General features: G+C 43.8%; 3 protein-coding genes across 4 annotated transcripts; 1 reads left to right on the top strand and 2 right to left on the bottom strand.

The window, feature by feature from the left end:
• Positions 1-27,129: 27,129 nt before the first annotated feature.
• ISCA2 (iron-sulfur cluster assembly 2) lies at positions 27,130-35,570 on the bottom strand. Of its 2 annotated transcripts, none has more exons than XM_079946788.1 (4): positions 35,416-35,570; positions 32,229-32,394; positions 31,319-31,434; positions 27,130-30,234 (listed from the first exon to the last, which is right to left on the bottom strand). In XM_079946788.1, exons 1-4 carry the CDS (start codon positions 35,472-35,474, stop codon positions 30,060-30,062), a joined length of 516 nt encoding a protein of 171 aa, XP_079802914.1. In that variant the 5' UTR covers positions 35,475-35,570; the 3' UTR covers positions 27,130-30,059. The 2 variants fall into 2 exon arrangements, with proteins under 2 accessions (XP_079802914.1, XP_079802913.1); XM_079946787.1 differs by having other exon boundaries at positions 35,413-35,535.
• A 5,370-nt stretch (positions 35,571-40,940) lies between these two features.
• NPC2 (NPC intracellular cholesterol transporter 2) lies at positions 40,941-47,994 on the top strand. The gene is made up of 4 exons (XM_079972956.1): positions 40,941-41,119; positions 45,187-45,294; positions 46,364-46,536; positions 47,194-47,994. The coding sequence occupies exons 1-4, from the start codon at positions 41,041-41,043 to the stop codon at positions 47,278-47,280; spliced, it is 447 nt and encodes a 148-aa protein (XP_079829082.1). The 5' UTR covers positions 40,941-41,040; the 3' UTR covers positions 47,281-47,994.
• Positions 47,995-48,814: 820 nt separating this feature from the next.
• On the bottom strand, positions 48,815-179,437 carry LTBP2 (latent transforming growth factor beta binding protein 2). Its single transcript, XM_079971817.1, has 34 exons — positions 178,423-179,437; positions 170,787-170,857; positions 155,132-155,375; positions 131,464-131,651; positions 128,489-128,659; positions 126,768-126,962; positions 125,027-125,307; positions 121,760-121,862; positions 100,385-100,459; positions 90,774-90,896; positions 89,159-89,323; positions 86,440-86,670; positions 84,095-84,114; positions 80,720-80,759; positions 79,235-79,330; positions 76,600-76,725; positions 76,218-76,346; positions 75,069-75,188; positions 70,787-70,912; positions 69,318-69,443; positions 64,430-64,552; positions 63,440-63,565; positions 62,394-62,516; positions 62,021-62,152; positions 60,592-60,717; positions 59,449-59,592; positions 58,533-58,724; positions 58,279-58,362; positions 55,538-55,666; positions 55,148-55,288; positions 54,892-55,059; positions 52,800-53,075; positions 51,445-51,597; positions 48,815-50,033 (listed from the first exon to the last, which is right to left on the bottom strand). The coding sequence occupies exons 1-34, from the start codon at positions 178,944-178,946 to the stop codon at positions 49,867-49,869; spliced, it is 5,238 nt and encodes a 1,745-aa protein (XP_079827943.1). The 5' UTR covers positions 178,947-179,437; the 3' UTR covers positions 48,815-49,866.
• Between the last annotated feature and the right edge of the window lie 32,942 nt (positions 179,438-212,379).

Below are 212,379 nucleotides of genomic sequence, written 5' to 3'. Positions count from 1 at the left end.
CTGCTCTGGTTTGCCAGAAGCGGCTTAGTCATGCTGGCCACATGACCCGGAAGCTGTACGCCGGTTCCCTCGGCCAATAAAGCGAGATGAGCGCCGCAACCCCAGAGTCGGCCACGAATGAACCTAATGGTCAGGGGTCCCTTTACCTTTACCATCCACTCCAACATTTCTCCAATGAAAATAGGAGCATCCTAAAGGAAAGCGGGACATTCCGGGATTAGAAACCAGGATGGCTTCTGTAAATTTGAGGCTGTCCCTGGAAAAGAGGGACACTTGGAGGGTCTGCAAACATAATTTTTAGAGCAGTTCTCAGATTTGCAGGAATGTCACATGTTTGATTCACTGATGGGAACTATATTCTCAAAAGCAGGTAGCTTCATGGGAGTTAAGATTCATCCTGCACATTTTCTTGTCGTGAGAGGGGAAGATGTGCAGACCTTGTTAGATTCACATCTCAGGGGGCCTTTTTTATCTTCTGCTATTTCTAATACATTTTGCTTGCAGTGCCTTCGCCTGGCATTTCCTCCAGCCCATTGAACCACAGGAAGTAGAAGTGGTGGGGATTTGGAAATAATGACTTTGCTGAAGCAGATCATCTTGGAGATGCCCCCGTCCCTTACACACAGAGAGAATTCAGACCTCTGAGGACACCATCAGGCATAATCGTCAAGTGCAAAGCCATTTAGAAGATTGAAGGAAGGCAGAAGGTGCAAGCAGTTCCCATCCATCAGGCTAAGCAAACCCAAAGTGACTGGCAGTAGCTTTAGCCTGGGTGGGTGACTTTGATGGACATGTGGCCAGCCACAATGTAATGCCCTTAAGAAATTCAAAGGGATCTGGAAAGGCATGGACAAGCATGGACTTGTTGCAACTGGGAACTGTAACTATGGAGAGGCCTCAAGCAGAGAAACAGTCGGGCAGGAAGTTAGCTGCAGGCTTTTCTGCCGGCGTTCCAAGTGGCGGTCAGACAGCAGCACAAGAAAGACCAATTTCCTTTTTTCCATTTGATCTCAATCTTACTGCTCAAGTGTAAAGTGGACTTGTCAAAAAACCAGGCAAGGATATAGTGTGCTGTCTGCCCCCAATCATTTCTCTCCCGTAAGGATGTAAACAGCTCAGCTTGCTTTTTTGACGGCTCAAGAACAGCACATCTATGAAATCTCACGGTCTCCGTTGGGGGGAAGCGCTCATGAGATCCCTTAACTTGGATAACATCCTATAGCACAATTTCACCCCTTCCTTGTTCACTAAAGATAAACACAAAGGCATTCATTCTCTTCACTTAAAAAAAAAAAGTTTTAAAGAGCATTGTGGATTATTTTAAGCAATATGTTTTTAAATGCATGAGTCTTATATTTTGATGTCAGTGTACTGCAATATTTTATGCTGCCATTCTGCTAGCTGTTCCGGCCATATGGACAATGCAGGCTGTAAAGATCGGCTATATAAATAATAATAATATATAGTGATGTGCCATCACTATAGGGCAGATGCAGGGTGGACAATGCATCAGATGCCTGAAGGCTAAACATGTAATGCAGAGACCTTCTCTTTACTTGGTTGTACGTTCCTTGGAAGTGTCCCACTACATCCTGGCTCAAACCTGTTTGTCTTGTGCAGTATTATAATGAGAGCAAACCACCAGGCAATCTGGCAGCCCGTCACCTCGCCAGATGGGGTGCAGGGCAATGGCTCATATACTTGCACTTAAAGCTTCAAGCAGATTGGAACGGAATCCAGCTCATTCCAGGCTGCCTTCCTACACGAAGGCTTAAATTATCTGGCAAAATGCTAGCTACAGAAGCCAGGCCTCTCCAAGTCCTTTCACTGTTTTCATAAATCATGTCTCACTTTGCCAGTAGCTGCCTCCCTCGTCCTGTGGCTTGGATTTTAGAGAGAGCCAAACAACATCTTTTAGCAGCTTCAAGAAAATGTTGTTTCCTTTCCTTGGTAGGTTTCCCCCCCCTCCCCCATCTTCCCATTTCACTGCCTTAACCAGGAATTCTCTTGCTTCAGAGGTGCATTAATCAACAGTACTCCCTAAGCCCAGACCCTTCAAGTGTCCCTATTTTCCAGGGACAGTTCCAGATTTACAGGTGCCGTCCCAGTTTCTGATTTGATGACAGAATGTCCCGCTTTTCCTTAGGAAGTTCCTATTTTCATTGGAGAAATGTTGGAGGGTATGGAGTTATGCGACCCCCAAGCCGGGGAGATAAGTAACTATACAACTTTTAGAAGACATCTGAAGGCAGCCTGTATAGGGAAGTTTTGTAATGTTTAATGTTTTATTATGTTTTTAATATATGCTGGAAGCCACCCAGGGTGGCTGGGGCAACCCAATCAGATGTGTGAGGTAATAATAATAATAATAATAATAATAATAATAATAATGGAATAGGACATCCCTATTTTCATCAGAGAAATGTTGGAGAGTATGCAAGCCCTTAATAGAGTGACTTTCTCTTGTTCCACTACCCAGCAAAGGCGGGCTTGGGAGACACAGTTCACAAACAGGCTTTAACGGAGGCTAGGGTAGACATTGTGCTGACTGAAAGCCCCAAGGTGCAAAAACTGGAGCTGAACACACATACACACACACACACACACACACACATACACACCAACTGACCAAGGAGCTCCGAAGCTCATCCCCTTCAGAATGTTTGACTTCGGCAAAACAGCAGCTTCTGATGGCCGCACAAGGCAGCACAGGCCATGAAGAAGCAGCGGTTAAGGCAAAGAACATTTTCATTTCCCTCTTGCGGCCTTGCTGAGACTCAATCCGTATAATCACAACCAAAGCCTCCGAAGGGAACAGTCTTGGTAGATGTATGAGAGCGTGACAGAAGAGGGTCAGAACAGCAGCAAAAGGCCTGGCCTAGGAAAATCCCCAAGATTTGCTGTTCTTTGCTTTTCATCACACTCACTTCTCCCCCCACACCCCAAAAAGGAGAAGTTACAGTCACAGGAAAGGCTGTACCAACCGGCAGCTCAGATGCTCAGTGAGCACGAAGCCTGGTCGTAATCTATCTCCTGACCACCGCAATGCACAGAGCAATCTAAGTCAAAGTAGAGTTACACACTTTTCAGTCTTCCGTAATCAAGAACAACAACTACTCAGCCTGACTTTTAGGCTCTGGGGGATACCTGGGATGTTGGCTTTGTTGGCACTAGGCTGGCAGCTGAGAAGTGCTTGTGTTGTCAATGGACATCAAAGGAATGGGCAAGTCGCAAAGGCTGTCATGTGCATGTATGCTGCATGGTCTCTTTTCACAAAGGCAGCAATGAAGAGGCAGCTGCAAATAAGGGACTAAAATCACTGTCACAGTCTTTATTGCATAACTACATTGAATTCAACTGGGAGGAGTTAAAATTGGGGTGTGAAGGGGAGAGCCAATCACTCTACTCTTGACATGCAAGGAACTGGCCCATACAGTGGTACCTTGGGTTAAGAACTTAATGCGTTCCGGAGGTCCGTTCTTAACCTGAAACTGTTCTTAAGCTGACGTACCGCTTTAGTTAATGGGTCCTCCTGCTGCCGCCGCGCTGCCAGAACACGATTTCTGTTCTCATCCTGAAGCCAAGTTCTTAACCCGAGGTACTATTTCTGGGTTAGCGGAGTCTGTAACCTGAAGCGTCTGTAACCTGAAGCGGTGCTGTACTTCTAGTGCCCCTTGAGTGCTGTGCTCACTCTTGAACCTAGTCACCTGCAGAAATACTTGAGCCCAGTGAGCCCTATTCAACAGAAAACCAGTACCATTTTACTTCACAATTTTGGGAAATTCCAGCCATCACAAGACTATGGTGGGAGAGAAAGAAGAGAGCACTGTTGCCTCCTGCCCAGTTCCCTATACCATCTTCCCAGTGTGGTGTAGTGGTTAAGAGTGGTGGACTCATAATCAGGGTTCCCCGCTCCTTCACATGCAGCTGCTGGCTGACCTTGGGCTAGTCACACTTCTTTGAAATCTCTCAGCACCATTCACCTCACAGAGTGTTTGTTGTGGGGGAAGAAGGGAAAGGAGAATGTTAGCCACTTTGATATTCCTTCGGGAAGTGATAAAGCGGGATATCAAATCTAGACTCTTCTTCTTCTCTCAGCTGACGAGCCCCACAGCTCAAGGGTGGGGGAGCATTCTTTTTACAATGACTGTAATGCATTGCATGGAAAGTTAGGGCACAGCCTGTCAATCCGTTGCACTAGGGAGGAATGGAAAATGGGATTCATTTCATTCTAGGTTTTCCAGACACCATTGGTTTAGTGTTCCAGCTAGGAAGCTGATCTAACCAACTGAGCTATCTACAGGTCAAGAAGTCCCTGGTTCAAATTTAACCTCTGCAACAAATTTGCTAGATGGCGTTCGGCAAGACTCTCTCTCACACACATGCACAGCCTTACTGTCTTCAATATGGTGATGATACAAATCTATTATTACTTAAATGTATACGCTGCTTCCTGGCCAAGAGAGACCCTGAAGGGGCTTTTTTCGAGATAATGTACTGTTCACAAAGTGCTTTGATAATTGTACAACTATATCAATTCTAGTCTATTATCATCATTATTATGTAAAACTACAGAGATGGCAAAGATGCACCTGCCTTGTCATGAGCAAGGAAGAGCACAAGTAATTGGTGAGCAATTGGCCTGATGGCTGGCCTGCCAACAGTACAGGAACGAGGCGGTTGCCCCAGTGAACCATCTTGCAATGCAAGTTGACTGGTAAAGTGGGACGGTCTAAGTGGTATTTGTAATTGATATTCCAGAAGGAATGGTATAGTAATCTTCCATATTTAACACTACAGAGTAAAAGGGCGCCATCTTGTGTGTTTGAATTTTTGTATCTTGACCAGTTGCAGGTTACACATCCGCTACGACTCTTACCATGAATCTGTGGGCAATTCAGCCTCACACGTTACCTATGCTATACACAACATTGATAAAGATGCTTTCTTTGGAAAGGCATCCTAAATTAACCGTAGACAAAGGTAAATTGGGTCAAAGGGTCTTCTTCAGTAAGCACGGGAGCAGACATCTGAGCAATATACAAGAGCCAGTGTGGTGTAGCGGTTAAGAGCGGTGGACTCATAATCTGGTGAACTGGGTTCACTTCCCCACTCCTCCACATGCAGCTGCTGGGTGACCTTGGGCTAGTCACACTTCTCTGAAGTCTCTCAGCCTCACTCACCTCACGGAGTGTTTGTTGTGGGGGAGGAAGGGAAAGGAGATTGTGAGCCTCTTTGAGACTCCTTAGGGTAGTGATATCAAATCCAAACTCTTCTTCTTCTTCCTGAGTACAACATAATGGTTGAATGGGAAATAGAATCACTTGAAGCTACTACTTAAGATAGCAAAAGCCTAGCCACACACTCAGCTCTGCCCGGGTCTCTCCTTTTTCGTCTTGAGAATAACTTCACTTTATCCTAATTATTTTCACATGATAAGTTAAGCAATGACTCCAGAATGTAAGGGGGGGAAAGATACCTTTGACACAATCTGGTCTCCCTTTTTCTCTTTTATTGAAGAAGAACAGGATATTTTAAAGCCATCATCATCACAGAGGTGTCTGTGGAAGGGATATATTGATTGAAAATGTCTAGCCAACCAGGAGGACTTCCGGGTTGGCGCCTCCGACAATGGCGGAATTCCTCTAATCGGGAGGAATTTGCTCCGTGGAAATCAGACCCACTAAAAATCACAGGCGGGAGAAGCCTGTGAACGTGGGATTCGGCTGGCACCTTTTGCGCCTCCCCTACTCACGGGGAGACCCGGTTTCGGGGATCCGGAGCGACGTGGGGTGAGCGGCGCGGTGCTTCGAATTGACTGCTTCTTTCACGGAGTGAAGCCGCACTGCTGTTGCCGGAGAGCGCTGACTTTTTCCTGTGGACAATTTGATCCTAAACAATTACCCGTGAGTAGAACGGAAAATTGGATTTTTAAACATCTTAATTTGGCACCGAAACGGGGAGGTTTCAAACAGGAAGTCCGCCTTCCCCTTTTGTAAATAGATTGAAGCAAAGAGCTTGCAAGCTAAAGTCTTGGAAAGTCCTCTGTAAAGGATTAAACTTCCATCGGCTAAAATCATTAAAGCCCCCTTGGAAGCAGGAGAAGGGGGGGGATTTGGGATGGTGTAAGCCTGCAGGAGAGAGTGAAGAAAGTTAAATTACCACCGCTCTGAACCTGGAAACGGGCTGCTAGTAAGACTGACGTTTTGGGAAAGTTCATTGACTGTGAATAAAACGTATCTTGACAGCTTGTTAAATAAGAGAAATACATTGTTTCCATTGTCTCCTTCTGCGTTTAAAAAGGAGTAAAAGTAACTGAAAATTGAAACTAATTTTATTGCTTGAACTGTGCTTAAAAGGATTGATACAAATAGAAATTGTTTCCCTCTAGAGGGAGCCTTTGAAACTGTTACAAGAGTTGAGCTGGTGGAATCTCCAGCTGCAAGATAAAAAACCGTGAGAACCAGGGATTGACCTTGGATAGGTTAAGAATGTCGACAGAAGAAGCCTTAGTGATTGCATTATGTAAGATAAGTGATTCATTGGAACAGCTCCACAAGAAGAAGGATCTGATGACTATCAAAATTGATAACTTGGGACAAAAAGTGACTAATTTGGGACAAAAAGTGAACATTTATACAGAAACTATTCAGGAATCAATACAGGAATCTACTTTGACATGGCAAACTGTGGAGAAGGCGAAGGAGAAAGTTGTTGTTGTTGAACCTAAAGTAATACAAGAGAGCCCCAGCCTTACAGAGGCAATTTGATGACTATAAGTTGTTGCCTTCTATGATTGAATTCAGAGAAAGTCAGATTTTGAGGATTGGAGCCTTGCTTGGACTGGAGAAGGAAAGTTGGATAGATCACCTCATGCAGGGATTTACTGACCTTTGGGACCTGGACCTGGGTCAGGAGGAGATTGGAGTTGTGGGGACTTTCAGATTTGGAGGGATTTTGAAACACGTCCTGAAATATCTTTTGGATTTTAGTTTTAACTACGGAGATTTGGGTGACCTGTCGAGAAGGAATAAAAACATTGCTAGGTCGGAGCTTCCCCGAGATCTACTCTTCAGCATCAAAGGAAGGAAATTAAGAACAAGATCAGCAGAAGACAAAGTAAAGTGCATGTATAAATATGAAGAAGACCTGCAGAAGGGACTTGGAAAAGAGTTAAGAGCCTCGGACAGAAGATCACCAGGTTGATGGACTATATGGAATGGACGGAAATGACTGGCAGAATCCGAGACCAGGGAGAAGAGACGGTGGAAGAAGATTGGAAAAAGTTTAAAGTTTATTTATAGAAATACTGTAAAATTAATGAGTGTCAGAAAAATGCTGGAATGAAATTATATGGCTTTAGTAGAAATGTTATAAGGAGTTAAGGATAAATAAGCATTATAGTATTAATGGAAAATAAGGTTAAAACAAGTTAAGATAATTATATGACAGAAAACAGAGAAAGATGGGAAGGAATTGCTGAAACAATTAATAGAAGTGGAATACAAAAAGGGAGGTGAGAGGAGGTCGATGAAACAAGGGAATGAAAGATAAGGCATTGAAATGGTATGATGTATGTTTTTAAATTGTTTTTGCTCTGTTTTGTTTAGTCTAATGTGTTAATGTTGCGTTGTGTACTGTTTATATATTGTATTGTATTGTTTTTTCTTTCTTTTGCTTCTTCTTTTTTTTCTTTTCTTTTTCTTCTTTTTTGTAAGGTTTAAAAGTAATAAATATTATTTTTTTTAAAAAATGAAAATGTCTAGCCAACCAGATTGGTAGTTGGGTTCCTATTGAGGATATTTGGCGAGCCAACATGACAGCGATGTGGGTCTGAGGATTGGAGTGATCGTTTTGTGATATTATAGCAATGGACCAAGCTGTATTGTAACCTTTGAATAAGTGTTATAACAGCAGCAGCAGCAGCAGCAGCAGCAGCAACAACAACAACAACAACAACAACAACAACAACAACAACAGCATGATGCTGAATATATGCCTGAAGGGAATATATTCCCTTTGTGGCTTCCAGAAGGTGCTTTCTTTTGATACCCAGATGTGGACTGGAGACATGAATGTTTGATTCCTGGAAGAAGCTATAGCAGCCAACTTGATATACACCCAGTTGTCAGTGCTCTGAATCATAACAGAATAATTTATCCAGCAGCTGGGAATAGTAAAGTATGGATGCACATTAGTCACACATTTCTCCAGAACCATAGCCCTTACATTTCATCACTAATACCTGCTTGTTGCTATGGAAACTATTAGGACAAGAAAGGGGAACTTCGTTTCTTCACAACAGTTTTGTCCATGTTACCACCAGGAAGGCCTTAGAAAAGGAGTCACGTCATGGCACCACAATGATCCTTGTCATGTAGAAGCTCAGAGAATTGTTCACACTCATACTGATTCCAACACTTATTGCTATCATAGGAGGTCTTCAGACCTGGAAGAAAACTGACATGATATCTCTGCTGGTTTGTTTCCACACAATGAGGGACAAAATGAGATGTGATAACATATTTCAATAGAATAACTTGTTTGTGGAAATTTTAAGCAAGCATATTTTCAGACGCACACGGATGAACACATCTAGAATATTAAAAAATGAACTTCATGTCTAGTTTTCTGAAAAAAGATGAATCACTTGCACACATACAACTACCCTGTGTCTGTGTCTTCCTTTTCTTACAAGGGTCAAACTATATACAGTGGTACCTCAGGTTAAGTACTTAATTCATTCCGGAGGTCCATACTTAACCTGAAACTGTTCTTAACCTGAAGCACCACTTTAGCTAATGGGGCCTCCTGCTGCTGCCGCGCCGCCGGAGCAAAATTTGTTCTCATCCTGAAGCAAAGTTCTTAACCTGAAGCACTATTTCTGGGTTAGCGGAGTCTGTAACCTGAAGCGTATGTAACCTGAAGCGTATGTAACCCGAGGTATCACTGTATATAAAACCACAGAGCTGCCACTGTTCTGTATCTCTCTTTTTTTACAAACTGCCCTACATTTGTAACATTGAGGGTAGAATTATATGTCATGTTTTACCTTTTTTTACCTACATGTTATGTAGCCTGTAACAAAGCATTCATGACCACCTCTTGTAGTTTTGTAATGACTTCTTGTAGGTATCACTAGCTTCAGAAGGAGCAGATTTGGAATGGGGAGAGGGCTGGAGACAGGAGGGAGTTAACCCTTTATTTCAGGGGTCAGCAAGGTTTACCTCGCCTGGGTCAGTTCATTCCAGCGGAGATCCCTCTGTGGGCCGGATTAAGCGCGCACGCCCACAATTTCTGGCGTCTGCACAGACGCGATTTCCAGCGCAGCGGAAGCGAGTCCCCATGCCGCACTGCACCGGTTTAATGCAGTGTGTGGGGACTTGCCAAGCAGGTGGCTCAGTTCAGGGGTGGGCCAGTTAAACGACCCCCGTGGGCTGCTTGTGGCCCATGGGCCTTAGGTTGCCTATCCCTGCTTTATTTCTTACTCCTTTTCTGCAAAACATCTCATATTGCTCCCTCTCCCATGGCAGATGTCTGGAGCCCCATGGGCCGAAAGGCAGCTATGGTGGGGAATTTTGAGCAGAGTAGCAGCAGAATTCCTCTCTGGCTTTCACTGAGGACCAGAATTGAGGATCCAATTGGAATGCAAACCAGGCAAGACTGGGAAAACGATAACTGAGAAGACTTGTGACTGTGTGCAGAAATAGGGAGGCAATGTAATCCTACTGTACTTTCCAGAGAACGGTCTTCTATTTGAGGGGCCGCTTTAAAGATGAAGAAGTATAAAGTCATCCATCAACCATTAGTGGTTGGACAGCAAATTTCCCCGTGTGACAGAGTAGGTGCACATGTTGCCTGATCAGTCTTCCCCACTGATAATGTAGTGTATTTCAATATAAATGATTGCAGTTATGTTTAATTTTTCATCTACACATACAAATTGGCACATGCGATTTTTCTGCAGGTCTGTGGGTTGCATCCAGTGCTGTGCGTGTCAAGTTCTGTTTACGCAATGGGGCCTTCACCTTCCTCTCCCTGTGTACCCTCAAAAACTGCTCCTGAGAGTCCACTAACCCTCTGGAACAGCTCTGAGGGTGTGAAGGGGACTGCAGGGGAGAGGAGGGGAGGGGGAAATTCAATTGCACTAGTGGAAGTGTACCATGCTAGTGGAACAGCAGCATTGGACATAACACTATGTTCTATTTTATCTTCTTTTTTTTTGGGGGGGGGATACTGCATTTCCCCATTTTGGGCAATTCACAAGTTGCCACACTGGTGTAAAAGATAAGGGTACCAGCAGTGCTTTTTTCTATAAAAATAGGTGCCGCTACTCCAAATGAAGCAATGACAAACCTAGACAGCATCTTAAAAAGCAGAGACATCACCTTGCCAAAAAAGGTCCGTATAGTTCAAGCTATGGTTTTCCCAGTAGTGATGTATGGAAGTGAGAGCTGGACCATAAAGAAGGCTGATCGCCGAAGAATTGATGCTTTTGAATTATGGTGCTGGAAGAGACTCTTGAGAGTCCCATGGACTGCAAGAAGATCAAACCTATCCATTCTTAAGGAAATCAGCCCTGAGTGCTCACTGGAAGGACAGATCCTGAAGCTGAGGCTCCAATACTTTGGCCACCTCATGAGAAGAGAAGACTCCTTGGAAAAGACCCTGATGCTGGGAAAGATTGAGGGCACAAGGAGAAGGGGACGACAGAGGACGGATGGTTGGACAGTGTTCTTGAAGCTACCAGCATGAGTTTGACCAAACTGCAGGAGGCAGTGGAAGACAGGAGTGCCTGGCGTGCTCTGGTCCATGGAGTCACAAAGAGTCAGATATGACTAAACCACTAAAACAACAACAACAACAACAACAACAACTCCCAATGAATTTGTTACAGTAAGTGCCAAACTTTTTAACAACAACAAGAGAGAGGTGCCGGTAATGTGTACCCTCGAGTACTCCCTGAAAAAAAGGACTGGGCACCAGACATAATACACAGCCATAGAAATCATAGAATCATAGAATTGGACAGGACCCTGAGGATCACCTAGCCCCGTGGTTCCCACAGCAATCTGATTTTTATGGGGGGCAATTCGAGAATGAGTTATTAACAGGGAATGGCCTTCCAGACAACAATTAATGTTGCCATATTAACATACAAAGCACTAAATTACTTGCCCCTTTGCACCTGTGGAGTTCTTGCTTATGTTTAATTGCCGTCTTTATAAAGCAACAGAATGCCACGAAGCATCCCGATGCAAATACAAAATTCTCAAGCAAAAAATAAAAATAAAAATTGCATAGATTCATTTTCAGAATCTACCCTGCAACTGTGGAACTCCTTGCTGTTGGAGATTCATTAACACCCATGTAAGAAACTTTGTAGGACCTATTGGTGGTTGAGCCTGGTAGCAGGTGGTAATCGTGTGGGTTTTTAAGCCCAGTAATTACATGTGCCACAATGGGTCAGTGCATCTGGTTGTTAACCAGAAAGTTAGTGGTTCAAGTCCACCCAGGGGCAGCTGTGGTTGGATTCCTGCAATGCAAGGGGTTGGACTAGATGACCCTCAAGGTCCCTTCCAACTCTACAAATCATGAACACAACACATGAAATGTTTTGTCCCATTGGTTTAGCAGGGCTCTTAAAAAGGTAAAGGTAAAGGTACCCCTGCCCGTACGGGCCAGTCTTGACAGACTCTGGGGTTGTGCGCCCATCTCACTTAAGAGGCCAGGGGCCAGCAGTGTCCGGAGACACTTCCGGGTCACGTGGCCAGCGTGACATCACTGCTCTGGCGAGCCAGAGCCGCACACGGAAACGCCGTTTACCTTCCCGCTGGTAAGCGGTCCCTATTTATCTACTTGCACCCGGAGGTGCTTTCGAACTGCTAGGTTGGCAGGCGCTGGGACCGAGCAGCGGGAGCGCACCCCGCCGCAGGGATTCGAACCGCCGACCTTTCGATGGGCAAGTCCTAGGCGCTGAGGCTTTAACCCACAGCGCCACCTGCGTCCCTAGCAGGGCTCTTAGGATGGGCAATTAGGAAATGAAATAAAAAATTCTAGTGCTTAAGACTTGTAAAAATGACATCTGGTCAGTTTACTGCAGAGGTTACTAATAAGGCTAGAGCTTTCTGCTTTTCATTCAGGAATTCTTCTTCTTCACAACCATGCAACCACTGCTTTTATAAAATCAAAGTACATTGCTCTATTGGCTTCAACAGGACTTGGTATGGACAACTTTTTCTCAATGAGATTATTGTGTTGAAGACCATGATTAATTTCCCCCATGTTGAATGACTTTAAGGCAGTTCCACCAAACACGGAGTGTATCTGTACCTCATCCATCATCATATTTCCCATAATTATCCAGGTGATTAAGACAAAACAGTAGTATCAAGAGAGCATCCCAGTTTTAATTCAGTAATTTCTTTTTTCCAGAACCATGGGACCGGTAAGGAAACACTGCAGCTTTGTCACCTTTGCCAGAACAAGAGTAATTCATTATCTTTTTTTATTTATTTGCTGTATATGATGCATGATAGAAACAATGCATGGAACAGGTCCCCAAGGCATAGAATACATACAAGGCATATGAACTGGATGGCCTGCCAGGCCCCCTTGGTACTGTCCTCAAGATCTGTCAAGTAAAGAAAGGTGCGGACTATTTCATGCTCCCTCCTGAACGGAGATGTCATGGGTGAATGCACACATGCTGCAAAGCCTAGTACCAATTATCAGCTACAAATGATCCTCCAGGCTTCGTCTCTTTTATAAATTGCACAGAAGAAGACACCTGGGCAGAAAAACCAACTAATTCTCCTGAAAAAATGCAGACCTTTTAGAAATCACCTGCTGCCAGTTTGAGGTTCCTCTTACAACACACATCAGAAGTCAATTGTGTGATAAGCTCGATGTAGAGACTGAAGTAAGCTACTTAAGACCTTTTCTTTCCTTGTCTTTTCAGGGATTCCTGCTGATTATGTGCATATGCGTGTCTAAAAGACTTTAATAGGGGCTTCAAAAGAGGGACTGAGAAAAACCAGCTGCTGATTCTGCCATTCTCCTCCCAGGAGCTGGATAGCAGAGACAAGAGAGCGCATTTAAAGACACCAGAATTGCCTTCTTAGATCAGACTCAAGGCCCATTTAGTCCAGCGCTCTGTTTTCAGCAGTAGCCACAGTTAAAAACACAACAAAGGGGGAAAGTAAACCCTTAGTGGACACCCTCTCACGTCCTGGAAACAGAAATAACTGCTCCTGCTTATCCTGGCTTATGCTGAAAGATATGACTTCTGAATACAGAGGTTCCACTTTGACCAGCCATGGTTAATAGTTAATAGCTATTGGTGGGCCTATCCTCCATAAATTTGAGTCTAATTTCCAGGCTATCACATATTCCCCAACATGGTGAAGCAAAAAACTGGGATGCGCATCTTCCGGGGCCATGCTCTTGTGTGAGTTATGAGATGTGTGCGAGATCACAGCCCTGAAATAATCACTTTTGGGGGGCCATGCTCTTGCAGCACCCAAAACATGTTTTGGGGTGCCGCACATGTTCGAGTGTCCCCAAAAGCGCTTTTTAGGGGGGCAATATGGCAGTGTGAGATTGCAGTGCCCCAAAACACGTTTTCTAATTGCATCCACCTAGATCATGTTCTCTCCTAAGTTCAAGCTTTCCCCTACTCCCTAAGTAAGAAAGCTAGAATCTCTTAGATATTTCATAGGAACATAAGAAAAGCTTTGATGGATCAGGACAAAGACCCATCTAATCCAGTGTCCCAAGATGCCTATGAAAATCCTGCAAGCGGGATCCCAGTGCAACTGAACTCTTCCCAGTTATGATTTCCCACAATTGGTATTCATCCTGCATAGGATTATATTGTTAATGCCATTAAATGTGGCTGGGAAATAGTCTAAGCGTGGGCATACCATAGATTTATTAAATGTTTTGATATTTGCTGTACTTACATTCCCAACGAGATGGACTTTTTCATTGCTAAAGAACTCTGTTCTGACATTTTCAGAGCTTTCTGTTATGATCCCAACATTTCTTCCTGGGTGATTACAGCTTATCTTGATCCTTTTGTCAGTGTGCATGTGAAGTTGAAATTTATTGCCCCAACGTACATAATTTTTCACTTATTTATGTTTTCCCTCTGCAGGAACAGGCAGTCTCTTCAGAAGAACAGCATCATCCATTACAGGCAGCTGTTCCAGACACAACAATCATTCAGGAATCCGCTGATAAAAAAAGTACATCCAACATACTGGATGTTCAAATGTCATATTATAAAGACACTTTAATACACAGGGGTTAGGCAGCTCAGAGGGTGTCATGGAAGCCTTAGAGGGAACATCAGTCATAAACCTAGATGAGAACTTTATTGTCTATCAAACAAGATAGAATGGCAACAGACAATGCTTACATTTGCTCAGGTACAACCACATCCAGTACCACCTAGAGACTAAACTATGGAATGACATTATCCACCCACACAGAAAGGAATAGGAGAGACTGAATGAGGACGAAATGTGTGCTAGGAAGAACAGAGTGCAACAAAGACCATGGCCTTGAACCACAATGGACTGGTGAGAGAGAACCCTCTAAAGGTCTGCTTATTTTCCATTTCTTTCCTGTTTCTGGTATATATGGGGTTCTCAGTTTCATAAATTGTAGCTCATGTGACTGGACTATCACATTTGGTCCAAGGAGGCTCAACAGTTCCAGATAATATATTTGAGTCTGTAATTTTGTTTGTATCTGTTCAATTTATATCCCACCTTTCAACAGGAATGAACCAAAAGCAACTAACAAGGATACAATAAATGCAAAGGGTTGTATCCGGTGAAGTCCCGTTAGCACAATAAGTTCAGCTTCTGCAGCGGAACTTGCCCTCTCGCTCCTCTCCCTGCGAACACACCCCAGATCTGCCCCAGAGTGTTGGGGAAAACCCCAGAACTGTTGGGGGTGAACAGGGAGAGGAGAAGGAAGGGATGCACTGTTGCACAAGTGGAAGTCTTTGGGATAACAGGACAGCTTCACTGGACACAACCCAAAGGGACAACAATATGAAATACATATTGTATTTCAGTAAACAAAATCTGCCCTTTTTCCCTTATGGGGTATCCAAGATCCCATATAGAGTCCTTATGTAGGTCCCTATTGGTAGGAGAAAATAGCAGAGGCCAACCAGAGAATATTGAGAAGCAAAGCAGCTAGAAAGCCTATCTTTATTGATCTGTTGCAACAGGGTGCTCCCCTCACATGCAGGAAAGGAGGAGGAACCCTGGACAAAGGTGTGCCTGCCCTTATATAGACATTTTAAATTCCCTGCCCTGGAGCTCAAGACCACCCCTCCATACATCATACATACATCACAGAAAAGGCGGTCTACAGCAGAAATCTGAGTGCATTGTTTATCTCGTCTTACAGGCTACCTGTTAATGCTCACTTGATTGGATACCCTGGGGAGCCAGTCTTTTGTAATGATAAATACTTAGTTCCTGAGCCAGGTCACAGGCTTACCCTATTCAAACACAGACAGACATACCCTTAAGACAGGATTTGGGAAGGAAAAGGCAACAGGGAGGCTTTTCCATTCTCCTTTGACCTAGCAGAAAAAAACATTTGGTCAGTTTGGGAATCAAAAATGGTTTCAGGTCGGTCTTCCTGTGCTGATCTATGCACATGCTTGGTTGGTACATTTATGAACATTTATTATATATCTAAGACTTTAAAATTCTGATCACAATATAACCAGAGATTTAAAAACAACATCAGTAAAACCAACACAAGACAAAATAGCACACAACAAAAATAAGACACCCATAATAAAAAAGGTCATTGCTTTCTCAGTGGAATGTCAATGAAGGGGCTACCTGGGCCTCCCAGGAAGGAAGCACCTGAACATAAGGACAGCCACAGAAATGGTCTTTGAAAGCAGAGGTTGGCTGACTATCCGCCATGGAAGCTTTAGCTGAGATTCCTGCACTGCAGGAGGTTGGGTCAGATGCCCCTAGGGATTCCTTCCAAATTCCAACTCGATAGTTCTATGATTCCATGAGTCATTGCCAAAAAAGATGCCTTATATTGGCAAGAGGAGAGAATTTTCTCCAAGTGAGTTCACAAAAATTTCCTGCAAGGTCAGAACAGCAGAAAAACATACTGAAATTCAATAGCCATAAATCAAAAGCTTAGTTATTCACAGCCTCTTTTCCTACAAAGGCTCCTAGTTGCTTTTGAAGAGATAACAAAAGGCCGGCGTTCAGCAGTGGAAGTTTCCCCAGCCTATCACTGCATCTCTGGGCTAAGAAACACTGCACTTAAGGTATCTGTCAAAGGCGCAGAGCTTCTGTCGAGCACAAAAGGGGGAATATATATATATAGCAACCCTGGTATTTACGGTCCATCTGCCCATCTGCGGCAAATCACACTATAATTCGGTGGGGAAACGCATGTCATCTCCTCCTCCACAGGAAATAGGACAAAAGAGAGGCCATGATCTTGCCCTCCTCAAGTGACTCAGGGCAAGTTCACACTTCCGCAGTGATAACTTCAGTCGTAACATGATGTCTCACTGTAGATCCTTGTCTTGAGGAACCTAGTTAGGATGAAGCAGTAGCAGACCACTTAATAAACCTGAGACCATTGTCAAGGAGCAGCAGCCTCTCCTTTACAAGTAGGCAACAGCAGAGCCAGCTCAAGAAAGTGTTACTCCCCATTTCCCACAATTCCTCTCTGATGGCATTATTGGTGCCTTCTTTTTTTCCCTTCTGATCTGATTCGTCCTTTTAACACTTTATCTAGAATCACCAGACGAGATGTGAAATCTGTTTCAACAGAGTTTGCAGGGAAGGAAAAGAGGACACTACCTGAAAGATGAAATAGCTATTAACTTTAGAAGCTGGAACTCTCACTCTTAAAGCATAATTTATGCTTTTTTTAGATGTGTCGGTTGCACCCGCCTGGTTATTTACAAGTGTTACATCTGGTCACCTGTAGCACGTATTGCCTCCATGTGCCTCCATGTGATCTAGGTATGTGTGTAAGAAATGATAAACTAGTATACCGAGATTTTAAGCCTTTCTAATTTCCTCATACCACCCTACCACCCCTAAAAGCAAGTCTGCAGTCATCTTGGGGCATTTGTTTTAATTCTGCTTTCTGCCTTCCTAGGTAAAGGTAAAGGGACCCCTGACCATTAGGGCCAGTCGTGACCAACTCTGGGGTTGCGGCGCTCATCTCGCTTTATTGGCCGAGGGAGCTGGCATACAGCTTCCGGGTCATGTGGCCAGCATGACTAAGCTGCTTCTGGCAAACCAGAGCAGCGCACAGAAATGCCATTTACCTTCCCGCCGGAGCGGTACCTATTTATCTACTTGCACTTTGACCTGCTTTCGAACTGCCTTCCTGCCCAAACCAAAATGTGGCCAGTTTTCCAAGAGAGGAAGAGGAGGAGGAGGAGGAGGAGGAGGAGGAGGAGGAGGAGGAGGAGGAGGAGAAGTTTGATAGCTTAACATTCCCAAGAAGAAAAATGCATGATGTTCTGCTACTATCACTTCATGGCTCTGCTCCTATTGCCCACAGCTTTTCCTATCTATGCCCTTGCCATAAATAGTAAATAGTGTAAAAACACTGGACACAATCCAGCTAAAGCAAAGCAACTTTATGGGAGAATTATATAAATGCTGAACATTATCTGAACAAAATTGATTCAACTTAACAGTGATTCCCTTTGTCTGGAAGGAACTCCTGGTTTTCCAACTGAAGAAAACAAATACATTTAAATGGATGAACATCGCTCATAATCTTTGAAATGCAGAATAAAGGTATGTACATGCAGTGGCGTAGCTTCTTGCACCAGGGGCGGAGAGCAGGTGGGAGCGGGGCTGGCGCGCGTCCTGGAGGCGAGCATGCCACCCACACTCCTCTTCCTCCACCAGTATGTGCTCGGTAGCGGCTTAAAACACAGCAAGGTCATTTTCCTCACTGCATTTCAAGTACACACCAAAGAAGGGGTCATGGGCGTAGCTGGGGGGGGCAGGGAGGGGCAGCTGCCCCCCTAAATAAATAAAAATACATAACTAACTGAGGTTCTGTCCCCTCAACAAAAGGCCTGCCCCCTAACAAAAATCCTGGCTACACCCATGTGGGGGGTGGGGTGGGAATCTTCATCAGATGTATACCACCTGATTTGTTTCCCCACACCTGCAACCCCCCTGAATGCCTATTCAAGGAAGCTATCAATTGCACATGTGCAATGGTTGCCTAAACTGTACACACCTCCCCTTAACTGCAGCTAGCGTTTTCAAGTAGGGTGGAAGCTGGTTTGAGGGAATGCACATCAAAGAGGAGTTTTTCTTGAGAAATTACAGGATACCAGGGGTAGTGGTTAAGAGCGGTAGACTCGTAGTCTGGTGAACTGGGTTCACTTCCCCATTCCTCCACATGCAGCTGCTGGGTGACCTTGGGCTAGTCACACTTCTTTGAAGTCTCTCAGCTTCACTTACCTCACAGAGTGTTTGTTGTGGGGGAGGAAGGGAAAGGAGAATGTTAGCTGCTTTGAGACTCCTTCGGGTAGTGATAAAGCGGGATATCAAATCTAAACTCCTCCTCCTCGTGGCTAATGTCATGTGTACTCGGCTTCAAACACCAGTGGTGGGAGCTCACAGGAGCTGGAGTAAACAGTAATGTGTGCACAGCCCAGGTTTCTTTGTTAAAGAATTAGAACCTTTTGGTAGATCACATAATATCCTGGCTCTAGAAAAAGTGGATTAGAAAAATTGTAAGGTTATATATACCTTACAATTTTTCTAATCCACTTTTTCTAGAACCAGGATGTTATGTTCTTCCTCCTCTCGAATTTTTCCAGTCACAAAACAAAGTGCAACAAAGTGCAAATCCACAGGTTGACCACTGTGAGAACAGGATGCTGGACTAGATGGGCCATTGAAGAACTAGCAGTGTTGTTCTTCTGTTCTTCTGATTCTGAAGAAAAAGACAAAAAGTTAAGGCTTCTATGTTCTTCCACTTTTCCCCCTTTCCTCGAACCCACACTGTATATTACTTCCCCCTAAAGAACCCTGGTTTCCCCCTCACAGAGCTTCAATTCCAAGCACTCTCAGAAAACTACAGTTGCCAGGATTCTTTGGGGGTAGTCACGTACTTTAAATGTGTGCTAGATGCGCTTTAAATGTCTGGTGTGGATGCCACACGCTTGCTTCAGTGGCGAAGATTTAGTTCACTTAATGAAACAAGGAAGATAAATCACAAGCTCGTCCAGCTCTTTACCACAGGATCTTTCTCCATGCTCTGTTGGTGAGAGAGTTAGGAACCAAAACAAAGAGGAAGGTTGTGTGGGTGGGGAAAGAAACAGGTGAGAATGTGCTGGTCACACCAGGGGAAAGGAGCTTGGGAGATAATGAGATGTACAGACTTTACAGCAGGTTTATCAATGTTAGTGCCATCTCTTGACTTTTCCACAAGGGCTTGCTCCCAACCCCCACCCACTTAACGCTGCAGGGACATAAATTAAGCTGCTGATATACGATAGTCACATATCCCCCATGAAATCTATTTATATTCGGCGCCTTCACATGGTGTCATGAGCTTTCCCTGTGAGCGTTTTTCAGGCTCTGTACCTTATGGAATGTAGCTCAACATGCTGTTATGAAATAAAAGTGTGATTTTTCTCTCTTCTTCTTCTTCTTCTTGCTCCACGGTGCATACCAGAACCATATTTCAAATCAGGAAATTGAATCAGGGCAGATTCGCTCCTTTCCACTTTAGTGGGAGAATGCAAAATGTGGAGCTTTATAGGAAATTGATTTGTTTTAATCGTGAGACAAGCAGACAAATCCCAAAAACACACCACAGATCTATTTGCTTTTGTCTGTGAGCTGGCAATTCATGGCTGGGGAGGAAAAGGAAGGCGAGAGTATTGTAAGCAGAGCAGGGACCCCTTCCATAGCATGAAGGGGAGGTGGGGGTGCCTAGTGGTGTTTGCTCAAACTCTTGCAGTGCTGTGCAGACCCCCATTTTTATCCCAGCCCTTCTTCATCCCAAGCAAGCTCATTTTCAAGCTCTCTTTAGCCAGGCCTCCATTGCTAACAGGATTTTTTTTCAGACTTCTCTCCCTTCTCATATTTGATTCTCTCCATTCCCCCTTAGTGGAGAAACTGCCTTTGATTTGTGGACCCAATTTCCCCCTGTGTAATTCTTCTCTGCCCTATGAATTGGCTTTTCACTCGTGCATTTCTGTTTGGCTCAGTAAGGATTAAGAAACTTCTTTTACTGTGTCAGTCCTATTTCTGGCCTCTGCCTGTTATCTGGGAATATAGGACAGGGGTGGTGTGAGAAGAGCGTTGTTAACAGGCACAGAGATCTGCCATGCAGCCCCTTTGCCTCCTCTCCCTGGCTGCAAGGAGATAAAGTTCTCTTCACAATGGGGAGTATCTCTGTTATTTCTCCCTTTGTCGCCAAAGACAGCTGCTGAATTTTCTCTCTAAAACTCCTTTTCCCATTCTAAACATTATTACTATTCCCCTGCTTTTTAGTGTGAAACCTACACAATAGGCATTAATCTAGTAGTGATGGTTCGGTATTTTTAAGAGGCAGATAAGAATTGTGGGGAGAAAGAGAGAGAATGAAGACTGCCTCAGTTTTTCCTAGACACAAAAGTTTTTACTGCTCCCATAAGGGGCAATGCAGGAATGCTGTGTCCTACATTTTGCTCTACCCTCAAGAAAGATGGTAGCCTGTGAGGAAACACAAGGGAACAAACCAGCTTATTGATTCCATGGCGCCTCAGTAAGTACTCTGGGACAGGCCAAATATATATTAAAGCAGGCCTGCTGATCTTGCACATTTTTACAAAATATAAACAAGGCCATCATTGCTTTAAACTGTTAATAGCTTTCCATAAAGTACTTCGGAAATTACAGTTTTATGAAAGTGCCGGCCGTTCTTCTCCATGGTACAGATCTCAGCTTTCTCACAGAAATTCAATTCCGAGGTGCTGTACTCCAATTACTGCAATTCATTATGTTTGCGTTTAGGAGTTTGTCCCTAGAGTTCCTGTAGGCCAGCCATCAGGACTAGACTTCCCACTGTGCTTAGGGTGAAAAGAAGAGTGAAAGAGAAAGCTGGAGGATGAAGGCAGAAGCTGGTAAGAAGAAGAAAAAGCTGATACTGTAAAATATTTTTGCATTTTAATCCTGCCTCTGCTGCTTGCTTTGACTTCATTATCAGGGACAAGCAACAAAGCCAGGGTTTCCTAAAGCCTAATTAGATGCAATAGCAGCCATGGTGAGAGTCTAGAGCATGGTGAGAGTCTAGAGGTAAAAAAGGAAGTTCCCTGGATGGTTAAGTCCACTCAGAGGTGACCATTGGGTTGCGGCGCTCATCTCGCTTTCAGGACAAAGGAGCCAGCATTTATCCACAGACAGCTTTCCAGGTCATATGGCCAGCATGACTAAACCACTTCTGGCGTAATGGAACACCGTGACGGAAACCAGAGCACACGGAAATGCCATTTACCTTCCTGCCGCAGTGGTACCTATTTATCTACTTGCACTGGCGTGCTTTTGAACTGCTAGGTTGGCAGGAGCTGGGACAGAGCAATGGGAGCTCACCCTGTCATGGGGATTCGAACCACTGACCTTCTGACTGGCAAGTCCAAGAGGATCAGTGGTTTAGACCACAGCGCCACCTGCGTTCCACAGGCACATGGGTGGGAGGAGTTGAACTCACCTTACTTCCCTGAGGTCTGTTGCTCGAACCCCATCCAGTCTAGCTCCATTTGCAGAAGTGTTTTGGGCTGAAGAACATATCCAAGGGAGAATTTAGCTATCCACATAATACAGCTATCAAAATGAAGAAAATTTGTATTTGGGAAATAAAATTAAAAACCAAACATTTCAACTCTAAGATTCTAGGATTCCATGACTGGTTTGATTTTACTCCCCTCCCCCTCAGAAAACTAAATAACTACAGTAATTGGATCCTAATATGCATGGGCTTGGGGTGGATGTGTGGGTTGTGTCACCTGTTACTCTAGGGTTTGGCAAAGTGTGCCCCCTCTCCCTCATTTCAGGAAAGTGTCAACCAGCTGGGTGAGAGTCTGAACCTTGTCACCTCACAATTGGCCACCACCAAAGAATCATGTTTTGTACATGGGAAAATTTAGCTGGTTCAAGGCACGGGTGTCAGTTTGCTTTAAGTATCAGCCAGATGCTGTTTCATCCTGTACGCTTCTAAAACTCACATCCCCTCATAAAACCCTCCATCTGGCAGGCTCCCTCTTAAGACCTGCTCTGTAGCTTTGTGCTCAGTGAGTGACAGCGGCTTCTCATTTGTTTCTGTGCATAATCCTAAGAACTGGATTTAATATTTCTAAATGTACTTTCACACTTCACAAAACTCAGCCCAACCTCTTAGTTTCCAGGGTCAATTTTGTTCTGCAGGCGGCTGGAAGAACGTTGGGCATGATGGATGAAACTTAAAATGTCCTCATTTCCAAGATGCTCTGTTACTCGGGTCTTCAGTGTGACACACATGAGAACTATGGTGCCCAAAGATGCTCTCTTTGTTGACTACCCTATTTTTAAAAAAGGATAATGAGGGGTTTATTATTATTATTATTACAATTAATTCATTAATCACCTTCTAAACTACCACCTTGAGGTGATTAAAAACATATAAAATAGTTAATAACACAAAAGCAACAAAAACATTTTAAACAAGACCGAAACCCTAACAAGTGGCCACCCATTTATCCAGCTAGGAAAATGTTGTCATAATAAACATGTCTTTCACCGTTCTTGGAAAGTGCAGATAGTTGGCACCTGTCATATTGTGACAGGAATGCTATTCCACAGAACAGGGCATGCACATTAAAAGCTCTGCTCTGAGTTACTGCAGAATGGGCCTCAGTAATCTTTGGAACTTGCAGAAGAAACTCTCCTGCAGTCTGCTTTGCTCTACTGGGTGTATAAGGGAGAAGGCGGTCCCTCAAATAACCTGGTCCCGAGTTATATAGGGCCTTAGATGTTAGGACCAACATATTGAACTTGGCCTGGTAGCAAACTGGCAACCAGTGCAAGTCCTGCAAGCAAGGCGTTATGTGCTGGCTCCCACAAGCAAAGCACTTGCCACATTCTGCACCAGCTGCAGCCTCCAGGCCAACCCCAATGATATTCCAACACAGAGCACATTGCAGCAATCCAGCCATTTTTTGAGGAGGCATGTGGCTGGGGTTTTTAGAGTGCTCGCTCCTTTTTTTTTTTGTCTATTTTATCTGTTGCAGGGGTAGGGGTTTGCCTCTTGTGCTGGGGTGGGTTGAGTTCTGAGCACTGCCAGGTTTTCTTCTATGAAATGGGCAGTTTGATACACCTGCAAGTTTCTTAGATTTCCATGTGTGTCCCCAGGTCCCAAAGGGTCAGGGACCCTGGCTCTATTACTTTTACCAAATTTATCCATGTTGTTGTTGTTTAGTCGTTTAGTCATGTCCGACTCTTCATGACCCCATGGACCAGAGCACGCCAGGCACTCCTGTCTTCCACTGCCTCCTGCAGTTTGGTCAAACTCGTGCTGGTAACTTCAAGAACACTGTCCAACCATCTCGTCCTCTGTCATCCCCTTCTCCTTGTGCCCTCAATCTTTCCCAGCATCAGGGTCTTTTCCAGGGAGTCTTCTCTTCTCACGAGGTGGCCAAAGTATTGGAGCCTCAGCTTCAGGATCTGTCCTTCCATTGAGCACTCAGGGCTGACTTCCTTCAGAATGGATAGGTTTGATCTTCTTGCAGTCCATGGGACTCTCAAGAGTCTCCTCCAGCACCATAATTCAAAAGCATCCATTCTTCGGCAATCAGCCTTCTTTATGGTCCAGTTCTCACTTCCATACATCATCACTACTGGGGAAACCATAGCTTTAACTATATGGACCTTTGTCGGCTTTTTAAGCAGAGACATCACCTTGCCGACAAAGGTCTGTATATTTATCCATGGATATACTCAAATTGCTTGAGCTCTCCAGGAGAATTCATAGGCATGCCTGTTTGCCAGATTGTGTGGCTGCTCCAAATGGGCACAATCCAGGAGCTGTTTGGGCACAGCTTAAAAGGTGCCTCTTTCAGAAATAAGGTATTTATTACAGAGCATCATAAACTCACTGTGATTTTAAATGTTTAATTTTAACAACTTCCTGTATATTTCTGGATTGACCACCCCCTTGCATCTTTTCAAGGTATGTTTCAAAATCTACTGCACAAGACATATTTTAAAATTATGTTATTTATTCAAATACTGCGGAAGGGACTGGATGTTTGCAACATGTTTATAGCATCCAATGCTGTGAGGCAATCAGCTAAGAATAATCAAAGTCAATTCCCATATTCAGAGTGAGCTAAAAATATGGAGCTGCTTAAAAAACATAACATTAAAAAAAGCTTGAGGCTTTTGTTTTGTTTGACCTTGTGATTTGAGAACAGAAACCATTTTAAACGCAATAGGTTCTCACAATTTTTAGGCGGCAATCCATTTATCTATTTGCAATACAACCCACTCTTCCTATGGGATGTAATGCTAAGTATGTCAAAACACCTGTTGGTTAGCCATGATTTATGAGCATCTACGTGCATTTTATGTGTGTGATTTTTAAGAAACAAAAACAAAATCTTACCACAGAACTTTCCAAACTGTGTGTCGTGACACGTTAGTGTGTCGGCTGCAGTGTGTAGGTGTGTTGCACGAATGCTCCCTGTGCTCCTCCCAGGGCTGGAAAGTTTAACCTCGTTTGCTAGTAAAACTGAATTACTGTGTCACAAAATGATGCGTGTCTAAAAAGTGTGTCACCAACACGAAAAGTTTGGAAAGCTCTGTCTTACCATAACATTGATCTCGAATTATCAGGTTGGTTCCCTCTATTGCCTTTATGCATCGCCATACAGTATTGAGAAATGGATTCTTAATAGACAGTCCTGGAATTTAGTTCATTCATCTCTTCTCTTTCCTATCACTGCAGCAAAATATTTTCATCCTGCAAGCTCTTTGGAGCACGCTCAGAGATTGCTGATGCCCAGACTTTTAATTCAAGTCACCCACTGAGGAGGCAGTGGTGGTGGAAGAGGTCCAAGTCATTGCTAATGACGTTGGTTCAAACATTCTGTTCAGGGCTGGATCTACAGGGAGATAATTTTCTGCCACCTGAAGATGGCTATAACATTGTGAGGTTACATCCCTTCCAGCTACACAATTTGGCTTGAATTGATTCTTTTACCTAGTACATCACCTAAAATCAATATCTGGCTTTCCTATACAAAAACTGCCATGTTTCTCTTTATTCATGTTCTCTACCTGATCAGGAAGCTGTGTTTTCATTTAAGGTGTGGAACAGACCTTAGTAACACTGGCCTTCGTTTTTTAAAAATGAGGAGCAACCATTGCTTCTTTATCCTAGGATCCTAGACACATAACCTGATTATCGATGTAGCACCTAGCAGAGACTTATTCAGTCTGCAATCTCCATCTTTGTAGAGTTTAAAAGTTGACCTCATACCTGCAACATCCAGACTCCCTCCCCTGCCCTACTCTCCCCACACCACCTCTTGCTTTCATTTTGCCTGAATAAGAGTTCAGGATAACTCAAAAACTTGCCATGCTGACCACTGGGACTAAGGCGAGTTTTATAAGGTGAGTGCACTCAGATAGTCCTATCAAGACTGCAACTTACCAATTCCCATCTGTATTCCTCATGGACTCCTGACTACTGCAATCCTTCTGTGTTTGTACCATGGCCAAAACACTGCGTCTCTGCAATGGAAGATCCCCTTATCGCTACCACCCCCCACCCCACATTGAAGAAACGAGTCCCACAGATAGAAGCTGAAGATCATGGCAGGTTGCCATGGCAATGTGCATTTAATCTCACTGTTTCCAAGGCAACTGTAATGGCCCATTCTATTCCTCTAAAAGATGTCAAAGGTAAATGAGACCTGATTAGCCAAACGGGGACATGAGTCAAAAAGCTGATAGGCTACAAAGGCTGAAAGCAGGAACTCTTGTCATTAAAAATAAACTACCCAAAAGCAAGGGGAGGACTGTATAAAAAGGCCTAATTTTAAAGCCCTTCAAATAAGGAATGCATGCATGCTAATGATAACACTCTTTTCTTACTCATGTTCTTCATGATAAAGAGCTACCCTAAGTTTCGTTTTCTACTTCAGTTGTACATCCAATTGTTGTGTGGGATGGGACTGAGTCAAAGGAGGAGGGTTTGATATGGTGATTGTGCCCGGATACTCCTGTCAAGACTGCTGATTATCACTTCTGGTTTGGGTTCAGCATGGGAGACTTCAGAGCAGTTTGAAGGTGTTGGGCAGGGAATGAGGGAACTGTGCCCCCAAGAAGCAGAGACCACAAGCAGAAGACCTGCTGCAGAACACACTCAGAGACAACCTGTATTTGCAGACCACTTCTTGGCACTAGAAGGTCTTGCCCGACTTTGGCATTCAAACATAAGAGTGTGTGTGTGTGTGTGTGTGTGTGTGTGTACAGGTAAAATCAGGTGTATAAACTTAAGGAAGCTCCATTTACATCTAGGAGTAAAGGTTTAGCAGGAAGGCCTGAACACACAGAATGTGTTCATGATAGATAACAGTCTATTCCACATTTTATATGGAAAATGAATTTTGTACCAAACATATTTGAATATTGCAGTTTGTAAAGTACTGTGCTTGGAACTTTACTTTAAAAGTATACAGGTTGTGACCTATATTTAGCTCTGATACAACACCGCCCTACAAAACAAAACTCCATATATATATCTGAGACAATCTGCAACATTATTTTAATGTTGTTAGCTGTCTGAATTATTATTATTATTTTTAACGTGAAGGGTGGCATACTAAAAAATAATCTCAAACATTTCCCCTAGCAGAATTCTGGTGTGAGCTCTTGCACTAATACATTTAAACCGCCCCATCCCAGGCATATTCTTTCAGCTGAAAGAATCCCAAGCAAAAGTTGATGTATCAAATGTCAAAGGCCCTCACATATGATAAGATTTCCCTTTCTTCTGACTGTGACTGAGCATTTTCTACATCTGAAGAAAATGACAAGTGGAACATGAAGCCAATAAATTAAGTTTTGTATTTATTTCTCCAAGATTCATCATTTACACATTGAGAGAGTTAAGAATGCTGGCATTGCAAGGACCAAACAAACCATTTAGATCAGGGGTAGCCAGCATGATGCCATTCAGATGCTAGACTATAATTCCCTTCATCCTTAACCATCAGCTGGGGTTCATGAGAGTCAGAGTCCAACAACACTGGGAGGGTTTCACATTGAGAGCACCTCAATTTGGATCATAGAACAGAACTTACTCTTCTCATTCCTACATCAGTGCTGAACACAGATGCCGTAGCAGTCAATGATTTCCTTAGACCAAGTTGGTGCTGGAGGGCTGGGAGATACTTTGAAGCTAAAAAAGATCGCTACACTCAAACAGGAAACTGTGTATTTTAAGTCAAACAGAATAAGTCTTGAATACCAAAGCCAACTTGAAAGAAATTCTAGAGTGTGAAAATCCATATCCAAGGTCATCCACCGCTCATAATGCTTTTGCTATAAGGGGTGAAGGTCACAAACAGGATTGTTTTACTTGCCCAAAATGTATAACTATGGTAAAATAGGCATGCATGCAATCTACACATGATGGTATGTTCAGGTGAATTGGTTTGCACCAACATATACAATATAGTGAAAAAGTCATGTATGGTCAGATGTGTCAGACACCTGATTTGTATGCAATTTTGAAAACACAACCACTCTCAGCAAAACATTTAGTGAAAATTGCATGTTCTCAACACAATTAAAATATTACACCATCTCTCTGCTTTCCTTCTCACTTAGTAAGTGGGGATTCAGGAAGCTCTCAAGTTTTTAAGGGCATGAATGCTTTTGAGCAGAAACAAATCTGCATGGCGCTCAGATAGCCTAGGGAATCTGAAATAATTTGTGATCAGACTCTTTCTCAGCTGCAATTGTGTTCCTTTGTTAAAGGCTCTAACAACCCCATGCCCCTCCCTCTTTGCCACTCCTTTGCATTGCTCTACTTTGACACCACCACCTCCCTATGCTGGACATTCTGGACTACAAGAAATGACCCTTTTAAGCAGCAGGTAGCAGCCAAGGCTGTTGAATTTTGCACAGACTGAACCAACTGCCTAGCATACTCCTGAATATGAGATTTTCGAAACAAAGCAGCACTTATGCACTACTTCTCAGCCTCAGATGCAACCACAGCACAACCAAGCAAGCCATCATTTTCTACAAGCAATTTCTTCAGCCATTTGCATCTCAAAGTATAAGGATGCCCCCTAGTGAAATAATGCTATAAATTCTAGTAGATAGGCAATCCAAATCGGCACCCTATCAGTTGTAGCCGAGGAGCAAGAAAAAGAGGTGGCTTAATTGACATTTATGTAGAAAGGGCTAGAGATAACAGGTAAATGGATCTGGGACTTATATTCTAATTTCCCCATACTGTGGGAAAATTAACACACCCTGCCCCCACTCCCCCAAATCCTCCAGGTTAACAGATCAAGTTTCTCTACTCTCAGGGCTTCCTCCTCCAGAAACGGCTCTCCAAAGCCCCACTATTCCTCAAAGAGGGCATGCCCTTCACTTTAAAATTTGATTCCTTCTTGGGGTAGATGTGTCAAACCCTTTGGAAAAGGAGTTGCGCTCTTCGTACAAGCAAGTCTGCTTCCTTAAAACTGAACAGATGACAGATATAAAAGAAAATAAGCAAAGGTGAGCTACATGTTTTTTTAGGAACAGGCAAGCCACATAATTAATTACCTTAGTTTTTCTGAGCGCATCAAATGAACTGATAAATTCTTCTATATGGTTTATGCTCCCATTTGGAAACATACAGCTTACATTTTGTTACTTGTAAGAAATTAAATCCAGCAATAGGAAGAACTTTTTAATCCCAAAGGCAGCTGAGGTTCCTGGGGTGGGGTGGGGGGAATCAGTCCCAGCTGAGCAACAACAAAGGTCACTGCAAAGAACGATGCACAAATATAGGCACTTTATAAAATGTTATGACCAATACTCAGTTGCACCTTCACAGATAAATACCTCCAAAGTGCCTTCCAAAAGTCCACTAATTAGATACCGGATTTCCTTTGTGGTCAAAGAACAAAAAAATTATCTAGAGGCATGCAGTGCTGCTCAGTCCAGTTCTACTCCAAAAATGAAGCTTTCAATTCCCAGCTGATTTTAAAGGAGAAACAGAGTCAAGGCATTAATTATTTAGCACTGTAATTACACAACACTTCCTTTAAAACAACAACAATACTGAGTTTCTTGGCCAAAAGATGAAACAAGTGGGGTTTTATTAATGCCTCTTGTTTACCATTCAGAGAAGGCAAAAGGAGAAAGGAAACCTTAAGTTATGGAACATATGCAACATAACCTTCTCCCCATTTGGTACTCACAACATCCTCACAACAAAATTCCCTTGCAAGACAATCCTTAAAAACTTTGTACATAGCAACGCTCCTTTTCCCAGGGTTCCAGATCATCCGTACAGGATCTCATGTGCATTCAAATGCATACAGGCACCATGCTTTTGAATGTGTGGAGGCTGGGGAGCAGCTGTGGGCCCCAATAACTCAGCCATGCATTCATCAGGGTACAAATGAAAATACAGGAAAAAAATATGCCTATTAACATACATGAAAATTACATGCAGTGGGAAATCACTTCAAAAAACCAAAATATGTTAAATTACAGAAGTATGTACACATATCTCCCAAGGTGATCAAGTGCTATGCAGTGAGTCATCAGGGATCCTACTGAGAAGATACATTTGGGATTAAGGAAAACACAGGTGCCCAGCCCACTTCACACCTAATCCTGGAGATATCAGTTCTTATTCGAGACTCAGTCTATTTGCATGGTACCATACAACCGATTACACCAGCTGGAAGCTGAATATAATGAAAATGAGATATGCCACTCAGCATCCACTAGGGTCCGCATGGAGATGGTTGTTCAAAGCTTAACGGAGAAGGATGATCCACAAGAGCAGCCTTGTTCTGCCTGTGGATTGTTGACCACCTGAAATGAGCTGCGAATTAGCTCCTGGTTGAAGTCCACCATGGCCCCTTTCACAAAGCTCAGACTGTCCAAGTCCACAACCACTCGGGCACCACCTTGTTCAAAAATCCTGGAGGAGGAGATAGAGATAGTTGCAGTGATTTTGAAATGCAACAGATACATATCCAAGATCTTATTTGCCCCTGCTTCCAGGTCACACCCAAACATGGGTGTTACAATCAGCAAGACCTTAGAGAATGCCCACTCCATCACAAGCCCCCTTATCCTTTAAGGCTGGCAGGTGAGCCCTTCGCCAACACTCCATCTTTCTCACTGGTAAAAACAGAGACATCTATAAGCAGGGTTTTCTTGGCTGTGATCTCCACACCTCTTGAACTCCCTTTCAAGAAAGGCCTGCCTTTGTCTGGCCAGCTTTTCAGGAGGATGAAAATCCTGCTTCTTCAAGTAGCTTTTGATTCGGCTTAAGCACCTCTCTTAGCTTTATCTTTTCCAGATGAGTAGCTGAATTAGTCTGTTGCAACAAAAGCAACAGAGCCTTAGATACAAAGACATTTATTGTGGAATTTTGTGTATCTGATGAAATGAACTCTGGTCTATGAATGCTTATGCCATGATACATTTACAGTGGTACCTTGGGTTAAGTACTTAATTTGTTCTGGAGGTCTGTTCTTAACCTGAAACTGTTCTTAACCTGAAGCACCACTTTAGCTAATGGGGCCTCCTGCTGTTGCCACGCCGCCAGAGTACGATTTCTGTTCTTATCCTGAAGCAAAGTTCTTAACCCGAGGTACTATTTCTGGGTTAGCGGAGTCTGCAACCTGAAGCGTATGTAACCCGAGGTACCACTGTATTAGTCTTTAAGGTGCCGTAAGACACTTTGTTGTTTTAGTTTACCTTGTTGATTAGATGATTATACGTATTTTGCATGGTGGTATTAGTTGCCCTGAATCTTTAAGTGAAAAAGAAAAGCAGAATGCTCATATTGAGAACTAATTGTAAACACTGAATGCATTGTGCTGCCACGAGGCTTGGAAATGATATGCACAAGTATAGCAGTGGAAAACAGTACAACGGGATTATCTGCACTATATAATAGGATATTCATTCCTCATTCAATCATTTGCTCGCTCTCTCCCTCTCACCCCTCCCCTAAAGTTCTTTCTCCTCCACCACTCAGGAACCTATGCCCTTACCTGTCATCAGTATTCACAACTGTATCCAAAGAAAATTTGTACTGGAAACCAGAGCAGCCACCTCCTTCTACCTGCAGCCTCAGAAACTCAGATGCTTCTGCAATCTCCAACAGTCTCTGTTGAAACAGAAAAAGAACGCTAAGTGGTGGGTCAGATTCATACAAAAATATTTAGCAGCCACTTGAAATCCAACATCAAACTAACAAGATCCCTCAAAGAGATGGTAAGTGCCAGATACAGAGCAACCTAAAGCAAAACACACATGAGAGGCACGTAGCACCAATCAACCTGGCAGCACATTCTTTCACATGTACTCAAAGAGAACACTTGGAGTGCCTTCAGTGAAAGTGCTGCCATTGCTGCAAACAGTAAGGGCTGGTTCACATCCAGTCTTTGACACTACCCAAAACATGCCTGGCCTTTTCTCTTTTTGCCAAGCCTGGAATGAATACCCCACTACTAGTTCTATCACAGTTTGTATGATAATAATAATAATAATAATAATAATAATAATAATAATAATAATAATATTGTATTTATATCCCGCCCTCCCCAGCCAAAGCCAGGCTCAGAGTGGCTAACAACAATAAAAGTAACACAGCATTCTAAAATCAATTCATTCTAAAATCAATTCAAATCAAATTAATGGCAACCATTGGGCCATTTGCTACTGCAAATTACCAACCCTCACGTGCAGCCACATCAAATTATGCCACTCTGACGTGGACAGGCCATGGAGATGGCTAGAAATATAATGTATACTTTTTGGATTAAAGCAACTGCACACTCAGCTACACATATACATTCTTTTATGACATTCTCACACCAAACACCACATCATACTGCAGCTCAGGAGGAATCAAGACACTACAGATGGTACATACAGCTGGTGATTTCCAAGAAGCCATACCTTCACACAGTTCGCGCTGAGGTAAATCTGCCCCTCGTTGGAATCAGTCAAGGTCTCTCCAGAGGCAGAGGATGCGACCCACTGTACTCTTATCGTTGGCATGGAGGCACCATTCTGTGTGGCGCAGGATGGGGCTCTTATCAGATGCCAGTGAGGAAGAGAATGGCTGTGTGGGAAAGTTAAGGAACAAATAAGATCCAAGGAATGGAGGTAGTGGAAAAGCAATAAATGAAGGAAACAACTACAGACAGATTGAGGGACTTTTAAGCTAAGGGTCAGAAATATACCCCCACCCACCCATCAAATCTGAACACACAAAGGCAGGTAACTTTGACTCTATACTTCCTAACTATGAGTTTCAATAGCAAAATTGTGGAGAAAGCATTTACAGCATATATATGGTGGGTAAGGGCAATATGCTTTTCCTCAGAAGACTGAGGCAACAAGGATCAGTGAGTGAGCGAGAGTGCACCTCTCTCTCTCTCTTTATTTAACTTAGAAATTCTTGTCTGAGTGAGAAAGAATGTCTGATACTACGTGTCTCTTAATGATCTACTCATTAAGCAAGGGAGAAGAGACCCATAGTAAGAAGTATCTTCTTAGACAGAATACAGAATCCAGTGCACAAAAGTGAGGATCTTTCACAGAATGCTTGTTATTCTGGACCTTTTCACTCTAGGCAGGAGAGAATAAGTGACGTGTCCCTGAATACTGGAGGGAAGAAGGAGGGAGACGAGAGAGAAAATACTGTACCCTGTGGAATAGACCTGAATCCCTGTCTGAATCCTAAACAACCGATTCCTATTATATGGTGTTTAAGCGTTTACTGTTAGGTTGGGACTAAGTTCACAAAGGGCTGAACATACACCAATTGTTCTAAGTCGTGTGTTTCCAGCTCTCGGTTAGTCATCATCTGTCATGTGAACACTTCCCTTCCTTTCTTCATTTTACAATGAAACCTTTTTCTAGCTCGCTATTCATGAGTTACTTTGGTGCTGAAGTCATAATAACTGTCTTTCCTCCTTATAGCTATAGGAGATTTACTGCAACAAAACTGGCTATTCCTTGATCAGGAGGGAGGAGCTGTTGTCTATAACAACCTTATAACAATTTTAATTGTTTTAGAAACAAAGTCGCAGATGCCCATACACACACATTATAGAGCAGAAATGCTTGCACCCGGGGGTGCTTTCGAACTGCTAGGTTGGCAGGCGCTGGGACCGAGCAGCGGGAGCGCACCCCGCTGCGGGGATTCGAACCGCCGACCTTTCGATCGGCAAGCCCTAGGCGCTGAGGCTTTTACCCACAGCGCCACCCGCGTCCCCTTTTGACTGAAATTAGCACTGCTTATTTTCATCTGCTCCCTGGTACTGGATGGCCATAGATATATTAGAAACCAAACCATCATCTGTAGTTATTTTTCCCAGTGTACTGCTGTCATTATCCATATGCCTGAACCTTGCCTGAACCCTGCTAAGCTGCTGGCCTCAATACAATCTTCTAACTGTTATGATGCACAGGGTAATTATACTGTACAGTACAAAAAGAGCGCTTCATTTCATTTTCTTTCAGTTTTTCTTAACAATCCCTTTGTTCTTCCCTGGACCATTTACTGTTTTGTTCCATGAATCTTTCTCTCAGTGATATAACATTACTACAGCTCAGAACTCCTGAGCTCAATATATGGACTTTCTGCACGATTGTTTCAGCCACCAGAGCATTAAAGAACAAGCATTTATACTAACAAGAGTACCACTGACTTCAACTTTATTTTTTTTAAAAAGCAAACCTGGAAACAGATTTAGGCTACAGTCCTAAATGCACTATGTGCCCCCACAGAAAGTAGTGAAACGGAAGTAATTCCTGACATTTCAAGACTTTTAGATATTATATAACAAGTGAATACAGAACATCATTAGGCATGTCTTCTTTGCAGGTTTGCTGACAAGTGCCTAACAGCACAGTTGCATGCATCTAAATGTACAGATAGAGTTTACAACTTAAGGCACAAGTGTGTTTTTTTATGAGCCAATTTAAATTTAATATTTTTATTGCACCAGCCAAAGGCCATGGCAACATCCAAAGAAGAAAAACAAAAAAGCCCAGTAGTTGCTACATATGCGGTAAAACCATGATCAAATCCACCAAAATCTCTTACTACACAGAATAAAAAATAATTCTCAAATAAAATGTGCAAATTAGATCTCAGAGTCCCCTTTGCCACTGACCACTAGCCCATCCAGTTCTTTCTTCCTAATCTTCCTAGCTGCCAGGGCATAGAGAGCCACCTTATAAGTCACAGAGTCATCAGTATCACTGATGTAACCCTGCACATACTGCATTGGAGACTTGCCCCCAACAACACTGTATCTCCTTTTGCCAGTTAAAAATCTAAATGCCTTGAGATATAAGAATCAAAACCTATCTCTGCAAAACAGTGAAATGCTCAGTCCCTGAATTAATATTGCACCCTCCAACTACATGATGCTAGAATCATAGAGTCGGAGGGACCCTAAGGTAAGGGTCATCTAGTCCAACCCCCTACAATGCAGGAATATGCAGCTGCCTCATATGGGGATAGAACATTGCAGCCTTGCCCTTATCAGCACTGCACTCTAACCAGCGGTGCTATCAGAGACTTATTGTTGGTCGTCCTGGAATTAAACTCTTGCCTTCGTTTTCTCCACCTACAGTACCAGAACGGTGAAATGACCCACCACAACCAGTCGCAACGTTTTGCCCATTTACTTGTTTGTTCCCACAGTAAGAGAATATTACGCTGTAAAAGCCTTTGCCTCCGAGAAGGTGCAGGGGCGGTTGGAAAAGTTTGCAACACCAAGTACTGTATATTGCCCTAATAAGACAGACGGTTGTGTTTGTTCGATGTGTCGCCATGGCGATTCTCTGGGATCCCTGGACTTAAAAGCCAAGCTGTCGGGACCTACAGGCCGGGGGGTTGGGGGGCAAATCTCCCGACCCCTTGTTTGGGCTAGGAGAATAAGGGCGCCTAGGAATACGAGAGGGGCGCGCGCGTGTGAATGTGACTGCGAAAGGGAAACGCCAACTGTGTCGTGCATTGAAAACCAACAAGGGGTGACACCTCGCCCGCGTTCGCCGCCGGGACCACCGTTCCTCTTCGCTTAACCCACCGTCGCAAAGCACGGAAAGGGAAAAGGCCCACCACTACCTGCTCCGCCCGCAAAGCCGCAGCGCCCTGAAGCTAGCGAGCGCCGCCAGCGCCGCCATCTTGATCCGCCTAGCTGCGCTGCTATTGGCGGAGGCGTGGCCATATGTCCTGCCCCAGACAGCGACGGGAACGTACGCAGAACCGAAGAGGCTGGTTCCACTGGGAAGGGAATGGGAGGAGAGGGGAAGATCACGTGCCTCCCAGTGAAGGCGGGGAAAGCCGGGCGGAAGTGCCCACGCTTTCCTTTAAGCTCTTTTGGGTATCGCTGTGACGTCGAGGCGCGCGTTCGTACGGCCACGCCCACTCCTGTCGGGGTTGAGGATCGAGTTTGAGGCGCGCGTAGGAAGGATCCTGCGGCGCTGCGGGTGATGCTGGGCTTAAACTCCCAAAATTTCAGAGCCTTGGCCATGCTGACTGGGGCTGGCGGGAGTCCAGCCACGTCTGGGGGGGCCACAAGTCTCCCATTCCTTAGGGTACAGCATGTTTATTCGGATGTAAGCTCAAGTGAACATATGGCCACGACCTACACACACTTGCTTCGGAGTGAGAGCCCGTGAGGTGTTGTAGTTAAGAGTGTGGGATTAGGATCTGGTAGATCCGGGTTCAAATCCATTAAGTCACTGCCTCTCTGCTGTGACCTACCTCACAAGGTTGTTGTGCGGATTAAATGAGGATGGAGTGGACAATGTAGAGCTCCTTGGAGGAAAAGGTGGAATATAGATGCAGGAAATGAGGTATATCCTACCTAATTAAAGAGGGTGTAATTTTGAAAATATATGCCTATGAACTGGTTGCATGCTTCATTATCAAGTATCCCTATAACCACGTAAGATCTTCCCTATTTTGCATGTCTCTCTTGCCCAGTGTCTCACTTGCCAATGAACCAAAGTGCCATGTGTCCTAAACTGTATTCTTACAAAGGCACAAGGCAATCACTGTCCCAGAGGTTTACTGTACATGTATATATATATAAAAAGGAGGCATGCCTATATCCCATTTCAACTTACATTAGTTTCAGAGCGAGCTTGTGCATGCACTTGTAAATAATCTTCTCCCTTTTTGTCAACTGGGCATATCCGCAGTAAATATGCATAAGATTGCTGCCTTAGTGATAATTTGTGTAAATGCAAGTGAGGTTTAAAAAAGTAACTTTGTACAGCCTATTGCTCTATAGCAGGAATAGGGAACCTGTAGCCCTCCAGATGTTGCAAGACTTGAACTCCCATCAGTTTCAGACAGTACCAGTGGTGTCCAAACTTTTTTCAAAAAGGGCCAGATTTGATGAAGTGAAGGGCCATGGGGGCCAACCAAAGTTGTTGAAGTTTTTATTATTTTACCCCCAAGTTGTTGAGCTTCTTTTAGGATTAGAGTTGTTGAGGTTTTTTAAGGATTTTACTCCAGGAAATAAACAGGGGCCAGATTAAGCCAACCGGCAGGCCGAATTAGGCCCCCGAAATGGACTTTGTACATGCCTGGCATAGGGAATAGCCAAGGATGATGGGAGTTGCAGCACAAAATCTGGAGGGCTGCAGGTTCCCTGTCCTTGCCTACAGTATGTCTCTCTCTCTCATATTTCCAGCAATAATCAGCAGTTGGTCCCTATTGTGCTGAGTAAGGGTTTGTCCACACTTCTGCTTGCCCCATGACTAGAAAGCCTGAGTCCAAAAGGTTTTCCACTTGTCCCATGCTTCCTAGGCACAGGTCCAAGCAGTTTTTTTTTTGTTTGTCCCTCCTCTTTCCCTGGGAGACCCCACCATTTACCACTGAATCAGAACAAAGATCAATCTGCAGAAAAACTGATTGATATTTGTTCCAATTCAGCAGTAAACAGTGGGGGGAAAGAGGCAAGGGAAGCAGAAGTGCGGACGAGCCCTTACTCTCTCTAAAGCCACTTGTCACCATGATAATCTGCCACTGAATTGTGTCATAACTCGGTGAACTCACCCATACCATTCTCAGCAACTGCACCCTCAACTCTTTTCTGTTAATCCTTTTCCATCTTCAAATCATGCCTTGAGCTCCCTCTATGTAGGTGAAAGGGATGTGCTGCACAAGCAAACTGAGGTAAAGTTTAAATTTTGCTGCTACTGGATTCTCTCTCTTTTTGGTGATCTGACATTGGACAGGAGAGACATTTCAAGGGAGCTGGTTATCAGTTTTGTGATAAAGAAAAGACAGAAAGCTGTTGCTGTGTCCAAACAAGGGAGTGTTTCTAACCTTGAAAACTGGACTAAAGGGTTTCCAGAAGCAACAGTCTTCAAATGACATATGGCATAGTTTCCTTAACTTCAGTTGAGCTACATAAAGTCTTAATGGTTTAAGACTGAGTCAACAGAAGGGAGGTTAACCAATGCATTGCAGTGGAGGTGGCAGCTCTAGCCTGAGCACTATGTGGTTCAAACCCATTAGTAGTAGTTCAGGATGGACTGGAACTGAAATCACATCACTCATAAGCAGCTGTGCGCTGCTATGGGTAAAGGTGATGGCAAATTAGTAGCCATATAGCCTTTTCCTATGGGTTTCCTTTAGTTGAGTGACAGGTCACCATCTCTAAAGCCATCCATTTCTGTCTTTATAACTTGAAAATTCTCTAGCCCCCACTTACCCTTACATCTTTGATAGATGTGTGCTCTGGCTTTGGTGGCTCTGATGTGCTTGGAAGGTTCAGCAAATGCTAGTCATGGGGAGTATTGCTATTCCCAATGAAGTGGCATAACATGGCACAATTGTGGCCTGTATGTGCAGCATTATTATTATTATTATTATTATTATTATTATTATTATTATTATTTCAATTTATTAAACACTTGTTTCTTGCTGCCAGCAACTCAAAGCATCTTTACAGAAACAGAACAACAAACAAACAACTCATACAGTCAATTAAAACCATGGGGGGAAATACATTACAAACATCCCCCATTACTCCCTCTTCCAGGCCATAATTTGGAATGAAGACAATACAGCATGTGAACCAGGTAGGGGAGCAGGTTCAGACTTTGTTTGGATTCAAGCAACCTAGTTATGCACAGTGCTGCCATTAGTCTGCTGCTAGGTTTTACGTTGTGATTTTAAATGTGTATTTTTACCTGTTTTTTTTTCCTTTTAAATGGGGATGTATTACTGTTGTTTTAAATTCTGTGACCCACCTTGAGATCTTTTGGTGTAGGGCAGGCAAAATATATTCTTAAATATATAAATATGGCAGCACAGGGGCTTTCATCATGCTGACCTAAACCAACTATATTTCCATTGGGGTTGAAATTACTTTATGGGGTATTTCTCAGGTGGCGCTGTGGGTTAAACCACAGAGCCTAGGACTTGCCGATCAGAAGGTCAGCGGTTCAAATCCCCGCGACGGGGTGAGCTCCCATTGCTCGGTCCCTGCTCCTGCCCACCTAGCAGTTCAAAAGCATGTCAAAGTGCAAGTAGATAAATAGGCACCGCTCCAGCGGGAAGGTAAACGGCGTTTCCGTGCGCTACTCTGGTTCGCCAGAAGCGGCTTAGTCATGCTGGCCACATGACCCGGAAGCTGTACGCCGGCTCCCTCGGCCAATAAAGCGAGATGAGCGCTGCAACCCCCGTTGGCCACGACTGGACCTAATGGTCAGGGGTCCCTTTACCCTTTACCTAGCTCAGCCTCAGCCTTCACCAACCTGGTGCCCTCCAGATGTTTTCAATATCAACTCCCATCAGTCCTAGCAAGCACAGCTGTGTAGTCCAAAACACTGGAGGGCACCAGAATGGTGAAGTCTGCATTGGCTCAGAGGAACTGAGAGTTTATTTCTGCTCCCTCACTCCTCCATAAGGGGTAACTTGGGTCTGCAGCTATGTGTTGTGTAACATTATGCTTCTCAACCGGCTGAGAACAACTTTTCAGTTTCTTGGCCTTCTGCCCATTTAGGAGCAGCAGGAGTAGGTGTGGAATTGAGGAATTTATGAACAACAACAGGGTAGAGGCGGCAGACACCTTCCTCCCCACTTCCCCCATCTCTTCTTTCTCACACTTTTCACCACGTACACATTATTGAGTGGATATAATGAATCACTGCCAAAATGAATTTGTCTGCGTTGTGCGACTGCTGCAAGGCTCTCCACCCACGATCCATTTGGTTCCTGTGCTTTCCAGTGACTCCTGTAGCCCTGAAGCAACCAGGCGAAAGCAGGAAAAGCAGTGTTATTCTAGAGCAGGCACCCCAAAATTCGGCCCTCCAGATGTTTTTTTCAGACTACAATTCTCATCATCCCTTACCACTGGTCCTGTTAGCTAGGGATGATGGGAGTTGTAGCCCAAAACATCTGGGGGGCCGAGTTTGGGGATGCCTGTTCTAGAGTATGAGGCACTCGTGGGTTCGAGCCCCATGTTGGGCAAAGAGATTCCTGCATTACAGGGGTTGGATTAGCACCTTAAAGACCAACTAAGTTAGTTCTTGGTATGAGCTTTTGTGTGCATGCACACTTCTTCAGATACACTGAAACAGAAGTCACCAGACCCTTCTATATAGTGAGAAGGTGGGGAGGGGTATTACTCAGAAGGGTGGTGGGATTGGGTGATTGGCAGATAGCTGTGATGAGCCTGTTGACGACTCTTAACGACTGCAATAGGTCTTACAGGAAAAAGCAAGGGGTGAGAAGATGAAAAATGGCTTTGTCATGTATAATGAGATAAGAATCCAATGTCTTTGTTCAGACCAGGTCTGAATTGCAATTTATTACCAAACTTAAAACCAATAGGTCCTGTAAGACCTATTGCAGTCGTTAAGAGTCGTCAACAGGCTCATCACAGCTATCTGCCAATCACCCAATCCCACCACCCTTCTGAGTAATACCCCTCCCCAACTTCTCACTATATAGAAGGGTCTGGTGACTTCTGTTTCAGTGTATCTGAAGAAGTGGGCATGCACACAAAAGCTCATACCAAGAACTAACTTAGTTGGTCTTTAAGGTGCTACTGGAAGGAATTTTTTTATTTTGTTTTGACTATGGCAGACCAACACGGCTACCTATCTGTAACAGGGGTTGGATTAGATTATCCTTGTGGTCCCTTCAAGCTATACAAATCCTATAATTCAACATTCACCTGGGAAAGTTTCAGTGGAGCCTCCTCCCAAACAGGTGCGCTTGAAAGCAACGCCTGTTGCTGGAAGCGGAGGCTTTCTTCGACGACGGGGGAAGGGGGGGGGCTCCAGGGTGTGGTTGGACTCCAACTCCCATCAGCCCCCACGAGCAGAGCCGGTTGGCAGGGATGATGGGAGCTGGAGTCCTACAGCTCCTGGAGGAACCCGGGTTCCCTGTGGTAAGCCAATGCCCGGCTAGGTTACAGGGGCAGCCAGGGCCGGGCGAATGGCGGGTCCCTTGGCTCCGCGCCCGGCTCTCTTGCAGCAGGCTCGGGGCTTTCGTGGCGGCGGCTGGAGGCGCTCTGCTGCCGCTTGGCGCCCCCAGGCAGCGGGCGGCGCGCGAGGCAGGCCCGTCCCCGTCAGGTGACGGCGCCTGGGCGGGCCCGGCCTGGGCTGCCTCTCACGTGACGCCGCCGCAGAGGCGCAGGCTCGTATTTTAGCCTCCGCTCCGCCGCCGGCCGGGAGAAGTTTCTTGGGGGCGGCGCGAGAGCAGACGGGACGAGACGAGACCATGCTGGCGCCGACGCTGCTCGTGCTCCTGGCCGCCGGCTCCGCGGTGCTGGCCGAGCCCCTCAAGTTCGTGGACTGCGGTGAGTCGCCCGACGGGTCCTTCCCCCGCCAAGGCGCTCTTGCCTTCCCTCCTGCCCCTTTAAAACGCGGCGTCTAACACTTCGATTGCGTTCCGGAGTGACTTGACAGGCTTGTCCGCGCCTCTGGGCGGCACTTCCTGCTTTGCAAAACATGCGCCCCGTCTTTCTGAAAAGACAGCCCTTCCGCAGCCTGGGACTCTCCAGAGAGGCGAGTTCGCCTCCGGCGGGTCGCACGCTGCTGCTGCTGCTGTTTTTGCATTGCATTCTCTGCCCGCCAAGCCGTGGGGAAGGTAGAGAGGTGGGTGTTGGTGGGACGTCCTGCTTCTGTCAGGTTAGACAGCTTTCACCAAGGAGCAGCGTTGCCATGTTCAGGAGGGCGGAAGTCTGGCAGCGCACTGTCTCGCCAGGGTGGTACATGCGCTGCTTTTCTCCTGCTTAGACTACTGCAATGCACTCTACGTGGGGCTACCTTTGAAGGTGACTTAAAAAACAACACCAGAATGCGGCAGCTGGATTGGTGACTGGGAGCGGCCATAGAGACCATTTAACACCGGTCCTAAAGGATCTTCACTGGTTCCCAGTACGTTTCTGAGCACAGTTCAAAGTGTTGATGCTGACCTTTAAAGCCCTAAACAGCCTTGGCCCTGTATACCTAAAGGAGCATCTCCACCCACATTATTCAGCCCAGACAGAGGGCTACCTCTGTGGGTCTTCTGATGGTTCTTTCACTGAGAGAAGTTTCAATGAACCAGGCAGAGGGCCTTCTTGGTAGTGGCACCTTCCCATCAGATGTCAAGGAAATAATTATCCGACTTTAAGAAGACATCTGAAGGCAGTCCTGTACCAGGAAGTTTTTAATGTTTGATGTTTTATTATGTTTTTATATGTGTTGGGAGCTGCCTAGAGTGGCTGGGGCAACTCACCATATGGGTAGCATATTAATAATAATAATAATAATAATAATCAGGGAGCCCAGTCTGGAGAAAAAGGGTGCTCTGTCAGAGGAAAACTTATCTCTCCCAACAGGTTTATATATCTGCTGCTGCTGCATTTTCCTCCTCCTACAACAGGAGCCCATCCCACACATTGCCTACTCTTTCCCTTCTTCCAGAAGGACAATTTCATGGGTGGTGCTGAGGGCTCCTTTGAGTCTGGAATGTTCCGCTTTTGATCATGTTCTGCATAACAATCAGCCCAGCCTACACATAGCTTTGGTCACGCAGACTGCTTGAAACAGTCTGTATACCATGACTTGTTGTGCCTGCTACAGGATCAGCTGCTCGAAGCCAGTGCCGGCTTCAGGAAGGTATGGAGAGGGGAGGGAATGACATATGTCAGAAGGCTAGCCAGTGTCACATGGAAGCTGAGTGGCATAGGCTGTTCCTTGTTTGAGGGCAAATAAAAATCCAGCTAGCAACCACCAGTTCCAGTTTGGCCCTCAGGAAATTTAGATGTGAAGGCTAGAACTGGGTTGCCCTCTTCTGTAACAGGTGTGGCCCTCCAGGTGGTGAATTACAACTCCCATGTTTGCTGGAGCTGATGTGAGTTGTAGTTCAGCAAAATCTGGAGGGCTGGTGGTCCTATAATGTGTGTGGGGGCTGATGTGGAAGAGGTGAAAGTAGCGGGGACAGGTGGTGGCCCAGGCTGTCCTCCATTAAATTACTTCTCCCCAGATGGTTTGCTCAGAGTGTTCTCAGTCAGAGTTAACATCTGCTGGGTGCTAAACAGCTGGGGAGAAGTCCTTTCAATGAGGAAAGTAGGAAGTTCAGGTCCCCTCCCCAATAAGTCCACAGTGCACTATTAATATTCCTCTCACTTCCCCACTTTGTAAGGAAACAGCAGGTGTGCCATCATATCTAGTTACAGCCTTAGACCACTGGTCAGCAACTAGTTTTACTAGAGGCTGCTTTGATAAGGCACTGTGGAGTGGTGGGCCGGGGAATATCACCTGGCAACGTAACGTGCCTTGTACTGAGGTAGAGCATCTCTCAGTATTGTCTTACACTGATCGACAGCAACTGTCCAGGATTTCAGACAGGAGTCTTTTCTCAGCCTTACCTGAGTATGCAGGAGATCAAGCCTGGCAAGAGCAGTGGCAGATGCTCTTACCACTGAACTATGGCCCTTCCCTCAGCAGGGACCAGCAGTTACTCCTGTTGCTGCTCTCTCCACACCCTTCAGCAGCTGGCAGTGGCTTGGGGCTGCTGATCCCGCAGCAAGCCCAAGAAGCCATGGCGCAGAGGTTGATGGCTGGGCTAAAAGGACACTTCTGCTCACACAGAAGCTTTATGGTTCTATTGAGGTTTGAAGGGTAACCACTTTGATGCTCTTGATGCAAAACTGGCAGTGTGGGAAGCAATAACGGAGCAAGAAGACACGCAAACCTTGTGTGGCTGCCAGTGCAGCCTTTCGGAGCTCTGCAAGGGTGCCTGGTGGCTTAGGAGTGACCCCAGATAAGTTTGTCAGATACCTTACCCCATAGACAAGCCCTAATTGGGAGGTAAACTATGTAGGTATACTGAGCAATTCAGTTCCCTTTGCGATGGGCTGTATGGGGTTTGAACTGAGTGGGGGCAGAGCTGCTGAGCTGCCCTCTCCCCCTCCACCTGTTGAATGTGAGTTCTGAGGATGTGGGAAGGTGGGGCAGGGCTGAGCCATTCTGGGGTCTTCTGGATCCTGAGCTGGTCTTGCTGTCATCTGATGGAGGGCATGGGGCTTGATCCAGACCTGATCGTCCTGCTCTCCCCACCACCACCCTCTTATGTGGCTGCCATGATGGTTCCACTTCTCCACGAAACCCCACTGGTGGTGAGTGGGATTAGGCTTGCTGCCTTTGGCTGCAGGTTTGCCTAAAATAATATAATGCAAATTCATGTGTGTTCACTGATTGAGAGCTGGAGCCTCCAACAACATACAGCAGATTGGCTCAGTTCATGTCTTTCATACTTTTTTAAAAACAAAATAAAGCTTTAAACATAGGTGCTAATTGGATTTTGTTCTATACAGTATTTATTTTGCTACTGTTGCCCGATCTTACTGTACCTCAAATTGGTCTGACCTTATATCTTCTGGGAAACATGAATCTTAACAGTATCAGAAGCCCTGCTAGAATGTATCTTAAATGTATCGGAAGAAAGTGGGTTTCCTCTACTGCTGCACAAAGCAATTGGAATGCAATCTGATATTTCCCAGTTTTACAGCATTCCCATGTTTTAATGCAGGATCAATATATAGGGCAGGGTTCACCTAACGAGCCCTGTCAGTGGAAGTCCTGTGCATGCACTTCTGGCTGCGCATTGGTGCGCAACCACTGAAATTGGCTTTTGCAGGTGGTGGTGGTTGGGAGAATCCCCCAGAATAGCACACTTTGTACCTAATACCACAGGAAATTATTTATGGGACTTTGCAATGTGCAAGTGGCTGCTTTCTTTTTCTGTTGGTTTCAGAGTTTATTTGAACAGTGCCATCATGTGCACATGTTCCTGGGGTTAGGCAGCATTGGACTCAATGAGATTAATTTCTGAGTTAACATGTATAGGATGGGATTATAAGGCTCCTGTCTAAAATGCACTTAACAGGCCATAAATCGAACTGAACTTTGTACAGTTTACTTGTGAGCAGACATACTGTTATTGAAACTATTCTATATTGCCTCATTCTTGGACAGGCAGGCTTTTCAGTTCATTAGCAATTTAAACTCAGATTCAGCAGTTTTATGAGACCACAACATCCTTCCACAGCTGCATGTGTATCTGAGGGAACTACATGAAACTGTTATGAAAGTTTGATGTTTCGCAAGTCATGTGAGGATAGAAGTCATTTTCCCAGGGCTGAGTCACACTTAAATGCTTTTTATGAGTATGTTGGGTCTTGTCAGTACTAACCACTGTGCAGAAGGGAGACACATTCACTGGTATTTATTCCATTTCATTCCTGAGTGTAAGTGTTTATGGGCTCTGGTATGATACTCCAAACCTGGACCCATGACAGCTATGCATAGTGTTGTATCCAAGATTACCATCCTGTATAGCGAGGACATTGAACTGATGACTCTGTTTCCCTCACAGGTTCCAAAGATGGAAGCATTGTGGAGGTCAATGTGAGTCCTTGCCCTACACAACCTTGTGTTCTCCACAAAGGAGAGGCTTACAGTGTCAATGTCACGTTTTCTAGCAGTAAGTATAGCCTGCTGATCTCTAGCTTCCTTGAGGCAGTGATAACTATGGCAGGGGTGGGGTATCTCTGGCCTGCAGGCCAAATTTGGCTTGAGTCCCAATTTGGTCCGCAAGGCTGTTCTCTCCACGTCACTCCCACTTTTTTCTGCCCAATACCTTAGATCATATGCTATGTCAGCTGTGGAGCAGGTAGAGGCACAATTGGATTTGCACAGCTGATCCCTGCAGAAAGAGGGCTGAAGGCCCAATGGGCAATGACTTGAGACCTGCAGGATTGGCAGTGTTGATCCCTGACACTTCCCAATTGCTGAACATGGGGTTGGTAAATGCCAAGCTGGGTCAGGTGCTTGTGAAGCCATGTGCAAGGGGCTTTGATGGATGGTTGGAACAGCCCACATGCCAATCATCTGATATCACATTGTTGACAGCTGGGTTGCCCTGCCTGCTGTCAGAGTTGGCCCACAAGGTTAGGATCTGATAACGATCTGGTGTGCCGAGTCAAAAAGGTTCCCCAGTCCTGATCTATGGGGCTGAAACCTTTTAAGAGTATTGTGTTCAGCATTCAAAATGAGGATGCTTCTGCTGTTTGGAGTGTCCCACATGGAAAACATTTCAGTGCAGGAAAAACTACACGTATATCTTGGTATGTAATAATCGCATGTAAAGTGAAATCCTGCTTGCTGCCTGTATACATTTGGAAAGTTGTAATTGGCTATGGCTTTTCAGCACACATACATGCTGCAGAAGAGAAATATATATAGCTAACTGCATGCACTTAGTCTTCATGTCTTTGTTTCCATTAATGGAAGTGTTTTTGTATAATCTCAGAGGTGGGAACTGAAGACTCTTAGCTGGTGAGGGTAGCCTCTTGTCCCCCTCTCCCCACTTGCCTTGCAGCAATTGGGAATGTCACAGGGCAGCTGAACGTCTGTAATGCACTGTAGTTTTGACATGAAACAGTGAGAGCACTTCCATTTGTTGTATGTGGTTCTGGGAGCCACCATTCCTAGCCCCAGTATAAAGCTCTCTACTTGGTTCTTGTTTTCTCAACCCGTTTCTTCACGTGCAGAGACTGTGAGCAACGGCAGCCAAGCTAAAGTATATGGAGAAATGCTTCACATGGACATCCCCTTCCCACTTGATCAGCCTGATGGGTGCAAGAGTGGAATCATTTGCCCTATCCAGAAGGACCACTCCTACAACTACCTGAACAAACTACCAGTGAAGAGCGAGTATCCATCTGTGAGTGTCTTACCAGGCTGATCCCAATACTTACAACTGCCTTTCATATCCCTTTAACACGTTAATGATATAAGGTGCTCACAGGAGGTGATGGAGCAACTCAGGTCATCATCATCTGGCTGCCCCTTGCCAAATCAGAGAGATAGCAGGATAGCAAGGGGCCAAGGAGGATGTTCACACAAGGCAATAAACCCAAGTTTGGATAATACCACTCCAGACTGCAGGGGTTAGGTTTGCCATGATGGAAAGTTCCCCCATGGGGGGGGGGGGGACACCCTTTTCATCCATACAGAAAATTAGCACATCAGGGCAAAGGCTCTACTAGAACCCTTTCCCTTACTATCTAGCTTTCTGTGTGCAGGGAAATGCTTTTGTATGAAGAAATGTTCAGTCACATGTCTGGGCCCTAACTGCAGCAATCTCTTTATTAATAGGCATAGTGTTCTGATTGTATATTGAGGGTCATATGGAAGAAAATGTACAGTATGTATTCTATAGCAGTAAAATTTATTCTCTGGGGTGGGGTTCCCAGAGTCCAGCATAGATGAGGAAAGGGTTTGAACCCATCTTAATCTGAGACTAGTCAGAGTGCATCATTTTTAAATAACATAAATCTGAATACCCTTCTCACTTCTTTTCTCTGTTTCCCCCCCACAGCTAAAACTTGTTGTCAAGTGGGAGCTGGTTGATGACGATGGACAGAACATGTTCTGTTGGAAGATTCCGGTCCAGATCTCCAGCTAAGGAAACCCAGCTTAGCTCCTAAGAACTTCATGGGGGAGGGAAAAGAGAGAATTGGGTATAGAGAGGAAACAAATGCTTTGCTATACAAGGCATTTCTTCTTTCAGTTCCTGTAGCATCTGTGCAACAATTACTCCTCTTTCCCCCAGAGCCAATTTAGGGATGCAGCAGGAGGTCAGTGGTCAGAATGAATCTATCCAAGAGAGACGGGGGCTTTCATAAGTTTTGCTGTAGCTCATGGCAAAGGTTCTTGTAACCATTGGTGGAAAAGATCTGTGGTGGGTCTTAACTGCTTGAAATAGAATGTGCATCATGAGAAAGACTTTCTGAAACAAAAGCGGGTCAGCAAACATCAAGATTATTGCTGTTTGTCAGTACTTCAGTGCCTCTCCTGGTCAGAAGCTGGCTGCAGGCTTCCATCTGCTTCCCACCCACCCCGCAAGTTCCCTGCCCCTTTACCGAAACTTTCCTTGGATCTGCAGTTATCATCTGGAGCCAGAAGATTGAGCAGTCACCTTCTGTGGCTGCTTGCTGCAGAAAAGGAAAACTTTCCTCTCAACAGATGCCAAACCAAATGGCATTTGGTCTCTGTGTAGAGATCATTTGTATTAACCATTTTGCACTATCTTGTAACTCGCCTAGAGTTGCTGGGGGAGATGCTCTCCAAACCCAGCCTCTTTTTATAACTTTCTTTTAATAAACACTTATAATGAAAATGCCTGCCTGTCTTGTTTAGGGGATGGCGATGCGTTTTCTGAATGGGAGCTAATTATGTCCTGCCATTGCACACCTGTCATTTTAAAGTGTTACATGGGCTGCTTTTAACTTGGTTGACTGAAAGAGATACATGCCTACTCAGATGAAGGCAATAAGATCAGTGGAGCTTACTCTCACAGTAAGATTACATCCTAACATTTTGCTCTCTACTATGTGAATTAAGTGCTGGAAGAATTTGCAGAGTTCTCTCTCTCTCTCTTGCGCAGTTAGTTTTTGTTTAGCTCTCTTCCTGGCCTTAATCATATGCTACTGAGAGAATGACATGTGTCATTTCAAGGACACTGCATATAGAGACTTCCCAGGTCTGCAAACAGTGTGGTTGGAAGGCCATGCTCCCAGCCAGTGCCTCTTTGTGCTGCACTAAGTGCAGTATGATTTTTAAGTGTCTTTTATTAACTTTTTTGTTTGCATAGAAATCCAGTTGTAACACAGTAAAATATAAAAGCAATAAAAATGCAATTAAAAATCAGTATTAATATTTAATTCAATGGATGTGGCCTGCTCACTTCGTATCTAGGAATGACAGAGCAGCTGTTCCAGCCATCTTCAGCCATGCCTGCGGACGACCTTAAAAAAACCCTGTGGACCAGATACCACTGTTTGGGAATGCCTGGCCTAAAATCCACAGTTTACAAACCAGCTCTTCTCTTTTACCCTACCCACTTGGCTTTTAGCTAACTCTGTGCAGCGTCTTCCGGTGCCAAGCTTGGGAAAGGATAAAGGCAGAAACATTCATGACCAGCTCCAGCCGAAAAGCTGTAAGGCACAATATAAAAACCATTTATTTTAACATCATGTTGAATTTTTCCCAATAGAAAATCACCACAAAGAAAACTTCTCAGAACTAAAGAGCTGTAGTCGTCCCTGTGCCCCCCCCCCCGAGCTAATACTCCAGCAGCCATAGGAAGTGTAGGGGTGGGTGCCCATGGTTTGGATGAATAAAGAGAGGCAGCATCCAATCTGTGCCAGACTATATAAATAGAATCCATACACGTTGAACATGACCACCCCTTTTTCCTGGCTCGGGTACAAAAGACTGTGTCCCTTTTCTTGCTGGGGGGGGGGCTTTGGGACAGGGTTAGACAGACTTGGACAGGAGAAGCCGCAATGTTTGTGACACCCGTGGACTGAAGAATGTTTTTCATTCCCTGTGGGAAATCTACAGAGTCCAAGCAGTACCTGTGTTGCTGGGGGTTGCTGCCCATTTAGCACACAGAGCTGGAAGAGTCCTGCGCCTTACTGTCCTTTTGCCAACTGTGACAGAGTAACTTGGGAATCCCACAGTAACGAGTATGAGTAAAATTGCATTGGAGTGGTTTTGCAGTAAGTTAAAAAAGACCCTACACAATGTGAACCCGTGGCGGGGTGAGAGGGAAGTGAATACTTGTCATATGGATAAGGCCTGTGAGAGTGATTCCTATGGCATGAAATTCTGCAGCTTCATAGTATGAACTGGAGGGCAAAATAGGTGAATGGGAATGAACATACTCATGACCCACGCAATGCCAAGGAGGCCAAGGATGTTGATAGAAATGAGGATGACAACCTATAAAACAGGACACGATGAAGCGACTGGGACCTGAGTGTTTGCACCACAGCTGAAGCAGGAAGCTTGGGCTGAGCGGGCCAGCAAGAGAGACGAAGCAACTCTGGAGCTTCTCACTGGCCTTTGTCCCTGTGAGTTGAGCCCAATGAGGTTTTTGTCCTTTGGGAAACAATCGACGGGTTTTTAAAGCTGTTTCTTTTCTGGCTGAGCAGACCTACAGTTCTCAAAGCAAATGTCCGTAGGGGTTCCATGGCTGCTTTGTGGGTCACGCGGCCTCTGCATTCTGAGCTGTCCCTGGCACGCAGCGGTGGGGCTCAGCTAAAGCTACGTAACCAGGCAAGCAGTTGCAGCGGTAGGAGCCTTCTGTGTTCTCGCAAGTGCTGCCTTCACACAGGGTCATAGAGGCATTTCCTTCCCTGCACTCATTAACATCTGATGGGGGAGAGAAAAACAGTTCATCCATTAGGCCCAGCAGTGCAGAAGTTCTCTCCTATTCTCTTTTGGTAGACTCCACAACAAGACCAGGCTTAAACGATATGCTGAGTGCATATAAAAACACCCACATTTGAGTCCCAGATTCTGTTCTACACATGTATTATTTGCATACAAGCATGGCCTCCTGTTGGGCCAGAGGGAGCTGGGAGGCAAATGCTGTGGGTGTAAGAGCCAATGGATAAAAAATGTTGAAAGCCAGAGTGGGCAATCTGTGGCCCTCCAGATGTTGGGCAGACCCCAAGTCCCACAAAGGACAGCCAGCATGGCCAGTGATGATCGGAGATGTAGCTGAACTATGACTTCCATTATACCTGGCCTTTGACCATGCTGGCTGTGGCTGATGGTAGCAAAGGCCATGGTTCAGTGTTTTGTATGTGTACTATCAGATTCTTATTCAAAACTATTAAAAAACAAGGGTATCTGGGCTGGTGCCTAAAGGGGGAAAACACACCAAAGTCCATAATTGGGCAACTTCTTTATTAAAAGGTAAAGGTAAAAGGACCCCTGACCATTAGGTCCAGTCGTGGCCGACTCTGGGGTTGCGGCGCTCATCTTGCTTTATTGGCCGAGGGAGCCAGTGTACAGCTTCCGGGTCATGTGGCCAGCATGACTAAGCCGCTTCTGGTGAAGCAGAGCAGCGCACGGAAACGCCGTTTACCTTCCTGCCAGAGCGCTACCTATTTATCTACTTGCACTTTGACGTGCTTTTGAACTGCTAGGTTGGCAGGAGCAGGGACCGAGCAACGGGAGCTCACTCCGTCGCGGGGATTTGAACCACCAACCTTCTGATCAGCAAGTCCTAGGCTCTGTGGTTTAACCCACAGCGACACCCGCGCCCCTAACTTCTTTAATAGGACAAAGCTAAAGTCTTGAAGATGTGGCATGTTTCAAATTATCCAGAATTCTTCATCAGACAAGATGTTACACCAGTTTGAGCATGGTTGGATGGGGAAAAACAATAAAATGGTTGTAAGTTGCTTTGGGTTGCCTTGGGCAAATAAAGCAACCAGCAAAATAAATAAATGGTTGGATGTTATAGCCATGAAGTCTGCTTATAGGTGCTGAGGTAGTAATCAGGTTGAAGAAGAAAAAATTGCCACTACCCCCATTTCTCTGAGAAAACAAAGCCCAGCTTGTAAGCCAGTTCTGCCCCAGAACACCTTAAAGAAAACAAGAAGTTCCTGGACAGGCAGGCTTTGCCCAAATGACTCATGTTTCTCTTTACTTCTGCTCTCCACTTGTCCAAGAACCTATGGTTTCATTTAAGGTGATTCCTGAAAATCAAAGGTTAGTCTTTCAGCTGCTACCGTATACCAGCTCTTCCTTTCTGTAAGGTCTGGCAACTTACCCACACAGGCCATGAGTATCAAGTCTAACTGGAAGCCATCAAAGCAGTCGCAGGTGTAGCCCTCCTGCACTCGCACACAGCGCCCGTTCTCACAACCATTCAGGATCCCACACTCCTCGGCTTGCAACCCTTCAAAGCTGCTGTAGCGTTGTCCTGAAGACACAAGGGAACAATAAGCCAGTATAGAGAGGGACTCTTAGTGTCTACCCAGAAGAAAGAGCATCAAGGGACACATGGTGAACGTATTAAAGACAAACGTGAGCCAGATAAAAGTTGTCATGGCTTGTGTAATCTTTGCTCTGGCCTATTTCCTTTCCCATTAACCTTGCTTTTAACTATAAATTAAATAAAACTTTCCCCTTTGTTTTAAACATTCGACTCCAACTAAACATCAGGAAGAACTTTCTGACAGTAAGAGCTGTTTGACGGTGGAATGAACTCCCTTGGGAAGTGGTGGACTCTCCTTCTTTGGAGGTTTTTAAAGCAGATGTTGGCTGGCCATCTGTCATGTATGGTCTAGTTGAGATTCCTGCATTGCAGAGGGTTGGACCAGATGACGCTCAAGGTCTCTTCCAACTCTACCATTCTATGATTCAGTATAACAACAAGTTTAAGAGCTAACAAAGAGGGTAGGTAAGGGGTCAAGCAAATAAGAGGGTTTCCCTCCCTCCTTTTGCCCTATCTGACCATCCGCCTCGACCTAACAACAGGGATCTGTGTGTGGAAGCAGATTTCCCCATTCACACCAGGTATAAATCTGCCATCCAAATGGAGATTTGAATGTGCTTCCAATTTACTGCTAGTGATATGCACACACATGCTGGTACCTCCTTACTTGGATTAGCACACCTGGCTCCAGGAAGACAGTTATTACAGGGCCTCTGCTTGAGATGTGAAGTGCCTGAGATGATCATACACAGATAGTGGCTTGAATAGGTGTCCCCAGATTTGGCTCCATGGAGCTAACTCCAGCTGAGAGGCAGATATTCAGCCCATAGCTGTCAACTTTTCCCTTTTCTTGCGAGGAATCCTATTCGGAATAAGGGAATTTCCCTTAAAAAAAAAGGGAAATGTTGACAGCTATGATTCAGCCCTCAAGACGATTTTACAGTTGGAAGGCTATGCACCCAGTCCTGGTTTCTCCCTAAGTTTTTTGGGCACCCAGTACATCTGTACATACGGCGCTTTGCTAATTACAGTAGTGGTATTTTGTGAATTCTCTGGGTAGAGATTAGCTCAAAGAATCTCTGAGATGAAATTGAGCAAATGTCTGCCTACAGTCTGCTAATGTATCTGTAGCATATCCCTGGGTATAAGACAAATTTTCTACCATTTTTATTTCTTTTAGCATTTACCAATTTGGCCAGGCACATAGCGAGGCTGAGTTTGTGCTGGGCGGAGCTGTGCTGCTTGCAGGGATGAATCACCGTCAAATCCATGACTCGGTTCTCTGTTTGAGAGGCTGATGTCAGGTGCTCCATACTCAAGACCCAACTGGTTGTAGTAGGGTTCTAAATCTGGCCTGTAGAGTCCATACTGATGGTCTTCCTGAGTTGGGCCATATTCATAGCCAGGCATTTCTCGGAGTTCAGCCTCACTTCTGGCAACATTGCACAGCTGAGCAAAATCCTCTGGAGGGAGACACAGAGAAAAGAGGCAGATAAACACACCACCATATCTCACCTGTCCAAGTATTGCGATAATCTCTGGAGGCTTTTCTCAAAGTCCCTCTACCTTTTGAGATGAGTCAAATGGTGATGGAGAACAGGGCCTTTTCTGGGGGTGGTGCCTTATTTACGGAATGCTCTTCCCAATGAGGTTTGCCCAGCTCTTTGGCTGGCCACTGTGAGAAGAGGATGCTGGACTATATGAGCCCTTGGCCTGATACCTAAGAACCTAAGAAGAGCCTCCTGTAACGACATTTTTATTTGCCCAGGCGATTTCAAAATGTTGTGTTTTTACATCTGATGGTCACTGTTTATTTTATACCAAGGCTGTTGCTGATAAGTGTTATGTTGAGTTTATTGTTACAATTCCTGTGCTAATCGCTGTAAGTCACTCCTAAAGTTTTATGACTGAAGAGTGAGTTACTAAGTCTTCGCAATCAACCAAATCAAGCACATTCCGGATGCTAGACAGTATACCTGGGTGCCCTTGTGCTTGGGTCCTGCTTGTGGGTTTCCGACTAGCATCTGGCTGGCCACTCTGAGAAGAGGATGCTAAACCAGATGGGCCATTGGTCTGATCCAGCAGGCTCTTCCTATGTTCTTATGCCGGACAGCACACAAAGGACCACAATCCCATTAGAGTGGGCTGGGGTTGACGTTAAAGTTTGGACTAGACAGAAATAGCTGCACCATATGCAAAAAGGGTATTGTGAGTCGTATAGGGATGTGCCTTTCTTTTTTGATTTTGGTGACTCTTGTTTATGATGGTCAAGCCGGAAAAAATATTATTTAGTACTTCTTGGATTTACCCATGAAAAGGTTTCTCATGGGTCCCAGGAGGAAGCTTCATTTTTTGGATTGAAAGCTCCTCCTGAGACAGCCCTGGTGAAGAAAACAGAGATCCCCATAGATATGAAACAAAGTCATATCTGTGAGGTCACAGTGTGTCTTTGATGTGGATTAGCTCAACAGATAAAGGTAAAGGTAAAGGGACCCCTGACCATTAAGTTCAGTCGTGACCGACTCTGGGGTTGCGGGAGCAGAAATAAACTCTCAGTTCCTCTGAGCCAATGCAGACTTCACCATTCTGGTGCCCTCCAGTGTTTTGGACTACACAGCTGTGCTTGCTAGGACTGATGGGAGTTGATATTGAAAACATCTGGAGGGCACCAGGTTGGTGAAGGCTGAGGCTGAGCTAGGTAAAGGGTAAAGGGACCCCTGACCATTAAGTTCAGTCGTGACCGACTCTGGGGTTGCGGCGCTCATCTTGCTTTATTGGCCAAGGGAGCCGGCGTACAGCTTCTGGGTCATGTGGCCAGCATGACTAAGCCGCTTCTGGTGAAGCAGAGCAGCGCACGGAAACGCCGTTTGCCTTCCCGCCGGAGCGCTACCTATTTATCTACTTGCACTTTGATGTGCTTTTGAACTGCTAGGTTGGCAGGAGCAGGGACCGAGCAACAGGAGCTCACCCCGTCGCGGGGATTCTGACCGCGACCTTCTGTTTGGCAAGTCCTAGGCTCTGTGGTTTAACCCACAGCGCCACCAGTAGATGTATTCATTATTAAACATTATTAACAATGTATTAATAATACATTCTTGGTAACATTGCTGATGATGACTCAAGTTCTTGGAGATACTGCGAAGGGTCAAGTCAGTGATGTGAATCCAATTGCTCATGTGTGGATTTGCCCAGTGGAAATCTTATCTGAAGTCTAGCCTTAGCTATTGAAAGACACCACCCCCCTCCTCCCCAAATCCCATGTGATTTGTGCCTTCTCACCAGAGGACCTGGGGGGGCAGAGTGCACAGTCCTGACTCCAGGCGTCTCCATAGCGGCAGCAGCATTCTGTGTACGTGGTTCGTTGGCCCAGCAGTGGCTCATTGCAGATGTAGTTGGAGACACTCTGCCAGCAGATGTCTAAGTGAATGTCAAGTTCATCCTCATCATCTGCCAGTGAAAGAAACAGAAAAGCCATTGGAGCTACAAAACCTGCTTTTAAGAGACCATTTTGCACTGTAGTCAGAACTGCACTCACCTGCGCTGTTGGAAACGTTGACACAACGGTTGTGGGTCGCATCCAGCACGAGGGGAAGGCTACAGAAGCAATGATAGGAACCAGCCGTGTTGAGACACTTGCCGTTTGCACAGGCATCTTTGTTTTCACACTCATCTAGATCTGCAGCCACAGAAGTTGAGCAGAAAAGTTTACATCAGTAAGACGGACCTCTTTGACCCAGAAATAGATTCCCCCCCTCCCTTGATCAGGTGTGCACAGAATTTCAGGGTGTACCTTACTTACTCCATGTGATGCTTAAAATAAAGACGGGGGGGGGGGAGACACAGGATGGGACCATTCCCTACAATTGTGTGGGCAATTCTACAAAGCACAGAAAATATATCAAGCAGCTAGAAAGAGCCTTCTCACCAATACATTCAAGCTTGCTGGAGTCATAGATAAAACCGGCGCGGCAGAAGCAGGCATAGCCTGGCGCTACGTTCACACAGTGACCATTACGGCAGACCTCGTGGCCAAACATTTTACACTCATCAGCATCTAGTGGGAGAGAGAGGTTTAATCAGACCTAGAAACCAAACAGTTAAGACCAATGGGGACCCTAACCTATTTATTCTCAAGGGTGGTGCTTTTCAAGCTATCTATCTTCAGGGAACTGACTTGCTATTGAACACCTGCCTGTTTTAGAGGATTCTGGGGTGCATTCATTTAATGTGTGCTGCTGTGTTGGTCAGGCCTGTTGTGCCTCATCATAGCTGTGAGTGACTTTTAGAACACGTTCACCCTTTGTTCAGTCATTATTTTTACAGGGGATCTCTTTGACACTGTTATCAAATCATGTTGTTGTTTAGTCGTTTAGTCGTGTCCGACTCTTCGTGACTTCATCAAATCATAGTTCTTCTGTATTCCCCCCACTCCATAATTCTTATTTTTCTTTCCAGACTGCAAAAAACACCAAAGTTTTGGGGAAAGAATGGAACAACACCACAATCAACTAGAGATGTTGATCACCTTAGCGCTAACTCTCCCCTGTTTTTTAAGAGGTGTGTATTTTGACATGCACAGAGACACAATAGGTAGGCTGTGCAGCCAACACCCCCCTTCACGGTCACCATTTCTACTGGTACCATTTTATCAGCAGGTTTCTTCTTTTTCTTTTTTTAAAAAAGAACATGTTAATGACTTTTCATCTTTGTTTTCAAAATGTTGAAATATTTGTGCTTAAATGAAAAGGTACACAGAGAAAAGTGTCATACCCTCCCACCCCACAGTGTGGAAAACCTACTCCCAATTCTATATGTAGCATATAGTGAAGAGCAACTCCTGTTCCCATAATAAAGTTAATGGAAGAAATGACCACATTCAAAAATGATTATTCAGGCTGAAAAACTTTTCTAGATGGCAAGTATCAACCATGAGTTTTCAATTCTCAGTTCAATACTACTACTAAATCCTGCTGCAGGAAAGATTCTATGTTTTTAAACCTTACTCCTATTAAACTGAAGGTTTATTATATTTGGTGCTATTTTTCCAGAAAAAGAGGTTCTGGAACTCACCATGAACACCTCCCTCGTTTTCTTAGAATGGCACCTGAGAGGTGCTGGAAATATGTTCCAGTGAGTTCCATTATATTCATACAAGTGAGTAAACTATTCATTTTTTGAAACATAAACCACCTCTGTATGTTTAATGCAGAAGGTATGAAAAGCAAGAGAGGCGACTGTAGTCCTCCCTTCTACTTAATTCCTTCATACTCTGATAAATTCTAAGACTTGCACAAATGAAAGCAGACCATTTTATGAGCACTTACAGCAAAATGTTATCTTTAAACTCAGTTCACCTCCCGGGTCCTTTCCTAAGGCCCCATTAAGAACTCTATAGAGACTGCCTTGGTCAGTCTGAGGGGCTGCCAGATTTTATTTTCTGGCCTGATCTCTAACTACCTGACAATTTGTAGTTCACAGTCTTATTCTGTATAGAGCTATCCCCAGATTTATTGGTGATGTTTCCTACTAATCTTTCTTTCTCACAGACTGTCACAAGTAAGATTACAAAAGTTTTAGAGGGTATTGCAGATCTGTTGATTTAGGTTTTTCTCAGTTTCTCATTTTTCCAATCATAAGTTCAGTTCACAGCATTTCAGCATCAGTTTGTGTTATTTTTTGGGGGGGAGGGGGAGTCTTCATGAAAACACACACACATGTTTGCAAGCAGTTTTCCCTAATACAGTGCATTTACCTATGTTATTGTCACATACACATTTTCCCCCTAATATACACATTCTTGTATTCATTTTTTGGTTGAAGAACTGCATCAATATATTTGGAGAAGTGTGAAATTTGAAGGGTAGCTGTGTTTCTGTTCACATATTGGTTTGTGAAATGCGAATATGTGAAGGTTGTATTAACAAGGGAACAAACAAACAAAAAACACCCCATCCTTAGGCCAGATTGTATCTGTCTTCTCCCCAATTCCATGACTAATTGCAGCTTGCAGAAGGCAGCGGTATGTGGGGGGAGGCTGTCCCAGCACTGCAGGCCCCCACCAGCTGCTTTTAAGTCAAGATAAATAATGGTTCAGTTTTTAAGTCAAGATAAAAATGGTTCAGAGTTCTGATTACAGATCTCCCACTCTGAAAGTACATTTGGCAAGGCATCCCATGTGAAGATTGTCTGCGTCCCTGCGGAGATGAAGTAGTCAAAACTTTGGGTCATATCTTTTTCGAATGCAATGTTCATAGAGAGGAATGTAACAGCAACCTTGCCCCCTTCTGAGGAACATCCTGGAAGTTTTCTGGAATGGCATCCAGAATATTTCTTGGCTAATGCAAGCAAGTTAATGACAGAGTTAGTGGTCAAGTTCCTCTTCTCTGCTCAAAGGTCTCATAAGATGGTGCTCTCATTTTAATTGCAATCTGTATCTCAGGTTTTATCGATGTATCATATTGTATTTTAAATATGGCTATGTTTTATTGGTCATGTTTTTACTCTGTTTTGTTTTAACAGGTCTAAGACTGTACAATAAATGATTGATTGATTGATTGATTGATTGATTGATTGACTGTCTGAGTGATTGATTGAGATCTTCCACATCACATCTAACTGTGACCTTCAGATGCTTAGTGGAACGGGTAGAAAAAGAGAAAAGGGTACCTGTGTAAGATGTCTGTCCAAAAATCAGCGTCCCTTCCACAGGGATATATCCTTTCCCACTAGGGCAAATGTCAGTATATTCCACTGGCAAAAACAGGGGAAGAAACAAGAAGTTCAGCGGGATAGGGAGAGAGAGAGGGAAAAACCACACATAAAGTGTGTGCAGCACACAACTTGGACATGGCAAGCCATGGTGACCTCTCTCTTTGACTGGATCTGGCAGAGAAGAAAACACCACAGAGCAAATGTCTCACCTGAGCCAATGACAGGGCATGGATGTGTCTCACAATTGTCTCCCCAGGCTGCTCCTTCTGTGCAGCAGCATTCTTCCTTAGTGGTGTTATTGGCCAAGACACTGTCACATAGTGGGATGTCACCAATATGATAGTAGCACTCCTTCCTCTCTGAGCTTCTGGGATGCAAAGATACAGGCCTTCCAGGACCTCCTAAGTTTAGAGAGAAAATGTAGGGGTTTTCTTTTTGTTATCACCCACTGATAATGTGGGTGTCTTCATTAGAGCTCTAGGAAGGCTCCTGGAGTACTGTATCCATTGATAACAAGCATCTGGCAGAGCATGTCATTCTCAGGATTTTACCATATAAGTAATGCTAGAATGCAAGCTATTTTAAAGAAAAGAAAGTTGCAAACAGCAGCACAGCCACCACCTCTGCAGTACAGCTGCCCTCTCCCTGATACATTATGTGGGAACGGGACATCTGCTGGTGTCAGACTGGGGATTATAAAAGTCTCAGTAAGAATAAAATTTAGGGCATGCATTTGGAGTCATGCAGAAAAGCCTTAAGAACTCAAGTTTCAGTTTACTATCCTTACACTTATCAAAAGATTTTGAGCTATGCCTTTTCACATAGGAATTGCTGCATCCTTGATTGGACAAGATGATGACTGGTGGAACTATGTTCAGAAGTGATGTCATCATGTGCATAATAAATTGTTTTGTGACTCGGTTAGATCAAAAGTCTCTTTGAGCTTGTCTGATCAGCAGATCATACTGTTCACAGGGATTATGCAAGATACTCAAATCTAAAGGTAAAGAACCTACTGCAGGGCTTCCTTTTATACAAACCCATAAAATGAATTCATGGTTCTTCTTACTAGAACAGTGTCTTGGATTCTGTCTTGCATTGCCCTGCCCAGCAAGTAACTCTCACCCATGTCTGCTCGGGGGCGGCATTCGCCTGTTTCCGTGTCATAGTCCTCGTGGTCACTGGAACACAGGCACAGAAAAGCACCTTCCACATTCTCACAAAGTGCTGTCCCACAGACGGCAACCATCATCTCACATTCGTTCACATCTGCAAGACACAAAATCTTATAAGTGCATTAAGAAGCCATACATCTGCCCCAAAGCCTTCCGATTTGCCATTCCTTCTCTTCACAACTAACCCTTGAAAATAAAATAAACAAACTGGGCAGAGCTGACCCAAGACATTTTGCTACCTGAGGCAGAGCAGAAAATGCTCCCCCACGGTCAAGGTGTACAGTACCCAAAGCCAATCGAACTATTTTGGCATTTGAGGAAGAAAACTCCACAAGCAACCCTCCTCATCCATGGCAGTAGAAGCACAAAAACAAGGCTGCAGTCTTAACCTCAGTTACTCAGGTGTATGCCCCAATGAATTCCATAGGGCCTACTTCCAAGTAGACACGATTAGGACTGCACTTTTATAAATTAATTTGCAGCCCTTTCCTAACACCCAGTACCAGCTTTTGCCTAATGGTAGGACCAGCCCTGAAATGTAGCCCCTCATTTAATGGGTTTCTCATTTCTCACCATGTTCATTCATTTACAGATGTGTGATGGCAGCTGTACTATGCTTTAAACCAGGGATTGCAACTTTACTTTGTCAAGTTTGGGCTCCAAGTGCAAATACATGTACAAGCCACTTCTGGGTACAAAGCAAATGGAAAGAGGCAGTTTCAGGGGGGGAAGCATGGAGAGGGGAATGATTAGACCCCCTCCCCATCCTCTGCTCTTTTGCATCCCCTTGCTTTATACATAACACATGGGTTGTGCCATCATCACTTCTTGTTACACCTTTAGAAAAGGAACTGATGAGTCTTGGAGATTCATCTGGGGCTACTTTTGCCTGCAGTCCTATCCCTCCAGTATAAGGGCCTAATCACAGAAGACTTTTTATTACTAGGGATTATGAGGGGCTGGATTTTCATGAGGGCAGAATTTATGACAATGAGAGCAGAAGCATGAACAGATCTTGGTCCCGTATTTTGGAGAGCTGTCAGCATCTAGAAGAAAGAAGTAACATGGAACTAGAATGCTGAGTGACTCTTACCAACGCAGTCAAGGCCTGAAGGTGAGTTTTCATAGCCACGGTCACACAGACAATGGAACGAGCTGTCTGTGTTGACGCAGAACCCATGACTGCCACACAGAGTCTCGTTGGCACACTCATCAATATCTGTAGGGAAGAAGGACAGATGAATCAGCACAGAGTCTATTTTCATAGCAAGCCCATCCCCACTTGTGTATCACAATCATAGGCTAGCAATCTCCCATCTTTCGCAATAGGGACATCTCTAGCTCCTCAGTTGACCAGAAGTTTACGCAAGAATAGGAAGTAATTCAATGAACTATTTTGAACTTCATTGCAACACCATCTGAGGGTGTTCAGAAAACAAAGCAAGCTGACATGTAGAAGAAGGAAGATGTCAAGAGGAATGGGCTGTTTTATGGGGTAAGGAATTTGATGAAGGAAGAATGTGGAAAAATGAATGAGGAAAGAAAGGGAGTATAAGCAGAATTTGGTTAACAAAAACAAATTTAAAACACTGCGCTGTAAATAAGTACAGGCGAGCTTCAGATGGTTTCAGAGTATGCAAGAAGGATGTGACTGTGTCACTGATGTTGGGCACAGCCAGGTCAAAGTAAACAGGTTGTCTGATGGTGCAAAGGTGCTCAACTAACTGCACTTAACCTTTTTTACTTGCAGAGCAGCAAGGAGGTTTTCGGACTTCTCCACCATAAATGCATCTCAGAAACAGATTAACATTGGGTTTGTGGTTTTTTCCTATGCAGATCACACACACCTATGTGATAATTCCATACCGGACATTAAAAGAAACATTTTGGTGACTGGCAAGAATCACAGTATTAGCTAGAGATGGCATTGCACTAAGGAGAAGCCCTGAAGTCATGACACTAGTAACACCTGTTACTGGGACGGGCAGAAAATAATCATGGTATTAGCCAAGGAAACAATATGTATCTACATTTTGACACTCCCAAAATGTTAAGGAACTGGAGCTTATCTTTAAGGCATCGAAACAGTGTTGTCTCCAGCAGATCATTTCCCCTTTCACAACTACTATAGGAACCAAGTCCGATATTTACACTGCCCCCAGCCCCTGGTTATTTGATCTAGTTTGCAACAGACAGGTAAAGAGAGAGATGGGTTGGCCAATAAATCCTGGCAGGCTATATTTTATTAAAGGCTCCCAGTACTGAAATGCTTATCTGGTGCATACAGCTCCTTAACAATCTTCCTAATAGGGAAAGAAAAAAGGTGGTTTCTCTTATTGCATTCAAAAAAGGGAGATGCCTAGGCTTAACGAGAGCACAATAAGGCAGAAAGAGGCAGAAGCTTTTGCCTTCATGTTGGTCGTGACTTTCCTCTCCTTTCCTTCATCAGCTGAAGTCCTCCATTACAGAGGCTCTTTCTTGTCTTTTGAATGCCCCAGAGTTTCTACAGACATGGAACCCACCAATGCATTCGCCAAATGATGTGCGATGGAAGCCAGCTGGACATCCCATAATGCAGTGATATGAGCCCAAGGTGTTCTGGCATTCCCATGTGCCACACACGGCATCCCCGTATTCTTCACACTCATCCACATCTGTAATCCAAGGGAAAGCATTTCAAAGTAAGTAGTCAGAAAGACAAACATAATAAGGGAATATACACACCCAAAGCCAAATGGAGTCTTGGCAACAATGTACAACACCACTTCTATGACTACAGTGGTTGATGTGCAAGACAAGAGCCTCTAGCATTTAATGACTGCTATTTGCATTGAATATCACACTAGTTGGCCCTATTCTGTAGACATTTCTCCTCCTTTAGAGTTCACTTCTTACCTATACAATCATCAGTCTCCTGGGAATGTTTGAAGCCAGTTTGACACAAGCAGCTGTAAGATCCTTCTGTATTGAGACACTGGCCACGCAAACACCTGGACTGGTCTGCACATTCATCTACATCTGGAGAAGGGAATATAAGATGACATAAAAAAGCACAGCATAAATTTGGCAACTTCAAACAAACAATCTTGAAAGAGGGCAGAAGACCAAGGACAGAAGCAGAAAGGGTTGAAAATGAGTGATGGGCAAGTTCAAATGAATTTGAGTTGAATTTGAAGTGGGCCCAAATTAACTTGTTGAGATTGGGGCTTGGGCCAAATTTGAAGTGGGCCCTGATGCCCTTTCACAGCCGCAGCATTCCAAACCAGCAACCACCCCTGCCCCAAATTCACCCTTGCAAGTGAGGACCGTAGAAGAGAGGCCACATGACAGGAGGTGCATCCACTGACTCTTGGAAGCACCATATTCCTTGGATCTAGGGACATTCCTGAACAGTATCCTGAGAGGGTCTAGGCCTTAAGCCAGAGTGAGTGGCGGGTAGCAGGGAGATCGCAGCGAGTTATCTCGCTCTGCTGGAACCCTCGGCGCCCCACTCGTCCGTGGTTTTTTTTTGGGGGGGGGGTGGAGTCCTCACACTCTCCCCTCAGCCCGATCCAGCTCTGAAACAGTTGCCGCTAAGCGGACAACACAGAATCCGCTGCCATTCCAATAGGAAGCAAACAGGAAGTGGATCTAGGGACATTCCTGAACAGTGTCATGAGAGGGTCTAGGCCTTAAGCCTGAAGCTTCCAGTTCCACGAAGCTTCTAAGCCACCATCATCTCTCACCAGGTTAATGGAGGGCTAGCAGTGTGGGTTGGTGATGCTGAATCAAGCTACTTATGAACTGGGCCTGGATATTGAAGGGAACTTGGACCAATTTGGAAGGAGCAAGTGGAAGAGAGACCCTTGGGTTTTCCCGCATGATCTCCCATCACTATTGGCATGAAGGGTCCAAGAGGACAGAGGAGCAGACCAAAGCCATTCTAGCATCTAGGATCTTACCTTGACAGCTGACTCCGCCACCAGCATTTGAAAAGCCAAGAGCGCAAATGCAGAAATAGGATCCATGGCTGTTCAGGCATTCGCCATTGGGGCTGCAGATGCCACTGTCCAGGCACTCATTCAGATCTACAGGAGAGCAAAGACAGTTACAGACAACTCGCTGACAAATAGGAATACTCAGTAGCAGCTGCTACTGAGTATTCCTATTTGTCAGCCCTTATACATAGCCTTATAGAAAGGACAGCTCTTTCAAGTCCAGCAGCAACGCTCGCTGCATCCTGATGCTTATGCTAGCCACGGATCTTTTGTTTCTGGAAGGGACATTGTTCTATAGGAGCTTGTAAGAGTTTCCACAAGGGAAAATGCAACTTGGGCATGTTTTGCTTGATTGTATGGAAATGACTTTATTTAAGAGGCACTTGAATTAAGAAAGAATACAGAAGGAAATGAAGAAGAACACAGAATGAGAACAGGGCCCGGGTGGTGGGCTCACAATACAAATGAACAGTCAAATGAGGGGGGAAAAAGAGGAAGTGGGTAAGGAAAGGGGAAGATCCACTGAATCCAAACATCTTAGTTAATTGTCACAGGCATGTGAAAATAGCTACGCCTTTGAGGCATTTCTTAAAGAGTTGGGAATGGGAAGGAACTGGACAATGTGAAGATCTGAAGATTTCTCCATGTGATATAGATGGGGACAGGTGCTTATCTTGACAAATGCTCATTTATTCTCTCAATTTTTTTGTTGCCAACATGAACACTCTCCCAACCACTGGCTTGGAGTACCTTTAGCCTATGATATTCAAGCTGGTGTGGCAATTTCTTGCTGAACCCTAGGAGGCTGGCTTGCACCAGGGCCACATGGTCTGGAATGGGAAGCCCCAAAATATACTGTTTGTGTTTTCCTTCTTCCCTTTCCTGAGCTAATGGCGAAGACATGGCTCAATGGGAGACGAATGGACAGATCCATTGGGGAAGAATCTGTCATACCTTCGCAGATGCTTCCATTGAAGAGCTCAAATCCAGTCCGGCAATGGCAGCTGTAGGAGCCTAGTGTGTTTAAGCACTCGCCTCCCAGGCAGTGAGTGTTTGCGTCTTCACATTCATTAATATCTGTCCAAGCAAAGGAAGACATGATTAATGGTAGAGAACAATTTGAAGCCATTATGGGAAGCTGCAACACTTAAACAAGGAGGGGAGGAACACAGCATATAGAAAAATTGGTCCCACGTAGAGAAATTATGCAAGCCTAAGCTCTTTTTAAAACAAAACAAAAAAGCAAAGAAGAGATATTTACAGAGCACCTATGTGCAAGCTGTTGCAGAGGTAATTTATGTTAGTCAAACCTCAGCTCAATTCTTAGGAAGGTAACAAACACACATTTCTTTCTCTGTGCAATTATCTCTACACAGTTGTCTTTGACCCATATTCTGATGAGTGATATTCTTCTCTAGGTCAGTCTAATCTTTGAAGGAATTCTCCAGCATATCTCTCCCCCAGCTGCCTCGGTGTCAGTCACAGGGGAAGGCAAACACAATCTTAGTCCAATAAAAGAATAGAATGTGCAGTACTTTGACTTCCTCAAGGAACTGGACCTCCCCCGCACCCCCATGTGTGCGCCGACCAATCCATCAACTAATTAAACAGACTCGCTTCCTTTCCTTACTTAAGGGCCATTACATGCATTCAGAAGAGATGTTCACAGCTCTCCAATGAGTGTTCCTGTGTGATACAACAAAAGGTTTTTGCAGTTGTAGTGTTATTTGTAGATGTCCTCTTAAACCATCTTAAGGTGTGTACATCTAAAAGAATGTAACTTTGCAAAGTAACACCAAGAAATTATCACACTCGTACCCAGGACCGTTTCTTAAGTGCACATCAATTTAGGTAGTCACATCAAAAGATTTCCCCCTATAAACGTATCTCATATATAAAAAGACTCCCACACAATCAATTACCAGCTGGAGAGAAATGGCAAAATTATACATCTGTTTATTACAGTCACAACAATGTCTTTTATGCATAACTCCTGAAGCTTTTACTCCCTATTGTAGAACTTAAGAGCTAGAATTAGGATAGATATTAGCAGCCCTCCAGACTTCTTTTTTATTGTGTTCATTTGTTCCCATGAGGGTATACTGTTCGTGCCTGCAAAAGTTTTGCAGCATGTCCTGCAACTTGCTGCTGAAATCCTGTAACTTTTTATACCACAAATGTTCTGGGTCCTTTTCTGTCCCCCCTCTGTTGTACTTTAGTGCAAGAGTGCCCCTCCAGGTGACAATAATGTCATAACATTGGGGAAGCACCACAGAACAATTAATATAGTGTGTGGACAGTCCAAAATACACCCACTCCTAATACACTATTGTTGCATCAAGGACATGTTGCTGAAAACACCCTTTAAAAAAGCAGTCTTGAGGGGCCCAGTGATATTATTTGTAGGACCCTGAAATTTCAAGAGGAAATTATTTTCCAGGAAGTAGGAACTGAAGCTGTATATAGAAACACGCTGAACATATATCTCTGGCACATTGCTAGGAAACAGCAGAAATTACAGAATGATAGCAGGCATGTGTTCCCTCTTCCCTTGCTCCATAGCCCCCAACACCTGCACCCTTATAAATCAGGGGCCCCCTTTGCAGGGGGAGAAAATGCTAGCAAAATGCACTTCTCCATTTCAGCATGTCGCAGCACACAAGGGTCCTGTGAACTGGTCAGCACACTAGAGGAAAAACAGCTTCAGTTCTTTTTGATAACGCAACCCATCTCACTGATGTCCCGCCTCTCTTCTTGGTTTCTTGTTCATTTTATTCTGTGGCCATTCCTAATACGAAGTGGCAACAAAGCCAGGTTTGCTACCAAGGGTGCACCCAGGAGACCACTGCAGACAGTTCTTACTCTTGATGAATGCACTTGTGACGCAACTGCTTCCAACGTGCGTTTGTCTCATTCACATATCATCTTTTGTAAAGGTGTATTCCCATAATTGAACAAAACACAAGCCTAGAAATGTGATCTCAAGATCTGTAGCTCAGTGGCACAACACGTTTTATGCGCAGAAGGTCTTTGGTTCAATTCCTTGCATCTCCAGATAAGGGCTGGGGAAAGCTCCTGCCTGAAACCTTGTGACCAGTGAGGGCTCATCTACACTTCTGCTTGTCCCACTGGAAAACCTGATCTTTACTGCTGAATCACAGCAAACATCAATCAGGTTTTCTGACCCAGGCCTGGAGGAGCCTGGGTCTCTCTCACTTTCTGTTTTCTGTCTCTTTGTGTTCTGTTCCGTATGCTGTAGTGTTAAGTTCTTATAAGTCTCTTATAAGGTCTTATAAGTTTGTAAGTTTTATTGGTTTTTTGCTGCAACCGGTTTCTTATGGACTGCGCCAACCCTAACTGTATGGGAGTTTTGACCATTTATGCTTATTTGCCTTCAGTACAGTCATACCTCGGGTTGAAGTAGCTTCGGGTTGAGCATTTTCGGGTTGTGCTCTGCGGCGACCCAGAAGTAACGGAATGTGTTCTTTCTGGGTTTCGCTGCTCGCGCATGCGCAGATGCTCAAAATGATGTCACGCGCATGCGCAGAAGCGGAGAAATGCGACCCGTGCACTTGCAGATGCGGGTTGCGTTGGCTTCAGGATGCGAACGGGGCTCCGGAACGGATCCCGTTCGCATCCAGAGGTACCACTGTACCAGAAAAAGCTCTGCTGGATGAAGTACAATTACCTCTGGTCTATTTTTTTTAGGAACTCTGCTATGTGTTTAAGTTTTTTCCTCCTCCTTTCTGCGCAACAAGACATTTGCTCCAATTCAGGGGTAAAGAGCAGGTTTTCCTAGGAAAATTGGGGACAAATGGAAAACCTCTCAGACCTGAGCTTTCTAAGCATGAAACCGAGCTAGCTGGACCAATGGTCTGACTCCCATGGACCTATAATGTGTCAAGTAAAGGTAAAGGTAAAGCGACCCCACCATTAGGTCCAGTCGTGGCCGACTCTGGGGTTGCAGCACTCATCTCATTTTATTGGCCAAGGGAGCCAGCGTACAGCTTCCGGGTCATGTGGCCAGCATGACTAAGCCGCTTCTGGCGCATGAAAATGCTGTTTACCTTCCCGTCAGAGCGGTACCTATTTATCTACTTGCACTTTGTGCTTTTGAACTGTTAGGTTGGCAGGAGCTGGGACCGAGCAACGGGAGCTCACCCCATTGCAGGGATTCGAACTGCCAACCTACTAATCAGCAAGCCTTAGGCTCTGTGGTTTAACCCACAGCACCACCTGCGTCCCAATGTGTGAAGTAGCCTGCTGTAAAATTTTACAGTAGAGTTTTCAGAACATGAGAAGAGCCTGCTGGATCAGGCCAATGGCCCATCTGGTCCAGCACCCTGTTCTCACAGTGGCCAACCAGGTGCCTGTGCAAACAGGACCCAAGCGCTCTCTTCCCGAGGATTCCAGCAAATGGTATTTGGAAGCATTTCTGCCTCCAGCTGTGAACCACAGTTATGCAGGTCTGCTAGATATGTCCTTATATAGCACACTCATCAACAACTGCAAAAGATTCTAGAGAAGACAAATGTAGTCATCCAAGTAGGAATCCTGTTTATCCAAACTGTAGATTATTCAAATATTTTTGATGCCCTTGGACCATCTGGAGAACAAAATATATCATCGCATGGACCCTGTTCTTGTAAACATGTGAGTTCCTAATTTTGAGTTATGTTGATTTTGTTGAAGCTATGTCCTTCGGTTTCAGCGTGAATCATGGGTGTGTGATTTGTTATTTACAGTACTTACATAGTGTCCAGGTTTGTACTTTATGCTTTTGACATGTGCAAGACAGATGTCTGCTTTATCAGTTTTTGGAAGATCGTAAGAGAAGCAAAAAGAACAGCAAGGGGGAAAAGACAGTTGGACTTGCTTCTTTTATAATACTTGCTTTCCCATTGTTCTGAATCTTCCCTGTTTTAGCCCTATTCCAGGGAGGTGGTGGTGGGGTTTCAGGTGGAACTTTTGTTACTTTTAATTGCGCAACTACCGTTATCCCAGCCCCACCTTAAGAGGAGACTTTTATTTATGTATGTTTATATTTTCCACATCTCCTTTACAAAATTAATTGTTCAAGATAGCTCACAACAATAAAAAGCAATTGATCTTTGCTAATTCATTTTTATTTATTTTTTGCTAGTAGCAAATTTATTTCAACTGGCCTATTTAACCAGATAAAAGTTTACCTGTACTGTATTTGCAAACACTTTGTTAAGTTGGTTGTCTGAGCCATTTTCACAATGTTCTCTAATTAATTGTGCATTCACTTTGGCTTTGTTAGTACTTTTTCTATTTTTATGTTGGTATATTTATATCCCTTGCACCCCAGCCTAATTATTCTCCCTTGGTTGTTTTGACACTGAAAATTCAATATCTTCCATTCACCCCCTCCCCTAATTTGTGGTTTGAAATCACTAGGCAGGTTTGTCTCATTTAATCTTTCTGAATAATTATGCACTCGTTCCTTTCACTCCCCTGATCCATTTTCTTTTTCTCCTCTGAATTGCTCTAATTTGAGTTAATGTAAGTTAGCCGAGGAGCTGCAACCAATTCATTAATGAATGTATTAATCTCTGCCAGATATTCTCAACCCAGAGAGTCCCAAATACATTAGGTTGCTGGTGCCCAGGACTTTTGTGAATGGAGGAATAGCCAGAGACAGAAGTAAAATAAGATCAATGTGGCATGAGATGTCCCAGGTGATAAATCATACTGGGGAAGGGAAGAATCAATCCTGATCATAATCTCTGCTTGTCCAGCTATTACACTACATACAGGTTTAATTTGTGGCAAGTGTTACAGTCATTCAACCAGGCAGAATGAAGTCCAGTATCTTTACCTTCACAAGTGAGCTTATTGGATGAGAGCACATAGCCAGTGTCACAGGTTTGGCAAGTGAAGGAACCCTGGGTGTTAGTGCAGATTCCCTGAGGGCAGGCTGCGTGTGAGGCACATTCATCAATATCTAGAGAGGAAAGAACAGACCGTTAGTGATGGGGGATACTGGTCAAGACAGTGTGCCCAAGGAAAAATTCATTCATATTGCAGAATGCCTTGGCAGCATACTCTCAGAAACCTATCTAAAAGGACAGAGTTCTGCCGTTACTCCCTCTAAAACTCATTTCAGAAGCTCATTTAAGTTTCAGAAGCTCATTTAAGTTTCTTCAGCTCAAAGGTTAGGCTTCTTCTATACGTGCTCTGCTGTTTTGAAGTAGCTGATGGTGAACCCTTGCAACTGAACAGCAGAAAAGGAGAGTTGTTTTTGTGTGAGAGAGGGGTATGAGTGTGTATTTTTTAATCAGGTTAGCCAGATTGATTCGTATGCTGTCGGGGGATTCTTGTTGTCTTGTTGGGCTGTGGATGTGATAAAGGTGAACCAAACGGGGGGGGGGGGGGAGAGAGAGAGAGAGAGAGAGAAGTAGATTCCTAAGCAAGTCCCAGCTGCACACAAACCGTACGTGTGAAGCACACAACCCTTCCAAAGAATCTGGGGAATTGTAGCTTGCCTCTCACAGATCAACAGTTCCTAGCACCCTTGAGAAATTACACTTCCCGGGATTCTTGCAGAGGGGAGCTATGTGCCTAAAGCTTCAATATTGTCCTAGAGCAGTTCCCCCTGGGGAAAAAACCTTAGAGCCAATTCGGAAGGACAGCAGGACAGACTTCATGAGGAAGTGGTGGAAGTGGGCAGAATAAGTAAACATGTAAGATAGAAAAACCTTGTTAAATTGGACCAAAGTCCAGGAGTCTAACAGGAGTCAACCAGTTGCTGTTGAAATCTCCCTAGCAAGAATATGAAGGTGATGAAAACCCCCAGTTATTTATCGCTAGCAACAGGTGTTAAGAGACACTGTCTCTGTACAGGGAAGTTGCTGTTGTTGTTGTTGTTGTTGCTGCTGTTGTTGTTTTAATTTATTACCTACCCTTCAGCCTGAGCTCTCAGTGCATGTTACAACAATTAAAAATACATGACAAATGATTTAAAATAAAATAGGGTGGTGTTCCTAAATATATGCACCTCACATGCCAGTGGTTAAGAGGTTTAGCTAGCATGGCTGATATGATGTATGCGCAGAATTTGAAGCACTGACTAAACAATCCACTTTCTTCAATGAAGCAGATTACCAATAGTTATCAGCTAAGCCTGGGAAAGGAAAACAGTGGTCCTCATTGTTGCTAGAGTACAACTCTCATCATCCCTGACTATCCCTGACCTATGGTCATAATAAGGTTGTGGCTACATGCTTCAGGCTAATGTACCATGAAGAGGAAGCTTCCCTGCTCACCACACCTGGCGACAGAATATACCTTCGCACGTTCTTCCATCCCTTGACACGATATAGCCAATGCCACAAGCCACACAGGAGAAGGAACCCTCGGAGTTGAGACAGAGTCCTCTAGGGCAGGCGTCGTGGGTTGCACACTCATCGATATCTAGAACAAACAAATTATAGAGACAGGGAATAAAGTTTTGATCTATGAGCAATGGACACTGAGCCTTATAGATCAACAGTCAGAGAAGAAAAAGAACTCTACGCACAGAAAGGTGTCAAAATGATTGCACGCAAAGTAAGGTGGTCACAGAAGCCTGCGAGAGTCAAGAGCTTGCTATCTTGGCAGCATTTTCCACTGCACACCGTAGCACACAATATGGAAAAACCTCTGGGAGCACTTAGAGCCAGCTTGATACATAACGCCAACAATCAAAATCAGTAACCATAGGAAGGCCTCCAGAAGCATGTGCAAAACTCAGTGCAGAATCTGACACCCGATGCAATGAGGAGATAGCAGGATCAGAGGGCAGAGGGCAGAAGCAGGGCAGAGGGCAGAGGGCAGAAGCAGCCAGAAATCTGCATGTGACACATTTTCAGCAACCTGGTAGCTGCTGACTGAGCGACAGGATGTCATAGAAAGCTCATGATTCTATCTATGCAGTAGCATTACAGCTACCACCAAGCAAGTAGGTAGTCAGTTTTTCTGCAAGCTTTCTTCCTATTATTTTCAGATCAGACACGTGTCCCTTTTCTGCTGAGTAAAGCTGTTGTTCTTGCTTAAGCCAAGTTTTCTTTTTGAATCTTATTGGCTCTTGCTTCCCTGGACCCAGAAACCTGTTCCCCTGCCTTGCTATTACAATCCTTGCCCCCTTTGCACTTTTCTAAGTCCTTCAGCTGCATTCTAGTCCTGATTCTGCTTCACTTCCTGTTCAGTCATCTGGCGATTGTCCAGCCTACCATGTCCTAGCTGCTTCTTGATTTGCCGTCTATTGTTATTATTGTTACCAAATTTGTTTTTTTTACTTATTATTATTCATTAAATTTGTATACCGCCCTTCATCCGAAGATCACAGGGCAGTTCGCAACATGAAAATACAAAATGAGAAGACAAAATACAATACAGAAACAAGTGCGAAAACAAAGCAATAATCCCTGCAAACACATTTGAAAGGACGTAATAATAATAATAATAATAATAATAATAATAATAATAAATTTTATTTATATCCCGCCCTCCCCAGCCGAAGCCGGGCTCAGGGCGGCTAACAACACTCAAGTAATCAAACAATCAAATAATCCAACATTCTAAAACATTTCATTATAAAAATTAATTAAAATCAAATTAATGGGAACCGTTAAGCAAAATTCTGTGCAGGTTGCCAGAGGAGGGAGTCAGGCTGCGCCCTGACCAAAGGCCTGGTGGAACAACTCTGTCTTGCAGGCCCTGCGGAAAGATGTCAGGTCCCGCAGGGCCCTAGTCTCTTGTGACAGAGCGTTCCACCAGATTGGAGCCGCAGCCGAGAAAGCCCTGGCTCTAGTTGAGGCCAGCCTAACCTCTCTGAGGCCTGGGACCTTCAGGATGTTTTTATTTGCAGACCGTAGGTTCCTCTGTGGGGCATACCAGGAGAGGCAGTCCCGTAGGTACGAGGGTCCTAGGCTGTATAGAGCCGTATAGACGTACAGTAGAAGGTTAATCAGCCAAAGCCAAAAGCTAGGCAGCAGGCCCCAGAGTGGACATATTCACAGACCCAAAGTAATATACAGATAATATATATAGACAATCTGTACAGGTCTAGAATGCATATAGCAGAGACATCACCTTTCCAACAAAGGTCCGTATAGTTAAAGCTATGGTTTTCCCAGTAGTGATGTATGGAAGTAAGAGCTGGACCATAAAGAAGGCTGATCGCCGAAGAATTGATGCTATTGAATTATGGTGCTGGAGGAGACTCTTGAGAGTCCCATGGACTGCAAGAAGATCAAACCTATCCATTCTTAAGGAAATCAGCCCTGAGTGCTCACTGGAAGGACAGATCCTGAAGCTGAGGCTCCAATACTTTGGCCACCTCATGAGAAGAGAAGACTCCCTGGAAAAGACCCTGATGTTGGGAAAGATGGAGGGCACAAGGAGAAGGGGACGACAGAGGACAAGATGGTTGGACAGTGTTCTCGAAGCTACCAACATGAGTTTGACCAAACTGCGGGAGGCAGTGGAAGACAGGAGTGCCTGGTGTGCTCTGGTCCACGGGGTCACGAAGAGTCGGACACGACTAAACGACTAAACAACAACAACAACAACAAGAATACATATACAAGCTGCATATCTGCATGATGCCAAGCAACTAAACCCATGCTGATGGTGGGGGGTTTAAGAAAAATAAAAATAAAAAATAAAGAGATGGCAGAGAGTGGGACTCGCCCCTGGCCATATTAGTTCCTGACTGTGCTTTAATCACAGGGCTGGTTTGGGCCATCTATATACCACAACAAGGAATGTCTATCATAAATCAAGAGAAGTCAGGAGCTGAGTGAGGGGATTCCATTTAGGGCTTTTACCTACACACTATTTATTACGGTATTTTATTTTTTAAAAAAACCACCACAGTCTGCCCTGCATCAGGAGATGTACAACAAAATGAACTAATTACATACTGAATTTATGCCTAGACAAAAACAAAACAATAAGGATCTATAAGCATTAGCTATTCACTGGTGCAGGACATCGGCAGCATCCCGGCATGTTAGGAAAGGAGCTGGGATTAGCCCACTTATCAGTGTCTGCAAAGGGATCCATATTTGTTCAGATTCCAGAAAAGACAAATGGAGTTCAATCTGTTCCTCCCAGGCCTCCGCAGCCACTTTCACTTCATCTTCACAACAAATTTTGACAAAAGAAGAGATTGTGAGACCCCAAGTGATGTAAATAGGCATTGAGCTTTGCTGAAATTGCTGCACCACACAGAGACAGTTAAACACCTCTGGTCTTAAGAGTGCTCCCTCAGGAACCAGCTCCTGAACCTACAAACAGCGCCATCTGGACCACAGTTGCAGACTTGCTGAAACCTGCAGCGAAAGAAGCTTGAGGGGATCAGGAGGAAACGGAACACACACTTATGCAAGAGGAGGGAAGTAGAATTTTCAACTTAGTCTTGCCAGATTGAGGAAACTAAGTTGGCTAAAACACACACACACGCACACACACCCCTTAGCTACAAATCAGGAAGCCCTTTGTTTGAAACTGTGGCCTACTGTCGAACTCACACAGTGCCTTTAAGAATAGCAGGGAAAGGACCAGAATTCAGCAGCAGAACACATGATGTGCATGCAGTTCAATCCCTGATATCATCAGATAAAAGGACCAGGCTGCAGAACAGACAATACTGAGCTAGATGAACGCATGGGAAGCTGCCTTACACCCGGTGAGACTATGTTCTTAATCCACCACTTCTCATCCTCAGCCCCTTGACCTGAATAGGCAAAATGGCCAGTGAAAATAACAACATTTGTCTGTCTTGTAAGATAATGGTAAGGATGACAACAATATAACATATGTGAATAACTATGAATAAGGGCTCATCCAGATTTCCTTTTGTGGCACAGGTTTTTCCAGTTTTGTGTACAAGTGTGTGTGTGTGTGTGTGTGTGTGTGTGTGTGTGTTTGTCCCACTGCTTTCCCCAGGAGAACCTGTTGTTTACCACTGAATCAGAACAAGCAGCAATCAGGTTTGCTGTAGATAAGCTTTATTTCAATAAAATATTGAAATCTTTTAAACCCCCAAATATTTCTAAACCCCCAAACCAGGAGGCTTCATTCCCTGCCTACAAAGAAACCTACAAAGAAACATTTTAATATTCTTAAACTGTTTCTTAAAAGGGAATTCTGGATACCTCCCTGCATATGCATGTCACTCTTATACCAACCTGGCTATATTTCAGCGCAGCAACCAAGCCATGTCGCAAAAGAAGAGGAGAAGCAGCAAAGCGAAGAGCATATTGCGTTTCCTCCTTTTCCCCAGGAGAGGGCAGCCTCTGTCCAGCGCATACTATATCCTGCTGCTTTTGTTTGTGTTTGCTGCCCCCTTGTAGCCAGGAGAGGTAAGAACTCCATGCTAAATCTAATCTCAATGAGTGTAGCAAATGAGATGAAGAAGCATCCTTCTAAATAAGCATTTGCTGAGGATGCAGATGGGCTATGTTAGTAAGAAGTGAAAGTAAAGCCCAACTGGATATTCAAGGAGATATTTTTTTGCATGCAAATATACAAGTAGCTTCTCAATAGTCAAGTTACCCAAAAAATTGGGTTTTTGCACACTCACCTTCACACTGTCCCCTGTGACTCATGGTGTAGCCTGTTTTGCACTCACAGAGATAAGAGCCAGGTGTGTTGACACACTGCCCTCCACGACAAACATCTGGCTGGTCACACTCATTTAGATCTGTTAACACAGAGAGATATGTCCCTTCAGCAAAAGGGCTGGATCCAAAGAGCTCTGGCATAGTTGTGGGCCAAACGGCTAGATAGAATCACCTCCATTACCTATACATTCTCACCCCAGTCTATTAATTAATTTGCACCCCTCCTCCGTGCAGGATTCAGCAATATAGCAAATGCAAACACAGCATTTTTGTATGCCCATATTAGGGCTTTCCACACTTCCTCTTGTCCTGCTGCTCCCCCCTGGTGAAAGCTGCTGAATCAGATGGGCATTTGCTCAGATTTAGCACTAAAGAGCAGGTTTTACCTGGGAAGGGAGTGGGGCAAGAGGGAAACCACTTGAAGCCCATGCCTAGAAACCACTCAGACCCACACTTTCTAGGCAAGGGGCAAGCAAAAGTGTGGGTGAGTCCTTACTGTCACTCTTCCATTTGCTTATCACCACCTTGCTGATGCATTACAGTGGTGCTTCAGGTTACATATGCTTCAGGTTACAGACTCTGCTAACCCAGAAATAGTGCTTCAGGTTAAGAACTTTGCTTCAGGATGAGAACAGAAATTGTGCTCCGGCAGCGCGGCAGCAGCAGGAGGCCCCATTAGCTAAAGTGGTGCTTCAGGTTAAGAACAGTTTCAGGTTAAGAACAGACCTCCGGAACGAATTAAGTACTTAACTTGAGGTACCGCTGTATTCACTGTCCTACCCCTAGGAAAACTGAAAGTGATCCAGTGTAATGACAAAGCCATAAAAGAACAAGGAGGATGACAACTTTCAGACCACTTAGTCCAGTTTCTGTTCCCATATATAAGCACTAATGAAAGAGGTAGGAAAAGTTGCCAGAGGAAGTTTTCTTGGACACAGAGAAGAGAGCAGAGCTGTCCCACTCCAAGGACGCAGAGGAGAAAAAGTTCCAGCTACAAGACAGATCAAAAGCACACTTCTCTGCCTCTAATCTGCAAATAGATGCAGAGAAACTCCGTCAGGCAACTTGCTTTATCTTCTACTGGTGGGTGCCACAAAAACATAACTCACCCTGACATGTTTGTGTGTTCTGTGAGGTGAAAAGAGTGTACCCAGAGAAACAGAGGCAAGAATAGGAGCCCTCATTGTTGAGGCAGTGGCCATTCCCATTGCATGGATTTCTCTCACATTCGTCAACATCTGAAACAAGAGGAGATAATCAAAGTCAGCTGGCATTACTATGCACCTCTGTCCTTCCTAGAGGTAGCCCAAGGGCTGTAAAACTGTAGACTGGAATCTAAAGACCATGCATGAAGTTTTCTCATCATCCCGACTATGCTCTGGCACTTCCCAACTGCATTCCCTGAACTTTCAAGTAGTCCTTTGGCTGGTACCTCGCTGCCCCAAATATACAATTCTCCCATAGAAACAAAACCAGGTGTCAATGAAATACCAATGCAATAGGAGTGACTTGGATGCTGTCGGTAACCAGGGTAACACAAACAGGCATATCCTCCTGGCAAGTTCACACAGCTGCCTGGACCACAGATGTTGGGTGAAGAGGAGCAGGCACTCATTTCTAAGAATGAAGAAAGTATTGTCAGGAGAAGCAGTGAACACAGTGATTTCTTGGTTTTTAAAGCACATGAATTGTCCAAGGCTCTGGGAAGGCTTGTAAGCTGTCAAGGTGATTCTGAAGACCTCTTCCTACGTTCTTATTGATTTACATAATTGACTGCCACAAGATGTGGCAATAGCCATTGGTTTAAATAGTGCCAAAAGGGGATAGCATGGCATGCGCTGAACGATCAGTGTACAAAATTCTGTTTCCAGGAGTTTCCACTTTGGATTGCATCAATTCATTGTCAAGCTCATCAGGACAGGGGAACTCAACTCAGCAAGAGCTGAATAACAGCCACACCTCTAAACATTATTGGGGCTCATCCAGACTTCCTTTTGGAACATGCTTTTCCAGGCACAGGTCTGTGTTTTCAAGAGTTTGGGGGGGGGTTGCCCCACAGCCTCCTCCCCCCAAAATCATCATTTACTGCTGAATTGAAGCAAATAGCAATGCACAGAAACCCAATTGCTATTTCTCCCATCCAGTGAAAAAACACAGGTTTTCCTGGGGGAAACGCTGGGACAAAAAACCCCAACAACATTCAGACACAGAGCTTTAAAGCCCAGACCTGTACCTAGAAACGTGACACAAAAGGAAGTTGGGACGAGCCCTTAAAACAATCTTGTCGTCCAACTAGCTTAAAAACAAACCCACTCAGACAAAAAGGCTATTGAGAGCCAGACTGTGAGAGAGAGGTTCTTTCCAAGAAAGTTTAATACGAAGTGTAAGGACATTGGTAGAACTACCAGACATTAGACAATGCTGAAATAACACAGCTGCCATTATCTAAGCAGTAAACATATTGTCTCTTGAGGTCACAGAACTTCCCACTCTACCAGAAAACCCCCATGACTCAGCTCTGTAAAGGACAAGAGACATCTTGCACATTTTCCTACCCTGCCTATTCAACAGCAGAGGTCCTAACTCTTCTGATCTTCACCATGCCATTGCCCATAAGTGCTCCTTTTTATATACTTCTGTGTTTGCTAGGAAGAGTCTATTTGAGTCTGTTTGGTTTCTAGGCACTTTCCCTGCAGACTGTGTGCAGCATGGAAATGTGTATCTGGCAAGACTATGCTTGTCTGGGCCAAATTGGGAGCCTAGTCACCTATGTCATAAGGATCAAAGGGAAATTCACTGCGTCTTTCAAATACTAAAACACACACTATATGAAGCCTGGCCCAGCTGTTCTTTCCAAGTGAAGCTAGATAGTGCAAAACCTCTTTTTGAACTAGCATAAAAGCTAAGAGGCTGAGCTGTGAACCAGGAAGCACCTAGTTCAAATATCATCTGTGCCACTAAGTGGCTCTGGGCAAGCCTTCTCTCGGGTTCAAGAGGTTTTCTGTTTGTCCCATGCTTTCCAGGCATGGGTCTCAGCAGTTCTCTGTTTGCCTTGCCACTTTTCCAGGGCTGCTCTTTATTGCTGAATCAGAGCAAACATCCATCCGCAGAAAACCTGATTGATGTTTGCTCCAATTCAGTGGTAAAGAGCAGGTTTTCCCAAGGGAAAGTGCGGATGAGCCCCAAAACTTTCATTTTACAGTATGAGGAATAATAATAAAGGGTTATTGTACACATTGCTGAGATAAGGTCTGCGTAGTGCTTTGAACACTGAAAAAGCACCATATGCTAAGTATAACAGTTATTTGAAAATCTACAGGGATTTAGCAGAAAAAGACCCAGAATGGGATAGAAAAAGCTATGCGAGGAGGCTATTTTCACAAGTAATACTCAAGAGCTATTATTAGGCTGGAATGCATCTTTTTATAAGTGTTTTTAATACAGTACAGAAAGCAGAAGCAGGGAAGAAGATTAATGCATGTTCAGTTTTAAAATTCAGGCCAATGTAAGTTTTCATTGGAATTTTTAAAAAGTCAAAATGCAAAAATTAAAAGAACTACCATGTTTGAAAATGTGCTTAAAGCAAAGAGTTTGCTACATTTCCTTTTAAGATCAATAAATGATATCTTTCTCCTGCAGCCTGGTCTCTTGTGTGAGCCATATGAAATGCTTCATCTGCTGTCTGCTTCCCTTGCCCAGACAAACCCTGAGCGGTTGGCCAAAAACAAACCTCAGCCATGAGTTGTGGCTTGTTTGGAGTTAAGACAAAACACAAGATCAAGTTTGCATGTAATGTTAAGCCAAACCATAGCTTAGCTCTCAATATAGTCTGAAAGCAGCAGCGGTGGCAATGAGGGAAGAACAAAGTAGCCACAAATTTTGGTCTGTGCATCAGCAGGCTTAGTTTGGCTTTTTTAAAGCACAACTCCTGCCAAAAGAATCATGGGAACTGTAGTTTACCCCTCACAGAGCTACAATTCCCAGCACCCTTAACAAATTACAGTTCCCATGATTCTTGTTATGAAGTGAAGTATAGAAATGTAAATAATAATAATAATAATAATAATAATAATAATAATAATAAATAATAATAATAATAAATAATACTGGGGCTCTGCTGACATACCTGTAAATAGTGTTGCTACTGTTGGAGCAGCATTCTCCCCTATAGATCCTGGAAGTGGCTGGGCAGGAAAATGGGGAGAAATCTTTACTACATCCACTGCAAAAGATATAAAGAGAAGTGAAACCAACTATGACCCAATTTTATCATTATTTGTTTATTAAATTTGTATGTTGCCTTTCATCCGAAGATCACAGGGCAGTTTCACAACATAAAAATACAAAATGAGAATGTAAAATACATAATAAAACAAAAACAAACCAATAATCCTCCCTCCCCCCCACAAACACATTTAAAAGGACATAGAATGCTACTCAGCCACGGTTATAGGGACACATTTTTGCCTGGCGCCTCAAGATACGTAATGAAGGCGGCAGGTGAGCCTCCCTGGGAAGAGCATTTCACAAATGGGGAGCCACCACAGAAAAGGCCCATTCTCATGTTGCAGGATCTGAGTCAGTTCATATGAGGAGAGGCAATTCTTGAGGTACTGCGATCCTGAGCTGTTTAAGGTTTTATAGGTCAAAACCAGCACTTTGAAATTGGGCCTGGAAGCTAATTGGCAGCCAGAGCAGTCGGGCCAGGATTAGTGCAATATGCTCAAACCATCTTGCCTCTGTGAGCAACCTGGCTGCTGAATTCGGCACCAGCTGAACTCTCCAAACCATCTTCAGAGGCAGCCCCATATACAATGCATTGCAGTAATGTTAGATAATGAGCAGGAATCCACTGGACAATGCAATCCTATGCAATGAATTCAGTGCAGCTTACTTGTGAATGTACATAAAATGTATAAACCTTGCAGATGGAACAGCAGGGAAGGAGTTGGGGGAGGTCAAAAGCTTTTACAACACAATAGTAAAAATAAAATTGTTAAAAGAGGCAACATAATAATCCATGAAACTTGACAGATATACAGCATCCGTAAACCTCATAATGAGTATTGAGTTTTGTATTAGTCGTGTGCTTTTAATTCATATTTATATATTATTCTTTTTAGTGATCCCTATGCATTTTTGTATATTACCACCTGAGAATTGCTTCCCATGCTGTTTATTAATTCTTCTAATAGTGCCATCCTATGCACGTTTAACGTGGGAGCAAGTTTCACTAAACTCAGTCAGACTTGTGAGTAAACATACAGAGGATTGTACCGTAAATCAAACAAAACTTTTTAAAAAAATATCCTATGCAGCAGCCTGTAAAGCTACAACTAAAACACAAATACATTTCGCAGAGCATCTTGTGAAAGATACAATATTTCCCAGACTCCTCCCACGCAGCAGACTCAGTGTCTGCCCAGTTCTTCTGCCCAGAAATAACCACGCAATAAACTATAGACCGTATTTAGAAGAGCCCATTGGAAAAAAAACATTTTCCTTTTCCCAGGCACCAAAATTATCAGCAAAGACTGAGATCTTTCATCCATTTTTTATTTTTTGGCTCCATTCTTAGTTACTGGATTCAGCAAGTTACTTTGCAATTTACCTGGGCTAATATCAGTTTCTTCGATAACATCCTCTGCATCCTGTGAACAAAAAATACAAATGCAATGATTGTCTGTACAGAAATCAGGCAGGATTCACTAATCAGGAAGAAGTAATTTCCCCAGTATAGGAGCTTTCTTCTTTATCTATTCCCTCTTCAGCGTATTGTATCAATAGAGAAAGGTGTTGTTGCCAATTTACAATCCCCACAGTTTATTAAGATGAAAATATCATCCTTAGTGAAGTGCAATCACATCCCAGGTACCTAACTTTGGTTAAATTCATCTACAATCATCTCATTCCAGGTTCTTTGACACACTAGTTTAATTCAAGTGTCAAGTTCCACATCCTCCAAACCACAGATAGGGCTGTGGTGCATGATCAAGATGCTTGAAATGGGCCTCTGATTTTCCCTCTTAATCTCATTCTACATTCTTCAGCATCTTGCAGCCAGACATGCGTACTGATTATCCATTTTCAGCAGGTGCCAAAATAGACACTGGAAAGAAAGTAGCAGCAACATGAGATCAAACAGCTGCAGAAAAAAATTCAGTGGGAAAAACCAACAGCTGTACAGGAAGACAATAACCTTTATTCTCAATGTGTTTCAACAGAAATCTTCTCTCAAGGGGTGTGGTCTTTGCAAATAAAACAGCTGGATTCACTCGCCTTAGTACTGATGGCCAGAAAACTCCCTCCAGAAAACCTGTTTATTCATCCTGATTCAAGTGCACAAAGCTTATATGGTGGATAGACTATGCCTGCTCTTAACTGAACATTCATTCTGATTTGTTTATGGGGTGGTAATTTATCAATGAGCATTCACCCTGCATTCATCCAGATTTGCTTGCCGAGTGTTTACAGGTCTTCTTGTTAATCGTTTGTTCATTCTGCACTTTTCAGTGTATTTCCCCATTGCTTTTCTAACTGCAAGAAGTTTGTAGGTGGTTGGTTGTTTTTTAAAGGGCACTTGTTGTGCTAGGTCAGTGTTTCTCAAACCTGGGTCTCCAGCTGTTTTCAGACTACAATCCCCATCATCCCTGACCACTGGTCCTGCCAGCTAGAGATAACAGGAGCTGTAATCCAAAAACAGCTGGAGACCCAAGTTTGGGAAACACTGTGCTAGGTCAACAGATCCCTTTAATCCACTTTAGTTGAGCAAATCTAAACTTTTGGCATACACTTGAATCCCTCCCACAAAATACTGACAGTCTGGAGGCACCTTATGTTTCTGACAAAAGTCAACCATGTTCAAAATCATGACCGATGGACGTTTTCTGAGAAGGTGAGCAGATCCAATAGCCTTCTTTCATTGCAAAGACCACTTGCCTTGAAAGCATTTGTCCAAAATTGCATCTGCAATAAAGGGTGCTGGGGGTTTAAGATTTAATAAATAATAAAATTTGGTTGTCCCATACAGCTGCTGTGGTGCTTTTTTCATTTTGTTTGTTTTTCGTGTTAGAGAGGAAGCCTCTGTCAAAGACAGAGAGATAAGGATAACATGGAATGTGACTTTCCCTGGTTCTCGATAACCTTTGGGGAGGTCTCTGGGATGCTTGTTGTCAGTAGTGCGAAAGAGTCTTGGATACATTGCATAAGGTGTTTTAAAAGCTAGGCAATCAAACTCCTTCGCCTGCCAACACTTGAACTTCTGTTACGCTGCCTATAACAGAGTTAACACTTCTCTAAATCTGCTGCTGACAGAGTCTTCCATATTAACGACAGTAATTATACTTTTGGTGATAGGTGATCTTAACAACAACATAATGACATTAAATAATCAGGCTTTTGTTGCATATCTTTCTCCATTGTATCGATAAAACACAAAAGAAACGATGGAACACTCATACTATTGAAAAGAGATATTCTGAGACTTATCTTGGATATTAATTCAATTCTGACAGAGCACAAATTCCATCCAACAGCTATTAAAGAATTATAAGTCTATATTTTGACTTCTTATGGTACAATCTTAAGTGGGATGGGAAACTGGTGAAACAACTGCCACTTTTAAAGCTGTGCCACCTTTTGCTGCTTAAGGTGTTAGATGTTAGGGGTGTGTGCATGTTTGTGTGCAGCAGATATATTGTCCTTCCCCCTACGTGATTTAAATCCACATGGTTTCCAGTGGAGAAAAGGGGGGCTGCTCCAGGCTGAGGTGGGGGGCACTGGTTCTGGTGCCTCTTTCTAATGAATGAAGGGGACTTGGATACAGTGGGTTGAAATTGCTGCCATCTTGTCCATGCCCTGCTCCTGGAAGGCTTGTTTCAGTGTCTATCATCCAAACTGCCCTCCACAGAGATATGTGCCTGTGGAGGTATCTGCCAGGGCAGTGGAGGTCTCTGTAAAGGGCATGTCCCTCTACCAGAAAAACTCTGCTCCAACTCTGAAGAGGCACCTTTGCTCCATCCTAGCACCCTTTAACCAGCAGCAACGATCGCTGAATGGTGAAGTTAATTTCCCCATGCAATATGCCAGATGTTTCTGAATCCTTCTTTCATGTTCCTTCCATCCTAGCCCTCTTCAACCTACAGTTAGGGTTGCTCTAAAATGAAGTTAATTTCACTGTTCAACGTGGCAGACTTTTTAGAAGCATTCTTTCCTTTCCCAATATGTCCCGAAAGCAATTTTAGCAGCTGCTAAGATATCCATTATACACTTTGTTTCTTCCTGTCTTTCAAATGGCCCACTAAAATAGGACTTGATTGTTCTCTGCTCTACACCTTAGGACCTGGTATATCACTTCTAAAAAACATATTTCAAGTCTTTATTTATTTATTTTTAAATAAGGACATTACAAGGATGGATTTACAAGGTTAACTTTGAACCCTAAGGTGGATCTTCCATATCACTTTTTATTAAAACTTCAGGAACTATTTACTGAAAATGTTTTATTCTTCATTCATTCAGTTTTTAAACTACACATTTGCTATGCATATCCCAAACATTAAGGGTATGCTCACATTAGTGCTTACTCTGTATTCTGTACACTCCCACTGCTATTTCTGAAGCCATACTCACATGGCATTAGCCACAATTCATATTGATCCTGTAGTTTCCTGACAAACACTGCTGTTTGAGGCACAGACACCCCGAAACCAGCTTCAATCCAACTAGAAAACTGGATGCGGAGTAAACAGTAATGTGAATATTTCAGACAGTCGTTGCACATGTGCAGATGACAGCATCATGAACAAGAGGGGAATGGGGAAACCCAAAAAGTCATGTACATCAGGTAAAGGTATTCCTACCCCCTCCCCCGACATGAACAACCCTGTGCAAATGTGGTTTGAAAACACAGCAAGGAAAAATGACTTCACTGCATTTTAAGCCTCTAACATGAACATAAGCTGCTAGCAGCAGAAATTTTACTCACCTGATCTTCTTCAGAATCCCCTGTAAAATGACATAAGAGAATTGAGTAAATTAATTAAGTAAATTTGTAAGTGCAGTCAGAATTCACTTTGGAATTCAAATTCCCTTGTTTGGTTTTGCACAAATGCTGCTTTGCTCAAGACTTGAACTAGCTTGGTGGCTTCAGGGAAGCCCTCTGCTTCCTTAGCTCCAGCCCTCCCCACCTCCCAGCAATGCTATTTATTTCTTTTCTTACCCTTATATCCTGCCTTTCTTCTGTCCTGGAAACCAAGGCGGCACAGATGTGGTTCCCATGTACGTATTTATTTATAAGATTTCTTACCCACCCTTCACTGTTAAGGTCTAGAGCAGCTTGGACCAGTATAATCATACAATTATAAAACAGTTAATGTACATGGTTAAAAAAACAAGTAAGCCAATTCCAGAAAAACAGCACAGTCTAGACCAGGCATAGGCAAACTCGGCCCTCCAGATGTTTGGGGACTACAACTCCCATCATCCCTGACCACTGATCCTGTTAGCTAGGGATGATGGGAGTTGTAGTCCCAAAACATCTGGAGGGCCGAGTTTGGGGATGCCTGGTCTAGATTGAACAAAACAAAGAAGAGGTGGAGCCCACAAAAATGCCTTAATTATCAAGAGGCCAGGGTACAAAGGTACATTTTCAGCATAGAATAGAAGATGTCTAATGAAACTAGATGCCAGAACCCCATAGGCAGGGAGTTCTATAATGCTGAAAACAGCATTTTAAGAATTAATAGGGTAATGCAGGTGAAGTGATTGAACACTTAGGTATGCTATATAAAAAGTAAGTATTTTTATTAGCATATCCATGATTGCAGCATTCGTTTCTGAGACCATTAGCCAGATGCAAGGTACTTGGATATGCTTGGGACTGCACCCTACACACCCATCCTATACGCTGAACAGTGTGACGTGAACCTCCCCAAGATTCAAGAACAGTCAACAAGGTCAGGGAAGATGGGCATTGGTATCCTGAAACATTTGAAGGGTGCCATGTTGGCAACTCCTGTTCTACCAGAACCAGGGCCTTTTCTGTAGTGGTCCCCAAACCTTGAATTACCCTCCCCTCCGGATGATTAATTTGCTTGCCTCTCTGTCATCTTTTTGTAACTGGACAAAAGTATACCCTTTTTATGTTCTATGCATGTCCACATATCAAAAGGGGCCGTGCTGCCACATGCCACAGCGCAATGTGTGGGTGTTTGTGGTGGGACCAGCAGTGTAGTATGGCTGCCCCATTTGCAACCTGTGTAGTGTGTGAAGGGCGCTTGTCTTCATGATCTAAGCCATTTCAAGGAGTTTTAGTGGGGTAGGAGAGCTGAAAATAATGCCAATATATTTCACATCTGGCAACCAATGCGCCCCTTTCGTTTCAGATAAGTACATGGGTAGACGAGTCTTGAAAGCCTGTGACATGAATTTTCATGGCCTTCTAGCACCTATGGTGGCTCATTTACTGGAAGTGATGTATTTAGTGTTAAGTCTGGAAGTGTATACTCACTTCTGACCAAACTAAGCCTCCTACAGCAAAATATACATCAGTTTGTGCTAGAGGGCCATGAAAATTTGTGCCCCAGGCTTTTTAGATTCGTCTACCCAGGTACCCTAAAGGGACCCGGGTGGCGCTGTGGTCTAAACCACAGAGCCTAGGGCTTGCTGATCAGAAGGTTGGCAGTTCGAATCCCCGTGACTGGGTGAGCACCCGTTGTTCGGTCCCAGCTCCTGCCCACCTAGCAGTTCAAAAGTACGCCAACTGCAAGTAGATAAATAGGTACCGCTCCGGTGGGAAGGTAAACGGCGTTTCCGTGCGCTGCTCTGGTTCGCCAGGAGTGGCTTGGTCATGCTGGCCACATGACCCGGAAGCTGTCTGCGGACAAACGCCGGCTCCCTCGGCCTATAGAGCAAGATGAGCGTGCAACCCTAGAGTTGTCCGTGACTGGACCTAATGGTCAGGGGTACCTTTACCTTTACCTTTTTACCCATGTACTATCTGAAACCAAAGGAACACATTGGTTGCCAGACGTGAATTTATTTCAGCTTTCCTACCCCACTATTTTTTGTTGCTGTGCTATTTGTTTTGTTCCTGTTTGTTTTATTAAATGTTACTGTTTTGTTATCTGTTTCCACCGTAATTGTTTTCATGCTAGTATTATTGAAACTTCATCATGGAAGGAGGCCTGATGAACCCGTTTGAGATAACGTAGTCCTGATGTGCTTTCGTGTGCAAGTTTAGAAGACTCTTGAAACCATTCCAACACTGGAAATTTGTGAACTGCCTGGAATTCACTCAAACCAGTTGGATTCACACAAATATTACTTTACCCTTTCCTGCGGAGGTGTCAGCCCCCGGGAGCGTGTCGACGACATCGCCACGCAAGACCTCCTGCAGCTGTTGCTGCCTTACTGCCCAGCTGGGAAGCCGGCCACTGTTTTTGCTCTGCTCCTCTGAGCTGAGCGGGAGCTCGTCTGCTTCTGCTTTTCTCATGGACATTCGAATGTCAGAACTGGAGTAAGTGTAGCCGTGCCCTGCAGGGCAAATCTCCTTAAAGGCTTCTGCAAAGAAAGGAGAGATATACAAGATATACAATCTGATGACGCAGAGAAAAGGAAAAGCTACAAAAGTAATAGCCGAGAGCACAAAGACATCTCTCGCAATCTAATCCATTAGTAAGGATACTGTTGTTTTTCTGCTATCCCATTCAGGCATGCTGGGCCATGTTTCCTCTTCTTTAGTCTATTTAAGGTATCTGCCACAATCGAAACACAGTTCTCTGACATGGGTAAAACATGTTTAGACTACACCCACTTGGAACCAGAACTGAAGGCTGAAAGTTGCCAGCAAAAAGAAAGATGTTTGCAGGGCTGGGTGTGTTATTAGTAAATGCAAACTACTGTTAACCGATACTGGAAGCTGGCTGCCCTTTCTCTCAGAGTTGACAATAAAATATAACCACATGGAAACTAGCTCTGTGTGTGTGTCTCTCAAAGAGAGGCAGCTGTGGAACAAAAGGGCCAAGGGATCTACTGCTTGTTAAGGCTGCATCAGAGTCGAAGGTCAAACAAACAGACATAAAGTTCCGCAAGCCCCCAACCCCCTTTTAATTCATCACTGTAGGTTTTGGGCATATCTGATAGCCATCCACAAAGTTCATTTGGCAACACAGGCCCTGCCCTGCTTCACCGCAGAGTGATGTAAACAAAAAAGAAACCATGTATGTTAAAGAAGTTGGAAAGGATGAATGTTTATTATTAAATTAGCTAATTTAATAATAAACACCCATTCTTTCCAGCATCTTTCAGAAACATTTTTTTTCTTTTTGTTTACATCGTTGCTGCTTGGAACCACATAAAAAACAGGAAGCATCCAGAGTGAATCAGCCTGCTTCAGGCAGCGCCACAAAGGGCAGGGGGCTAGATGAAGGCAGGAACTGGTGCCTGGAGATTTTTTTTAAGTGTTGGTTCCAGAGGCAGTAGGTGGTGTTTCAAACCTGCTTCAGGTGGCAAAGTGTCTCAGGCTGGCACAATGTTCAGAAGTAAATGCGCATGACATTTTAGAGTCCATTTTCCAGCGCTTAATGAGAAATGCTAAACTGGTTCATGTCTGGTGCAGCTTGAGTACTCACTGACTGCAACTGCAGAAACTTCATAGTGCAGGCCTAACCAATACAGGGCCCGCCAGTTGTCGCTGGACTACAACTCCCATAATCCCAAACTAATTGTCATGCTGGCTAGGGCTGATGGGAACTGGAGTCCAATAACATATGGAAGGCACCACATTGGCTACCCCTGTCACAGTATCTACAAGGAGGTGCAGGAAGGGGCAAAGTCTTATTGTAAGGCAGTGTTATATGAGGGCTGAGAGGCCATACTTATAATTCTCTATTCCTCTCAGTTTGTCATGCTCTGCTTATGGTCTTTTGAGTGCTCAGTGATTCATTTTCTATCTAATGCTATACGTTCACACTGCCTCATGACAAATAGTCAACAAGTGCCACTGGACTAATCTGGTTTCTTTCTTTCTTTTATTCTTTCTTAATTTTTATTTACAAATTTAAGAAGAGCAATTAAAATTAAAGGAGAGAGGAAAAAACAAAACAATAATAATATACAAATAAATCATTATAATAACAGTAGACCACCATCAGCTTACATTGTGGATGCAGTGACCATCAGTACACAAATCTTACTTAAAACATATAAGTTAATATAAGCCTTCTAGATGTTCAAGCCTGTATCCGTGTGACACTAATGCCTATATGAAATATGTTTTAATGCAGTCAGGGCAGGGAGGTCATCAGATTGTGCAATAGACAGGGAGGTATAAGTCTCTTAGCCACCATAAGGGCTTGCAAAATCCACTTCTGTTGTCCATTGGTTAACTAAGATACTAAAGTAAAGGTAAAGGGACCCCTGACCGTTAGGTCCAGTCGTGGCCGACTCTGGGGTTGTGGCACTCATCTCGCTTTATTGGCCGAGGGAGCCGGCGTACAGCTTCCAGGTCACGTGGCCAGCATGACTAAGCCGCATCTGGCAAACCAGAGCAGCGCACAGAAACGCCGTTTACCTTCCCACCAAAGCGGTACCTATTTATCTACTTGCACTTTGACGTGCTTTCGAACTGCTAGGTTGGCAGGAGCAGGGACCGAGCAACGGGAGCTCACCCCATCACGGGGATTTGAACCACTGACCTTCTGATTGGCAAGTCCTAGGCTCTGTGGTTTAACCCACAGCGCCACCCGTGTCCCTCCAACTAAGATACTATAGGCATATAATTTTAAAGTACACAAACATCTACAGATATCATGGATTTTGCCAAATTGAGGCAAGTAACAACATCAGATCAAAAGGAATATATCACTGGAGAAGCCCTCATCACATGCCTCTAAGTTAAAGGCTTTATAATCCCATTTCAGGCAGAGAATTGCAAATGGTATTGCTGGTCTGATAAAGAGCCGGAAGACCCTAAGTAGCCACCAGTTTAAAATTAGCAGAAAGTGAAAGGGCAGGGGGAAAGGTCCAAACGAACAAGCAGAGTTTTTACCAGATCCTGGTAATGGACACGTCTCACAATTTCTTCCCCACCCTTTGCCAACACGACTACAGCAGCAGATCTGCTTGGTGATGTGCAGATTGAGTGGCAGGGCACAGACTCCCCCGACAGTTGAGCGATAGCACAGCCCCTGCTCTGTGGAAACTGCTTTATCAGCTGAAACACAAATGGTTAATTAGTCAGCTTTTGGAAAGCGAAGATTTTCAGTGCAATCCTGTGAATGTTTAAAGGTAAAGGTAAAGGTACCCCTGCCCGTACAGGCCAGTCTTGACAGACTCTGGGGTTGTGCACCCATCTCACTTAAGAGGCCAGGGGCCAGCGCTGTCCGGAGACACTTCTGGGTCACGTGGCCAGTGTGACATCGCTGCTCTGGCGAGCCAGATCCGCACACGGAAACGCCGTTTACCTTCCCGCTGGTAAGCGGTCCCTATTTATCTACTTGCATCCGGAGGTGCTTTCGAACTGCTAGGTTGGCAGGCGCTGGGACCGAGCAGCGGGAGCGCACCCCGCCGCAGGGATTCGAACCGCCGACCTTTCGATCGGCAAGCCCTAGGCGCTGAGGCTTTAACCCACTGGAAGCCCAGTTGAACACAGTGGTTTTACTTTTGAGCAAACATGTATAGGGATCATACTGTTAGGCTCTTCTTATTGATTTCCAACTGGACCCATTTGTCCACTCCTTCACCAATAGTGAAAGTGAAGGCAAGAAAAACAGTGGAGCTATTTTAATACACATTTAATTGCATTGAATTCAACATCAAGAAGTATTTCAGATGCTTAATTTCATCATGCTTTAAGATGAAGAGTTGATTAAAACACTATTCTACTTTGAGATTTGAATCTATGGACCATCTCTTGCTTAGTTTGCTAATAAAGAAGCTAGCTAATAAGTTCACCACCAAACAGTTAAGAAACTTTGCCAAATCACAGAGTTAGGTAACTCATGCCAAAGGTTTTGCAACAAGACTGCACAAGACTTCAGATTTCAGTTAAGATTTCAAATTAAATTCTTAATGAGAGGAGCAGAGCGGTGTTGCTTTTGTGCTTAGATTTAGCAAATTTGAGTCAGCTTTGGGGAAATTTTCCTGAATCGACTATAACATGTCATAGGAAACTATAACGGAGGCAAAATGGATCAGGACAAAGGCAAAACCAGGAAATTCACTTTAAAAGAGAGAAGCAGAGCAGCTTTAAAAATTAGGGGGTCTTTTGCCCAAAGTGGGACAGTTAGCAAGTCTCTTTTGCTTCATAATGATGACATCATCATTATGGGCAGAAGCTAAAGGAAAAGCATCTTCCTCTTGTTCTAGAGCAGGCACCCCTAAACTTGGCCCTCCAGATGTCTTGGGACTACAATTCCCAATTCCCATCATCCCTGATGACTGGGAATGATGGGAGTTGTAGTCCCAAAACATCTGGAGGGCCAAATTTGGAGATGCCTGTTCTAGAGTAATCATCTCTGGTACATGGTGTAACTGCCCAGGATTGATGGCTACTGCCCACTCCTTCAAACTCCTTATGATCTAACCCATACAGTTATTGTGCTAATTGGGAAAATTCAAATAAAGGAGGGGGGAGTTGTTATGGTCTACCTGGAGACACTTACAAATACAGTGACTGCGGGATGGGTCCAGCATGGTTCCAGGCTTACAAGTGCAGAGGAAGCTGCCGCGAGTGTTCACACATTCTGCATCTTTGCATATGCCAAATATTAGACATTCATTGATATCTATAAAGGTGAACAGAGAGAACAAGATTAGCCAACCTATTCTGGTGCTGCCCACAAATGGCACTGCAAGGAGGATCTGCAAAGGGAACAGGTCCTGATGTGACAGAGCAGAGACGATGGAATCACCAAGCAAAAGAGAATGGGGGGGGGCTCACAGGTGGAGGCCACATGTAGAAACAGAAATAAAAAGGTATAGCTGTTAAGGAAAGGTTGGGAGGCAGGTGACTTTGTGACACCTATTCAGCACTCTGAAGAGCCGGATTCAGTAATGGGCTAGATGAGGGCCAGTAACGTGAAGCTAAATCCTGACAAGATGGAGGCATTGAGATGAAACAGTTATTGTGCCCTGGAACCTGGTGTTCAGTTAGTTCTGGGTGGGGTTACAAGCCATTTGGGGGCACCTCCTTGTTCCAGCATTTTCACTTGAAGCCAAATGTCTTTTACCAGCTTCAGTTGGTTCACTGAGTCTGGTGATTCCTAGACAGAAATAGGCTTGCCACTGCGATTCCCACTCTGGTAGTTTCTCAGCTGGGATATTGTGGGTTGTCCTTAAAAGACAACCTAGAGGCTTCAGTTACTGAAGAATCTGGCTACCAGAATTTTGTCTGGTGCAATCAGGCTTGTTCATATTACTACACTGACTGCCTATTCAAAATCCAATTTAAGGGCATGGTGTTCTCAAGTGCTAAATGGCCTGGGGCATTTATCTGAGGGAGCAACTCTTCTCCTACCAGCCTGCCTGTGTCTTCTGTAGAGGCCCTTCTTCAAGTACCCTCTTCAACAAAGGTACATTATGTAATCACAAAGAAGACAGCTTTTTCTGTCGTAGCGGCCCGACTTTGGAGTGCCCTCTGGTGCTGTCCAATGCTGCAATGCAATCTTTTTGGCACCATGTTAAGACCTTAAGGAAAAAAGAACGTAAGAAGAACCTGATAGATTAGGCCAGGCATCCCCAAACTCAGCCCTCCAGCTGTTTTGGGACTACAATTCCCATCATCCCTGACCACTGGTCCTGTTAGCTAGGGATGATGGGGGTTGTAGTCCCAAAACAGCTGGAGGGCCAAGTTTGGGGGTGCCTGGATTAGGCCATTGGCCCATCTAGTCCAGCATCCTGTTCTCACAGTGGCCAACCAGATGCCTGTGGGAAACAAGTGAATGGAACATGAGCACAAGAGCACTCTCTCCTCCTGTGATTTAGGTATTATAGATGGAATTGTAGGTGGAACTGCCTTCTTTGTTCCTTTAGCCTGTCTTTTATCTTGTTTATTGTTTCTTTTAAAAATGAATGTTGTGTTCAAGGAAAGGCTTGATCACAGTTCAGAGCATTTGAGGAGGCATGAAGTTGGACTAGTACAGTGAAGGAGGTGGCTTGGAGAGAGAGGGCAGGGTCTGAGGAGAGTCCCAAGGACTGGACAGAGAACCCAGGCCTGAGGTTCCCCACTCCTGATAAACAGAATCAGGCCATTAGTTCTACCTAGCCCAGTTTGAGGTTCTATCTTGTACTGTAGGGCTCAGAACACTCTTAATTCTCTTCGTCTCAAAGTAATCAGTCACAGAAGATGTGGTATGGATTTCCAATTTAGGGCAACTTTATAATTATAGGATATATATATATATATATATATATATATATATTCTGTTTTACAATTTAAAATATTCCCTTCTTCTCTTTCCATGATTCATTTTACATATCATAAATCCCTGCATATTTTTCAAAAACTATACCATTCAGTATTCCATTATTGCATCCATCAAAACTTGTTGAATTTATCTTAATGCTGTCAGTGTTTCAGCTGTACACAATTATTTCCCATATATTCTATAAACATTTTCCAATCTTCTTTAGGCGTATGTTCTTCTTGTTCTCTTATTCTATATGTTAAGTCTGCGAGTTGTGCATATTCTGTCAACTTAAGTTGCCATTCTTCTTTAGTTGGGACCTCACTTGTTTTCCATTTTTAGGCTAACAAAACACAGGCCGCAGTAGTAGCATACACAAATAACCTTAATAATTATAGTTTTAAAACTATATGCCATATCATGTTCTTGCCCTTCTCAGGACCTTTAAAGGCATTTTCATACAAAGCTTAAATTACTTTTGAGCTCTTAGCTATTTATGCAAATGTCTCATTATACAGAAAATAAGATGAGAGGCATCTGCAACGATAATGAGTTTTCTGGACTATGTACATTATACCTTCACACTACAATTCCAGTTGAAACATGAATCACTTAAAAGGAACTCTAAAGCAGCTTTGGCTTGAATCTTGATTGTAATGTGAATGTGAAACACATCCTAGCCATAATGCTAATCTCTTTGCGGATGCTTCTCCTAGGCCTCCTTTTCCTCATCAACATCAGATAAACATTAACACAAAGCTTGACATATGAAAACACTCTAAGCCACATGTGTGCAAATGTCACAAATGGGTCACGAGTGATCATTCCTTTACGTGAGCAGGTGGGGGCACTATTTGCACATGATCCATTGACAGGATGGCCACACTACAGCATTAGGTAAAATAAACATCTTCCTGTAATAATGGGGAAGATTTGCATGAGAATTTGGAAACACAGATTGGTGGGGAGGGCTCCAGATCTCAAGGAGCTGTCAGAGAAACAGAATGTGCTAAATTGCTCTGCACCAACCCACCACATGACCTCTGGCAAGTTCTTTCCACTTGCCATGCCAGCAGCACAATTGGGCTTTATGGCCTCTGACCCCCCAGGGACTGGAAAGGGTCAGATGGTGTTTGCTAATCATGGCGAAGCTCCCAGAAGTGGCAGATGCCTGTGAAGAACTATGATCGACAACACACCAGGACGGAAGAGGTAACAGCTTCTTCTGGCCCCATCACCCAGTAGTGTCACCAACAAGGGGCCCAAAGAACTTGCTTACAGCCCAGCTGAGGTACATGGTATGCCCCCAACAGACCAAAGGGAAGAAGAGGCCCTTTCAATTGCATCAGGTTTTTGAGAAAACCAGGTTTCCAAAGATTTGGGGAGAGAGTTCTTTCAATGATGGCCAGAGGGAACAAGAAACACAGAATTGGTAGCTATTAATGGACTAGCCTCTACTGGTCAAAACATTGCAAGATGCAAGATGGAAAGGATTGTAACCACAGAACAATGGGTAGAATTTGATGTTGTGTTAAGGTGATTGTTCCATAACAGCAAGCATTTTAGCTGGCCAGACACAACAGTCCCCCCTCTCCTCTCCCCATGCACTGTTCTGGGTGACCTCCCCCACCCCTAGGGCTAATTTTTTTTGGGGGGGGGAAGCAATGTTGCTCAAGCAGAATTCCTTGCACAGGGCTTCCACTCATGGGATTTGTTAAGTGAATCCCACCCAACATTGCTGAATGCTTGGTTGAATAGATAGCTGTGCTGTCTGTGCCATTCAAACCTGTGCTACTTAAAATTACATTGAAAACAAAGGCAATTACAGGCAGCCCCCAATTTGTGAGGGTTCCGTTCCAGGTCACTGCGAGCTTACGTGAAATCGTGTGCAATTGAAATACCTTGTTTCACCCCCGCTCTGCCCCACCCCGCCCCCATTTTTCCCTTTTATGACATTTCGGGGTCACTACTGGGTTCAGTGCCATGCGCACGTGTGCAATCACACACATTATCGGTCGCACCCAAAACAGGAGTTTTCTGTATATGAAATCTTATTCAGTGGATTGTGGAATAGTTATCGCCCCATTCTTCTTGCTGAATATTCTTAGCTGAATGTCCTTAGCAGTAAAAAGGACACACATTTTCCATAAGGATTATCACATGGGATCTGTGAGCATTTTTATTGCCCAACATTTGAAATTTGCCTGCTAATACTGTGTGTGTGTAGTGAGGAAAAGATCCATGGCACATGCTCAGAGGAACTCTAATCTTTCTGTTTCACTTCCCATTTTCCAGAATGAGGCACTCCTTGCATATAATAATAATAATACCTTTATTGTCAATGTACAACCCCCCCCCCACAAACAATCAATCACATTGCACTCTGTGTGCTTGTCACACAACACACATAGCTCAAATTAAGCCCTGTCAGTATGCGAATATGCACATAGTGTAATGTCTGAACTCTACCACTGCTGAAGGGAACTGGCATTTTTTCTCCTTAGTGCTTGGTGGATGAGACAATAGCACAATGGCCGAGCAAAAGCAATGCATGCTAAAAAGCCAAAGATCAATCTCTGGCATCTCCAGGTAGGACTGGGAAAGAATCCTGTCTAAAACCACAGAGTCTTTGTCCATCAGCGTAGACAAAACTGATCCAGATTGACAAATGGCCTGATTTAGTATAAGACCGCTTTATATGGCTGTGTTAGCAAAAGAATGGAAGAAGAAGAAAAACTTGGTTAACCATTCATTTGTTGGCTCTTTTCCAGCTTGGCAACAGAAGCAGAGCCAAAGACTCTGAAAAATTAGCTTTAAGCATCTCGTTTACTCTTCTCCTCCCCACCACTTGGGGAGGATCCCAGGCATACTGTGTGGTCTCATTCCAGTGCTCATTGAGCCAAATGGCTCCAAGTGCCTAGGCAAGGCCTTCAGATCCAGATTCTGGGCAAAATGGGTCTGCCGGGCACACACTGCACAGTTGCCAGAAGGTGAACCAAGTGCAAACATAGCAAAGAGCTCCTAAAAATAGAAGGCTACATGCAGGGCAGAGGGGAATGGAGGAGGCAGTGTAGCTTTTGAGCGCTGGATTAAAGAAGGCTAAGATCTCCCTCTCCATTAATAATAATAATATAATAACAAATTTTATTTATACCCCGCCCTCCCCGGCCAGAACCGGGCTCAGGGCGGCTAACATCAAAATATAAATACATTAAAACATAAAATTCAGCAATCGACTGAAATACAGCTTAAAATCGGATTAAAATCACATAAAATCAGATGGCAACCCGCAAATTATAACTATAGGGGTTGGGAGCCTTAAGTACTCACCAAACTCAGCTATTTATACAACCCGGTGAGAAGAGTTAAAGCAGCCTCTTGTATGCAGGGTTCTGTAAGAAGAGAGAGGTCAGACTGGACCCCGACCAAAGGCCCTGCGGAACAGCTCCGTCTCGCAGGCCCTGCAGAAAGATGTCAAAGTCCCATAGGGCCCTGGTCTCTTCCAGCAGAGCATTCCACCAGGCTGGGGCCACGGCCAAAAAGGCCCTGGCTCTGGTCAAGGCCAGTCTAACATCATTGAGGCCGGGGACCTCCAAGATGTTATTGTTTGTGAACTGTAAGGTCCTCCACTGGGCATACCAGGAGAGGTGGTCCCATAGGTACGAGGATCCCAGGTCGTATAGGGTTTTGAAGGTTAGAACTAGCACCTTAAACCTGACCCTGTACTCCACCAGGAGCCAGTGCAGCTGATGTAGCACTGGATGGATGTGGTCCCATGGTAAGGACCCCGTAAGCAGTCTTGCCACGGCATTCTGCACCTGCTGGAGTGTCTGGGTCAGCTTGATGGGCAGCCCCACATAGAGCAAATTACAATAATCAAGCCTGGAGGTGACCATCGCATGTATCACAGTGACTAGATCAGGGCGAGAAAGGTAAGGAACCAACTGCTTAACACGGCGGAGGTGGAAAAATGCCGCCTTTGCTGTAGCTGTAACCTGCGCCTCCATAGAGAGGGAGATGTTGAGGGTTACACCCAGACTCTTGACAGAAGGTGCTGGCACTAATTGTGCCCCAGCAAGGGATGGGAGTTTGCCCCCCAACCCCATGTCGTCTCAACCCAACCAGAGGACCTCTGTCTTTGAAGGATTTAGCTTCAACCAGTTCCCACACAACCATCCAGCCACAGCTTCCAAATATCTGGTCAGTGTATCTGGGGCCGGATCAGGATGGCTGTCTATCAACAGTTAAAGTTGGGTGTCATCAGCATATTGATGACAACCCAGCCCAAAACTCCAAACAAGCTGGGCAAGGGGGCGCATAAAGATGTTAAAGAGCATCGGGGAGAGAATTGTGCCCTGTGGCACTGCACACACCAAGGGGTGCCGCGATGACAACTCCTCCCCTTGCGCTACCCTCTGTCCCCAGCCTGACAGGAAAGAGTGCAGCCATTGTAAGACTGTGCCCTGAATCCCCATGTCTGCAATGTGGTGGTCCAATAGTTAATGGTCAAGCATGTCAAAGGCTGCTGAAAGATCTAGAAGAATTAGCAGCCCAGACGCGCCTCGGTCCAGCTGCCTACGGAGATCGTCTGTTAGGGCAACTAACAGTCCCATGTCCAGGGTGTTGCAAGTAATGGACTACATGGAATTGGCGGAAATGACTGGCAGAATCCGAGATCAGGGAGAAGAGTTGGTGGAAGAAGATTGGAAGAAATTTAAAATCTATTTACAGAAACACTGTAAAATTATTGAATGCTAATGACGTTGGAATGAAACGAAGTGGTTCTAGCAATAAGGCAAACTAAGAATATGCAAGAATGGATTGATACTAGATGTAAATATGAAATTATAAATATGTGAGGATAAACAATTAAGGGTAAATTAAGAGGGTATGGATTTGCTGAACAAATTTTTAAATGGAATACAAAAAAGGGAGGTGTGAGGAAGTCATGAAAATAATTTAATGAATGATAAGATATTAGAAAGAGGGATTTTTATTTTTATTTTTTCTTTGTATGTTAAACTTTGGTTTTTGTATTTGTTTTCTGTGTGTTTTTCGTTTACTGTTTTGTAACTCTTCTCTTGTTAAAAATTTAATAAATACTATTTTTTAAAAAAAACAAAACAGTCCCATGTCCAGGGTGAAAGCCAGACTGGGATGGATCCAAGGCGGATGTTTCATCCAGAAACCTACCAAGCTGTTCGGCAGTCGCTCTCTCAATTATCTTACCCAGGTACGAAAGGTTCAAAATCGGACGGTAATTGGATAGATCTGAAGGATCTCATGATGTTTTCTTTAAGAGCGGACGCACTACTGCCTCCTTCAACTCCCCTGGGAATGCCCCCCCCCTGTGGAATTCCCAACCCATCAAGCAGTGTAGTCCCCCATACATCTCTGTTAAGAAAGCCGCATATGGTCAGTTCAAGTATGGAGTTAAACAGCCACTCCAATCCCACATTCATGTTGCGTCAATAAGCAGGTTTGGGAATATGCGCTTGCCAACTTATCATGCCACTCATGCACAGAGTGCGACCTATTTATAAAGTCTCTCTCAGAAAGTGTCAACACCTAAATACATTATACCTGCCCTGCATTATATTTGTGAGGCCTGAAGATCACCAACCAGGAAATCAATCCCACTTTCAATAAAACACAAGTTTAGATATTTGTGTTTTTTTAAAAAAATACATTAGGGCCCAAGAATCTCTCTGCTGCAATAGCTCAGAGTTTGTCAATGTGGCCTTTGTGAGCACAGGTTCCACAGCAGCAGGGCATATCAAAATGAATGTATGCAGCCCTGGCAGTTAAAGAAGGGGTGGTAGTAATGGTAACAGAGTGGAATGGCAAGGACAGGCAATCATGGTTTACAAATCAGCTATGAGCCAGAAAGGTTGAGACCCACAGAATTGTGGTGATTTGCTAATCAGTTCAATATGAGAGGAATTCCATGCTAAAGGAAACATGTCAAGAGAACATCCATCAATGGAATTGCACAAATCCAAGCTAAGACTCTGCATTACGCCATCCAAGTAGAATCTCACAGCTTATTGTAAGGGGGGAGATCATAGAGAAAGAACGACGACATTCCTGCCACCACTATGACGAGACACTGGGCTTTACGCTTTGAACAGCATCTGGAATGTGCACTAAGAACAAGTAAAAATTCCCAGAGAGGCCCAGCCCAATGCCAATTTCATCTCAAGATGCATCAGCAAAAATGTAAGAGGTATACAGCCCTCATTTGACCTAAAGCAAAAGGAATTTTGAAAGCAAGGATCCATCTGTGCTATGGGCTTCAAAGCAGAACCAACCAGCATTCATCCAGTGTGCATCCAGTCACATACATGCTTTTGCAAGCATTTGTATGCACATTTACCGCAATGATGTGCATTTTAAACATATTGTTTGGTGGGAGAACTACACCGTAAAATTCAGAGAAGTGTAAATTTTGAAGGATAGCTGTGTTTCAGTTTGTATATTGGTTTGAGAACTGCAAATTAGGTCATTTTGTATTAAAGTGCAAACAAATCAAATCTCTCCTCCATCCATAATCCTCCATTACTTTACAGAGCACATTCCAGCTCTTGGAACCATATATAAACCATTGGTGTGGATATAAAATTGTATGACCCATCTCATACACTTATGTAATAAGATGCTCAGAGTACCAGCATTTTCTGGTGTCAGCAGCATCTTTTGTGGGGACACTTTCCTCACCCATCTTCTTCCCTACATAGATTCAGAAGGCCTGCAGAGTTTTCATTTTTAGGAGATCAGTTTCTTAATTTTCTAGTGGGCATTTGGAGAGACATGAATTTTATTCCAGACTTAAGCATAAGTGTTTCATAACTGTTATTTACCCTGCTTATAGTTATTGTTAACTAATTTTATTGCACTAACAAGATGGTATTGTTTTAAACTGTTGCATTAACTGCCCCGAGGCTTTTCAAAGCATGTGGCAGGATGTACATTAAAAAAATAAATTAATAACAGATTTCCCCACACCTGTTCACTTTCACTTTTAAACCTTCCTCTCAACACCTCCTACACAAATAAAACTGCTACAGCTAAGATTGCTTTAGGGTATAAGAAACATAATCCTTTTTCAAAACAACCACCAGAAAACATTTACCTAGAACACACCCTGCAGTTGGGAGGTTATATTAATTATAAACTCATCAAAGGCAAAGATATGTATCAGCCTATATTTCTCTACAGAGTGGAAGATTCTGTATCTGTTGTAGGGCAGAGTTTATCTTATCACAGGACCAAGTAAGGCAAATGTCCGTGCATTGGCACTGCTGATAATTGAATGAAGATGAGATTCAAGGGGTGAAAGAGCAATTAGAATACAGTACATAATAATGTGACTAGATGTTTCTGCTCTTTGTAAGTAGAGCTGTAGGGTTTTGGGTTGTAATTAAGCAAGTAACCATGGGACAGATCATTTTTGCATATAATGAGTGGAATCCAACACAGCACTAATTCTCTTGTTCCATGCATCCCCTAACTCAGTTCCAGAGATTCCCTCAACCCTCTGGCACAGATCTGGGGGAGGGCATGGGGCTATTAACCGAGGGGCTATGTCCTACCTCTAATGTAATTATGCCTCTGAATACCAGTTACTGCCAATCTCAGGAGGACAGAATGCTGTTGTGCTCATGTCCTGCCTAGGGCTTCCCACAGGAATCTGGTTGGCCATTGTGAATACAGGATGCTGGACTAGATGGGCCTAATTCAGCAGACTCTTCTTATGCTCTTAGGATCCTGCAGCACAAGCAGAAACCTTTGTGCTGACATGACACAGTAGTTGAATAACACCCAGTACAGTACCTGTGAAAGGGGATGAGAAAAAGTTTCACACTTACCTTGGCAGTGGCTCCGATTCAACCTTTTATATCCCTGTGGGCACTCAACTTGCCCATTTTCAAACACTGGGTGAGCTAGATGGAGAGGAGAAAAGAAAAGAAAGCTTTATCAAGGGTGAAAAATTCAGTGTACAAGGCTATATTCAAGTTGTGTCAAATCTGAAAGGCTACGGGATTTAGCTGGAAGCCCCACTAAACAGCTGATACTCAGGCAATGCTTCTGCCACAAGAGATACACCAGGTGACCTGGCCAGACAGATTGATGGAACAACCAAAACAGGGTAGAGTCGTGAGCAAGAAATGGGTGCCATAGGGGAGGAGCATACTATACTCCTTATGATCCTACTGACAACTCAGGTTTAAACTAGTCCTGGACCTGAGACAAATGATATCCCTCCTATTGATTTCAATGGGAGGGGAAGGAATTTTAAAATAGCTGCATTGATGACCACCATGCCCACATTGCACCGGTAGAGCATAGAGTATGATGTGACTCAGCACCTAATTGCACCATATAATCCCCAGGATATAAACCATACCTAGGGGAACCACAACTCAGATGACCGGACAACTAGTATGAGTCTCTCCCTTCCTCTGATCTCAGCCCATGTAGTGCTTACTTAAGAGTTCACAAGGAGGAACAGGGAGAAATAGCATTTTGCATGAAGAGGGAGCACTTTGCACAAAACGTCTCTTCTCCAGAACACACCCAGCAACTTGAGAACTTTGCTAAAACCTATCTTCCTAGAACTCTAAACTCTGCCTAGAGACTTCAAACACAAACACCCAACGTGAAAGCACAATTGCTGTGATTGCCTTCCATGTCTTCCTTGGTTTGCAGTATGTGAATACTGTGTTCTGTCTGGTCTGAACCGCAATGCTCCAACACTGTTTTCCCCAACAGTGTGGAACAGATTCTCCCCCACACAAAGAAGGCATTCATTCCCAAATGCTGGTAAAGACTCTCCTCCCTGGAAGAGAGGGGAGTGGTTGTGTGCGGGAGCCCGAGCTCCGCCCCTAGTAGGGGGCGTTAGCCCCCTGCCTCCCCCACTCACCTGGCTGGCGCCTACGCCCATTGGCAGGCACCCAACCAGGTGCCTCCAAGGGGGCATTTACAGCAGCCTTTATGCTGCGGCGCCAGCCCCTCCTCGGCCTCACTCTCCGTTGTCCCTTCGCGAGTCACCCACCCTCCACTCCCTTTGAGCTCAGGGTCTTAGTTTTTCCTTGGCCTTGCTATGGACCTTAGGTTGGTCGCCCCGGTTGTCCGGGGGGCCTGGTAGGAATTTTTCCATTTGGCATTAGGCTTTTTGGTTTTTTCGCCTACCTCGTAGCAATCGTCACAACTTTCGTGGTATTGGTGGGTAGGTTAGGCATTGGAAGATGTGTTGTGGTGTCGAAGAGCTAGGTGTGACCATCGCCTATGCCTTCAATTTTTGGGTATTCCGTTAAAGGAATCTGGCGGTCGTGTATTCTGTCCGATGCCTGCTTGGTGGGAGGCCATGGCACGACCCTCGGTGACATCAGGGGAGAGCCTATAGTTGGATTAGCATCAACAGGCTCCACCTACTGGTGAATAAACCCTCCTTTGTTTTAGACATCCAATGCCTAAGCCAATACCTTTTCACTGCTGTAATCAATAAAGTTGTGGCCTTTTCTTGCCCATTAACCTTATATCACGTGTCCTTGTGTATTCATTCCACATTGCAGGGGTTGGGTCCTCGAACCACAAGCCCTCTGTTGGCAAAGACCAGGTATTCTATTCCAGCAACTGGAACCGATGGCCAAACACTCATGAGCATGTTTATCTTGCAGGATGAAAGCTCTGATATATGCAGTGGAACAAGGGAATCAGCCACACTTCTGCTTGCCCTGCTGCTCTCCCACCCCTGGGAAAACCCACTGTTTACCGCTGAATCAGAGCAAATGTCAATATTGTTTTCTGTGAATTGAGGTTTGCTCTGATTTAGACTGGGTTTGGGGGGGGGAGTGGTTGGACAAAGGCAAAATCGCTCAGACTTGTGCTTTCTAGGCACAGGACAAGCAGAAGCGTTGACAAGTCCAAGGTTTGCCACAAACACAGGGCAGAATTCAACTAAGTAAGCTTTGCTAGCAGGAGCCTGTGCAAGTGATCCAGCTGGGGCAGCAGGGCTCTCCCCTATTGAGGCGTGGAGAGATTGCACCTGTGACAACATTTGTGACAAGTGATGTCATTTGTGGTAAGTGACAAAATTCCATGGCTCCTGCTTAAACAACCTGAGAATTGCTCTTTTGCAATGGAAAAAAAATGTTCAAATAATTAAGTTTTTTTAAAAAATGAGGTAAAATAATCCTTATTCTTTGAGGATTAAGCAGTCCCCCTGCTGTTACCACCCAAGCATAGGAGCACCCATGACGTAATAACTGGTTACGTCTTCCTGCCGTGTGTTCACTGCCATATTTGGAGACTTGTCTCTCCTTCACAATTTACCTCAACAAACATCAATGTAGCCAGGTGGTGAAACAGCTCTTAATAAAAATAAATTGTAGAAGTTTGAACATCAGGTACAGCTTCCAGAGGCTCCAACTATTGAACTGAATTAGGCAAAAGTAATAGCACAGCTTTCACAGAGGTTAGAAATAATAGGATCTTAGTGAGGGGATTAGTTAAGTGGCAACAAATAACCCCTTAAGGTAGCTATTATTGCTACCCACATCAACTCTGAATTATCTGTTAAGAACAGTGACAGAAATTACTCTCACTCACCTGAAAGTAATTTTGTGGCTGAGATTAGAGGACCTAAATGTTTGCTCCACTGAGAATGATTGTGCCTAAATAACGAATAATAATATTTCAGAACACTTTACTTTGCCCCTTAGATGACCAGAGTACATTTGCTCCGTGGACCCTAATACAGATTTCACTGCCATTGTTTCTATTTCTGAATTTAATAATGTAACAAAACTGAGAGGATTGACATTACTAGTCTAGAGGATATGAGGCAGCTGCTCTTTTAAATATGTTCTCTGCTTAAAGGGCTATAAAACATTTTTCTAAAAATGAACCATATCTTAATTAAAGCAGCGATGGTTGATATTTCAGCGTTAGTACATCTGTACTTTTAACAGTTGTATAGATGAGGGAATGTTGGCAGGAACGGCTTGCCAGGTTGCTGTGCTGAAGGGATTGGAAAAGCTTCACCTGCCAGAATTCCCTCATCTGTGCAACATTTAAAGGTACTGGATCCCTAAAGTTGAAAGATTGGTTTTCAGTTTCCCATACATATTTTTAGGAAGAGCTGAAATGGAAGAGCATGAAGAGGATCGGCAGCGTAGAGTGCTCCTGTTCAGTGCCCTCATCAGTCAGCAGTGGTGATTGGTGACCATTGGGACTGGTGGGACAAAAGGCAGGGAGACCCACAAGAGGTGGAGTCAATGTCAATGAGAGGCAGAGCTATTCCCTGAATGATCGTAAGTAGGACAGGATGCAGGTGGAGGCTAGCTGAGGATAGGCCGTGCCCTCAACCAGACTTCCTTTTGTGCTGCGTTTCTAGGCACAGGCCCAGTTTCTGAGCATTTCTCCCACCCCACCGGTACTTTCCCCATGAAAACCCGCTCTTTACTGCTAAATCGGAGCAAATAGCAATCCACGGAAAACCTAAACCGTTGTTCCAATTCAGTGTTACAGAGCAGGTTTTCCTGGGGAAAGTGCTGGGGCAAAAGAAAAGAGATATGGACGCAGGTGGCACTGTGGGTTAAACCACAAAGCCTAGGACTTGCCAATCAGAAGGTCGGAGGTTCGAATCCCTGCGACGGGGTGAGCTCCCGTTGCTCGGTCCCTGCTCCTACCAACCTAGCAGTACAAAAGCATGTCAAAGTGCAAGTAGATAAATAGGTACCGCTCTGGCGGGAAGGTAGACGGTGTTTCCGTGCGCTGCTCTGGTTCTCCAGAAGCGGCTTAGTCATGCTGGCCACATGACCCGGAAGCTGTACGCCGGCTCCCTCGGCCAATAAAGTGAGATGAGTGCCGCAACCCCAGAGTCGGCCACAGCTGGACCTAATGGTCAGGGGTCCCTTTACCTTTAACTTTATGGAGCTTTAATGATCAGACCTGTGTCTAGAAAGTGTTACATTGTCTAGAGCAGATTGAGCCCTCTGGAGGAGGCAGCCACTGAATCTGCAATGCACATTGTGCACACGTCATGCACGATGGGCCCCCTCAACACTGAGGGGGCCGGCTGCCTTCCAACAAATATTGAGGGGGACAGGGTGTCTTGGCGCACCTGGCAAAAGGTAAGAGTGGATGAGCCCTGAGGTTGGTGGAGCACTGATCCATTTGCCCTAATTGACCAGGTCCCATTGTCAGCCAACTATTTAAACAGCAAGCCAGCCAGCAGCCTCATACCCAGTGCTGTTCAGGAATTCTAAGAAACCCCAGAAAAGTCAGTGGAGTTTTGAAATCGGTGGTTAAAATCGGTACAGTTTTGAAAGGTTCAGTCTGGCATCTTGATTCAAAATGGCTTCTAACTCTATCCAGACAGATGGAAACCAGCTCCTAGATCTCAAGAGCCATCATTTAAAACAAAATGGTTCTGAACTATTTAGAGGTGTCCGAATGCGTAGTGAAAAGACCACTTTCCAAAATATATAGCAGATGATGTTGGTTTGATGCTAGTTTAACAAGCATGGCTGCTCCCAGAGAATGTTGGAGACTGCAATTTGATGAGGAGAGATTACCTCTTTTAAACTCTCTCACATTCCCACTAACAGAGTAAATGGCTATTCAAAGCAGTTTAATTCTGTGGTATACATAAGGTTTATCCTGGGACCAGAATTTGGGACTTCAGAGAATGAGCTGGGCTTTCTGACCAAGATTCCTAAGATATGTTGTAGCCCTTCTAAAAGCTTAGCCTTGTTCACAGATTCTGTAGAACGTGTTACCAACACAGGGGTGGGGTGGGGAGGCCTCCTCAATTATCATTGTGAAAGAAAATGGTATGGGGAAAGGATCACAGAGAAACTCCAGTACTGCCAGTTCCTCAGTGGCTTAGTTATACTTTCTCTTGCCCCACTGCTTTCCCCAAGAGAAAACGACTCTTTAGTGTTCCATCGGAGCAAACAGCAATTCAGGTTTTCTTCAGGTTGACATTTAGCACTAAAGAGCGGGTTTTCCCTGGGAAAGGAAAGGAGCAACAGGGAAACTGCTCAGACCTGTACTTAGAAAGCACAGGGGAAGCAGAAAGCCATTTGGAACTGTGCTTTCTAGACATGTGACAAGCGGAAGTGTTGATGACCCCATGATGAGTTTCCAAGCATTCCAATACTTTGGAATACTTTGCCTTCTAGTCAGGAAGGTACATCTAACGATCTGAAACGCCTTCATAACTCATAAATCATATGCCTTTTTAAAATGTGGGGTTTTTTTAGGAGGGGGTTATTGGGTTGCTGTTTTTATTCTGATTATGTATTTTGTGATTTTATATTCTGATTTTGTTCTGTGAACTGCCCAGAGACCTTTGGGTATAGGGTGGTATATAAATTTAATAAATAAATAATAAATAAAATTCAGTTTCCAGCTCTTCTACAAACTTCTGGTGATATCTTAGGCAATTCCATTAGCTTCCCCCACACTTGCCATTCTTGAGTACTGAATGGGAATTTTGTCATTTCCCCATTTTAGGGTGTTTTTTTTACAGGGTTTAAGATGGTTGTACATGGTTGTCATGGGATCTCTGAAGGGAAAATGTATGATTTTCAATCCTTTTCCTCTATAGCAGCACTTTAAGTGTCACAGCAATAAGCAGACAAGAGGATACGTGACACCATCATGAGAGGCATAATTTTGGGGGGGGTGTGTGGTTATGACAAGTTCCCAATCTTTCTTATACTTCCTGGCTCACTGCTGGTCAAACTCTGAACTTTCAACAATTTGACTCTGAGGACTGTGAATGTGGACTTTTCATATGGTTTTAAATCCTTATTAAATATTCTTTTAAAGTTGTAAAGATTTTTATTGTAAAGTAAAGAAATATTATTTGAATTTCTCCCAATTTCCCATGGCAAATGGTTTTAATATTAATTCAAAAGCTCTGGGGTTATGAGTGATTTTAGAAAAGAATTATTACTTTTCCCATGATAAACATGGATTAGGCCTCCAGTATTCTAAAAAAAATATGTCTCTGGGTGCTGTATGGCTGGATAATATGCAAAAGGACAAAGGATATAATATCCATGAGGCTGGATAGCTCAACTGGAAGAGCATGACACTCTTAATCCCAGGATTAAAGGTTCAAGCCCCATGCTGAGTGAAAAAATCCTGGAATGCATGTGGTTGGACAAGATGACCCTCGTGGCTCCCTCCAACTCTACAAATCTATGATTCTATGACTCTGGTTTGCAGGAGCATGTCCCTTGCTTCCTACACACAGGCACTTAACTGCAGTGGGGAAAATGGCACCTGCCACATCAGTATGCAAACTGACTTAATTGAATGACCAAAAATACACCGTTCAAGTGCAAAATTAAGACACAGGGATAGGGCGATTTGCAGTATTATCCTATGCAGATTTGCAAGGCAGGGGCGGGGAGTTAGACACTCACAATTCTGTAAATCAGTAATGAGGAATCTTCAGCCTTCCAGATACAGTGGTACCTTGGGTTACAGATGCTTCAGGTTACATACGCTTCAGGTTACAGACTCCGCTAACCCAGAAATAGTACCTTGGGTTAAGAACTTTGCTTCAGGATGAGAACAGAAATCGAGCGGCGGCAACGCAACAGCAGCGGGAGGCCCCATTAGCTAAAGTGGTGCTTCAGGTTAAGAACAGTTTCAGGTTAAGAACGACCTCCAGAATGAATTAAGTTCTTAACCCGAGGTACCACTGTATTATTGGACTCCCAACTCCCATCTGCCCCACTCAGCGTGGCCAATAGGCATAAGAGCAGTAGTCCTGCAACATTTGAATGGCCATTGGTTTCCCATCCCTATTCTAAAGGACAGCAGGCAGCCTGAAGTTTACAAAAATCTATGCACACACAGTAATATTTACTTTCAAGAAGAGGGGTGCAAATCCCAACATCAACACCACCACTCCAGACCAATGCCACACGTGAAAGTAGGATTTTACTTCTCCTCACAACCCCCCACAGTGAATTTCAGATTATTATTACTGTTTGATGCTTACTTTCAGATGTTGCCATTACATTTTCATTACATGAGGCAGGGATAGTGAGCTTTCAGCTCTCCAGATGTTGCTGGACTACAGTTCCCAGTGTCCCTGACCACTGATCACACTGACTGAGGCTGATGGGAGTTGGAGTCTAAAAAAGATACAGAGGGCCATCTCTGACCTAAGAAATCATGTTCAAGCAGTACCATTTTTAATCTTAGTCAAAAAAGTTTCTCTTTTAAAGTGTACAGGTTATTCGTGGCTGTGATATGTTATTGTTGTTGTTGTTTAGTCGTTTAGTCGTGTCCGACTCTTCGTGACCCCACGGACCAGAGCACGCCAGGCACTCCTGTCTTCCACTGCCTCCTGCAGTTTGGTCAAACTCATGCTGGTAGCTTCGAGAACACTGTCCAACCATCTCGTCCTCTGTCGTCCCCTTCTCCTTGTGCCCTCCATCTTTCCCAACTTCAGGGTCTTTTCCAGGGAGTCTTCTCTTCTCATGAGGTGGCCAAAGTACTGGAGCCTCAGCTTCAGGATCTGTCCTTCCAGTGAGCACTCAGGGCTCATTTCTTTGAGAATGGAGAGGTTTGATCATCTTGCAGTCCATGGGACTCTCAATAGCCTCTCCAGCACCATAATTCAAAAGCATCAATAATTCTTCGGCAATCAGCCTTCTTTATAGTCCAGCTTTCACTTCCATACATCACTACTGGGAAAACCATAGCTTTTACTATACGGACCTTTGTTGGCAAGGTGATGTCTCTACTTTTTAAGATGCTGTCTAGGTTTGTCATTGCTGCCATGATATGTAAGGACTTGTAATTTGGAAGAGTAACATACAGTGCCCGTTTGTCTTACAAATAAGAATATCACTTTTATTGTTGAGTATAAAACCATTCATTGCCATGAAAACTGACAGGTCACATTAAACAGGAGGTTTAGTTCTGGGGCAGACTCAGGATACTGGAACATCCCAAATTTAAGCATAAATGTGCATTTGGCAATCCCCCTTCAATCTTACTTTTAATTGAATCGCACAGTTAGATATTTAAAAAAACCAAACCAAGTAATTACAAATCCTAGTGATTCCTGCTCTCAGTGATTAGTACAATAGACTTAAAACTGGACTGCAATATACTTTAATAAAGGGTGCCCTCTCTACCCTTACCAACAGTATTATTTTGAATCATGGTTTGCCATTCAAGCTGTTTGGACAAAATAGGCAATTACCGTATTTTTCGCTCTATAAGACGCACCAGACCATAAGATGCACCTAGTTTCTGGAGGAGGAAAACAAGGAAAAAAATATTCTGAATCCCAGAAGCCAGAACAGCAAGAGGGATCGCTGCTTTCACTGCGCAGCGATCCCTCTTGCTGTTCTGGCTTCTGGGATAGCTGCGCAGCCTGCATTCGCTCCATAAGATGCACACACATTTCCCTTTACTTTTTAGGAGGGAAAAAGTCAGTCTTATAGAGCAAAAAATGCGGTAACTGTTCAAAGTACCCAGAATGTGAGTCACATCCACCTGCCAAGGTGTGAAAATGGAAATAAGTTTTGCCTGCTCTGGGTGTGCAAACAGCCTGGTTTGCTATTTGGGGAGCATTTGGACTGGTGAGATTGTGAATCTAGTTCTTGCTACGTGCTTATTGGTATTGTCTCAATACCTGTTTACTCTGTGCAAGTAATTATGATAAAGCTATCCTAAGTGCCCAATGCTATCTTTTCCAAAGCAAATTGGCCCTGTAAAAGCGGCTGTGAACTTTCCAGCATCGGTGCTAGATTGAGACACTTTCACAAATTAAGCAAAAAATTAAATATGCCCCTAGAGGCTAGAGGAAGGAAAATTGTGCCTATTCTGGTATAGGCTGACCTTTTCACATTGCCTCGTGCTGAAGCCAGCTCTGTCCACTCCCAGGAGAATCAGGAACATTAACCAGCAAGCTAAACTGCAGTGTTTTGTTTTTTTAAATAATCACTTCTACTAAACGATAATTTATATTGAATGTGGGGTAAAATCCCAGACCAGAAAAAGGCAAATTCCTCCTCACCACATTGTTCATGACAATATGCAGCTGAAGGAGTATGGGCTCTACAGTTGTATATACACACAATACATTTAGAGCACATTTGAAAGGCAATACACCCCCCCCCAAAAAAATATTGGGAACTGGGGTTTGTTAAGCATGCTTGGAATTGTAGCTATGCGAAGGATAAGCAACAGTTTTCAGGATTTTAGAGGAAGTGTGTGAGGGCTTTAAATATACAGGATAGTGCATATGCAGCCTAAGACTTGCCTGCAGGAAGAGTCCATCAGCTTAAATGGTTATTTTCAAAAGTCCACACTGCCAGTTTCCAACTACTGTTAATGTCAGGTGTTGGCAAAACTGTGCAGTAATGGCACCTGTGACTGCCTTTCCAAAGCACTCTGCTTATGTGGGATTTTTTTTTTTTCCCGTTCTGGTGGCACGTGATAAGGGAAATGAAAGTGGAAGGAATGACACAGGCTCCTGATTAGGTGCTGGAGTAACAGCCCAGGACTCATTTATTACCTTCCCCCTGCTTTTTTACAAGGTTCTCACAGTCTTGGCTACACATGGTTTCCTGACTCACTGTAGTCAATTTTAAATAGTTGCTTAAAATAGGTCTATGGGTTTTTTTTATTTTTAAAAAAATAGCTGGCAACATGCACAATTAAACCTCTCAAAACCTTTTTTTTATAGGCGAGTATAAGTAAGCCAATAAATTCCAGGAAAACTCCAGCACCATGTTTTTCAAGTGAACTGAAGTGATTTATTTTTTTTTAAAGGAAATGTAGGACAGATGCAGGAGTAAAGGTGGGATTATTAATGCACAGCACAATCATGCTTGCTTATTCAGTGAGAAGCAAGTCTCACTGCGTAGTTTTGATCTCTACATCCTGAAAATAATATTTGAGTGCAGGGAGGGGGGGGGATGGAAAGTGAAAATCTGGACAGAAAGGTTGTTGAACTTTTTTAGTTTTGCCCAAAATTACTGAGCAAATAATTTTCTCTCTCTCTTTTTGCAGACCCTCCAAGTGTCCCCGTTTTCCAGGGACAGGGACAGTCCCAGATTTACAGAAGTCATCCCAGTTTCTGATTTCATCTCATAATGTCCCACTTTTCATTGTTGTTGTTGTTGTTGTTTAGTCGTGTCCGACTCTTCATGACCCCATGGACCAGAGCACGCCAGGCACTCCTGTCTTCCACTGCCTCCTGCAGTTTGGTCAAACTGATGTTGGTAGCTTCGAGAACACTGTCCAACCATCTTGTCCTCTGTCGTCCCATTCTCCTTGTGCCCTCCATCTTTCCCAACATCAGGGTCTTTTCCAGGGAGTCTTCTCTTCTCATGAGGCAGCCAAAGTATTGGAGCCTCAGCTTCAGGATCTGTCCTTCCAGTGAGCACTCAGGGCTGATTTCCTTGAGAATGGATAGGTTTGATCTTCTTGCAGTCCATGGGACTCTCAAGAGTCTCATCCAGCACCATAATTCAAAAGCATCAATTCTTCAGTGATCAGCCTTCTTTATGGTCCAGCTCTCACTTCCATACATCACTACTGGGAAAACCATGGCTTTAACTATATGGACCTTTGTCGGCAAGGTGATGCCTCTGCTTTTTAAGATGCTGTCTAGGTTTGTCATTGCTTTTCTCTGAAGAAGCAGGCGTCTTTTAATTTCATGTCTGCTGTCACCATCTGCAGTGATCATGGAGCCCAAGAAAGTAAAATCTCTCGCTGCCTCCATTTCTTCCCCTTCTATTTGCCAGGAGGTGATGGGACCAGTGGCCATAATCTTCGTTTTTTTTTTATGTTGAGCTTCAGACCATATTTTAACGCTCTCCTCTCTCACCCTCATTAAGAGGGATGCCCCTATTTTCATTGGAGAAATGTTGGAGGGTATGCAAGCATGCTACAATTCATGCTCACAGTATGAGATGGTGCCAGTGTAATATACACCACAGTGTGCTTGCCACCCCATGCTTTGAATTGGTTTTGCTTCTAGTAAAAAAAACAACTCTGAGGTGCTAGACAGTCCTAGAGAGGCCTGATTCTCCTACTCCCATCCAAAAGTGCCACCAACCACTGCTGCGTGCACGATTTGTGACACTGATCTATACCACAAATTAGACACCTATAATCTAGACCACCATTCAAATACCATTCAAGCATCTCCTTCCATACGTATGAAGTCACCATTTAGTCAACAGTGGTCCAAAAAGAGTGAAGTCATTAAAACCAAAAGCCAGGTTTGAAGGAGAATTGCAGCTGACCTTCTCATTCCCTTCATTCCAAATAGACTGATCCTGCAGCTCTGGATTCCTGGACTTGGATGTGATATAAGGAAGGAGAACAAAGTCACTTCAAGCAAACAGGTCAGATGTTCTGACTAAGCACAGCCAGTGACTGCATCTGTAGAGGCAGCCAGAAAGGATTAGGACTTCTCAACTGTGTGTGTGTGTGTGTTTATAATTCTCTCCATAAAGAGGAAATGTGGCTTAGACTAACAGGCATCTGAGAGATCCTTCCTTGGGGGAAAGTGGGATATCAGCCCTGCCTGAAGACTTGGCTGAAGGTTAAAATTATGTAACCTGTAAGCCTTACTTTACTGCCAGATCTGCAAACAGTAGGCTTTGTTTCAACCACCAGCGCTCTGCAGGTGGCTAAAGCCAGGGCCTCCACCTACTGCCGGGACAGGAACCTATTTCCCTAGTGTCCATTCAGTGCCATGTCAGTCTCTGTTATGTCTACAAGCAAACAACGATCCCAAGCTGAGAGAAGGGGAAAGATTTGTCATTTTATTGGGAGATTAGATGCAATTAGAAGCCTAGAAACACGGGAGAAAGTACACCATTCAGAGTCTTAAACTTGAGACTCCTGTGGTCATAGCAACACATCGCATGAGCTCCACAAAGGCATTCATACAAGATGAACAAAAATGAAGAAAAGATAATTCACTGGATAGGTAGTCCATTGTGCTGGCTTTCAAGCTGTGGAAAAGATTTCATTTCCATATATTTCATACGCTGCATCAGCAGATAAACAAAAGAGCAACACCATTGCTTACAAATACAAATGGAGGTTTGGCAGGCGCCTTCATTATACACCTATAGGCACCAGGTGAAAACGTTCCTCTTCACTCAGGCCTTTGGCTGATTGACATCAGATGCCCTTTTAAATGTGTTGTGGGAGGGGGGAATTATTGGCTTGTTTTTGTCCTTATTTTTATTATGTATTATTGTAAATTTACGGTATGTTGTGAACTGCCCTGAGATCCATGGATGAAGGGCAGTATACAAATTTAATACATACTACATTTATAAGCAATAAACAAATAAACTCATCTCCTACAGTCTGGAATTAATTTGTACCCTGAAAAGACTTCCTGTGGCTTTTCCTTTCTGACAGCAATTATCCACCCCTTTCGTTGCTTAGAGTTGTTGTGGTTATGATTATGATTATGATTATTACTACAACTACAACTACAACTACTACTACTACTACTACTATTATTTCAAAAAGAATAAAACTGGCATCTTGATTATTTCAGATAACTAATGAAACTGTATCATCCACTCATAATGTACTTTTTCATCCTTATTCGCTGCCTTGTAGCAGTAACTGCACTAAAGGTTCTGCATCTAAACCAGGGACCCATTGTGTAACTCATGCATGAAGAAACCTGACAGAGAAATGGCAAAAAATGTGCAGGCAGGAACAGTATCTCAACTTATAAACAGTGTCACAGGTCCATGCTACCACCAGGCTTCTCAGTTTTAAGTCAGTGTTCCAAAGGCTGGACCACTTGACTTTCTAAGTTGGACAAAATAATATATTTTGATTGAATCCTAAGACAACTTAGAGAAGTTCACAGGAAAAGTTTCCAATGCTCTGCTTTACCTGACCTGCCCCCCAAACCAACCTGTGCTCCACAAAAAGCCTCTCCACAGGGTCAAGGGGATAGGTAGGGCATGGGAAGGTAAGAGGGAAAGGAAGACTATCCTAAAGCTAGACAAAATTTGGGGGATTCCCACCTCCTCAAGCAACTCCTGTGTCCCACTGCATTGTTCAGGAGGGACTCCTGACTTTCCATGGGGGCTTTTTCAGGAGGGTACGGAGAGGAGAAATTGTGGACAGGAAACTTTCCACCTGTGAACTTCCTAAAATTAACTTACTTTAGGACACAAGCCAGAGTAATGAATATTCACTTGTGCGTACATGGCAGGCTATGGACTAATATACAGTTGGATTTTTTTTTTGCAGTACCTTCAGTTCAAGAAAAAGCTTTGTCCAGGGGCGGGTAATCACAGTTTCTGTATAAACTCTAAATTGGGCATAAGAATCCTGCCCTAGCCAACTTCCAAGGTATTTAAAATGTGGCACATGTACATGCCACTCCTCAGGAGCCCTCAGGGTGCCAAGCTCTCAATTAGAGGAACTTGTTTGCAGATAATGCTTGGAACTGGCCGCACACTTTGATGCGCTCAATTGTAGGCTACATGTCTGCTCCAGTGCTCCAAGCATGCCTTACATCAGTGCAGGCAGCTGCATATGAAAGAGGGTGGCTTGAGGGCTAACAGAAGCCAGAATGGAGTCACTGCTATGAATGATTAGCTACAAAACCCCAAGCTGACTTGCTGAGCTGCATGTCGAAGTACCTGCGTAGAAATCGGCTTTAACAGTCACACTTAATCTCTGCAGGGGGCCCAGCATGGCTGCTTGGGGGGCTGTGAACCACTGCTGACAGGACGGTGATGGAACCATGCCAGAAAACAGTGAACTGCCTATATGACAAACAGGAGCGACGGCAGGTTCCAACAAGAAGGAAAGATATCATTACTTGGAGAATAAGCACATGGAGTAGATGATGCAAAGAAACTAAGCTGCTCGATGAGACTGTGCAACAGTGAGGAGGAAAGCGGCGGATAAGAAAGCCGTTCAAGATTCGTAGGAACAAAGGAAGGGGCTAGTGTAAAATGCTGACTTCTGAGATAGATGGTATTCAACATTCAGCCTAGTGTAATTTAATCTAGGTTAACATGAGTGTCTCTGAAGAAGTGTAACTGTGAGCAAAGCAGGCCAAGCATCAGAACATGGCATTTTGGGTAGCTGCTGGGTCCCAGCACCACAACAGGACCGCTCAGTGCACTGACCCTGGCCCTGAGCCATGACACCTGCCTTGCCAGGTGGTTGGGCCGGCGAGTTGTCATTTGAACTGCACAGAATATTGCTGGTGTCACTCCAGGGCCATATGACAAAGCCAATGAGAGCCACCAGTGTGTGTAGGGGGGATACCATTTCCCATTTAATTTCCCACAATGCCCCAGGGCGATGCTACATCAGGGGCACTGGAAGAAAGCAAAATGGTACTGCTGCTCCCTACCATGTCCCACCAAATGCAGGGAACATTTGCCTAGGACTCCCTCAAACTTAGGTCCAGTCCTGGACCGCATACCTTTCCTGTGGTGTTTTATTTGGCTGTGACTCCCCTTAGCACATTACAGTCATACCTCGGGTTACGGACACTTCAGGTTGAGTTTTTTCAGGTTAAGGATGCACCAAAACCCGGAAGTACCGGAACAGGTTACTGTTATATACTGAAGTTCTCACCCTGGACCAGCAGGGGGATACTGTAGATAGTTTTCACTCAGGTCCACATATGCAAATAAGGGATTGAAAGTGACGTTCAGTGATTGGATAGTTACAGAAAATGGTTACTGTTGCGTTCTAGTGGAGCTCTATATAAGCAGGCTGGCTGAACCCTTCAGTTCAGTTCTGTTCTGGCCTGTGAATAAACAAGAGCTGTTTGAAGAATTGCTGTGTCGTCTGATATGTTCACCCACAACTTCCAGGTTTTGGCGGTCGCGCATGTGCAGAAGTGCTAAATCATGCTTTGCGCATGCGCAGAAGCGCCGAATTGCAACCCGCGCGTGCACAGACGAGCCGCTGCGGGTTGCAAATGCTGCGGGTTGCGAACGTGCATCCCACACTGTGGGAATATGGTCATTTGTCCATAAGAGCATGGGCAAAAGTTCATTATTGCAAGGATGATTTCATAGCAGAAATCATTGCTTGGAGCATGATCAACGCGTGGAGAGCTCATGCCATCCAATGATTGGTCCACGTAGCATAGCATGATCAAATACGTGGTCTGGTGTGAGAACATGAGACTAATGTATTGTATTGTCTTTTATCTGCTGACTGAGGCAAAGCTCTCTCCTTGAATTTGTATCTTTTCGTGGACACACAATAAAGGTTGGGGCTACAGCAGCTTCTGGGAGAGCTGCGGCCAGATTTCTGCAACCCATCATGGTGTGAGACTGATTATTTACGGATGGCGAGCGGGTTCTCGTCACCACACGGATCACATTCGCAACCCGAGCGTCCACTGTACTCCCATCCCAATGTAAAAGGAGTGGGTAAGGCAGCCTTCTTGCTGAGGAATATACATCCTTGCTTTGCATACCTTTTTCTTAAGTGAGGTTGTGTTTGTCTTCTTTAACATATTGGGTTGCAATGATAATCTAGCACTATAAAGCAGGAACACAAGAAGAGACTATTGGATCAGGCCAATGGTCCATCTGGTCCAGCATTCTGTTGTCTCGGTGGCCAACCAGATGCCTGGGGAAAATCCGGAAGCAAGACCTGAGTATAAGAGCACTTTCGCCTACTGTGGTTTCCAGCAATTGGTATTCAGAAGCACGGCTGCCTCCATCTGCAGAGTCAGAGCATAGTCATCATGGATGGTAGCCACTGAGTTTGTCTAATTTTCTTTTAAAGTCATTCAAGCTGGTGGCACCCACTGCCTCCTCCTGCAGCTCATGAAGAGTCAGGAAACAAGGACAACATATGCAAAATAGCAACACAACAGTTAAAAAGACCAGCCACTGAAACATCTTAGCTGCTGGAGCAGGAATATTAAATTACTGAGAAAGAAGAGAGATATTAGTTATGAGATTTAAATGTAATAGTGAAAGTAAGAAATGTATATTAAGTGAAAAGATTGGAAAATTTTCAGATGTGATTGATGGAAGTAAAATATTGTATAAGATATAAAAGTATGTTTAATAATTATTGAAAACGATAAGTTAAAAAACTAATAAATATATATATATAAAGAGGAATATTAAATTACTAACATTAAAACATAAGAAGCCATGAGAGCATTGAAAGAGGAACTATAATCAGAAGAGCAGCATTAAAATTGCTTCCTGAAAGTGCCAAGATTGCTTTGAGTCTATTTGCTTCAACCAGGGGTTAGAATTAAGTAAAGCGTCCAAAAAAAGAAAAAGAAGAAAAAGTCGAAAATACCCACTTCTGGGTTTCCTGCTCATTGTAGTATGTGAGTGCAAGTATTTGCTCTGCAAATTCAGTTTGCTTGCTGTGAGAGGAGTGAGTTTGGAGGGAGAGTCACCTGGGCAGTTAGTTAGCCATCCAGCTGAACACCTAAGTGGAGACTGCTGAGCCCAAGCAAGCTGCATTCCTTCTTAATAAGCTGCAGCTTTAAATTCACAGCAGGCCTAAAATGGCTTGGATGCCCAGGGGCTTCAAACAGGGTAAACTGCATGGAAGTCTGAAGAAAGAGAGGCTTGGAATGGATGTCCTTTTACTCTTTCTCGACAATATGATTCTATCATGGGATATAGATTTCTGATCATACAAATTCAAGGGCACTTAAAAAAATAAAGCCTCCAACAGCTTTGGTGTCTGGGATAGATTTCCATTCAAGCAATTCCACTGAATCTATTTAAGCAATTAAAATTGCTTGGTTACCCTCCTATGCACTGCAGAACAATTAGCAGAGCACTTCCAGCTGCACTCCGCTAGCAAAGAGTCGTGAGCTAACAGAAAGTTGAAACAAAAAGTATGCATTCAACAAAGACAATGCAGTGGCCCTTTTCAAGTAAGTAGAGTCTCTATTCTAAATCTTTGGGGAGAGAGAGAGAGATGAGTAACTCATGCTGAAATTCCACAGGATGAAAAGACTCACAGAAATGCACACTTAATGAAAAGCACTACATAAATTCCATTTCCATAGAATCAACTCCCTTTTTCCATTTAAAAATTGCCCAACAGCACACTCAGCGGGAGTTGAGCAGCCTCTGGGGTGCTATGGAGCCACTCTGCTTGGCAAAGTTATTTTCATAGACTTCATTAGCTGTTTGCAATATTTTATCTGAGTCATCTTTTTATCATTATCCCAGTGAGGATGGGCAAGGATTTGGTTTTAACAATGTTTTTCCATTCTAGTTCAAGGAATGGTGTGCAGCTTGTAACATCGTTCAGCATCTCTCAGTGACTCTGGGTTAATCTGGGCGATCTGCCACCTATTTGCCAACCCTTGGCTGACTCAGTGGGAGGTCCATTGAGGGAATGCGTTGAATACCCTACTCAACACTACCCATCGCAACTTCCCAACACACGTTTTCTCTCATTAGAACAAAAACAACAAAAATAAGCTTTTTTAAAATGTGAGAAATGTGATATATGTGAGTTGTTAGTTCTAAAAGGAATCGAGGCAATGAAAGTACAGAGCTGGTTGGGCTACACAGCAGCAGCTGGGGGAATGCACAGGTGTATGAGTATCAGCAGCGGGAGTGAGGTGCAGGTCAGCAATAAAACAGCCAGTGTCAGTGAAGTTAACTCTATATTCAAAAAAACCAAAAGAGTGCAGGCATAGGCATAGGGTCGCCATTTTTCAAAAAGTAAAACCCAGGACACCTCAAAAAATGTTGAGCTTTTTTCCCCGATCCAGGACAAAGCACCGCCTTTTAAAAATTCTCCCCAGATATCAATTCGACAACTCTTCCCAGTAGGTCTTGCCCCAGTGAGGTAGTTGCAAGGGCTGAAGCCATTTCCCACTGCTCTCTAAGGCTCCTCCCCTGGGTCCTTCCCCAGCAACCTGTGGCTCCTTCGCCTTGTCTCTCTTTGCTCTGCCCTCTTCGTTCCTCTCTGTGTTCTGGGAGAACAATGGGAAGGAACCTGATTACAGCCTGAGAGAGAGACTCCCTGGCAGCCTACCTCTTGGGCCCCCTCCTCACCAGTCTCTGCTTCTGCCTCTGCTTCTGGACTGCTCTCTGCCACCACTTCTTCTTGCTCACTAAACCTTGTTACCTCTTCAGCTTCCGACACCTCCTCCTTCCAGTCTGCTCCCTCTGCCCACTCATCATTGTTTCACAACCAATCCCTTGGGTTCTGGGCTTTCTTCCCTTGGGGGTTCCCCAGCTGATGCCTCCCACCACTCCAGTGTGGAGTAGTGGTTAAGAGTGGTAGACTCGTAATCTGGTGAACTGGGTTCGCTTCCCCGATCCTCCACATGCACATGCAGCTGCTGGGTGACCTTGGGCTAGTCACACTTCTTTGAAGTCTCTCAGCCCCACTCACCTCACAGAGTGTTTGTTGTGGGGGAGGAAGGGAAAGGAGATTGTTAGCTGCTTTGAGACTCCTTCGGGAAGTGATAAAGCGGGATATTAAATCCAAACTCTTCTTCTTGGCAACTAGCCAGTCCATGACATTGAGTTCATTCTCTCCCTCTCCCTCTCCCTCCCCCTCCCCCCACAGACACACACAAGAATGGATGAATGGGCAGAGTTGAATCCTTCCATAGCGCTCCAAGAAGCCAGACCTGGACTGCAATCTGACACATCTGTAAGCAAAGATGATTTATTCCAGCCCATGACTTACAGCTACCCAGCCATGCAATTTCTAAGTGCTGAATGCATGGTTCAGCTTACTACATCTCAAGGCAACCAGTTAAAAGACTATGGCCACAAGTGCCATAAGCCCATCCATGCTGAGTTTGTTACACTGCATCAGCTGTTGCGAAACTGGTTCAGTCCATGGCAGCACAAATGAAAGTCAGCTGGGCTAACAGAAATCGCGGCTGCCATGACAGAGAAGTTTATGCGAAAAGCTTCTGACAGTCCTGCAAACCTAAAGCTGGCATCAAGATCATTGTGCAAGGAGATCTTAGAAAGGATAAAGATGAACTCAAGAGTAGACGCTGGACAGGTTCCTTTGACAATCACCAAAACAAGCTAAATGTGTCCCAGATCGAAAGAACCTGTGATGCAAACACAGGTTGGCCACTTCCTGTCTTACGGCGACTACTTCTTTGATCATATGAGATTGCCCTTTCTGATATAATAATCCCTTCTTGAGGCTGTGGGCTGATTTTCACATGTCCCACTAGGGAGCAGCTCATTAACAGACTGAAGCTTGATTTTGTCTTGTGGAATGCAAGGGCCATTTGGGGCCTTCCTGCACAATCAGTTATGGAGCCCTAAATGTGTTTGTTACTAATTTCTTCCCCACAGTCAAATTCCCCTCCCCTCAAAATTGCACATCTGTTTTGGTGCTGGTGTTTTTATTTTTACTTTATTTATTTTGCACCTGGGAAACTGAAATACTTTCGTAACATAGTTTGTTTATTTAAACAGATTTTATATACTTGTATGTACATATATAGCTTTAATTCTATCCATGTTTAATTCTATTTTAATGATAGATTTATCAATGTTTTTAGTGGTCTTCTTTTTTGCCTGTAAACCACCTTGAATTCCATCAGGAAAAAGGGTGGAGTATAAATAAATATATAATAATTGTTGTTGTTGTTGTTATGACTGCTGTGTGGAATATGTCTATGTGAATGTCACTGGCATACCTGGATATTTTTGTGTGAAATAATTAGTGGGCTACCTTTGAAGGTGACACAGAAACATGGGAGCAGCTGCCAGGACCACATAACACTGGTCCTAAAAATCTAGATTCAGGTAGGTAGCCGTGTTAGCATGACGCAATCGAAATAAATAAATAAATTAAAAAGTCAGATGGGTGGGGTGTAAGTAAGTAAATAATAATAATAATAATAATAATAATAATAATAAATAATATAATTGCTATGGCCTCAAGCCTGACAACATAGATCAAGACAATGCCATCTTCATTTTCATCATAGCAGTTTGATCCTTCTCTTACTTGGTTGATTAAGATTACTTATATGCCACTTTTCCACCATCAGTTTTGCCCAAAGTGGCTTACAACAAACATTCAAAACATCATAATACAAATATATGAAATAGAGAGCAACTGAATAAATTTAAAAATGGCAAAATAAACAATTTAACAAACATAGAATAAATCCAATATTATTTTTTTAAAAAAGCAATATAGGTTTAAGTATATAAATACAAAGCAGAACAAGAGCTAATTATCAATTACTTCTCGGCACATGCTACCCATGGGGTGGGGGCAGGGGAACCTGATGACCGTAATCCTGCCACAGTGTCTAATTAAAGGGGAACTTGTCACAAATTCAAGTATTTATTTTAAAAACTGATAAGAAAAAAATATTTAAAAACAGGCACTAAACTTTGCCCCTTCCCTACCTACACAGCCCTGGCATACCCAATAGTGTGGGCAATTCAGCATACAGATTCCAGGAGAAGTGCAATGAATGGGTAGACCTAGCAGCCACCACTCTGAAAGAACACTAAGTCAGTCTCCCTCTTCATTCACTAGGTCTTTCCAGTGCACACCAAGAAATAAGCCAATGGAAGTGCCATGCTCCTTTCAGAATAACCTCTACCTTTGTTCTGCATCAATCTCTTTGGGTACTGGGAAAAGAAAATGCAGAACTGGATTTGTATGCCCCTGGAATGGACTCTAGATTCAACCCTGCCAATTGTTTGATGTAGTGTTATTTCCAGAGCCCCTGCCAAGTCTTCATCTAAAGCAGGCCTGTAAGTCTGTAAGGCTGAGTATGCAACCTCACCAGCCAATATGCAGGCATACCACCTAAAATGACGGGCACTGTTTTCCAGTTTTCTCCTGCCTAATTTCTCTGACATGGAACAAACATCAGACTGCCCTTGGGTTTTACAGATCTGGTATATAAGCAGACCACAAAGTTCTGAGCCAGCAACCGCGTCAAACCAATTCCTGCTGGCACCTAAACTGACACCGCAGCCAAGTAATCATGCCTGAGAATACCATATTACATGCTTTCTCCTGCCCAAGTGCATTCAGGATCATGTCCAGGAAGAAACAGTGTCTCTAAAACAAGTGGCCATGCCTTGTGCTACTTTCCAGTTCCAAATGGGTCAGTCCAAATGGATCAGTAACAACCCAGTTTATGTTCAGCCTCATGCCCTGCATTGGCCCTACAAGACTTGTAGATGGCAATGCTAATGATTTCTCCCTTAGATAGCACTTACCTGGTTTCGATGGACATGGGATGCATCTGCTGACCCCCCAAAAGGCCCCCACACTGCCACAACAATCCTCATAGCTGGCCAGACCAGGTAGTGGGTCAGCACACTAGAAAGAGAAATGGGGGGGGGGGGAGAGATAGCATCAGAATCTTGTACTTTGGAAGGAAGGCTATGTTAAGCTCTATGCCCAATCTTTCATTCCATTTTTTCAGGGGCAGCACATTGTAGACCACAGCTAAAGGTGCCAAGATGCCAGTGATACAGGCCTGCCTTTCTGTGGAAGAGTAGGGGTTAGGGATGAATAAATCTGTCAATGTTGGTTTCTCTCGGTTTCTACTTTTTCCATTCTTTAAGTTCCGTTCCACATCACTTAATGGGCTTAAAAAAAAAAAAAGACCACATAAAAATTATATGCATTTCCAAGAACATTTCTCCTAACAAATGCATTTTTGTTTAATGTACACATTTTCCCCTCATGCTGAGCATTTTGCATGTTGTTTACACTAATATGGCATTTTATCTGTGCCCTTTCCCCTAACACAGACATTTTTGGGTTAGAGAACTACAGTGCAAAATTCAGAGCAGTGTAAATGTTGAAGGATAGCTGTTCCTTCACTTTGTGTTAAGGAGTTTCGCAGTGAAATGCAAACCAAACAAACTTCTCCTCCATCTCTAACAATGGTGCTTGCATTATTCTTAGGCGTCATTACAGGCACCCATGCTCCCTGCAGGGCCAGAGGTGTATTTTAAGACAGTAAACAGTCTCGCAGACAGGAAAACGAGAGCCTGCCTGTATCTTTGGCTCTTGGAAAGCCAGGGTATTAGTATTAGATACAAGGTATTACTGTTATGTTTGAGCAGCAGAGCATGACCCAGAGATAATATCACCAAGCAAAGCCTTTGGATAAAACAAATGCCTTTTCACAGACGTACATCTATTAACTTGCGGGATGGGTAGACAATTCCAGACCTTGTGGGGACATTTGTGGCGAGGCGTTTTCATTTACTTAATGAGTATTTTCCCCCCTCCTAACAAGGCCCTCTGGATTACAGTCTCCCCCATTAGAGCTGAATTGTCGTAGTCCACAGGCCAAATCTGGCACTCATCCATCGCCAAAATGGCCGTGTGCCCAGCACTCACATTCCAATAAGTATGGCTTCAGACTGAAACGGAAGAGACAAATGCTTCCTGCCCAGGCTCCTAGCCATCACCTAGTCTGCTCCGCCGCGGACCCTGCTCCAGTGGAACGAAACAAGAGAAGAACAAGGTAGCTGCTTTCCCCACTCCCACCCCCTGAAGTTACCTATAGAACCCTACCTGAGATGAAGTAAGGCCTAAATGTCTCTCCGCCTTTCACTAAATCCACCAGTCAGCACTTGGGGGAACAAATAAGTACTTAAGAAAAACAGCGACTGCATGGATCATTTACTCTCATAAAGTGGAATTGGGATTTTCCAACCCTATTATTATAGGCAAAATGTTTCATACCAAATTTTCAGAATGAATCCATGTAGAATTGCTTGGCCGAGAAGACCTAGTACTAGGAATCAGGATGGAGCCGAGTCTGACTAATGTCAAAATTGATTGCCTTGGGCATGGATCCCAAATGACACAGACTGTCCCCTGAAAATCTGGGTTAAAAATGCAATGTAGCAATCTAAAAAATACACACAAGCATTATTCTGAACTCCTGTATAATTCCATAGAATCTATGAAACAAGAAAGAGGGAAGGGAAGGGAAGGGAAGGGAAGGGAAGGGAAGGGAAGGGAAAGAGTAGGGCTAGACTGCACCACTCATGTGAATTTTCTTTCCCTAGAAGCTTCAAGGGAAATGAATTTTAATCAATACCAAGCATTTGTTTATTGTGAGAAGAGTTTTGATATATATTCATTTCCTACTAAAATCTTAACTAGCTATAAAAAGAGTGTCCTTTGGACCCAGATTGTTTGAGTGTATATGTGTGAGGAAAAACAGACAGTAAAAGGGCTGGAACAAAAAGTCTCAGAACAATGTATGGTCAAGGTAGCATCAAGGTAGCATCAGCACTTCTATTGACTCACAGGACTAGATGTGCTCTTTGAAGATGTGCAAAGTGCTTCAGACCACAGGCTCAGTGCCTGCTTTGTGAGGAAGGGTTTCTGGGGGAAGGAAAAAGCGCTACCTACAGAATTGAATGAACCCTGCCTGGCATTTTTTGTTTGACTTTCTAGAGCATTTGTAGGCTGAGGTAATTTTAAAAATACCGTATTTTTCGCTCTATAACACGCACCTGACCATAACACGCACGTAGTTTTTAGAGGAGGAAAACAAGAAAAAAAATATTCTAAACGAAACAGTGGATGTATGATTTTTGTGGTTCATGCTGTGGCCACAGACATGTGATCTGATGGTGAGTTTGGGGTAGCCCAATGCAAAAATCCTGGAAGGAAAAGCACTCAAGGGACAAGGAGCATGTGTGGGGTGTGTGGAGAAGGATGCTGCTAATAATGCAGAAGAGGGGTATAAGGGGAGAAGGCTCCTCTCCTCTCCCGCTTTGCTCCTTTAAAACAAACAGGCTCTGCTTCTCCCCCTCCTCCCCGGCTTAGAGAGCTGAAAAGCTTTGCTGCTATTTAGCAAGCTGAGTGGGGAGGAGAGAGGGACAGAGAGCACAGTTTAAAGCAGCCAACCAGACAGGAGCCGCTTACACAGGTGTAAGCGGCTCCTCTCCCGCTTTGCTGTTTCAAAGCGAGCCACGGAGGAGGGAAGGAAGGGGAACCATGGATCCTCTGCTCACGACTGCAGCAGATCCCCCCCCCACCGCCACCCGTAGGCATTCGCTCCATAACACGCACAGACATTTCCCCTTACTTTCTAGGAGGAAAAAAGTGAGTGTTATGGTGCAAAAAATACGGTAATTGTACATTCTCCCTGGTGGACCAAAATGCCTGAATCATTGTCCTTGATCTTTTAAATGTTTGTAGCTGCCTCTATTTCATCGTTTTTACCTGCTTTTATCCATTAATTTTCCACCGCTGTTTCTTTTGCTTGACGATAATTTTTGCATTTTATTATTTTTTATTGCATTCAACATTACCTTATGATGTTACCTTGGATTTTTCAAGAGAAGGTGGGATACAAATGTTTTCAATAAATAAAATCAAATAATACAAAATGACATTTCATGCGCATGCTCAGGGTTCACACACACACTGCATCCATTAATCTCACATTCCATAACCTACACCCCAAGTGTGCGAACAAAATTGAGTTAAGACAGAATAGCTCTGACCTTTCCATGCACTGACTCCATGTAACACTTTCCCACTAGGTCCTGAGGCCTCTGCTGCTGATGTCTCTCTGTGACAATGTTGTTGTTGTTGATGGTGATGGTGGTGGCGTTATCACTGTACTGGTGGGAACCCAATGGAAACTGAGATATCAACACAGCTTCAACACTGTTCTCTTCCGACTGATCTGCGTCACTTTTTACTCGAGCTACCTGATGGATCTGCACAGCAGCTTCCGGAGGGTGGTTGATATGTACGTTCACAAGGGAAGGGTTTCTGGAAGCTGGAAGGAAAGTTTGTCAATGGAAACATGACTTTGCTTCTTGCTCTGCAGCAACCTACAAATTTCTAGAGGGGTTAGTGGATATACTCTGACATTTGCTCCATTGGCAGGACCACACTGGTTCTCAGTACAACCAGGAGATTGAAAAGCAGCTGTTCATTTATGGCCCAAAATGTACAAACAAGGGAAATAACTTTTGACTTGCCATGAAGCCCAGAGAAAACAACGAAACCTGTGAGTATCAGAATACAGTGGTACCTCTAGTTACAAACTTAAATCGTTCCGGAGGTCCGTTCTTAACCTGAAACTGTTCTTAACTAGAGGCATGCTTTCGCTAATGGGGCCTCTTGCTGCCACTGCATCGCCAGCACACGATTTTCGTTCTCATCCTGGGGCAAAGTTCGCAGCTCAAGGTAACTCTTCCAGGTTAGCGGAGATTGTAACCTGAAGCGTTTGTAACTTGAGGCATCTGTAACTCGAGGTACCACTGTATGGACAAGAATATTAGCATCATCCATTGGCTTCTTTCTAGGCTATGCGTAGATTATGGCCTACATGAGTGGTTTATTATGAATTCTAGACCAGGGGTTTTACCTATGTGAAGGGAGTGTGGCTATTTCTTTATGAGGATTTTAATTAAGAAATTCAGAAACCTCTACTTAGGTCCTCAATTTGTGTGTGTGTGTGTGTGTGTGTGTGTGTGTGTGTGTCTCAAGCATATCTAATAATTAATTAGAATACAAAGCAGATACCTGCATGGCAGTAAAAGGTAGTGCTGTCACAAAAGGAGTCCTAAGCACAGGTGCACATCTAAGCCAACATCCTGTATATGTATTTATCTTGAAGCACACACAATTAAGCAGTACTAAGATTGTGAATATGGGACGCAGGTGGCGCTGTGGGTTAAAGCCTCAGCGCCTAGGGCTTGCCGATCGAAAGGTCGGCGGTTCGAATCCCTGCGGCGGGGTGCGCTCCCGCTGCTCGGTCCCAGCGCCTGCCAACCTAGCAGTTCGAAAGCACCTCCGGGTGCAAGTAGATAAATAGGGACCGCTTACCAGCGGGAAGGTAAACGGCGTTTCCGTGTGCGGCTCTGGCTCTGGCTCTGGCTCTGGCTCTGGCCAGAGCAGCGATGTCACGCTGGCCACGTGACCCGGAAGTGTCTCCGGACAGCGCTGGCCCCTGGCCTCTTAAGTGAGATGGGCGCACAACCCCAGAGTCTGTCAAGACTGGCCCGTACGGGCAGGGGTATCTTTACCTTAACCTTTTAAGATTGTGAATAGTTAAGCAGAGTTAGGGATGTTTTTGTAGAGAACCATCCCTTCTTCTATAAGGCACTTATCATCTGATAATTATTTTACCACTTCATGGCAAGAGGAAGGGGGGGGGGAGGCAAAGGCATGCCCAATATAAGCTCCACACACCAGCAGCCTATAAGAAACAACGAGGCTAGTGCTGCTTACCAAGTTGGTTGGATAAAGGAAGTGTATACATTGAATGTTTCATGGAGTTGCTTGCCAAGCTGTTTGGCACGTCTTTTTTCCTTTCCACTTTCAAAGCTGGTAGGTGGCAGAACTTCCCTGTAGAGTTAGATGGGCACCAGCATTCATCCCTGCCCACACAGCGTCCCCCATTTAGACAGGGAATCTGGCAGAAATCTGTAAAGAAAGGAAATCTGTAAGTGAAAGCCAGAGATGGAACGCAGATGAATGTCCAGAAGCTCACCCTAGCCAGCAAATAGGCCAGTATCTGTCCTATCAAGAAGTCTCAGTCACAGAAAGATGTCAAGCTGTCCCAGTTATCAAGGACGCCAAGCGTGTAAGCTAACTCTACTTCCAAAGATGACTAAGCAACTTTCTGCTTGTGGTGCTTGAAGGCACTTCTATCCTCAGCCCTACTATTTATGCCATGGAAGAATGTTACTAACATGAGCTAGATGAGCGTGCAATATGGCCAAGGCAGGTTTCATTTTCCAATTCAACATGTTAAGCCAAAACGGATTGAAACCTCGAATGGGAAGACACCCTAAAATTCAACCACAGGGAGGAAGCATTTGCATTCTTCTTCTGTGAGAGCCTGTGCAGGGCCATTCCACAGAACTACTAGATAGGGTCAAACTCTAGGGTCAGCCCTTCCCCAACCTGTTGTTGTTGTGTCATTTAGTCGTGTCTGACTCTTTGTGACCCCATGGACCAGAGCACGCCAGGCACTCCTGTCTTCCACTGCCTCCTGCAGTTTGGTCAGACTCATGTTTGTAGCTTCGAGAACACTATCCAACCATCTCATCCTCTGTCGTCCCCTTCTCCTTGTGCCCTCCATCTTTCCCAGCATCAGGGTCTTTTCCAGGGAGTCTTCTCTTCTCATGAGGTGGCCAAAGTATTGGAGCCTCAGCTTCAGGATCTGTCCTTCCAGTGAGCACTCAGGGCTGATTTCCTTCAGAATGGATAGGTTTGATCTTCTTGCAGTCCATGGGACTCTCAAGAGTCTCCTCCAGCACCATAATTCAAAAGCATCAATTCAAATCAGCCTTCTTTATGGTCCAGCTCTCACTTCCATACATCACTACTGGGAAAACCATGGCTTTCCCCAACCTAGAGCCCTGTAATGTTTTGTAGCTCTAGTCATCTGGAGCTGGTGGGAGTTGCACTCCAAAACATCTGGAGGGCACCAGCTGGGGAAAGTTGCTCCAGAGCAATGGTTAGAGGGCTGACCTGTCCAGCTCACTGAAATTTCCTGTGCAATTACAGTTTCAGCAAGATCAGAAGAAAGGCTTCAGCTGCCATAATAATTAGGAACGGCATAAAAGCTTCAGCCAACTCTCCTGGTTTCCACACAAGCGAAAGGAGAGAACAGGAAGAAATTAGGTGTTGGGAGTCAGACCCAAAAGCTAATGCCAATGAAAGCAGAAAATTGGCCCTGACAAGAAGAATTGCAGCAATGCCTGTCTGAGACTCTGACTGAACTGCTGTATTGAGAGGAGGACAAAAGGTAACTGTATTCGACCTCTTGTCTCAAAGAGGGCAGGACCAGTCTTGGAGAAGACTTATTTTCAGGCCAATTGAGCTGTCATCCTCCTCCTACTCTGAACTCTGCTCCTGCAGTGAATTGCTAGTCTTGTGGATGAAAGCAACAGAGGAAGATAGATAAACCTTGTGAAAGGGGTCAGACATATGGGAAGACTCACAGATACGGAAGCCAGATTTAGGGTCATGGTCATGCCCGCCCTGGCTGTACAGGGTGGTGGTGTCTCCTTTCTCACAGCTGTTGTAGCAGCGGCCATGTCGACAAGTCTGTTTACAGATTGTGGGAGTGAAGATAATCTTTATCTTCCTGATTTTTTCTGTCAGGTTGACACCTGCAAAGAAAAGAAAAATGACCATCACAGAGCAGAAAGATGTCTCTGAGCACCTTAGTTTAGCACAGGAGTGAGGGACTTGTGGTCCTCCAGATGCTGGATTCTCACTCCCATCAGCCCAGCCAGCATGGCCAATGGTTCCAGGGACGATGGGACTTGTAGTGGCTTAGGGCATAGATGAAAGAACATAAGAAGAGTCTGCTGTACCAGGCCAATGGCCCATATAATGTAGCATCCTGTTCTCTCAGTGGGCAACAATAAGGCCTGTATTACAAGCCCTGATATTACAAACTCTATAAAAGCAATAAGTACAGACTACTAAAGGGTGAACAGGAGGATTTAGTAGATTACGCAGCGAACCCACAGAATACATTTCAAGGATTTACTTAAATAAAACTAGGGGAAAGGGATAAAATGCATTAACTGAAAGAAGCACGAGGCATTTCTGTATCAGAATGACAATAAATTCTTTCCTCCTTTATTTCTCGGCCCTGTTTAAAGGAAGGAAAGGAGACTGGGAAAGCTACCCTGAAGGGAAATGCTTGGATGTAATAATAATAATAATCTACAATATTAATGCCTCCCACCAGAACAGAGCACATGGCTGCGTTCCAGTCTACTCCGGTCCTACTCCAGCTGAGACGCGGGGAGGGAGAGAGAGACAGCCAGGCCAATTAGTTGAAGTGAAGGTAGAGGAATGTTGGGTAGATCAGTTAGGGTAGAGATGTCAAAGCTGAGGGGGAAAAGCTTGATGCCTCACCTCAAAAAGGATATCGGGGAGCTGGAAAGGGTTCAGATAAGGGCAACCAAAAGGATGGAGGCAATGGAGCAACGATGAGGAATGAGTACAACATTTGTTTTATTGTATTTTTAAAATTAAGGATGTGTTAATGCCCCAGTGGATTTGTTGTTATGTATTTTTATTATGCATTGGTTTTATAGTTGTAAGCCGCTTAGAAGCCATTCTGGCATATAAGCAGTATACAAATTAATAAACAATAACATTTGGGGCTTTTTAGTTTGGAGAAAAGGCAAGTAAGAGGAGACGATGATAGATGTGTAAAAAATTAGGCATGGTGTGAAGGAAGTGGTGAGAGAAAAGTTTTTCTCCCTCTCTTATAACACTAAAACTCAGGGAACATCCAACAAAGCTGAATGCTGAAAGACTCAGGGCAGACAAAAGACGGTACTTCTTCACTCAGCACATAGTTCCCCCACAGGAAGCAGTAATGGCCCCAAACTTGGATGGATTTAAAAGACAATGAGACACATTCATGAAAGACAATGCTATCAATGGCTAGTACGCATGATAGTTATGTTTCATCTCCACCTGGAGTGCCAGTTCGGGGAGGAAATGGGGGGGAGGGTGTCAACGTACGTGACATAGTGATGTTGCGTCCAGGCATCGTGCATGATGTCACAATATTGTGAATGACGCCCTGATGTCAGATGTGACGCTCATGAAAACCCCTCAGAATTTTATGAATATACACTTCTTTGTATGCAGTTCTGACCAATATACATATTTTTGCAAGTCATTTCCCTAATATAATGTATTTTTGTATGTTATTTTCACCAATGATTTTTAATTTACATACTCCCTTTATATATTCATTTTTGTACATTTTGTTTGATTGGGTGTAGGACTGAACTGCAAAATTTGAAGAAGTGTGAATTTTGAAGGATAACAGTTTTTCAGCTTGCATATTAGTTTGAAAAGTGTAAATTAGGTAGTTTCTTATGAAAATGCAAATTAAATCATCATCATCATCATCACCACCATCATCAGCATCATTCTCACCCCCGCCTGTAGATAGCTAAATTCTGTGCTGATACTTTGGATTATACACCTAATCAGGCCCACAGAAATGAGTGCTTGTGTAAACATTACTCACTGTATTGCTACAGATTGCTAGCACATGTACATGGCTATGGCATTCTCAATTACTATACCCTACCTTAATGGTGGAAGGGACATGGGTGGCACTGTGGTCTAAACCACTGAGCCTAGGGCTTGCTGATCAGAAGGTCGGTGGTTCGAATCCCTGCAACGGGGTGAGCCCCCGTTGTTTGGTCCCTGCTCCTGCCCACCTAGCAGTTCGAAAGCACGTCAAAGTGCAAGTAGATAAATAGGTACCGCTCCGGAGGGAAGGTAAACGGTGTTTCCGTGTGATGCTCTGGTTCACTAGAAGCCGTTTAGTCACGCTGGCCACATGACCCAGAAGCTGTCTCCGGACAAACGCCAGCTCCCTCAGCCTATAGAGCGAGATGAGCATGCAACCCCAGAATGGTCTGCGACTGGACCTAACGGTCAGGGGTACCTTTACCTTACCTTAATGGTAAAGGTAAAGACCCCTGGAAGGTTAAGTCCAGTCAAAGGCGACTATGGGGAGGGGCGCTCATCTCGCTTTCAGGCCGAGGGAGTTGGCGTTTGTCCACAGACAGCTTTCCGAATCATGTGACCAGCATGACTAAACCACTTCTGGTGCAACCGAACACCGTGACAGAAACCAGATTGCACAGAAAGGCTGTTTACCATCCTGCTGCAGCAGTACCTATTTATCTACTTGCACTGGCATGCTTTCGGACTGCTAGGTTGGTAGGAGCTGGGACAGAGTGAGGGGAGGGATTTGAACTGCTGACCTTTTGATCGGCAAGCCCAAGAGGCTCAGTGGTTTAGACCACAGCGTCACCCTCATCCCACTATCTTGATGGACTCCCCCCCACCACCACCACCCACACTGCATGAAGCCTGTGCTTAGAAACATTTGTCGAAGAAACCTGGCTCATTCTTTAGACCTTACCCCCGTGAGGTGAAGATGGTTCTTGAAATGCCGTACGTGGCCCAGAACTGCTCTGTTCAATTCCATTCCCATTCGGCAAGGCATTGGATATGAGCTGATCATTATTGGTGGCTGGATAGCGTCGGACTGTACGAGAGGACCCCGTGTGCAGCTGAGGGGTAGCAACAGAACGACTTTGGCTCTGAGACCTGTTGAAAAGAAAGCAGAGCTAACATCTGTGCTGGATAAAACGATACAAATCTTTCTTTCTCTTTTATTGATTTCCATACCAAATTCGACAAAGAAAGAAGAAAGAGATACAAAAACAAAGAAAAGGAAGGAAGAAAAACAAAGAAAAAAGGAGGAAGATGCGCCAATCAGTTCCCATTAAAAATGCAATATCCACTGATACATCCATCTTAGGTTAAACATATAAATTGATGTCCAAATGTTGAAACAACTATCCACATGTAGTTGATAAGAAACACACTCAAATGTAGCTAGGGTGGTACAGTCCTCACACCACTGCATAATAGACGGTGGGTGTTTATCCTTCCAGGCTTGTAATATAAGGCGGTGTACACATTACCAGCTTAAAATGCAGCTAAATCAGGCATAGGCAAACTCAGCCCTCCAGAAGTTTTGGGACTACAACTCTCATCATCCCTAGCTAACAGGACCAGTGGTCAGGGAAGATGGGAACTGTAGTCTCAAAACATCTGGAGGGCCGAGTTCGCCTATGCCTGAGCTAAATTGTTCTTATTCTCAATTGGGATTGAAGCTGGTTTTGGGGAAAATGTATCAATAGGAAATGACAGGATAGATATGGATTTGGGCTAACATTGTGTGCATGCCACTTCCCAAACCAGCCATGGGAATGCACTGGATGTACAGTTCACAGGAGTGCGTACACAGTCTAAGTCTCTTGGCAACCATAAAGGTTCACGAAATCCCCTCTGTTGTCCTTTCATTAATCCCCAAATTACAGGAATATAATTTAAAAGTAAATGGACAGCTGCAAATATCAAGGGTTTCACCAATACAAAACTGATACGGGCAACACTTCAGTCCAAAAAAGGAAGTATCATTGGCCATGTCCACATCATATGTCACAGCATTTCCGGCAATACACCTCCAGCTTCTATCTGTGTTCGACATTGCCAGACATTCTTTCTGACTGCATCAGAGGGAGAGATGAACCTGGAGGCTCCTCTTCATCAGCTCCATTTGAACCAGCTGCTATTTGATTCTCTCAGAACCGTCTCCTCCACTGCCATTACGCAACTTTATTATGTAACATTATGAAAGACTTAGGATCTGGACATGCATATTTCCCTCTTTTCTTCATATCCACCCCCACCATTCTTTTGACTTGTATCTTTTGGTTTTAAGCCATCATTCAAAATTGTAAGCTGCCTAGCCTCTCACTATTGCTGAGACACGTGGAAGCAACCAGCTTAAATGGCTTCCAGGATCATTCCAGACTACTTTTTTACAGCTGCCTCCAGAGAATTCAGCCCCTTGTGAATGAATTTAGCAGTGCTATTTCTCTAGAAACAGAGATGCTAGAACTCACCATGAACACGTTCTCTTAGAATGACAATGGCGCCCATCTGAGAGGTGCCAGAACTAAGTTCCGGCAAGTTCCAGCTGATAAACAGCCCTGAATCTAACCACCATTCACAAGAATACAAAAAGCTTGTGGGGTAGCAATAATATATATCTGTTGGGTCCTCTTGAGTTGTGCATAACCATTTTGGCACATCCTCAGTTCAAAACCACTTAAAGAAGTTTTCCCATAGCTCAAATTTATCTGGGCTCAGAAAACAACAACACCCCAGAAGTCATGCACGCAGTGTGTTAAGTGAATTGGCCCTGAGCAAAGGGCCATCACCGCTGTGACTGGGCAAGATGGTAATGTATTTATGATGAAAGTGCTGTTGTTGTCCTAAGCCTCTCATCTCCCTCCAGCCGTGAGTGATCCCACAAAAGCCTACTCATCTTCTGCAAGGGCTGAAGTGCATTCCCATTCCTGCCTCTGGCATTGACAAGGAAAGAGATGTAGCCAGAAAAGAAGCCTGGCCAAGAAAATAAACAGAACACGCAACCCATAAAAGTCATGAAAGAAACTTTTAGAGGGAATGAACACCCATGAGTGAATTTGCATTCCCCACCCCCACCCCTGGGTAATTTTATTTATGGGGCCTGGCATTTTGCAGCAGTCAAGCAAACAATACGCATACACTCCCAGTTCCCAAGGCCACTCTTCAGTGCCCACTTAACACATGCTGGTTGTCACCCCAACAGAGCAAAGCTTGTTTTAACTCAGCGGATTCTAAACCTCTTTCTTTCCTAGGCTTTTCAACCCATTCCACCCTGTTGGCTCCCATTTTCCTTTCAGGGGATCAGTGCCAAGCTTTCCAGACAGCTTTGTTTGTAAGTACCCTGACCCACCCTGTATTTTTCAGCATCCTAAATGAGCCAGGGCAGAGTCAGTACTGAGATCTCCAAAGAAGCCTAAAGTGAGTCAGTGAGATTAAATAGGTCTTATGCGAGACACTTAAGCCCCACAAGTTGTATCAGATTCCCTGCACGTTCCTACTTCCACAGCATCTATATACAACGTGCATTTGCACAATACAGACTTGTACGCATGAGATCCCAGTTTCGATGCAGAGCTTAAAGAAGCTCCAAGAAGCAGGGCTGGGGGGGGGGGGAGTCCTACCTGAAACCCTGAAGATTTGGATTCAAGGTTTGCTGCTAAATTTAGGGGTTAACTATATCAAACTATTGGTTTGAGCAGCATGAGCCAGCTCTTTCTTATACTTGGGGGTGGGTTTGGAGAGAGAGAGCTCATTCTAAAAGAATTCCCACTATGTTAACTTTGGTGGCTCAGTCATTAACTATTATTTGAAATCTGGTCCTCAGCCTGCTTTATCTTGCAACATGAATCTTGTGTACATATTGAAACAAAGGACAATGAACTCGATCCTGAGAGTTGCTAATTGAAGAAGGTTCAGGGGGGGGGGCTATCTCATCCTCATATTCCCCCCACCCAAGAAAGATTCTCTGGAGGGTTGAGGTCCTCTTGAACAGTGTGAGTAGTGCACAGGGAGTTCTTGGAGAAGGGAGAGAATTGCCCTAAGTCAGATACAGGCTGGGACGCGGGTGGCACTGTGGGTTAAACCACAGAGCCTAGGACTTGCCAATCAGAAGGTCGGCGGTTCGAATCCCCGCGATGGGGTGAGCTCCCGTTGCTCGGTCCTGCTCCTGCCCACCTAGCAGTTCGAAAGCACATCAAAGTGCAAGTAGATAAATAGATACCGCTCCGGCGGGAAGGTAAACAGTGTTTCCGTGCGCTGCTCTGGTTCGCCAGAAGAGGCCTAGTCATGCTGGCCACATGACCCGGAAGCTGTACGCCTGCTCCCTCGGCCAATAAAGTGAGATGAGCGCCGCAACCCCAGAGTCGGTCACAACTGGACCTAATGGTCAGGGGTCCCTTTACCTTTACAGATACAGGCACCTGGTGCAAAACAGAGCTCCATTCACACAAGGTGCTTCTGATTCGGGGTGATTCTCTCTTCTCACTTCAGCCCTCTTTACTGCAGCCTTCACTGTTCAGGAGGGTTTTTCAGCCTCCACTAGGGAGACACAAAGCTACAATTCTCAGTTTCTCTTATTTTCTCATTTTTCCAATCTTAAATTCAGTTTGCCAAATTTCCACATCAGCCTGCAATTTTTTTTAAATTAAGCATCATCATGAAAATTCACTAGCATTTTAGTGAGCATTCTTCCTGTTACACACACTTTACAAGCAATTCCCTTAACATCACATATTTTTGTAAGTTATTTTCACTAATATCTATATATTTATGCACAATGTCTCCTGATACATGGGTTTGTACATGCAGCTGAAGAACTGCGTTGCAAAATATGGAGAAATACAAATTTTGAAGGAAAGCCGTGTTTCAGTTTGCAAATTGTTCAGGGAGTGTGCATTGTTGAAAGGAAGTTAATGGTCTAGACTGCTCAGCCACAGCTCTGAGCCCAACAAAGGACAATCTTTTCCACTTTCCAAATGACCCATGGCACTATGAGTTCTTCAGCATTTCTCAGCTGCCTTTGCTTCATGTGAAAGCTGGTGAAGTCCAAAATGCTTTGAGGTTATCAGCTTCATCATCATATATCTGATCGACATGAAGATAAGTCTGATAAGGTTACTGAGATGAACATTCTGATACCCAGGCAGGTACAAATGGGAGTTCTCATAAAACTATTATGAGTACAAAAAATATCTCCATCTCTGAGCACCAGGCGGGAACATTCTAGTGGCTGTTCTATTAGCATTTCATTCAGAATTTTTCAGCTTCTGTTTCATCCACACACTTTCCCATTCAGCTGCACGCAGCCTTCCTTCATCCCTCATTGATGGTTGTTTAACATTCCTGTGGTAACCACAGGAATCACTTTTTTGAAAAACAAAAAATTACACTAGTAAAAAGGCAATAAAAGGGATGCATCACCAGGAACTGAGCTGTCCAGAACAACATGAGTGAGTTGTTATAGTAGAGAAACATGTTCTAAGATTTCATGGAGTTCACCCTAGAGCTCTATAGGCATGTAAGAATGGAATGGCTGAGCTACCAAACATATGAATTTTCTCACTGGCAGCACATTTAGTGGAAGAAGTTACACACACACACACACACACACACACACACACACACACACTATTTGGGTATTCTAAGAAATCACAGTTCTGGCAACACCATGTGCCATCATGATTTTCAGACAACTCCCATCAGCCACACGCAGCACAACAAATGATCAGCAATGGTGAGACCTGGAGTACAAAACATCTGGAGGGCATAAGGCTGACCTAGGCCTTACCACTGAACAAGGTGAATAACCTAGTAAATAAAAGTTCCTTTTAAAAAGCATATTCTAAATTGGATAAACAGTGGCAAATGAGGCTCAGTGTAAATAAGTGTAAAGTGCTGCAAATTCTGGAGGAAAAAATCCTAGCTCCACCTACACACCAATGAGACTGAAGAAGTGATAAATCAGGGGAAAGATCTTGAGGTGGTATGTAAACTTATTGTGCAATGGCAATTCTATGCTAGGTACTATTTGGAAAGGGACTGAAAATGAAACAGCTGTTATTTTAACATCACTATACAAATCTATACTGGAATCCCTTTTGGAAAACCCTTTGCAGTTCTTGTTGCTCCATCCTCACAAAGATATTATACAATAGGAATAGGTGCAAAAAGAAACAAGAAACAAAGTAGTCAGAGGATTACAGCACCTTTCCTATGAGAAATTGATGAAAGCTTTTGTAACAGTTCTTCCTATGCATTCTATAGACCAGGGGCTAAGCTTATTTACCCAGAGTCAGTAAATCCTTTCAGCTGTACTGGATCTTGCTTTTCCTGGGATCTCAATAGCCCTGATGGTGTTTATCTCTCCTTTCAGATGCCACACCCCATGGCTTCTCCTGAGTTTAGAAAATGCCAGCGAGAAGTCATGGACATAGTTCTTGGGACAGCATTCCCACAAGGGATTTCAAATGCACAGGGCCTGGACCTGGAGTTGAATCCAGCTGCTTGCTTGTTTGCTCTTCCTTTTTCTAGAGGAAGTCCTTGACCAGCAGCTCACTCTTTATAATGTTGATTGTTCTGTTCTCTAATGCTGCTCTTGAGTGGCTTCAGCAAATCTCACAAGACCTGGACATTCCATACAGGCACACAGATATAAAGAACTAACTTTGCACAAATATCCTCCAGCATGAGGCTCAATTTCCCCCACCCCATGATAGCCGACTTGCAGCTCAGAATGAGGCCCCCTGGATCCAGGTAAGGTCTTTCCCCACCCCATAATGCTTAGGCGATGGCTGGTGCTGCAATGCAGACCATACATGAGATACACTGGGATACTTTTATTACCCTGCACTTTTGATAAGGTCAATGGTCATTTTACGAAGCATAAAACATCATAGGGATAATGAGAATTACATCCAGAACCTCTCCTAGAATCAAAGCAAGATCAGCACAGCCGAAGAAAGGAAATATTTTCATTAACTTTATCAGGATCTCAAAAGCTTCCTAGCCAAAGTAACTTTCCAGTGGTTAACATTATCCAGAAGCTCACACACAGGCCAAAGTTATATTGAGAAACGACTGTCCTGGCCTACAAAGCACAAACTGTTCTTGGAATATCTCCTCCAGCTGTTTGTTTTTACTTTATACACTGAACACAAATATCCATTTTCCTTATTCTTCTAACCCTTTCATTCTTTCCTAGAGTTCATTGTACCACCCAACACTGCCCTCCGAAAGGAATCTGGATGAACTTGTCTGAAGGACTCAGACATTGTGTAGGCAGCAACAAAATGATGGCATCCCATCTAGTGAACTCATCCTTTCCAAGGTCACCCAACACCTCATCATCATAGTATCTCTGCCACACCCTCCATTCTACTTCCCCATTACTCCACCAGTGCCTTGAAACTAGTTCATATGTTTCTAATAAAACAAGCTGATGTCAAAGGTGGAGGCCACAGAACTGTGAGCTAGACTCTTTGGAAACCTCGCTTACAACAAGTGACTGGAGGTCTTATTACATCTGCTCCCTATCATTAGCCCCTGAAAGTGCTGCTGTGTGCTGTCCACTGTGCACAGGAAATAATACAAAATGTGATGGATTTCATACAGTCCTGCAAAAATCCTTACAAGTAAAATGGTATTGTTTGGTAACAAGTCTGAATAGAGTTTTTAAGTAGACTTATGAGAGGTCATGGGTGGGGTGGGGTGGGGAATGCAATGAAGAGCTGAATTCACCTGCCAGGTTTCAAGAATCAAGGAGCCATAATTTGACACTAAAGAGCATGCTCTGTCTGCAAAAGGTTCCAGATCTAATCTTTGGCAACTTCAACTAAAAGGATATCATGGAACAGGACTAAGGAGAAATTTGCTTGAGACCCTGGAGAACCACTCATAAGTGAACAGTGTTGGGTTATATGGCTGAACAATCTGGTACTTTTTACTTGCATGGTTTTAATTGGTTCTTATGATAACCATGGGACATATTTTGGCAGTCAATACATTCTTATTTCTCAAGGTTACTGCTTCAGCTGCTGCTCATTCATGCACATTTCAGCCCTTTCCATTCTTAGAGGCCATTAAATACTGAAGAAAACAATTTTAGCACACTTAAAAAACAATTTTTTAAAAAAATCAGGATTGTGTTTAAAAGAAGGCTGAAATACGCAAAGTCTGAAAGCAATAGATGACCTGTGTTGACAAACTTTTCTGCGCAACCATCCATTCAGAGTAGACCTAGATGCTGCAAGGAAAACTTGGTTTCTCATGTTTCTGTCCTGAGGCCAGGGGTGTACTTGCAACGATGGATTGGCAGGTGGAAGCGAGAGGGGCTCCCCCAGAAATGCTCCCCCCCCAGCCATTTTTCATTGCTTCCCCCTAGCTAGGTTCTGAAAGTATTGTGAGTTTTAGGGGGGAGGTAGGCTGAATGCCTGGGCTTCTTTCTATTTCTTGGAATAGCCACGCTAGCTTTCTGGTGAGGCGATAGCCTAGGTGATGGGCCATTAAAGAGAACAAAGGAAGGGGCTCTGTGTGAGATGGTAAACGGGCAGGGGCCTCTTCCTCAATTTGCAGGCAGTTAGAAGAACAAAGGTAGAGTTGCATAATGTGAGCTAGAAGCAAAAAGAAAAGTGAGAGGCTAAGAAGCCAAAGAGTCTGAGTGATGTTTGATTTCTGTTTGAATCCAAGGCTGCGGCTATGGAGGAAGCAAGGCCCTGTTCAAGTGTAATGCTGGGAACTCCTCCACTCTAGGCTCAGGTTGTATATATGTGTGAATTAACCATATATCATTCCAAAGCTTCCATAAGTGCTTGAAACCTCTGGAACAGGGGTAGGCAACTTAAGGCCTTGGGGGCAGGATGCTGCCTTCTCAATCTGGCCCGCAGGTGGTCCGGGAATCAGTGTGTTTTTACATGAGTAGAATGTGTGCTTTTATTTAAAAGGAATCTCTGGGTTATTTGTGGGGCATAGGAATTCGTTCATTATATTCTGGCCCCCCACAAGGTCTGAGGGACAAGGTCTGCTGAAAAAGTTTGCTGACCCCTGCTCTGGAATCTTGCACGACTTGGAGACTGGGGTAGCGTGCAACAGTATATTGAAAGTAATCCCAGTAGAGGGACCTGGGGAACATTTGCAATGCAGAATGTTAGTTCTGTTAAAACAAAAGGAGGCTACAGCAGGAACTTATAGATTATTTTACTGAAAAAATATGAATTACTGGGGTACCCTTACAGCTGTTTAGGGTTCCTTCCCTTTTCGATAAACATATCTGCTGAAGAAAAGGAGTTTCCAGTGTCTAATTCCCATATTTCTATACCCATGAAGATACCAGTTATTTGAGACTTGACTCAACAGGCCACCATCCTCCAGCTACTGTACTGAGCATTCATTCTAATTTGGTTGCAGGGATGTTAGACAACACCACATCAAGTTAATGCTATCTCACACTTCCCCTTTCCTTATCTCAAAGAGTCCAGTTTTTGGGGGGAAGAGGGTGTGCTGCACAACCTGAATTTGCTGGCATGTAATTGGATCCCACCCAAAAACAGTGACAGTCTTGAAGTGCCCTCTGCCCTAGATAAAACTGAAATGTGGATATACTGGGCACCTCACAAACGGAGCCCTACTGGACAGAATCTGGAAGGGACCTACAATCTTCCATATTTTCTTATTGGTTTCCACTCTTTAAAATGGAGCATTTTAGAGCCAGTTATTTGTCTAAACTCTTGCTTGTTCCATTAAGATCTGCCTTTATTGAGATGCATTTCCAGGCAATGCCCTCAGCCGTGCTTGATGGGTGTAATAACAAGATTCCATACACAGATCATCTGTATATTTGGACAACTGCAAGAAGACTTTTTTATTATTTGTTACATTGCCCATTATACTCAGAATCTAGGAGACACTTTCTAAATCCTGTTTGTTCAAGAAAGTGGTCTCTCCTTGCTTGGGAGGGTTTTGTGGCTGCTGAGTGACTCAAATGCCTCAGTGACTCATAAAGTGACCCTTTTTGTGCTGGCAGAAGAAAGACTATGAAAAAGGAATAGCAGTAAATTTTTAAGGAATGTTTGGAGGTATAATTTGAAATATGCTGTATTTGGTTGTGGTGGCTCCCCAATTCTCTCATTGCATGGTTCTGTTGGTTTAAGAAGAGAAATTGCTGTATATTTTTATTGATTGTCTTTGTATGGTTTTGTCATGGTCCTCGACTAGCACAATAAACTTATTTAACTTGAACAAAGGAGCACATTACTGAGCAACAGGCAAACCCTAACAAATTACTAAAATTAACGGCCGTAAGTTGACCATATCCTATTGATTTCAATGGGTCTATTCTGAGTATAGCTTAATCAGTCATCAGAGACTACACTAGTGGGTGCTGAAATGTTATTAAGTTGCCACCTCATGCTTTCCACAAAGTCTTCCACAACTTATTACCTCAACTTTTCAAGGAACTGTTGACCATCAAAGTCAAGGGCTACAAGGAATTGCTTTTTCACAAATGTACACAATTAAAGTGCTGGCAATTCTATTCAGACATCGTTGGTCTAATGGGTGTGTGAGCAGCTTCCAAACAAAGAACTAAATCATGGTCATCTCCTGATAACCAGCCCATTCTGTTTCATCTTAAAATTCCCTTTTCAGTTTCTGTCCCATCCATCCACCTTCCCTATTGGCCAGCAGCCCTCCTTGTTTAAAGCCATTTAAACCATAAGTCAGTGATTCACTTCCTTCTCTTATGTAATTTTCCACTGAATCACTAGAGAAGAATGGACACCACACAGACAACCAAGCCTACAGGGACAAAAATAAGTAGCCGGGCTTGGAAAGTCCCAAACTAGCCACAACCTAGAAGCTTTCCCTCTTCAGTCTATTAAGTGGTCGTGAAATGTCTAGGCAGAATGTGGTTGGGTCATTCTTTGTGTCATAGTGCAGGTGCTTTCAATAGCAGCACTGGGGTTCCTCATATCACACAGCTCACAAACAATGTGAAATACAAAGTAGCTGTTAAGATTTAATTTGGAACGTGGGACAATGTAGAAAACGGCTTATCTCTCCACATTGCATAAGGCAACCAAAGAGAATTTGTCTCACTTCGCTACAATCAGAGAGGGCAAGCCAATAACCACAACACACAAGACTACAAGGCTTCCCAACAGAAAAGGCCTCTTAACACATCAACTCCTCTGCTACACAAACCCAGTGTTCCCCCTTCTCTTCTCACTTGCAATAATACTAGCTGGGAACTGTTTCTAGTGCACCAGACACTTCTCTCATCACTCTCCCTCTCAGACAGGAGTGGGATAGCCAAAAATACCTACTTTCCTTGGTAGCTGACCTCTTTTATAAATAATATTTGTTTGACTTTGGAAAGGCATCCAATTGCATGTTGTAACGATGATATCCAGCGCTATAAGTTAATAAATACTTCCATTCAACCATCAAAAGTAGTATAGAAATCAATGGCAATGTCCTGAAATTATTCAGATCTTTTCTCTAGAATTGTCAACTGTGCCGGCCTGAGTATCATACAAATCCCTTAAAAAGCTTCCATAGCAGCAAAAAAGAAAAGAAAAAACACAGCTCTTCCGCCTCCCATACACTCTTTCATGAGTGTTCTAGCCCATCCTCCTCCTCTGCCTGCCACAGAGCAAAACTAACATTCTACTTACTAGAGTCTCTTAAAGCGATTAACTCCAAAAAGAATTTATTAGGTGAAATGGATGAAGCAACATAATTCAAAGCAGCAGTACTCCATAACTAATTCCCAGCTTTGTTACCTTAAACATATGGATGGGTTTGTCTCTCAGAGGTTTTATATTCCTTCTCAAATTAAACAAAGGGAAGATAGAAGGGGAAAGTGCTTCAAAGAAAACACCACTGCCTGCCCGCAAAGTATCTGCCATCAGATTATTGTCTTTTTTGTAGATTAGTTTCTCTAAGGCTTTGCTGTGGTTACTGCTATGACCATATGGAGCAGAAAGTAGTTAATACTGGAAGATCCCAAATTAAGCATTCTGCACACAGCACTCTGTTGTGACTGAGCATGTGATAGCATCCAACTTCATTCACATACAGCAGGGATGTCATCCTCTGAATGTTGTTGGACTCTAATCCCTTCCAGGTAGCATGGCCAATGGTCACAGGTGATGGTATTTGCAGTCCAACCACATCTAGAAGGCCACAGGTTCCCCAACTCATGCAGGCTTGGACATCAAGATCCATGCATTCACAATCAACTAGATCCACCTCAGAATGGAAAGATGTGGAGAGAAAAACACCACTTTGTATAAAATTCAACAATAGAAAGTGCAACCTCATATCGTAGCAGTATTCTAGAACCATTCTTCACATTACACAGAATAAAATAGCAGAATTCTAATCTCAGCTGCGCCACTTAACACTGTGGGAGACCATATTACCACATTAACATTTTCTAGTCTTCACTGATGTAGTAAACTAGCACACCAGGGAGAGGGTTATACTAAACTTTTCATATGATCATCTACAACTTGCAGGGAAACAAAAACAGATCTGCAGTCCTAGAATTCTGGATCGTACCACTTCAATCTACCATCTCATCCTGCATAATGAAGAAAATGGCTCTGACTCAAAATGTCAGTGGACACTGTGAAATATAGATGATGGCACTTTAATGGAAGCTGGATTTTCATCCATGGAATTTGCTTCTACAAAAATAGAAATGAGCACAGAATTAAAAGCAGATATCATCTGCATGATTTAGCTTTCTGCCAGTAATTCCCTCCGTGCTTAATACATTCAGCACACTTAATATACAAACATCTAAGCAAAGAAATGTCTAATAAAAATAATTTAGGTTTTGTTGTAGGCTTTAAAAAGGGGATAAGAGATAGGGATGGTTTCCTGTATTTTTATCTACTTGGGAGGTGCCAAATAACTTAGCATTTAGCAACTAGCTATACAAATTTCATCAGTATCTAGAGCTCTTTCAAATGTACTCCACAGTACTGCACAAAACTCACACACACCCAAGAGCCACCAGTTGCCCTGGGTTTTGCTGAGATCCTTAGTCTTTGCACAGATTAGCAGTTTTAAAATCATCAAGGTTGCTTTCCCCCATTGTGTTTCAAGTCCATTTCCACATTGCTGTACACCGCAATAAGGGAGCAAAAATGTCATCACCTGGTGTGCTTTGTGTGTTTGGTTTCCCCACACCAGCAACCCTCCTGAACGCTCCTTCATGAAGCTGTCATCTGCACATGTGCAATGGCTGTCTCAAATGTACACACCTCAGCTTAACTCTGTAGTGAATGTGGCTTATGTTTTCAGATTGGATGGAAGCTGGTTTGAGGGAAAACCCATCAAACAACAGTATTTCTCAAGAAGATGGGTATGAACTGTGGCTCAGCTTCAAACATCAGCAGTGGGAGCACATTGAAGCCAGAGTAAACGGTAATCATACCATGCCTATATGATTTTTGTTGTTATGCTAACTGGATGGCTGTGGAACTAATGGACCAAAGTGTTGACCCCTCAGATGGCAGGCAGGCAGCTGCCAACGTATGTAAGGAACACCTGTAAGTACGGATGAAAGAGAAATGCAGTTCAGTACAGACTAAAAGTCAAATCTATCAAACCTGCACTTTCCCAAACAATATGTAAACCATATCTGAAATTTGTGATGCAGTTCTCCAATCAATGTTTGGTTGCCCTTCTCTTCCAGCTGTTTAAAAGAGTCAGATTTTCTTTTGTTGTAAAAAAAGATGGACAAGATACTGGGAAAACATTGGAAGGTCATGAATGGATGATGATGTCAGTTGGACGCACAAACCCCACATGTGTGTGAATGAGGCAGTATGGAAGCAGTGTTCTAAGCCAGTACCTGAACAACTGGAGTATATTCAGTGAAATATATTAATTTGTCTTTGGCCTGTAGGCTCTGGATACAGAAAATATGTTTTTAATATGCATGCATAATGCAGCCAAAGATGGTGCAAAACCATACATACTGTCTATGGATTACATGTTGATCTTTCCAGAGAATTCACCCAGTAAAGAGGCTGGCAAATGATATCTCAAGTCAGTGCTGGCTACCTGTATGTCTAAGAAGCTTAGATTGGCAAAGTATTTTCAGCTAGGCTACAGATGTTGAGATTTTGAATAGCACAACACCAGCGGCTCAGCTACATTAGTAAAGAAAAACCGGTTTATATGCATTATAACACTGTGACACCATATGGCACTATGGACTCCCACCTTTCACCAACGTGATTTCCCATAATAAAGTTTACAGCACGTTTTCTTGAAATGCTGTTTGGATTTGTCTAGATCCAGCCTAGGTCCCTGTAGTTGCATTTTCAACATAGCAGCAAACTACAGTTTGATTTCATTCAGGTCCAACCTTAATACATTAGGCCCAAAGCTTATGTAGGGGTTACGTTCTGGTGGTCTGTGCACAAAGGCAAAATCGTGTAAAGTCAGGAAGGCACATACACCCCAGAACCGCCCCACACCCACGTGACAATCTCTACCTGAGAGCCAGTGTGGTGTAGGAGAGCCGGTGTGGTGTAGGGGTTAAAAGCGGTAGTCTTGTAATCTGGGGAACTGGGTTCACTTCCCCTCTCCTCCACATGCAGCTGCTGGGTGACCTTGGGCCAGTCACACTTCTCTGAAGTCTCTCAGCCCCACTCACCTCACAGAGTGTTTGTTGTGGGGGAGGAAGGGAAAGGAGAATGTTAGCCGCTTTGAGACTCCTTAAAGGGAGTGAAAGGCGGGATATCAAATCCAAACTCTTCTTCTTTTTCTTCTTCTCTTCTACCTGTCCAAAGCCGCACATCAAACAAGGAAAACCTTGGGAGTCTCCATAGGGCCTTCCAGAGCCCTCATGCAACCTTCCTACAAGCTGGTAAACAAGGTGGAGAGCTTAAAAAGCTCTTTCTGTTCTAGGTTTTCCTGCAACTGAATTAGATTTTACCATATTTTTCGCCCCATTGGACGCACCGCCCCATAGGACGCATCTAGTTTTTTTTTGGGGGGGGGATAAAGAAAAAAAATTTATTTCCCCCCCAGGCGCGGGGCTGGCGTGGGGGAAGCCCGAGCTTCCCCTGACCCCAGCCCCCAGAACAGCCTGCTATCCGCAAGCCTAGGGAGCCCGGCGGGAAGTCGCGCCGGTCTCCCCAGGCTTGCGGAGAGCTGTGCGAAGCCCGAGCGCGCTCTTCAGCGCGCCCAGGCTTCAAAATGCAGGCAGAGCTGCGCGAAGCCCGGGACTGCAGGCAGCTCTGCCCAGCCCTCGGGAGACCGGCGCGACTTTGCGCTGGGCTCCCTAGGGCTGCGCAGAGCTGCGTGAAGCCCGGGACTGCAGGCAGCTCTGCGCAGCCCTCGGGAGACCGGCGCGACTTCGTGCCAGGCTCCTGAGGGCTGCGCAGAGCTTCCTGAAGCCTGGAGAGCCAGAGGGGTCAGTACGCACCAACCCCTCTCACTCTCCAGGCTTCCTCAAAAGCCTGCATTCGCCCCATAGGACGCACACACATTTCCCCATCATTTTTGGAGGGGAAAAAGTATGTCCTATAGGGCAAAAAACATGGTAAGTCCTCTGCATTGCTTACCATGTTCTGGGAAAGTCATGTGAGGGCCCTGGGACGCTCCCACAACCTTCCCAGAGCCCCATAAGCAAGGCAGAGGGCTTTAAAACTATTTCCATGGCAGAAAAGAGTTATGTGACCACCAAACACATATCTTTACGTGCCAGGCGAAAACATTCCTATCAGGCTTTTGACTAATTAAACAATATCTGGCCTTTTAAACAGGGGTGGGGGTATTGTTTGTTACGATGCTATGTATTTTCATGTTTTTATATTGCAAACCACACTGTGATCCTCAGATGAAGGATGGTATGGAAATACTACTACTACTACTACTACTACTAATAATAATAATAATAATAATACAAAACCCAGCACGAAGTCCTCTACCTTGCTTTGTGGGCTCTGGAGAGTCTTGTGAAATCTCACATGGCCCCTTCTTATTGTTTCCCCCACTCTCTTACCCTATTTCTATTTATTTATTTATTTATCTATCAACAAAGTACGCAAGTTGCGATCATGTAAGTACACAAGTTTTGGACCTACTGCAGTGTGCCAAAACTGAAGCGCAACTATTTTTATGCATTCATACATACGTATATACGTAGTCAGATAAGTAACACGCTTTCCTCTTTTAACAATAGAAAGAGCACAAGGGAGGCTTCTCTGCCTAACAATATAACAAAACAAAACAGAAAACAGATTTTGATCCTTGGCATAACCGGGAAGGAACTTTTTTGCCTGTGAAAGACAAGAACACTGGAAATTCTCTAGAGAATCTGAAACATTCTATGGAGTTAGAGCAACTGCAAGCATGCTAATTTAAAATGACAATCACCAGGGGAGAATTTCTTAAAGTGGGGGTGGCCTTTGGATATGTTCTACTCTAATTAGGTTTCCCCTTATTTCCTCTAATGTGCTATTGACCCCATTCCTGCTTTGTGAACCCATTAGGGCTGTTCTGCTAAGTTACATTGTGTTCTCTCCACAAACCTTTGGCATTGCAAGAATACAGGGAATAAGCCTCCTGGTGCTTCTGCCCAACTACATCCTCCCAGTTGCTCATTAGCAAAGGGATTAGAGACAATGTCTGAGCCAGTATCTCATCTCTGTCCTTGTTCACTTTATAGGCCATTTTTACAGGGGAGTCTGAAAAGCATTTTTGAGCCCCTTGCTGTATTCACATAGCATGGTCACTCTGGAGAATGCATAAGATTTTAATACCAGGAACCAAATTCAGCAGGCAATCTGAAGAAGAAGAAGAAGAAGAAGAAGAAGAAGAAGAAGAAGAAGAAGAAGAAGAGGAGGAGTAGGAGTTTGGATTTGATATCCCGCTTTATGGCTACCCGAAGGAGTCTCAAAGCGGCTAACATTCTCCTTTCCCTTCCTCCCCCACAACAAACACTCTGTGAGGTGAGTGGGGCTGAGAGACTTCAAAGAAGCGTGACTAGCCCAAGGTCACCCAGCAGATGCATGTAGAGGAGCGGGGAACCCTGTTCACCAGATTACGAGTCTACCGCTCTTAACCACTACACCACACTGGCTCTCTGGTGCCCTTTTTAACTTTGAAGGAGGAGGTGAAGTAGTGTTGACCTCTTTCTCAGGGCTTAAAGGCCATGGCTGGGTCAGGAACATTTGGAAAAAAGCAGACCTGGTCCCATTCCATGCTCTGCCCATGGCAGCGGCCTCAGTGACAGATGGAGAAGGATGGAAGAAGAACTCTCTCCACTTCATCCTCCATCTTCAATGCTTAGTAGCAGGGTGGGGCAAGGTTAGGATTGCTTCTTCACTTGGGAAATTACTTACAGTGTTACCTTGGGTTACATACGCTTCAGGTTACATATGCTTCAGGTTACACACTCCGTTAACCCAGAAATAATGCTTCAGGTTAAGAACTTTGCTTCAGGATAAGAACAGAAATCTGGCTCCGGTGGTGCGCCAACAGCAGGAGGCCCCATTAGCTAAAGTGGTGCTTCATCTTAAGAACAGTTTCAGGTTAAGAACGGTCCTCCAGAACGAATTAAGTACTTAACCCGAAGTACCAGTGTATATGTTGGACGCAGGTGGCGCTGTGGGTTAAAGCCTCAGCGCCTAGGGCTTGCCGATCGAAAGGTCGGCGGTTCGAATCCCTGCGGCGGGGTGCGCTCCCGCTGCTCGGTCCCAGCGCCTGCCAACCTAGCAGTTCGAAAGCACCTCCGGGTGCAAGTAGATAAATAGGGACCGCTTACCAGCGGGAAGGTAAACGGCGTTTCCGTGTGCGGCTCTGGCTCGCCAGAGCAGCGATGTCACGCTGGCCACGTGACCCGGAAGTGTCTCCGGACAGCGCTGGCCCCTGGCCTCTTACGTGAGATGGGCGCACAACCCCAGAGTCTGTCAAGACTGGCCCGTACGGGCAGGGGTACCTTTACCTTTACCTTACCAGTGTATATTCTTCATCTCTTCTTTCCCTGCCCTTTTCTTCCAATAAAATAAGACTGATAATGTAGACATGTGCAACATCAAAATCCATTTCTTTTAAAATGTATGAGTATGGTTTATTATGGATAGCATTTTCTTTTATATATTGTGCAATGGAACAATAGCTGGGCAACCAGTTTAACCTGTTGACTCTTACCTAAGAAGACTCTTATCATACCATTTGCAACAGTCTTCCTTCAGAGGTTGTTGGACTACATTTCCCATAATCCCTGAACAGTGCCCATGCTGGCTAGGGATTATGGGGAACGAGGTCCTAAAACATCAGCATTGGGGAAAGCTAAACAGAATGATTGACAGCAGTCATTCTATTAGAAACAAATGTCGCATATTACGTTGAAAAAATCACCGTGTAAGATAACATTTGGCTGCAAACAAAGCTGTGACCTTGAATTTGGTTGCCCCAGAAATCATATGGCTACTCCAAAATAAGCATTTTCAAGGCTGAAACATGGATTTGATATATACTCTTCTCATACCATATATAAGCTGTATCTGCATCCTACTAGGCACACACTTTCTAACATTTGTGTTTAAGGAAAGGTATAAAATATCAGTTTGTCTTACTGACACAAAATCTGTTTATTCCCCCCCCAGGAGATGATTTGTGAAGCACATACAAATCCCTCTCCCCAGTCAGTAAACTGTTCAAAAAGAATTATGTTTAAGAATAGTATCCAGAACAACTCTTTCAAAATACAGGACTGATGCTGTGATTTAGAAATAGTATTTTCATGCAGGAACAAAAGACATTAACACTTTTCTTGGAGAGTTCTCATATTTTAAGTTTCCAGAAGTGCTTGCCAAAGGTATTTGAAACTTTGTCAAAAGATGGGCTGAGAGTTAGGAGTTTCTCATTGTTCTAAGTAGAACTGCTATTTATATAATCTAACTTTGACTGGCATTAGGATATTTTTTTTTGCTTATTTTAGAAAAAGGAAAGGAAAAAGGAAAACAACAACAGAGAGTATCATATGATATCCACACTCTGATGGTTGTGAGGACCAAAGAACTTCTTGGCTGCTGTATCAAAATTGTGTTTTGCTGAAATAAGAGACTAGAAAGTGGAGAATGAGCACTATTCTATATCAGAAAAAACATGCATGGGCATAATCATGTTGACTGACCAGTTGCTTCTGGGGAAAACATTAGTGTGCACCAATGCAAATTTGGGTTCCATTCATATCGGTATTCCTAGTAAGCTCCAAAACCAAGGAAATCTATTTTGATTGTCAAGAGTATTAGTTATTTGGTGTGAAATCTTCATGAGCATATGAAGGCTCATTGTTGTTGTTGCTGCTGCTGCTGCTGCTGCTGCTGTTTAAAACCTGAAGTTTAAGATAATGTAATAATGATAAACAACTACAGACATTGCCATTTTCCATTTACAGGGCACCAGGATACATTTACAGTGAAGAGGCAATGCAAATGTTCATAGCAGCAGCAAATCATGTATATATTGGGTTATTAAAACTAGCTAGCAAAGGCTTTTAAAAGCAAGGCACTGTGTGAAAATGAAGTTAATCTATCCGCTGCAGCATATAGTTGGCTCCTAACTTTCTCAAAAATGCCCAACAGAAAGTTGGCTGCCATCTCTCCTTGGCATTTGCAAGGGTTTCTATTCTCCAGCTGGTGCCAGTTATCAACAGAAGCACAGTTAAGGGTTCATCACATCAGACGGAATGATCAGAACAGACAAACCTGGTAGCACCAGTGCAAGATTTTGGGAGTGCCAATTACATGGACTGATGAGTGAAGTTTCTCTCTTAAACATGTGAGCTGCTTAAGCTAACAGCTGAAGTTTTCCAACAAAGCAGAGAGACAGCAAATGGGCACTCGCTGCTTCTTAGATGCCAGGATGTTTTGTTGAAAACCTCTCTGGAACAGATGGAGAAGATCTTTCCAGAGGCCACAATAGGACCAATAACTCAGCATAAAGATGAAAGCAAAAGCTTCTGGAACATCTTAGAGAGATACACTTGGGAAGCCTCGTCATTTGTTGATATATCACATTTGAAGGAAGAAAAAGTACTTTTCTTTGCAGAGACCTACAGTGAAGGCCACCAATGTAGCACCTTGTTTAAGGTCTCACCTCAATCCTGGCCAGTTAAGGCAGTAAGTGGTTAGGAAAGCACGCCTAAACTTACTTCACTCTCCCTTGGGAACAGAGGGTATTTCAAAGTTTGGATAGCTTGAGAGGCAGCCTAAGACTATACTGTGTCTCTTTGAAATGTTCTCCAAAACCACAGAAGCCAAATTCATTTCCACTATTATTTAACAGGATAGATGGCTGTGGTAAAGACCACCCCTGTGTGTGTGTGTGTGTGTGTGTGTGTGTTAAGCACAAACCAAAGCAAAATAAAGCTGTAAACCTTGAATGAGTCTCCTGATACTAGTAAGCAATTAAAACAATTTAAAAATAGCCCACACATTCATGAAAGGTACTTTCCTGCTTCCAGGGTTCTTTTTTGGGGGGAGGGATGTGCTTTAAATGTATGGTGTGTACAAAGCCTCAGTGTATAGGAGAGCATGAGCACAACCAACACGATCAGCAACACCCAGAACCTGACAAGGCCAACACCCTCGCAGGAGGCCCACTGCCAACACTTGGAGCCTCCCAAACAGTTCATTCTTCTTGCTCTTGCTGCCTGTTCACCTGCCCTTTCCAAGCAAGTACCGGTAAGCAGAACCGAGAGAAGCAAGGCTAAAATACAGTTACCTCCTGTGGTGATCACACAGGGCCCCCGGACATTTGACGGTCTATTGACCCTGTGCCACCACTGCGATAGCCTTCTTCGCTGCCACCACCCCGTTTCTCACGGGGACACACGGAGTCCAGACAGTTGTTAACATTAACAAATAATCAAGTTTATTTTTAAATGCAGGAACAAGCGTATGGTTTCAGTTTATTTTTCTCTTGTCAGTTTCTTAATCATAGTTCCTAACAATTCCAAACTGATTATTCCAACTATTTATCTGATTCAACCTAACAATTCCTCTCACTCTCTCACAATACAACTCGACCAACCCACTGCCTATTCCTCCCTCTTCTTTCTCCAACTCCCAAACCTCAACTTACTTTCAAAACTTCCCACTCTAACTTTTACTCCCCCCTTGCATTCTAACTGGCCAATCACATCACACCCATTTTAACCCTTTCCTTCTGACCCATCCTAGGAGGCAAACGCCACACCTCCACACACAGTGTCCTTTCTCTCTCTCTCTGTCTGTAGGAAGTGGTGCCAACTAGGTTTTTGGCGTTCGAAAGCCAAAACGTACAACTACGGAGGCATTCGACAACCGAGGTTCCACTGTAGCTCCAGTTAGAACCAGAAGGTGGGGTAATGGTTATGGTGTTAAATGAGAACTGAGGAGACGCAGGTTCAAATCCCCAGTCATCTATGAAGCTCACTGGACAACTTTGGGCCACTAACTATTTCAAACCTACCTCACAGGGCTGTTGTAATGAATAAATGGGGTAGAGGGGAGAACCAAATATGCCAGCCTAAGCTTCTTGGATGGGCAGGAAATTTTTAAAATTGCGTCTCCATAATCTACGTTACAATAGGCAGCAAACAGTGTCTTCTTACATCCATGCTGAAGTCCCTAAAATAAATTCAGGGCTTCTACAGCCTGGGGAAACACCAGCTACTTCAAATTTATATAAAATCATAAATACAAACAAAAAATAAAACATAATCAATGTTACGAAATGTAGCAGCAGTACATAGTTTCTATTTTCTACATAGAGAGCAGATAATGCAGAAAAATAAAAGCAGCAAAACACATCATGAAAGCCAAATTTTTTGCAATGGGGTGGAAGGAGAAGCATAGTTGAATACCAGCCTAAATTAAAACCAGTGACTTGATAAAATAGTCAAATTTCACTTTGTATTTCAAATTGTAAGCAGAACCACAACCAACAACATCAACAACAAAAGAACTTTTCTAAATATTTGGGCATGTGTATTTTAATGAAATCAGCTACCCACAAAAAATCACCCACAAAACATTTTAAAATGAAAAGTATAATGCTGTGAGGAATTGATTGCAGCTCTAAGTCGTAAATTGGCCAAAAATATAATTTCACTTTTTTATGAAAGCTGCATTGACAAAAAAATAAATTAAGAGAAGTGTCAAATGTTAACATTAAGGTGACAGGGGTGTGCATGGGTAATAGGATATTTTGAGCCTTTCATATTGAAATTTAAAAATAAAAATCCCCTTGTTAGTGGAGTTGTATTTCCTTGGGACAGAGCCAGCAAGTCTTAAGCAGTGAAGAGCAGCTGGGGCAGTCCCAAATCCCAAGGCTCACTACTAATCACTGTGTCTGGCTGCCTGCACAGAGTATTCAATATTTGAATGTATGTTCTTTCTCTCCATCTAGCTGCCTAAGAATTAATGTCAGTCATATTGAGATATCTGAGTGCCTTTATGCCCAGTCATCCCAGATTTGTGAGGCAAATTCATCACATGGAGAAAGAGCTGGTGTGAAAATGGGATCCCATTTGTTGAAGGGTGGGTTACGTATACTTTTGTGTGTGTGTGTGTGTGTGTGTGTGTTTGTTTGTGTGTGTGTGTGTGTGTGTGTGTGTGTGTGTATGTAAAGCCTGAAAGCATTCTTGTTCCACATCAGGAAGGTCACAGCCTGTGGTTTCACAAGTTTTACTCAGTGGCTCAGATTCCACCAGCCATTAAAGACTCAGGTTGCAATCCTGCACATAGGCTATTTAAATGCCACTGACTTCTATGTAATGGGATTTAAAGAATCGGACTGGAAAGGATAGCAGCCATTAATTTTGGAGGGAAAAGAAAATCATATAAAGCTGCCAAAGGTTTGGGGCATTGAGGAGGAGTCACTCAACATATTTGTACACTTTTCTCCACAAAGAGCCACAAACCTGTTTTTGCTTCTTTTTTTTCCAGAATAACAGCCAACAACAAAAACAATATCTGTATTTTTGCAATTGTTACTAGCTTCTGCCTTAAGCTGCTGGATTTATGTGTTCCACTATGCCAGGGGTCAGCAACCTAAGGCCCATGGGCCAGAAGCGGCTCACGGAGGTCGTTTGACCAGCCCATGAGCCGCCCCCGAACTGAGTTGCCCACTTGCGCACTGTGTTAAACCGGCGCTGCATGGTGCTGGGACTCACTTCCGCGGTGCTGAAAATCGTGTGCATGACCACGATCCGGCCCATGGAGGGAACTCCGCAGGACCGATCCAGCCCAGGCAAAATAAACCTTGCTAACCCCTGCACTATGCAATCATGGGCCATGCAGCAGAACTGCAGGATTGCAAGGCCCATGGCCTAGCAGAGTACAGCAAAAGTCATTCATGAATATGACAGTGATGTATAATAAGGTGCCTGATTATATGACTCTAGATTCAGATTATATGACTAAAAGATTCAGGGCACAGGTCCACAAACTGTATGCATAAATGCTAATTTATATATACATGTGCAAATTTACTTATCTGAACAAATTATGGTGGTTGGTGGCTTGTGGTGCGCCAGCCAGGTGAGTGGGTGGAGGGACTAACACCCCCTGCTTGAGGCGGAGATCGGCTCCCGCCCACAACCCCTCCCCTCTTTGCAGGAGGAGAGTCTTTATCTGAACAAATTATGGTGGTTGGTGATTGTGGTCTCACCAGTAATGTAATGGGCATGTACAGCAGTGTTTTAAGAAAATTAAATAAAGGAGAAAGGGCCAGTGATCTGGGGCCTAGCACAAAAGACCCTGGGCTCAGGCTGTCTTTCTCTTCCAAGTGATCCTGGACAAAGGGGTGAAAGGAAAGATCTGCATAAGTTCAGGAAGAACCCTAGGATATAAATCATTTAAGCCAAGAATGGAAGACAGACAGCTGCCATTCCATGCCCTCCAATGGCTAAATAGGCACATTTGCTCACTGGCAGAAGAAGGGGGGTTCGGGGTGTGTGCTGCGCCCCGGGTGTGATCCCTGAGGGGGGTGACATCACCTCCCCGCCCCCCTGGGATGCTCGTTCCACCCCCATAGGATGTTTGCCCTGCCCCTGGGTGCACAGCATGTGCGCCACTCCGGGTGCCTGAGCAGCTAGCTCCGCCTCTGCATTTGCTATGGAGAAACCTCTAAGCACAATACCCCTTTTGAGTTTATGTGCATCTTCACTGCCTCTTCTGCCCTTCCACATCTGCTCTCAAATAGAATAAACCAAGGCCATGAAAACAAACCATGGCCTGTCACCATTATGCTTTTGGGATTCAATTGAATACTGGCAAAGTCAGGTTGCAGAATTAAAGTGGATTTGAAGCTTTTTGTGCAACAGGCCCGCTCTCCTTCTCACTCCTCCAAATCAAACTTTTAGTGGTAAGGAAAGGGACAGAAATGCACTGAAAAGTATGGGATAACTACGGCTTGGATTGACGCATCTTCCCTGCAAACTTTGTGCAAACGAAATCAGGATGTATGTGAAATAAACAGGTCATTTGAAAGTGACTCATATCTTTAGCCTCTTCCACACTTCTTACCTTTAATTTACAAGGGGAGCAGTAGCTCTGGTGCATAAAACTTACCCAGTTGGTAGCTTCTGCATGGTAGGTATCTGTCTTCCTCTTAGTGGGCTTTCTCTCTCTCCATTGCCTATTCTTTTGAGAGGGGAGCGTCCCGGGGGCTGGAAGGCAGCCACAGGGCCAGGAGGATGATACTCTTGTTCTGGAACCACCTCTTCACATCGAGAGCCTCTGAAGCCTGAACGGCAAATACAAAGCTGGGGGCGGCTGCAGGATCCTTTGTTCTGGCATGGAGGGTCACATACAGCTGAGGCGACAAAGAAGAGAATGAACAGATGGAGGCAATCCTAGCTTGCAATAAACTATGTGTTCCCCAGAAGAACCTCTTACCCTGTCTCACTGCACCCATGGAGATAGGTAACAGACTTTCTCTTTCAGGATGAACCTGGCTGGTTCCTGCCTTTTCAATATAAAGATAAATATAAACGTAAAGGTAAAGGTACCCCTGACCATTAGGTCCAGTCACAGACGACTGGGGTTGTGGCGCTCATCTCACTTTACTGGCTGAGGGAGCCGGTGTTTGTCCGCAGACAGCTTCCGGGTCACGTGGCCAGCATGACTAAGCCGCTTCTGGCGAAGCAGAGCAGCACACGGAAATGCCGTTTACCTTCCCACCAGAGTGGTACCTATTTATTTACTTGCACTTTGATGTGCTTTTGAACTGCTAGGTGGGCAGGAGCTGGGACTGAACAATGGGAGCTCACCCCGTCGCAGGGATTCGAACCACCGACCTTCTGATCAGCAAGCCCTAGGTTCTGTGGTTTAGACCACAGCGCCCCCCGTGTATAAATATACATGCTAACAAATCAAATGCTGGTTCAATCTCATCCCTTTCCCCATACTTTTAGGGAGGCTCTCCAACTTATGATTTTTTTCAAATTGCCAAATATAAGTTTGTCATTTAAATATCATTTGTTGCATTATTATTCTTTTGAAGGATAATCACATCAGTAAAATTGCATCAGGGATGACAGAATTATGAAGGTAGGTTTATAACACCACCAATTGATGTGATAACATCAACCAATTGGTACTGTGCACAACTGACTAATGCTGCAAATCCACAAAGCTTTTTTTTTCTAAGTTTAACCCTGTAAAGAAAATTGTTTGAACCAAATGTGGTGAGTGACCCGAGATATAAGGTTACCAGATTTATTTCAATGAATCCGGGGACACTTTTCAACTTCAATGGATTTTGTATGGGGACTGATTTGTAAATCCGGGGACTGTCCCCGGGAAATGGGGACGTCTGGTAACCTTACCCCAGAATGGAATGAGTGGCTCAAATAATATATATGTAGACACAGTCACCAAATGCTTCATGCAACGCGCTCTACGTGGGGCTACCTTTGAAGGTGACCCGGAAACTGCAATTAATCCAGAATGCGGCAGCTAGACTGGTGACTGGGAGTGGCCGCCGGGACCACATAACACCGGTTCTGAGAGATCTGCACTGGCTCCCAGTACGTTTCCGAGCACAATTCAAAGTGTTGGTGCTGACCTTTAAAGCCCTAAACGGCCTCGGTCCTGTATACCTGAAGGAGCATCTCCACCCCCATCGTTCAGCCCGGACACTGAGATCCAGCGCCGAGGGCCTTCTGGCGGTTCCCTCATTGCGAGAAGTGAGGCTACAGGGAACCAGGCAGAGGGCCTTCTCAGTAGTGGCGCCCGACCTGTGGAACGCCCTCCCATCAGATGTCAAAGAGATAAAGAATTACCTGACATTCAGAAGACATCTTAAGGCAGCCCTGTTCAGGGAAGTTTTTAATATGTAATGCTGTACTGTTTTTAACACTGATTGGGAGCCGCCCAGAGTGGCTGGGGAAACTCAGCCAGATGGGCGGGGTATAAATAATAAATTATTATTATTATTATTATTATTATTATTATTATTATTATTATGCTAGCAAAGCTCTGCTTGACTTTTAGTGACTCTCAAGTAAGAGTTTATATTGCTTCTTGGTTAAATTGTTTCCACAAATGTAGCATCTGAATCGGCAATACTTTGCAGCACCTTAACTGTGTCCACAATCAATTTGTTAGTCTTTAAAGGTGCCACAAGTTGTTAAAACTACTTCCTTATTCAGGAGGCCATGAATATCCCTGTTGACAAGCAAGGGAGTAGTAGTGGATCACAAGACTTGTAAAGGCAAAGCTTAAGAAATAACCAGGTCCTAGGGCAGGGCCCTCCAGATGCTGTTGGAGCCCAATTCCCATCATTCCTAGTAGTCCAACAACATCTGAATGGCAAAAGGTTCCATACCAGTGTCCTGTGGCTCCTAGCCACATTCTGCAACCCCCCAAGGCACTGCTGCAGACCAACAAGCTACAAGTCCACCTGACACTCCTCCACCACTGATCCAGGACACCTGCGAGGCTGCTTTTGAGCAGAGAACAATTAGCTGGGCTCCCCTTTTTTAAAAAAGCTGACTTTTGTGCTGTTTCCTGACTGGATTATGAAACAAAATTGGCTCCTGATAGTTTAAGAAGCACGGGCCCCCCAGTGTGTAATAATTAGCGGTGCACTGCTTTTCCTCCTCAGAATTTACTGCTGAAGTTGATGTACTGTAATTAGTAGCATACATAGACCGTGGGTGGATTTGGGTGCAAAGTTAATGAACTGTGGCTTCCAATAATTGCTGAAGAATTTGAGTGTGGTGACTTCCGAATTAGCTGGTGGAAGGAGCACAAGAATCCCCCTCATTGGATAGGACAGCTTAGAAGCCTCACCCCTGAAGTATATGGGAAGAAACAAAATATTTGGTCATATATACACAGGCAACACCTGTGTTTGTTTGATTTTTACCTATCAGATTTTCCACAGAAAGGGAAAACTGGATTAAATTGGGAGAAATACAAGCTGGCGTTTTGATGCCAATGACACTGTGTGGGCACTGAGATTAACTTGCATGCATGAGGATCCTACAATAAACACACATGCAGAAACTGGAAGCTGCAATCAGGTTTCCCTGTCCACAGGTGGATAAAGAAGGTATGAAAAAGTGTTGAGGGAACAATTAAAACACCACTGCAGACAAGAAAGGGGAGCTTCCAAGCATAATGATTTTATAGAGACACAGTTCCTGGTTTTTCAATTCTTCTTTGGTGATCACTCATAGCCAAATAAAATCTTCTGTTATGTACTGAGTTGAATAGGATCCAGAATGCAGCAGTCTGATTGGTCCACAGGAGCCACCCAATCGAGCTCCAGGTGGAAGTGAATCTGCAACCTGATTGGCCTACAGGAGAATCCCAGAATTAGCCAATCACGTGGGGCCCATTGTGTAAATAATGTATATAAAGCAGACATTTTGGGGGAACTGGCATTCCTCACTACTATGAGCTGAATAAAGAGCATGAAATCCACACTAGACTCCGAGTATATTTCATCTTCCATGAATGCGGTCTTAACAGTGTGTTTGTAAGTGGCTGTGGAGGTCAATTCTGGTTTTTCAATATGTAAATAGGGGACAGAAAACCCCGGCAGTGTGAGAGAGAAAGAAATGTAGAGCAGAACGCAGAAATTAAATTAGAACATGGAATGCAGTTTTTGAGGCACATATTCAATTTTGGGGCTAAACTCTTTCCCCTGTCTTAATGCCAAGTCCTTCAAAACCTGAGCTATTGTTTTGGGCCTGAAATACAAAATTTGCTTGGGTTGCGGCTTCATTCAAAGACTCTCAAGTTGTCCCTAGATCCAAGCAACAACTTTAGCTAAACTAAAGTGAGCCTTCTGTGACTGGGATTCACAAAGCCATTTGAAGCGGTTGGATATTCAGCTCATATTGAAAGGAATCAGATTTAGACATCCTTCTCCCTTGTGTAGCTGCAGAGATTCCAGTCACTGTGCTGCCTGCAACCTAAATGGCCTAAGAAGAAAAGTGGGAGGGGTGTGCTGCTAGGGGAACGAAAGAGTATTTACACTCATAAATTATTAGCCTCTTGCTTGAAAGAGAGAATATATTGACCTTAAGGCCCAGCTGAAATTTACCATCCCCTGTCAGGAAAGGGTTTTAAAAAAATAAAAAAGGGCATTTGACATGACCCTTTTAATTAATCCACACAAACAACAGCCTACCACTTGAAAAGTCACCAGGAGTCCCTATGGCCAAGAGCCCAGGTCTGAAAAAAGCATTTCTTTCGTTCCCAGAAAAACATTTAATGAGAGAAAGATGCTGCCATTCCTGGCCTGGCGGGATGTTTTCAGACACTGTCTGGCAGCTCAGCATGCTCTCTACTGTTCAGCTCCTGAGACAGTGAGTCAATCCTTGGCCCCGTATTCCAGAGCACAGAGTTAGTCAGCTTCTCAGGAGTAATCGCATTAACAACTGTAGAACCTGGCCTACAGTAAACATGCTGAGGCAGCCTGATTGCCACTGAACATATTGGAAGTTCCTGGTTTTCCAGCGTACCTCCATCAATATACTTAGGGTTGCATTCAACATAGCGCTGAGTAAGTAGTTCCACCAGTGAAAGGATTTCTGTTTGCACTACCAAACTTATCCCTCTTTCCTCCTCCTGTACACCCCTAAATTTGTTTTAGGGCTTTCCCCCAACCCTCTGGAACAGATTTGGGGAAAGTGCTGGGCATGGAGGAGAGTAAGGTAAAGGGACCCCTGACCATTAGGTCCAGTCATGACCGACTCTGGGGTTGCGGTGCTCATCTTGCTTTATTGGCCAAGGGAGCCGGCGTTTGTCCGCAGACAGCTTCCGGTCATCTGGCCAGCATGACTAAGCCGCTTCTGGCGAACCAGAGCAGCTCACGGAAATGATGTTTACCTTCCCACCGGAGTGGTACCTATTTATCTACTTGCACTTGGACGCGCTTCCGAACTGCTAGGTTGGCAGGAGCAGGGACCGAGCAACGGGAGCTCACCCCGTCACAGGGATTTGAACCACCGACCTTCTGATCGGCAAGTCCTAGGCTCTGTGGTTTAACCCACAGCGCCACCCGCGTCCCTCATGGAGGGGAGTACTATATGTAAATAAAGCAATTATATATTGAGATACTCTAAGTCTTCAGTGCTCTCACCCAAAGAAAACTAAACCTGGTAGCACTGCCCCTAAACCTTCTAACCATTTGAGGGTATGCAATAGTTGTGGCTATTTTTCATGCCTCAAAATAACCAAAGATAGAAGTACTGCTGAGGAACAATCACATGTTCTGGAACATCCTAGGCCAGTTATCACCCAGTCGCAAACCTTCCATTCTCGAGCAAGGTGATTGATTGAGTGGGTGGTTGCTGAACAACTCCAGGCATGTCTGGATGATGCAAACTATTTGGACCCCTTCCATTTGGGATTCAGGCCCCATCATGGGACTGAAATGGCCTTTGTCGTGCTAGTAAATGATCTCTAGTGGGCTAGGGACAGAGGTGAAAGCTGTTTCTTTGTTGGTTCCCTCACTTCGAGAAGTGAAATTACAGGGAACCAGGCAGAGGGCCTTTTCAGTGGTTGCACCCACTCTATAGAATACCCTCCCAGCAGGTGTCAAAGAGTTAAGACATCTGAAGGCAGCCCTGTTTCGGGAAGCTTTTAATGTTTGATGTCCCTCTGTATTTTTGCTGGAAGCCATCCAGAGTGGCTGGGGTATTATTATTATTCAAGGGCAATTGTCCTTCTTAACTGAACACCACCTGGTGAGGGGAAAACACTGTGTAGTGATTCTGATACCATTTCTCATTTCTAGTTAGCTTGCAGAGAAAATATCACACCTTATGAGAGTCCCAGCTATGAGGGACTATGGTTCAAAGTTTGCACAGTGCAATTCTAGCCATGTTTACTCACAAGTAAGTCCTATTTAATTCATTGGAGCTTACTCCCAGATAAGTAGTATTAGGATTGCAATCTAAGTCTTGCTCCTGAGTTCCACTTTCTATCACTGGCTGACATTAAATACCAAAGTTGGTTCTAATAATGTATTAGATGCCCAGTGATTTTTAAACATACATCTAGCTGAGGAATATACTGTTTTAACATTTTCATTTTCCTTCCCTTGAACAGTGAGACTTTCTGAGCAGTCTTTGTCAAGGTCAGTTCATTTTCATAATAACTTCTTTATTTACAAACATACAGATTAAGTAAGCAGCGCTAGATTCACAAAAATCCAGCCCTCTCTCCACAAAACTATCTCCCTTCCATCCCATACCTCTTAGGACAGGGGGTAGCCAATGTGGCGCCCTCTAGGTAAAGGTAAAGGTAAAGGTACCCCTGCCCGTACGGGCCAGTCTTGACAGACTCTGGGGTTGTGCGCCCATCTCACTTAAGAGGCCAGGGGCCAGCGCTGTCCGGAGACACTTCCGGGTCACGTGGCCAGCATGACATCGCTGCTCTGGCGAGCCAGAGCCGCACACGGAAATGCCGTTTACCTTCCCGCTGGTAAGCGGTCCCTATTTATCTACTTGCACCCGGGGGTGCTTTCGAACTGCTAGGTTGGCAGGCGCTGGGACCGAGCAGCGGGAGCGCACCCCGCCGCAGGGATTCGAACCGCCGACCTTTCGATCGGCAAGTCCTAGGCGCTGAGGCTTTAACCCACAGCGCCACCTGTGGGTGATCTTGCTAAATCAGAACAATAATCCTTGACTGTTGCCAATGCTGGCTGGGACTGATGGGAGTTGTAATCTCAACTTCATCTAGAGGGCACATTGGCTATCCCTGTTTTAGCGACTCTGTCAGAAGCAAGCCACCGCTTCTTGCTCTTCTTCTTGCCCCTGTTCCTCGCACTCAGTACAGACAACTCAGCACCACCACGTTCAGACTTCTCTACAGCAAGAACCTACAAGACAGTTCAGTGGTTGGTTACAGCACCTTGGAAAGCTCCAAATGTACAACTAACTGCAACAAAGGGCTCATCCAGACTTGCTTTTGTGCTGCGCTTTCCAGACACAGGTCTGCACTTTAAAGCTCCGTGCCTGGGGGTTGTTTTTTGTCCTAACACTTTCTCCACATTTTACCACTGAATCAAAGCAAATGGCAATCTGCAGAAAACCCAGTTGCTATTTGCTCTAGTTCAGCAGTAAAGCGTCAGGACAAAAAACAACGATCGGTCACAGAGGTTTAAAGCCTTGTCCTGTGCCTAGAAACATGGAACAAAAGAAGTCTGGATGAGCTCAAAGGTCACATTCACACTGTAAGACATCCTGCCTAGTTTTTGGTTGACAAGCTAGAATGTGTGTAGAGGAGGGTGACCAAGATGATCAAAGGTCTGGAAACCAAGTCTTACGAGGAATGGTTGAAGGAATTGTGTATGCTTAGCCTGGTAAAGAGGAGACTGAGAGGAGATATGATAGCCACCTTCAAATATCTAAAGGGCTGTCACAGGGAAGGTGGAGCAAGCTTGTTTTCTCCTGCTCTGGAGGGTAGGATTCAAACCAGTGGATTCAAGTTGCAAGAAAGGAGATTTTGACTAAACATCAGGAAGAACTTTCTGGCAGTAAGAGCTGTTTAACAGTGGAATGGACTCTCTTAGGAGATTGTGGACTCTTCTTCCTTGGAGGTTTTGAAGTAGAGGTTGGATGGCCATCCATCAGGGATGCTTCACCTGAAATTCCTGCATTGCAGGAGAGTTAGACTAGATGACCCTTAGAGCTCTTTCCAACTCTACAGTACTATGATTCTATACTGGTTCCGCAAGGCTTTGGCAAACCTTTGGCTTTACACAAAGTTTTGCTAAAGGGCTGCTGGGGACAGAGAGGCAATTGGTCTCTTTGCTACTTGCATACAGTGGTACTTCGGGTTAAGAACTTAATTTGTTCTGGAGATCCGTTCTTAACCTGAAACTGTTCTTAACCTGAGGTACCACTTTAGCTAATGGTGCCTAGTGCTGCCGCCGCTGCGTGATTTCTGTTCTCATCCTGAAGCAAAGTTCTTAACCCGAGGTACTATTTCTGGTTTAGCGGAGTCTGTAACCTGAAGCGTCTCTAACCTGAAGCGTCTCTAACCCGAGGTACCACTGTACTTGCAATTTCCCCTATTAGTCACTGTCCTTATGGAGAGCCTTAAGCCAAAACTGGTACAGAAGAATAACCAAACAGTAAAGTTTCCTCCTCTCCCTGCAGTTTCTGTGCTAACTTTAACTTGCTTCTAATCCTCCTACTTTCAGAGCAATGTTGCTGCTTGGTAGGGCATTCCCCCCCCCCTCTCTCTCTCTCTCTCTCTCTCGCTTGCTCGCTCTCTCTCTCTCTCCCTGGGCATGCTGATGAATCCTGCACTTCCACATCATGCAAATGGATTTCGACAAAGCAGAAGCAGCCTCCATCTCCACTCCAGCGCAAGCCTTGGCACGTTCAGACTAACAGCAGGAGCACTTGAGTGAGTGGAAGGCTTTAATCAGCCAGCAGCTTTGAAAACTAAGCGCTCGGAAGTGACACAGCCCAAAAGATAAGGTTATAAAAAGGCAGGCGGAGAAAGTATGACACTAGCCTAAGAAGAAAGGGAAGAGATTTAAGTGGAAGGAGACTCCCGGCTGTGTAAGTAGGCACTGAATCCAGTCCAGGGCATGGTGTCGGATCCAGGAGCTCCATTTTGTTCAGACAAATCTAAGCAGTTCACATGCTCGTGCCACTTCGCACTTTTAGCCTACTTATAGAATACTGTTTTCAGGCCACACGTCCCTGAAAACAGAGGATGGAATTGAACATAGGGCTATATGGGGCATCCACATGGGGAATGAAGTCTGCTTGCATAACAGGACTTTTCCTCCCTCTCCTCCCCTTGCACACACACACACACACACACACACACACACAAACCTATTATGGGAGTTCCTGCCAGGGGCGAAACTAGGCTTTATTTCACCCAGGTCAAAGACCCAGTTTGGCACCCCTCATGTGTATCTGCATACACACCCATGCTGGGAGACTCAATGATGCCCCTCTGGTGCCCCCGTAGCTATGGCTCTGGTCCCCACCACCACCACATTTCGGGGCTGCAGGGAGTAAAGAAGAAGGGGAAGTCCTGTTGTATGACTGGACCTCATTCTGCACAAACTTAGTTGAATCCCACCCATAACATACTGGGTAAAATTCAACATACTGTAGCACTAAGGAGATCGCTCCATCAGTAAGTGCAAGGATTTCTCCTCTCCTCTCCCTGTGTGCTGTTCTGGAGTGCGGAGGTTTGCAGGGGGAGGAAAGGGGAGAAGTTTGCACAAGCTTCTGCTAGCAGGTCTGATTAGAATCTGGCCCATTGCTTTCAGCATTTCATTTCTAACCGCTTTAATTGTACCATTTTAGAGTTAGTATTTCCATATTATGTTCACTTTTATATGCCACTTTGAATGTATTCCTACAGAAGGCTGATGACAACAACAACAACACCAATGTAGTTTATTAATTATTCTTGGTCCACTGGTTATGACAAAAACTACCAACTTCCACAATACACTAGAAGGCTAGTACTGAATACTCTGCAGTTCTGGAAAGCAAGCTCATTTCACAGGGAATAATCCTTCCTTCTGTGGGTGCATTTGTGGACCCAGCCAGAGTGGGACAGTGTGCTGATCTCCCTCACCGCACTCAGTGTGTGCACATGAGCATTCAGATCCTTCCAGATATGTGTGGTGTGTGACCATGTGGCAAAGGTTCATGACCCAATATTCTGATGGACAGCATGTGCTCATGTAACACTGTAGCCCTTGGAGTCAGCCAATTAGTCATATTTGTAACAGTTCCACAGCATTGTCTTCTGCCTGGAAATTCTCTATGAATTTCTCATTGTGTAATATACAAAGCTGTCATATACCAAGTCAGATTTTTCATGTGTCTGATCTGGTGCCATCTACTCAGACTTGAAGTATCTCTCCAAAATTTCAGTCCAAAACCATTTTTTCTAGCCTGCTACCTTTTAGTTAGAGTTACAGTGGTGAGGGTGTTGAATTTGGGACCTTGTGCACACAAAATGCATGCTGCACTGGAATGGAAAGTAGAAGACAGAAATGCAGCACTTTTGGGGAGAGGCACTGCAGTCTGACAACCCATGAAAGCGGAATCAAACCACAAAACAGAAGAAGCTAGGAGATAAGTATTGATATCTTTGGGGGCAGGAAGAGAGATTGGGAAAGGGTTTAATTTTCTTGGCTGAGCATGAGCAACCTCAATCCACTCTCTTGCATTTTGTCAAAACAAATTGTCCAACACGCAGTTAATGAGCAGTCCAGCACATAATCAGAGTGTACCTGAATTAATTGCTTAGAAACACAGGACATATGAAGATTCATGTGAACCACTTGGTAAATTATCCTTTCAGCACTTGCAGGCTTTTGGGAGAAGGCAGACTTCATCCCTAGCTCACCATACTTAAGTCCTGGCAGCAGAGATTTGGGAATCTGTAACACCTTCTTCAAGTCTTGTTCCCCTTCTGTCTTATCATCCATTTCACACACAAAGGATAACTAGCCAGGCAAGGAGTTGGTGTGACATCCCAGCATGGACAACTAACAGTGTGGCAGTGTCTGGCTTCAAGGAATGCAGAGGAGCTCAGTGGAAACGTTCATGCAAACAAAATGCAGCCACAGTGATAATATATAATGAGAAAGGTCGCCACATGATGGCAGCTACCAATTTTTGCCTCTTAAAATCTGGACAACAGCAGTAAAGGCACAAGGCAGGAGGACTACAGCAGGAATGTCAATGGATGGATGATGACAGCATTAAGTACAGCAAGAATTTGAGGGTAGTAATTCAGTTCATATTATTGGATCTGTCCTGCCAGGTTCTCATTCAAATGCAATGCAATCTCAACGCTCATTTTATTCAAAACGTCAGAAATATGTTTTCAATATCCTTGTGTCATTAGCACAATGGCAGAGTCATCAAGAGAAAATCCAATTAGTAAACATCATGGTTGCAATGTGTGAGAGGCTCCAGCAGGAACAAGGCAATGGCATGTGTGCAATACTGCTGTGGTCTACTTAGTCAACCACCATGCATTTAGTATAGCAGCCAGAATAATTTCTCTTTCTCTTTTTGTTTCACCCACCCATCTCACACACATCCAAATTAAACACTTAAGTTTTCTGCAAGAAACAATATGGGATCATCTAGGCAACAAGGGAACTTTCTAGGAAAGCATTCAGGAAAAGAAAGCTGAAGCAAAGAGCCTTCCTTTCTCGAGTTATTTTAACCCAGAGATGGCTAACCTGTGGCCCTCCAGATTTTGTTGGATTGTAATTCTCACCATCCCTTGCCATGCTAGAGTTGGAATTCAACATCTGGAAAGTCTCAGATTAGCTATTCCACTTTTAGCCATTATATCTGGCCATTCTCAGTTAAATGTGATTGTTATGAATTCTGCCTGTATAGCATTATGTAATAATGTTATGCTAACTTTTTAAACATGGCTCCCAATCACACCTACTCAATATGCAATGGTTCGAAGAAGTATTATTGAAGTCATAGTGGGACTCAGCTGAATCTTTTTAATATGGTTTTTTAAAATGTTTAACACAATTAACACTGGTAGCCAAAACACAATTTTACAGATCACGTGGTCAATAATAAAATTTAAAAGTAAGTAATCAGGCTGCAGCTAATAAAGGGTTCTGCTATTACAGAAGAAACAACTATAAAAACAAGCACCATTTAATCTCTCTCTGTTGGTACAACCTTTTCACTTTTACTTGCGTCTCCCTCCAAATCTTTATCATCCAAGAGTCTTCTCATGTTGATGTGTATGAGGGAAGTTGTTCAAACTGATAGCATGCTAAGGGATGTAATGTAATGACAAGTCCTACAGTGGTACCTCAGGTTACAGATGCTTCAGGTTACAGACTCTGCTAACCCATAAATAGTACCTTGGGTTAAGAACTTTGCTTCAAGATGAGAATAAAAATCGTGCTTCGGCGGCGCGGTGGCAGCTGGAGGCCCCATTAGCTAAAGTGGTGCTTCAGGTTAAGAACAGTTTCAGGTTAAGAACAGACCTCCGGAATGAATTAAGTACTTAACCCGAGGTACCACTGTATTTTCATTATGCAATGACAAGTCCTATTCAGCACATTGGCAGATAGACAATTCCAACCCCACTGGCCAGGCATCTAATAGCTGCCAGATCTTTCAGATTTCACACCCTTGCTATACGTGCTTAGTGCCAATTTTTTAAAGCCTGAAAGCACCTGTTTCTTTACTTTAAATCAAAGGAAGGGGATGGCCTTGAAAACGACTCTACATCTGAATACAGGCCATTATTTTTGTGACTGATCATCATCTACTTTGCTGCCATTAGCTACTGGTTTGTTCACAGTCCATGCCACAAATTATAGCCATCATTATTCAATTCAGTTTAGTCATACTTTCCCCTTGCTCTGCAGAAAATAAAGAGTGCCTTTTTCCTGCTTCTGCCCTCGCTCTTAACATTGCTGTCTGTACTACTGATCCACTTTCTTCTGCATTAAGAAAAACTTGTTCATGCAACTTCAGTCCCATGTTCTACTTAGATGGACAAATTCACAAAGGAGTAAGCTATCAATGGCAGCCATTCCAGTTGACTATATGCTACCCTCAAGGTTCAGAGGCACTATGGCTCTGAACACTAGTTGCTGGGAATCATGATCAGGGAGGTGCTATTGTGTTCCTGTCCTGCTTCTGGGCTTCCCATAGACTGACCACCATGGGAAGCAGGATGCTAGACTAAATAGGCCTTTGGTCTGATCCAGCTGTGTTTTGATGCTTTCTGACTGCTAAAATTGGAAGCACACACTCCTTTTTTTCTCCATTTGCCATGCTTTTGTGTTTGGTGAAACTATTCTGGTACAAGACAAAGCCACACAAACTGGCATTTTGAATATTCAGAGTAACCTGGACCTAATTCAAGGTCCTGGAGCTTTGAACCCAGCTAATGCTACTTCCATTTTGCAAAAATGTAGAATGTGTTGCATGCTTTCCTATACCTTAGCCAAAGAGCCCCACCCTTCACAGAATATAAGGAATGGCCACTCCAAGTTTAGAAAAGCAAAATGCTAATAGATACTACAAAGCTAGCCCAGAGCCATGACATGTTTGTCAAGGAGACATTAATTTCTTTTTCACTATTGCCTTTATTATTTCCCACGAGTCTTCATTATTTCTAATGAAAGAAGATTGATTTACAGCAGCGATGGGAAACTTGTGGTTCTTCAGATATCTGGGGGCACAATTCCCACTATTTCTGACCGTTAGCCATGCTGGCTGGAGCTGATGGGAGTTGGTGTCCCAAAACATCTTGTGGAACACAAGTTCCTCACCACCAAATTACAGAATTAAACAGAAGAGTAGTTCTGTCCTGGTCTATGATTATTTTCCCAACAGTGAAAATGTCACATGAAAAATGTAACAGGGAAAAAGGCATTCCTGGGCATTCTCTGGTGAATAGTCAGTCTTAGAGCCCAGACTTCGATAGTAAGCTGGGCACAGAAAGTAAAGAATGAAGTGATGATTTCAAAACTGGCATGGGGAAGAACTCCCATTTGGTCTGCATTTTAAAAGTGAACCAACCTAATTCACACCTCCCAGATTAATGCATGGATCTGAATGAAATTTAAATCCGGATTTTGCATTTCTCCAAATGCTTTGCGATAATGTTTTCAGCTCAAAAATTGTAGAAACATGCATTAAAATGAACATCTTAGGATAAAATATGCTTAGACATGGATACATTGAAATAAAAATATGCTTAGACATGCATACACTGAGAAGTCCTGTTGTTACTTTAACATATATAATTCTTTTTATATGTGCAATTATATTTTCCTGTATGTTCTTATTATATTGTAAATTGATTCAGGATGCCTTGTGGGAAGCGATTCATAAATGAAGTAAATAGTAATCATAAAACACACAAATTTAAATACAGTATGGATATAAAAAAAAAAACTTCACAGATCAATGTGGAAGTAGGAAAGAACAGAGACAGATTAGAAATAGATTGCTCCATCCCTATTTCAAACAAAACTCTGAAGTATTGTTCTGGGCAGCATGTTGAAGTTGTTCAGACCGGTGGTTGTGTGGAGAACTGTGATATCGGAAGCAGCGAGTGCTAAATATGAATGTGGATGAGATTAAGTACTTTTTTATCATTGTTCTGGGGTTTTAGGGGATTGTCATGTTTGGAAGTTTAAAAGCATGCCTTTATACAAAGGTTAGCATAACGGACCAGTAACCTATGAGCTGCCCTGATTTACAATGTAATGAACTGCATCCCCAAGTTTCCAGCTCATATGGTTAATGATGTCATCCTGGCCTCCCCATGAGCCCTTGTAAATCATTCCACTCTGTCCCTGTACCTATGAATATACTGAAAGTAAAACAGCCCTGCGGAAGGCCTCAGCTTACAAGATCCCATGTTTAAAATTAGAGAGGAATTGTTGAAGCAATAACCTAAACTGGTGGGGCGGGGGGGTGGGGATTCCCACTAGGCTAGTCTCCGGGAAGCTATAAAGTGGAGGCAGAGATTTTCAGAGTCACCCAGTTTCAGATTAAACCCTTCTGCTCGGACCTCTTTAATAGATCAGCTCTCAGGAAAGTAACTGACTGGCAACCAAACAAAGACCTATGATCTCTCCCTATTATCTCCCTTGAGTGCAGTCATGCCCCATGAAAGACAGATTATCACATCCCTGCCTCTCCCAGTGCAGCCTTTTAATGAATTTTAATGAGCAAGTGGTTAAACTTCCTCATGTTCTGGAACCAATCAGAACCATCACTTTGTGCAAAGGTTGTCCTTGTAATCATGTAACCTCATCCAGAAACTTGTCTGTGAGCCTTTCTTCACTCCCGTATGGCTTCCAGTTCCTGTTATTGTGGTTCAACTTTGCAGGGCAAAACCAGAAACGCAGGAGCAAGTGCCCACATACAGAAAAGGTACTGCCTTATGTGTGGGTTTGTGTATCTCTCTCCCTCTATGTGGACTGCACCAACTGCCCCATCCCCATGATTCCCCCAGTCAGCTGCTTTTGACTACTTCTGTATGTTGTCTGTTGCCAGGAAAAGAAACCAATCAACCCAATATGATTGGTATTCATTCGTTTTGTTGTTGTTCTTTAAGATTGCAAGCGATACGTAATTAAAGTTTTCTTTTTACATTGTTTTGGCATTCCCTTTACATTGAAATGAATGTAAGTTACGTAAGCTATATAGTTTCAAAACTTGCGTTAAATAGTGGACAGCAAGACAAGTAACATAGCATTCGGCAGAAATGGAACTGCATCCCTGATTATGACAATACAGGTTGGAGCAAAAATGGCTACCCTCTTAAATCACTATCAATGACTGAGGTAGGTCTAGGTAGAAATCCCTCCCACAACACCTTATGTGGTGACACACCTCTCTCATCCTACAAATCCATCCTTTTGCATTAAACCTGTGTTTTAATACACCACAAGAAAACTTTAGTCAACACACATGTTCATTTGAATGCCTGAACACATCTATTTGTGTGTGGGCTCCCTTCAGGCTCAGTTTTGTGGTCATTTTCTATTCAGCTGGTTCATTCCAGAAGTGAATGGGAGAGGTACAGTATGTTTCTATGACCATCATCCCCACCCCAGAGCTTGTTGACCACACTTCTTAAATGCCTGAACAGGGCTTAGGTGCACCTGTGCCCCTTACTATGGGAACTGAGACTGTATAATAGAAACACTTCCTAATATAATAATCACTGAGAAGATGATTTTATTCTTTATACTCACGTTTAATACACCGATTGGTCCCAGGAGCTGTTGTCCACCCTGAGCAGCACTGACCCCCACAGACATTTGGCCTAGAAAGTTGAAAAAAATAATAATTTAGGAATGGTACATTGGTTGCACCTTGAACCCCCTTCCCCTTTATTTAGCTATTGTTATCTCCTTTCTAAAGTGCCTGAACTTCCATTAAGAAACCTCAGCTGGCATCTGCATGGTTGAAATTTAAAAAGGAGAGATTCCCTCATCTACAGGTACCAGTGATGAGAATGACATTTGTGATACATATGGTTTTAGAGCAGGGATAGGGAACCTGGGGCATTCCAGATCTTGTTGGACTTCAACACACCTCAGCCTCATCCAGCTTGGTCCATGATCAGGAATTAAAGGACTTGTAGTCTCAGGTCCCCTACTGCTGTTCTAGAGCAGGGTAGTAAATGTGGTGCCCTCCAGATATTGTGGACTACAAAACCTATAATTCCTGACCACTGGTAATGCTGGATGGGGCTGCTGGGAGTTGTAGTCCGAAGCAGATGGAGGGTTAGGGATGGTTATGCTAAACTACTCCAAGACATTATGTAGCATTGCTGTGTACTCTTGAACATATAGCAGAATCTAATGGGTGTCTCCTTTAAAAATTAAGATTGGCCTTTTTTGTGCAATTTGCTGAAGTGTTTTTTCTAAGCTACTGACAACCTCAGTTTATGTTTTCCCCAGGCCAACTGTGTTACGGCAAAGAAGGCAGTAGCGTAGCTACCTATTCCTGCTCAAGGATTTGTAAACTGGGATCTTGCAAAACTGATGGAGAGGAGTGCAAAGTAGGTAAACATTTCCGGTACTTTCCTCAACTTATTGGCACAACCTGGCAGCAATTCCTGTAGGCAGGACGACTCACCATGCTACGAGAAAAGCTCTGGCTGTAAACCAAACCAGCAATTCCTGATGGAATAAGCTCCAGAACCTTGGCATACAGTAAGTCCCATTGGAATCTAGTACACACGGGAAGCTTGTTCACGTTAAAAACAAGTTATATTGCCGACACCTGGCTACCTTCCTTAGGATAAAAAAAGCTGCTTAAACACACACATACTCCTTACAGCAGCATGTCACAAACTTCCAATAACCATGTAACACTTTTAACACAATTAAAGCCGGAAGCAGACCTCTTTCTTACATCCAAAACAGTTTCCTTCTACGAATGTATAAGGAAGAAGTGCCTTCCCACTGAGGACCCTGTTCCCTGTCATTCTTCTAACTGTGCTTCATGTCTGGAAACCTTGGGCAGTGATTCATGCAGAGAAACAACAGCCTCCGGTGAGGAATAGTAGCTCTGCTGCATCTCTGCATTGGGAACAGCTGAATGATCAAATCACAGCTGATGCAGACACACAGCAGAATTACTACCTGATAATGCAGTAGCCACTGACTAGTAAATGGGCAAAGGGAAGAAGGCCTATGTAAATCCAGGTGGTCAAAGGGAGGGGGAGACTGTACACTTTACAGCTGATGATTGTACACCAGCAGTGTTGCAGGTGAAGGGCTGCAAGGTTAGCACCATGCAGGGAAACAGCTGTTCTGTGAAAGGTCATACAATTCTCAGCAGCCTTAACAAACTACACTTCCTAGGATTCTTTGAGGGAAGCCCTGACTGTTAAAGCGGCTAAGGAGTGCTTTAAATGTATAGCATGGGTGTTCATTCATTCTCTCTCCCCCTCCCTCCTTCTCTCTCCCCCTATTTAAGGGCTAACTGATGCAAAGGAGAGCAAGGAGGGGAGGCTGTGGGCCCCTGCATTAAAGCGATGCATTGTTTACACAGTGGATTTTTCAGCAAGGGTAAGGAAGGTGTTCATTATAAGTAGGCAAAAGCTTCAGAACCTTAAAATAACTCTTCTTCTTCTTTTATGATGCTAACAATTCATAAACACTGAAGTACAGATGGACACTTGTTGGGTTTGGCACCAGGGTTATAGAGGTTATGAGGAAATCGCTGGTTCTTTCCATTCATTTCTTTGAAGGCCCATCTGGAAATGTGGCAGCACTTCTTCAGAGGAAGGCTAGAAAGGTTTCAGGTCCTAGTGCCTGTTCTGTTAGGATACAGCTACCTTTCGCCACGAACCTGGTGCCCTCTAGATCTGGATACCCCTTACATACTGATGAACATGGTGGAATACCAGGATCACATCTATCAGCTACACCCTCCACCATCCAGATGTTTGGCTTCAGTGCAAAGGGGCCAAATGGACATTCAGATGTACTCATCTAGAGCTTCTCCATAGAAGTGGGGGACCCTGAGTCAATCAGGGTTCACCTTCACATGGAGAAGCCCTGTGGACAAACCTCCATCTGCATGCAGCCTCTTCACACTGATGTCAAACCTACACAGAACATAGCAGGCAGGCATGATCCTGTTCTCATCTTGTATGTTTTAAAATTTATGAAGGGGCACTATCATGTGTGCCCCTCCCTGTAGCTATCCACTTGTCAAAGTTGACCCACAAAGTGGGGGGGGGGGTACTGAAGGGAGCACACTGGCAAAACAGCACAGAGCAGGATGGAACTATCTGTTCATCCTACAGGGGTCTGGGCAAGGTTTAAACCATGCCCCATCAGCTTATGAGTGAAAGTTAAACCCAGCATCTTTGGCTACACACACCAGCTCCCAACACAGAGTTGAACCTCGTCTTCCACCCATTAGCTGACATGACCTGCCTATTGGAGTGACACCAGCTAATTAACAGTTTGGTGTGGTTTGGGGGGAAACAGCCTCATGGGCCAAATTGGGCTCTCTGTTGGGCCAAGACTGACTTGTGGCCTGGAGGTTCCCCAGCCCTGCTATAAAGGGTAAGGGCGCTGAGGGTTAAACCACAGAGCCTAGGGCTTGCTAATCAGAAGGTCGGCGGTTTGAATCCCTGCGACGGGGTGAGCTCCCGTTGCTCGGTCCCAGCTCCTGCCCACCCAGCAGTTTGGAAGCATGAAGTGCAAGTAGGAAGGTAAATGGCATTTCCGTGTGCTGATCTGGTTCGCCAGAAGCGGCTTAGTCATGCTGGCCACATGACCCAGAAAAACTGTCTGCAGATAAACGCCGGCTCCCTCGGCCGATAGAGCGAGATGGGCACGCAACCCCAGAGTCATCCATGACTGGACCTAACGGTCAGGGGTCCCTTTACCTTTACTAGAACCACAGATTATCAAAGAATTTTGTTCTTCAGACCCCCAAGCAAATGTGATGCAACAGGGCAATCCCATACATTATATGGCAGCACACCTGGCTATTGTGACCAAGAATGCACTTGATGGAGAGTTGCAATTGATCCTGGCTCTTCAGTCAATGGACACATGTGGTACATGACTGTCCAAATAAGCATACATGTTAAGAATCTTAGATGTGGAACCAAAAAACATTATATGGGGTGCGGCTCCAAAACTATCCCCAGAATTAGAAAAATGCATGTGAACAGCCATCATTGACAGGAGCAGCAGAAAAAGCACGTTGCACTGAGGATGGAGAAAGCTTTATCCAGAGTTTTGAACTACATTTCCCATCAGTCCCAGCTAGTATGGCCAATGGTCAGGGGTGGTGCGACATTAGGAAAGGATGGAGTAAGGAAAGGGACATAGTCTTCTCCACTTCCTATTCAAGAGCATTTTAATGGGTAACTGCATGCTTTGTGGGTTCTGGCAGTGGCTTTGGGCTACGGAGATGACTAAAGGGGCTGTTACTTTCCCCTTGCACAATAAGCAACCACCCACCCCCACCCCAAGCATCTGGTTATATTTAAACAATTTACTCAACATTTGAGTGGCTTGAATGTGGTGTGGTTTTCCTTGCCTCATAAAGAATTCAAAATAAATGCCTGCAGCTTTGAGGACCACAGCATGTTTATAAGGGGGAGAAGGATGATGCGCCAAGGAGAAGCCAGCATCCTAGAAGTGAGCATGGAAGCAGACTCCCCACCCACTCGTGCCGTGCTGGCTTTGTGGCATGCTCAACTAGCAATGCCCAGTCAGCCTGTGGATTCCCTACAAAGCAGGGGCTGAAGCAGGGGAAACTATGCCCCAGCTGTGGTTTTCCAGTTGAAACTGTCTCTATCTCTCTTTCTCTCTTTCTCTCTTTCCAGAAAGGGATATTTCCAATCACAGACCCTTGGTTTCAGGGGAAATAGGCAGAGGAAGATCTCTGCTCCTCTCCCAACCCCCTGCCCCATTGTTAAGGATGGGTGGATATGTTAATTTCAATATCTCTCACTTTCTCATTTTTTTCCAGCTATACGTTCAGTTGTCCACATTTCCACACCAGTTTGGATTTTTCATTTATTTTTAAGTCCTCGTGCAAGTTGATCAGCATTTTGGTGCAAAAGGTCCTAATATGCACATTGTGTGCACACAATTTTACCTAATGTACGCATTTTTGCAAAGCAACTTTTCCTAACAGAATGCATTTTTCCATGTTATGTTCCCTAATATATGCATTTATAGGCATACACTGAGTAGTATATGCATTTTTGCACACAATCTGTAGCTGGAGAGCTGCATTCCAAAATTCAGAGAAGTGCAAATTCCGAAGTGTGTGTGTGTGTGTTTCAGTTTGCATCTTGTTGCCATAAACTGCAAACTGAACTGAATTTCTCCCTCATCTCAACCCACAGTGCACATTAAATTGCCCATAGCTCAGTGGTAGAGCATCTGCTTTCCAGAAGAAGACCCCAGGCTCAATCCCTAATATTCCCAGGTAAGGCTGGGATAGACTCCCTATCTTAAATCCTGGAGATACTCTGCCAGCCAGTGGAAGCCATCCTAATCAGTTTCTGATGTTCCTACACTCCTGAGAGCTGCTTTATAGTGATTCAACAGCAGATCCAATTCTGCATGCAGGTCCATGTCTAGCATGCATCAGCAAAGTAGTTTGCTGACTGCACTCCTTTTGAAGCCTTATTTACATGGGAATATAGGTAGAAGCAAGAGTAAAGGTAAAGGGTAAAAGGACCCCTGACCATTAGGTCCAGTCGTGACCGACTCTGGGGTTGCGGCGCTCATCTCGCTTTATTGGCTTTCGAACTGCTAGGTTGGCAGGAGCAGGGACCGAGCAACAGGAGCTCACCCCGTTGCGGGGATTCGAACCGCTGACCTTCTGATCGGCAAATCCTAGGCTCTGTGGTTTAACCCACGGATTGCCAAATACTCAGGTTTTTTTTTTAATGAAGCATATATTTGAAGTTACAGATAGGTAGCCGTGTTGGTCTGCCATAGTCAAAACAAAATAAAAAAAATTCCTTCCAGTAGCACCTTAAAGACCAACTAAGACCAACATATATCTGAAATCTGTGAAGCTGACATTCTCTAGGCCAGTGTCCATGCGAGAGAGCTTTGCTGGGATGAATTTATCTGGCCTGACTCTTAAGCAGTGTAGTACAAGCTAACACCTTCCTGAGGTCTGCTTTTCTTGCAGCCAGAGGAGCAAGACGACATTAAAGAGTCCATACATGTGAGGAGGAAGGAGTTAACCCTCTCTCCCTACACTAGAGTCCTTTTCCAGAGTGTCACTATTTTTGGGTGGGATTCAATCACATATTGCTGGCAAATTCAGGTTGCACTGTTATACAGTGGTACCTCGGGTTAAAGACGCTTCAGGTTACAGACACTTCAGGTTACACACTACGCTAATCCAGAAATATTACCTCGGGTTAAGAACTTTACTTCAGGATGAGAACAGAAATTGTGCATCAGCAACGCAGTGGCAGTGGGAGGCCCCATTAGCTAAAATGGTACCTCAGGTTAAGAACAGTTTCAGGTTAAGAACGGACCTCCAGAACGAATTAAGTTCTTAACCCAAGGTACCACTGTGGTTGCTTTGGAGGTCTTGCACAACAAATTCACTTCTCCCAAAAGTCATACCTTTTGTGATAAGGAAAGTGACAGGGAAATGCACTGGAAAATATGGAATAAGACTTGGGAATCAGTGTACACATGGCATTAGCCACGATCCATATCTGCCCTTTCATTTCTACACAGGAAATCCTGGAAAGGGCACATGTGGGACATCAGCACCTCACAGAATGCTGGAGACAAGTTCAAGTGCTGGGGTGATAGCAGCACAGTGAATCACCAGAGTCTCTTAAAAGCAGCAGAGGGGCCCAGCCTAACTCAGACACAGAGCGCTCCCTAGGAGCAGATTTTAAAATAGCAACACAGCTTGAGGGATGTTCATGAAAGCCTCCCTATTCATTACTACAGCAGTGCTCAAACTTTGTGTGTGTGTGGACAACTTGAACATTGCTGGGGGTCTTGGTGGACCATTTAATTATCTGTTCCCTACTGGCATCATCATTAAAAAACAGTGCCATGTTATTTATTAGTTTATATAAAAAATATTTATATGCCACTATATCACAAAAATATATCCAAGTAGCTTCTAACATTGAAAAGATTTTTGAAAAATATAATAAAAGTGAAAAAATAAAACAAAAACAATCTCATGAACATCACAGGCCCTAGACCAATGCTTTGTTAGCCTTTTTGATAAATCTGATTCTGTTTAAAGCAGTCTCCGACTCTGTTCTCAGAGAAAAAGCACCAAGCACATATACTCTCACCTGTTCTGCACCACCACCTGAAAGGAGCATGCAGACCATCAGTGATCCACAGGCCACAGTCTGAGAACATCTGCACTATACAAGCTCCTTGGATGAAGAACATAATGCAGACAACTGAAATAATATTCCCACTACCACCAATGAAAAAAATGCAACCCCAGTAGACCTGTTTAATATATTACAAGTACATTCTAAATGGCCTGATATATTCCATGGGGCTGTAAGATCAACACAGTTAAGCAAGCAATAATACTAATAAAGTAGACATCACAGAACCAAGATTCTTATGCAAGAAAAAGATGTGTGGGAACTATACTTTGTTTAGATTCATTTTACATAGGTGGTCAGGTTACTTAACACCCTCTTCTTAAAAAATCAACAGATCCATAGCATTAACAAAAGGGCAGTAACACAGGCACATCATAATGCACAGAAAACAGTCCATCTGCACACCAAAACCTTGACATGTGCAGCAAACCCCACAGCCTGGAAATCAAAGTGAATTTTTTTTTGTACACACGAATGGCACATGAACACTTTGTGAACATCTTGAGCAAAAGCACATCCACCACAGTGACAGTGGGTGGGAGTGTTAAATGCACTCAGTGTCTCAATGTGTATGCGTATTGCACAGGCAGTGAATAGGCCTTGGGCATGCAGACGGTATATATATATATATATACCACACTGAAACTATCAGTTGCGACGTTTCTAATCACCTTTAGGTACATCTCCCTCAGGTACAGATGACAGAACAGCTTAAGCAGACCATAGATCATATTGTTGCTATTTATGGGACAGTGCTGTGCATTGTTGCTGTCTTAATATTCTTTTGTGATACAAGATCTGGCTAGTCCACTCTTTGTTTGAAAAAGGTGGGCATTTTCTGCGACAACATCATTGCAAGTAGATTCTGGGTTAGCTGCCATGCCCTGAAAACTAAAGTTTGACAGCAAAACTGCCATCATAGCTCTGCTCTGACTGTGAGGAAGCAGCTGTCAAATCTTGCAAGTACCTTTGCTTGACAGTTTGAAAGCGGTTTCTGCACTTACCCTACCATTCGGCTTCGGGAGTTTTGCATCCTCGGCTGTGTCGCTGTCTGTGGCCTCGGCCCATTCCTTGGCCACTGGTGTGAGGTGTCCACTCTCTGTCTCTGTGGAGTCCAGCTGGGGCTTCTGCCGGGAGCATCAGCTCTTGTCCCAGGATTGATGGATTGGGATCTGACATTGGTGGGAGCAGAGAGCTTGCGGTCTGTGGGAGCAGCGTGCGGCTTTCTGTTTTCCCTCCCTGCCAAGTTTCTCGCCCAGGCATTAGAGGCTACATCCATCTTAGGGGTGACAGGAACATGATCCAAGGGAGAAGGGGAACTGTGTACCTGGAACAAACTGAATACTTTGTTTGCGGGTCCTGAACTCCCCTGGCTCCGGAATCTCAGCTGAGTCGTCTCTCTGCTTCCGGAGTCAGCTCTGAAGGAAGGACTTGGGTCAAATTGCCCAGCAAAGTCTCTCTGACATTCGCCAACCCCTACGAAAAGAGCTACAGTAAATGGGAGAAGGCTCCTCCAGGATCCCTTCATGGTTTCTGTCCAAGAGGGAAAGCACTCAGTTGTTGAACTGGAAGTTTCATATAACTCAGAGTGCAACTGGAGTTTAGAAAAAAGAAGAGGAGGAGGAAGAAAGGGCAGCTGGGCTAAATTCCTCAGGCACGTTTGGAAGCCATTCACATCTTCAGGTACATGTACGCAAAAGGCTTAATCAGTACCTGCTGTCTGGAGGGGAAGGAATGCTCAGAGGGGCAGGAGCACAGAGAAAGCCCCACGGTGCAGGTTTCCCAAAGCTGCAGCTGCAGTCCTCATACCTTAGAAAGAATGAGAACGCCCCGTCTTTCCTCTCCCCGTCCCCTCTCTCCCTCTGGCTGTCAGAGCGTGTGTTCCTTGAAGACAGCTCCAAGCACCTTCTCACTTGCCTCTGGCACTGGCTGGCTCTGGAGAGGATGGACAGTTTTATTTTTGGAAACCTCCCCCTTTTGTGCCTTTTTGATGCTGACATCGCCCCTCTCCAGAGGACACAGCTCAGCCCCCCTCCTTACAAGAGACATTCCAGCAACACCCACTTTGGCAAAGGGAAACAATTTACAAGACAGAACTATTAACCCATGAGCAACTGGAGAGGCCCATTCAAAAAAAAGTTTGCTCTTAAAGTGAGTATCCGTGTGTGTGTAACACACATACACCCTGTCTCTCTCTCTCTCTCACACACACACACACCCATCATACTGAACAAATCTGCAAGTCAGCTTCCTGAATTTGCAGCACAAGCTAAAATTTCTGCGCAGTTGTAATTGTTTACTGAAGGTGGGGCAAAGGTGGGTATGAATGGATGCAAGACCCAAGTGACAGGAATCCCCAGATCACAGGGTCTCTCTGCTCTCCGGAATAGCACTGTTTAATGGAGGCCAAACTATACACTATGTTTTGTGTGGTTTCACTTGCTTCCTTTCTTTCTGAATAGGAGCAGCTGGTGCGTGCGTGCGGGGGAAATATCCTCTGTGCCACAGTCCCAATCAAAATACCCCAAGGTTATTTGCACTGGGAGGTACGCTGTTCTTCCCTTTGTGCAAGTAGTGAGGAGTCTCATTGGGACTGTGGCACAGGAGGAAGTGCTTAAATCCCACAACGGCCGTCACTCCAGTCTGAATCAAACCTCAATCCCACAGCTCCTTAAAAAAGAAAGTTGCAAGAACAAACCACACATTTAACATAACATCTTGTTGGGCCCAGAGATCCTTTAACTGTAGATACCAATGAATGGACCTGGCCCATGTGTAAAGCACTGAGCTACATAGCCTATAGGTCCATTTCAGTGCAGAGCTCAAAGCACAAGAACCACTGGCATGCATCCGTGTGTGTGCTTTCTTTATACTATTTGCAATTCTCATGTCTCCATCAAATAGTTGAATTATTTTCTTTTTCTCAGACTAGCACATACAATGTACATACAATGGCTGTCAGTGACAAAAAGGGTTAAGAAGGTGGCAATTAGTATGTGGAAGCTACAGGGACCTTTTATTTATTTTTCATCAGTGCTGCTTTGTGTTTACCTAGCTCCTAATTATTACTTTGATTTCTTTTTTGCTCAAGGTTCTAATATTGGCTTTAAGGAGTGTTTGACAGAGGGGAATTAGCCTCTGGCTATGTTTGCACATGCAATTGAATGTAGTTAATGCTAAACTGTGGTTTAACATGAATGAGCAGCATGCTAGTGCATGCTGCTCTGAGGTTCCTGCTTCAGGCTTCATCTGCTCCTGGCCATGTCTTGCTGGGAGCAACAAACCACATCTGGTTTGTTTCTTCCAAATAAGCCATGAGCTATAAGCAGAGGAGCAAACCGTGAGCCAGGTTTGGATGATAGGAGAAGTCAAGGCTTGTGGTTGGTTGCTGCCAGCACAAAGAGGACAGGAGCAGAGGAGGAGTACAGTGGCGACTTCTGGGCAGCATGCACTAGTATGCTGCTCACTTATGTTAAAACATAGTGAAGAGCATTAACTGTGGCTTAGCATGACACGCAAACCAGGCTCACTGAATGCTTGGGCTCCCTTAGGTTAAAGAATCCCACACTTTTCTGACTAATACCAAATAGGCTGAGCTTAGCATTAGTCATGTCTTTAGTTCTTGTGTGGTTGGAATATGGCATGAATTTATTTGTTTTAAATCATGCAAAGGCAAAATATGTAAATAATGTCACATGTGGTACAGTGGTACCGCGGGTTACATATGCTTCAGGTTACAGACTCCGCTAACCCAGAAATATTACCTCAGGTTAAGAACTTTGATTCAGGATGAGAACAGAAATCGTGCTCCGGTGGCAAGGCAGCAGCAGGAGGCCCCATTAGCTAAAGTGGTGCTTCAGGTTAAGAACAGTTTCAGGTTAAGAATGGACCTCCGGAACGAATTAAGTACTTAACCCAAGGTACCACTGTAGAGTTCATTTGGCACCATCTGGGGGAGAAACAGATCACCTCACGCTTTGGCCCCATGGTCCTTATGCTATGGTGTGCCACAAGGCATGATCTTGTCCATTCAACATCTTTATCCATAGAGAGCAGTCACCAGGAGTACTGGGGCAAGGTGTTATCCGTGTACTGGTGACACACAGCTCTATTTCTCCATAACGTCTGAGCCAGGAGAGGCTATGCATGATTTGGATCATATGTGGATTATATGTGAGCCAATAAACTGAACCCCGGGAAGATGGAGGCAGTGTGGGTAGGTGGTTCTTGAGATATTGGGCAGTTGTCTGTTCTGAATGGGGTTGCACTCCCTCTGAAAGTAGTTGGGAAGTGATTCTGCACCCACTTTTTTGTTACTGAAGTATTAAGTAGGCTCAGTAGCTAGGAATGCCTTTTACCAGTTTCAATTGGTACACCAACTATTGCCATTCTTAGACAGCGATAGCTGGGCCATAGTGATTCATGCATTGGTAACCTCAAGACATCAATATTGCAAAGCCTGGTCCGGAAGCTCCAGCTCTAGCTCATGCAAAATGCTGGTGCTAGCCAGGGGTCAGCAAACTTTTTCAGCAGGGGGGCGGTCCTCTGTCCCTCAGACCTTGTGGGGGGCCGGACTATATTTTGAAGAAGAAAAAACACTGGAAGGTGTGACAAATGGGATGTGGTTAATAGCTGACAGACTAGCTTTATGTTGTAGTGCTTTAAGGTAAAATGATGTGAAGCAAACTTATTTGAAGTACTTGGGCAGGTGCATTTACACTGCAGGTAGCAAATTAGGTTTCCAACCTATTGGGCAGGAAGCATATCTATTATTTGTTTTGTCCAGGACCCTGGACTTTTGGAACTATTTAGTGGCAGGAGTAAGTGGCCAGTCACAGAGATAGAGGAAACAAGGAAATCACATTTTCTAGGAAGTCTCCCATTGCTTGCAATGTTGTGAGGTATACTAGCATGGCAGGTCCTATAGAGATGACCTTTTAAAATCCTCTAAACATCAACACTAGGTGATTATTCTCCTGTAGATACATTTTTTAAAACATGTGTGTAATTCCAGTGTATCAGACCAGGGGTCAGCAAACTTTTTCAGCAGGGGTCTGGTCCACTGTCCCTCAGACCTTGTGGGGGGCCAGACTATATTTTGAAAAAATAATAATGAATGAATTCCTATGCCCCACAAATAACCCAGAGATGCATTTTAAATAAAAGCACACATTCTACTCATGTAAAAACACACTGATTCCCAAACTGTCCTCGGGCAGGATTTAGAAGGCAACTGGGCCGGATCCAGCCTCCGGGCCTTAGTATACCTACCCATGCACCAGACTGTTGAGATACCTTCAGGACCACTTGATATGTCTGATCACGAATGCCTTCAAGGGAAGACCTATTACTGTTCCCTCATGGCTCAGATACACAGCTCACACCTACCAGGAACTGTGTGTTCAGTATTGTGGGTCCAATGCTGTGGAACCTCCTCCCAGCTGTGATCAGACTAGAATCATAGAATCATGGAGCTGTAGAGTTGGAAGGGACCATGAGGGTCATCTAGTGCAATCCCCTGCAATGCAGGAGGAATCTTTTTGCCTAGTGTCCCTGTTGAGCTTCAGATGCATGGTGAAGACATTTTTTTATAAGCAGGCCATTTTAGTAAGCTTTTCTAATTAATTTTGACTGGTTTTATATTTTGCATCTCTTCTACAACCTCATTGTACTCTGCTTAGAAACTACGATATTAAGCAGTATCTAAATAGTTGAAATAAATAAAGATTTTAATACAAATAAGTTATTGACCTAATGCCATCTTGGCACATTCTTCCACATGGCTTCCTGCTGAACGCACTGGAAGTTTTACAGTATGAGCTAGGCCTGTACTAAATCCAAACTTCCACCCATGGAATCTTCATGAAGGGACAAACGATACAAATGTGAAGCCCAAGATTAGTCTGTTTAATTGGGCTCAAGTGAAATCCAAGTAGTAGCCAAGCTTTGGAAATTTCATCTTAATTTCTTAAACGTTTTTAACAATTATAAACTACCAGAGGTGAACCATGGAATGTAATGAGGGTCATGGGAGACATTTGTGTAGTTTTTTTATCTGTAAAACTTTGCCATTTTTTAGGTCATACGGAATAGCAAAGTTTGATGGATGCATATAAGCAGTAGTGGGAACCTTGGGAGCTCATAGATTTCTGACCCATAGCCAATACATCTGTTTCTGCAAAGAGTAATTCAAAGTCATGCAACACAAGCCATTCAAATGCAGCTGTGGATATAGTAAGGCTGAAAAGGGTGGTACAACCTTAACAGCAATTGGTTGTGTAAACGGCAATTGGTTGTGGGAAGGGGAACAGGTGCCAATTGGAACATCTCCTTTTGGGTTCTCGTAAGACAGGATTGAGCGTGGAACATCACGTTGTGCATTTGGGACCAGATGAGGTGGGGGTGGGGTGACAGAATGGGACATGCTAAGTTCTGAATAAATTAACATTATTATAGTGAGGCACCCTCAAACTGAAAAGTAGCATACAAACATTTTTTTATACAAGCAAACGAGCAAACACCTGTAACTAACCATGTGTAATGAATAAACCCAGAAAAATCTGGCCAAACTGGTGTTTTGTGCTTTATCTGGCCTGTTGCTGATTTGCCATTGAAGGGTTTTTGCTTGGCACTCCTAAGTGGGTGCATTAGGATTCTAAGTTTGCGTGCAAAGCTCTTCATTCTCTTTGCGGTCCTCATCTCCTTCTAGAGATCAGTTTGTGATAGCATGTGCATAGCGACTGAATCCAGAGAGTGCAGCTCGATAAAAGTCATCACTGATTTTTGTTTTGCTCTAAAGCAAAATGTCCTCCCAGTCTCCTCTTAATTACTTTCTTATGTAGCCCTGGAACAAAAAAATATTTGGTATCTAAACCCAACACTCAAGAGGCCTAGACTTTGCTGACCACCCCCCTGAAATTATTTTAGGCATTTTTCTGTATTACACAATATTTACTTACGTCTGTGGAAGATTTCCCTCACAGGAGGTACTGTTTCACTTATTTGCAACAAATATGAAATTGGCTGTCTACACAGCCAATTAAACCTCTTTGGATAACCACACACAGCGAGAACCAATTAGCTCTTGGAGCAATAATTGAGACTGCAAGAGCCTGAGAAAGAGGAAGGATATAATTTTCCTTTAGAACATAGGGAAAGAATGCAAAGAATCCACAATGTAAGGGATTAATGAAATGCCCTCCCAAAACCCTAAACTTGCCATTGGCACCTGATCTCTCAGATCAACAGAGGGGGAGACCCAGGAAGTTTTAAATCATTGACTCTTCACAAGTTCAACACCATAGTTTTCTGTCCTCATTGCATGCAGTCACATGAAAATCCGCACAACCATTCCATTTTTATTGGAGGAGCTTGGCTGCAGTATTTTACATTGGTGATGTTGCGTGATGGCAAATGAAAGCTATGGATTTTCTGGGGTATGGGCTCACAACAAAAATAATATTTCACTGCCAAGCTTCAACACAGTTGTACATAACAAATATGAGAAATTAAACAAAGAAGATTTTGTAAAATAGAAAGCAGGTAAAGGTAAAGGTAAAGGACCCCTGACCATTAGGTCCAGTCGTGGCCAACTCTGGGGTTGCGGCACTCATCTCGCTTTATTGTACATCTTCCGGGTCATGTGGCCAGCATGACTAAGTTGCTTCTGGAGAACCAGAGCAGCGCACGGAAACGGCATTTACCTTTCTGCTGGAGTACCTATTTATCTACTTGAACTTTGACGTGCTTTCGAACTGCTAGGTTGGCAGGAGCAGGGACCGAGCAACGGGAGCTCACCCCGTTGCGGGGATTCGAACTGCCAACCTTCTGATCGGCAACTTCTAGGCTCTGTGGTTTAACCCACAGCGCCACCCGCATCCCAGAAAGCAGGTACTGCCATTTAAATTCTACTCAGAGTAGATGCATTAAAAGTTCACTATGTTCAATGATTTCAATGCATCTAACATTGGATAAAACAAGATGTCACAGATCACAATTTGCAAGACAAAAGGAGCTATTCTCTCAGCGTGGAGTACTAATGTATTATTATTATTATTATTATTATTATTATTATTATTATTCATTAAACTTATTAGTTGCTCTTTTACAAAAAGTAACTCAAAGAGACTTAAAACAAAAAAGAAACAACACATACATTAAAAACTAAAACTAAAATTAAAAACTAAAACAGTGTAAAATCTAAAAATATAACAGGAGGATGGGATTTGCCAGAGTTGGAGAAAAGGCTATTTCTCCTTTGTTAACTCCTGAAATCTCTCTAGCATTTTTAACCTTGTCGTCTGCATCCCTTTGTGGCTAAACATTTTGGGGATAAAGGGCTGCATGTCAAAGTGAGTGTGGCCAAAGTGTAAACATAGTTGCAGCCAAAGTGAAAGCATTGGTGTGCTGAGAACCATGATACAGTGGTACCTCGGGCTACATATGCTTCAGGTTACAGACTCAGCTAACCCAAAAATAGTACCTCAGGTTAAGAACTTTGCTTCAGGATGAGAACAGAAATTGTGCTTCGGCGGCGGTGCAGCGGCAGCAGGAGGCCCCATTAGCTAAGCTGGTGCTTCAGGTTAAGAACAGTTTCAGGTTAAGAACAGACCTCCAGAACGAATTAAGTTCTTAACCCAAGGTACCACTGTACTCCAGACTGCCTCCCAAAAAGCTTTCCCATCAACTATTCCATTTTAAATCACTTTTATCAACCATTATTCTTTATTAATTTTTGTTTTTAAAAATTAAATGGGGCAAATTTGGGGGTCTTGTGGGGTGTCACAAAACCTTTTGGCATCATAAAGTACCCATAAGATCAGTTGGCAATTTAGTTTTACATTAAAAAATGGTTTTAAACTAACTTATTTTTCAAATGGACAAATGTTGGGGCAGGGGTCTTGAGAGGCAACCAAAAGCCTTTGGCATCACTCTATAAAAGTGGGGAACACCCAGTCATATTTTTTTTTAAAAAAATTAAAATTGGACAACATAGGGGGGACCTTGAGGGCCCCCAAAACAGGGGAACAATGGGAACCCTCAATTTTTTAAAAAAAAAGCAGCTAAAAACAATATCTTTTTTAAAATGACAAATTTGGGAGGACTGAGGGGGGCACACAAAAATCTTTGGGGAGGGGGAAACAGGCCAGAAGTTAACCAACTCTGTTTTACAGTTTAAAGCTGTCTTTTCTGCTCTTGTCAATATTCTTGATAAAGTTGTGCTTCTAGTTTTTGAAAAGAGACTCTGGGCAGTTATAGAGTTTCAAGAATATGGACTCTTTTCATCTCAGTTAATCCTGTCACATTATGAAGGAACATTCAGCCCGGACACTGAGATCCAGCGCCGAGGGCCTTCTGGCGGTTCCCTCATTGCGAGAAGTGAGGCTACAGGGAACCAGGCAGAGGGCCTTCTCGGTAGTGGCGCCCGACCTGTGGAACGCCCTCCCATCAGATGTCAAAGAGATAAAGAATTACCTGACATTCAGAAGACATCTTAAGGCAGCCCTGTTCAGGGAAGTTTTTAATATGTAATGCTGTATTGTTTTTAACACTGATTGGGAGCCGCCCAGAGTGGCTGGGGAAACTCAGCCAGATGGGCGGGGTATAAATAATAAATTATTATTATTATTATTATTATTATTATTATTATTATTATAACATTGCCTCCACAAAGAACATTACCCCAATCACAACTCCAGCTAACTGCTCTAATAATTTAAACTCATATTGAAAGTCCCCTAATAATATTATTAACACTATCCTGTTCCAAATGTTCTAGTCTGAGTTTACACTGAGTTTAAAAACTGAATACATTTTCGTCATATTAATCATCAGTGTGCATTACTACAATAAAGAGTCTTGTGGCACCTTAGCAATGAACAAATGTGGCAAAAAACTTTCATAAGCCTAATAATAATAATAATAATAATAATAATAATAATAATTTATTTGTACCCTGCCCATCTGGCTGGGTTTCCCCAGGCACTCTGGGCGGCTCCATGAAGAATATTAAAAATACAATAAAACATCAAACATTAAAAACTTCCCTAAACAGGGCTGCTTTCAGATGTCTTCTAAAAGTCAGATAGCTGTTTATTTCCTTGACATCTGATGGGAGGGCGTTCCACAAGGCGGGCGCCACTACTGAGAAGTCCCCCTGCCTGGTTCCCTGTAACCTCAATTCTCACAGTGAGGGAACCGCCAGAAGGCCCTCGGCACTGGACCTCAGTGTCTGGGCTGAACAATGGGGGTGTAGACACTCTTTCAGGTATACTGGGCTGAATCCAGCTCATCAGATCCATGACATCCTGTCAATTTGATAAGTCAACAACTCTTCCCAAAAAAAGCTGAACAGACTTTGGGCTTTCAAATTCCAATGGTGTGCAACAGCAAAATTCAGTGTGTGTGTGTGTCCCCCGCCCTGCAGCTCCCTTTCAGCTCAGCACCCAGTGCAGGTGAGACTATTGCATTCCCCATCATCGTCCTCTGTGGGCAGAGCTGACGGTCCACCCAGGGAATGGAGGCATCTGTACTGCAGCAGTGGAAAGTTCCTGACCTTTGAACCTTGGCATGAGCCCATTCCTGCCCCTAAAACAAATCCTTCCTGGCACCAGATATTTAAATGGCACTGCCAGGACAAGCTAATTTTCAGCAGGGGGGGTCTATGTGTTGTATTGAGATGCCTAAAGGTAAACAAGATCCAGGATCTCATTCCATATTTATCAGTCTTTGAAAATAAATCTGTCAAAACTAAGGAAGTGCAATGTTTGTGGGAGGCTGTAATACATGTTGGATTTCAACAAACTGCTCAGCAGAGGTCCTGTAGATAAGCACAGAATATCTCATTTCTCTGGAACTCACACATAAAGCAGAGGTTGAACAATCATACTATAAAATCAAGACTTCATCCAAAAGAGATTAACTACAGAGGGTTGAAAGAAAGAAGCCAACGTCACTAGATTAAAATAAATTATCTGTGATGAGAGTGTTATACAGCCTGACAATTTATATGCTTGGAAATTGGACAATCTTGCTTGGCATCAGCTGAGATGTCTGTGGCAAGATCTGCAGCTTTTAAGGAACCTTCAAAGAAAAAAAGCTAGCTCAAAAAACTTCTAAAAATGGCCAAACATGATTTCCAAATACCTTATGTTACGGGTAAGCTAACAAGAAGCGGCAAAATTTAAAGACACTGGTTTATTGGTGTAATGCAAAACAAAAGGCAAAACAAAAAACCCCAAATTATCTATGCTAGCGTGCTCTGTTATTATTTTGTCACTATGGGAGAAAATTATCACAAATTTTGATTGAAAAATGTTGCTTGGGCCATTTGAAGGTATTTGTATGAACTCAAGCACCGTCACTGTGTTCCCATTTCAGTGACAAGAGCTTCTGCTATCCAAGATAAAAAGGTAAAGGTACCCCTGACTGTTAGGTCCAGTCGCAGACAACTCTGGGGTTGCGGCGCTCATCTCGCTCTATAGGCTGAGGGAGCCGGCATTTGTCCGCAGACAGCTTCCAGGTCATGTGGCCAGCATGACTAAACTGCTTCTGGTGAAACCAGAACAGCGCACGGAAATGCCATTTACCTTCCCACCGGAGCGGTACCTATTTATCTACTTGCACTTTGATGTGCTTTTGAACTGCTAGGTTGGCAGGAGCTGGGACCGAACAATGGGAGCTCACCCCATCACGGGGATTCGAACTGCCAACCTTCTGATCAGCAAGCCCTAGGCTCAGTGGTTTAGACCACAGCGCCACCCCCGTCCCTGCCATCCAAGATACTCAGCCACAATAAGTTTGGAAATTTTAATCTCTCTAACCTGAGGAAAGAAGCTCTGCAGGCAGAGCTGGTTCAAGTTTTTTGACATGAGAACTAGTCATAAATCGCTACCCATTACTTCCTCATTTTGGTGACAGCATAAACTGTGTAATATCAAGCATGCTAAAACTATAGTACTCCATGTGTGCATGGCAGTTGGTTCCCAGATGTGGCTCCTGGCGCCATGTTCCTTCAGCTAATTAGCCTTCTTTTTCTTTTTTTGCCTCTTAAAAAATGGTTCAGAACCCACATATGCTTCTCTCTGTCACTGAGCACATTCCCTAATACACTGCAGATGGGATGCATTCCATGGCCTTGGGAACTGATTGCTGCAAGGGAAACTCTGACCAAGAGGGGGCATTTCTCTGTATTCAGGAGGCAATGAATTTAAAGCTCATGGAACAAAGGCTGTACTTGATCCCCTTCAGCAGTTGTGGGGAACCTTTTTGGCTCTGAGCTAGATCTTTATCAGATCCCAGCCTTGTGGGCCAAATTTGACAGGTGGGTGAGGCCAATCATAATGAGATCAGGTGATTGTGCGCTTTGAAGTCCCAAAGTTGGGGCTTCAAAGCTCCACACAAGACTTGCAAAGAGGTGCTTTAAAGTGCTTGAAGAGGAGGGGCCTGCTTTCCCTTCCACACAACTGGCAACACACTTTAAGACACCTCATTGTGCATTGGTAGCCACATCTCTATCTGCATCACAGGTGACATCAGGTGTGGGACAGGTGGGTGTGGTTAGGGAAAAAATGCTATTGCAGGCCAAATTTAAACCCGTGGCAGGCTAAGTCTGCCCCATGGGTTGGAAGTTCTGCACCCTTGCTCTTCAGTTGTTAATGGTATTGACTAAGGGGTGTCTAAGTGGTTCTTTGTTGTTTTAGCATTACATTTTAACATAAATCAAACAAACACAACAATACATCATTTAATGCCAAAAAAATGGGCTTCTAAGCTGCTTACAAGTAAAAAAACAAAAAACCCAATGACATAAGCATTAAAAGAAATATGAACATCCATAATAAAAATATGCAATCAAACAATCCAATTTAGCTGACAAATTTTTGTTTCCTGTTCTGGTGAGGTTCTGTATTCTATAAAAGCCACATGACTCACTCTACTGTGTGGCTCACATTTCCTTTCTCGTCAATATCCAGACATCCCAGGGTTTCATGCCAGGTTAAGAGGGTTGTTCCAATGAAGCATGACTGGGGTTTGCTTGTCTGCCATCTTCTTGGGAGAAATGTCCAACTGCACTCCAAGAAGCAAAGGATCAAGTAAAGGATGACGCAAGGATAATGGCAGACACAGACACAACATGGAGTCACCAACAGCCATGAACAAAAGGGCTAAAACCTTTTTGCATGGGCAAGTGATCTCTTTTTGTTCATAGCACTCTTCTTCTAGCAATCTCATCACCCAGGATCTCACCTATGTGCTCTAAGGTGAACAGAGTGATATATTCCCAGCAATACCTACCCTGTTATTTGAGATACACATTTCCTGGCCATTGCTGAAGTGCTGGTTGCTGCATGGTTCAGCTCTGTACAAAAAGGCCCCCGTGCATTCACTGAACACATGGACAGGAGAGCAGAGCTGTCAGGTCTTCATTCATTTCCAAACATTCACCAGAGGGTCTGAATTGAGAGCCTATGCATGTACATTCAGATGTAGGCTCTCTGTTCAGTCCTATTGCCAAATTTGTAGAGCTTGTGGGGAAGAAGAAGAAGAAGAAGAAGAAGAAGAAGAAGAAGAAGAAGAAGAAGAATTTGGATGTGATATCCCGCTTTATCACTACCCGAAGGAGTCTCAAAGCAGCTAACATTCTCCTTTCCCTTCCTCCCCCACAACAAAGGTGAGTGGGGCTGAGAGACTTCAGAGAAGTGTGACTAGCCCAAGGTCACCCAGCAGCTGCATGTGGAGGAGCAGAGATGCAAACCCAGTTCACCAGATTACGAGACTACCGCTCTTAACCACTACACCACACTGGCTCTCACTGGGGAGGGCAGAGTTGGCAGGAATGTTATATGGAGTTGGGTCAGCAGCATAGTGTGCTAGTTGGAAATCTACCCAATGTTGGGGCTGTAGAGATGGGACAGAAAGAGGTGGGGCAGGTATTTGGGGCTCTTCAGGAATATGCATGTTAACTTATTTTGACAGTTATTATTATTATCATTAGGGCAATATTTCATTGTTAATTTTTGTGAATTTGTAAAAATAAAATAAAATAGTACAAATCTATCTTACCCATCTTATGGCAATGGATTCCATCAGTTTATTGTGCATTTTGTGAAGAAGTACTTCGTTTGTTTGTTCTGAATCTACTTGCAACCAAATTTAGTGGCTGAATCCTGGAAAGGGTGAAAAATCCCTCTCTGCTAGCTCAACATTTTTCATGATCATCTGTCTCAAGTCCCTCCTTTTAAAACAACAAAAAACATCTAAAACTTCAGCCTTTCTATGAAGTTCTTCAGTCATTTGATCATTTGTCATTTTCTATATTCCCTCCAGCCCTGTAATATTTTAGAGATGGGAAGAACAGAACTGGCCACAGACTTTCAAGTAGGACGACAAAATAGGAAAAGATGAACAACCAAATGGAAAGATAAAAAGACCCTGGGAACCAGTATATTAGTAGAAGCAGAGTCAAGAGGACAGCAAGAAAACATCCTGGAGATGACGCGTACCTTGAGCTTTGTCGTTAAATACATGGCTGGAAGCACTTGTAGTTATTTGAGACTATTCTGCTGAAAACAAAAGGCATATTCACAGAAGAGTCTCAGGATAGCATTCAACAGACATTTCCACAGACACTCCATTCATGTCGGGCCACCTTCATCAGCGCTGTGAGATCCAGCACAAATCCTCAGAGGCAACAACCCCAGCCTTGGAAGTAGCTCGGCCAGAAAACCAGACGTGTGTCAGTGATGGTCTGCTGTCAAAACAAGGAGTGTAGAAAGCTGTCCAGCAACTCCCAGTTTACAAGTTGGTGTTTGTTTACTTTAATATTTCTTCTGCTTTCACTTAAACAGAACACCTCTGAGACAGGGGGAGGGACAGAGGCAAAGGCCAGCCCTGTGGGTGTCTCAAGGCCAGACGCTATGGGGGTGATGGTGTCTAAACATGTACATTCATATTAACAATGGCCCAGACCACACACTGTGAAGGTTGGCACACAGCTCTACATGTAAACAGGTGCATACAAATTAGAGAGAAATCCAGGGTGCATAAAAAGTGGAAACCTTTTTTTGAAAACATTTGTGATTGAGAATGCACAAGCTGTATGAAACGTTGGGACTGGGAGCTCAGTGTTTCTGAACAGCATTTTCAAGCTGTTCTTTGTTCATTGATCACATTGATTCGGTGCCCTCTTAGCAATACCATTAGTGTGCCAAGCTACATTTTTTGCAAATATATACAGAGGCATTTTTGTGGCTGTCCCACAACTACGCTTAGGGATTCTCCAAAGTATTACACAAGGCATTTTTCTGAAGAGATTTTCACTTTCCATTTTTGTTTATGTGTGTGTGTGTGTGTGTGTGTGTGTGTGTGTGTGCGCGCACACACACACACACACACACACACACTCACACACACTTGCCCTTTTGTGAAGGGTGCATGGGTGTAAACTTTAGCATGTATCCCTTTAAACAATTTGAAAGCAAGGGTACAGTCCTTTCCTGTTCACCCTTTCCAAGAATTTCAAGGTGGCATGTGTCCAGGTTTTATATGAACCCACCCTTCAGATTCAATAAAATGTGTGTACTGTATATTTTGTTTTCAGGTACATGTGCCCAAATTGTAATATGAGTCCCTTTCAGACCTTAAAGAATTAACTTGATGCTTCAGATTTATGATGGGTGGGCTGGGATTTTAATACTTAAAAAACACCATATTTTATTATTTTGCTATTTGTTTTTAATATAGGATTATATGCTTAGAACATCTTGGCTAAAGCACACTGGAAATAAACACAATACAGTAATAATAATTTTGCTTTCCTGTGTTGCTTTTGGAAATCAGGAGCAAACATTAGAAAACCAAGGGGCAGGGGCACTTAGATCCCAACAAGGTATTTCAGTTCTAGGCCACTTCCACCCCATACAGTGGTACCTCAGGTTAAGTACTTAATTCATTCCGGGGGTCCGTTCTTAACCTGAAACTGTTCTTAACCTGAAGCACCACTTTAGCTAATGGGGCCTCCTGCTGCCGCCGCGCCGCCAGAACTCAATTTCTGTTCTTATCCTGAAGCAAAGTTCTTAACCTGAAGCACTATTTCTGGGTTAGCAGAGTCTGCAACCTGAAGCGTGTGTAACCTGAAGCGTATGTAACCCGAGGTACCACTGTATGTTTAAAGCACTATTATACCACTTTAACAGTCATGACTGCTCTAAAAGGATATTGTGAACTGCAATATGTTAAGGGTGCTAAGAATTGTTAATAGACCCCTTTCTCTCTCACAGAGCTACAACATCTAGTTTCCTGGGAAAAGGGATTGATTGCTAAACTGCTCTGAGAATTGTAGCTCTGTGAGGGTAATAGGGGTCTCCTAACAACTCTTAGCACCCTTATTTATCAAGTCATCATTCCCAGGACACTCTGGAGGAAGCCATGACTTAATCATCATTTAAATGCATGGTGCACATGTGACCTAACTAAAAACAGGGTTGCCATATTTCAAGAAGTAAAAACCAGGACACCCCACAGAAATTGTTGAACTTTTTAAAGGGGGAAAAAAGCCAAAACAGGTGATTTTTTGATTCACTTGCCTAAGATCCAGGACAAAGCGCCGCCTTTGGAAACTTCCCCCCGGACCTCAATTCTTTGAAATTCCAGTAATGTCCAGGGAAATTCAGTCATGTGGCAGCACTACTAAAAGCAACAACTCACACCTTATAACAGAGGGCTAAATTGAACTTTCTCTCATCACTTTGCCTCAAGGTACATAGTCTTTATATTAATAACTGACACAAAAGCACCTCTCAAGCATTTCCAGCCACTCCCATTTTCAGTTCTGATCAGTCTGCAGCAAGCACAGATGCTACAAGTGGCAAAAACATACTGGGCATGTGGCACACATCAACAAGAGGAGCCACAGGCAAGAGTTTTTGGAAGGGATGGATACAAGTCCTAATGCAATGAACTTAATAACGAAGCTGAGCACCGGGGCCACATAATGTTGTTTTATAAAAACAAAACAGCCCAACCGCAGTGATGTGAAATAGCAATACTAACGCAAGGTTATCCTTTGCTGCAGACTTCTATACTTATCAGTCCAGCAGATTAAATGTGTTTACAGATAATTTGGTGAAGTGGGCCAGGGAGAACCTCAGTTTGCTTACAGACTCCACTTTCTCTGTTCCATTAGGTTTATATGAGCAAAAAGGCTTACTTGTCAATAAATAAATCCCATGCAAGTTAGATGTTGATTTATGATTCCCCATTTCAGAATTAATGGTCCTTAGAGCTCGAGGTAAAATATTGCAACAGACTGTATAATCTGAAGCACTCCAATTTGGTGTAGGCTACAGCATCAGGAGTCAAGAAGAGGGAGTTTATTTTCCACCCCCAGCCATTACTATTGACACCTGACTGCCCTTGTCAAACACACATTATGAAGCTGGAACCCACTGGGAATAATTTAGCTGTGTCTACCACTTGATTCTGTCCTTTTCTGTTATTCACTTTTTCAGCATCTTAGACCATCTGCAGAACCTTAGCAAGGACAGCAGTTCCTGCGCAGAGAGCTGCAGGGAAGTGGTGCCAGCAGTTACTCTAACTCTTTTTACACCTCTGTCCATCTGGCGTCAAAGTCAAAGGACAGGGTAGCCCCTGCAGTTGTGGCTGAAAAGGCCATTCTTCTCAATTGTATTGTCCCTTCCAAGTTCTGGTGTCAGAGGTCAAACTACATCAGACAGCACGAAAAGCAATATCTGCTTATCTCAAAAAAAGGGGGGGAAATAACCAGGAGGGAAATTTCTCCAGATCCTAAAGCTTCCACACTTTTGCCCCCAATAAGAAAAGAATTGATGCTGAAATATACCAAAACTCATTCTGTTTCCAGGACACCTGAAGTGAGAAGGGAACCTGAGCTCATCATTGCTTCCACTGCCAGTTACAGTGGTACCTCAGGTTACATACGCTTCAGGTTACATACTCCGCTAACCCAGAAATAGTGCTTCAGGTTAAGAACTTTGCTTCAGGTTGAGAACAGAAATCATACTCCGGCAGCGTGGCAGCAACAAGAGACCCCATTAGCTAAAGTGGTGCTTCAGGTTAAGAACAGTTTCAGGTTAAGTACAGACCTCCGGAACGAATTAAGTACTTAACCCGAGGTACCACTGTACTTCTTACAGCTCCAAGATCTCAGGTGGGGGAAAGAGAAGCAGGATTTGACATGCTCCTGCAACCTATTCTTATTATTAAATAAGAATAATAATTTATTACTCATCCTTCATCCCAAGGACACAAGAATTTAAAATACAATCATGAAAATAGGGAGGGTCCTTAAAATATGCATACAAATGTCAAAGGATAGGCTATCTCGTCACTGAGAATTTGTCCACATTTCAGCATTATTTAGCAGTTTTCCCTCCACTCAGATTAGACCTGGAGCAGTCAACACAGGGGGAGAAAGCAAGGAGTACCTAGCACAGGTTCGGTGGCCGTTCTCCATGCATCTAGGCATCACCTAGAACAAGGCAGGCTTTGTGCTGGTGCCAGCCCACAAGGCATAGTTTATCCACCTCTGATCTAGCAAGTTGCCAGCATCCTTTCAATCAGTAACACAGTTCCCACACAACCTTTTCAAAGAAAATGGATTATCTAAAATCTCTCTACAATTTTCAGAAGGAAGAATTCTCTCCTTTTATACAATTCCCATGAATGGTGGAACAAAGCACAGGTTTTTGACTAGTTCGTTTTCTTTGTAATTACATGCACCTTGAGTGTTGTGTTCCTGCTGAAGCCTTTGACAAGGAGATCTGATGGAAGTATGAAATAACTGGTCAATGAATGACTGAAATACACTGAGCAACTTTAGACTTCATACTACAAACTGAGTCAAAAGCAATTGTGACTAATTGCTTGTGCCATTAAGAATAATAGAATCACAGAATTGTAAGGAACTATGAGAGTCACCTAGTCCAATCCCCTGCAATGCATGAAACTTTTCGCCCAACACGGGGCTCGAACTCATAACACTGAGATTAAGAGTCTCGTGCTTTACCAACTGAGCTATCCCAAGGGCCGCAAGCAACACAGAAGATGCTTTGTAGAGACATTATGTGTAAAAGGGCCTCAGGCTGAAAATCATAACATGCCAATACTTGAATAGCATAGGGAATTTATTCTCTTCATTTGTGAATAAGAAAGCTGTGAGGAACACAGGATGGCAACTGATGTCATCATGACTGCTGGGAGGAGTGTAGGAAAAAAGAAACATCGTGGTACACCTGCATCAGCACAACCAGATGCCTTCATCTGCCCCAGCAGCAACAAACCATGTCTCTCCTGTATCAGTCTCTACAGCCTGGTGGCGGAGCTTCATGCTCCAGCACCAGGGGTGGAGAGCAGGCGGAGGCATGGTGTGCATCCTGCGGGTGTGGTGCGCCACCCCGCAGGGGTGTGGCGCCCAGCACAATGGGGACAGCCACGATGACACCCCACTGGTATCGTGGTGCCAGGGGCGCTGCACTCCCCCCGCCCCCCTCTTCCTCTGCCAGTGCTACAGCCACAGGAGACACTCTTACTTTCCAATGGTATGACTACATCTCCAAAGGCACACTTAATCAATTGTCTACCGAAAGAGATGGATGGCAACCAATGGTGTCATGTTAAATTGGAAAACAAAACGTTAAATGTATCATAGGGAGATAAGAAAACATATAGCTGCAGATGAGGCACTCACCAACTTTTCTAAGCAGTTTACACACACACACACACACACACACACACACACACACACACAACTAAAATTAATCATTTGTGTACCATTTGTTCTTCCAGTAGGGATTGCTTGCTTATTTACATACTGCCTCAACCAAAATCTTAAATCCAATTAACAACCATACTTAGAGTATTATAACTTTAATACCTATGATACATTTAAATGAAGTTTTAGTGCGTTCAGGATTAACAAGGTTCCAGAATCATATATAAACTCTGCTGTGTCACGTACACTATGTAGCCTCAAGGCAGCCTACCGTACCTAAAATTAAAAACAAAAATAATAAAAGCAGGAATAATGAAAACTATAAAAACAGCAGAAAAACTGCAGAAACAATAAAAAGCAAATGGCAAAGCCAAAACTAGTAAAAGGGGCCCCAAATATTAAAAAGCATAATGAGGCTTCCAGTTATAGCTTTACTTAACTTTTAGCAGGAAAAAACAGCGAGACGTCTACTGCTGATGTGTGCGAGGATGCAATGGAAATACAGTGGTACCTCGGGTTACAGACACTTCAGGTTACAGACTCTGCTAACCCAGAAATAGTACCTCGGGTTAAGAACTTTGCTTCAGGATGAGAACGGAAATTGTGCGGCGGCAGCGGGAGGCCCCATTAGCTAAAGTGGTGCTTCAGGTTAAGGACAGTTTCAGGTTAAGAACGGACCTCCGGAGCGAATTAAGTTCTTAACCAGAGGTACCACTATATTGAAATTCCAATAATGAAAACAAAGAGTCCTGTGGCCCCAGTAATGAAGAAGGCATTAGATAATTGCAAGAAAGAGGAGTACCACAGAACTCCAACCCACAGATCTAGCTTGGGAACTTTTTAATGACATATATCTTTAAAAAAAATCTGGAAATGTAGAGCTAAACAAGAAGAAACTGTGCCACCTTCCTTAAGAATCCAGGAATTCAGTGAATGTAAAAGCTTACCAGTTTGCCTATTCCCTTAAAATAATGTATTAAGCAGAAGAACATTAGGTAAGGTAGGCCCCAGAGTATTTAAAATAATGATTCAGACTGCATAATATCACCTAGGTCCATTATAAATTTTGTGGAGAAAAAGGGATACACTACAAGTTTCCCTACACAGAGCAGCAAAATATGTCTGTCTACTAATGAGACATGAAAAACACTCCAGCATATTGGGAAAGGAGAGCTAAATTCTGCTGCTAGTTCAGGATGGAAGAGCAGAGGTTTTTAACTTCAGCTCAGTTGTACTGTCAAGGTTTGGCTCCAGCAAGAGAAATTATATGAGCTCCAAGGCTATGTTGGGGCAGCTAAGACTTCTTCAGTTAGTTGCCCAAAAGCCAGAGTATTAATCCTTCTAGGTTAAAGGAAAGAATGCAAAAGAGAAGATAGGTATGGACCAGAGTTCTCAATAGGACAATCCCAAAAGAAACCTCTATACACAGGAATTTGAACAACCTTTATAGGTGCAAAGATATGTGAAACCCAGTGTTATGTACTGAAGTTCTCACCCTGGGCCAGCAGGGGGATACTGTAGATAGTTTTCACTCAGGTCCACTTATGCAAATAAGGAATTGAAAGTGACGTTCAGTGATTGGATAGTTACAAGAAAATGTCACTGTTGCGTTGTAGTGGAGCTCTATATAAGCAGGCTGGCTGAATCCTTCAGTTCTCTTCTGTTCTGGCCTGTGAATAAACAAGGGCTGTTTGAAGAATTGCTGTGTCGTCTGATATGTTCACCCACAATTTAACACCCAGAATGCAACAAAAGGACATATACAACACTGAAGACACATCTGATAGTACATATAGCAAACATCTTGCCAAGAGAGAACACAACTCCTGGGATGCACCACTGTAGGACTGACAAATGGCTAATGGATCCCAGATTAAATAATCTGGCAAAATAGTTTAATAGCAATTTAATAACAGCAAGGCCTGTATTAGTTTAGTTTTCCAGAACAAAAGTGGGGCATTGCAATTACACCTTGTCTCTTGCATCTCCCAGAATACTGCTCAAACGCTTTAGCAGTGTCATACTGTGTTTGCTTACTTGGAAGTAAGTCTTACTGTGTCCACTGTGTTCAACAAGACTGAAAAGTATCACAAAGAGGAGGCTGCACAGAGGCAGAGCAACAACTTCGATGCAAAACAGCTTGCAGAGGGAGCACACCACACGGCAGGTCCCTGCTTCTGATGCACAACTGAAACTATACAACACATTGCCTGAGAGCTAATTCAGCACTTCCTGGTATGGCAAGCCAGGAAGGCCAATACCCTACTGAGAGTTATTTCCTCTTTGGTTGACCTAATACATCTTTCTGCCTGAGATGAAATGTAAGATGGCATCTCTATATTCCACATACAGAAGTTAAAGAGAAGACTGGCAGTTGAAGCTTAGTTTGACACTGGTGACGGGGTAGTATCCTCCACCACACCATCAGGCAGTAGGCTAGCACAGGGAGCACAAGGTGGAGCACATAATTCACACACCTCTGGCCTCCGACACTTTGCCACCACCCTGCAACATCTGATGCCTGAGGCAGCTGCCACATTCTGCCTAATGGTTGGGCCGGCCCTGAACTGGCATGCTGAGGATTCCAGCCTCCGTGTGTTCCTATCAGGAAATAATAAGTCCGCTTCTGGTTATTTCAAGCTAGTTTTTATACTTTCGCATGTAAAGACCTGCATAAGGAGTATTCATACAGCATGCATTCAAATTTTAATAACCATGCAGGTGCTTTGTACACTTTAGAAGCACAAGAAAGCAGTAAGGAATGGATCTGGGCATTTGTAACAACTTCTAAATATTACTTAATGACAACCTTCCTCAAAGGACCTATTAGGGTGTGGTTTGGTGTCAGTAACTAGCCTTTGGTTCTATGGCTACAAAGATTAAACAGTACACACACTATATATCACAGTTAAAGGAAACCCTGAATTATCTCTTTGTTTCCAGACCTGTAATTCAGAATCAAAGCACTTACCAGAAATCACTGTTGAAGATTACTTGCGTTCTTTAGGGTTCATTCATAGTTTTGTGGAGACAGGAATTGATCAATATTACAGAGCGATGTCTGCGTCTTGACCCAAGAACACAATGAGCTTTAAAACTAGGGCTATTAGGGCCCTTGTAGCTAGACAGGTGGATGGCAGGAGCCGTAAAAATAATAAAAAATGTGGCCCTTTCTTTTTGCCAGTTGTTTTGGTGTTGAACTTACAAGGCTGATCTGTGAGGAAGGTCTGGCAAATGGTGGGTGGCGAAATCTGCCCCCAAAACACCACCACCATCTCAGATCACCTTCTTTTCCATCCCCACTGTGTGTTTTGTGGAGGCCTCCTTTTTTCTGCTGGAATTTCCCCTCAGAAGTATGTTACACAGGCCCCATTTGCACCATACATTTAAAGCTGCCGTGGCTTCTCCCAAAGAATCCTGGAAGTGCAGCCTTTTAAGAGTACTGAGTGTTGTTAGGAGACCCCTATTCCCCTCACAGAGCTGCCATTTTTGGAGTGTTTTAACAATATCTCTTTGCAGGAAACTCTGGGAATTGTAGCTTTGTGAGGGGAAGTTATTCGATAACAACAAAGCAAATGTGAGGGGAGAACAAGTCTGGGGCAAAAAAGCTTAGAAATGTTTAAGGAGCCATGTGGAAGGAAATTACTAAAATATAAGGGGAAAGGTTGGGGAGGGAGGGAATAGCCAGAACCAGTCCTGGGGATTTGGAGTTAGTTGCCCTAGGCAACTAGGGGATTTGGAGTTAGTTGCCCTTCGTTCTGGAGGTCCGTTTTTAACCTGAAACTGTTCTCAACCTGAGGTACCACTTTAGCTAATGGGGCCTCTCCCTGCTGCCATGCGATTCCTGTTCTCATCCTGAAGCAAAGTTCTTAACCCAAGGTACTATTTCTGGGTTAGCAGAGTCTGTAACCTGAAGCGTCTGTAACCTGAAGTGTCTGTAACCTGAGGTACCACTGTATACTGAAACTCTTAATTTAAATTCAGTGGGCCAGAGTGAGTGGACTGCAATTGCCAAGACAGTTCAAGGGAGCAAAATCTACCCTCACTGGGATCCCTAAGTATTATACTTGAGTGTCCTCCTTAGCTCCACCCCCCATATAAATCATTGGCTGCCACTTAATTCCTTTGGGGTAACTGAAACTAGGGAACATCCCTGCCATCTGGCAACACCCACACCTCACCCCTTCTGCTAATTGGCCCAGCCACCACTAAGAGGAAACCCTCATGGGTGGCAGCCTGTGTGCAGAGCACCCAGAGATCTATGGAATCCCATGAGGATCCACTGGTTGGTGTCCCTCCAACACCCTGATGTAATTCTGTTAGTTGATATTAAAGATCCACGTGGCAATGGCTCTATACTACATAAAACAATTCTTTGATCATCAGTGAAGGAGGGTGAAATCTGCAGGCCAGTAGTAGAATATAAACCACACAGACATTTGCTTAAAAAACATGAGGTAAATATAGAGTTTCAAGGTGGTCCATCTTTGACACAGTGGACAGTTGTATAACCACTGGTGTAGATATGTAATATTTTCCACACTTCCAGATGCTTTAGGATAAGAAAGAAGCCTACCCAATTATTAGAAAGTGAAGCGGATTTGTTTCTGATAAAGCTTTTTAATAATAATAATAATAATAATAATAATAATAGTAATAATAATAATGTGAATCCTGCCTAAGCATCCTGAAAAGAACAGTTAGCAGAGATGTGGTGGGGAAAGAAATAAGGAAAATAATAAAATAATAGTAGTAGTAGTAGTAGTAGTAGTAACTAGATTATAAACAATATTCCTCCTGCTTTTTGGGAGAGGGGCGGGGAGTGAATTTGATGAGATCTTGTTCCATCTCCAAAGGCGCTGATTTATTTTGAGCTGGCATTTCCACCAACCTATCTCTGTTTAAAATTAAAGAAAATAGCTATTTCCAAGATTGTGCAAGACTTCCCAGTTCTGTTCCCTGGGACAAAGGGCCTCCGTGTTCTGTGCCTGGGGCATGGAGAAGAATACAAAGAAGGGGGTGGAGTACTGAGCCCCTCGGAGACAATGCAGCAAACCGTAGGGACACGTCTCCTCTTGTGAGGAAAAAGCTGCCTACACTGCTGGAAAGTGTATTGTCCTAGGAAACTGTCTGTCTGCTGGGGAAAACCCTGAAAACAATCCATCCTGAAGAGGTTAGGAGAGGAATGTGGGGCTCCTGAGAGCTTTTGTATGGATTTATTTTCTGTACACATTTTTTTTTAATCTAGGTGGCCCTGGGAGCAACTCCCCTCCTGGCTTCGAAAGAAGTTCTATCCCACTATGCTGCTGGGAAAGGGGAGACCATATTTAATACAATAGAGTCTCACACAATGCACGATTGTAGTTCCCTTTCATGTGCAGAAAGAGAGGCCTGACCCTAACAACAAGTGGCAACCGAATGATGAAGGCCACTGTAGCCTCAATGGACCACAGAAAACCCATATGTGAACCCACTTTGTCAGGATCCCACAAAGACTGTGGGGAAATGACAGCTGGGCTTGATGGGAAAGTGGTCCAGAAGAGTCTCACAAAATTACAACTCGGGGGGGGGCATTATTCGACCTCCGAACTCACATTGAAATCAAATTTAGCACGAGTGAAGACTGATTGTGGTCCACGTGAAAAAAAATTATAAACAAATCAATGTGTTTTGCTGACATAAATCTATGAGCTGTGTGCGTCCTAAAATAGTTACTGGATGCTGCTTATGGAATTTAAACAAAAAGAGACTTTGAAATGCTGCATTTGCTTCCCTCTTTGTTCAAATATCCTGTTAAGTCCCTTATAAAAATCTATTTACATGCATTGCTACCTTATCTAATTTTCTTGTCAGGAAGTTTTGCATTTTGTAATTCTTAATTGCGCAGTCAGTTCCCCTAGCAATTAATCAATACATCTAGAAAAGCTTCAAGGACGCCCAGTCTTAGATACTGTTGGCAGAGAGAGTATTATACAAGGATGTGGCAGGCATAGCCGCAGAGCATCATATATCCTCTCTTTCAAGAACAATGATATACCCTCCAACATCCCGCTGATCAAAATCAGGACGTTCATTTTTTTGGTTCTGAGCTCTAGTGGGAGCCAGCTGATTTCCACAAGACCAAAAAACGGGACATTCTAGGATCCAATTAGAAGCCAGGGTGGCTCCTGTAATTCTGGGGTGTTCTGCTCAAATCTCGACAATTGAGGGGTATGCAATGACCCAAACATAACCCTGCCTCTTCAACATACAGGACCCATCCTTCCCAAACATTTAAGCCACTCTTAGCATCATAGAGTTGGAAGGGACCCATGGGTCATCTAAGCCAACCCCCTGCAATGCAGAAATCTTCACTAAAACATCCATGACAGATGGCAATCCAATCTCTGTTTAAAGACCTTCAAGGGAGGAGAGTTCACCACCTCTCGTGGACATCTGTTCCACTGCCAAGCAGCTCTGATACCCATACACTCTTGTCCCATACAGTTAAGGCACTCTGAGAATTTTAGCTTTGCGAGACGTCTCCTAACAACTCTCGGCACCTTTAACAAACCACAATTCTCAGAATTATTTGGGGGAAGTCATGACTGTTACAATTGGTTTAAGAGTGCCTTAAATATATGGTGTGGGTGTGACCACATGCAACCAAAGGACTTAAGGGTGAGCCTTCTCACTTAGGGATAGCTTGGTCATCATGTCTATTGCTCTACGAAGCAGCAGACACTGTGCAAATGTGTAGTGGGAAGTATAATGATCATCTGGCTTCATTCTTTCCTGATCAAACCAATGCAAGAATCAATGTGATCAGATCCTTGGCATATTAATTCACTTCCAGAGGTATCTTGCAGTTGCAAAACCAGAGTTGTCTTTTGCATTTCAGACATTCAGTGCAATCCAAATATTCATCTCCATCCCTCACAGCAACAATGTCAATTAAGTGCCATTATCATAACAGCAAGTAAGAGAAACACCCACCACATGAGTCAGTGCTGGTTAGTTTGGTACTTTTTCCTTCTTCCCAAGAGCAGAATAGAATGTGCGAGAATTCGTCGTAGCTGATACCCTCGTTTCCTCTTCTAGCTGAAGATCCCATCAAAAGAGAAAACATCTGTGCCTGGCACTGGCACTAAAATAAATATTCAGGGTACTGGCTAGGTTTGTCACCCATTCAGCTTTGTTCATATTTTGGGAGCTTTGTCCATTAGAAGTAAACATGAGATTATGGATGGAGCGTGTCCAGATTTTTGTGAAGCCAGAAAGAATTATATGTCCAAACAAACTTCAGACAGTCTTGCCTCCACTTGCAAAAACATTGATATGATCCCATCTGTGGCATACTTGTAACACTGGGTATGTGAAGGCCTCCTGCTTGCACAACTTCCCCTCACACAAAAGAGAAACCAATGAGGAAAGGGGGTTGGTGGGAAAGAATCCCATGTGACGGCAGCATCCCTGTTAAATCCAGTGAACTTTCACAAACCTGCTTCCCTGTACATGGGAAGATCACTTGACTTTAAAATAATACTACAGTGGTACCTCAGGTTAAGTACTTAAATCATTCCGGAGTTCCATTCTTAACCTGAAACTGTTCTTAACCTGAAGCACCACTTTCATTAATGGGGCCTCCTGCTGTCGCTGCGGCGCTGGAGCACAATTTCTGTTCTCATCCTGAAGCAAAGTTCTGAACCCAAGGTACTATTTCTGGGTTAGCGGAGTCTGTAACCTGAAGCGTATGTAACCTGAAGCGTATGTAACCTGAAGCGTATGTAACCCGAGGTACCACTGTAATAAGAAATATCCACATCGTTATCAGTTGCCTCTATTCTCCCTCCCGTTGTCCAGGGATTAGCCTCCAGCACCCCAAAAGGCCTTGGTCTCAATCTGTGCTACATGCAGTACAAGGAAGAGAGAGATATGGGGAGCCTGACTTAGACTACATGAGGAATCAATGCACGCCTGACCACATTTTACAAGTTGTAACATAGTAGTTAAGCCCTTAATTGCACAGTATTCAGCCTGCACAGGGGGTGGGGGAAGTAGCCATGCAACAAAAGGACAATCCACACACTTTAAAACAAGCTGTAGGGCTGTACTGCATTGATAATAATATAATATAATAATTTATTATTTATACCCCGCCCATCTGGCTGAGTTTCCCCAGCCACTCTGGGCGGCTCCCGATCAGTGTTAAAAACAGTACAGCATTACATATTAAAAACTTCCCTGAACAGGGCTGCCTTAAGATGTCTTCTGAATGTCAGGTAATTCTTTATCTCTTTGACATCTGATGGGAGGGCGTTCCACAGGGCGGGCGCCACTACCGAGAAGGCCCTCTGTCTGGTTCCCTGTAGCCTCACTTCTCGCAATGAGGGAACCGCCAGAAGGCCCTCGGCGCTGGATCTCAGTGTCCGGGCTGAACGATGGGGGTGGAGATGCTCCTTCAGGTATACAGAGAACCGGGCTGCATAAACCATGGGAAATTGTGCACTGGATGAAGCACAGAACACTACTGACCATGACAGCTTGTGCAATCCATGACATATGTTTGCATGTGGCCTCTACAGCTGTAACTCTCCAATGGTTTGACTTTACCCCTGAAGGCACACTTGTCCATTGTCTCCCGAGACAAAACAGATGCCAACAAATGGGCTTGTATGCAGAGGAGGAGTGGTCCCCAAGCAAATCACTTTTGAAGGACAGAAAATAGCATGGGCAGCACCGGTGTGAGATTTCTGTTGCTAATAATCATTTACACTAGAAGCACACATGCATACTCTTAAAGTACAAGCCCCTTCAACCCAGATCAAAATATCATTGAAACCACTGCCACAACTACCCTAGATTAATAGATGCATCATGGAAAGGGAGAACTTAAGAACTTGCACGTATGCATCAGTATTAACTTTGATTTTAATGGCTGTGGGCTACTGCTGCTGCCTTAAATTGGTGGTTTCAAAACTGTTTTGAACACTGCAGTTCCTTGAAAGTTTATCAACCTCAACAAGATCAGTAGAAGCAGACAAGCCTTCCTGAAACATTTATTTCCTATACCTATCAATTTTCCAGCAGTGCATAGCTACCGCAAGATGTTGTGTGTGTTTCTGGATACATTCCCAGCTTATACACAGCAATGGTGAGGCCAGTGATCCACATGGGGGGGGCACCCTAGAACATACTCCAGTCTCCTGCAGCACACAAAGGTTCAACAGCAGGTGTTAAAGAGATTATTGAAGATAAAGGTAAAGGGACCCCTGACCATTAGGTCCAGTCGTGACCGACTCTGGGGTTGCAGCGCTCATCTTGCTTTATTGGCCGAGGGAGTCGGCGTACAGCTTCCGGGTCATGTGGCCAGTATGACTAAGCCGCTTCTGGCTTAGAAGCGCACGGAAACGCCATTTACCTTCTTGCCAGAGCAGTACCTATTTATCTACTTGCATTTTGAAGTGCTTTCGAACTGCTAGGTTGGCAGGAGCAGGGACCGAGCAACGGGAGCTCACCCCATCGTGGGGATTCGAACCACCAACCTTCTGATTGGCAAGCCCAAGGCTCAGTGGTTTAGACCACAGCGCCACCCGCGTCCCCTATTCTTGAAGGTAGGAAATATTAAAAACTAGCTGGATTCTTTACAGTAGGGTTGAAGAACTTATGGCTCTCCACATGCTATTAGACTCCAACTCCTGTCAGCCCCATAGTTAATGATCAGGGATGATAGGAACTGTAGTCTAGTAATAGCTGGAGGACCAAAAGCTCCCCTCTCTACTCTACAAGCTTGTGGGTTGTCTGTTTCTGGAAATGAGATTGTCATGCCCCATAGTTTGTCTACTCTGCTCACCACCAATGTGAAAGAGAATCAAATGCATGTACAGATGTTGCATAGGTAGTTAATGGATGAGGTACCATGGGAGAAGAAGCAAGAGTAAAGGGGGGGGAGTGCACCTAATTTTTGGAAGCTGAAGTAATATTGTACAGTAACATTCTAGCACATGGATGTTTAGGCTTGCTGTAAACTCAACCAAGCGACAGCCAGCACAAACATACAAGTCTTGTCAATGCTACAGTCCAGCAAAATATGACAGCACTTTGTAGTATTCATGACCTCTCCAGACTCTCCTAAAACTGTTTGTTTTGTCTGAAACTTGAATTTTCCAAAAGGGAACTGGCTCTTTATGGCCTTTGCTACAGCATACCCATTGCCAGTTCTGGGGATCATATTGAGTGAAGTCTCCCAAGAGCCGTTTCCTCTGTATAATCGTCATAATGAATCATCCTGACCACAAAATATGCGGGTAGGAATGTGCTACCCAGGTCGCAGCTAATTGGGCACAATGTCCACAACTGCTGCTGAACCACTGGACTCTACACTGACTAAGAGAAAAATCCAGTTTTACATGGGCTGCTGGGCATGACCTTAGTAATGAATGCTGCCCTTGTTTCTCTCTCCCCGTGTTCTTTTTTGCTGTTGACAGAAATGTAAGCTTTTTTTCTTCTTTTGCTCATGAAACTGTACATTTACATGGCCATGGCCAATAAAGCACAATGGAGTCTGGTAATAAATTGCAATTGTATTTTAAGACCCAAATATTCAAGCAGAATGCTGGTTTTGTTTTTGTTTAACCTTCCAACACAAACCCCCAACTTCATGGCAGGTTTCCTGCAGGCCCTACGTCACCGTTAGGCATTGGTACAGACTAGGCAGGTAAGGAAGAGCCAGGTTGCTTCCCAAGGGCGAGGAGCCGCAGCGTGTTTCTGATAAATGATGACAAAACTGAGATGGGAGAAGGAACAGAAATGTTTAAGAAAGCAGCTTTCTTCCTAACTGAAAATCCATTCCATTCTGTGAACCTCGGGGCTGTGGCTTTGCTGGGCAGGAGGAGGGGCCCCCTTCAAGTCTGTTTGTGCCATTCCTCCTAATGGGGTGTTGTGTAACGGCAAGGGAAGTGACTGCATCAAGGACCCCAGCTGAGAACAGAGACTTTAAGCCTGCAGCCCAGGGAGAACTTGGAAAAAATACCTACATGTGTAATATTGAATTAGGCTTATGGCTCCGAGGCTGACAGCTGACCCTGGCTGTTAGCGATGCTGAGGTCCAGCCTGTGCCAAAATGGTGCCAGGGCAAATTACCCTGACTGACTGGAAAGGTGAGCGCTATCCAGGGAGAATGAGGAGGAATGAACACACACTGCTCAGATCATCAGAGAACAGAACAGGGCAAGTAGCCTTAGAATTGCGAGGATTTTTTCCTTTTTCAGGCTGAACCTTGCCAAAGTTGGCTCTCGCCAGTGAGCGCAAGCTCTAATGTCTCTAATTTCAGAAGGAAGGTCAACTTAATACAGTGGAAGAGGAAAAGGGAACACCTTCAGCCTTTAAAGTGAGGTAACCGAAAAGAGTAAAAATGGAAGCAACACAGGGAGATATTAGCAGGGCCTGAACACTTATGCACTCAACTGTGCAAGCATGTAGGCATCCAGGCATTAAGTGCAACTTCTAGCTTGACCTACATAGGGATTTAAAACAGGACCAAAAGAACCAGAGGGGGATAAAGTGGGCAAGTCAAACAGAGTGAAACTCAGTATTCCTTCTAAATGCAGAATACACCGAAGCTATTCAGTAGAGAACCACCACTCCTAACAGATTCACAGCCAGTCAATTATACATGTATAACTGTTGTTCACAATCGAGTTCTTTCTTTTAAATGAAAACCTAAAAATATAAGGGGCATATATACGCTGGTCATGCTTTATGAATGCTTGCTATGTGAATATTCATTTATCTGAACACAAGGAATTAGTACCCAAACCTCACTATACACACCATGAAGTCCATTGTTGAGAACGCATTAGAAATTCCCCCATAGGAATCAATAGAAATTGTCAACTTGTTATGCAAACAAAATTAATTCATTATGTAAGAGCTTGCCAAACGAAAAGTTTCCAGGGAACAAATTGTGTTCATAAAACGGGACCTGCATGTATAAAAACATGTATGAAGAATCACTAAGTACACTGACCACATTTTGTTTTGGTGGAAGGGAAGCACTTTGGCCCAGAAAAACAAGATTCTGTACAAGACAGCAATTTATTCTGGTTTTCAGGTTTATGTGATCTTTCACACAATGTAAAAGTCACTTCTGGAAATTTAGTGGAATCTAGCAAACGTTTAGCACTCATTTCCATGTTATTTTTTTCCAGGGGGGGGGACCATTTGCAGCTACATTATCTTGGAAAGTCACAGAAGTTTGGTGTTGTGATTTTCCTGTGGTTTTCATGATCACACCACTGCCGCACACTTGATGAAATTTGGCCCGTATCCCAGCTGTTAAAAAATTAGCATGACATGCTAGTGTATCTATCAAAAAGCCACAGGGTTTTTTATTGCAACAGGTACTGCTGTATAAAAGGAATTTTCATAATCAGGACTGAAGCACTAGCATTACAACCAATAAAACAAATGCAATAAGCCCTAGATCTGAATGCAGCCTTAATAAAGCTGAATAAAATCAGGCCCGGTCCTGAGTAAATTGACAAATATTTTCCTCCTTCTAGCTCACCTGGTTAGAGCATGCCAAGGTCATGGGTTCAATCCCACCTGCATATTCCTGCATACCCCCCCCCCAAAAAAAAAGCTCAACAACTTTGACCTTTAATTCTGTGAGTAGATCGTAGTTGTAGTCTCTTGGGAGTTGGCCACCCCTGTAGTAGATGATCCTTGAGGCCCCTGCCAACCCTACAATTCTATGAGTCTATGATTCTATGATCTTGTTTCTTTCTAAAACTCCAAGTTTCAAATGGCTCCATCCACAGAGCAGTCTTGCCCACTGGTGTGGAAAAAACATACCATGTTCACACAGCACTAGGGTAGAAAGTCAACTACAATTCTGAGCACTGAAAGAATGATTCAGTAGCACCAGAAGACAATTGCCTGGAAGTGCCCTGTAGTTGATTGCCTCCTGTTATCTTGTTCAAAACTGAATTCTTACTGGTTTCTATTTACTATGGAATTGCAAAGTTGATTCATATTTTTTTGCTAGCCATATAAACATTGCAGCCATGGCAAATTTAAACTGTGTATCTGAAGAAGTGTGCATGCACACGAAAGCTCATACCAAGTACTAACTTAGTTGGTCTTTAAGGTGCTACTGGAAGGAATTTTTTTATTTTGTTTTGACTATGGCAGACCAACACGGCTACCTATCTGTAACTAAATTTAAACCAGTTAGCTTTCTGTATTGTTAAAGTGCCCAACTGATCACTGTTAACTTTGATTACACTTAACAACAGTTTATTAAGCCAGCTCCACTACACTTTGAAGTTGACTTGCTTCAATAAACCAGTTAAGGCTGACCACAGCTTGTCCAGATTCAAACATAACAGTAAACTCAGATTAGATAAAAATGGAAGCATAAACTTCTGGTCTTCTTGGGGCCATGCATAGCCAGGCTTGTTCCTATGATGCTATACCATGTTTTTGCATTGCATCTGAATGAGACAAGTCCTGGAATCCGTTAGAAGAACCACGCTTAAATCACTTAAAACAGTTAAGTGTCAAAAATGCATGAAAACCACCCGAAGTCTGGGTTGCAGTAGTAATAGGCTATACACTGAGAGCCTGGAAAAGCATGGATGGCCACAGCCTTTCAACCTGGATTATAACAAAAATTACCACCACCTGCTTCCAGATTCACAAAGGAGATAGATCAGAATCCCTATTATCATCTATAAATGTGAAATGAAACCAGAGGGAGAAATCCACCCCCATTCTTCTTGATTTGCCCTGGATGTAAGAACCACCTTCTTATAGTGAGCTGCCAGGCCCAATTGAATGCATTAGTACAAGCATGCAAAGCCCATAACAGCTTGAGACCTAAGTTCTTAAAGAAGAGCCTATCCCCAATTATCTTGCACCCTACAATCAGAAGAGGAGGCTCCATTGTGGGCGCTGCCCAGTTGGCGCTGACCTGTGACATTTTTCTTTTAAAGTAATGGTCCCCCATTTATGGAATGCCCATGCTGGTGAGGAACACCTGTCCATCATTAACAAAATTAAAGAGAAATTTTAAAACATCCCTGTTCACCCAGGGAATTGGTGGGTGAAGTATACTGTTCCTCCCCACCTTGAAACTTGTAACTGTGAGGATATGCAACTGTTTTAAGATGTGTGTTTTAAGTATCATCCTGCTGTTTTGTAGTTTTGACATCCTGGGCTCCTTCATGGGAAAGAACAGGACAGAAATTTAAAAATAAGTTTTGGTGTGTAAAGCCATCTTATGGATGTACATTTCAGATGTATGATCATGACGGGTATGTTGACACTGGCAGTAGTTATGTTTTAAGTGTAGGCTTCCCTCTAGTGGCCAAGAAGCAGCAATGCGCTTGTTTCCTTTAAATCCTGGGGAATCAGGTAGTCAGTCTGCTTTGCCCTAATCAACTTCTTGATCACTATGTGCAAAAGGAAATGATGATTGCTGGAAACCAAAGCCACAAATAGGTATTGAATCTTCTCTGCAGACATTCAGGAAAGATGAAGCACCATTTCACAAAATTATAATCCCCTTTCTTCCTCTAAATCCACATTAAGGCTGCAGAGAAACATACTATACTATAGATACATAGGAGTGGACTACTTATGGCCCTCCCAATGTTGCTGGACTACAACTCCCATCATCCACTACAGGCAATGCTGGCTGGCAGATGGGAGCTGCATACAACATCTGGAGGCCTACAGGTTCTCCATCTCTGCTGTAAAGTATAGCACATTAATCTACCCAGGTAGTTTTTAGGTACTTATTACCTATAAATCTCAAAATGACTTGAGTCCTGTACCTGAATAAGTACCTTCCCATATATTCTTCCCATTCTCAGACTGGGAGACATTTGCTCCGTCAGAGCTGAAATTAGTGGGGACCAGGGCTTTCTCCCTAGCTGCCTCATCTATTTGGAAATCCCCAACCAGAGAACCTCGTCTATTTCTCTTCTCCTTTACCATTTAATTAAAATTTTGCTGTTTGGAGAAAGCTTTTTCAAAGGTTCACTCTGGCTCAAGTTTGTTTGCTACTCAAGTATGTATTTCTTGTGCATTTGGGTTATTGGATTTTATTTTAGTAGTCACTGACTGGAATGTAAGACAGTTGTTTTGAAAAGTGTGTTTCTATACTCTCTTATTTTAATAATATGTTGTCATTTCATCAAACACAAACATCTAAAGTATTTTTTTT

This window comes from Podarcis cretensis (assembly GCF_951804945.1).
Source record: "Podarcis cretensis genome assembly, chromosome: 1".
NCBI classification, from domain to species: domain Eukaryota; kingdom Metazoa; phylum Chordata; class Lepidosauria; order Squamata; family Lacertidae; genus Podarcis; species Podarcis cretensis.
The sequence above is the reverse complement of the archived record's forward strand: the minus strand, read 5'-3'. Positions and strand labels throughout refer to the sequence as shown.

What these genes read in the sequence shown, in the direction of transcription:
- ISCA2 (XM_079946787.1), bottom strand. Translation starts at nt 35,474, where the DNA reads ATGGCGGCGCTGGCGGCGCTCGCTAGCTTCAGGGCGCTGCGGCTTTGC. An exon ending in CTTTGCGGGCGGAGCAGGTA is followed by an intron (nt 32,395 to 35,412) that starts GTGGTGGGCCTT and finishes TTTCCCACACAG; the next exon opens with CCATTCTCTTCCTCACTGGC. An exon ending in TCAGCGCGAACTGTGTGAAG is followed by an intron (nt 31,435 to 32,228) that starts GTATGGCTTCTT and finishes CTGTTTCAACAG; the next exon opens with AGACTGTTGGAGATTGCAGA.
- LTBP2 (XM_079971817.1), bottom strand. Translation starts at nt 178,946, where the DNA reads ATGAAGGGATCCTGGAGGAGCCTTCTCCCATTTACTGTAGCTCTTTTC. An exon ending in GACCAATCGGTGTATTAAAC is followed by an intron (nt 155,376 to 170,786) that starts GTGAGTATAAAG and finishes TTGTCGCCTCAG; the next exon opens with CTGTATGTGACCCTCCATGC. An exon ending in AGTAGCAACACTATTTACAG is followed by an intron (nt 76,726 to 79,234) that starts GTATGTCAGCAG and finishes CTTCATTCTTAG; the next exon opens with AAATGAGTGCCTGCTCCTCT.
- NPC2 (XM_079972956.1), top strand. Translation starts at nt 41,041, where the DNA reads ATGCTGGCGCCGACGCTGCTCGTGCTCCTGGCCGCCGGCTCCGCGGTG. An exon ending in CCTCAAGTTCGTGGACTGCG is followed by an intron (nt 41,120 to 45,186) that starts GTGAGTCGCCCG and finishes TTTCCCTCACAG; the next exon opens with GTTCCAAAGATGGAAGCATT. An exon ending in TGAAGAGCGAGTATCCATCT is followed by an intron (nt 46,537 to 47,193) that starts GTGAGTGTCTTA and finishes TCCCCCCCACAG; the next exon opens with CTAAAACTTGTTGTCAAGTG.